Raw genomic sequence first — 288,358 nt, 5'->3', positions numbered from 1 at the left:
TCCGGAGAATATTGTGTCCGACAGAGGTTTCCAGTTTGTTTCTAGGTTTTGGCGGGCCTTTTGTGCCAAGCTGGGCATTGATTTGTCTTTTTCCTCTGAATTTCATCCTCAGACAAATGGCCAGACTGAGCGAACTAATCAGACCTTGGAGACCTATTTGAGATGCTTTGTGTCTGCTGATCAGGATGATTTGGTGGCTTTTTTGCCATTGGCCGAGTTTGCCCTTAATAATCGGGCTAGTTCGGCTACATTGGGTTTCGCCTTTTTTTTGTAATTTTGGTTTTCATCCTCGTTTTTCTTCTGGGCAGGTTGAGCCTTCTGACCTTCCTGGTGTGGATTCTGTGGTGGACAGGTTGCAGCAGATTTGGGCTTATGTGGTGGACAATTTGGTGCTGTCTCAGGAGGAGGCTCAACGTTTTGCTAATCGTCGTTGGTGTGTTGGTTCCCGGCTTCGGATTGGGGATCTAGTTTGGTTATCTTCCCGTCATGTTCCTATGAAGGTTTCTTCCCCTAAGTTTAAGCCTCAATTTATTGGTCCTTAACTCCTTATAGGATTTCTGAGATTATTAATCCGGTGTCCTTTCGCCTGGCGCTTCCGGCCTCGTTTGCTATTCATAATGTCTTCCATAAATCTTTGTTGCGTAAATATGTGGAGCCCGTTGTTCCCTCTGTTGATCCTCCGGCCCCTGTATTGGTCGATGGGGAGTTGGAATATGTTGTTGACAAGATTTCGGATTCTCGTTTTTCGAGGTGGAAGCTTCAGTACCTTGTCAAGTGGAAGGGTTATGGCCAGGAGGATAATTCTTGGGTTTCTGCCTCTGATGTCCATGCCGTTGATTTGGATCGTGCCTTTCATCGGGCTTATCCTGATCGGCCTGGGGGCTCTGGTGAGGGTTCGGTGACCCCTCCTCAAGGGGGGGTACTGTTGTGAATTCAGCTTTTGGGCTCCCTCCAGTGGTTGTAGAGGGTAATGCAGTTGTGCCTGGATTGCAGGAGTGGACATGTGTATCTACTAATTGCAGGACTGACTGGGGTATATAGCTTTGCAGGATCCTTTAGTCAGTGCCAGTTGTTCATTGTTCTTGCAGGATTCACTTCCCTGCTGGTCTGTCCAGTTTGCTGTGCTTTTCTACAAAGATAAGTCCTGGCTTTGTTTTTGCTGTCCACCTGCTGTGGACCTTAATAGTTCTGTGCATGTTCATGTTTTTGCCTTGTCCAGTTTTGTCTGTGAAGGATTTTTTGCAGCCTGGCTATTTCTCTGGAGATGCAGATATACCCCCCATGTCTTTAGTCAGATGTGGTGATTCGTATCTTCTGTGGTGGATATTTTCTAGTGTTTTAATACTGACCGCATAGTACTCTGTTCTTTTCTTTCTTTTTAGCTAGTATGGCCTCCTATGCTAAAATCTGATTTCATTTCTGCGTATGTTATTTTCCTCTCCTCTCACAGTCAATATTTGTGGGGGGCTATCTATCCTTTGGGGATTTTCTCTGAGGCAAGATAGGTTTCCTGTTTCTGTCTTTAGGGGTAGTTAGATCTTAGGCTGTGCCGAGGGGTCTAGGGAGTATTAGGTACCCCCCACGGCTACTTCTAGTTGTGCTGCTAGGTTCAGGGTTTGCGGTCAGTACAGGGACCACCTTCTCCAGAGTCCGTCTCATGCTGCTCCTAGGCCACCAGATCATAACAGTACACGGGCATCAGTGGTGTGGTCAGTGAAGGACAATTTCAATTATGGACCGCAGACAGACTTAGTACGCCTACAATTAAAAAAAGGATGCTCTATGCAATTTAAAATAGGTTCCAGGGGTACACAGCCAGCATTGGTCTGGTCAGTGGAGGACTATTGGAAGGAGGGACCGCAGACAGACTTAGTAGGCCTAACATAAGAAAAGTAGGCGTTAGGCACTTTAAAATAGGTTCCAGGGGTACACGGGCAGCAGTGGTGTGGTCAGTGGAGGACAATTTCAATTATGGACCGCAAACAGACTTAGTAGGCCTAACATAACAAAAGTAGGCTCTATGCACATGGAATTATCTTGCAGGGGTACACAGGCAGCATTGGTGTTGTCAGCGGAGGCCGATTGTAAGGAGTGTCTGACAGTTAGTACTCCCAAAAAATAAATAGATGTTAATGTCTCGCAATACAACAAAACCCAAAAACAAAAGGGTACCATACTTAGGTACAGGGGTGGGCTCCTCTGCTGAGTTTCAGACCTAGTAATTTGGCGCTAAGTATTTACTGGTGTAAATATAGGACACTGCCCCTGACTATTTTAAGTTGCATCATACATGTCAACACATTGGTATTGTAAGTGCCAGGTATTGAAGGATGTCAGCGCATAGACTAAACATTGGTGGAGCTGTGAGAGATAATTTTGCAAATCGTAGAGCACTGTTTGAGCCGGGGGGGGGGATATTGTCTTGTGGCCGGCGGTACAGGCCCAGGGCCCATCATGTTACAACGGTGTGTCTGACGTTGGTTGTGCACCACCACCGCCAGAGACACTTTATTGTACTATGAGGGACCCAGTGGCAGTGCCGTCGACCAAAAGCGTGCACACCCACCTCTTCAGACAAACGGCACTCTCACAGGTGCTTACGCCAAGTGGCGAGACCACGGCCCCGAGGGGGGAGTTTGCCAATTTAGGGAGGTGTAAACATGTCGTATGCTGGACAAACAGCTGCTGCAAATTACCAGATTAGAAAACTCAGTCAGACCAGTCCACAAGCAAGACCTTTTAATAGGAAAGCTAGGTGTCAGCCGGGAAAGGTGGGGCAAAATAATTCGAAATCCAGGAGTGGTTCATTTTAATGAAGGTTAGATCATCAACATTTTGGGTAGCCAGACGAGTCCTTTTTTCGGTTAATATTGAACCAGCAGCACTGAGTACTCTTTCTGATAGCACACTAGCTGCTGGGCAAGCAGGCTCCTGCAATGCATATTCTGCGAATTCTGGCCAGGTGTCTAATTTGGATGCCCAGTAATCAAATGGGAATGACGGTTGAGGGAGAACATCGATAAGGGATGAAAAATAGTTAGTAACCATACTGAACAAATGTTGTCTCCTGTCACTTTGAATTGATGCTGCAGTACCTGTCCTGTCTGCGGTCATTGCAAAATCACTCCACAACCTGGTCAGAAAACCCCTCTGTCCAATGCCACTTCTGATTTGTGCACCTCTAACACTTCTGGTCTGCTGCCCCCTGCAGCTCGTATGAGAACCATCACCGGCGCTGTGTGCTGGGAATGCCTGAATCAAATGGTCAACAAGAGTTGATTGTTTGGTTGCTAATATTTGTTCCAGGTTCTCATGTGGCATAATATTTTGCAATTTGCCTTTATAGCGAGGATCAAGGAGGCAGGCCAACCAGTAATCGTCATCGGTCATCATTTTAATAATGCGTGGGTCCCTTTTGAGGATATGTAAGGCATAATCTGCCATGTGGGCCAAAGTTCCAGTTGTCAAATCTGCGGTTGTGCTGGGTTGAGGGGCAGTTACAGGCAAATCTACGTCACTTGTGTCCCTCAAAAAAACAGAACCCGGCCTTGCCACGCCACCAATTTCCAGTGGCCCCGGAGAAGCTTCCTCATTTAAAAAATACTCATCCCCATCATCCTCCTCGTCCTCCTCCTCCTGTTCGCCCGCTACCTCGTCCTGTACACTGCCCTGACCAGACAATGGCTGACTGTCATCAAGGCTTTCCTCTTCCTCGGCTGCAGATGCCTGTTCCTTTATGTGCGTCAAACTTTGCATCAGCAGACGCATTAGGGGGATGCTCATGCTTATTATGGCGTTGTCTGCAGTAACCAGCCGTGTGCATTCCTCAAAACACTGAAGGACTTGACACATGTCTTGTACCTTCGACCACTGCACACCTGACAACTCCATGTCTGCCATCCAACTGCCTGCCCATGTATGTGTATCCTCCCACAAATACATAACAGCACGCCTCTGTTCGCACAGTCTCTGAAGCATGTGAAGTGTTGAGTTCCACCTTGTTGCAACGTCGATGATTAGGCGATGCTGGGGAAGGTTCAAAGACCGCTGATAGGTCTGCATACTGCGGAGTGTACGGGCGAACGGCGGATATGCGAGCAAAGTCTGCGTACTTTGAGGAGCAGGTCGGATAACCCCGGATAACTTTTCAGGAAGCACTGCACCACCAGGTTTAAGGTGTGAGCCAGGCAAGGAATGTGTTTCAGTTGGGAAAGGGCTATGGCAGCCATGAAATTCCTTCCATTATCACTCACTACCTTGCCTGCCTCAAGATGTACAGTGCCCAGCCATGACTGAGTTTCGTTCTGCAAGAACTCGGACAGAACTTCCGCGGTGTGTCTGTTGTCGCCCAAACACTTCATTGCCAATACAGCCTGCTGACGCTTGCCAGTAGCTGCCCCATAATGGGACACCTGGTGTGCAACAGTGGCAGCTGCGGATGGAGTGGTTGTGCAACTGCAGTCTGTGGACGAGCTCTCGCTTCTGCAGGAGGATGAGGAGGAGGAGGGGGGGCGAACGGCTACAGCCAACTGTTTCCTGGACCGTGGGCTAGGCAGAACTGTCCCAATATTGCTGTCCCCTGTGGACCCTGCATCCACCACATTCACCCAGTGTGCCTTGATGGACACGTAATGTCCCTGGCCATGCCTACAGGTCCATGCATCTGTTGTCAGGTGCACCTTTGTACTCACAGATTGCTTGAGTGCATGGACGATGCGCTCTTTAACATGCTGGTGGAGGGCTGGGATGGCTTTTCTCGAAAAGAAGTGTCGACTGGGTAGCTCGTAGCGTGGTACAGCGTAGTCCATCAGGGCTTTGAAAGTTTCGCTTTCAACTAACCGGTAGGGCATCATCTCTAACGAGATTAGTCTAGCAATGTAGGCGTTCAAACCCTGTGTACGCGGATGCGAGGATGAGTACTTCCTTTTTCTAACGAGAGTCTCATGTAGGGTAACCTGGACTGGAGAGCTGGAGATCGTGGAACTAGCGGGAGTGCCGGTGGACATGGCAGACTGAGAGACGGTTGGAGACGGTATTCTTGCCGGTGCCCTACATGCAGTGTTTCCTACTACGAAACTGGTGATTCCCTGACTGCTTTGGCCTGGCAACGAAACCTGCACAGATACTGCAGGTGGTGCGGGAAATGGTGGCCTTACAGTGACGGAAGGGATGTAGCGTTGCTGACTAGCTTCACTGGCCGAGGGTGCTACAACCTTAAGGGACGTTTGGTAGTTATATGTCTATGCATGCAACTTGTATTTAGACTTTTCAGATTCTGACCTCTGCTTAAGGTAGTTGAACATTTTTGACAGATGACTTTGCGCTGATCATTTGGATGTTGTTTAAAAAAATGCCAGACTGCACTCTTTCTACCATCGGATACCTTTTCAGGCATTGCAGACTGAGCTTCTTTAACCAGATGGCCACGCTGTCCTCCAACTGGTTTTGGCTTTGCCACGCGTTTTGGGCCAGATACGGGGCCGGCAGATGGAACCTGTTGCGATGTTGATGCCTGCTGCGGCCTCTCCTCCGCTTCAGAACTACTGCCGCCTGCACCCTGTTCACCCAATGGCTGCCAATCGGGGTCAACAACTGGGTCATCTATAACCTCCTCTTCTAGCTCGTGTGCAACTTCGTCTGTGTCACCGTGTAAGTCGTGGTATAGCGTTCGTGACGGGGCACCATAGTCTCATCACGGTCTGATTCTGGATCAGTACCCTGCGAGGGCAATGTTGTGGTCTGAGTCAAAGGAACAGCATAGTAATCTGGCTGTGGCTGTGCATCTGTGCACTCCATGTCCGATTCAACTTGTAATGGGCATGGCCTGTTAACTGTTTCACTTTCTAAGCCAGGCATGGTATGTGTAAAGAGCTCCATGGAGTAACCCGTTGTGTCGCCTGCCGCATCCTTCTCTGTTGTTGTTTTTGCTGAAGAGGACAAGGAAGCGACTTGTCCCTGACCGTGAACATCCACTAACGACGCGCTGCTTTTACATTTACCAGTTTCAGAAGAGGAGGCAAAAGAGCTAGAGGCTGAGTCAGCAAGGTAAGCCAAAACTTGCTCTTGCTGCTCCGGCTTTAAAAGCGGTTTTCCTACTCCCAGAAAAGGGAGCGTTCGAGACCTTGTGTAGCCAGATGACGAACCTGGCTCCACAGCTCGAGACTTAGGTGCTATATTGCTTTTCCCACGACCACCTGATGCTCCACCACCACTACCATCATTACCAGCTGGCAATGAACGCCCACGGCCACGACCTCTTTCACCAGACTTCCTCATTGTTTGCAAAACGTAACCAAAGTAACGGTATTTGTTACTGTAAAACAACTTACAAGGTGAACTAAAACTTCTGTTGGATTTATATATCCCTTTATAGGTGGGTGAGACTGCAAGGAAAATCAGGCACAATGTTACACACTATGTTTTCTGTGGCACAAAATGAGAGAGATGCCACACACGCAGGACTGTCACTCAAGCACAAATGGCAATATTAATCTCCCACTAATTTTTTTTTAAAGGGAGAATTAAAAAAATAAAAATAAAACAGTATTATAGACACTAGGCTTTCTGTGCCCCACAATTTGAGAGAAATGGCACACACGACTGGCACTCAAGCACAAATGCCAATATTAATCTCCCACTATTTTTTGGTTTCTGGGAGAATTATCAAGAAATCAGGCCCAGTATTACACACTAGGCTTTCTGTGCCCCAAAATTTGAGAGAGATGGCACACACAGGACTGGCACTCAAGCAGAAATGCCAATATTAATCTCCCACTATTTTTTGGTTTCTGGGAGAATTATCAAGAAATCAGGCCCAGTATTACACACTAGGCTTTCTGTGCCCCACAATTTGAGAGAGATGGCACACACGACTGGCACTCAAGCACAAATGCCAATATTAATCTCCCACTATTTTTTTTTTCAGGGAAAATTAAAAAAAAAAAAAAACAGTTTTAGACACTAGGCTTTCTGTGCCCCACAATTTGAGAGAGATGGCACACACAGGACTGGCACTCAAGCACAAATGCCAATATTAATCTCCCACTATTTATTTTTTTTCAGGGAGAATTAAAAAACAAAACAAAAAAAAAGGAACTGTCCTACGATTACTAGCTCCCTGCAGTAATCTCAGCAAGGTATGGCAGGCAGCAATAACAAGGAGTGGACTGCTGCACAAATTAAATCAAAAGTGTGGACAAACAAACAAGATAGCTGTGCAGAAAGGAAGGAACAACAGGATTTGTGCTTTGAAAAAAGCAGTTGGTTTGCACAGCAGCATACAAACAGCAATGCAGCTATCAGGGAGCCTTCTAGGGCAGCCCAATGAGCTACAGAACTGAGGAAAAAAAATGTAGCTTCCACTGTCCCTGCAAACAAAAGGTGGTGTTGGACAGTGGAAATTGCTACAGCACAAGCGGTTTAGGGGTTAATGGACCCTGCCTAACGCTATCCCTGCTTCTGACAAAGCGGCAGCAACCTCTCCCTATGCTCAAATCAGCAGCAGTAAGATGGCGGTCGGCAGGAACGCCCCTTTATAGCCCTTGTGACGCCGCAGACAGCAAGCCAATCACTGCAATGCCCTTCTCTAAGATGGTGGGGACCAGGACCTATGTCATCACGCTGCCCACACTCTGCGTCCACCTTCATTGGCTGAGAAATGGCGCTTTTCGCGTAATTGAAACGCGACTTTGGCGCGAAAGTCGCATACCGCATGGCTGACCCCACACAGGGATCGGGTTGGGTTTCATGAAACCCGACTTTGCCAAAAGTCAGCGACTTATGAAAATGAACGACCCGTTTCGCTCAACCCTAGGGGACAGTATACCAAGGAGGGGGAGTGTGATGAGAGTACAGTATAAATACTGAGCCCTATAGGGGGACACAGTATGAGAGGACAGTGTGAAGAGGGGGCTGGTATGGAAAGGAGAGGTCAGTGTGAAGAGCATGAAAAAAATAAAGTTGGATCCAAATTGGCCAACTTCATAATGGCCACCATGGTCACCACCCATCTTGAAAATTTTCCCCCCTCCCATATACTAATGTGCCACAAATAGGAAGTTGATATCACCAACCATTCCCATTTTATTTAGGTGTATCCATATAAATGGCCAAACCTGTAGAAATTTGGTTGCTCAAAAATTCACTTTTGTCACATGTAGTCTAAAACTTTGGTGTATGTGAAATTTTGTTGGCTTCAAATAAAAAAAACTAAATTGTTCTGCTACAGGTGTGCAAATTTGGTCTGTTTGGTCACCGGCCGCCATTATTTCTCCCATTGTGCGCCTCGTACTAAAACGCATCCGGGAATATCACCCTTGCCCTTACCTCTGCGGGTAATGGTATTGGCCACTTAATGACAGACACGTGTACAAACGCTTGTGGCCAGGGATGCCACATTTCCCTTACTGTTCACTGTGGTGAACATTGTGGAAGCTGGGAAGGAAGTACCACCATGGCATGGCACATGTGCAATCGATGCTGAGGATTGCTGGCCCCACTTCTATCAGAGTTTCCTTTACCTCCTACACCAGTTCCTGCAGCCTTCCTGAACATCCTCAATCTCTGATGTGCTATCTCAGAGCATGTCATCCATAACAGCTGAAATCTGGAAGCTCTGCAGCACCGAGTCAGCTAAACTGCAACAGGCTCTGCTGAAGCTAATTTGTCTAGGGGACAAAACGCACACCGCAGCAGAGTTATTCAAAGACATAACAGACCAGACAGATCTGTGGTTCTCACCGCTGAAACTCCAACCAGGCATGTGTTGTGAATTCTGTTGTTAAGCTCCCTCCTGTGGTCATGAATGGTACTTCGGCTGGTTCTGTCCATGGGCTTCCTCTGGTGGTTGTGAGTGGAGCTGCGGCTTCTGAGGTTCCTTCCACAGGTGACGAGGTTAATTCGTTAGCTGGCTGCTCTATTTAACTCCACCTAAATCATTGCTCCATGCCACCTGTCAATGTTCCAGTATTGGTCTAGTTCGCTCCTGGATCGTTCTTGTGACCTGTCTTCCCAGCAGAAGCTAAGTTCCTGCTTGTTTTTCTCTGTTTGCTATTTTTTCTGTCCAGCTTGCTATTTTGATTTTTGTCTTGCTTGCTGGAAGCTCTGGGACGCAGAAGGAGCGCCTCCGCGCCGTGAGTCGGTGCGGAGGGTCTTTTTGCGCCCTCTGCGTGGTCTTTTTGTCGTTTTTTGTGCTGACCGCAAAGTTACCTTTCCTATTCTCTGTCTGTTCAGCAAGTCGGGCCTCACTTTGCTAAATCTATTTCATCTCTGTGTTTGTAATTTTCATCTTAACTCACATTCATTATATGTGGGGGGCTGCCTGTTCCTTTGGGGAATTTCTCTGAGGCAAGGTAGGCTTTATTTTTCTATCTTTAGGGCTAGCTAGTTCCTTAGGCTGTGACGAGGCGCCTAGGGAGCGTCAGGAGCGCTCCACGGCTATTTCTAGTGTGTGTGATAGGTTTAAGGATTGCGGTCAGCAGAGTTCCCACATCTCAGAGCTTGTCCTATATTATTAGTAACTATCAGGTCATTCCGTGTGCTCTTAACCACCAGGTCCATTATTGTCCTCACCACCAGGTCATAACAGGCATGATCTTGTGAGATAATGGCCATAATTCACATGCTCAACTTGGTAGTTCAGCAGGTTCTGAAAACCTACCCAGATGTACCAGAGCTTCTAGTCAAAGCACCCAATTACTTAACCCCTTTACCCCCAAGGGTGGTTTGCACGTTAATGACCAGGCCAATTTTTACAATTCTGACCACTGTCCCTTTATGAGGTTATAACTCTGGAATGCTTGAACGGATCCCAGTGATTCTGACATTGTTTTCTCGCGACATATTGTACTTCATGATAGTGGTAAAATTTCTTTGATATTACCTGCGTTTATTTGTGAAAAAAATGGAAATTTGGGGAAAAATTTTGAAAATTTCGCAATTTTCCAAATTTGAATTTTTATGCAATTAAATCACAGAGATATGTCACACAAAATACTTAATAAGTAACATTTCCCACATGTCTACTTTACATCAGCACAATTTTGGAACCAAAATTTTTTCTTGTTAGGGAGTTATAAGGGTTAAAACTTGACCAGCAATTTCTCATTTTTACAACACCATTTTTTTTAGGGACCACATTTCATTTGAAGTCATTTTGAGGGGTCTATATGATAGAAAATACACAAGTGTGACACCATTCTAAAAACTGCACCCCTCAAGGTGCTCAAAACCACATTCAAGAAGTTTATTAACCCTTCAGGTGTTTCACAGGAATTTTTGGAATGTTTAAATAAAAATGAACATTTATCTTTTTTTCACAAAAAATTTACTTCAGCTCCAATTTGTTTTATTTTACCAAGGGTAACAGGAGAAAATGGACCCCAAAAGTTGTTGTACAATTTGTCCTGAGTACGCCGATACCCCATATGTGGGGGTAAACCACTGTTTGGGCGCATGACAGAGCTCGGAAGCGAAGGAGCGCCATTTGACTTTTCAATGCAAAATTGACTGGAATTGAGATGGGACGCCATGTTGCGTTTGAAGAGCCACTGATGTGCCTAAACATTGAAACCCCCCACAAGTGACACCATTTTGGAAAGTAGACCCCCTAAGGAACTTATCTAGAGGTGTGGTGGTGAGCACTTTGACCCACCAAGTGTTTCACAGAAGTTTATAATACAGAACCGTAAAAATAAAAAAATCATATTTTTTCACAAAAATTATCTTTTCGCCCCCAATTTTTTATTTTCCCAAGGGTAAGAGAAGAAATTGGACCCCAAAAGTTGTTGTACAATATGTCCTGAGTAAGCTGATACCCCATATGTGGGGGTAAACCACTGTTTGGGCGCATGGGAGAGCTCGGAAGGGAAGGAGCGCCGTTTGACTTTTCAAAGCAAAATTGACAGGAATTGAGATGGGACGCCATGTTGCATTTGGAGAGCCACTGATGTGCCTAAACATTGAAACCCCCCACAAGTGACACCATTTTGGAAAGTAGACCCCCTAAGGAACTTATCTAGATGTGTGGTGAGCACTTTGACCCAACAAGGGCTTCACAGAAGTTTATAATGCAGAGCCATAAAAATAAAACAAAATTTTTTCCCACAAAAATTATTTTTAGCCCCCAGTTTTGTATTTTCCCGAGGGTAACAGGAGAAATTGGACCGCAAAAGTTGTTGTCCAATTTGTCCTGAGTACGCTGATACCCCATATGTGGGGGGGGAACCATCGTTTCGGCGCATACGAGGGCTCGGAAGGGAAGGAGTGCCATTTGGAATGCAGACTTAGATGGAATGGTCTGCAGGCATCACATTGTATTTGCAGAGCCTCTAATGTACCTAAACAGTAGAAACCCCCCACAAGTGACACCATTTTGGAAAGTAGGCCCCCTAAGGAACTCATCTAGATGTGTTGTGAGAGCTTTGAACCCCCAAGTGTTTCACTACAGTTTATAACTCAGAGCCGTGCAAATAAAAAATATATTTTTTTCCACAAAAATTATTTTATTTTTTAGCTCCCAGTTTTGTATTTTTCCAAGGGTAACAGGAGAAATTGGACCCTATATATTGTTGTCCAATTTGTCCTGAGTACACTGATACCCAATATGTGGGGTGAACCACCGTCTGAGCGCATGGCAGAGCTCGGAAGGGAAGGAGCACTGTTTTTCTTTTTCAACGCAGAATTGGCTGGCATTGAGATCGGACGCCATGTCCCGTTTGGAGAGCCCCTGATGTGCCTAAACAGTGGAATCCCCCCAATTATAACTGAAACCCTAATCCAAACACACCCCTAACCCTAATCCCAACGGTAACCCTAACCACACCTCTAACCCAGACACACCCCTAACCCTAATCCCAACCCTATTCCCAACCGTAAATGTAATCCAAACCCTAACCCTAACTTTAGCCCCAACCCTAACTGTAGCCTTAACCCTAGCTCCAACACTAACCCTAGCCCTAACCCTAGCCCTTACCCTAACCCTAGCCCTAACCCTAGCCCTAACCCTAACCCTAGCCCTAACCCTAGCCCTAACCCTAACCCCAACGCTAACCCTAGCCCTAACCCTAACCCTAGCCCTAACCCTAGCCCTAACCCTAACCCTAACTTTAGCCCTAACCCTAACCCCAGCCCTAACCCTAGCCCTAACCCTAATGGGAAAATGGAAATAAATACATTTTTTTAATTTTTTAATTTTTCCCTAACTAAGGGGGTTATGAAAGGGGGTTTGATTTACTTTTATAGCGGGTTTTTTAGCGGATTTTTATGATTGGCAGCAGTCACACACTGAAAGACGCTTTTTATTGCAAAAATATTTTTTGCATTACCACACACATTTTGAGAGCTACAATTTTTCCATATTTGAGTCCACAGAGTCATGTGAGGTCTTGTTTTTTTGCGGGACGAGTTGACGTTTTTATTGGTAACATTTTCGGGCACGTGACATTTTTTTTATCGCTATTAATTCCGATTTTTGTGAGGCAGAATGACCAAAAACCAGCTATTCATGAATTTCTTTTGGGGGAGGCGTTTATACCGTTCCGCGTTTGGTAAAATTGATAAAGCAGTTTTATTCTTCGGGTCAGTACGATTACAGCGATACCTCATTTATATCATTTTTTTATGTTTTGGCGCTTTTACACGATAAAAACCATTTTATAGAAAAAAGAATTATTTTTGCATCGCTTTATTCTGAGGACTATAACTTTTTTATTTTTTTGCTGATGATGCTGTATGGCAGCTCGTTTTTTGCGGGACAAGATGTCTTTTTGATCGCGTGTTATTCCACTTTTTGTTCGGCGGTATGATAATAAAGTGTTGTTTTTTGCTTCGTTTTTTTTTTCTTACGGTGTTTACTGAAGGGGTTAACTAGTGGGACAGTTTTATAGGATGGGTCGCTACGGACGCGGCGATACTAAATATGTGTACTTTTATTGTTTTTTTTTAATTTAGATAAAGAAATGTATCTATGGGAATAATATGTTTTTTTTCTTTATTTAGGAATTATTATTATTTTTTTTTTTTACACATGCTCTGAGCAGGCACTTGGTAAGCCACCTCCCTCCTTGCAGGACCCGAATGCCGTGGCCATTTTGGATCCGGGCCTTGCTGCAGGGTGGAAGGTAAGAGACCCTCGCAGCAACGCGATCACAGGGGGTCTCAGGGAAGCACGCAGGGAGCCCCCTCCCTGCGTGATGCTTCCCTGCACCGCCGACACACTGCGATCATGTTTGATCGTGGTGTGCCAGGGGTTAATGTGCCGGGAGCGGTCCATGACCGCTCCCGGCACATAGTGCCGGATGTCAACTGCGATAGGCAGCTGACACCTGGCCGCGATCGGCCGCGCTCCCCCCGTGAGCGTGGCCGATCGGGCTGGACGTACTATTTCATCCGTGGGAATTAAGGCCCACCCCACATGGACGGAATAGTACGTCCAATTTCAGAAAGGGGTTAAGTCAGCTACAGTTGTCACCGCTCTGTCAGTGCTGCAGCAGCACATGCAACTGCCAGCTCACTGACTGGTGTGTGACGTGACCATGTGGTGGAATTCTGCACTGCACATGCTGACAAGGCTTTGTGAGCAGCAGAGGCCAGTTAAAGATTACCAGCTCCAACACGCCCGTCGGTATTCTATTCAGCCTCCACTCTGATAACAATGAATAAAGCATGGATTAGACCAGATTTTTCCATGTGACCAGATGACAGCAGCACATGAAGTGTTTTTAATGTTCAATATTTGAATGAGGCCCAACAGATGTTACCTTCTAGGGTCTGTGGATGATTGGATGACCCTACTTATTTTTTCCTGGCTTTACATTTTATGCAAATTCTTTTTGATAGTAGAAGCACCACATCTGCACTTTCTTAATTTTTTTTATGAGGCACTACAGTTGGTGCCTTCAAGGGTGTATGGATGACCCTGCTTGTAATTATTGGATGGCTTTGCACTGTGTGCAGAACTTTTATGAGTCTAGGAGTACCAATACATGACAGTGTAAGCAGAGTGTGTATGAGGCCGTCCTCTATGTCTAATATGAGGTGTATCCAAGTCCCTAATTTTTCAGCCCTTATTCCTTCATTACTTACACTGAAATTTCCAATTTTTTCAATAAAAAATGCAATTTTGGTTTACTTAAAATTATATGTATCCTTATATACAAGTCATTATACAGGAAAAAAATGTCTTAACATTTTTTCCTGTAAACTTCAATTTCTCATCAGTTTTGAATATTTTTATTGTCAGTCCTTAAAGTGCAGTAAAAGTGTGACACCATAGTTAGCAGCGATCTGTGAGTCGTGTGAAATGCTTCCAGGGGTCTTCCCCATGCAGTTCTCCTTCCATTCAGCACTTTTTCCATCCATTTCAACATTTTCACTGCCCCCAGACCTCTTTGTAGGGGAAAAATGCTTGGATTTCCCATTGACTCCCATTAGACTCGTTACTTGAAATGGGCACCCAAGCATTCGAAATTGCTCGATTCGAGTAACAAGTATCCGAGCGTTTTAGTGCTCGCCCTTCTCTAGTGGCCACCATTCCATTTATCGTCAGACAGCCATAGAACGTTGAATACAGCGCAATCTCAAGAAGTTCCATAGAAAGCAAATGGTGCCATGGCACTGACAGGCATTTCAGAGTCCTATTCTTGGGAGCAGTGGGGATACCATAAATTGGACCCTCCAATGATCAGTAAATCATGTGGACAGGTGATAACTTGCAAAGTTGGGAATAGCGCATTAAGGAAAAATCCTCTTAATCTCTATGGCCAGCTTTAAAAACTGTGTGTTGTTTAAGTGACTCAATTCAAGCTCAATCTAGCAAATACAACTAGAGATAAGCTCCACACCCAACACCAATGGAAGCAATATTATAGAGCAAAAATCTAACACAAGTAAAAAAAAAAAAATAATATATTAATCTCAAACCAACACTGGCTGATAACACTGTCTATGAGGCATTGACTGTCCTAGATAAAAGGGCTACTAGCTGCAGCCTGAATACACAACATCAATTGTTTATGAGCCCAGGCGACATGGTTGAGTTAATGGCCGACCATGCATTCAATTACCCAGAAGTAATGGCAGCTGATTGGTTTATTCTCAGAAACAATATTGATTTTTTTTTTCTTCGTTCCCCTCTAAGTTTATTTTAATACTCAACATAAAGAAGCTCTTACTTTTTTCCTAGTTACTCGGAAAGGTCAGCAGAGCAGAAGTCCTTCTGAAGAGTCCACCCCAAGAGGCAAATGTTACTTATCAGGCTTCATAGCTCTTAAGAGCCATCAAGATCCTGTATATTAGCTGCAAACTCCTGTCCAGCTCCACATGTGAGGACAATGATGAGCTAACACAAACAAACTGGAGAGATTGTCCCATCACCCAAGTAGAAAATCCAGGTTTCTCCTTCTCTATTCAAAAATGGCAGATAAGGATCCACAAATTAACATGTGTTTGCACACAAGTGGTGGTGACCAGGGCATGGGGTCAGGAAACAGTCAAGGTTGCATTGTATACATGTCCTCTGATTCACACACAAATAGGGTCAAGCTTAGCCATTTCTTAAGGTGACCATACATATTAGATTAATGTTGGCCAAACACACCCATTTCAGTGGTCATAGTGATCACAGTGGTGTCCAGACTTTCCCTGATGGTGAATTTTGGGGTAAAGAATGATGGAACTTCTGAATTTTAATATGCCCAACCCTTTTACCCTTAGAGTAAAACTAGGGCTACTCTGGTTGCAATCTAACTTCCCTGAGAATAAGAGGATTGGGCATGTTGGCCCACATTGCAAGCCTGGCCTTGTTTATGGGGTGAGGTTTGGAGGAATAGCTGGGATCCAAATGTCCATATAGTTGATAACTATCTAAGATTTTGTTATATTTAAGCCGTCACCAATTAGAACGTAATGTCATCCAACCCTATTAGAGACAAAAGCCTAAAAGATGTCAAGGACTATGGTCAGTCCGTGTTTCTTTTCAAAGCGTAATTTAGGAATTGACCTGTACATGTATTACACTAATGGCCATTCATGCCTTGTATTGTTACGTCCACCTTGTTGCAGTATAGGGAAAACATTTAGCTGACCATGGCTTCTCCTGGAAAAAATCTTCTGTCTGCTGAGGTGTCAGGAGCTGGACCCTCCATGACATATGTTTACCGTCAACCTCAAAAACTAAGTCCATCGCGTTCAACTTATAACCTAACATGTTGATCCAGAGGAAGCCAAAACCCCATGAGGCAGATGCTAATTGTCCCATATAAGGGGATAAATTCCTTCCCCACTCAACATACGGAAATCCAACTAGTTTCCTGGATCAATGTTCCATCGCAAAATCTAGTCAATGTCCCAGGTCTAGGTGTAAAAAGATCATTAGAAAGATCTCTGTGCTGTGCCCTCATATATTTGTACATTGTAATAAGTTCGACCCTAAAAGAAAAATTTTTACAAACAGAATAACCCCAAGTTTGATAACCAATCTTCTGCAGTTCACCTATTCCCATCATATCCTTGGTTGCTCTGTTCTGCACCCACACAAGTTCAGCTATGTCCTGCTTGTACACTGGAGACCAAAATTGTACCCAGTACCCAAGTGTGGCTGCACTAGTGACTTGAAGAGAGGCAAAACTATGTTCTCGTCATGAGCATCGTTGCCTCTTAATACATACCGTATTTTTCGGACTATAAGATGCACAGGACCATAAGACGCACCTAGGTTTTGGAGGAGGAAATTAGGAAAAAAAAACTGAAGCAAAAAATGTGCTCAATACTGTACTTAAAATAACCTATCCTGGTAAATATGGTCCCCTCATCCCTATCCTGGTATGCATGGCCCCATCCTTATTCTGGTATGCATGGTCCCATTCTTATTCTGATATGATCGTGTGGCCTCATGCCATTCCCGGTATGATTGATTGGCCCCATCTAGTTCCTGGTATGATTGATTGGCCCCATCCAGTTCCTGGTATGATTGATTGGCCCCATCCCGTTCCTGGTATACATGGCCCCATCCAGTTCCTGGTATGATTGACTGGCCGCATCCTGTTCCTGGTATGATTGATTGGCCCCATTGTTATGATCTGGTAATTCAGTACCACAATGAACATAGAAGTCAGAGCACATACAGTGACCTGACAATAACCCAAAAACAAAGAACGAGCTCTGAGACGTGGGAACTCTGCTGACCGCAATCCCTAATCCTCTCCAACCACACTAGAGGCAGCCGTGGATTGCGCCTAACGCTCCCTATGCAACTCGGCACAGCCTGAGAAACTAGCTAGCCTGAAGATAGAAAATAAGCCTACCTTGCCTCAGAGAAATACCCCAAAGGAAAAGGCAGCCCCCACATATAATGACTGTGAGTTAAGATGAAAAGACAAACGTAGCGATGAAATAGATTTAGCAAAGTGAGGCCCGACTTTCTGAACAGAGCGAGGATAGGAAAGGTGACTTTGCGGTCAACACAAAACCCTACAAACAACCACGCAAAGGGGGCAAAAAGACCCTCCTTACCGAACTAACGGCATGGAGGTACACCCTCTGCGTCCCAGAGCTTCCAGCAAGCAAGAAAAAACAAATAGCAAGCTGGACAGAAAAAAAACAGCAAACAAATAGCAAAAGCTGAACTTAGCTATGCAGAGCAGCAGGCCACAGGAACGATCCAGGAGTAAACATGTCCAATACTAGAACATTGACTGGAGGCCAGGATCAAAGCACTAGGTGGAGTTAAATAGAGCAGCACCTAATGACTTCACCACATCACCTGAGGAAGGAAACTCAGAAGCCGCAGTACCACTCTCCTCCACCAACGGAAGCTCACAGAGAAAATCAGCCGAAGTACCACTTGTGACCACAGGAGGGAGCTCTGCCACAGAATTCACAACACCCCATCCCGATCCTGGTATGATTGATTGCCCCATCCCATTCCTCGTATGATTGATTGACCCCATCCCCTTGCTGGTATGATTGGCCCCATCCCTGTTCTGGTATCCATGGCCCCATCAGAAAAGATTTTTTTTTAAAAACCTTTACTCTTACCTCCCTCACAGTCGCAGCGTCCTGCTCCGGTACCAGAAGCTGCTTAATGCTTGTAAGAAGCGCATGGCAGGGACATCATGCACTGCTCACAAACAGAGCACAGCTGCCGTAATACTCACCGGGTGTTCATCAGAGATCGTGGTGAGTATCCTTTTCTCTTCAGTAGTGCACAGTGTCAGCCTCCGGCTTCCTGCTGGGGCCAGCGGTCACGTGTGCTGATACTTAAGAGAAATAAATATTCAGAAAAGGAATGGATACTCACCACGATCTCTGATGAACACCTGGTAAGTGTCCCTGCCATGTGCTGCTTACAAGCATTAAGCAGCTGCTGGCACCGGAGCAGGACGCTGCGACTGCGAGGGAGCGGAGGCAGGTAAGAGTAAAGGTTTGTTTTATTTAATCTTTTCTGATGGGGCCATGGATACCAGGACTGGGATGGGGCCAATCATACCAGCAAGGGGATGGGGCCAATCAATCATACCAGAATGCCAGGAAGAAATGAATATTCATTGCCCATGGGCGTGGAATGCAGTGCATATTCATTTCTCTTTAGCAGCGGGTACAGGAGTTAGCTGGAGCCGCCAGCTCCTGCCTCTGTGACCCGCTGTGCCTCCGATAGCGCTCCCCCACCTCCCCACCACAGCCAAAGCCAATATATCCAGAATATAAGACGCACCCCCCATTTTGCTCCATATTTTGCGTCTTATGGTCCGAAAAATACAGTACCTTATTTTATTAGCCTTTTCAGCAGCTGCCTGGCACTCGTCAGAAAAGTTGCATTTGCTATCCACCCATACACCGAAGTCTTTTTCAGTGACAGTTTTACCCAGTGATTTACAAGTTAGTACATAACTATACATTTAATTTCTCCTTCTCAAGTGCATAACCTTACATTTATCTACATTAAAATTCAGTTGCCATTTCTCAGCTCAATCTTCCAGCTTGCATGAATCCCACTGTAATATTAAATTATCCTCCACTGTTTTGATTACTTTGCACATTTTGGTGTCATCTGAAAAAAATGAAATTGTACCTGTATGCTTTCTTCAAGGTCTTTAATAAATATGTTGAAAAAGAAGAGGGCCCAATACTGACCCCTGTGGTACCCCGCTGTTTTCCCACAGCGCACGTGCTGACATCAGATAAGTGAAGTAAGTTCACTGGCTGTGAACTCCCAGGACCTGTCTGGCGGCACTGCGAGCATGAGAACATTCTCATGCTCGCGGTGACATCAGACAGGGAATAGGAGTTCACAAGGAGACACTGAGACTCTGCTTGGTGTCTTTGCTGGATGACAGGCTATATGGTTGCATCGTGCAGTCATGCAGCCTGTCATCCAGATGTAGCAGAGCTGGACCCGTCAGAGGACAAATGGATTATCTTCTCTGCAGAAAGGTGAGGAAAATTGTTGTTTGGTTTTTTTTTTTAACTCTTTTGCAGATGACAATGGCATCGGTAGAATGGGCGAGATCATAAATATGGTTTAATTAAGATTTATTAAAGGAGTCTGTGTCATTCTTTCAATTGAAGGACTTTTTTCTGGGTGTCTGTGTTGTTAAACGATATAACTATGGGGTAATGCGGGCATCTTATTGATGCCTCTCCATTACTAACCTCGGAGCTTGATGTCACCTTACAATACAAAGGTGACATCAACCCCCTAACTATCAGTCCACTTGTCATCACTACAGGGCAAGTGAGAAGAGCGAGGCTACGTGCCAGAATTGGCACATCTTAGAGATGTGCCTTTTCTGGGGCGGCAGAGAGCTGATGTTTTTAGCCTGGGGAGCAGTATCCATGGCTCCTTTCCAGGCTATTAACATCAGCCTGCAGCTGTCTGCATAGCCTTTGCTGGTTATTCATTATATGGGGACCCTACATCATTTTTTTGGAGGGCCCCCATTTTAATAACCAGTGAGCTGATATTAATAGCCTGGGAAGCTCAATAGGTATTACCCCCTTCCCAGGCTATAAACATCTGCCCCCAGCCGCCGGCTTTCCCTCTGCTGGTTAAGAAAATTATGTGGGAGTCAGCACCATTTTTTTCAGAAAAATAATCTTTTATTACAGTAAGCAGGAACACACTGTACTAATTGTATTTAACACTGACATCTGTATATCTACCTGTACTATTTGTATTTACTGTAAGTAATCCATCAATTCTATCCTGTCGGCTCCTGCTGTGATTTTACACTACGTGGCTGCTGAATTGCCGGCTTTTCTTGTATGTACGTATGTATGTATGGAAAATATAAACATATACTGTATATACAGGGGCGGATTATCAGAGGGTCAATATGGGCGGTAGCCCAGGGCCCAGTGGTCTGGGGGGGCCCTGGGCTACCGCAGATTAACCCTCTGATAATAATCCTCTGTGACTGCTCGCCGGGCGGCATTTATGTGCCCCCGGATCCGGTGGGCAGAGAGAGGGGGCCCGCATTGGGCCCCTTCTCATCTGCTCACCGGGCCCCTTCCGGCGCTGCGGCGGTTTCCTATTGATGTGCGGGCGCGCGCCCGCACGTCAATAGTTAACAACAACAGCCGCCAGCCAATTGGAGGCTGGCAGCTGATGTCAGCCGCAGCGCACACGTCGCCGGCGTCTGATGTCATTGTCAGTCGCCGGCGAGTGTGCGCTGCTGCAGGGAGCTCGCCGCCTGGAGCGCGGACAGGTGAGGAGACTGCTTGTTTTTTTTTTTTTGTTTTTTTTTTTTTGGATCAGTTTTCGGTGGACACACTGGGGGGCAATGCTGGAGGACACACTGGGGGGCAATGCTGGAGGACACACTGGGGGGCAATGCTGGAGACACTGGGGCAGATTGGAGGACACACTAAGGGCAATGCTGGAGACACTGGGGCAGATTGGAGGACACTGGGGGGGCAATGCTGGAGGACACAGTGGGGCAGATTGCTGGAGACAGTGGTGCAGATTGCTGGAGACAGTGGGGCAGATTGCTGGAGACAGTGGGGCAGATTGCTGGAGACAGTGGGGCAGATTGCTTGAGACAGTGGTGCAGATTGCTGGAGACAGTGGTGCAGATTGCTGGAGACAGTGGGGCAGATTGCTGGAGACAGTGGGGCAGATTGCTTGAGACAGTGGGGCAGATTGCTGGAGACAGTGGGGCAGATTGCTGGAGACAGTGAGGCAGATTGGAGGACACACTGGGGGGGGGCAATGCTGGAGACACTGGGGCAGATTGGAGGACACACTGGGGGCAATGCTGGAGACAGTGGGGCAGATTGGAGGACACACTGGGGGGCAATGCTGGAGACACTGGGGCAGATTGGAGGACACACTGGGGGCAGTGCTGGAGACAGTGGGGTAATGCTGGAGACAGTGGGGCAGATTGCTGGAGGACACACTGGGGGGCAATGCTGGAGGACACACTGGGGGCAATGCTGGAGACAGTGGGGCAGATTGCTGGAGACAGTGGGGCAGATTGCTGGAGACAGTGGGGCAGATTGCTGGAGACAGTGGGGCAGATTGCAGGAGACAGTGGGGCAGATTGGAGGACACACAGGGGGAAATGCTGGAGACAGTGGGGCAGATTGGAGGACACACTGGGGGGCAATGCTGGAGACACTGGGGCAGATTGGAGGACACACTGGGGGCAGTGCTGGAGACAGTGGGGTAATGCTGGAGACAGTGGGGCAGATTGCTGGAGGACACACTGGGGGGCAATGCTGGAGGACACACTGGAGGCAATGCTGGAGACAGTGGGGCAGATTGCTGGAGACAGTGGGGTAGATTGCTGGAGACAGTGGGGCAGATTGCTGGAGACAGTGGGGCAGATTGGAGGACACACTGGGGGCAATGCTGGAGACAGTGGGGCAGATTGGAGGACACACTGGGGGGCAATGCTGGAGAAACTGGGGCAGATTGGAGGACACACTGGGGGCAATGCTGGAGACAGTGGGGCAATGCTGGAGACAGTGGGGCAGATTGCTGGAGGACACACTGGGGGGCAATGCTGGAGGACACACTGGGGGCAATGCTGGAGACAGTGGGGCAGATTGCTGGAGACAGTGGGGCAGATTGCTGGAGACAGTGGGGCAGATTGCTGGAGGACACACTGGGGGGCAATGCTGGAGGACACACTGGGGGGCAATGCTGGAGACAGTGGGGCAGATTGCTGGAGACAGTGGGGCAGATTGCTGGAGACAGTGAGGCAGATTGGAGGACACACTGGGGGGGCAATGCTGGAGACACTGGGGCAGATTGCAGGACACACTGGGGGCAATGCTGGAGACAGTGGGGCAGATTGGAGGACACACTGGGGGGCAATGCTGGAGACACTGGGGCAGATTAGAGGACACACTGGGGGCAGTGCTGGAGACAGTGGGGCAGATTGCTGGAGGACACACTGGGGGCAATGCTGGAGGACACACTGGGGGCAATGCTGGAGACAGTGGGGCAGATTGCTGGAGACAGTGGGGCAGATTGCTGGAGACAGTGGGGCAGATTGCTGGAGGACACACTGGGGGGCAATGCTGGAGGACACACTGGGGGGCAATGCTGGAGACAGTGGGGCAGATTGCTGGAGACAGTGGGGCAGATTGCTGGAGACAGTGAGGCAGATTGGAGGACACACTGGGGGGGCAATGCTGGAGACACTGGGGCAGATTGCAGGACACACTGGGGGCAATGCTGGAGACAGTGGGGCAGATTGGAGGACACACTGGGGGGCAATGCTGGAGACACTGGGGCAGATTGGAGGACACACTGGGGGCAGTGCTGGAGACAGTGGGGCAATGCTGGAGACAGTGGGGCAGATTGCTGGAGGACACACTGGGGGCAATGCTGGAGGACACACTGGGGGCAATGCTGGAGACAGTGGGGCAGATTGCTGGAGACAGTGGGGCAGAATGCTGGAGACAGTGAGGCAGATTGGAGGACACACTGGGGGGGGCAATGCTGGAGACACTGGGGCAGATTGGAGGACACACTGGGGTCAATGCTGGAGACAGTGGGGCAGATTGGAGGACACACTGGGGGGCAATGCTGGAGACACTGGGGCAGATCGGAGGACACACTGGGGGCAATGCTGGAGACAGTGGGGCAATGCTGGAGACAGTGGGGCAGATTGCTGGAGGACACACTGGGGGCAATGCTGGAGGACACACTGGGGGCAATGCTGGAGACAGTGGGGCAGATTGCTGGAGACAGTGGGGCAGATTGCTGGAGACAGTGGGGCAGATTGCTGGAGACAGTGGGGAAGATTGCTGGAGACAGTGGGGCAGATTGCTGGAGACAGTGGGGCAGATTGCTGGAGACAGTGGGGCAATGCTGGAGACACTGGGGCAGATTGCTGGAGGACACACTGGGGGCAGATTGCTGGAAGACACACTGGGGGCAGATTGCTGGAGGACACACTGGGGGCAGATTGCTGGAGACACTGGGGCAGATTGCTGGAGACACTGGGGCAGATTGCTGGAGACACTGGGGCAGATTGCTGGACACACTGGGGCAATGCTGGATACACTGGGGCAGATGATTGCTGGACACACTGGGGCAATGCTGGATACACTGGGGCAGATGATTGCTGGACACACTGGTGGTAATATGCTGGACACACTGGGGCAGATTGCTGGACACACTGTCTGGGGGCAATATGCTGGACATACTGGGGCAGATTGCTGGACACACTGGGGGTAATATGCTGGACACACTGGGGGTAATATGCTGGACACACTGGGGGCAGGACTGGAGGCATGGGCAGAATGTAGACACGGGGCATGATTGGAGACATGGGGCAGGATTGGATCATGGGGCAGGATGGATACGATGGAGACAGATGGGGCAGGATGGGGAGATCATATGGTGTAGAATGGATACTCATGAGTGCAGGATGGGAGAACATATGGCTGGAGCCAGGAATGAGATAAACGGAGCCAGGGTGGGGAATATTATTACCATTGGGGCTAATTAAGGCATATTATTACTGCAGTGATGTATTTATTTTATTTTTTGAGTATACTGTTTTAAATGGGGGGGGCGGTCCTGTTATTGTGCAGAGTGACATTATATCGCCTTTTTATCTTCATGTGGTGTAATGTAGAAGTTGTGAAAAATTAAGTAATGTGTTCTGTAAGTGGAGCTCGAGATAACTGTGTTATTTCCTGCAGAAACGAGTCCTGGCTGGAAGAAATGATGGCGGTCTGTGCTGGATGAAAGATGAAGGAGTTCACCTAGAGACATCACTGGTGAGTCAGTGTTGCCTATACACTGACACTATACACTGTATACTATATACAGCGGTCCTGTGTACAATGTCACCAGTGATCTCTGTATTACCTCTACACAGACACTGCATACTAAGTACAGATCTCCTGTGAATACTAGCACTTATGGTGATAGTATTGTGTTTTTTGTTTTTTTATTACTGATCAGTATTGTAGTATTCAGTCACTATGTGGTGGTAATATGTGGTCTGGAAATGGTGTTGTGGTATTTGTCCCTTGTATGTGCTATTTGGTCACCAAGTGGTAATATGTGGTCTTGACATGGTGCGGTGGTATTTGTTCCTTGTATGTGATATTATTGGTCAAGATATACAGTGGGGCAAAAAAGTATTTAGTCAGTCATCAATAGTGCAAGTTCCACCACTTAAAAAGATGAGAGGCGTCTGTAATTTACATCATAGGTAGACCTCAACTATGGGAGACAAACTGAGAAAAAAAAATCCAGAAAATCACATTGTCTGTTTTTTTATAATTTTTTTTGCATATTATCGTGGAAAATAAGTATTTGGTCAGAAACAAACAATCAATATTTCTGGCTCTCACAGACCTGTAACTTCTTCTTTAAGAGTCTCCTCTTTCCTCCACTCATTACCTGTAGTAATGGCACCTGTTTAAACTTGTTATCAGTATAAAAAGACACCTGTGCACACCCTCAAACAGTCTGACTCCAAACTCCACTATGGTGAAGACCAAAGAGCTGTCAAAGGACACCAGAAACAAAATTGTAGCCCTGCACCAGGTTGGGAAGTCTGAATCTGCAATAGCCAACCAGCTTGGAGTGAAGAACGCAACAGTGGGAGCAATAATTAGAAAATGGAAGACATCCAAGACCACTGATAATCTCCCTCGATCTGGGGCTCCACGCAAAATCCCACCGCGTGGGGTCAGAATGATCACAAGAACGGTGAGCAACAATCCCAGAACCACGTGGGGGGACCTAGTGAATGAACTGCAGAGAGCTGGGACCAATGTAACAAGGCCTACCATAAGAAACACACTATGCCACCATGGACTCAGATCCTGCAGTGCCAGACGTGTCCCACTGCTTAAGCCAGTACATGTCCGGGCCCGTCTGAAGTTTGCTAGAGAGCATTTGGATGATCCAGAGGAGTTTTGGGAGAATGTCTTATGGTCTGATGAAACCAAACTGGAACTGTTTGGTAGAAACACAACTTGTCGTGTTTGGAGGAAAAAGAATACTGAGTTGCATCCATCAAACACCATACCTACTGTAAAGCATGGTGGTGGAAACATCATGCTTTGGGGCTGTTTCTCTGCAAAGGGGCCAGGACAACTGATCCGGGTACATGAAAGAATGAATGGTGCCATGTATCGTGAGATTTTGAGTGCAAACCTCCTTCCATCAGCAAGGGCATTGAAGATGAAACGTGGCTGGGTCTTTCAACATGACAATGATCCAAAGCACACCACCAGGGCAGCGAAGGAGTGGCTTCGTAAGAATCATTTCAAGGTCCTGGAGTGGCCTAGCCAGTCTCCAGATCTCAACCCTATAGAAAACCTTTGGAGGGAGTTGAAAGTCCGTGTTGCCAAGCGAAAAGCCAAAAACATCACTGCTCTAGAGGAGATCTGCATGGAGGAATGGGCCAACATACCAACAACAGTGTGTGGCAACCTTGTGAAGACTTACAGAAAACGTTTGACCTCTGTCATTGCCAACAAAGGATATATTACAAAGTATTGAGATGAAATTTTGTTTCTGACCAAATACTTATTTTCCACCATAATATGCAAATAAAATGTTAAAAAAACAGACAATGTGATTTTCTGGATTTTTTTTTTCTCAGTTTGTCTCCCATAGTTGAGGTCTACCTATGATGTAAATTACAGACGCCTCTCATCTTTTTAAGTGGTGGAACTTGCACTATTGCTGACTGACTAAATACTTTTTTGCCCCACTGTACCTAAATTGTATTGCAGATTTTAACAAATATTTAATAGGTTACAGTAGAGTAGGGCCCGGCCATTTTTCTGGAATAATCTGGTTCGGGTATATCATGACCCCTGTCTCATGACCCTCGTCTCATGACCCCCGTCTCATGACCCCCGTCTCATGACCCCCGTCACATGACCCCCGTCACATGACCGGGGGGGCCCACAGTGTGTGAACAGCCTGGGGCCCTGGCTACCCTTAATCCACCCCTGTGTATATACGTGAGTGTCACTGAGCTCTATATATCTACCTATCCTATGTGTATATACCGTATCTATGCTATATATTCTATTCTAACCTGTCACTCTGATTTTACTATATGCAACACATGATTTGCTGGCTTTTATTCTGTTATCTATCTAATATACAGTACAGACCAAAAGTTTGGACACACCTTCTCATTTAAAGATTTTTCTGTATTTTCATGACTATGAAAACTGTACATTCACACTGAAGGCATCAAAACTATGAATTAACTCATGTGGAATTATATACTTAACAATAAAGTGTGAAACAGCTGAAATTATGTCTTATATTCTAGGTTCTTCAAAGTAGCCACCTTTTGCTCTGATGACTGCTTTGCACACTCTTGGCATTCTCTTGATGAGCTTCAAGAGGTGGTCACTGGGAATGGTTTTTACTTCATAGGTGTGACCTGTCAGGTTTAATAAGTGGGATTTCTTGCCTTATAAATGGGGTTGGGATCATCAGTTGTGTTGTGCAGAAGTCTGGTGGATACACAGCTGATAGTCCTACTGAATAGACTGTTAGAATTTGTATTATGGCAAGAAAAAAAGCAGCAAAGTAAAGAAAAACGAGTGGCCATCATTACATTAAGAAATGAAGGTCAGTCAGTCCGAAAAATTGGGAAAACTTTGAAAGTGTCCCCAAGTGCAGTTGCAAAAACCATCAAGTGCTACAAAGAAACTGGCTCACATGAGGACCGCCCCAGGAAAGGAAGACCAAGAGTCACCTCTGCTTCTGAGGATAAGTTTATCCGAGTCACCAGCCTCAGAAATCACAGGTTAGCAGCAGCTCAGAATAGAGACCAGGTCAATGCCACACAGAATTCTAGCACCAGACACATTTCTACAACAACTGTTAAGAGGAGACGTTGTGCAGCAGGCCTTCATGGAAAAAATAGCTGCTAGGAAACCACTGCTAAGGACAGGCAACAAGCAGAAGAGACTTGTGTGGGCTAAAGAACACAAGGAATGGACATTAGACCAGTGGAAATCTGTGCTTTGGTCAGACGAGTCCAAATTTGAGATCTTTAGTTCCAACCACCGTGTCTTTGTGCGATGCAGAAAAGGTGAACGGATGGAGTCTACATACCTGGTTCCCACCGTGAAGCATGGAGGAGGAGGTGTGATAGTGTGGGGGGCTTTGCTAGTGACACTGTTGGGGATTTATTCATAATTGAAGGCATACTGAACCAGCATGGCTACCACAGCATCTTGCAGCGGCATGCTATTCCATCCGGTTTACGCTTAGTTGGACCATTGTTTATTTTTCAACAGGACAATGACCCCCAAAACACCTCCAGGCTGTGTAAGGGCTATTTGACCAAGAAGGAGAGTGATGGGGTGCTACACCAGATGACCTGGCCTCCACAGTCACCAGACCTGAACCCAATCGAGATGGTTTGGGGTGAGCTGGACCGCAGAGTGAAGGCAAAAGGGCCAACAAGTGCTAAGCATCTCTGGTAACTCCTTCAAGATTGTTGGAAGACCATTCCTGAAGACTACCTCTTGAAGCTCATCAAGAGAATGCCAAGAGTGTGCAAAGCAGTCATCAAAGCAAAAGGTGGCTACTTTGAAGAGCCTAGAATATAAGACATAATTTCAGTTGTTTCACACTTTTTTGTTAAGTATATACCGTATTTTCCGGCGCAATAAGACAACTGGGCGTATAAGACAACCCCCAACTTTTCCAGTTAAGATATAAAATCTTCTCAAAAGTCGGGGGTTGTCTTATATGCCGGGTGTCGTCTTATAGGGTGGGTGCGGAGCAATTTGCGGTCGACGTATATAGTGGGGAGGAGTGGTCCCGATAACGAGGTCAGGGAGCGCCTCACCAGGAAGGTGTAAGTGAAGCAAACTGTCAGCGTCTGGGATGCCAGGGTTATGCAAAAAAGAGAGAGAGCGGTGCTGTGCCTAGAAAAACACTCCTCTTTCACTCATCTGGCTCGCCCTTGTATCCTATTATCTCCTTCTCTGCCTCTGCTTCACTTACACCTTCCCGGTGAGGCGCCCCCTCACCTCATCATTGGGGTCGCTCCCCCCACAATATGCGGCGACCGCAGATTACTCTGCACCTGCCCTATAAGACGACACCTGGCGTATAAGACAATACCCGACTTTTGAGAAGATTTTCAGGGGTTAAAAAGTAGTCTTATACACCAGAAAATACAGTAATTCCACATGTGTTAATTCATAGTTTTGATGCCTTCAGTGTGAATGTACAATTTTCATAGTCATGAAAATACAGAAAAATCTTTAAATGAGAAGGTGTGTCCAAACTTTTGGTCTGTACTGGATATCTACTATATAATTGTCTAAGGGTCACTTCCGTCTGTCTGTCTGTCTTTCTTTCTGCCACGGATACTCATTGGTCGCAGCCTCTGTCTGTCATGGAAATACAAGTCGCTGATTGGTCGTGGCAAAACGCCCATGACCAATCAGCGACGGGTGCAGTCCGGCGGCAACATGGCCGCTCCTTCCTCCCCGCAGTCAGCGCTCACACAGGGTTAATGGCAGCGCTAACGGACCGCGTTATGCAGCGGTGTAACGCACTCGGTTAACGCTGCTATTAACCCTGTGTGACCAACTTTTTTACTATTGATGTTGCCTATGCGGCATCAATAGTAAAAAGATCTAATGATAAAAATAATATAAAAAATTAAAAATCATCATATACTCACCTTCCGGCGTCTTTCCCGCTCCTCGCGACTCGCCGGTGACCGGTCCATGCATTGCGATCTCGCGTGATGATGACATAGCGGTCTCGCGCTACGTCATCATCTCGCGAGACCGCAATGCACTCTTGACACAGGAGCGCGCGAGGAGCGTTGGTAAATGCTTCCTGGATCCAGGGGCCAACGGAGGGTGAGTATATAACTATTTTCTTTTTTTTAACAGGGATATGATGCCCACATTGCTATATACTACGTGGGCTGGGCAATATACTACGCGGGCTGGGCAATATACTATGCGGGCTGGGCAATTTACTACGTCGGCTGTGCAATATACTACGCGGGCTGGGCAATATACTACATGGCTGGGCAATATACTTCGTGGCTGGGCAATATACTACATGACTGGGCAATATACTACGCGGCTGGGCAATATACTACGTGACTGGGCAATATACTACATGGCTGGGCAATATACTACGTGGCTGGGCAATATACTTCGTGGCTGGGCAATATACTACATGACTGGGCAATATACTACGCGGCTGGGCAATACACTACGTGACTGGGCAATATACTACATGGCTGGGCAATATACTACGTGACTGGGCAATATACTACATGGCTGGGCAATATACTACGTGACTGGGCAATATACTACATGGCTGGGCAATATACTACATGACTGGCCAATATACTACATGACTGGGCAATATACTACATGACTGGGCAATATACTACATGACTGGCCAATATACTACATGACTGGCCAATATACTACGCGGCTGGGCAATATACTACGTGACTGGACAATATACTACGTGACTGGGCAATATACTACGTGACTGGGCAATATACTTCGTGGCTGGGCAATATACTACGTGGCCAGGCAATATACTACGTGGCTGGGCAATATACTACGTGTTTGGGCAATATACTACGTGACTGGCCAATATACTACATGACTGGCCAATATACTACGTGGCTGGGCAATATACTACGTGACTGGGCAATATACTACGTGGCTGGGCAATATACTACGTGACTGGGCAATATACTACGTGACTGGACAATATACTACGTGACTGGGCAATATTCTACGTAACTGAGCAATATACTACGTGGCTGGGCAATATACTACGTGACTGGGCAATATACTACGTGACTGGGCAATATACTACGTGGCTGGGCAATATACTACGTGGCTGGGCAATATTCTACGTAACTGGGCAATATACTCTGTGACTGGCCAATATACTATGTGACTGGACAATATACTACGTGGACATGCATATTCCAGAATACCCGATGGGTTAGAATCGGGCCACCATCTAGTATATATATGTTTATATATATATATATACATATATATATATGTGTGTGTGTTTTGAAGAATATTTCCTTTGAAAACCATGTGTAAATAAATGACAGAATTTCTCTATGTAAAAGCTCATGTTAAAATCGCATTGCATTTGGTCGTAAATCGGATGCTAGGTGTGAAAAATTGGATTGCACTCGCATTACACTCCTGCGACTCTCGGAAGGGAGACTCGGACCGATTTTTCATACATTTAGTGTGACTCCGGCCTTAGGCTTCAGCTCACCTATGGGAAACGACTTTGGGACAATCAAATCCACCTGTAAAGTATAAACAATCTGGAGGAAATATGTTAAACGGGCGATGGAAAACTGCTGAGAGTGGGAAATGGCGTCATTACATGTGTCTAATATGGACAGTAGAATATCTGTACATCATTTTCTTGTGCATTGCAGGCTTCTCTTATTTGCAATAGTTTACTATATTAGAGTGTGAGTTAGTGTTCATTTTTGTAAATATTCGCTAAATTTTGAATAAATTGACAATGTGCAAAGATGACCTACTGTAATAAATTCATAGGATCTTGGTCCAGCAGCAGGTTAAAGTTACGTTCCACCTGGATGGGAGACCTTTGAAATCTTCTTTTACCCGTCGGCATCCCCAACTCCTATTTTGATTAGCCGGCCTTTGAGTTTTACCACCACAGTGACTTTGAACCAGGCCAGCTAATGAAAAAAGGAGCCAGAGGTGCCGACATTTAGTTAAGGGCTACCATCCAGTGGCCACCTAACACTGACCTGGCCACTGGTCCTGCAATCGATTCACTCATCTCTAGTAATTTGGCCAACCAATTCAACGCAGGATGTATTTTCCTAGAGATTCATATCGACTATATCCCTGCTCCTATAACCTTGACACAAGCTCGATATAAATTCACAATTTTCTCCCACGTAAAATGCTAAAGTATTATTTTCGAAATGTGCCCCACTACACCGATAGAGCTTCTAATGAGTCCTTATTCTAAAGTCTGACGAACCAGTAAGAAATGGGTTAAAAAGTTTCCTCCTGATGGGTTTTGTGCATTTCTGTTCTATGTCATATTGTTCACATGGTAATCTGGGACTAGGAAACAATGGTCGGTTAATGCTGCTTTGGGGAGCTAATCACGGATTTCATTGTCTAAACACTCCGAGCTGCCGATCAATGGATAGTTTGCGGGGCTGGGAATAAACGTTCTTAGGGAATTATCCTGCTGGGCCGGTTGGAGGGTAATGACATTATTATAACTTACTGGGATCATTCCAATATGACAAATGTTATAAACACTTTATTCTACATCTCACAGTGTAAAATATATATATGAAATCCATCTGTCTGCATCTACGGATGAAATTGAGCGAGTCAATGCATCGATGAACCCTACGGTAGACTCGCAATGTTATACTATACAGTGCTTATGGACGGAAAGCATCTACAGAGTGGACGGACCCATTGGCCCCTATCCCTTGTCTTTACAGGGCTTGTTCAGTCCAAATCGATAAGTCTGTTGTCAGACTTAGGCTGGGTTCACATTGCGTTGAACTCGTCCGTTAGACGGACTACGTTACACCGCGGCATAACGTGGAGTAAAGCAGTCCATCTAACGGCGCCATTGAATCCAATGTCGGATGCATCGCTAGCGCATGCCCACAATGGGCATGCGCTAGCGATGTGCCATCATTGAGTGACGGACCCCGAGACGCGGGCTGCAGCGTTTCCGGGTCCGTCACCGCTAGCGCAGATAGAGCTAACAGATGCTCTATCTGCACTAGCGCGCTGCCATACCTGCACTTGCGTTAATAGCAGCCCGTTTAACGTATGTGTTGAGCGGGCTGCTATTAACACAATGTGAACCCGGCCTTATGAATCACCCCAGTGCATGCACTGTGTGCTGCGGTGATTCGCCGGTTTCTGACCCAGGACCGGAGGGTATGTATGAGTTTTACATACTCCAGGCCAATAGGTGTGGTCTCGCTACCATACACTTGTATGGAGCAAGACCGCACCCTCTAGTCAGCCATGCCCACTGGATAGCCGCATCACTAGATGCATGTGGCCTTGCTCAATACAAGTGTATGGAGCGAGGCCATGCCTGCTAGTCGAGCTGTGGCCGGGAGTATGTATAACTCATATATACCCTCAAGTCCCGGCTCAGAAACCAGCGAATCCTCGTAGCGCACAGTGCTGGCACTGTGGGATTCATAAGTCTGCAGTCACAAAGAGTGACGGCAGACATCGATTTGGACCACAAAACCCCTTTATTCATAGGTTGGATCGCCACTACTTTGTTTGCCATTGATACAATGGCTATGAAGAGGAGCTTCACTACATCAGTACACAAACCCATGGTATAGTTTTGAAGTTAAAGTTGTGCCCCCTTCTCCTTGAGTCCTGTAGAAGACACATGGCAGCAGAATAGTTTTTGGTATGTACACTCTTGCCTGTCATGCAAAACTATATCCATAAGTGTAGGTCTTTACATTAGACTGATCATGACATACAGGGCCATTAAGAGAAATTTGTGGGCCACAAAAAGTCTAGACCTTCGTGTTCCTCGTTATCAGTTCAGGGCAGGGAAGCACATTGGCAAATTATCTGACGGGTGAAACTAGATAGAATGACCTCTGAACGGAGAGCGGGATGCAAAAAAAGGGACAAGGTTTTGATGATCACGAGAGAGGCACATAAAGTAGAATATGCAACCAGGTTGGGCATCAAGGGGCAGAGGGAAGGAAAAGTAGCTATAGGGAAAGGAAACATAAGGAAAACAATCTAGCAGGGTTTGGGGGGAAGGGTAGGAGGCAGACAGTAGCTGAAATGGGTCTCCGTTGGGCACAAGAGACACTGGATAGCAGGACTTTCAGGGAGGTAGTGATTGATATGATGGGTGAGTGGATGGAGGTTTTCTTGAGGGTGTGCTGAAGGAGACATTAGGTGGGAGTACTCATTGTTTGGAGTAGGGTTGAGCGAAACGGATCGGACAAATTCAAAAATCGCCGACTTTCGTGAAACCCGAACCGATCTCACTATGGTATCGGCCATGCGGTCGACGATCTTCGCGCCAAAGTCGCATTTCGTATGACGCGTTCAGCGCCATTTTTCAGCCAATGAAGGAGGATGCAGAGTGTGAGAAGCGTGATGACATAGGTCTCGGTCCCCACCATCTTAGAGAGGGGCATGACAGTGATTGGCATGCTTTCTGCAGCGTCACAGGGGCTATAAAGGGGCGTGCACGCCGACCGCCATCTTATTTCTGCCGATCTCAGCATAGGGAGAGGTTGCTGCAGCTTCGTTAGAAGAAGGGATATAGTTAGGGAGGGAAGATTAACCCCCAAACCGATTGTGCTGTAGCGATTTCCACTGTCCAACACCACCTTTGTTTTGCAGGGACAGTTTAGGCTATATTTTTGTGCATCAGCTCTATAGCTTATTGGGCTGCCTTATTTATTATTATTATTATACATTTTTATAGCGCCATTTATTCCATGGCGCTTTACATGTGAATACGGGGCAAATATAGACAATTACATTAAACATGAGCAGATAACAAGGCACACGAGTACATAAGGAGGGAGGACCCTGCCCGCGAGGGCTCACAGTCTGCAGGGGGTGGGTGAGGATACACTAGGAAAGGGAAGAGCTGGCTGTGCGGCTGTTCAGTAGGTTGAGGATCACTGCAGGCTGTAGGCTTGTCGGAAGAGATGAGTCTTCAGGTTTTTTTTGAAGGTTTCTATGGTAGGCGCAAGTCTGATGTGTTGGGGTAGAGAGTTCCAGAGTATGGGGGAAGCACGGGAGAAGTCTTGGATGCGGTTATGGGAAGAAGAGATGAGAGGGGAGTAGAGAAGGAGGTCTTGGGAGGATCGGAGGTCGCGTGTAGGTAGGTACCGGGAGACCATGTCACAGATGTATGGAGGAGACAGGTTGTGGATGGCTTTGTATGTCAGTGTGAGGGTTTTGAACTGGAGTCTCTGGGCGATAGGAAGCCAGTGAAGGGCTTGACACAGGGGAGAGGCTGGGGAATAGCGGGGGGACAGGTGGATTAGTCGGGCAGCAGAGTGTAGGATGGATTGGAGTGGTGCCAGAGTGCTAGAGGGGAGTCCAGAGAGTAGGAGGTTGCAGTAGTCGAGGCGGGAGATGATAAGGGCATGCACTAGCGTTTTTGCAGTGTTGCGGTCAAGGAAAGCACGGATCCGGGAAATATTTTTGAGTTTGAGACGACAGGAGGAGGCAAGGGCTTGGATATGTGGCTTGAAAGAGAGGGCAGAGTCGAGGATCACCCCGAGGCACCGGGCGTGTGGGACTGGGGATAGTGAGCAGCCATTGACATTGATGGATAGATGTGGTGGAGGGGTAGAGTGAGATGGGGGAAAGATGATGAATTCTGTTTTGTCCATGTTCAGTTGTAGAAAGCGAGCAGAAAAGAAGGCTGAAATGGCAGACAGACAGTGCGGGATTTTGGTAAGCAAGGAGGAGAGGTCAGGTCCGGAGAGGTAGATCTGCGTGTCGTCGGCGTAGAGATGGTACTGCATACCGTGGGATTCTATGAGCTGTCCCAGGCCGAAAGTGTAGATGGAGAAGAGTAGGGGTCCTAGAACAGAGCCTTGAGGAACACCGACTGACAAGGGGCGAAGTGAGGAGGTGGTGTGGGGGAGGGAGACACTGAATGTTCGGTCTGTCAGATATGACGAGATCCAGGAAAGGGCCAAGTCTGTGATGCCAAGGGATGAGAGGATTTGTAGCAAAAGGGAGTGGTCAACAGTGTCAAAGGCAGAAGACAAGTCCAGGAGAAGGAGGACAGAGTAGTGTCGCTTGCTCCTGGCAGTTAGTAGGTCATTGGTGACTTTAGTTAGGGCAGTTTCAGTTGAGTGATGGGAACGGAAGCCTGATTGTAACCGATCAAAGAGGGAGCAGGAGGAGAAGTGGGAGGACAGTTCAAGATGGACGTGTTGCTCCAGCAATATGGAGGCGTAAGGGAGAAGAGATATTGGGCGATAGCTAGACACAGAGGATGGGTCGAGGGAGGGCTTTTTGAGGATGGGTGTGATCTTGGCATGCTTGAAGGATGAGGGAAAGACACCTGTTGTGAGTGAGAGGTTGAAGAGGTGCGTTAGGGTTGGGATGAAGACCGTGGAAAGGTTAGGGATGAGGTGGGATGGGAGCGGGTCAAGCGTGCAGGTGGTGAGGTGTGATCTTGACAGGAGGGTGGAGAGCTGATCTTCTGTCATGGTGGAGAAGCTGGTTTTGGAGGAGCAGGGTTGAGCAGCTAAGAGGGGCAGTGGGCGCTGTGGGCCAAAGCTTTCTCTGATCGTATTTATCTTCTGTTTAAAGAAAGAGGCGAAGTCATCAGCAGAAATGAGGGGGGAGGGAGGAGGTGCGGGGGGACGGAGTAGAGAATTGAAAGTGTTGAAAAGCTGTTTAGGGTTGTGAGACAGGGAGGATATGAGGGATGAGAAGTAAGTTTGTTTTGCGGCAGTGAGCGCAGACTTGAAGCTGGCGAGGGACTGCTTGTATGCAGTGAAGTGGTCGGCAGAGTGGGATCGCTTCCATCTCCGCTCAGCAATCCTGGAAGCCCGTCTCAATTCTTTGGTCAGGCTGGTCAGCCAGGGCTGCCTGTTAATTGTACGAGTTTTACTATGCATGAGTGGGGCGGCCGAATCGAGTGTTGTTGTTATTGTGGTGTTATAAAAAGTGGCAGCAGCATCTGTGTCATGAAGGGAAGCTATGTCTGTGAGAGGGAGAAGGGACTCAGAGAGTGATTGTAAGTTGAGATGTTTGAGATTTCTGCGAGGGTGAGTGAGTTTGTGGAGTGTGCCTTATAAGGTTCCCTGATAGCTGCATTGCGGTTTGGATGCCACTGTGCAATCCAACTGCTTTTTTAAAAGCAAAAATCCTGTTGCTCCTTTATGCAGTTATCTTGTTTATTTGTCCACACTTTTGTGTGCAGCAGTCCTTTTTGTTGCTGCCATACTTGTCCTGAGATTATTGTAGGGAGATTGAAATTGTACTACAGTCGTATTTTTTCAGATATCTTCCAGCCACTTGCTGCCACTTACATTGCGTTGTGTTACACACTGTGCCTGAGTTGTGGTGCTGTCTCCCCCCAAAAAAAGTGAGATTGAAATTCTCACAAAGTGGATATACCTCAGTCCTCTTAGTTTGTGGTGTATCAGCCAGCCACTTGCTGCCACTCACATTGCGTAGTAAAATACACTGGGCCTGAGTTTTGCTGCAGTCTCCCACCTCAAAAAAGGGAGATTTCAATTCTCAACAAGTTTATATACACCTTCTACCTTGTTTTACAGTACCATATAACGGTTGTTAGTTTGGTTACATTTTCCCAAAAATGAGGAAGTCTGGTGGAAGAGGCCATGGGCTGTCATTGCCAGCTGGTACTGATGGTGGTGGTGGTGGAGCATCTGGTGGTAGTGGGAAAAGCAAAATAGCACCTAAAGGTACCGTCACACTAGACGATATCGCTAGCGATCCGTGACGTTGCAGCGTCCTCGCTAGCGATATCGTCCAGTGTGACAGGCAGCAGCGATCAGGCCCCTGCTGTGCTGTCGCTGGTCAGGGAAGAAAGTCCAGAACTTTATTTGGTCGCTGGACTCCCCGCAGACATCGCTGAATCGGCATGTGTGACACCGATCCAGCGATGTCTTCACTGGTAACCAGGGTAAACATCGGGTAACTAAGCGCAGGGCCGCGCTTAGTAACCCGATGTTTACCCTGGTTACCATCCTAAAAGTAAAAAAAACAAACACTACATACTTACCTACAGCCGTCTGTCCTCCAGCGCTGTGCTCTGCACTCCTCCTGTACTGGCTGTGAGCGTCGGTCAGCCGGAAAGCAGAGCGGTGACGTCACCGCTCTGCTTTCCGGCCGCTGTGCTCACAGCCAGTACAGGAGGAGTGCAGAGCACAGCGCTGGAGGACAGACGGCTGTAGGTAAGTATGTACTGTTTTTTTTTTTTTTTTACTTTTAGGATGGTAACCAGGGTAAACATCGGGTTACTAAGCGCGGCCCTGCGCTTAGTTACCCGATGTTTACCCTGGTTACCGGCATCGTTGGTCGCTGGAGAACTGTCTGTGTGACAGCTCTCCAGCGACCAAACAGCGACGCTGCAGCGATCCGGATCGTTGTCGGTATCGCTGCAGCGTCGCTTAGTGTGACGGTACCTTAAGGCTCGAGTTGTTGAGCCAGTGTCATCATCTGGCTACACAAGGCCTCAAAGGCTCCCTTATCTGGGAGTAGGAAAACCGCTTTTAAAGCCGGAGCAGCAGGAAAAAGTTTTGGCTTTCCATGCTGACTCAGCCTCTAAGCTCTTTCACCTCCTCTTCAGAAAGTTCCAAATATAAAAGCAGCGAGTAGTCAGTGGATGCTCCCGGTCAGGAACAAGTCGCTTCCTTGTGTCCTTCACCCAAACCAAAAGTGAAGGATGCGTTAGGCGACACTACAGGTTACTCCATGGAGCTCTTTACACATACCATGCCTGGGTTAGAAAGGGAAATTGTTAACTGCCCATTACAAGATGAATCGGACATGGAGTGCACAGATGTACAGCCACAGCTTGATTATTATGCTGTTCCATTGACTCAGATCACTACATTGCCCTCGCAGTGGACTGAGCCAGAAACTGACCCTGATGAGACTATGGTGCTCCGTCCTGAACGCTATAGCACCTTACACGGTGACAAAGAGGAAGGTGCACATGATATTGAAGAGGAGGTGATAGATGGCCCAGTTGTTGACCCAGATTGGCAGCCATTGGGGGAAGAGGGTGCCGCTGACTGTAGCTCAGAAGCGGAGGAGGATGATCCTCAGCAGCCATCTACATCGCAACAGCTGTTGTCTGGCAGGCCCGTATAAGGCCAAAAACGTTTGTCAAAAACAAAAACAGTTTTGGGATAGCGTGGCCATCCGGTGAAAGTAGCACAGCGTGCAATGCCTGAAAAAGTGTTCCATAGTAGGAAGAGTGGAGTGTGGCAATTTTTTAACCAAGATCCGAATGATCAGTGCAAAGTTATCTGTAAGAAATGCTCAAAGACCTTTAGCAGGGGGAAGAATCCCCTAAATTTAAATACAACGTGCATGCTTAGACATTAACCAGCATGCACTTGCAAGCCTGGACGAACTACCAAACGCCCCGTACCGTTGGTGCACCTGCTCAGAATGAAGGTAGTCAGCAAAGCTACATTGCTTCCCTCACTGTAAGCCCACCAGTTAGGACACCACCAGCAGCTAATGTGGAGGTATCGTCGCAAGGCCAAAGCAGTCAGGGAATCACAAGGTTTTTGGTAGGAAACACTGTATGTAGGTCAACATCAAGAACACCATCACCAACCCTCTCTCAATCCGCCATGTCCACCACCACCACCGCTAGTTCCACCATATGCAGCCCTCCAGTACAGCTCACCCTACAAGATACTCTCATTAGGAAAAGAAACTACTCATCCTCTCATCCGCGTACACAGGGTTTGAATGCCCACATTGCTAGACTAATCTCGTTAGAGATGATGCCCTACCGGTTGGTTGAAGGCGAAGCTTTCAAAGACCTGATGGCCTACGCAGTACCACGCTATGACCTACCCAGTCGACACTTCTTTGCGAGAAAAGCCATCCCAGCCCTCCATCAGCATGTCAAAGACCACATTGTCCATGCACTGAGGCAATCAGTCAGTAGAAAGGTGCACCTCACAACAGATGCATGGACTAGTAGGCATGGCCAGGGACGTTACGTGTCCATCATGGCACACTGGGTTAATGTGGTGGATGCAGGATCCACAGGGGACAGCCATAGTGGGACAGTTCTACCTAGCCCACGGTCTAGGAAACAGTTGGCTGTAGGCGTTCGCCCCTCCTCCTCCTCCTCCAGAAGCGAAAGCTCGTCCACAGAGCGCAGTCGAACGACCACTCCATCCGCAGCTGCCAGTGTTGCACACGAGGTGTCCCATTATGGAACAGCTAGTGGTAAGCGTCAGCAGGCTGTGTTGGAAATAAAGTGTTTGGGCGACAACAGACACACCGCGAAAGTTCTGGCCGAGTACTTCCAGCAAGAAACTCAGTCATGGCTGGGCAGTGTACATCTTGAGGCAGGCAAGGTAGTCAGTGATAACAGAAGGAATTTTATGGCTGCCATAGCCCTTTCAGAACTGAAACACATACCTTGCCTGGTTCACACCTTGAACCTGGGGGTGCAGTGCTTCTTGAAAAATTATCCGGGGTTACCTAATGCATTTGCTGATGCAAAGTTTGATGCACATTAAGGAGCAGGCGTCTGCAGCCGAGGAGGAGGGAAGCCTTGATGACAGTCAGCCTTTGTCTGCTCAGGGAACTCTCCTGGACGAGGTGGTGGATGAAGAGGAGGAGAAGGATGATGGGGAGGAATATTTATGGGAGGAGAATGCTTCTCAGGGGGCAATAGAAACTGGTGGCATTGCAAGGTCAGGTACAGGGTTTTTGCGGTACACAAGTGATGTTGATTTGCAAGAAAGTGCTCCTCAACCCAGCACAAGCAGTGAATTGACACCTGGAACATTGGCCCACATGGCTGAGTATGCCTTGCGTATCCTAAAAAGGGACGCCCGCATTATCAAAATGATGACCGATGACGATTACTGGCTGGCCTGCCTCCTGGATCCACGATATAAAGGAAAATTACAAAATATCATGCCACATGAGAACCTTGAGCAAATATTGGCAACCAAACAAGCAACTCTTGTAGACCGTTTGGTTCAGGCATTCCCAGCACACAGCGGCGGTGATGGTTCTCACACGAGCTGTAGGGGGGGAATTGGCAGAGGTGTTAGAGTTGCACAAATCAGAAGTGGCGTTGGACAGAGGGGTTTTCTGACCAGGTTGTGGAGTGATTTCGCAATGACCGCAGACACGACAGGTACTGCAGCATGATCCAGCATCGATTCAAAGTGACAGGAGACAACATTTGTCCAGTATGGTTACTAACTATTTTTCCTCCCTTATCGATGTTCTCCCTCACAGGTCATTCCCCTTTGATTACTGGGCATCCAAAATAGACACCAGGCCTGAACTGGCAGAATATGCATTGCAGGAGCTTGCTTGCCCAGCTGCTAGTGTGCTATCAGAAAGAGTCTTCAGTGCTGCTGGTTCAATACTGACTAAAAAAAGGACTCGTCTGGCTACCCAAAATGTAGATGATCTAACCTTCATTAAAATGAACCAATCATGGATTTAAAATTATTTTGCCCCACCTTCCCCTGCTGACACGTAATTTGCCTGAAAAATGTCTTGCTTTTGCCCTCCTCTTAATGACTGCTCCAATTCCTCCATTTGCAGCAGCTGAATGTCCACCATAGGCCATTTTGATACCTCCCTAAATGGTCTGACTTCCCCCACAGGGCCGTGGTCACCACTTGGCGGAAGCACCCGTGCGAGCGCCATTTGCCTGTACAGGTGGGTGTGCCCACTTTTGGGCGATGGCACTGGCGCAGGGTCCCTCATAGTACAATGAAGTGTCTCTGACGGTGGTGGTGCACACCCAATGTCAGACACACCATCGTAATATGAGGGGCCCTGTGTCAGTACCGCCGCCCACGAGAGAGTGTTCCACCCCAGCTCAAACAGTGCTCTACCACTTGCAAAACTTACCTCTCCCTGCTCCACCACTGTGTAGTCTGTGCTGTTAAATCCTTCAATGGCACTGCCAATACAAATTTGTTGAAATGATAGATGATAGTAAAAATATACAGGGGCCCTGGCCTCCATTTGGACCAGTTAATACTGTGCGCGAACTACCACTGTCTGCTACTCAGCAGAGGAGCCCACCCCTGTACCTAGCTATGCCATCTGTTTATTTAGGAACATTGTTTTGGCAGACATTTAGCCCACTTTACTATTTTGGCCTACTTACTGTGTCAGCCACTCCTTCCAGTTGTTCTCCACCGAACAAAAAAATGCCGCCTGTGTACTCCTGTTACAAATTTTGAACTGCATTTAGCCTACTTTATCTTTTGGGCCTACTATCTGTGTCTGTCTGCACCACTCCTTACAGTTGTCCTCCACTGCACAAAGCTATGCCGCCTGTGTACTCCTGTTACAACTTTTGAACTTCATTTAGCCCACTTTTTTATTTTAGACCCACTAAGTCTGTCTGCGCCACACAATACAGCTGTCCTTCGCTGAACAAAGCAATGCCGCCAGTTTACTCCTGTTACCAGTTTTGAACTGGATTTAGCCTACTGACTTTTTGGGCCTACTAACTGCGTCTGCCCCTCATTACAATTGTCCTCCGCCGAACAAAACAATGCCGCCTGTGTACTCCTTTAACAAATTTTGAACTTCATTTAGCCCACTTTTTTATTTTAGACCCACTAAGTCTGTCTGCGCCACACAATACAGCTGTCCTTCGCTGAACAAAGCAAAGCCGCCAGTTTACTCCTGTTACCAGTTTTGAACTGGATTTAGCCTACTGTCTTTTTTGGGCCTACTAACTGCGTCTGCCCCTCATTACAATTGTCCTCCGCCGAACAAAACAATGCCGCCTTTGTACTCCTTTAACAAATTTTGAACTGCATTTAGCCCACTTTTTTTTGGTCCACTAAGTCTGTCTGTGCCACTCAATACAGCTGTCCTCAGCTGAACAAAGCAATGCCACCAGTTTACTCCTGTTACCAGTTTTGAACTGGATTTAGCCTACTGACTTTTTTGGGCCTACTAACTGCGTCTGCCCCTCATTACAATTGTCCTCCGCCAAACAAAACAATGCCGCCTGTGTACTCCTTTAACAAATTTTGAACTGCATTTAGCCCACTTTTTTATTTTTGGCCCACTAAGTCTGTCTGCGCCACTCAATACAGCTGTCCTCAGCTGAACAAAGCAATGCCACCAGTTTACTCCTGTTACCAGTTTTGAACTGGATTTAGCCTACTTACTAATTTAGGCCTACTAACTGTGTCTGCCTCCCATTACAGTTGGGCCTACTAACGGTGTCTGCCGCTCCTTGCTTTTCTCCTCCACTGAACAAAGGTAAGCCTCAATTTTCATGCAGTTTCTGAAATTAAACTGCATTTGGCCTACTTGTTTGGTTGGGCCTACTAACGGTGTGTGCCGCTGCTTGCTTTTCTCCTCCACTGAACAAAGCTGAGCCTCAATTTTCATCCTGTTTCAGATATTAAACTGCATTTGGCCTACTTGTTTGGTTGGGCCTACTAACGGTGTCTGCCGCTGCTTGTTGTTCTACTCCACTGAACAAAGCAGTGCCGCCTGTTTACTCCTGTTACCAATTTTGAACTGCATTTGGCCCACTTTATTACTTTGGCCTACTAACTGTGTATGCCACTCATTACAGTTGTCCTCCACTGAACAAAGCAATGCCGCCTGTTTAATTCTGTTACCAAATTTGAACTGCATTTATCCTACTTTATTATTTGGGCTATATCTGTGTTTCCTCCTCATCCTGCCCATTGCCCAGCCACTGCTAGATGAGTCTGCTGGTACATTGACCCAGCCTTGCACTCTACACAGCCAGAATCTGACCCTGCTGAAAGTCAGGTTCCCCTTCCCGCATACTATACCACCTTACATTGGGACAAAGAGGAAGGTGCAGATGAAAGTGCAGGTTCCTTCATCAGGTGGGGAGGCATACTCGTTGGCGACGTCACTGGCACAGAGCCCCTCATAGTACGCAAAAGTGTCTCTGCCGGTGGGAGGCGCCCCCGCCGTCAAACACACCGCCATACTTTGAGGGGCCCTGTGCCAGTGCCAATGCGAATGAGTGGGCCCCCCCTGCTTGCTCAGGATCACAGCACTTGCAAAGTTGAAATACTTACCTCTCCCTGCTCCACCGCCGTGACGTAGTCCGCGTTTCCTGGGCCCACGAAAAACTTGAACCAGCCCTACCCCCCCCACAACTTTAGCCAAATTACCCCCAGTTTTCAATGCCTAACTATTATTATAAAGTAAATTAAGATTGACAAGCTTCAGTAATACGAATTGAGGTTTTTGGCATTAAAATGGGCACTGTAGGTGTTTTCCTGTCCTCCACTCACTGACGACTTTGATTCCCCATTGACTTGCATAGGGTTTCGTGTTTCGGTCACCCCCCCCCCCCCCCCCCCCCCCGACTTTTCGCAATAATCAGCCGATTTCACCCGACCTTAGACCCAGATTTGCTACCAGTTGACCCTACTCTATTCCAGACCATCTAAAACCACTAGACCATGAAGGATGCTGGAATTCACCTTACACTATGTGCTAGAGATCATCGAATTGATCTGATGCCAACCAAGTTCAAGCTGAATTTTCAAAAATGTACAAGTCCTGGCAAATTCAAACAATTTGCACTTTGGGACGTGCAAATGACACAAAAAAATGCTTGTTGACTTCATACACATCACAGAAGATTCCATCAGTCACAGAATAATTACATGACCTCAGAAGAACCGCGCGGGCTTCCATTTAATACTTTGCAGCTTTTTCATCATATGGTTGGCACCGTCATTCATGAGGGAGTATCATAACCTCTACAAAAGCCTAGACTGGGAATGCAGCACCCATTTTTGAGCGATTTAGAATAATGACAGAACATCATAACCCAGCAATAGAGATATGTAAAGAAAGCCTTCAAACTTTAGACAAATACTGCAGATAGTAATGTGTTGAATAACTGCAGCAGTGAAGATAATGAGTGTTAGTAGTCTGTGAATAATAAATAAATTCATTTGATATAGGAAAGAGAGAGAGAGAAGAGATGCCAGCAGCAATGCCCGACAGTCTGATTGATCAGTGACATTGTGTAGCCTCCTCTGTTTTACTGCATTTGAATTAGAATTACATATTTATATCCTCATTCTTAATGCACTAGAAAGCAGCAGCAAGCCACAGAAAATAATCTGAAATCAGTGTCGATCAGACATGGTTTATTTACTAATCACAAGTGACTGTACTGAGTTTTTTTGGTGAAGGGGTCAATAATTGTCCTTTAAAAATACAAAAGGAAATACCACAAAAATCCAACATTTTGCTGTCACCGTCTTCCTCAGAAAGTGCGTTTCAGAAACAATTTTTTTCTTTAGCACAAATTTGCCTTATGTGCTCAGTTATGCACAATTTGGATGTCTAACAGTCTGAAACATCAGGCCGCGAGGACTTGAACATGTCACTCAAGCACCTTCGATAATTAGTGCATACCTGAGCACCGAGCACTTGCGCTCATCACTGATCTGTACACGTCAGATTAAACCCCGTATTAGGTGCTGGATGTTTGGATGTGTATCTACCTAGATTTTATTATTAGTTTATTTTTGGGAAAGGGGGATTGAATTCTGATGAAAAAAATTAGATTAAAAAAAAGGGTAGACATTTAACTGTGCATGTATATTTTTGCATACCTGCTTTACCTCTCCAATTTGATAAGTGCACACGATATAGATATATTGCGGCCTCCTACTACATTTTGCTTTCTGTATTTGTACCTACCTACCAAACATTTCTTGTTTTGCCCTATCTTGGCAAGTACTGAATAATTGGGGTTGAAAAGATTGTCAAAAGTTAAATATAGTGTACAATATGTATGGTAAAAGAAAAAGTGAAAATGTCAATGGATGACAACAAAAAACCCATACCATGGCTTAGAATGTGGGAGCAGCCGGCAGAAGCACCACCGCCTCCACTGGAACCAGTTATCCAGGTAGTATTACCAAACGCAGGCCACAATTGGCTTATCTTGCTTCCATCAAGCGTATCAGTGCAGAGAAGGCTGATGGCGTTCTAGGATATTGTCACAGGGCTACCGCGACAGAGAGGTTCCAGAGAACCGCAGCACTCTGGGCCTCGTTCACACACGATGAGCAGGAGCTCTTCTCCTGAGTTCTGACCTGGCTGTCTTGTGCCAGCAGGGCAGGAGTTAAACCTTGTTACTGAAGGTGCTGAGAGCTATGTCTCTCAGCTGATTTGGTTTTGGTAATCTCCGCTCCTATATAGACTCAGCTTTGTCTACAACTGTTGTCAGTGATCAGTTCTGCTGCCTGGCTTGGAGGTTGAAGGAGTGTGGTATTAGGAGCTTGGCGGTTTATTTACAGAGATTGGTGTCTGCTATTTTGGTTGCATGTTAAACCTGTTTTCTTTCCTAGTTTTTTCCTTCTCTTCCCTTCAATGTGTTACCTCTGTGGTTGTGTGAGCATTTGGTGAGTTTGAGACTTTTAATTACCTTGTCTGTATACCCTGTTTAATTGTCGTATTTATACACTGGTGCAGTCCACCTCCTTTGGGGGGAGAGGTGGCCACTGATAGGGCCTGCACAGGAGACAGAGATACGCTGGCGGCTCAGGCCTCCTAACCATCATAGGTACCCCTGAGATAAGGGAAAGTCAGGGTCCCATTGGCAGGGACAGGTGTGGGTCCCAGTACGCCGTCCTGCCCCTTTATTTCCGTTAACGGCGTGACAGATATATGGTCCCAGTCACAGCAGGAAGATATTACCTCTGACAGCGACACTGTCAGTTTGAATTAGTGTTCCGCACAAAAGGGTCTACCTGATCACAAACGAATAAAAGAGATAATTTGAGACAGTTTTAGCTTTCATTTCGAAAACAAGAAAAGTCTGCCAGTGCGCCTTGTTAGTAAATGGGCAGTTGGTTACTACCAGTTACCATCTGTTTTATGGTGAGGTTACTTTTCAGGGCAAATGGTGTATGAGGCAAATTCTAAATTCAAAAGATTTGATCATCTCTACTATGTGCAGTATTTGTTTCTGCGGTGTACTGTATGGAAGTGTTATTTGGCCAACGTTGTCATTTGTGCTCCATACCATAAAGCATTATATGATGTGGTTATAGGTACACTGTAGGGCAGTGTATATTATGGCAGTGGGCTGCTAATAGAAGGAAGGGCACACGGCAACATCCATCAACGTCTTGAAATGATGGTGGGATTGTTCTGGGAATGAGTCATAACTGAACACAGGGTTTCCTTCTTCATTCTCCACACACACTCTTACCGGCGCACTGTTGACACGCAGTGAAAAGCTTGATGTTCTACTGAGATAAGGACATGGGTAGTTTTTGTTCGAAAATATCTAATTATGTAGCTTTCTAAAAGAGACAGGTAGGAATGGCAGTAATTAGTGGTGGCTGCCCAGTGAGCGGCGATAGGAACAAAACCCAGTGTTAGTTACTGGAGTCTGAGTCTTTACATAACGCTATTACACAAACAGAGGATATTGGAATATGGAGGAATATTGACTTATTGTGATCTATTGTTCATGGATTTCTTCCCTGTATTTGTTTTGTGAATGTCTTATCAGCAGGAGAGCTGTGTACATGTGTTCTGGGAACCGATTACACTCATTCTGTCTATATCAGCCAGAAGGTCCAACTCCGCGGTCAGCACCCAACATTTCTGGAGTCAATGAGTATTCCCGGGGAAAGACAGGTCACTACAGGGTCTACTAATCATTATAGTCATGACATTATTGTAGATAGGGTGTGGTATTATAGTAGTCTTGTACACAGGAGCCGTAATATAGAAGTTATATTCTTGTACACACGAGCAGTATTATAGTAGTTATATTCTTGTACATAGGGGGTAGTATTATAGTAGTTATATTCTTGTATACGGGGGCAGTATTATAGTAGTTATATTCTTGTACATAGGGGCAGTATTATAGTAGTTATATTCTTGTATACGGGAGCAGTATTATAGTAGTTATATTCTTGTATACGGGGGCAGTATTATAGTAGTTATATTCTTGTACATAGGAGCAGTATTATAGTAGTTATATTCTTGTACATAGGGGCAGTATTATAGTAGTTATATTCTTGTACATAGGGTCAGTATTATAGTAGTTATATTCCTGTACATAGGGGCAGTATTATAGTAGTTATATTCTTGTACATAGGTGCAGTATTATAGTAGTTATATTCTTGTACATAGGAGCAGTATTATAGTAGTTATATTCTTGTACATAGGAGCAGTATTATAGTAGTTATATTCTTGTACATAGGAGCAGTATTATAGTAGTTATATTCTTGTACATAGAGGCAGTATTATAGTAGTTATATTCTTGTACATAGGGGCAGTATTATAGTAGTTATATTCTTGTACACAGTGGCAGTATTATAGTAGTTATATTCATGTACACAGGAGCAGTATTATAGTAGTTATATTCTTGTACATAGGGGCAGTATTATAGTAGTTATATTCTTGTACACAGTGGCAGTATTATAGTAGTTATATTCATGTACACAGGAGCCTGTTATGATCTGGTGATTAAGGAGCGACATGCGTCTAGCTCTGAGCAGGTGGCAACTATACTGACCGCAGTCCCTAAGCTCAACACAACACTAGAAGTAGCCGTGGAATGCTCCTAACTCTGCCTAGGCATCTCGTCACAGCCTAAGAGCTAACTACCCCTAAAGATAGAAGCAAGAAAACTATCTTGCCTCAGAGAAAATCCCCAAAGGATAGATTAGCCCCCCACAAATAATGACTGTGAGACATAGGAGCATTATTATAGTAGTTATATTCTTGTACATAGGAGCAGTATTATAGTAGTTATATTCTTGTACATAGGGGGCAGTATTATAGTAGTTGTATTCTTGTACATAAGGGCAGTATTATAGTAGTTATATTCTTGTACACAGGTAGCAGTATTATGCTGGTTATATTCTTGTACATAGGAGCAATATTATAGTAGTTATATTCTTGTACATAGGAGCAGTATTATAGTAGTTATATTCTTGTACATAGGGGGCAGTATTATAGTAGTTATATTCTTGTACATAGGGGCAGTATTATAGTAGTTGTATTCTTGTGTATAAGGGCAGTATTATAGTAGTTATATTCTTGTACATAGGGGCATTATTATAGTAGTTATATTCTTGTACATTGGATCAGTATTATAGTATATTCTTGTACATAGGAGCAGTATTATAGTAGTTATATTCTTGTACATAGGAGCAGTATTATAGTAGTTATATTCTTGTACATAGGGGCAGTATTATAGTAGTTATATTCTTGTACATAAGGGCAGTATTATAGTAGTTATATTCTTGTACATTGGAGCAGTATTATAGTAGATATATTCTTGTACATAGGGGCATTATTATAGTAGTTTTATTCTTGTACATTGGAGCAGTATTATAGTATATTCTTGAAAGGGCAGTACTATCACCTTGTGCCTAAGGGTCTTCATTGCAGTAGTAGACGTTGTTGTTCCTTCCTCCATTATTATTGGCAGCGCTTACACAAAGAGGAAGACATTTGGCAACATATTTTTACTATGACTGAGTGCAGTATTAGTCAGATTAGATGGGAAATCAGTACATCTTGAGTAAAATTCCAATTTTACGCAATATTTTTGGCTGAAAGAGAGTTTTCTTACCAAGAATACAAGCCTAAACAGTCGGATGGAGAGTATGGCCATAGAAACCCAAGGACTGATAACGTAGAGATTACAACTCAATAACCTCTTCTAACCGTAAACCATCCATAAGATGTTTTGTTTTATGCCATATACTTTGCCTCCATTGCCCTTTGATCACCGCTGTTTTGTCATCGTATGGTTATATACTTTAGTCTGGTTGTAAAATCAGTAAAGCTCCATGAACTATGAATCTTTTGGACTCCACAATCTGATATTAATGAGGCATCTGGTCTGGTAATAATACAGAACCTCCCATAATTAATAATTAGTTGATTAGATAAAGAGATGAATTGAAACTTCTAGTTTGTTTCCTATTGTTTACAACTTTCCATATTTCTCAGCCCATTCAGAATTTCTCGAGGATCTTTTGAAAGATCTAAAAAGTTTTGGAACTCTGCGACGACTGGCGATTCGGAATCCCGATTGTTAGCACTGGAGATCCTGTTTTACAAAGTGACAAGTTGACATGATTTGGGGGGCGCCCAGGGTCCGACGTGACATTCCGTTATTCAGTCACCAGATTGCCGATGCAATTGGGATTGGCTGCAACGGTCACTACGAGATCCTTCTGTGAACGTCAGCTCACGGCCGACGTTCACAGGAGATTGTGATTTCTGCTAAACATAGGATATAGACGATCACAGCTTCATGTACCTTAAGAAATACATTAAAAAAAAAAAAGATTTTAAAAATTTGAAGTTAAAAAAGCACAAGAGTTCAAATTACCCCCCTTTTTGCACCCATTGAAAATAAAACAATTAAAAATAAATATGGTTTTGCCGCATTCGTAAAAGTCCGATCTATCAACATATAGGAAAAACTAATCTGAGAAAAATGAGAACAAAAATCAAACAGCCAAAATTAAATTTTTTATTTTTTTTTTAGCTGCCGCAACATCGCATTGAAATGCAATAAGAGGCGATCAAAACATCGTGTGCGCCTCAAAATGTATCAGTTAAAATGTCCGCTCAGGGTGAAAAAAATAGACGCTCACCCAGCTCCAAATCTCAAAAAATGAAAATGTGTCTTGGAAAAAGGGACAAAATTAATTTTTTTATTACCAGTATTACAAATTTCCATTTTGTTTTTCACTACTTATATACAAAAAAAAAACAACAATACATTTTGTTATCTGCGTACGCATACTGACCTGGAGACTCATATTGCCAGGTCACTTTTACCATTTTACCATGCATTGAACATATGATCATAGGGCAGAAGCATGGGGCACAATGAAGAAAGATGGGGCAGAATGGAGACAAATGGGGCAGGATGGATACGATGAAGATAAATGGGGCAGGATCATGGTTCACATGGGGCGGGATTATAACTGTAGCGGCTAATTATGTATGACTGCAGTGATGCAGAGTGACACCACATCTTTTTTCTTCATCATAGTGTAGAAGTTGGGAAAAAATTAAGTAATGTGCTCTGCAAGTGGTGCTCTAGATATCAGTTTCTTTTTCTGCAGAGAAGAGTCCAGGTTGGAAGAAGTGATGGTGGACTGAGCTGGATGAGGATGAAAAGCGAAGATGAAGGACTTCAACTAGAGAGGTCACCAGTGAGTCAGTAAATTACATGTACCTGCACACTATACACTATATATTCAGAGCTCATGTATAATGTCATTGATGATCCCTGTATTACCTGTACACTGACACTATATATAGAGCTTCTGTGTATAATGTCAACGGTTATCACTGCATTACCTGTACACTATATACAGTGCTGCTGTGTATAATGTCACTGGTGATCACTGTATTATCTGTACACTAACACTATACACAGAGCTCCTGTATATAATGTCACTGGTGATCCCTGTAGTACCTGCACACTGACACTATATACAGAGCTGCTGTGTATAATGTCACTTGTGATCACTGTATTACTTGTACACTGACACTATATGCAGAGCTGCTGTGTATAATGTCACTGGTGATGACTGTATTACCTGTACACTGACACTATATACAGAGCTGTTATGTATAATGTCACTAGTGATCACTGTATTACCTGTACACTAACACTATATACAGAGCTCCTGTGTATAATGTCACTGGTGATCACTGTATTACCTGTACACTATACACTATGTACAGAGCTCCTGTGTATAATATCACTGGTTATCACTGTATTACCTGTACACTGACACTATATACAGAGCTCCTGTGTATAATGTCACTGATGATCACTGTATATTACTTGTACACTATACACTATGTACAGAGCTCCTGTGTATAATATCACTGGTTATCAGTGTATTACCTGTACACTGACACTATGACACTATATACAGAGCTCCTGTGTATGATGTCACTGGTAATCCCTGTATTACCTGTACACTGACAATATATACAGATCTCCTGTGTATAATGTCACTGATGATCATTGTATATTACTTGTACACTATACACTACATACAGAGCTCCTGTGTATATTGTCACTGGTGATCACTGTATTACCTGTACACTGACACTATATATAGAGTTGTGTATAATTTGTCACTGGTGATTATTGCACTGCATGTACTCTGACACTATAATGGCACTTATGGTAATATTTGTATTGTGTTTTTCTGTTAATGATCACTATGTGGTGGCAATATGGTGTCTGGTCATGGTGCGGTGGCATTTGTTCCTTGTATGTGATATTATTGGTTATTTTATAAATTGAAAAACAAAAATATACCTAAAGAGTATTGGATATTTTAAGAAATGTTTTATAGTTTAGAGTAGAGTAGGGCCCGGCCAAAGGAATCTACTTTGTCGTCATGGCAGAGTAAAAAAATCATTTGGCCAAAACAAAAGCTGAGGGCTATGTATATGATCTGTTGATAGGAACTGTTAATGTGAGATTGGTGAGAACATGTTGCAGAAATGGAGTTTTTCCAAGAGAGGGTGGTGGGACTGTGGAAGGTTTGAGGGGTGGAGGCGGAGCAGGGACGGAGTGTGGATGGAATCTCAAGAGGGTCCCAAAATTTTGACAGTATAGGGTCCTGAAATTCCTGTGGGGAGCCCTGACTGCATATAGTACAGTGCTAACCACTGAGCCACTGTGCTTCCCTTTAATAAAAGTATTTTTTGGTGTAGCCCATAAAATTAATGCAGAGTCTTCCTCACATTCTCAGTCTTGCACGCAGGATGATTGAGGGAAGCTGAGCTCAGGGAACCATTTTGTTGTAAGGACATCTGTGCAGGAATCCCTATTTTTAGATCATATAATCGACATCGCCAGGAGCAGAAGGTCTGCCAACAAGAAAGAAATCCCAGATAAGAAGCTGCATTTACGTGTAGCAGCCAGGTAGACACCCGCTATACAAGGGCTTCCTGCAAAATGGTTCAAACGTTCATTGCAGAGAGCAAGGTCGTGCTTCACTTCATATAGAGAAAGCAGATAAAAGCTTAAAGGAACAGTCTCATACAGCAGGGACGGGATCCACCGCTATAACTGCACCAAAAAAGGGGATTATACAGCTTGGGATGCCTACCTTGGCAATTTCAAAAATAGCAAAATATGCTATTTTTCCTTTTTTGGGGGGTCCAGAATATTGGTAAATGGGGCCTAATGACGAAAACAGAGTTGAGTTGCGGCAAAATATTATGCCATTATTAAACATTTGACTCACGTTTAGCAACCTTATAAACTCACGTACCCCATAACACTGTAGATAAATCCCCCTGATCACGGCGGCCCACATTTGACACATCTTTGAACTCTAACTTTACTCTTATTGGGCTTGCTGTAGACCAGCTGGGTGGGTCTACCTTCTTGGAAAATCAGTCCCGTGACCCCTCTTGGTTAACCCAGCTCTTATTATTGATGGGAGGAACTGCATATTCTGGTCATGCTCCCAGCCTGTAGATTTTGGGTGTCCTACATGAATATTGTGGTATTATTGAAAAATGAAGGAAATCATGAGGTTCTTCCCATTGTTTTCTCCTATTTCTTTAAACCAAAGATCACGTTCTGAACCCCCATCGGTAGTGGTCCTGCAGCTGGATCCATTACTTATCATGGATTTAGGATACAAGTTTCATTAGTCTAAGTACCCCTTTACTTTAATTATTCTAATATCCAGCCAATGACTACAATGTCTCTAGGGACGGTTTTACTGAAAATGGTCAACAAGCAAATTTAGCACGTCACACGTTTATTCTGGGTCGCAGAGCACCATGCCAATTCAAATTTTTAACATCAGGGTTTACTGTTTTGTTTTTTTTTTAAAGAAGCCACACCCATTTGAAAGTCACAACCATTTTAAAGCCACACCTATTTTCACGCACACATTCCACAACTGCAAAATTCAAGTAACAGGAGCTTAAAGCAAAAGTGCTTTCCCCTTCTCACACCACCTGTACCTTCATGTACAGTCTTCATTGCCTCCTGTCCAGTCCCCGTTGTTCCAGTCACTTCTTACTATAGTGAATGGTATTGAAGGATTTTCTACAAGGTTTTAAAATTAGTACTAAAGAAACCTGCTGAGATTGGAAAGGTCAAGCTCCTGTCACCTCAACTGTCCGCTGCACCTTATTTCTGGCCTAAGCAGCCACAGGCCAAATATGCACAAAATACCACCACACCATGACCAGGCCCCTTATTACCACCACATAGTGACCAAATAATGCCACATACAGTGTACAGGTAATACAGTGATTACCAGTGACATTATATACAGGAGCTCTGTATATAGTGTAAGTGTACAGGTAATACAGTGATCGCCAGTGACATTATACACAGCTCTGTATATAGTGTACAGGTAATATACAGTGATTGCTAGTGACATTATACACAGGAGCTCTGTATATAGTGTTCAGGTAATATACAGTGATTGCTAGTGACATTATACACAGGAGCTCTGTATATAGTGTACAGGTAATATACAGTGATTGCTAGTGACATTATACACTGGAGCTCTGTATATAGTGTTCAGGTAATATACAGTGATCACCCGTGACATTATACACAGGAGCTCTGTATATAGTGTTCAGGTAATATACAGTGTTCGCCAGTGACCTTATACACAGGAGCACTGTATATTGTGTACAGGTAATATACAGTGATCGCCAGTGACATTATACACAGGAGCTCTGTATATAGTGTTCAGGTAACATGCAGTGATCACCAGTGACATTATACACAGAAGCTCTGCATATAGTATAAGTATATACAAAGCTTCTGTCCTGGGCCCCATATAATAACTATATTATATGGGGCCCAGAACACGGGACATTACAGAGTCCCTCATCCTGTAATGTCCTGGACCCCATATAATGTCCCATCCTGGGCCCGAAATTATCTCCCATCCTGTGACCATATGCCTCCCATCGATTCAGTAATGAATTAAAATAATTAGTCTTACCTATCTGCGATCCGGCAGTGTCCTCTTCCTGCTTTATCTGTGGCTCGGATATGCCAGTGCATGGCAGCGACATCATATACCAGCAACATGCAAGCCGACATCAGTTGTCGAGCCAGCAGCTATTTTAACTATTGCAGTGCAGGAAAGGCTTTCTGCACCATAATATGTCTATTGAATGTGCATCATCAGACACACATTCAGTTAAAACTGTATAAGGCCATTATACTTTTGGATTATACCGCTATATCTTTTATGATATCAGTTTTGTGGATTGTCCTGTGGTCCTGTGTGCCCCCAGTTTACTGTGTGCATGTTAGTACTTGTTTGTTCATGTACATCCTTGCCTGTTAAATATTTATAATAAAGCAATTTTATATTTTTTCACAATTCTGGGCTCTGTGATTGTTGTTTGGCCTCAACTCTTTCCCCCCATCCAGCCTATATTACTGTGAGAGAAACTCCTACAAGAGAAAAATGTGAAACTAGGATCAGGCTGCAAACTACATACTATGGGTGCTGAAAATGAATGAAGGAATGTAGATTGGAGGCTGCACCTTAGTACTATTTTCTTAACTAAAAGGTAACCACTTACAAATGGAAAAGTAATTTCTTCCATCTTCTCAAGGGATATAAGCCAATACAGGTATACGGTAGCCTACTGAGTACATGTGCATGATTGGTCTGTGCTGAGCGTGCATGTACTGTATGTGGGGGTCAGAGAGAAAAGTTTTGCTGGATGCTATTGACAGTGCATGACCGCATTTACATCTCATTCTGTAGTAATTAGCTCAGGTAACAATGCTTCCACTCATTATGGGCAATGATTACATCTCTTAACGGTGTGGAACACAAGTGCAGTAATCCCATCAACAACACATCTTGTAAGAAAATTATCCTGGATGAGCTCCCAGTAAACGGTTGTGTTATAATAATAATATAATAATAATTTTATTTATATAGCGCCAACATATTCCGCAGCGCTTTACAAATTATAGAGGGGACTTGTACAGACAATAAACATTACAGCATAACAGAAATACAGTTCAAAACAGATACCAGGAGGAGTGAGGGCCCTGCTCGCAAGCTTACAAACTATGGGGAAAAGGGGAGACACGAGAGGTGGATGGTAACAATTGCTTTAGTTATTCGGACCAGCTATAGTGTAAGGCTCAGGTGTTCATGTAAAGCTGCATGAACCAGTTACCTGCCTAAGTATGTAGCAGTACAGACACAGAGGGCTAATACTGCATAAAGTGTATGAGAACATGATGCGAGGAACCTTTTTTTTTTTTTTTATTATAAATAGGCCACACAGGGATCGTTAGGTTAATGCATTGAGGCGGTAGGCCAGTCTGAACAAATGAGTTTTTAGGGCACGCTTAAAACTGTGGGGATTGGGGATTAATCGTATTAACCTGGGTAGTGCATTCCACAGAATCGGCGCAGCACGTGTAAAGTCTTGGAGACGGGAGTGGGAGGTTCTGATTATTGAGGATGCTAACCTCAGGTCATTAGCGGAGCAGAGGGCACGGGTAGGGTGGTAGACTGAGACCAGGGAGGAGATGTAGGGTGGTGCTGAGCCATGGAGTGCTTTGTGGATGAGGGTAGTAGTTTTGTACTGGATTCTGGAGTGGATGGGTAACCAGTGTAATGACTGGCACAAGGTAGAGGCATCGGTGTAACGGTTGGTGAGGAATATGATCCCGGCTGCAGCATTCAGGACAGATTGGAGCGGGGAGAGTTTTGCAAGAGGGAGACCGATTAGTAGAGAGTTACAATAGTCCAGACGAGAATGAATAAGTGAAACAGTCAGAGTTTTTGCAGAGTCGAAATTAAGAAAAGGGCGAATTCTAGAAATGTTTTTGAGATGCAGGTAAGAAGAGCGAGCCAGTGATCGGATGTAGGGGGTGAATGAAAGGTCAGAATCAAGGATGACCCCAAGGCAGCGGGCATGTTGCTTTGGAACCGCACACGGAGATGGCAATATCAGGCAAAGGTAGGTTAGTAGAGGGAGAGAACACGAGGAGTTCAGTTTTTGACAGGTTTAGTTTCAGATAGAGGGAGGACATGATGTTAGAGACAGCGGTAAGACAATCACTGGTGTTTTCTAAAAAGGTCGGTGTGATATCGGGAGCAGAAGTGTATAATTGGGTGTCGTCAGCATAGAGATGGTACTGGAAACCAAATCTACTGATTGTTTGTCCAATAGGGGCAGTATACAACGAGAAGAGTAGGGGGCCTAGGACTGATCCTTGAGGAACCCCAACAGTAAGGGGAAGGTGAGAGGAGGAGGAACCAGCAAAACATACAGTGAAGGATCGGTCAGAGAGATAGGAGGAGAACCAGGAGAGAACGGTGTCCTTGAGGCCGATGGAGCGGAGCATAGTGAGGAGGAGCTGATGATCCACCAGTGTCGAATGCTGCGGAGAGATCCAAGAGAATTAGCATGGAGTAGTGACCATTAGATTTAGCTGTTAGTAGGTCATTAGAGACTTTAATGAGGGCAGTTTCAGTAGAGTGTAAAGAGCGGAAGCCAGATTGAAGAGGGTCGAGAAGAGAGTTATCTGAGAGATAGCGGGTAAGACGGGAGTGGACCAGGCGTTCGAGGAGTTTAGAGATGAAGGGAAGATTAGAGACAGGTCTATAATTAGCGGCACAGTTTTGATCGAGGGATGGTTTTTTAAGTAATGGATGTATGATGGCATGCTTAAATGAGGAGGGAAAAATACCGGAAGTGAGGGAAAGGTTGAATATTTTTGTTAGGTGAGAGGTTATAATCATCTGATTGTAACACAATGAACACAGTACCTACCTGACAGGTCTTAACGGGCTGAGAAGATATATACCGCAGATCTTGTGTGTTGGGTAGACCTTCTCCTCCTGGCCTTTTTTTTTCTCTCGTAGTTGGGTTCTGTTGATAGGTTTATCCTCTCATACACCTTTATGTTTGACCAGCTGCTATAGTGTAACATGGCGTGCGTCGGTAGACGTGGGCAAGGTACTCATCTTCAGCAACCCGGCACTGGCTGAATGTGTGGACTTGTGCTGTGACGGCGCTATGCGCATACAGGTTGGATGTAACCAATGTTGCTGGTTTGCCAGGACCAGATGTTGGACAGTTCAATGACCATGGCCATAAAGAAGAGATAGCAAGAATCCAGTCTTATGAATATTTTCTTTACAACTCGAAGCATTTTCCACACAGAATCCATCCTTCGTTTCTCTATTGTTCTCATTTCCTCGTTACCCTCTCTACTTGTCCTCTGTCTCCACTGTTTCTCATGACTTCACCATAACCCAGCTCAGCACTACAGTCCTGTTTAGCTAGAATCCTTTAGGCGCCCCGTGGTTCCGCATCTTCTCTCCCCTTAATGTGCCAATATGGCCGGACTTAGCTTCAAGTTCTCTGACTGTCTGGAACTCCCGGCCCGGGACAATCTATTCATCTCACATACTCAGCCCTGTCCAGGCCGCTTCCCTTCAAGAGTTATAAACGTTGGACCTTTCGGCTAGGCGTCCACTTCCAGGGCCTGTCTTCAGTAGATAACTCTGTCTAGAGACATCCCAAAAACATAGCACAGCTCACAACAGACCTTAGGTCTTCTTTCTATGCACTCCAGGCTCTATTTGATTCTGATAGATTTGCTTTCCCATTAACCTAGCCCCTCTCACTGTGGGCTAGTCCCAAACTTTAACCCCCATTATCCCTACTGTCAAGCTACGCACACTTTCAATATTTCTAACACCTTTAACACACGATCACATTTCACCATATAACATTATACTTGTTTCTTGCTCCCACCATCTACTAACCTCCCTAAACCTGACGTTTCCCTCTCCATGCGTGGCACCATAATAACACCCCGGCACCAGGCGCGCTGTTTGGGCATTATGTTTGACTCCGATCTCTCCTTCACCTCCCATATACAATCTCTTGCCCGCTCGTGCCGCTTACACCTAAAGAACATCTATAGAATCCGCCCTTTTCTCACTATGGAAATGCAGCGCCCCAGAGACCTTGTCGTTGCAGTATGGCCCCAAGGCGAGTAGCGGTACGTCCGATGGCACTAAAGAGTTCTCCTGACCAGGTATCACCAGAACACATTACACTTCACACTCCGGCCACTAGGGGGAGAAAAAGGTTTTATTTATTGGGCCACTCCTCACACTGGTAAAACTAGGGGCTGGGGAGGAAGTTAGTCAGAAGCTGACTGGGTTGGAACCAGGCAACATCCCATGGCAGGGGGTGTTGCAGGGAGAAGACGCAGGGGGGTCCCTGTCAGGCGTGGGAACCTGGCAGGCGCCTAGCGAACAGAACAGAACGTGACGGAACCGCGCCTGCACACCTTGCGGCGGTATCCTAAGAGAGAGACAAGAGGGGAAGAATATTGTGGAACAGTGAGAAACGAGATCAGCACAAAGGAGAGCCAGTAAGAGTTGTGCCGAGAGAGGAAGGCAACATCTTAAGGTACCTTCACACATAACGATATTGTTAACGATATCGTTGCTATTTGTGACGTAGCAACGATATCGTTAATGAAATCGTTATGTGTGACAGCGACCAACGATCAGGCCCCTGCTGGGAGATCGTTGGTCGCTGAACAAAGTCCAGAACTTTATTTCGTCGCTGGACTCCCTGGAGACATCGCTGGATCGGCGTGTGTGACACCGATCCAGCGATGTCTTCACTGGTAACCAGGGTAAACATCGGGTAACTAAGCGCAGGGCCGCGCTTAGTAACCCGATGTTTACCCTGGTTACCATGCTAAAATTAAAAATAAAACAAACAGTACATACTTACCTACAGCTGTCTGTCCTCCAGCGCTGTGCTCTGCACTCCTCCTGTACTGGCTGTGAGCCGGAAAGCAGAGCGGTGACGTCACCGCTCTGCTTTCCGGCTCCCAGACAGTACAGGAGGAGAGCAGAGAAGCAGAGCGCAGCGCTGGAGGACAGACAGCGGTAGGTAAGTATGTACTGTTTTTTTTTTTTTTTTACTTTTAGCATGGTAACCAGGGTAAACATCGGGTTACTAAGCGCGGCCCTGCGCTTAGTTACCCGATGTTTACCCTGGTTACCGGCATCGTTGGTCGCTGGAGAGCGGTCTGTGTGACAGCTCTCCAGCGACCAAACAGCGACGCTGCAGCGATCCGAATCGTTGTCGGTATCGCTGCAGCGTCGCTAAATGTGAAGGGGCCTTTACTGAGGCGCGTAGTCGGTGGCCGGATCACCGTAGGAGTAACTGACTTCAGGCCTTACTTCAAATTCCGCTGGACAGTTGATTATAGATTGCCTGTCTACCTTTTACACCTACGAAGACATAGGGGGCAACATTGGGAGAGGGGCGTCTCTAGGGTCCCGGAAGACCTCCAAGCCTTCCCGTCAAACGGGTGGCGTCCTAGCCATAACATATCTGGGGGACGTTAGAAACTAGCAACATCTGGAACCAAAGAACGAGAGAGAGAGAGAGAAAACTGTAGAGAACGAACGAACGAGAACAGCAGTTGTGAGGACAATTCCGAATGCTCAGCAGGGTAGGACTACAACACACAGGCGCTATTGGTAGGCAACGATTTCCATCTGCGAGGGAAACTCTGGATGTGCCCATCGGACCGGCCGGTCTCTGATAGCCCGGTTGAACGTGCTCTGGACTGAGTGTACTGAAGCCTTCAGTAAAAGGTAAAGAGACTGCAATCCTGTGTCCTTGTTATTGCCTGCACCTCACACCATCACGATCCACCTTACTGGGAAGCCCTGGGGACATACTTCACCTGTGGGAAGGTATACCATCCAGCTGCTATTCCATCACCCCAGCGGACCCCACAGCAGCGTCGGTCACCCTGACCGAACACCACAGGTGGAGTCACGAACCACTGACAGACTGTACTACCACTTTCATTGGACGTCCCTTAGCATGGTCACGACCGGGTCCAGCCACCGTGACAACCGTAGAACCGAAGGAGAAGGGACCGGTACCGAGTGACTAGTGGCCCTGTGTCTGGGGGCGCTCCAACTTGGCATCACGAACAGGATCGTACTTAAGCCTGAAGAATTGGGTCATGTGTGCCTTGGGACTGTGATTTATTGCAAAGACTGAATTGCTATTGACGCATGATTCCCGCCAAAACCGCCGCCATTGCCGCGCCACGAGGAGCGCAGGACAAGAAGGAGGGCGTGCCATGGGAGGAGATCAAGAAAACGGCACGAACAGCAGAACCCGCCCACTCCAACTACGGCTGCAGGATGACAAACTCGGGAATGGAGGAGCTCAAACCCCAGAAAATGACGGAGCCTTGTGTGTGTGCTGCTGCAGACCCAGGAGCGGAGCTGATGACCAGCGGGTACCCGAACGACGACGGAGTGACCGCGGAGCACCGCAGCCCAGCAGAGCCGAACCAGAGCTTGCCGTCGCAGTGGGACCGGGATCCCCTGGAGTTGCCGGAGGAGGCCTTGGGCCACCCGACTCCAGAAGGGGGGTTGGCAACGGCGAGGAAATGGAAGTCAGAGCTGTGCTGGAAGGCCGCCCAAGGGAAGCCGTGGTCAGGGCCGCAGCAGACTCCAGCGTCCTCGTCAGTGGAGCCGACCGACATTGGTGGAACCACATCAGACGCAGGTACCAGCAGCGCCCCTGCCCCACCGACCGCTCCGGCGACCGCTCCCCAGTCCATTGATGACTGGTGTCCCGCTACTGAGATCGTGGTGGCGGCCCTGTACGCTATGAAGGGGATCCTGCCGCCGCTACCGACACCTCTGGGTATCCCAATCAACATCAGCCCCAGGGGAGTGGTCTTTGAGTGGAATGCCCCCCGATTTCAGCCAGACTGGTCCTGCCAGGAACACTCCTACATCATCAGGCTCACCTGGGATCAGTATAGGCGGAGCCTAATTTCACAATGGGAAGATCGAGAAAGAATGGAACAGACCGTCCGACCCGAGGAGCGGGTGCCCCTTGTCAATTGTTGCCCTGAGAGTTTGATAAAACAGGGGATTGTGCTGGCCTTCCACCGGGGGAGGGGTTGTGGCTTTATATTAGAGCCAGGGCTGCTGACCGAGGTCTATGTGACTAGCTGCAACGTGGAACCCCAGTCCCGCAGTGTCCCTCCACTCCGAAACTTGTACAGAGGGGACCATGTGACCTACACCCGCCACTGGAGTGAGCGAGGGTGGTATGCCAAGAGAGTCAAACGCTGTGCACTAGTGGTCGCACCATCTACGATCACGACTGAAACTGGTGGCGGGACTCCATTGACCCCTGAACCCATAGGACTCAGCACTACCACCCCGATGTGTGGTGCTCTGCTTGCGGAGTCTGCCACCGGTATCAACGTTCGCATCCAGATCGCTGCTGATACGATGGTGCTGGAAGGTGACACAGAGCCAGGCTTTCCCCGGATGGGATGTGGTCGCCACCGGCCGACGTCGTGTCACCCATTACAGCACTAAACCTCGGAGACCCGATTTGTAAATAGTTAACTGTTACCTGCTGCTACTTCCAACCCGTCCAGGGTTAACTCCTAGGGATCCCTTTGTTGACCCGGGATCCCTATTGTTTCCTATTGTTTGTTTTTCTACTGTTCATCATTGTTTTAAAGACTGCCAAATCATGGACGGTGAATGATTCACAAACTGGCTTTGTAAATAGTTGCACCTTCTTAACCCCTTCCCGACCTTTGACGCCACGTAGGCGTCATGAAAGTCGGTGCCAATCCGACCCATGACGCCTATGCGGCGTCATGGAAAGATCGCGTCCCTGCAGATCGGGTGAAAGGGTTAACTCCCATTTCACCCGATCTGCAGGGACAGGGGGAGTGGTAGTTTAGCCCAGGGGGGGTGGCTTCACCCCCTCGTGGCTACGATCGCTCTGATTGGCTGTTGAAAGTGAAACTGCCAATCAGAGCGATTTGTAATATTTCACCCATTATAACGGGTGAAATATTACAATCCAGCCATGGCCGATGCTGAAATATCATCGGCCATGGCTGGAAATACTAGTGTGCCCCCACCCCACCCCTCCGATCGCCCCCCCACCCCCCCGATCTGGCCGGTACACTGCTCCGGCTCCCCTCCGCCCTGTGCTCCGCTCCCCCCCGTGCTCGTGTCCGCTCCCCCCGTGCTCCAATCACCCCCCCGTGCTCCAATCACCCCCCCTGCACTCCGATCCACCCCCCCCGTGCTCCGTTCCACCCCCCCGTGCTCCATTCCAGCCCCCCCGTGCTCCGTTCCACGCCCCCCGCGCTCCGTTCCACCCCTCCCGCGCTCCGATTCCCCCCCCCGTGCTCCGATCCCCCCCCCCGTGCTCCGATCCCCCCCCCCGTGGTCCCCCCCACCCTATCATACTTACCGATCCAGCCGTGGTCCCGTCCGTCTTCTCCCGGGCGCCGCCATCTTCCAAAATGGCGGGCGCATGTGCAGTGCGCCCGCCGAATCTGCCGGCCGGCAGATTCGTTCCAAAGTGCATTTTGATCACTGAGATATAATCTATCTCAGTGATCAAAATAAAAAAAATAATAAATGACCCCCCCCCTTTGTCACCCCCATAGGTAGGGACAATAAAAAAATAAAGAAAATTTTTTTTTTCCACTAATGTTAGAATAGGGTTAGGGGTAGGGTTAGGGTTAGGGGTAGGGTTAGGGGTAGGGTTAGGGTTAGGGGTAGGGGTAGGGTTAGGGGTAGGGGTAGGGTTAGGGGTAGGGTTAGGGTTAGGGCTAGGGTTAGGGGTAGGGTTAGGGGTAGGGTTAGGAATGTGCACACGTATTCTGGTCCTCTGCGGATTTTTCCGCTGCGGATTTGATAAATCCGCAGTGCTAAACCGCTGCGGATTTATGGCGGATTTACCGCGTTTTTTTCTGCGCATTTCACTGCGGTTTTACAATTGCGATTTTCTATTGGAGCAGTTGTAAAACCGCTGCGGAATCCGCACAAAGAAGTGACATGCTGCGGAATGTAAACCGCTGCGTTTCCGTGCAGTTTTTCCGCAGCATGTGTACAGCGATTTTTGTTTCCCATAGGTTTACATTGAACTGTACACTCATGGGAAACTGCTGCGGATCCGCAGCGTTTTCCGCAGCGTGTGCACATACCTTTAGAATTAGGCTATGTGCACACGGTGCGGATTTGGCTGCGGATTCGCAGCAGTGTTCCATCAGGTTTACAGTACCATGTAAACATATGAAAAACCAAATCCGCTGTGCCCGTGATGCGGAAAATACCGCGCGGGAACGCTGCGTTGTATTTTCCGCAGCATGTGAATTCTTTGTGCGGATTCCGCAGCGTTTTACACCTGTTCCTCAATAGGAATCCGCAGGTGAAATCCGCACAAAAAACACTGGAAATCCGCGGAAAATCCGCAGGTAAAACACAGTGCCTTTTACCCGCAGATTTTTCAAAAATGGTGCGGAAATATCTCACACGAATCCGCAACGTGGGCACATAGCCTTAGGGTTAGGGTTGGAATTAGTGTTGTGGTTAGGGGTGTGTTGGGGTTAGGGTTGTGATTAGGATTATGGCTACAGTTGGGATTAGGGTTAGGGGTGTGTTGGGGTTAGTGTTGGAGTTAGAATTGAGGGGTTACCACTGTTTAGGCACATCAGGGGTCTCCAAACGCAACATGGCGCCACCATTGATTCCAGCCAATCTCGTATTCAAAAAGTCAAATGGTGCTCCCTCACTTCCGAGCCCTGACGTGTGCCCAAACAGTGGTTTACCCCCACATATGGGGTACCAGCATACTCAGGACAAACTGCGCAACAATTACTGGGGTCCAATTTCTCCTGTTACCCTTGTGAATCTAAAAAAATGCTTGCTAAAACATAATTTTTGAGGAAAGAAAAATGATTTTTTATTTTCACGGATCTGTGTTGTAAACGTCTGTGAAGCACTTGAGGGTTCAAAGTGCTCACCACATATCTAGATAAGTTCCTTGGGGGGTCTAGTTTCTAAAATGGGGTCACTTGTGGGGGGTTTCTACTGTTTAGGCACACCAGGGGCTCTGCAAACGCAACGTGACACCCGCAGACCATTCCATCAAAGTCTGCATTTCAAAAGTCACTACTTCCCTTCTGAGCCCCGACGTGTGCCCAAACAGTGGTTTACCCCCACATATGGGGTATCAGCGTACTCAGGAGAAACTGGACAACAACTTTTGGGGTCCAATTTCTCCTGTAACCCTTGGGAAAATAAAAAATTCTGGGCTAAATAATTATTTTTGAGGAAAGAAAACGTATTTATTATTTTCACGGCTCTGCATTATAAACTTCTATGAAGCACTTGGGGGTTCAAAGTGCTCACCACACATCTAGATAAGTTCCTTTCAGGGTCTAGTTTCCAAAATGGGGTCACTTGTGGGGGGTTTCTACTGTTTAGGCACATCAGGGGCTCTGCAAACGCAACGTGACGCCCGCAGAGCATTCCATCAAAGTCTGCATTTCAAAACGTCACTACTTCAATTCCAAGCCCCGGCATGTGCCCAAACAGTAGTTTACCCCCACATATGGGGTATCACCGTACTCAGGAGAAACTGGACAACAAATATTGGGGTCAAATTTCTCCTGTTACCCTTGGGAAAAATAAAAAACTCTGGGCTAAATAATTATTTTTGAGGAAAGAAAACGTATTTATTATTTTCACGGCTCTGCATTATAAACTTCTATGAAGCACTTGGGGGTTCAAAGTGCTCACCACACATCTAGATAAGTTCCTTTGGGGGTCTAGTTTCCAAAATGGGGTCACTTGTGGGGGGTTTCTACTGTTAAGCCACATCAGGGGCTCTGCAAACGCAACGTGACGCCCACAGAGCATTCCATCAAAGTCTGCATTTCAAAACGTCACTGCTTCACTTCCGAGCCCCGGCATGTGCCCAAACAGTGATTTACCCCCACATATGGGGTATCAGCGTACTCAGGAGAAACTGGACAACAACTTTTGGGGTCAAATTTCTCCTGTTACCCTTGGGAAAATAAAAAATTGCAGGCTAAAAGATCATTTTTGAGAAAATAATTTTTTTTTTTTTTTTCATGGCTCTGCGTTATAAACTTCTGTGAAGCACTTGGGGGTTCAAAGTCCTCACCACACATCTAGATTAGTTCCTTTGGGGGTCTAGTTTCTAAAATGGTGTCATTTCTGGGGGATCTCCAATGTTTAGGCACACAGGGGCTCTCCAAACGTGACATGGTGTCCGCTAATGATTGGAGCTAATTTTCCATTTAAAAAGCCAAATGGCGTGCCATCCCTTCCGAGCCCTGCCGTGCGCCCAAACAGTGGTTTACCCCCACATATGGGGTATCAGCGTACTCAGGACAAACTGGACAACAATATTTGGGGTCCAATTTCTCCTATTATCCTTGGCAAAATAGGAAATTCCAGGCTAAAAAATCATTTTTGAGGAAAGAAAAATTATTTTTTATTTTCATGGCTCTGCGTTATAAACTTCTGTGAAGCACCTGGGGGTTTAAAGTGCTCAATATGCATCTAGATAAGTTCCTTGGGGGGTCTAGTTTCCAAAATGGGGTCACTTGTGCGGGAGCTCCAATGTTTAGGCACACAGGGGCTCTCCAAACGCGACATGGTGTCCGCTAACAATTGGAGCTAATTTTCCATTCAAAAAGTCAAATGGCGCGCCTTCTCTTCCGAGCCCTGCCGAGTGCCCAAACAGTGGTTTACCCCCACATATGAGGTATCGGCGTACTCGGGAGAAATTGCCCAACAAATTTTATGATCCATTTTATCCTACTGCCCATGTGAAAATGAAAAAATTGAGGCGAAAAGAATTTTTTTGTGAAAAAAAAGTACTTTTTCATTTTTACAGATCAATTTGTGAAGCACCTGAGGGTTTAAAGTGCTCACTAGGCATCTAAATTAGTTCCTTGGGGGGTCTAGTTTCCAAAATGGGGTCACTTGTGGGGGAGCGCCAATGTTTAGGCACACAGGAGCTATCCAAACGCGACATGGTGTCCGCTAACGATGGAAATAATTTTTCATTCAAAAAGTCAAATGGCGCTCCTTCCCTTCCGAGCCTTACCATGTGCCCAAACAGTGGTTTACCTCCACATGTGAGGTATTGGTGTACTCAGGAGAAATTGCCCAACACATTTTAGGATCCATTTTATCCTGTTGCCCATGTGAAAATGAAAAAATTGAGGCTAAAAGAATTTTTTTGTGAAAAAAAAGTACTTTTTCATTTTTACGGATCAATTTGTGAAGCACCTGGGGGTTCAAAGTGCTCACTATGCATCTAGATAAGTTCCTTGGGGCGTCTAGTTTCCAAAATGGGGTCACTTGTGGGGGAGCTCCAATTTTTAGGCACACGGGGGCTCTCCAAACGTGACATGGTGTCCGCTAAAGAGTGGAGCCAATTTTTGATTCAAAAAGTCAAATGGCGCTCCTTCCCTTCCAAGCCCTGCCGTGCGCCAAAACAGTGGTTTACCCCCACATATGAGGAATCAGCGTACTCAGGACAAATTGGACAACAACTTTCGTGGTTCAGTTTCTCCTTTTACCATTGGGAAAATAAAAAAATTGTTGCTAAAAGATAATTTTTGTGACTAAAAAGTTAAATGTTCATTTTTTCCTTCCATGTTGCTTCTGCTGCTGTGAAGCACCTGAAGGGTTAATAAACTTCTTGAATGTGGTTTTGAGTACCTTGAGGGGTGCAGTTTTTAGAATGGTGTCACTTTTGGGTATTTTCAGCCATATAGACCCCTCAAACTGACTTCAAATGTGAGGTGGTCCCTAAAAAAAATGGTTTTGTAAATTTCGTTGTAAAAATGACAAATCGCTGGTCGAATTTTAACCCTTATAACTTCCTAACAAAAAAAAATTTTGTTTCCAAAATTGTGCTGATGTAAAGTAAACATGTGGGAAATGTTATTTATTAACTATTTTGTGTCACATATCTCTCTGGTTTAACAGAATAAAAATTCAAAATGTGAAAATTGCGAAATTTTCAAAATTTTCGCCAAATTTCCGTGTTTATCACAAATAAATGCAGAATTTATTGACCTAAATTTACCACTAACATGAAGCCCAATATGTCACGAAAAAACAATCTCAGAACCGCTAGGATCCGTTGAAGCGTTCCTGAGTTATTACCTCATAAAGGGACACTGGTCAGAATTGCAAAAAACGGCAAGGTCTTTAAGGTCAAAATAGGCTGGGTCTTGAAGGGGTTAAAGGTGCCCCCTACTGGTTTTATAAGTCGAGGAACACTTTGCGAAGACTTTGCGAAGACTTGCTGCAGAAGGACTTGCTTGCCGTGAACGTGCTTGCTGGAGAGAGAATCTGCACCTGAGACTTGGGTCCCTCTTAAAGGGAATGTTTGATGATAACTTTGATACATGTTGAAACGTTAATAATGTTGAGGAATTTAGATAGTTTAATAATGTTAATAAAGATTGCGGACAGGAAAGCTGGAAGTGAGCCCGTAGGGGTTAGAGAGAGAGTCCTCCCGAGAAACGTAGAAAGATGGTCGGCACAATGGCAGTAGGCTCAGCCAAGGAGCTAGGCGGTCCTGCATTGGTGAGGTTGGAACGGAAAGAAAGTTAAAATGTTGTAATAGTATTTTATAGTAGGCCTTTAGTGGGTTCAGCTTATACGCACTTAAAGGAAGAGTTAGTTTATGGTTCAAAAATTGCACTTAGTAAGAATACCCGGCTGGGTACTGAAGGTTATTTATACTTTAAATGTTATTTAAAAATATTTAACTGTTATTTTTGTTTGTAACGTTCAAGTGTCCTTACCTCCCATAAAGGGAAGCACTCTTTCTATTTATTTGTTCTTAACATCCAAAAATTTTGTATGTCTTTCACTGCATTATATTGTTGTTCTTCTTACCAGTCCAGGAGTACTGGATTTAACCGGGGGGGAGTGCAGCGCCCCAGAGACCTGGTCGTTGCAGTATGGCCCCAAGGCGAGTAGCGGTACGTCCGATGGCACTAAAGAGTTCTCCTGACCAGGTATCACCAGAACACATTACACTTCACACTCCGGCCACTAGGGGGAGAAAAAGGCTTTATTTATTGGGCCACTCCTCACACTGGTAAAACTAGGGGCTGGGGAGGAAGTTAGTCAGAAGCTGACTGGGTTGGAACCAGGCAACATCCCGTGGCAGGGGGTGTTGCAGGGAGAAGACGCAGGGGGGTCCCTGTCAGGCGTGGGAACCTGGCAGGCGCCTAGCGAACAGAACAGAACGTGACGGAACCGCGCCTGCACACCTTGCGGCAGTATCCTAAGAGAGAGACAAGAGGGGAAGAATATTGTGGGACAGTGTAAACGAGATCAGCACAAAGGAGAGCCAGTAAGAGTCATGCCGAGAGAGGAAGGCAACATCTTACTGAGGCGCGTAGTCGGTGGCCGGATCACCGTAGGAGTAACTGACTTCAGGCCTTACTTCAAATTCCGCTGGACAGTTGATTATAGGTTGGCTGTCTACCTTTTACACCTACGAAGACATAGGGGGCAACATTGGGAGAGGGGCATCTCTAGGGTCCCGGAAGACCTCCAAGCCTTCCCGTCAAACGGGTGGCGTCCTAGCCATAACATATCTGGGGGACGTTAGAAACTAGCAACATCTGGAATCAAAGAACGAGAGAGAGAGAGAAAGCTGTAGAGAACGAACGAACGAGAATAGCAGTTGTGAGGACTATTCCGAATGCTCAGCAGGGTAGGACTACAACACACAGGCGCTATTGGTAGGCAACGATTTCCATCTGCGAGGGAAACTCTGGATGTGCCCATCAGACCGGCCAGTCTCTGATAGCCCGGTTGAACGTGCTCTGGACTGAGTGTACTGAAGCCTTCAGTAAAAGGTAAAGAGACTGCAACCCTGTGTCCTCGTTATTGCCCGCACCGCACACCATCACCATCCACACTACTGGGAAGCCATGGGGATTTACTTCACCTGTGGGAAGGTATACCATCCAGCTGCTATTTCATCACCCCAGCGGACCCCACAGCAGCGTCGGTCACCCTGACCGAACACCACAGGTGGCGTCACGAACTACTGACAGACTGTACTACCACTTTAATTGGATGCCCCTTAGCAGGGTCACGACCGGGTCCAGCCACCGCGGCAACCGTAGAACCGAAGGAGAAGGGACCGGTACCGAGTGACTAGTGGCCCTGTGTCTGGGGGCGCTCCAGAAACAAGAAAAACCCTCACTGTTGCCCTGATCCACTCCTGCCTGGACTACTGCAACGCTCTATTAATTGGCCTCCCCCTCACTCGACGTTCCCCTCTCCAGTCTATACTTAATGCAGCAGCCAGGGTCGTCCATCTAGCTAGTCATTACTCGGATGCGTCCACTCTTCGCCAGTCGTTACACTGGCTGCCCATTCATTACAGGATACAATTCAAATTGTTCTCACCCACAAAGCTCTCCACTTTGCGGCACCCCCTTACATCTCCTCCCTCATTTCTGTCTATCGGCCTAACAGACCACTGCGCTCTGCAAATGACTTTCGACTAACCTCTGCACTAATCCGTACCTCCCACTCCCGACTCCAAGACTTCTCCCGTGCTGCGCCAATCCTCTGGAATGCTCTACCCCAAGAAATTAGGACCATTAACAATTTGCATAGTTTTAGGCGCTCCCTCAAAACACATTTGTTCAGAGCGGCCTATCACGTTCCCTATTCAGTCATTTTATGTTTGTGTGTAGCCCATTCACTATCTCCATCTATCCCCCACCCCCTGAAGATGTATACACACCTGTACTTTGTATCTCCCCCTCCTCATTGTAGATTGTAAGCTCTCACGGGCAGGGGCGGCTTATTTTGCTTTAATTATTGTATTGTTAACATTGTTACTTATGACTGTTGTGTTTGAACCTGTTAAACTGTAAAGCGCTGCAGAGTATGTTGGCGCTATATAAAAATTATTATTATAATTATTATTATTTCTTTAAGGGGGAACATGGGCAATATATCTGTCTCTTTACAATATCACCCGACTCTCCAATATATTGGAGTGCTCGCTCGGCCGAGTGCCACTGTGTTTCCTATGGAACAGACGCTGTTAGACTCCTTTGGCTGCATTTTATTTTAGGATTTGGCAGTCTGAAATCAGTCACAGAATCCTTATTCTGCCAAATTAAAAAAAACAAACAAAAAAAAACCAGAAATTATCAAATAAACTAAAAGTAAATATAAGCGGAACGGACAAAATTCAAATTCACCTATTCGAGTGTATTTTCCTGGGAAATTTGACTAGTGGAGATTCTCCGTAAATTCATTGTCCCTTATTATGCTACCACAGCGCATAATAAATGTAAAAAATAACAGAAAATTTCTTATACTCACCTCTCCCATCTTCAGATTAACTCCGCTTGTGCTGAAGTTACCGGGCCTCTCGAATTCATCCAGGACTTCAGGCTCTACTGATGGTTCTTACGAAGGTTCCTGCCTGGGAGAGTTCTGCGCAGCCGCTCACCAAAAGGTGATGGCATCATGGCGTGTACCATGACTTTGAGGATGCATATAGAGGGAATATACATCCGACTATACTTGCCATAAGAACAAGGGTTTCCTCTTTCTCTAAGAAAGGTATAGGATCAGTAAATAATAGGTGCGGGCCAATTCCACCGCATCAATGAGTGCCGATGGACCATTTACAGCTGATTGGTACTCATTGATCATCTCATTCACGCGGACTGACTCGCTATTCGACAGCATTAACCTTTTCTCACTCCAGCCGCCCTGCACATGTTTGAGAAAGGTCCATTTGACCAAAACGTCACATTTATATGCAGAGCGCTGGATGGATTATCTACGAACAATAAATTCTAGATTTTCTTCGATTTTTGAGTGCCCGATTCTTGTCTATAAATGATCATTTTTACGCCGGCATAAACAACCTGAGCATTTTGCTCATTCACTAGCTGATCTGCATTGTGCTTAAATGGGTCAGTGATCTTATGAATGTTCTTTAGTCAATTTTTGGCTCTTGTAAATGGGCGTCAAGGAGGAGGAAATGCAGTCAACACATAGAAAGAAGCCACCTTATTCTCCCGGTAAGGGTTGTCTATATTAATGCATGTATATTTTTGTTATATTCAAACTCACAGAAAAAATATGGGTCCCATGTGATTTGGAATAAAGTCAAAGTGAATAGTCGTATTTACCCATAAATAACCGGATAGTAAGTGTATACTCCCAATACACAACAGAAACAATAAGAAAAATGGAGTTCCATACACATCATAAAATTAACCATATATTTTTATTGCAAATAATATTGCACAAAATGTCACAAAAATGAAGCACAAACAAAGGATATAAAAACCCTAGTGAGAAACAAATAAGTCCCAGGCATAAAAACTAGTAATAGCCATCACCATGGTATTGATATAGAACACTGTTAGCTTCAAAAACATGTAGTACACATGGTGTTAATAAGGCATTAAATATTAATATTAACCTTGGTATTAGCAAATATATCCCTCTAATAATGCATTTCCCTGAGGCTGTCGCAGTGACTATGTGCCTCCACACAGCGAAAAGAGAAATGCGGTGTATCTAATAGCCATAAAGCTGACCCATGGTGAGCGTGACAAGATGCCGAGGGACCGAATCCACCCCATGACGCGCGTTTCGCGTAGGCTTTATCAAAAGGGAATATTTTTGGCCACATCCCTCTTTCATAGTCTTTTCCCTCCATTTTGAAGTCCACCTAAGACAGGTGGTCACCTAAGACAGTCTTCTCTAGTGAGGTGCTGGAGGTTTCCAGACAAGACTAGGTTACAGGAGGTGGATATTGCAAAGAGAATTAGACCAAATCCACTTTAGTGGATGGATCTTCGCTCTATCTAGGTGCAATTGTAATCCATAAAGAGATTTGTAGATTACAAGGAAAGGAACCCAATGTCAGGGAACAAGCATGCAGAGCTTCATTTTCACAGAAGCGCTACTAATAATCCAATTGATGCCCCCAGGAAGAAGCCAGTGGCGAAACGCGCGTCGGGGTGAAGAGACGGCTTTCCAGACCTTCTCAGGTATATCTCTTAGCTCATTTAGTTACTGGCAGGTGGTGGCATCTAATCAAGCTTTTTTGGCGTTATAAGCTTAGAGGCATTTTATGTAAGTACACTTCTAGATATTCTAGCCCGTTTTCAGCTTTAGTGGCAAAGTCCTTTTCTCTCCAATAGAGTATATGTGGCATTATAAATCTTCTATTGCTTAGCACATGCATCATATAGGGATTATTTTTGAGACCCATACATAGTGCAATAGCTCTGCCTTATTTGAAGACTGTGTTGGAGTTAAAAATGAAGCCAATTGCTATATGGATATTTGCTTGAATTTGTCACTATTGGAAATACCTGCTTGAATTTTTTAATATTTATGTATTTTTTGAAAATAAAATATTTGTTATTTTTACAAAAATTCTCTGTGAATGGACCCTCTGTATCCTGAAAATATTTTTGGGGGTTGTGTATTTATTTTACTGTAAATCTATAGGTATGAGTCTCTTCATAAGACAACCCCCTTTAAAGACCAAAGCAGAATAAAATAATAATAATTTTATTATATTTTCTTTCATGTCCCCTCACCCTAATAATATAGCTGAGTTACAATATTCACTTAACTCTAACTTTGGCCCCCTGAGCAGCTCTTATCTAAGTATCGTCTGTTAGTATTTTTGGGATGGTATCTGCTTTCTGTCGGTGAGCAATGACAAGGTTAGAAAAAGTTTATGACATTCCTAATAAGGTTCTCGTTAGGATGATGTACATTTGCAGCCGTACAAATTGGGATTACCAGAAATAGCCCCTGTGCGTCAGTCCGATAGGACGACTGATGCTTAACTAGTCCCCAGGTGGAGGTTAGAAGCCTCGCCGGCAGATAAGACTTTGCTTTCCTCATTGTTGGTGTAGTCCATATCGTAGGAAAAAGGACTGAAAGTTGAGAGATCAGAGAAGAACCAGATGAAGAGATCTGCAGAAGAAGACAAACCAAAAGACCAAGGTGAGACCACTGATCAGTAACTCCAGGGAACAATTCACAGAACACACACATTTTAAAAAAAAGATTATATTTGTAATTTTCTTCCAGTAGCATCAACATTGACAGCATGACCGAAAGATGAGGATTGGAGACTTCCACTATTATTTTAGGAATTTGCTTATTGCGCCATTCTACATGACATATAATATGGACAATTACATCTTAAATCTGCAATAAAAAAGCACAGCTCGGTGTGCCCGTGCTCTCAATAGGGAAAAGGAGTAATCCATTACCAGGTCAACAGTTTTGGGGGATTTCAGTGAGAAATAGGAGGGTACGGCCAACACTCATGTAATTTGTTTGACCATCTTGGGTCAGTGGCCTTGTTGAGTTTCTTCTGCCAATCTTTGTCAACCTCAAGAATGATCAGTATTCCAGTGTAATGTGTATGGGGGTCTCTTAATTCTTCCCCAACAGATAATGTTAGAGATGATAAGGATCCGGCATGACCAATCTCGGACTGTGGAACCTTTTGTTCTCGCCGAGATATGCCATAGGAGTCTGATAGCAGCTCTCTCATAGAGAACACATTCTCCTGTGTATGGAGGGGTCCAGAGAGAAAGCTGCCAGCAGAACAATCAGCCGAACCATCATTGAGCCAACAGTTGTGCATTGTGTACAAGGCCTCATAAGTAGAGACAAGCGAGCTTGCTCAGAAAATGTGCGCCAATCTCAAAACCGGCACGAACGTTGCACATTCGTATTCGGATTCCTGAGCATTTTCTGCAAAATTCGGTAAATGATCGAGTTTCCACTAAGGCTGTGATCTTACTGGCAGTTCTGATCATGTAAGATCGTTATCATTGGTCAGAACACAGCATAGACACACTGTCAGATGTCCGTGTGACCCCACAGCTATAACTCTGACCGGTGGTACTGTAAATCATTACCGCCGGTCAGAGAGCTACAGTTCCCACGCTGTTAAATGGGAGAGTGAGCCCACAGCTTTTATCTCAGGTTAAAAAAATTTACCTCCGGTCACTGGCGTCTGCTGATGGGGACTACTACTCCCATCAGCCGACGCCTGCTGATGCTAATAACAAGGGCATGCGGTGGCTTATGGCAGTATTCACCAGCCATCGCCTGCACTCTAAATAAATACGGTAAGTTTTAAAAAAAAAAAACACTTGGGTTCCTCTGTATTTTTGATATCCAGCCAGGCAAAACTAACAGCTGGGGGCTGCAACCCTCAGCTGTCAGTTTTAGCAGGGTTGATTATCAAGAATAGAGGGGTTCCCAAGCTGTTAAACAAATTTAAACAAAACAGCATGGTGTCCCCCCTATTTTTGACAACCAGACAAGCTAAAGCAACATCCATGGTAAGTGGATATGGATATTGGCCCCAAGTCTAAAAATAGCCCACAGCCGCCCAAAAAAAGACATCTATTACATGCGTCAATTCTGAAGCTTTGCCCGGCTATTCCCACTTGCCCTGTAGCAGTGGCAAGTGGGGTTCATATTTGCTGGGGTTGATGTTACCTTTGTATTGTCCGGTGACATCAAGCCACGGATTACTAATGGAAAGGCGCCTATAAGATACCTATCCATTACTAATCCTATAGTTGTATGGTAAATAAACATACAGCCAGTATAAAGACCTTTATTTGAAATAAAACAAAACACACCATTTTTATTTAAAAACAACAAACACAGTTGTACTCGCCTAACACAATTCCACCAAAGCCCTCGTCTTATGTAATAAATAGAAAATAAAAACAACCATATTATTCACATGCTCATTGTTCTGTCCCATGCAATCCATTTCTTCTGGGGATAAATAATTTTCAACCTGGATGGTGCAAAGATGCGACTGGGGAGTGAGCTGCTCTGAACGCAGCATCAGTGACTGGCGGTGACGTCATCAAAATTACCGCCGGTCACTGAGGCTACATTCCCAGCCGGGCCACTGAACCCCGATGACCTCTGGCGCAATTCTCGCTATAACAGTGAGAAGAAGTCTCTATGGTGCAGAGGAGAGTTCACTGCCATTCACTTTTTACCTCCAATCACAGGTGCAGGCTCACGCCGAACAAAGGCAGTGTTTACTGCACTGTCATACATATGACAGTGGGACAAACACTGGATGGTCAAGTGACTGGAGTCTGGGTTCAGGTACTGTTCTGGTACCTGAATCAAACCTTTTTTCAACTGACCGCCTAACTCGAACATCCAGGGGTTCTTTTATCTCTACTCATAAGCCCCCATACACCTTAGACTAATGTTGGCTGAATTCACCGATATTAATGGTTTGGCCAACAGTCCAGTGTGTGTAGCACATGATTGTCGGTGAAGTTATGGTTTAGGTATGTCTGATTTCATACTGCTAATCCATTTTGTCCTCCTTAAGATAAGCCGCCATTAGACATGTCTGGAATCGGCTCTCATAAAGACCACAGTAGTGTTCATCAGAGCAAGTGCTCTTTTGTATGGCTGAGACCACCGAGATAGCTTCTTCCAACAGCCGTATACCCACCTCTTACCTCATACTGAGCTCATAGCCAGGATCCAGATGAGAAGTGTATACAGAATTTTGGTCATGCCTTCTCCTTGATTAAAAGTCTAAATGGAATGGAATGGCGTCAATCACTTACCTACTGGGATTTGATTACACAGAAGATCTGTCTGATAAGCAAAGTGTATGTCAACATTGCTGTGTTGTAACTGGGTGTTACCTGCCGTGATAGACCGCTTATCTTCTGATCGCTCACAGGGTTTAGTTAAACCTTTATCTGCCCAGTAGGTGTGAAGCTGATAGTAAGCCCAGGTCCTGGTTCTGTGAAAACAATCTAAATTTAGGAATTTGATATCATGACTATCTACATAAAATAAGCCCTATAGTAGTAAAGGAGAGCAGATTGGCAAAATCTGGGCTCATTATCATTACTATGGCCATTGTTCGAGTTGGTCCATTGATTAATGTTCCAGTCAGATAGAAGTCTCTATGATGAATCATCATGGTGTACAAACAAGAAGAATTGGGGAGTTGAAATCCAACTGGTCGATCCTTATCTCCCCAGACATAAAGAGTTGGGTTACCAATACCAAAAAGTATTTGGTTGGCCAGTCCTACCAAAATAAGTGAATTCAGCCAATGCGTATTCATTGTGTATGGCCATATTTAAAGTTGCTCATACACATTGGATAAAAATATACATTATATATTTACTCATACACTACCCAAAAATTATCCCAATACACATTGGTTAGAAATTACTCAATAAAAATCTTCCATGGATAAAAAAAAAATTATCCACTTACATTGGATACAAGTTGCGCTTACAACTTCTACACTTTAGAAAAAGGTTAGTCATGGCCATTTCATTTGGCTCGTTTTCCATTTTAATTTTTAGATTTCTCTGTAATCATTAGGGGAAAAGTCATCGACGTGTAAATCCACCAAAAAAATTCCTAGAAAGAAAAAAAAAAAAATATGGAGGTTTATTAAAAATCGATGAAAATCCAATCCAACCCTTAAGAAACCGCCAACGTCTTGAAACACGTTTTCATGGATTTTCAGTGAATTTCAATTTTTTTTTTTGCTAACACGGTACCACAATACAATTTGTTATTGTACAATTTTTTTTAAAGGATCTTTTTTGTTGGATTCCATCAGGATACCTGCCATACTCAATGGTTCTCCATGTAAAGAAGGACTTCCTTACCCTGGGTGAGCTGACGACTTTTTCTTTTTTAAAGTTATCCACGCTCCCAAATGTTGGTGTAAACCGATGCAAACCGGATTTATGAATTGTAACTTTGAAAAAAGTTGCAAAAAAAAAAAAAAGTTAGGACTATTGCTCCAGTAGAGAGTGGAATAAAAATTAGAGAAACAGTGCAAGACAGAATTGTTAAATTTATAGGCGTTATCTGCAACTTTTGTTATTTTTGAATGTGGCGCTAAAAAGTTACAGGTAGATAGTTGCCTGACTACCTGCCTGTTCTGCTCGTCGATGATCACCGATCACTCCTGCCATTACTTCTCCCATTTCCATTGACGTTCCTTCAACAGAGCAGCTTCTTCTCTTCAGCACTGCTGTGTGGACAGGGAGTCTCTTCCAATGTGATGTTGACTCACTGCCAACTCCCCGCTGTCTAACTGCGGGGAGCCAGCAGTCAATCAGTATTGATACCTCATCCACAGAGCAGAGTGGAAAAGAAGGCTTAACTCTGTTGATGCCAGTTGAAACGAAGCAGGAGAATCACCACCTCAGATGGCAGATATAGTCTTTGGGCAGAACAGACAGTTAATTAGCAATTTTACCTGCTGTGAGTTTTTACCCCCCCCATGGAGAAAATTAACCAAAGTCTTGAGCAACCTCTTCAAATTTACACCAAACATATCAAAACATCATTTAAACACTTTAATATTTGGTAGAGAAAAAGGCAACACAGTCACAAGGATGAGTGACTTCACAAATTCCTCCGATGGTAAATTTACCCTAAAATGTTTATAGCCCCTTATTTTCTGAATCCTTAAGGTACCGTCACACTAGACGATATCGCTAGCGATCCGTGACGTTGCAGCGTCCTCGCTAGCGATATTGTCCAGTGTGACAGGCAGCAGCGATCAGGCCCCTGCTGTGCTGTCGCTGGTCGGGGAAGAAAGTCCAGAACTTTATTTCGTCGCTGGACTCCCCGCAGACATCGCTGAATCGGCGTGTGACACCGATTCAGCGATGTCTTCACTGGTAACCAGGGTAAACATCGGGTAACTAAGCGCAGGGCCGCGCTTAGTAACCCGATGTTTACCCTGGTTACCATCCTAAAAGTAAAAAAACAAACAGTACATACTTACCTACAGCCGTCTGTCCTCCAGCGCGGTGCTCTGCTCTCCTCCTGTACTGTCTGTGAGCGTCAGTCAGCCGGAAAGCAGAGCGGTGACGTCACCGCTCTGCTTTCCGGACGCTGTGCTCACACAGACAGTACAGGAGGAGTGCAGAGCGCAGCGCTGGAGGACAGATGGCTGTAGGTAAGTATGTAGTGTTTGTTTTTTTTACTTTTAGGATGGTAACCAGGGTAAACATCGGGTTACTAAGCGCGGCCCTGCGCTTAGTTACCCGATGTTTACCCTGGTTACCGGCATCGTTGGTCGCTGGAGAGCGGTCTGTGTGACAGCTCTCCAGCGACCAAACAGCGACGCTGCAGCGATCCGGATCGTTGTCGGTATCGCTGCAGCGTCGCTAAGTGTGACGGTACCTTAAGACACAATATCCTCTTCATGACCCGGGGTATTTTCCTTTTTTCTTTTTCGTTTTCCGCTCCCCTCCTTCCCAGAGCCATAACTTTTTTATTTTTCCATCAATATGGCCATGTGAGGGCTTATTTTTGGCAGGACGAGTTGTACTTTTGAACAACTTTTGTTTCAGCATGTCATGTACTAGAAAACAGGAAAAAAAAAATTCAAGGGCAAAAAAAAGTGCAATCCCACACTTGTTTTTTTGCTTAGCTTTTTTTGCTAGGTTCGCTAAATGCTAAAACTGATCTATCATTATGATTCTCCAGGTCATTACGAGTTCATAGACACCAAACATGTTTAAGTTATTTTTTATCTAAGTGGTGAAAAAAAATCCAAATTTTGCTAAAAAAAAAAAATTGTGCCATTTTCCGATACCCGTAGCGTCTCCAATTTTCGTGATCTGGGGTCGGGTGAGGGCTTATTTTTTGCGTGCCAAGCTGACATTTTTAATGATACCATTTTGGTGTAGATACAATCTTTTGATCGCCCTTTATTGCATTTTAATGCAATGTCGCGGTGACCAAAAAAACGTAATTCTGGCGTTTCAAATTTTTTTCCAGCTACGCCATTTAGCGATCATGTTAATCCTTTTCTTATTGATAGATCGGGCAATTCTGAAGGCGGTGATACCAAATATGTGTAGGTTTGATATTTTTATATTATTTTATTTTGATTGGGGTGAAAGAGGGGTGATTTAAACTTATTTTTTTTTATTTTTTTAAACTTTTTTTTTACTTTTGCCATGCTTCAATAGCCTCCATCGGAGATCGCCTCTGCTACATAGGAGCGAAGCTCAGATCGCTCCTATGTAGTAGAATTGTTGCATTGCTATGAGCACCGTCCACAGGGTGGCGCTCATAGCAATCCGGCATTAACAACCATAGAGGTCTCAACGAGACTGATCATGTGACGGGGGTCAGCGATGCGCGCATTTCTGGCCGGATGCGCTAGTTAAATGCCTCTGTCAGTGTTTGACAGCGGCATTTAACTAGTTAATAGCGGCGGGTGAATCGCGATTTCACCCGCCACTATTGCGGGCAAAACAGCTGCATCAAAGCAGGGGATCTGACCTCGGATGTACTATCCCTTTCCGACCTTAGACGCATAGGTAGATCTAAGGTCACTTCACCCTCTTTGCTGCAAGCTCCGGCGATGAGCCAGCAACATTTTTTTGGCACATGTCAGATGATCTGATCAGCTGACGTGTCCCTAACAGCAGCGGGTGGAATAGCGATCCACCCGCAGCTGTTAATCTGTTAAATGTCGCTGTCAATCTCTGACAGTGGAATTTAACATGATCGGGCTGGAAGTCCTTCTCAAACCCTGCCCACCAGCGCCCAGGTCACATCCGGTTGTCATTGCCGGATAGCTATGGGCGCCGCCCGGCCGCCGGCGCTCGTAGAAGGTGATCATTTTAGCTACATAGAACAGGGCTGATGATCGCAGATGATCGCAGCTTCTAGTCTCCCATGGAGGCTATTGAAGCAAGTGAAAAGTAAAAAAAAAAGTTTAAAAAAGATTTAAAAACACATTTGGTATTGCCATGTTCAGAATCACCCGATCTATCAATACATTAAGGCCGGCGTCACACTCAGCGTATGCAAATACGGTCCGTATATTACGGCCGTAATACGCTGAAAAGTCCCGAAAATAGTGGTCCGTAGCTCCTCCGTAGGCAGGGTGTGTCACCGTTTTTTGCGCATGGCATCCTCCGTATGTAATCCGTATGGCAGCCGCACTGCGTGTTTTTATCGCAGGCTTGCCAAACCGACATACGCCTATACAAGGGATCCATGTGTTAAAAAAAAAAATAAAAACATATATACTGTCTATATATATATATACAGTATATATATATATATATATATATATATATATATATATATATATATATATATATATATATATATATATATATAGACACACATATATATATATATATATATATCAGTAGACACATATATATATTATTCCTTCATACAGCGCGAGATAGCAAAAAGCCGGTAATTCAATTACCGGCTTTTTCTTTCTCCTTCCTAAACCCGACATGATATGAGACATGGTTACATACAGTAAACCATCTCATATCACCATTTTTTTTGCATAATCCACACTACTAATGTCAGTAGTGTGTATCTGCAAAATTTGGCCGTTCTAGCTCTTAAAATAAAGGGTTAAATGGCGGAAAAAATTGGCGTGGGAGCAATTTTCTCCGCCAGAGTAATAAAGCCAGTGACTGAGGGCAGATATTAATAGCCTGGAGAGGGTCCACGGTTATTGGCCCCCCCCCCCCCTGGCTAAAAACACCTGCCCCCAGCCACCCCAGAAAAGGCTTTACTACTCTGGCGGAGAAAATTGCGCGGGAGCCCACGCCAATTTTTTCTGCCATTTAACCCTTTAATTTAGTAGATAGAACGGCCAAATTTTGCAGATACACACTACTGACATTAGTAGTGTGGAATCTGCAAAAAAATGGGGATATGAGATGGTTTACTGTATGTAATCATGTCTCAAATCATGTCGGGTTTTAGGAAGGAGAAAGAAAAAGCCGGTAATTGAATTACCGGCTTTCAAGCTGTATAGCGCTGGAATAAATATTAATATATATACATATATGTGTCTCACTGACATATATATATATATATATATATATATATATACCTATTCTATGTGTACACATTTATTCTACCTATTCTACTGTAAGCTGTCAGTGTGATTTTACTGTACACCGCACTGAATTACCGGCTTTTCTCTCTAACACCGCTGCGTATTTCTCGCAAGTCACACTGCTGGTCCGTGTGTAATCCGTATTTTTCACGCTTCCATAGACTTTCATTGACGTTTTATTTGCGCAATACGGTGACAAACGCAGCATGCTGCGATTTTCTACGGCCGTAGAAAGCCGTATAATACTGATCAGTTTAACACGGCAAATAGGAGCAGGGGCATAGAGAATAATTGTGCCGTATTTTTTGCGAGTTTTACGGATGTAGTTTCTGCGCTCTTACGTCCGTAAAACTCGCAAGTGTGACGCCGGCCTTACAAGAATTAACAAAAAAAAAAACATCAAAATGCCAGCATTATACTTTTTTGGTCACCACAACATTGCAATAATGGCCGATCAAAAGATTGTATCAATAAAAATGTCAGCTCAGTACACAAAAAACAATCTCACTCCCGGCCCCAGATCAAGAAAAAGTTGCTACAGGTCTCGGAAAATGGCGACTTTTTTTTTTCTTTTTTTTTTTAAACTTTGGAATTTTTCCACCATTTAAATAAAAAAGAACCTAGACATGTTTGGCGTCTATGAACTTGTAATGACCTGGAGAATCATAGTGGCAGGTCAGTTTTAGCATTTAGTGACCAATGTAAAAAAAGTAAAAAAAAAAAAAAACAGTTCTGGAATTTCCCTTTTTTTTTCTTTGCAATTTCACCGCAATTCTTCCTAGTTTTTCCAGCATACTATATGGCAAAACGTCGTTCAAAAGTACAACTCGTCCGGAAAAAAACAAGCCCTCCCATGGCCGTATAGAAGGATAATTAAAAAGGTTATGGCCCTGGGAAGAAGAGGAGCGAAAAACGGAGCAAAACACAAGGTGGTGAAGGGGTTAAAACAATTCTATGGGACCCCAATGTATCCGCAAATTTCATACGAGATCCAGGATTAAAAAAATAAAAAAAATAAGTCACTGTATATAAAATCCAATGGATAGCTAAGCTACTGCAATGTCCTGCACATGGGTTAAGCAACATAGCTAATCAGGAGAACTATACAACATTTCTAATTGGAGGTATTTCATAATATAATTCTTATTATTACACCTACTACACGTTGGGCTAAGAATTTGGAGATGGGAATCTCCCTTTATCTTTGATAAACATAGGTTAGGCAGCATAGCTAATCAAAAGAACTGTACTACATTTCTAATTGGAGGTATTTTTTTAATATTATTACACCTACCAAGTATTGGGATAGGATCTTAGAGATGGGAAAAGCCCTTTAAAGTATGACTTTCATACAGCAACAAAAAAAAAATTATATATATATATATATATATATAAAGATAACGATCCTCACCATCAAGGGTCCAGGCGTATATATAAAATTTTCACTTTATAGGTATATGTTAAATAATTTGTTTAATGTACTGTACGTGTAATGCACGGCAAATAGTGCAACCAGAATATAAAGTCGTAATTTGGTATAAGCTGAAATGAAAAATTAAAATGCCCAAAAATAAAAGCAAAAAAAAAAAAACAACAAAAACATGAGGATAAATAAAGAGCGAGATGGGAGATAGAATTCGAGGCTGGTAACTGAGCAGTTTTGTGAAACCCCCTAGAAGCTCGGAGGTTAATAAACCACTTTCTTATCTATTTTAATGTTATCAAATTCCAAAGGAAAGAGCTCAGGGCTGGGAGTTTGCTTTCTCAGCTTCCATATGTTGCAGCTCAGGAGCAGGCAGACCCCAGCGCCCTGTGAATATTTGTCCCCGCAGCCAAAGGTAATGTGTTCTTTTGTGGTTTTTTTTAGCCTAAAATGAAAATTATTTCAAGGTTGTTTTTTTTACAAAAAAATAAAAATTATGTTTTTGGCAGCCATTTTAATGATGACGGGTTGGGTTCATCTCTATTTCTTAGAATAAAACTTAACGTAATAGTAATAATAAAAATAACACGAATCCAAAAGAAAAAAAATAACATAAGTAAAACATTGCTAAAGCTGGTTAAGAATTTTCTTCCAAAATCATTAAAAAAAATGAAAAAGTAAAGCAAAAAAAAATAAATAAATTGCACAATCCAAATTTCATAACCATATGTGTTTGCCTATATCTAACAGATTGCCATGAATTATTATTATTTATGTGTTGAAAATTATTTTTAATTGTGATCCTTCTAATACAAAAATAAAACAAAGCTTAACTTCAAAAGATATTGATGCTATTTCTTTTGACAAACGCAACAGAACATAATGAAAATTATTTACAACATTGAAAATTAAATTCGATATCGTTTGGAAAAATTTATACGAATAGTCAAAAAATAATTTAATTTGTTAAAAGCAGACTAACTGTTTTTTAATGTAAAAATTAAATGTATAAAATAAGTTTAGGCATTATGGAATTATTTTTACGTTAAATATTTTTCTAATTCCAATTTTTAATTATTTTTAAGTGAAATTTTACAAGAATTTATACAAACTGGAATGCAGAATTCAGGATAACATCCAATGTTCTAAACTCTCAGTACTAATTTCTATTTTATCTATAATCCAGAAATAAAACCTTAAAAAAAGATATATATATTTGTAATATATATATATATATATATATATATATTTTTTTTTATATATATATATATATATATATATATATATATATATATATATATATATATATGTGTAATATATATTTAGATCCAATTTTCTGTTAGAAGAAAAGGCTAACTAAAGATCAGAAAATAAAAGAAGAAATACTCTAAAAATTATTTATCGTGGTTAGATTATAGGAAAATACAATAATAGTTAAAAAAAGGTCAATTATTTCAGTGTTTACCGACTAAATTATTGTATGAAAGTACGGTATTAGAATTTCATATTTATATTGTATCTTTATGCAATCATATATTATTAATTCTAAATTGTTTAAAATGTTAAAGTGTAAAATATATGAAAAAAAAAAGTTAGTAAAAAAATAAAGTTTAAATTTTTTGTTTTATTCTTATATTTTTAGCACTTTGGAAGTTAAAATATATATAACTGATTAATAATATAATATTAATAATTTTCAAATTTGTGGTGAAAGAAGTTATGATTTGCAAAATTAATTATTGAACGTTTTAACCAAAAAGGCTCACAAATGTAATGCTGTTGAGTATAAAATAAACAATTTTCGAGGGGGCATGAGATAACGTAGCTATCGGGACCTGTCAAGTTACTGTTGAGGAAAGTTCAGGTGTCCTTCACCTCTCCATGTATATTTGAGAATTGATGGCTTTTACCAGGGGAAGTTCCTTAATACTCGAGAAGAAAAAAAAATGCTGTTTTTGTTGAATGGAATACAATCGGTTAATGTTGGCTGCCGATGCGCATGATGAGCTGTGACGTTATCGGAGATCTTCGATGATCGTTAGAAGTTTCGACCACTGGAAGATCTTTCCTTTAGAAGATCTTTTCTTCGATGTATACTTGTCTGGACCTGATTATGCATTTACACAAAGCAGATAAAAAGAAAGTGAACCCAAATAGTTGGAAGAGACGTCTTCACAGCCGAGAAATAGAATACTGTGCGGTGGGACTCGGTATGATCTTTGAGTCCCGGTCCACACGTCTTCCAAGGGAGTAAATACCACAGAGGCAGGCAATCCGGCTGCCCCTGAGGATAAAAAGCTCAACCAAGTTTGACGCTTTGGGGGCTAGAACCCGAGCAAGACCTCCCTCTATAGAGGAACGCTACTGTAACCCAAGCGGTAAAGCCTACCCTAAGAGTTTTGGAAAGGGCATGGGGAGCATGGATAAAATTTGACACCATAGTATGGAGCTATGAGGCTCTTCTCTCCAGTATGTCCACTGCTGATATCTCCTACAATTTGGCCTCTTGCATTTGTTTTGTAAATGTAGGTTGTGTACATAGGCCATAGACTTACTATTTCATGAGCAAATCCTGACCACCATCTTATCTTCTTAGACATCAGCTGATATTGGCAACTTTTTACACTTCGTTGTACTCCGAAAGTCAAAGAGGCACTTAATCTTCTCAATAAAAATGCACTAAAAATCAACTTTAATGTTGATATCGGAGATGACCGGGGTGGGGGTGGGGTAGTGAACGGCCAAATTACTATTTAGGTAACGAGCCAAGATCATTTACAGATTTTGTACACCAGTCATTAGCCGCCGACTGGGAAGCGTCCGACTTCTGCCCGAAAGATGGATTACTGCAGTATATTATTACAAATTACTACTATCACATGTGCAACAAAGTATTTCCTGGAGGAGACACTTCATATTAGCAGTGTTCCTACAAGAAACATAGGGAGATGTACAAAAATATATAGGATCCAGAAAAAAAACTGCACATTTTGCTGCACTGGGAAGAAAAAGAACCTTCGATTTGAACATTTCCCTTCCCATGGGAGCTCTGCCCATTCCTGACAAATAATAAGAAAAATGAAGATAAGTGAGTGGTATCTCTATGGAGGGAAGTTTATGCTTTCTAAGGATTTGCGTCTGGTGATGTCTGTGAGCCCTAAATTATTACAAATGCCTATTGACTTCTATCCTTTTTATACATACGCCAATTACCAGGTACAAAATCTGGATTGGTCTTTAGTTGATAAGGAATGTATGCGTTTGTTATACTTTTTGCACCCTACATAGAAAGCAAGCCACAAGACCAAAAAAAAATGCAACGCTCGAACACTTTCTGCAACTGTCAGCAATAAGGAGTCCATGCAAAATTAATTACTGTGACGGGAACCTAAATAATATTTCTCCCCTTCCTATAAAAACATATGCACTCCGCATGGATGTTCATCCATGTTCTTTCAATGGGGATGGTGGAGTAAAGAGATTTCAGAGAACACGATCAGCTAGGCATCTTCAACAAGACTAAAAGCATTGGGATAATTGACAACTGTCCTGGATTTTTTGGGAATATTGGGTCAAAAGGTGGTTTGGTTTATGTAAGCCCTACGCAAATGGGCATACTTGGGTGGCCCTGGATGGGTCGGGTGTTGTTGATCCTGGAGGCAACTTAAAAAGTTGTGGCATATACAGTCCAAAAAATATTGGCTACTATGAATTAGACGTTGACATTGAACACCAAAACTTCTTCATCTCCTACATCGTCTGATGTCAAGGAGGACCCCACACACAAGATAACCGATCAGTCTCCCGATTGAAGGGCTTCACAATGCAACAGAGGACCACAATGGCACTTCCACCTCACCCATAAGACTGGTCATTGTACCATATCTAAGGATATTCTTGACAACTTTGTCATTTTTGGAGATAGGCATGGGTCACATGGAGCCAAGCCATACTTCCCTCTAGGCAACATCCCCTAAATGGACTTTTGATAGCTTTCAGTAAACTTTGGCAGCACACAAAGTTTGCCAACTCCTACGGGAATCTTGGAGGTCTGCCCATCTTTTCTGGAACCTCCTGGTTATTTCAGGAGATTGGTAGTACTCTAGGTGTGAAACTTTTTCACTCTTCTGATAGCCGTTGAGACCTTTTTAATTGCTATTTCAAAGGACATTATAGCAATATTTCCAGCCCAGAGGATAAGCTTATTTGAAGGGGAACCAAATGAACATATAGGAATGCTGTCCAACCAATGTCTGGTTGTATAAAACTTTGGACATTCAACCAGTTACGGACTGGGGCTGAAATTCAGCCCTGGCATTTGAAATCACATAGGCCCATGTTGTCCCCGTCCCCAAGCACCAGATGGGATATATTACCCTGGATGGAGGAAAGCAAGATTTACTACAAGACCAATATTTCTAACTAGATGGTGGCCCGATTCTAACGCATTGGGTAATTCTAGAATATGCATGTCCACGTAGTATATTGCCCAGCCACATAGTATATTGCCCAGCCACGTAGTATATTGCCCAGTCACGTAGTAGATTGCCCAGCCACGTAGTATATTGCCCAGTCAATTAGTATATTGGCCAGAACAGAGCCACATAGTATATTGTCATCACAGAGCCACGTAGTATATTGCCCAGCCACGTAATATATTGCCCAGCGTCATAGTATATTGCCCAGCCACACAGTATATAGCAGAGCCACGTAGTATATTGCCCAGCACAGAGCCACGAAGTATAGAGACTTAAAAAAAAAAAAAACATATATACTCACCTATAGCCCGTTGATGTCCTGCTATACTTACCATCCGCTGCTTTTGTCGGTCCTCTCCACGGCAGTGGCCATCTTCCGGAGGTCGCGCGTGCGCAGATGGTAGTGCTCGGCTTCACGGGGCTTCAGGAAAATGGCCACGGGATGCCGCGCGTGCGCAGATGGAGATCGCGGCGGCCATTTTCCTGAAGTCGAGTTCCATTGCAAGTCCCAGGGCTGGTGTGAGCAGGACCTATGATGACGTCGCGGTCACATGACCGTGATGTCACGGCAGGTCCTTGCCGCACACCAGCCCTGGGACGGGACCGGAAGCAGGCGCGTGCAATGAAGCGGTCTGGGGAGCGTGGCGAGGAGCGAGAAAGGCAGCGGAGGGGGAGTATAGCAGGTTTTTTGTTTTTATTTTTAACATGACATTTTTACTATTGATGCTGCATAGGCAGCATCAATAGTAAATAGTTGGGGGACACACAGGGTTAATAGCAGCGGTGACGGAGTCCGTTACACTGCGGGCCGTTACCGCTGCCATTAACCCTGTGTGAGCAGGATTACGGAGCGGGCGCCGGGCAGTGAGTGCAGGGGAATAGAGGAGGGAATAATCGGACTGTGCCCGTCGCTGATTGGTCGCGGCAGCCATGACAGGCAGCTGCCGAGACCAATCAGCGAACGAATAACCGTGACAGAAGGACAGACAGACAGACGGAAGTACCCCTTAGACAATTATGTATATAGATGATACCCGTGGCCTACTGGGGTAAGTGATAGAGTCAGCGACTTTGTGCTCCGTCACAACTCTTAACAGTATGGGTGTCACCAATTCCATTAACCACATAGCAGACAAGGTGGCCCACGACCAGACAGGCCCTTCTGGCAATCGCCAGTATTGCCAGTCCAGCCCTGCATTCAACCAAGAATGAAGATTGTTGGGTTAGTAGGACAAGTGAAATGGGAGCCCGTCGCTGCTCTGTTTAGGACGAGGTATTTAGGGTACAGGGTTGATGAAAATTACATCCATGGCTTTATGTTAAACATCAGGACAGATTGTCCTCTCCAGACAGAAGCCTCATTCGTCAATACTTATTGTCCATGTCTTCGGTGGTGGAGTTTCACTTACACTCTCTTGTTTGTGACAAACCACTTAACATGACTTAAAACACAGCTTATACAAAACCTGACAACATATTTCCCTAAAATCTAGCTTTTTCAGACAGAGATTATGACTTCTTATGGTAAAAGAAGTAGGGAGGAAGACCCGCGATGAAAAATCATACACTAAGCAGCAGAGTAAAAGCTCCCAATCCATCACCGATCGCTTAACGACTGCTTCATCTCTGAAATCATTCATAATGGTTTTATGTGTAAATAAAAGCGTCACTGGCAGCCAGGATTTAGTACAATTACCCTCTGCATGTTTTATTTCTACTTAAAGTGTCTTAAAGCAGCTTATTGAAGAGTTAACAAGCAATAAGTCATGTCCTACAGCAGCAAATCCCTCCACCTAGGAGTCACCTAAACAGAGAGGTCATAAAGGCTGCAGTAAGCAGAAGTACGTAGAGCTGCAAAAATAAACATATACACAAAACTCCCCCAACCATGTCTGTATGGAGCTTGGGGAACAGAAAAGGGTCTTCACCAAACTGATCCCACAAAGCTGGAAGCTACAATTGTCCACAATGTATTCTGCTGAAGAATTAAGATTTCCCATCACTGAAGCTGAGGGCCCAATGCTGACCCTGGTAAGAGCCCATAGAATTATCTTTCTCCATCATTTGTACAGCGGGAACAACGTACTCAGGGGGTAACGTACTCCTGGAATCACCAAACCCAGACTCCTCTGTTGTGAATTCTGTTGTCGAACTCCCTCCTGTGGTCGTGAATGGTACTTCGGCGAGTTCTGTCCATGGACTCCCTCTGGTGGCTGTGAGTGAAGCTGCTGCTTCTGAGGTTCCTTACACAGGTGACGTGGTTTATCCTTTGGTTGGCTGCTCTATTTAACTCCACTCAGATCGTTACTCCATGCCAGCTGTCAATGTTCCTGCATTGGTTCAGTTCGCTCTTGGATCTTTCTGGTGACCTGTCTTCTCCAGCAGAAGCTAAGTTCCTGATAGTTATTATTTGTTCATTGTTTCCTTGTCCAGCTGGTTATTATGATTTTGTCTTGCTAGCTGGAAGCTCTGGGATGCAGAGTGGCATCTCCGCACCGTTAGTCGGTGCGGAGGTCTTTTTGCACACTCTGCGTGGTCTATTGTAGTTTTTGTGCTGACCGCAAAGATACCTTTCCTATCCTCTGTCTGTTTAGTAAGTCTGGCCTCCCTTTGCTGAAACCTGTTTCATTTCTGCGTTTGTGACTTTCATCTTTACTCACAGTCAATATATGTGGGGGTCTGCCTTTTCCTTTGGGGAATTTCTCTGAGGCAAGGTAGGCTTTATTTTCTATCTCTAGGGCTAGCTAGCTCTTAGGCTGTGAAGAGGCGTCTAGGGAGAGTCAGGAACGTTCCACGGCTATTTCTAGTTGTTGTGATAGGATTAGGGCCTGCGGTCAGCAGAGCTCCCACATCCCAGAGCTTGTCCTGTGTGAGTTTAACTATCAGGTCGTGCCGGGTGCTCCTAACCACCAGGTCATAACAGTACAGCTGGCCCAAAGTATTAATGCATCTCAATAGAGGGATAAGAGAAGCTCTGAGACCATTTTTTTCTGTGCACTGTGTTTTGTCTTTCTTTTCCCCTAAACCTTTGGGTGGTTCAGGACATAGGTGTAGAGATGGACATTCAAGGTCTGTCCTCTTGTGTGGATCATCTCACTGCAAGAGTACAAAGCATTCAAGATTTTGTGGTTCAGAATCCTATGTTAGAGCCTAGAATTCCTATTCCTGATTTATTTTCTGGGGATAGATCTAAGTTTTTGAATTTCAAAAAATAATTGTAAACTGTTTCTAGCTTTGAAACCCCGCTCCTCCGGTGACCCCGTTCAACAAGTAAAAATCATTATTTCTTTGTTGCGTGGTGACCCTCAAGACTGGGCATTTTCCCTTGCGCCAGGAGATCCTGCATTGCGGGATGTTGATGCGTTTTTTCTGGCGCTTGGATTGCTTTATGATGAACCTAATTCAGTGGATCAGGCAGAGAAAATCTTGCTGGCTCTGTGTCAGGGTCAGGATGAAGCGGAAGTGTACTGTCAGAAGTTTAGAAAGTGGTCTGTGCTTACTCAGTGGAATGAGTGTGCCCTGGCGGCAATTTTCAGAAAGGGTCTTTCTGAAGCCCTTAAGGATGTCATGGTGGGATTTCCCATGCCTGCTGGTCTGAATGAGTCTATGTCCTTGGCCTTTCAGATCGATCGGCGCTTGCGTGAGCGCAAAGCTGTGCACCATCTGGCGGTATTCTCTGAGCATAGGCCTGAGCCTATGCAGTGTGATAGGACTTTGACCAGAGCTGAACGGCAAGAACATAGACGTCGGAATGGGCTGTGTTTTTACTGTGGTGAATCCACTCATGCTATCTCCGATTGTCCTAAGCGCACTAAGCGGTTCGCTAGGTCTGCCACCATTGGTACTGTACAGTCTAAATTTCTTTTGTCCGTTACTCTGATTTGCTCTCTGTCGTCCTATTCTGTTATGGCATTTGTGGATTCAGGCGCTGCCCTGAATTTGATGGACTTGGAGTTTGCCAGGCGCTGTGGTTTTTTCTTGGAGCCCTTGCAGTATCCTATTCCATTGAGAGGAATTGATGCTACGCCTTTGGCCAAGAATAAGCCTCAGTACTGGACTCAATTGAACATGTGCATGACTCCTGCACATCAGGAGGATATTCGCTTTTTGGTGTTGCATAATCTGCATGATGTGGTCGTTTTGGGGTTGCCATGGCTACAGGTCCATAATCCAGTATTAGATTGGAAATCTATGTCTGTATCCAGCTGGGGTTGTCAGGGGGTACATGGTGATGTTCCATTGTTGTCAATTTCGCCTTCCACTCCTTCTGAAGTCCCTGAGTTTTTATCAGATTACCGGGATGTATTTGAAGAGCCCAAATCCGGTGCCCTACCTCCTCATAGGGATTGCGATTGTGCTATTAATTTGATTCCCGGTAGTAAGTTTCCTAAGGGCCGACTGTTTAATTTATCTGTGCCAGAGCACGCTGCCATGCGGAGTTATATAAAGGAATCCTTGGAGAAGGGTCATATTCGCCCGTCGTCGTCACCATTGGGAGCAGGGTTCTTTTTTGTGGCCAAGAAGGATGGCTCTTTGAGACCTTGTATTGATTACCGCCTTCTTAATAAGATCACAGTCAAATTTCAGTATCCTTTGCCGCTGCTGTCTGATTTGTTTGCTCGGATTAAGGGGGCTAGTTGGTTCACCAAGATAGATCTTCGAGGGGCGTATAATCTTGTGCGAATTAAACAGGGCGATGAATGGAAAACAGCATTTAATACGCCCGAGGGCCATTTTGAGTACCTGGTTATGCCATTCGGGCTGTCTAATGCTCCATCTGTGTTTCAGTCCTTTATGCATGACATCTTCCGAGAGTACCTGGATAAATTCCTGATTGTATATTTGGATGACATTTTGGTCTTTTCGGATGATTGGGAGTCTCATGTGAAGCAGGTCAGAATGGTGTTCCAGGTCCTTCGTGCGAATTCCTTGTTTGTGAAGGGGTCAAAGTGTCTCTTTGGAGTTCAGAAGGTTTCATTTTTTCCCCTTCTACTATCGAGATGGACTCTGTTAAAGTTCAGGCCATTTATGATTGGACTCAGCCGACATCTGTGAAGAGCCTGCAGAAGTTCCTGGGCTTTGCTAATTTTTACCGTCGCTTCATCGCTAATTTTTCTAGTGTTGCTAAACCGTTGACTGATTTGACCAAGAAAGGTGTTGATGTGGTCAATTGGTCCTCTGCGGCTGTAGAGGCTTTTCAGGAGTTGAAGCGTCGTTTTTCTTCTGCCCCTGTGTTGTGCCAGCCAGATGTTTCGCTCCCGTTTCAGGTCGAGGTTGATGCTTCTGAGATTGGTGCAGGGGCTGTTTTGTCGCAAAGAAGTTCTGATGGCTCGGTGATGAAACCATGTGCCTTCTTTTCTAGAAAATTCTCGCCTGCTGAGCACAATTATGATGTTGGCAATCGAGAGTTGTTGGCCATGAAGTGGGCATTCGAGGAGTGGCGACATTGGCTTGAAGGAGCTAAACATCGCGTGGTGGTCTTGACGGATCACAAGAATTTGACTTATCTCGAGTCTGCCAAACGGTTGAATCCTAGACAGGCTCGATGGTCGCTCTTTTTCTCCCGTTTTGATTTTGTGGTTTCATACCTTCCGGGATCTAAGAATGTGAAGGCTGATGCCCTGTCAAGGAGTTTTGTGCCTGACTCTCCGGGTGTTCCGGAGCCGGCGGGTATTCTTAAAGAGGGGGTAATTTTGTCTGCCATCTCCCCTGATTTGCGGCGCGTGCTGCAGAAGTTTCAGGCTGATAGACCTGACCGTTGTCCAGCGGAGAGACTGTTTGTCCCTGATAGATGGACTAGTAGAGTTATCTCTGAGGTTCATTGTTCGGTGTTGGCTGGTCATCCTGGAATCTTTGGTACCAGAGATTTGGTGGCTAGATCCTTTTGGTGGCCGTCTTTGTCACGGGATGTGCGTTCTTTTGTGCAGTCCTGTGGGACTTGTGCTCGGGCTAAGCCCTGCTGTTCTCGTGCCAGTGGGTTGCTTTTGCCCTTGCCGGTCCCGAAGAGGCCCTGGACGCATATTTCCATGGATTTTATTTCTGATCTCCCTGTTTCTCAAAGGATGTCGGTCATTTGGGTGGTTTGTGATCACTTCTCTAAGATGGTCCATTTGGTACCCTTGTCTAAATTGCCTTCCTCCTCTGATTTGGTGCCATTGTTTTTCCAGCATGTGGTTCGTTTGCATGGCATTCCAGAGAACATCGTCTCGGACAGAGGTTCCCAGTTTGTTTCGAGGTTTTGGCGGTCCTTTTGTGCTAAGATGGGCATTGATTTGTCTTTTTCTTCGGCTTTCCATCCTCAGACTAATGGCCAAACAGAACGAACTAATCAGACTTTGGAAACATATCTGAGATGCTTTGTTTCTGCTGATCAGGATGATTGGGTGTCCTTCTTGCCTTTGGCTGAGTTCGCCCTTAATAATCGGGCCAGCTCGGCTACTTTGGTTTCTCCTTTTTTCTGTAATTCTGGTTTCCATCCTCGTTTCTCTTCAGGGCAGGTTGAGCCTTCGGACTGTCCTGGTGTGGATACGGTGGTGGACAGGTTGCAGCAGATTTGGACTCATGTGGTGGACAATTTGACGTTGTCCCAGGAGAAGGCTCAACGTTTCGCTAACCGCCGGCGCTGTGTTGGTCCCCGACTTCGTGTTGGGCATTTGGTTTGGTTGTCATCTCGTCATGTTCCTTTGAAGGTTTCCTCTCCTAATTTTAAGCATCGTTTCATTGGGCCATATAAGATTTCTGAAGTTCTTAATCCTGTGTCATTTCGTTTGGACCTTCCAGCTTCTTTTGCCATCCATAATGTGTTCCATAGGTCGTTGTTGCGGAGATACGTGGCGCCTATGGTTTCCTCCGTTGATCCTCCTGCCCCGGTGTTGGTCGAGGGGGAGTTGGAGTATGTGGTGGAGAAGATTTTGGATTCTCGTGTTTCGAGACGGAAACTCCAGTACCTGGTCAAGTGGAAGGGTTATGGTCAGGAAGATAATTCCTGGGTTTTTGCCTCTGATGTTCATGCTGCTGATCTAGTTCGTGCCTTTCATTTGGCTCATCCTGATCGGCCTGGGGGCTCTGGTGAGGGTTCGGTGACCCCTCCTCAAGGGGGGTTACTGTTGTGAATTCTGTTGTTAGTCGGTGCGGAGGTCTTTTTGCACACTCTGCGTGGTCTTTTGTAGTTTTTGTGCTGACCGCAAAGATACCTTTCCTATCCTCTGTCTGTTTAGTAAGTCTGGCCTCCCTTTGCTGAAACCTGTTTCATTTCTGCGTTTGTGACTTTCATCTTTACTCACAGTCAATATATGTGGGGGTCTGCCTTTTCCTTTGGGGAATTTCTCTGAGGCAAGGTAGGCTTTATTTTCTATCTCTAGGGCTAGCTAGCTCTTAGGCTGTGAAGAGGCGTCTAGGGAGAGTCAGGAACGTTCCACGGCTATTTCTAGTTGTTGTGATAGGATTAGGGCCTGCGGTCAGCAGAGCTCCCACATCCCAGAGCTTGTCCTGTGTGAGTTTAACTATCAGGTCGTGCCGGGTGCTCCTAACCACCAGGTCATAACACTCCTCCATCAGACGCAGATAGAGAAGTGCGATCCGTCACTGCACAGAACACGTCTCCTTCAGAGTCCAGTGGTGGTGGCTTTACACCACTCCATCCAACATTCCACATCGTGCTTGGTGATGTACATGTAGCTGTTCATTCATGAAGCTCCCGGAGGGGGTGCAGTGTTTGTGCTGATACCAGAGGAGGTCTGGACTCTTCAGTTATGGGATCAGCAGAGCGTTGGTGACTTTCTGTCCTCTGCTCTTCAGCACTCAGCCCTCGCTCTTTAACATTACAGGATCTAAACTTAGTGGATGAGTTGCTGCGGTTCCTTCAACGTCTCATTAATGTCACTCACAGGTGATGGAGGAAGACGCAGGAGGAAGAAATGTCATGAACACACTTGTTGCACTGGTGGCTCAAATTAGAGGACCGCGCTCTAGCATCAGTGAGCTCTGCACCACATGCCGTTCTGTCACATGATACTCAGGGCAGGCAGCATGGTGCGGAGCCAGGTGTTATACACCAGGGTCGAAGGCCTGAATGTTACATTTAACATAAAAACAATTTTCAAAATTTTGGCAAAATTGAGTTTCATAGAACACTTTTTCACTTTTTTAACCCATAACATGAAAGTAAAGTTAAAAATATAACTTTTATTACAAAATCTTCAGTTTTACTCAAGTAAGTGAATGCAAAAAAACAGAATTCTGGAAGGAAAGTGATGCTCAAGTTATCTCTTCAGAACTCCCCATAGGAGAAGTCTGCAGTATACATCATATAGGAGACACAGAAATGGTTTACATATACTGTATATAAAATAGGAAACACTGAGACTGCGGAATATTCATCACAAAGGAGACACCAAGGCTGATGTACATACATCACATAGAAGACACTAAGACTGCTGTGTACACATCACAGGACAGACACTAAGGCTGCTGTATATACATCACATAGGAGACAGAGACACTACTGTGTGTACATAACATAGGAGACACAGACACTGCTGTGTATACATCAAATAGGAGACACAGACACTGCTGTATATACATCACATAGGAGACACAGACACTGCTGTATATAAATCGCATAACATAGAGTGAAACTGCTGTATGCATTACATAGGTAACATTTTGACTCTGCAGAGTAGATCAGCGACTGCTGCACTCATTATAGGAGTGGGATGGAGGCACAGAGCACTGTTTCTGCCCATACGCAAAGTCCTGAAGCTGTCACTGGCCAGAATCAGGACTTGATCGAGCATTGTGTGCACCATAGCATTCAACATAAAACGCTGCGTACAGGTTCAGTCTTAGAAATAGGAGGATGGAAAAAACGGGGCAGCCCAAGTACAATGGTGTCGGGAATCTGCCCAATGACCAGAAGAAATTACAGCATTAGGTGTAAACAGCCAACAAGACAGAGGTTCCCAACACCTTTTACCTACTATTGTATGACTCCAGTTCATCATCGCCTCTGAGTCTGTTTTCTTGTCTAGTTTGGTGAATTTTCAGATTTTTTTTATTTGCAACAAATTCATTTTTGGAAGGGAACGTCCTGTACATGATGTGTATGTATGGACGGACGCTGTACATGTATGTTACATGGAGGTATTTATCCCGGGAGGGAACGCTCTGTACATGATGTGTATGTATGGACGGACGCTGTACATGTATGTTACATGGAGGTATATATCCTGGGAGGGAACGCTCTGTACATGATGTGTATGTATGGACGGACGCTGTACATGTATGTTACATGGAGGTATATATCCCGGGAGGGAACGCTCTGTACATGATGTGTATGTACGGACGGACGCTGTACATGTATGTTACATGGAGGTATATATCCTGGGAGGGAACGCTCTGTACATGATGTGTATGTATGGACGGACGCTGTACATGTATGTTACATGGAGGTATATATCCTGGAGGGATAGCTCTGTACATGATGTGTATGTATGGACGGACGCTGTACATGTATGTTACATGGAGGTATATATCCTGGGAGGGAACGCCCTGTACATGATGTGTATGTATGGACGGACGCTGTACATGTATGTTACATGGAGGTATATATCCTGGGAGGGAACGCTCTGTACATGATGTGTATGTATGGACGGATGCTGTACATGTATGTTACATGGAGGTATATATCCCGGGAGGGAACGCTCTGTACATGATGTGTATGTGTGGACGGACACCGTCTCAGCTGTGGGGAGATGAGAATTTGGCAGACAGAGGATCTGATTATCGTCCTCTGCTCTCTATCTTCAGAAACTGTAAACCTCCAGGCGTCAGTCTGCGGCCAGGATATTCAGCCCCAACGTGTCACCCTGATGAAAAGAAACAGACTAACGAGATTATAATTACTGGAAAACGCCTATAAGTCACCAAACACTTCCAACAGACACCTGTGTGTCCACAAAACCACTGCTGACTCTTTACGCACAGCATGGCTCCAAGTATGTGGAGAACTACACAAACCAGCAGAAACAGCAATGTGCAATAACCTATGGCTCCAGACATGAGAGATAGTAGAACCTGCCTGTGATAGAACTATTAGCTATGGAGAAATGTCGCATTTAGCCGATGTACATATTTTTTGGAGCTTGTGCTGTGATGGGACTGCAAATCTTGATAGCCATGGGCCACAGTACTAACAGTTAAATGCCACTCATCCCTCTTAAGATCAGTACACTTTCCAATGACTGACTGCAAGCAGGTATATTGAAAACTTAGAGGAGTTGAAATGTAAAAAAAAGGATTTTAAACCATTGCAGAATGTTTGTGCAATGATTCCACTTGTACAGAATATAAAACCAGAAAAGCTGGCGGGTTTCCATCAATATAAGAAAGGTGACTGCTATGGGGCCCTGTTTCACCCCTACATACCTCCCATATACACAGGCACTCAGAGCACATTTCCATAACTCTGCAACATACATCTGACTGCATCTAATGCCATATTATAGAAGACATTTTCCCCACAAGCATTGCTCGCACAGTCATATGGAGGCATACGATGCAGTAATGGGGTCTCTGCCAAATGTGTTTCTCCTACCAATATAGTCAATACGGGAAAAATTCTGAAGATCTCAATGCTCAGTGTTCCCGAATAATGAGTCTCACGCTGCACCATTGTACGTTCTAAGTATACCAGAAAATAATTAAAATAGAACCTAAAAATATCTGATTATCAAGGTGTGTAAAAGCCTCGGTATACCTCAATACACCCTCAGTATACTCAGATATACCTCATTATGTACCCTGAGTATACTACATTACCGGAGCCCAGTATACCCCCATATACCTAATTATATAGCCTCCATACACTAATACACTACATTACCTGAGCCCTGTATACACCATGTTCATCAATATATAGCCTCAGTATACTACATTACTAGAGCCCAGTATACCCCCAAATACCTCATTATACAGCCTCAGTATACTACAGGGTGGGCCATCTATATAAATACACGTAAATAAAATAGGGAATGGTTGGTGATATCAACTTCCTGTTTGTGGCACATTAGTATATGGGCGGAGGAAAACTTTTCAAGGTGGGTGGTGACCATGGCGGCCATTTTGTCATTGGCCATTTTGGATCCAACATTATCTTTTCCAGTGGGAAGAGGGTCATGTGACACCTCAAACTTATTGAGAAATTCACAAGAAAAACAATGGTGTGCTTAATTTTAATGTAATTTTATTATTTCATGAGTTATTTATAAGTTTATGACTACTTACAAAGTGTGTTCAAAGTGCTGCCCATTGTGTTGGATTGTCAATGCAACCCTCTTCTCTCACTCATGACACAATCATAGTAATACCGCAGAAGAAATGCTAGCACAGGCTTCCAGTATCCGTTGTTTCAGCTGCTGCACATCTCGTATCGTAAGGCAATTATCTATGCTGTGAAGATGCGAGATGTGAAGTTGGATCCAAAATGGCCGACTTCAAAATGGCCGCCACGGTCACCACCCATCTTGAAAAGTTTTCCCCTCTCCCAAATACTAATGTGCGACAAACAGGAAGTTGATATCACCAACCATTCCCATTTTATTTAGGTCCATCCATATAAATGGCCCACCCTGAACATTACCGGAGCCCAGCATACCCCCATAAACCTCATTAAATACCCTGAGTATACTACATTACCAGAGTCCAGTATACCCCCATATACCTCACTATATACGCTGAGTATACTACATTACTGGAGCCCAGTATACCCCCATAAACCTCATTATATACCCTGAGTATACTACATTACCAGAGTCCAGTATACCCCCATATACCTCATTATATACCCTGAGTATACTACATTACCAGAGTCCAGTATACCCCCATATACCTCATTATATACCCTCAGTATACTACATTTCGGAAGCCCAGTATACCCCATATACCTCACTATATACGCTGAGTATACTACATTACTGGAGCCCAGTATACCCACATATACCTCATTATATACCCTCAGTATACTACATTACCGGAGTTCAGTATACCCCCATATACCTCATTATATACCCTCCGTATACTATATTACCAGAGCCCAGTATACCCCCATATACCTCATTATATACCCTCCGTATACTACATTACCTGAGCCCTGTATAACTCAATATACCTCATCATATACCCTGAGTATACTACATTACCGGAGCCCAGTAAACCGCCATATAACTTATTATACAGCCTCAGTATACTATATTACCAGAGCCCAGTATACCCCCATATTCCTCATTATACAGCCTCCGTATACTATATTACCGGAGCCCAGTATACCCCCATATACCTCATTATATACCCTCAGTATACTATATTACCGGAGCCCAGTATACCCCCATATACCTCATTATATACCCTCAGTATACTACATTACTGGAGTCCAGTATACCCCCATATACCTCATTATATACCCTCAGTATACTACATTACTGGAGCCCAGTATACCTCCAGATTCCTCATTATATAGCCTCAGTATACTATATTACCGGAGCCCAGTATACCCCTATATACCTCATTATACAGCCTCAGTACACTATATTACCGGAGCCCAGTACACCCCCATATACCTCATTATATACCCTCAGTATGCTACATTACTGGAGTCCAGTATACCCCATATACCTCATTATATACCCTCAGTATACTATATTACCAGAGCCCAGTATACCCCCATATACAGTACCTCATTATATACCCTCCGTATACTATATTACCGGAGCCCAGTATACCCCCATATACCTCATTATATACCCTCAGTACACTATATTACTGGAGTCCAGTATACCCCCATATACCTCATTATATACCCTCAGTATACTATATTACTGGAGCCCAGTATACCCCCATATACCTCATTATATACCCTCAGTATACTATATTACTGGAGTCCAGTATACCCCCATATACCTCATTATATACCCTCAGTATACTATATTACTGGAGCCCAGTATACCCCCATATACCTCATTATATACCCTCAGTATACTATATTACTGGAGTCCAGTATACCCCCATATACCTCATTATATACCCTCAGTATACTATATTACCGGAGCCCAGTATACCCCCATATACCTCATTATATACCCTCCGTATACTATATTACCGGAGCCCAGTATACCCCCATATACCTCATTATATACCCTCAGTACACTATATTACCGGAGTCCAGTATACCCCCATATACCTCATTATATACCCTCAGTACACTATATTACCGGAGTCCAGTATACCCCCATATACCTCATTATATACCCTCAGTATACTATATTACCGGAGCCCAGTATATCCCTTATACCTCATTATATACCCTCAGTATACTACATTACTGGAGTCCAGTATATCCCTTATACCTCATTATATACCCTCAGTATACTATATTACTGGAGCCCAGTATACCCCCCTATACCTCATTATATACCCTCAGTATACTATATTACTGGAGCCCAGTATACCCCCATATACCTCATTATATACCCTCAGTATACTACATTACCGGAGCCCAGTATACCCCCATATACCTCATTATATACCCTCAGTATACTATATTACCGGAGCCCAGTATATCCCTTATACCTCATTATATACCCTCAGTATACTACATTACTGGAGTCCAGTATATCCCTTATACCTCATTATATACCCTCAGTATACTATATTACTGGAGCCCAGTATATCCCTTATACCTCATTATATACCCTCAGTATACTATATTACCGGAGCCCAGTATATCCCTTATACCTCATTATATACCCTCAGTATACTATATTACTGGAGCCCAGTATATCCCTTATACCTCATTATATACCCTCAGTATACTATATTACTGGAGCCCAGTATATCCCTTATACCTCATTATATACCCTCAGTGCACTATATTACTGGAGCCCAGTATATCCCTTATACCTCATTATATACCCTCAGTATACTATATTACTGGAGCCCAGTATATCCCATATACCTCATTATATACCCTCAGTATACTATATTACCGGAGCCCAGTATATCCCTTATACCTCATTATATACCCTCAGTATACTATATTACTGGAGCCCAGTATACCCCCATATACCTCATTATATACCCTCAGTATACTATATTACTGGAGCCCAGTATATCCCATATACCTCATTATATACCCTCAGTATACTATATTACTGGAGCCCAGTATATCCCATATACCTCATTATATACCCTCAGTATACTATATTACTGGAGCCCAGTATACCCCCATATACCTCATTATATACCCTCAGTATACTATATTACTGGAGCCCAGTATACCCCCATATACCTCATTATATACCCTCAGTATACTATATTACCGGAGCCCAGTATATCCCTTATACCTCATTATATACCCTCAGTATACTATATTACTGGAGCCCAGTATATCCCATATACCTCATTATATACCCTCAGTATACTATATTACCGGAGCCCAGTATATCCCTTATACCTCATTATATACCCTCAGTATACTACATTACCGGAGCCCAGTATATCCCATATACCTCATTATATACCCTCAGTATACTATATTACTGGAGCCCAGTATATCCCATATACCTCATTATATACCCTCAGTATACTATATTACCGGAGCCCAGTATATCCCTTATACCTCATTATATACCCTCAGTATACTATATTACTGGAGCCCAGTATATCCCTTATACCTCATTATATACCCTCAGTATACTATATTACTGGAGCCCAGTATATCCCATATACCTCATTATATACCCTCAGTATACTGAATTATTCAACCTAAAGAGAAAATCTGACCAGCTCCTCCAAACAGAATAAGGCTACTTTCACACTAGCATCGCATTCGTTCCGTCGCATTGCGTCGGGCCGAGATTCCGACGCTAGCTTTGTTAGCGCCGCACAACGGGTGCAGCAGATGCATTTCTCCGGCGCATCCGCTGCCCCATTGTGAGGTGCGAGGAGGTGGGGGCGGAGTTCCGGGCCGCGCATGTGCGGTCGGAAAAAGTGGTCCGTCTGGAGCAAAAAACGTTACATTTAACATTTTTTGCTCCCGGCGGTCCGCCACAAGACGGCGCAACCGTCGCACGACGGTTGCGACGTGTGTCAATACGTCGCAATGCGTCGGTAATGTTACTCTATGGGGCAAAAACGCATCCTGCAAACAACTTTGCAGGATGCGTTTTTTCCCCTAAACGACGCATTGCGACGTATTAAAAAGAACGCCAGTGTGAAAGTAGCCTAAGTCAAGTGTGAACACGTGTAAACTGCTGTAGCTGAATAATACACAAACAGAAGAATACAGCGGCCTCTGTAAGCGCCAAGATGTCTGCAATCACTGAATAGACCACATTTCGGCTGCATTACCGCTATATGGAATATACTTATAGCAATAAAGGTACTTCGCTCACAAATTGGCCATTTCAAGAGAGCCCACCAGCCTCAGCAAGGCAAAGTTTCTCTGATAGGACTCTATTATTCATCAGACATAAGTCTTCTGGGCTGAAAGTTACAAATGTACCGGGCAGGAAGGACCCAGCACTGATTAAAAGGCCGATGGGAGGAGATCAGTCAAATATGGGGGCAGTCACCACCTCCATTAGTGAACTACAAAAAAAACTGACCGACACCTCCAAAAAGAAGAAATCTCTTAGGGTCCCATCAAAGAAAGGTGCGTCTTGTCGTGGCTGGTGGGCTCTTATGAACTGACCTGTGTGCACTAAGTACCTTCATTTTATAAAAGTCTATATTCCCAGATTTAATGCAGTGTCTGCTAGACAATGAGGATCTTCATGTGGGATGCCAGCCTGCGGATTTTTGACTAAAATTCTGAACAATTCTTCATGGATATTATTTATATTTTAATGCATGGTTTTCATTTTTATGCGACCAAGGGTCTGTGCACACGTAGAAAGGAGCTCTGCGGATTGTTCCACTGCGGATTTTAGAAATCCGCACTGCCTTTTACCTGCGGAATTACTGCTGTTTTTATGCGGATTTTGTGTGGATTCCACCTGCGGTTTTCCACCTGCGGATTCCTATTATGGAGCAGGTGTAAACCGTTGTGGAATCCGCACAAAGAATTGACATGCTGCGGAATGTAACCCGCGGTATTTTCCACAGCATGGGCACTGCAGATTGCGTTTTCCATAGGTTTACATTGTACTGTAAACGCATGGAAAGCTGCTGCGGATCCGCAGCAATATCCACAACGTGTGCACATAGCCGTGTTGGTGCGGTGTCTTCCCCGCACTTATATAGTGCTGTGCAGCTGTCTAATCTATAACATAGGCATCAATAGACTGTGAGCCAGACACTCCACGTACCTGTGTGACTGGCGCCCTACACCAGCCGTATCCATGCGTGTTCCTCATACAGGCGACCACCCCTCCATGAATGGGTGGGCTGTGAGTGGTTGTTTCGTCAGTGTTTTGCACCTGTGCGGCCTCCGCCTTTATCAGGGAGCGGCTGCGGCCTCCTGTTATTCATCACTTTTCTGACTGTATCTGTAAATTACGGCTTTTTTTCTGCTGTGAATTTCTTATGTCCATTTGCTGCGTTTTTTTGTTGTTTTGTTTTTTTTACTATTGGAGGTGGTGACTGCCCATATCTGACCGTGCACTCCTAATCCCGTCATCCTGAGACTGGTGGTAATTAGCGCTGGATCCTTTCTATCTACAGGCCTGAGGCCCAGCAGAGGCATGTGTGATCATCATCAGGTGTAGGGTCCGGCTACAGAAGAGTCGGGTTATCCTGGCTGGTGGCCACATTGTGTGCGAAGCACCTGCATTTACTAAGTATATTCTAGAATGGCGTCCAGACATCATATATTCAGAGTCTGCCGGCATCCGAGCACTTACAGAGGCCGCTGGATTCTTTCTATACGGCCGGGGTCACACTTGCGAGAAACTCACGCATCAACACCCGGCACTGAGGACACGGCTGCCTGGATTTCTACGCAGCCGCACGCTCCGGGCCCGAGTGCCGGCGGCAGTGCCGGGTATTGATGCCCGAGTTTCTCACAAGTGTGACCCCGACCTATGGCTCCCCCTCAGCCTGCTCCTCAGACGCTTCACTAAAAAGCCTTCATTTACTTCCATATCCTGTCTGTATGCTAGAATATACTGCATTATCCAGCCTACCTATATCCAGCCTCCCTATACCCCCTAGATCCAGCCTCCCTATATCCAGCCCCACCATATCCCCTATATCCAACCCCCTTATATCCAGCCTCAACATATTCTCTATATCCAGCCTCCCTATACCCCCTAGATCCAGCCTCCCTATATCCAGCCCCACCATATCCCCTAGATCCAGCCCCTTAATATCCAGCCTCACCATATCCCAAATATCCAGCCTCTTTATATCCAGCCTCAACATATTCTCTATATCCAGCCTCCCCATATCCCCTATATCCAGCCCCACCATATCCCAAATATCCAGCCTCCTTATATGCAGCCTCCCTCTATCCATTATATCCAGCCTTCCCATATCACCTATCCAGCCTCACCATATCCCTTATATCCTCACCATATTCCCTATATCCAGCTGCATCATATACCTTATATCCAGCCTCCCTACATCCAGCCTCGCCATTTCAATTATATCCAGCCTCCTTATATCCAGCCTTGCCATATCAATTATATCCAGCGTCACCATATCCCCTATATCCAGCCTCCTTATATCAAGCCTCCCTATATCCAGCCTCACCATATCCCCTATATCCAGCCTCGCCATTTCAATTATATCCAGCTTCCTTATATCCAGCCTCCGTATATCCAGCCTCGCCATATCCCTATACCCAGCCTCACCATATCCCCTTTATGCAGCCTCCTTATATCCAGCCTCCCTATACCCAGCCTCACCATATCCCCTATATGCAGCCTCCTTATATCCAGCCTCCCTATATCCAGCCTCACCATATCTCCTATATCCAGCCTCCCCTTATCCAGCCTCCCTATATTCAGCCTCGCCATATCAATTATATCCAGCTTCCTTATATCCAGCCTCCGTATATCCAACCTCGCCATATCAATTATATCCAGCCTCCCCATATCCCGTATATCCAGCCTCACCATATCCCCTATATCCAGCCTCCCTATATCCAGCTTTGCCATATCAATTATATCCAGCCTCCTTATATCCAGCCTCCCTATATCCAGCCTCGCCATATCAATTATATCCAGCCTCCTTATATCCAGCCTCCCTATATCCAGCCTCCTTATATCAGCCTCCTTATATTAAGCCTGGCCATATCTCCTATATCCAGCCTCCCTATATCCAGCCTCGCCATATCAATTATATCCAGCCTCCTTATATCCAGCCTCCCTATATCCAGCCTCCTTATATCAGCCTCCTTATATTAAGCCTGGCCATATCTCCTATATCCAGCCTCCCTATATCCAGCCTCGCCATATCAATTATATCCAGCCTCCTTATATCCAGCCTCCCTATATCCAGCCTCCTTATATCAGCCTCCTTATATTAAGCCTGGCCATATCCCTTATATCCAGCCTCCCTATATCCAGCCTCGCCATATCAATTATATCCAGCCTCCCTACACTACGACATGCTTCATTAAATATTGTCCTTCCCATACAGACATGGACATTGCAGGTGATTCCTGTATTATTATCATTTGCTGAGTATAAACCCTTCTTATAATTTCCATGAATGTCTGTCGGTGTCCTCACACAATGCACATTATTGCAGCGTCCGCTATTGTTTTCTGACTATTGATATTTTGTCTTTGCTGAGAAATTCTATTACATGCAGAGCAGACATGAAAACTGTAATCTGCCACAGATTAATATCCAGATCCAGGGAGAAATCCATCTGTACAGGTAGAAATACACAGTAAATAGAGATATAGAGTAGGATGGCAATATTATTATTATTATTAATGTTAGCAGTAAAAGGAATAATAGCAGCATTCTAAGAATTAGAATTAGTGGCAGAAGTGTCTAATTACTAGTAGCCGGGATTACAGAATCTACAGCTCGGAAAGGACATTTCTAGCATGAAAATACCGACAATAGGACTCATTAGGAAATATGAAGAATACAAAGCACTTTTTTTTTGCTAAAATTATTTTGCTGCAGATATTACAATTACTGATTTTTGATATTCTATAGAATATAGAATATATTTATATTATTTATTTTATCTTTATATTATATAGATTGTATGTGTGTATGTATATGTATATATATACATATATTTATATTATTTATTATATATATATATACATATAACAGATATAGGTAAAGATATATATATGATAAAACACATACAAATATTAAATATATATATATAGAATTCTAAAAAAATTAAGCTAATAACCTCTTGATATATTACGTTTCTACAATATATTATGAAGATAGTTAAGTTATTATTATTATTATTATTATTATTATTATTAAGCTCTCATAATACAAAATTATTATAATATTAATCTTTTAATATTTTCATATTGCCCATTTTTCAATACTTATTAATAACAAGAAGAAAACGAAACAATGATGGATTGTTTCTAGCAAGAATATGAGAATTAATAGGACAAAACCTAGTCGAAATAAGTTATTATTAATAATATTTTTATTTAAGTTTTTATAAAAGAATGTTCATCGTAATCTAGAATAATAAGGAAAGCTAAAACGCGATATCATTTTTTTGACGCAGGAAAAATAAGAGATATTTACAAAATATCGAATACATTTTAGCGCCATAATTATCGCATTCGTAGCATGTTTTTATTATTACATTTGTGCTATTGAAATAATGAATGTCGTTAATATACTATTGAGCTATGTTTAGCAACATAATTATTACATTCGTAACGTGTTTTTATTATTATTAGTATTACACTTATTCTATTGAATTAATACATTTCACTAATATACTATTGAGCTATTTTAGGGTTTTTTTTAGCAGCATAATTATTACATTTATAAAATGTTTTTATTATTCGTATTATCGCACTTATTCTATTTCACTAATATACTATTGAGCTATTTTAGGGTTTTTTTTAGCAGCATAACTATTACATTTATAAAATGTTTTTATTATTCGTATTATCGCACTTATTCTATTTCACTAATATACTATTGAGCTATTTTAGGGTTTTTTTTAGCAGCATAACTATTACATTTATAAAATGTTTTTATTATTCGTATTATCGCACTTATTCTATTTCACTAATATACTATTGAGCTATTTCAGTAGCATTTGTTGCAGATTTATAGCAGTTTTGTGCTTTCCTCAGGATTAGTAATTATCATGATAGAATGACATATTTCCACGCAAATCAATACAATCACACTGATATCTTGAATCTTCAGCTGTGTTGTTATTATTACAGAGATTCTACGTGAAACTTTTAACCAATACTTCTAAAACTTAAGCGTGAAAATGGCGTCTTCAGACTTACCTCTCCTGCTCCTATATGTCTGCTGTCTGTGTGTGATATAAATCTGTATATTAGAACGAAAAAAATATAACGAATAGTGATATTAGATGACTCTCGGAATGTTCTTACCCCCATAAAATTGCGTTCCGAGACCCTGTATTATCCTATAATATCGCCATATCGTGCAATCCTAAAATTCCCATAGAGTAGATCCAAGAAGTAAGTTCCAAGGAGAGCCAAGAAGAACTAGATCCCTTCTCCTGACATGGCCTTTATATAAAAGTGAAGTAATTACACACTTGGGCATGGCTTAGATTATTTCTAGCACATCTGATTGATTTTACCTATTAAGCTGCACCTGCAGACCGCGAGAAGAATACATCTGGATGTTTGCAATCCTTTGTCACAAAAAAAAAAAAAACAAGTTTCAATGTCGCCCTTGTCCTACTTGTAGAGCTAATATTGGTCAAACATTGCTACGACATGGGACGTTCCTGATAATGACCTTTCCGCTGTATATTATAAGGTATATATTGCATTACTGCGGTCTGTAGTGATGTCATAGCAATGGAAAGGTGGGAGCAAGTGATGCATATACTGTATATATATATATATATATATATATAGTGCATGTACCATGTCATAGCTGATGCCAGTATCTTAGACATGTGCCCATACTGGGTCACACCTATGGGATATACGACCATAGATACAAGGATTGCTCCTCATGGATCAATAACCTAATAAAGTGTCTCCGGAATGATGGATGCTGATCAATAGGGTCTAAGGTGAATGTGCAGAATGAGGAACCTCTAGTCACCGAGCAAAGAAGATGTGTGATAAGGAGGAAAGCTGGAATTCTTGTTCATTATCCCATATCTCCAATATCACAGGGACTCTATATTATCCTACATCTCATGTAGAGGATCCCACATAAATGAGGTGTAATGTAGAGTAATGCCCCGAGGACGGAGTGATCCTATTGCTGCACATACATGAGATGGGAGAATCCTCGGGACACAGAACAGAAGGACGGGGGATTCTGGCTACAATAAGCCGAGCAGCAGCGCTCAATGTCAGGCAGCAGCCGCAAAAGCAAACAAGATTGTAGGGTGTATAAAAAGAGAGAGAAAATTCCGCGATCCCAACGCATTATTACCCCTTTATAAATCACTGGTGAGGCCACATCTAGAATATGGGATCCAGTTTTGGGCTCCACATTGAGAAATTAGAGTCAGTTCAAAGGCGGCAATTAGATTATTACACAGGATGGAGGCCGCTCATATATTACACAGGATGGAGGCCGCTCATATATTACACGGGATGGAGGCCGCTCATATATTGCACGGGATGGAGGCCGCTCATATATTACACGGGATGGAGGCCTCTCCTATATTACACGGGATGGAGGCCTCTCATATATTACACAGGATGGAGGCCTCTCATATATTACACAGGATGGAGGCCTCTCATATATTACACGGGATGGAGGCAGCTCATATATTGCACGGGATGGAGGCCGCTCATATATTGCACGGGATGGAGGCCTCTCCTATATTACACGGGATGGAGGCCGCTCATATATTACACGGGATGGAGGCCGCTCATATATTACACAGGATGGAGGCCTCTCATATATTACACAGGATGGAGGCTTCTCATATATTACACAGGATGGAGGCCACTCATATATTGCACGGGATGGAGGCCTCTCCTATATTACACGGGATGGAGGCCACTCATATATTACACGGGATGGAGGCCGCTCATATATTACACGGGATGGAGGCCTCTCATATATTACACAGGATGGAGGCATCTCATATATTACACAGGATGGAGGCCTCATATATTACACAGGATGGAGGCCGCTCATATATTATACAGGATGGAGGCCGCTCATATATTACACAGGATGGAGGCCGCTCATATATTATACAGGATGGAGGCCTCTCATATATTACACAGGATGGAGGCATCTCATATATTACACAGGATGGAGGCCTCTCATATATTACACAGGATGGAGGCATCTCATATATTACACAGCATGGAGGCCTCTCATATATTACACAGGATGGAGGCCGCTCATATATTACACAGGATGGCGGCCTCTCATATATTACACAGGATGGAGGCATCTCATATATTACACAGGATGGAGGCCTCTCATATATTACACAGGATGGAGGCATCTCATATATTACACAGGATGGAGGCCTCTCATATATTACACAGGATGGAGGCTGCTCATATATTACACAGGGTGGAGTCCTCTCATATATTACACAGGGTGGAGTCCTCTCATATATTACACAGGATGGAGGCCTCTCATATATTACACAGGGTGGAGGCCGCTCATATATTACACAGGATGGAGGCCGCTCATATATTACACAGGATGGAGGCCGCTCATATATTACACAGGGTGGAGGCCGCTCATATATTACACAGGATGGAGGTCGCTCATATGAGCAGAGGTTGGAACAGTCGGCCTCGTTTTGCTTAGATAAACGACTCCTCAGAGGAGATCTCATTTACATGTATAAATATGTGTGTGGTCAGTACAAAGGACGGGAACATGGCTAATCCCTTCCAAGGACCACTGAGGACCAGGGGACGCTCATTACGCTAAACAGGAAAGGGATCTTTACAGTTGGAGCAGTGAGAATGTGGAATGCTGAGCACAGGAGGTAGTAATGGCCGACACTAGAACAGCCTTTATACCAGGGCCGGATGATTTCCCCAGTACAGATAACATTGTGGGTTATAAATAATTTAGTGACACAATATGTAATTGGTGGAGGAAGGTTGTACTTGATGGACCGGGGGCTTTTTTCAACCAATGTAACATCTCCTATATATTATCCCGTATGTGCTGTTAGTATCCCACAACTCCTGATTATTACACCACTTCTATACAATATCCTTTACGCTATGTCTTGTGTAAAAACCCACATCTCCTGCATCCTTTCCTACATTTCCGGAATATTATCTCATATCTTCAGCATATGATGTGTGAGTTCATGGTATGTTTTGATACTGTATTCATGTAGTGATGGTGGTTTTGAGGATATACTAATGGTGGATCTCATTCTATCTTCATGTCCTGGTGATGTACCCCTCTACTGATGATGGTTCTGGTTCAGTATTCTTGTACTGATGATGGTTCTGGTTCAGTATTCTTGTACTGATGATGGTTCTGGTTCAGTATTCTTGTACTGATGATGGTTCTGGTTCAGTATTCTTGTACTGATGTTGGTTCTGGTGCCATATGCATGTACTGATCAAGGTTTTAGTGCAGTTTTGCTGTACTGATGATAGTTCTGGTGATATAATCATATACTGATAGTTTTGGTGCTGTATTTATATACCAGTGATAATTTTGATGCTGTATTCCTGTGCTGATAGTTCTGATGTGTTTAAGTACTGGTAGTGGTTCTGTTAATGTGTTCAGCTTAAGGTTCTGTATTCCAGTGTATAGGATAAATTACGTTTTTTTTTATGAATCTCAGTCTGTGGCACAAGACTAAATGGTAGTGTATTTATGTACTGATGGTGGTTTTGGTTCTGATCCTGTACTCAGGAAGCAATTCATAACTTGTACGTGTTAATAATTGAATGTGCCATTTGACAAGTTAATAATTACTTTATCTGTATTTATGTTAGGAGCAATAACTATTTTTCATTTGAAGGCACTCTTGCTGCCATTTAGTCTCTTGTGCCACAGGCTGAGTTTCATAGGAAACCATAACTTATCCTATACATTGGAATACTGTGGTAAAGTAGACAATTGCAGGTTCAAGTCCCCTTAGGGAGACCGCTAAGTCATCTGGGTAATTTTGCAATGCATCTCTGGGAACGGAAGCTGGTGGCAGCCTCGCCGCTCGCGCGCATCGGTGGATGCCAGAGGGTGAGAACAGCACCATTTTTTATTTTTTTAAATTATTTTTAACATTAAATCTTTTTACTATTGATGCTTCATAGGCAACATCAATAGTAAAAAGTTTGTCACACAGGGTTAATAGCAGCGTTAACGGACCGCGTTACACCGCGTTATGCCCTGACTGCAGGGGAGTAGGGAGCGGCCATTTCACAGTTCTTTGGAATTGGGGCTACAGATTATTTCACGTCTCCTGTATCTTGTCAGGTTTCCTGTACATTACACCATATCTTCTATACATTGTGGCCCAGCAGTACGTATAGAGTAGAATCAATGAAATGTATCACAACAGAGTGGACACCGGCACAACAGAAGATGATTATTTGCATTTTATTACATTGTTTCTTACATTTACATTTGTTTAACACTGTTTAATCTCGTAAGTGTTCAGTCTTCCATCAACATTACAACTTTCCAGTACAGGGTGCAACATATATTCCGGTCTGCATCAATGTCCATAATGATGAACCATCAATGTCCAGAATGATGAACCATCAATGTCCAGAATGATGAACCATCAATGTCCATAATGATGAACCATCAATGTCCATAATGAAGAACCATCAATGTCCAGAATGATGAACCCTCAATGTCCATAGTGATGAACCATTAATGTCCATAATGAAGAACCATCAATGTCCATAATGATGAACCATCAATGTCCATAATGAAGAACCATCAATGTCCATAATGAAGAAACATCAATGTCCATAATGAAGAACCATCAATGTCCAGAATGATGAACCATCAATGTCCAGAATGATGAACCATCAATGTCCATAATCCCACCTCTTCCGACAAGCCTACAACCTGCAGTAACCACCGATTGACCAAACCGCTGCACGGCCAGCTCTACCCTCACCTACTGTATCCTCACCCATCCCTTGTAGATTGTGAGCCCTCGCGGGCAGGGTCCTCTCTCCTCCTGTACCAGTTGTGACTTGTATTTTTCAAGATTATTGTACTTGTTTTATTATGTATACCCCTCCTCACATGTAAAGCGCCATGGAATAAATGGCGCTATAATAATAAATAATAATAATAATAATAATAATAATAATGAAGAACCATCAATGTCCAGAATGATGAACCATCAATGTCCAGAATGAAGAACCATCAATGTCCAGAATGATGAACCATCAATCTCCAGAATGATGAACCATTAATGTCCAGAATGATGAACCATCAATGTCCATAATGAAGAACCATCAATATCCATAATGATGAAAAATCAATGTCCAGAATGATGAACCATCAGTGTCCATAATGAAGAACCATCAATGTCCATAATGAAGAACCATTAATGTCCAGACTGAAGAACCATCAATGTCCAGAATGATGAACCATCAATGTCCAGAATGAAGAACCATCAATGTCCATAATGATGAACCATCAATGTCCAGAATGAAGAATCAGCAATGTCCAGAATGATGAACCATCAATGTCCATAATGATGAACCATCAATGTCCATAATGATGAACCATCAATGTCCATAATGATGAACCATCAATGTCCAGAATGATGAACCATCAATGTCCATAATGATGAACCATCAATGTCCATAATGATGAACCATCAATGTCCAGAATGATGAACCATCAATGTCCAGAATGATAAACCATCAATGTCCACAATGATAAACCATCAATGTCCAGAATGATGAACCATCAATGTCCACAATGATGAACCATCAATGCCCATAATGATGAACCATCAATGTCCAGAATGATGAACCATCAATGTCCAGAATGATGAACCATCAATGTCCAGAATGATGAACCATCAATGTCCAGAATGATGAACCAACAATGTCCACAATGATGAACCATCAATGTCCACAATGATGAACCATCAATGCCCAGAATGATGAACCATCAATGTCCAGAATGATGAACCATCAATGTCCAGAATGATGAACCATCAATGTCCAGAATGATGAACCATCAATGTCTAGAATGATGAACCAACAATGTCCAGAATGATGAACCATCAATGTCCAGAATGATGAACCATCATTGTCCATAATGATGAACCATCAATGTCCAGAATGATGAACCATCAATGTCCAGAATGATGAACCATCAATGTCCAGAATGATGAGCCATCAATGTCCAGAATGATGAACCATCAATGTCCATAATGATCGACCATCAATGTCCATAATGATGAACCATCAATGTCCAGAATGATGAGCCATCAATGTCCAGAATGAAGAACCATCAATGTCCAGAATGATGAACCATCATTGTCCATAATGATGAACCATCAATGTCCAGAATGATGAACCATCAATGTCCAGAATGATGAACCATCAATGTCCAGAATGATGAGCCATCAATGTCCAGAATGATGAACCATCAATGTCCATAATGATCGACCATCAATGTCCATAATGATGAACCATCAATGTCCAGAATGATGAGCCATCAATGTCCAGAATGATGAACCATCAATGTCCAGAATGAAGAACCATCAATGTCCATAATGAAGAACCATCAATGTCCAGAATGAAGAACCATCAATGTCCATAATGATGAACCATCAATGTCCAGAATGATGAACCATCAATGTCCATAGTGATGAACCATCAATTTCCAGAATGACGAACCCTTATTCTTCAATTGTCGGGTCAGTTTGTGATCAAAACTAACAAGAGGAAGTGGCCAATCAGTCTCTTCCGTGTCGGTGTATATGTCTACCTCATAGAATCTAATCTCATAGAATCCCATTGATTCACCTGAATATCTTCTTTTGGTCCATATTGTATATTATGCATCTTCTGTGTATGGTCCCGTATATCCATACATTAAATATATTCTATACATTACCTAATATTTCCTCTGTTATACCACATGTCCCGTATATAATCTTGCAAATTTTGTAAGTGGTGTAAATAGAAGTCATAGGACCCCATAGCAAAAGTTCTAATTGGGCCTCCACCAAAACAAAAAAAAAAGTGTGTGTGTATATTGTTTGGCGAGATCACATCATCCATTTTTTATAAACCAGGATGAAGACTTGTGTTGTGGCCCGTATTTATGTTCCTGTTGAATCCCCTTAGTGTTTTCTCCAGAGATGCCTCTTTTATAACCATTCTAGAGTATGATGCTCCTACTCCCACAATAAGTATGTTATCCCCACTCCTTCCACAGTTTCACAGCACATGTACAGTACATGATGACCATATAGCGCCACCAACGCAGGATAATGACCTCACATGATGCACCTTAACTGCCTCCAAAATATGATATATACACACACTATCATGGCCTATTAGATTGAGAGCCCCCTACAGCCTCTTACTCTGTATGAGAGCCCCCCAGAGCCTCTTACTCAGTATGAGAGCCCCCCAGAGCCTCTTACTCCGTATGAGAGCCCCCCAGAGCCTCTTACTCAGTATGAGAGCCCCCCAGAGCCTCTTACTCCGTATGAGAGCCCCCCAGAGCCTCTTACTCAGTATGAGAGCCCCCCAGAGCCTCTTACTCCGTATGAGAGCCCCCCAGAGCCTCTTACTCTGTATGAGAGCCCCCCAGAGCCTCTTACTCAGTATGAGAGCCCCCCAGAGCCTCTTACTCAGTATGAGAGCCCCCAGAGCTTCTTACTCAGTATGAGCCCCCCAGAGCCTCTTACTCGGTAAGAGACGCCAGAGCCTCCTACTCAATATGAGCCCCTTAGAACTTCTTACTCAGTATGAGAGCCCCCCAGAACCTCTTACTCGGTATGAGATCCCCCCAGAGCCTCTAACTCAGTATGAGCCCCTCAGAGCCTCTTACTCGGTATGAGACCAAGCCTCCTACTCAATATGAGCCCACCAGAGCCTCTTACTCAGTATGAGAGCCCCCCAGAGCCTCCTACTCAGTATGAGCCCCCCAGAGCCTCCTACTCAGTATGAGCCCCCAGAGACTCCTACTCAGTTTGAGCCCCCCGAGCCTCCTACTGTGTATTAGAGCTCCCCACAACCTCCTACTCTGTATGAGAGCCCCCCCAGCCTTCTATTTAGTATGAGAGCCCCCACAGCCTCGTACTCAGTATGAGAGCCCCCACAGCCTTCTTCTCAGTATGAGAGCCCCCACAGCCTTCTTCTCAGTATGAGAGACCCCCACTGCCTCGTACTCAGTATGAGAGCCCCACAGCCTTCTTCTCAGTATGAGAGCACCCTTCAGTCTCGTACTCGGTACAAGAGCCCCCAGAGTCTCTCGCACAGTATGATAGCGCCGACAGTCCTACCCTCACAGAGGATGAGTGCACCCATAGTCCCCAATTCAATATGGTGGCTCTTAAAGTCCCCCACAGCTCCTCACAGAATTATTGCCCCCCACTAGCCTCCCATTTAGTAAGCCGGCCCCCATAGTTACTGACATTAATAAAACACTATTTACCTAGTAATTGCGCCTGCAGTGCACGGAGTCTCAGACTCCCACATGCAGGTTGAATGGTGGATTATGGAGCCTTTGGCTCCCTGATCCACCATTTTGTCCAATGGTATCTTCGTCCTGAGGATTCGGATACTGCTGAAATTGTGATGACAGGGTGAGGAGTGGGGGCCCGGTGCCGAGCAGCATCAGGTCCCCCCAATTCATGGGTCCCATAGTGGCTGCGTGGGATGCCCTTATTGACGGTACACCCCAGCCTCCTGTGCATTTTCCATCTTTTGTACATTTTCCTATACCTCCTGTATCAAGTATATATTTGTAAACAAAAGAATAACTCAAAATATATTGTGACAAGATGTGACATAGAAGATACAGAGAGGATTTCCGATGATTAGATACAAAATATTTCCGCTCGACTTCCTGATATCAACTTGTTCTCGTAGAGTCAGATTCCCTCTGTATTAAGTACTTAATAATTACATTGTTTGGATGTTTTGCACTTTGTTTTTTGTTCTTTCCTGTAATCCCCTAACGGGCTATTAATGCTCAACTTCAGAATTGGAGTAGAATGAATTAATAATTTTCTACAAGTTGTATGTCAAAGAAAAAAAATCGTACAGTCGAAAAGTTAGCAGGGCTGAACAATTGATTCGGGGTCATTTGCAAAGCACCAATGCCCCATGGAATACACAAGAGAGTACAGCTCCTGCAATTAAATATGTACCTACTATTCCTTCTTTCCTTGAAGTCGGCCATTTTTGCACACAGAACAGGAAGTACATCCTTATCTGTCAATCATTTTGAGAATATTTCAGAAACTGATGGTCTTTACCCATGTGTCAATGAAAAACAGTTACAATGAATAAGAAGCTAATTTAAAAGTGAGACCCCCATATGGCTAAACTTCCTGTTGTCATTTTTGCAACAAAAAACGGCCACTGCAACCGAAAAAGAAAAATGGTGATACCTCTGAAAGCAAAAAATAACACAACGATCAAATTTTGAAAATCGTTCCATTTTTTGAAATTTACTAAAATATAGCCAAGTTTAGATTTTGGGGTGAAAATCCACTTTAAATAAAATGTATGTGCTGTCTGGAGCTCAGAATGGAATAATGTCCTATGTGATGTAATGTCGCATCTTCCAATGTGTCGAATGGAAGGTATGTCTCGGAATCTAACCGATCCTAAAGTCAGACGTCCCCATCATCGTGCTCCTCACCGGCAGCAGGGCTCGTGGGTATAATACAACATGTTGTGTTAAGCAAATTACATTTTGACTTTTCGTATGACTCAGTGTCCGTCACATCTGCCTTGTGTCTCACGGACCGGGCGGCTGTTCAATCTCAGGACTTGTCACTTGTCACAACTCTGGAATTTGGGGCGTTAAGTTCTCCCAAAACTGTCCGTCCTTGGGAGAGTTACCGTATACCCTTCACCTCTATGAGTTGTGTACATAGAACTCTTTCCATACTGACCAGTACATATATAGCGGCCAAAACTCCATCCTAAACCTTTGAATGACCACCGTCAAATTCAAGTTTGGGGCCAAATACTAAGTATTTTGGGGCCTAATGGTATAGCAAAGTTATTTACGATGAAGTTAATGTTGCATAACTTTTTTGGAAAAAAAAATTTTTTTTACCAATTGTACCAAGGAAAAAATTTACGTAAATTAAACTGATTTATTGGAAGGATTCTAATGTTCATGTGCAACTCTTGTGTAAAGCCACCGAACAGCCCCAGCTGTCTTACCCTAAACTTGATGAACAATTTTTGATCCATCTATAGTTGTCACCACTTCATTGTCCAGTTTTGTTTCGAGTAATGGTCCTAATCTAGAAGTGAATATTGATGGCTGCCATGTACGTCAATGTCCAAGTGTCGCAACATGATGGGGACTAAGTTCAGAGCCAGAAACTCCTGCATGAAAAGCCTGTTACGGGTTGTTTGCCCCTCATCAGCGTCTAATTGAGGGAAGCTTTCCTTAAAGATACCGGTTGAGTATGAAGCCTTGCAGGCAATGCACCAAGGGAGGCAAAGTATGCAAATGATCTCTTGCAGAATGAAAGGAATTATCAGGAGCGTTGCCCATCCTATATGTTAAGATCAAACAGCAAGACTCTGCCCTACACTGATGAGGGGCAAAGAACCCGAAACAGGCTGTCTGAGGATGATTTTCTGGTTAAGGATTTATCTCTGGTCATGTTGGAAGGCTCGTTAAAGGCTCAGACGTTGACTTATTCAGTAGCGACCCCTCCTGAAATAAAAGCTTCTTTTGTTCAAGAAGGGAGCTATTTTACATACATACATCCCATGGAGCATTGCCTTCAAGACTTCATGCTCAGCTGGTGTCTTTAAGGAATAACCTGTACTTTCTCCAAGACATTAGGTTGATTTTCACCCATTTTGGCCAAACTATGCATTCAGGCCCCCTGACGTGTAGCACAAATAACACGTAAAATTGCATGGCCAAGTTTCCGTTTTTTATCCCTCATGGGCGCAAAGTGCAGAGCACTTGGAACTGTGAAGCAGAACTTGAGGAAAGTCTAAAAACAAAGAATCTAAAGGTTCATTTGCAAGGATCGATGATTGGTCAAACAGATGATGATCATAAGAACACTCATTCCCAGTTAATGCCCCATGTAAATATGTCTAGCAAGTGGCTGACAAGCATGATTATATCTTTTATAATTTTTAGTTCCTCGGCAGCACATCCCTTCATATAAACAGGAATGTGCTGCCGACAACTAGGAGTGAGGGAGGACAATTGTTAATACAAATGCCCTTCTTGTATATTTGACTGGCACTCATTTTGTGGAGTTTATCTGAACCCTGAAAGGTGATCTGTTCACACCCCAAACTATATGCTCATGTAGATCTTTCAAAGACAAGTCCAGCAATACTGTAACGGGAGTGGTGGTGGAACCACTGTGCCGCGGTCCGAGGAGAGCTTGGAGGGACGTAACTTGGTGAATACCTGACTCTATTCACTAGAGCTCCTGATGGTGGGGTTAGACTTGGTTCCAGATGGACACCAGGTGCTTTACCAGGATGGACCTCGGATGTACGGCACCTTACACCCAAGGGGCAGGACACTGGAATGGCCACACAGGTGGGCACGCAAATGCAGACAGGTACGACAAGTATGGCTGGCATACAGGCAGGTATGGACATTTACAGGCAGGTACAGACAGATAAACTAGAACAAGGCACCTGAGAACTAGCAAGCATGTAACTAACAAAGTGAACACATTGCCCAGGCACCTTCCATCAGGTGGAGGCGCCTTAAATAATAAGTGTCTCCAAGCCATTGACTGGGGACACTTTAGGACGGCGTGCGCTGTCCTTATAAGAATGAAGGAGCGCGTGCGTGTGCAATAAACACAGTACCTGGGAATCTCCCAGCTGTTCACAGACCCCAGGCAGGAGGAGAAGAAAGTGTGGGATGGAGACTGTGGTGGTGAGTGGGTCGGTGTCCCTGCCGGGGAGGAGGGAAGCATGCATTGATGCCATTGTTACAATACCTCTATATGGTTAGGCCGCTCCTTCGCTACTAAGAAATCGGCGTTTGAATTGATATGCAAATGAGGCTGAAGAACAGTTTGTAGATGTGAAGCCTCTGTCACACCAGCTCTATTCCTCACCCAGTGCCACCTCCTCCTGCTAGACTGACTGATCCTTTGCCTGAAGTCACATAGTATAAAGGTTATCAGTGAAGCAGAAGGAGGCAGCGAAGGGCAGGGAATAGAGCTGAGGTGGCAGAGGCTTTAGATCTACCATAGCCTTTCAGCCTCATTTACATATTAATTCAAATGATGATGTCTCAGAAACAGAGGAAGAGATTGGCCTTGTAAAGGTATGACAGGACCTGACTTTGAAAGATCTGCAGGACCATGAAAATAGCTTAATCCTGAGACAGATTCTATTCACATTTTTACACTGATTCTTTTTTTAATTGTTTGCTTTAGAAATGCAAATGTAGCAACTTTATAAAATCTTAAGTAAAAAAATGTCAAGCAATTTTTCTGCTGCAGAGTGTGTGTTCTTCACATAGATAGCTTCTCTGCAAAAAAATATACAGATCCATCAATGCTTTGCTCTTCTTCTCTCTTTCTTTCTCTCAGTTTTAGAATTTGCAGTAGGTGGTAGAGGATTGTACATTGCAGAACAGAGATGATAGAGGGGGAAGCAGCTACAGTCTCAGGGAGTGTGGAGAGAACATGCTATGGACAGGGAGGAAAGCACATGAAAGAGAAATCGGTTCAGGACTGAGGCTGTGCCGACACATGATAGCTAGTAAAGCCAGCAACTCACAGACCTCACAACCAGCATGTATTAATGGGCATGACATGGGGACATGAGAAAAGCTGGAAACTAGGTTACCAACTACATAGCCAAGCCAAGCATTTGTGCAACCGAGAAGTTAGGAGAGATGATGGACAGATATCTAAGGTGTATGATTTTAGAGTCATGAATGGCAACCTGAACATGTAAATTACTGCTTTTATAGCAATGACAACCAAGAACATCACTGTAAGGATTGTGGCTCCTCTCAGGATAGTCCATGCGGCTCCACATGGAAGCAGAGTATGCTGAGCCAGCACTTAGGCAGCTAGTGCAGATCTCTGTTTATTTGTATGAAGGACACTTGAAAGGAAAAGACTATGGACTGTTTATAGAATAGGGAAAAGCCTGACACATGTAGTCCCCAATAAGACAATGTGCTGCAGAGGCTGTTACTGGTCCTGTCCTCCTGTCAGCAGCTGCCGGCCATTCATCCAGCTCCTAACTGGGCAATCACATTGCTCACAAGTAGTAGAAACAATACTATAGATTTCTAGAAAGATCTAAATTGTTTTACCACCACAAGTAGCAGTTATTGTCTTAATAAGATAAGTGCATACATTACTAATCCTGAGTTACATCCTGTATTATACCCCAGAGCTGCACTCACTATTCTGCTGGTGCAGTCACTGTGTACATACATTACATTACTGATCCTGGGTTACATCCTGTATTATACCCCAGAGCTGCACTCACTATTCTGCTGGTGCAGTCACTGTGTACATACATTACATTACTGATCCTGAGTTACATCCTGTATTATACCCCAGAGCTGCACTCACTATTCTGCTGGTGCAGTCACTGTGTACATTGTTATGACCTGGTGGTCAGAACAATAATGGACCTGGTGGTTAAGAGCACACGGAATGACCTGATAGTTACTGATAATATAGGACGAGCTCTGAGACGTGGGAACTCTGCTGACCGCAATCCCTAAACCTATCACACACACTAGAAATAGCCGTGGAGCGCTCCTGACGCTCCCTAGGCGCCTCGTCACAGCCTAAGGAACTAGCTAGCCCTAAAGATAGAAAAATAAAGCCTACCTTGCCTCAGAGAAATTCCCCAAAGGAAAAGGCAGCCCCCCACATATAATGACTGTGAGTAAAGATGAAAATTACAAACACAGAGATGAAATAGATTTAGCAAAGTGAGGCCCGACTTACTGAACAGACAGAGGATAGGAAAGGTAGCTTTGCGGTCAGCACAAAAAACTACAAAAAGACCACGCAGAGGGCGCAAAAAGACCCTCCGCACCGACTCACGGTGCGGAGGCGCTCCCTCTGCGTCCCAGAGCTTCCAGCAAGCAAGACAACAATCAAAATAGCAAGCTGGACAGAAAAATAGCAAACCAGAGAAAAACAAGCAGGAACTTAGCTTCTGCTGGGAAGACAGGTCACAAGAACGATCCAGGAGTGAACTAGACCAATACTGGAACATTGACAGGTGGCATGGAGCAATGATCTAGGTGGAATTAAATAGAGCAGCCAGCTAACGAATTAACCTCGTCACCTGTGGAAGGAACCTCAGAAGCCGCAGCCCCACTCACCACCACCAGAGGAAGCCCATGGACAGAACCAGCCGAAGTACCATTCATGACCACAGGAGGGAGCTTGACAACAGAATTCACAACAGTACACCCCCGTTGAGGAGGGGTCACCGAACCCTCACCAGAGCCCCCAGGCCGACCAGGACGAGCCAAATGAAAGGCACGAACCAGATCGGCAGCATGAACATCGGAGGCAAAGACCCAGGAATTATCTTCCTGACCATAACCCTTCCATTTGACCAGGTACTGGAGTTACATAGTAACATAGTTAGTAAGGCCGAAAAAAGACATTTGTCCATCCAGTTCAGCCTATATTCCATCATAATAAATCCCCAGATCTACGTCCTTCTACAGAACCTAATTGTATGATACAATATTGTTCTGCTCCAGGAAGACATCCAGGCCTCTCTTGAACCCCTCGACTGAGTTCGCCATCACCACCTCCTCAGGCAAGCAATTCCAGATTCTCACTGCCCTAACAGTAAAGAATCCTCTTCTATGTTGGTGGAAAAACCTTCTCTCCTCCAGACGCAAAGAGTTTCCGTCTCGAAATACGAGAATCCAAAATCTTCTCCACCACATACTCCAACTCCCTCTCAACCAACACCGGGGCAGGAGGATCAACGGATGGAACCACAGGCGCCACGTATCTCCGCAACAATGACCTATGGAATACATTATGGATGGCAAAAGAAGCTGGAAGGGTCAAGCGAAACGACACAGGATTGAGAACCTCAGAAATCTTATACAGACCAATGAAACGAGGCTTAAACTTAGGAGAGGAAACCTTCATAGGAACATAACGAGACGACAACCAAACCAAATCCCCAAACACGAAGTCGGGGACCCACACAGCGCCGGCGGTTAGCGAAACGTTGAGCCTTCTCCTGGAACAATGTCAAATTGTCCACCACATGAGTCCAAATCTGCTGCAACCTATCCACCACAGTATCTACACCAGGACAGTCCGAAGACTCAACCTGCCCTGAAGAGAAACGAGGATGGAAACCAGAATTGCAGAAAAAAGGCGAAACCAAAGTAGCCGAGCTGGCCCGATTATTAAGGGCGAACTCAGCCAAAGGCAAAAAGGACACCCAATCATCCTGATCAGCAGAAACAAAGCATCTCAGATATGTTTCCAAAGTCTGATTAGTACGTTCGGTTTGGCCATTTGTCTGAGGATGGAAAGCCGAGGAAAAAGACAAATCAATGCCCATCCTAGCACAAAAGGCTCGCCAAATCCTCGAAACAAACTGGGAACCTCTGTCCGAAACGATGTTCTCCGGAATGTCATGTAAACGAACCAAATGCTGGAAAAACAATGGCACCAAATCAGAGGAGGAAGGCAATTTAGACAAGGGTACCAAATGGACCATCTTAGAGAAGCGATCACAAACCACCCAAATGACCGACATCTTTTGAGAGACAGGGAGATCCGAAATAAAATCCATAGAGATATGCGTCCAGGGCCTCTTCGGGACCGGCAAGGGCAAAAGCAACCCACTGGCACGAGAACAGCAGGGCTTAGCCCGAGCACAAGTCCCACAGGACTGCACAAAAGAACGCACATCCCGCGACAAAGACGGCCACCAAAAGGATCTAGCCACCAAATCTCTGGTATCAAAGATTCCCGGATGACCAGCCAACACCGAACAATGAACCTCAGCGATAACTCTACTAGTCCATTTATCAGGGACAAACAGTTTCTCTGCTGGGCAACGGTCAGGTCTATCAGCCTGAAATTTTTGCAGCACCCGCTGCAAATCAGGGGAGATGGCAGACAAAATTACCCCCTCTTTGAGAATACCCGCCGGCTCAGGAACACCCGGAGAGTCGGGCACAAAACTCCTTGACAGGGCATCAGCCTTCACATTCTTAGAGCCTGGAAGGTACGAAACCACAAAATCAAAACAGGAGAAAAATAGCGACCAAAGAGCCTGTCTAGGATTCAACCGTTTGGCAGACTCGAGATAAGTCAAATTCTTGTGATGCGTCAAGACCACCACGCGATGCTTGGCTCCTTCAAGCCAATGACGCCACTCCTCGAATGCCCACTTCATGGCCAACAACTCTCGATTGCCAACATCATAATTGCGCTCAGCAGGCGAAAACTTTCTAGAAAAGAAGGCACATGGTTTCATCACGAGCCATCAGAACTTCTTTGCGACAAAACAGCCCCTGCTCCAATCTCAGAAGCATCAACCTCGACCTGAAACGGAAACGAAACATCTGGCTGGCACAACACAGGGGCAGAAGAAAAACGACGCTTCAACTCCTGAAAAGCTTCCACAGCCGCAGAAGACCAATTGACCACATCAGCACCCTTCTTGGTCAAATCAGTCAACGGTTTAGCAACACTAGAAAAATTACTGATGAAGCGACGATAAAAATTAGCAAAGCCCAGGAACTTTTGCAGACCCTTCACAGATGTCGGCTGAGTCCAATCATAAATGGCCTGGACTTTAACAGGGTCCATCTCGATAGTAGAAGGGGAAAAAATGAAACCCAAAAATGAAACCTTCTGAACTCCAAAGAGACACTTTGACCCCTTCACAAACAAGGAATTCGCACGAAGGACCTGGAACACCATTCTGACCTGCTTCACGTGAGACTCCCAATAATCCGAGAAGACCAAAATATCATCCAAATATACAATCAGGAATTTATCCAGGTACTCTCGGAAGATGTCATGCATAAAGGACTGAAATACTGATGGAGCATTGGAAAGACCGAATGGCATAACCAGGTACTCAAAATGGCCCTCGGGCGTATTAAATGCTGTTTTCCATTCATCGCCCTGTTTAATACGCACAAGATTATACGCACCACGAAGATCTATCTTGGTGAACCAACTAGCCCCCTTAATCCGAGCAAATAAATCAGACAGCAGCGGCAAAGGGTACTGAAATTTGACTGTGATCTTATTAAGAAGGCGGTAGTCAATACAAGGTCTCAAAGAACCATCCTTCTTGGCCAAATGCGTAGCATCAATTCCTCTCAATGGAATAGGATACTGCAAGGGCTCCAAGAAAAAACCACAGCGCCTAGCAAACTCCAAGTCCATCAAATTCAGGGCAGCGCCTGAATCCACAAATGCCATAACAGAATAGGATGACAAAGAGCAGATCAGAGTAATGGACAAAAGAAATTTAGACTGTACCGTACCAATGGTGGCAGACCTGTTATGGCTGGCAATCAGGCAACACAGCGTGCAGTAATCAGCGCACATACAGAGATCTGGCAATAACCCAAAACAATAGGACGAGCTCTGAGACGTGGAATCTCTGTAGACTGCAGTACCTGATCTATCCTCACACAACTGGAAGCAGCAGTGGATTGCGCCTATCAACTACCTATGCAACTCGGCACTGCCTGAGGAGCTGACTAGCCTGAAGATGGAAATACAAGCCTGACTTACCTCAGAGAAATACCCCAAAGGAATAGGCAGCCCCCACATATAATGACTGTTAGCAAGATGAAAAGACAAACGTAGGAATGAAATAGATTCAGCAAAGTGAGGCCCGATATTCTAGACAGAGCGAGGATAGCAAAGAGAACTATGCAGTCTACAAAAAACCCTAAAACGAAAACCACGCAAAGGGGCAAAAAGACCCACCGTGCCGAACTAACAGCACGGCGGTGCACCCCTTTGCTTCTCAGAGCTTCCAGCAAAAGATAATAACAAGCTGGACAGAAAAAACAGAAAACAAACTAGAAGCACTTATCTAGCAGAGCAGCAGGCCCAAGGAAAGATGCAGTAGCTCAGATCCAACACTGGAACATAGACAAGGAGCAAGGAAGACAGACTCAGGTGGAGCTAAATAGCAAGGCAGCCAACGAGCTCACCAAAACACCTGAGGGAGGAAGCCCAGAGACTGCAATACCACTTGTGACCACAGAAGTGAACTCAGCCACAGAATTCACAACAGTACCCCCCCCTTGAGGAGGGGTCACCGAACCCTCACCAGAACCCCCAGGCCGACCAGGATGAGCCACATGAAAGGCACGAACAAGATCTGGGGCATGGACATCAGAGGCAAAAACCCAGGAATTATCTTCCTGAGCATAACTCTTCCATTTGACCAGATACTGGAGTTTCCGTCTAGAGACACGAGAATCCAAAATCTTCTCCACAATATACTCCAATTCCCCCTCCACCAAAACAGGGGCAGGAGGCTCCACAGATGGAACCATAGGTGCCACGTATCTCCTCAACAACGACCTATGGAATACATTATGTATGGAAAAGGAGTCTGGGAGGGTCAGACGAAAAGACACCGGATTGAGAATCTCAGAAATCCTATACGGACCAATAAAACGAGGTTTAAATTTAGGAGAGGAAACCTTCATAGGTATATGACGAGAAGATAACCAAACCAGATCCCCAACACGAAGTCGGGGTCCCACACGGCGTCTGCGATTAGCGAAAAGCTGAGCCTTCTCCTGGGACAAGGTCAAATTGTCCACTACCTGAGTCCAGATCTGCTGCAACCTGTCCACCACATAATCCACACCAGGACAGTCCGAAGACTCAACCTGTCCTGAAGAGAAACGAGGATGGAACCCAGAATTGCAGAAAAATGGAGAGACCAAGGTAGCCGAGCTGGCCCGATTATTAAGGGCGAACTCAGCCAACGGCAAAAATGACACCCAATCATCCTGGTCAGCGGAAACAAAACATCTCAGATATGTTTCCAAGGTCTGATTGGTTCGTTCGGTCTGGCCATTAGTCTGAGGATGGAAGGCCGAGGAAAAAGATAGGTCAATGCCCATCCTACCACAAAAGGCTCGCCAGAACCTCGAGACAAACTGGGAACCTCTGTCAGAAACAATATTCTCAGGAATGCCATGTAAACGAACCACATGCTGGAAGAACAAAGGCACCAAATCAGAGGAGGAAGGCAATTTAACCAAGGGCACCAGATGGACCATTTTAGAAAAGCGATCACAGACCACCCAAATGACAGACATCTTTTGAGAAACGGGAAGGTCAGAAATGAAATCCATCGAAATATGTGTCCAAGGCCTCTTCGGGACCGGCAAGGGCAAAAGCAACCCACTGGCACGTGAACAGCAGGGCTTAGCCCTAGCACAAATTCCACAGGACTGCACAAAAGCACGCACATCCCGTGACAGAGATGGCCACCAGAAGGATCTAGCAACCAACTCCCTGGTACCAAAGATTCCTGGATGACCGGCCAGCACCGAACAATGAAGTTCAGAGATAACTTTACTAGTCCACCTATCAGGGACGAACAGTTTCTCGGCCGGACAACGATCAGGTTTATTAGCCTGAAATTTCTGCAACACTCTCCGCAAATCAGGGGAGATGGCAGACACAATGACTCCTTCCTTGAGGATACTCGCCGGCTCAGATAACCCCGGAGAGTCGGGCACAAAACTCCTAGACAGAGCATCCGCCTTCACATTTTTAGAGCCCGGAAGGTATGAAATCACAAAATCAAAACGAGCAAAAAATAACGACCAACGGGCCTGTCTAGGATTCAAGCGCTTGGCAGACTCAAGATAAGTAAGGTTCTTATGATCAGTCAAAACCACCACGCGATGCTTAGCACCCTCAAGCCAATGACGCCACTCCTCGAATGCCCACTTCATGGCCAGCAACTCTCGGTTGCCCACATCATAATTACGCTCAGCAGCAGAAAATTTCCTGGAAAAGAAAGCACATGGTTTGAACACTGAGCAACCAGAACCTCTCTGTGACAAAACCGCCCCTGCACCAATCTCAGAAGCATCAACCTCGACCTGGAACGGAAGAGAAACATCAGGTTGACACAACACAGGGGCACAGCAAAAACGACGCTTCAACTCCTGAAAAGCTTCCACGGCAGCAGAAGACCAATTAACCAAATCAGCACCCTTCTTGGTCAAATCGGTCAATGGTCTGGCAATGCTAGAAAAATTACAGATGAAGCGACGATAAAAATTAGCAAAGCCCAGGAATTTCTGCAAACTTTTTAGAGATGTCGGCTGAGTCCAATCCTGGATGGCCTGAACCTTAACCGGATCCATCTCGATAGTAGAAGGGGAAAAGATGAACCCCAAAAATGAAACTTTCTGCACACCGAAGAGACACTTTGATCCCTTCACGAACAAGGAATTAGCACGCAGTACCTGGAAAACCATTCTGACTTGCTTCACATGAGACTCCCAATCATCTGAGTAGATCAAAATGTCATCCAAGTAAACAATCAAGAATTTATCCAGATACTCACGGAAAATGTCATGCATAAAAGACTGAAAAACAGATGGAGCATTGGCAAGTCCGAACGGCATCACCAGATACTCAAAATGACCCTCGGGCGTATTAAATGCCGTTTTCCATTCATCTCCCTGCCTGATTCTCACCAGATTATACGCACCACGAAGATCAATCTTAGTAAACCAACTAGCCCCCTTAATCCGAGCAAACAAGTCAGAAATCAATGGCAAGGGATACTGAAACTTAACAGTGATCTTATTAAGAAGGCGGTAATCAATACACGGTCTTAGCGAACCATCCTTCTTGGCTACAAAAAAGAACCCTGCTCCCAATGGTGACGACGATGGGCGAATATGTCCCTTCTCCAGGGACTCCTTCACATAACTGCGCATAGCGGTGTGTTCAGGTACGGACAAATTAAATAAACGACCCTTAGGGAATTTACTACCAGGAATCAAATCGATAGCACAATCACAATTCCTATGCGGAGGTAGGGCATCAGACTTGGACTCTTCAAATACATCCTGAAAGTCCGACAAGAACTCTGGGATGTCAGAAGGAATGGATGACGAAATAGACAAAAATGGAACATCACCATGTACTCCCTGACAACCCCAGCTGGTTACCGACATAGAGTTCCAATCCAATACTGGATTATGGGTTTGTAGCCATGGCAACCCCAACACGACCACATCATGCAAATTATGCAGTACCAAAAAGCGAATAACTTCCTGATGTGCAGGAGCCATGCACATGGTCAGCTGGGCCCAGTACTGAGGCTTATTCTTGGCCAGAGGTGTAGCATCAATTCCTCTCAACGGAATAGGACACCGCAAAGGCTCCAAGAAAAATCCACAACGTTTAGCATAATCCAAATCCATCAGATTCAGGGCAGCGCCTGAATCCACAAACGCCATGACAGAATATGATGACAAAGAGCACATTAAGGTAATGGACAAAAGGAATTTGGACTGTACAGTACCAATAACGGCAGAGCTATCGAACCGCCTAGTGCGTTTAGGACAATTAGAAATAGCATGAGTAGAATCACCACAATAGAAACACAGTCTGTTCAGACGTCTGTGTTCGTGCCGTTCTACTTTAGTCATAGTCCAGTCGCACTGCATAGGCTCAGGCTTACTCTCAGACAATACCGCCAGATGGTGCACAGATTTACGCTCGCGCAAGCGACGACCGATCTGAATGGCCAAGGACATAGACTCATTCAAACCAGCAGGCATAGGAAATCCCACCATAACATCCTTAAGAGCTTCAGAGAGACCCTTTCTGAACAAAGCCGCTAGTGCAGATTCATTCCACAGAGTGAGTACTGACCATTTTCTAAATTTCTGACAATATACTTCTACATCATCCTGACCCTGGCATAAAGCCAGCAGATTTTTCTCAGCTTGATCCACTGAATTAGGCTCATCGTAAAGCAATCCCAGCGCCTGGAAAAATGCATCAACATTACTCAATGCAGAATCTCCTGGTGCAAGAGAAAACGCCCAGTCCTGTGGGTCGCCGCGCAAAAAAGAAATAATAATCAAAACCTGTTGAATAGGATTACCAGAAGAATGAGGTTTCAAGGCCAAAAATAGCTTACAATTATTTCTGAAGCTCAGGAACTTAGTTCTGTCACCAAAAAACAAATCAGGAATCGGAATTCTTGGTTCTAGCATCGATTTCTGATCAATAGTATCTTGAATCTTTTGTACATTTACAACGAGATTATCCATTGAGGAGCACAGAGCCTGAATATCCATGTCCACAGCTGTGTCCTGAAGCACTCTAATGTCTAGGGGAAAAAAAAGACTGAAGACAGAGCTAAGAAAAAAAAATGATGTCAGGATTTCTTTTTTCCCTCTATTGGAAATCATTGAAAGGCTCCTTGTACTGTTATGGCTGGCAATCAGGCAACACAGCGTGCAGTAATCAGCGCACATACAGAGATCTGGCAATAACCCAAAACAATAGGACGAGCTCTGAGACGTGGAATCTCTGTAGACTGCAGTACCTGATCTATCCTCACACAACTGGAAGCAGCAGTGGATTGCGCCTATCAACTACCTATGCAACTCGGCACTGCCTGAGGAGCTGACTAGCCTGAAGATAGAAATACAAGCCTGACTTACCTCAGAGAAATACCCCAAAGGAATAGGCAGCCCCCACATATAATGACTGTTAGCAAGATGAAAAGACAAACGTAGGAATGAAATAGATTCAGCAAAGTGAGGCCCGATATTCTAGACAGAGCGAGGATAGCAAAGAGAACTATGCAGTCTACAAAAAACCCTAAAACGAAAACCACGCAAAGGGGCAAAAAGACCCACCGTGCCGAACTAACAGCACGGCGGTGCACCCCTTTGCTTCTCAGAGCTTCCAGCAAAAGATAATAACAAGCTGGACAGAAAAAACAGAAAACAAACTAGAAGCACTTATCTAGCAGAGCAGCAGGCCCAAGGAAAGATGCAGTAGCTCAGATCCAACACTGGAACATAGACAAGGAGCAAGGAAGACAGACTCAGGTGGAGCTAAATAGCAAGGCAGCCAACGAGCTCACCAAAACACCTGAGGGAGGAAGCCCAGAGACTGCAATACCACTTGTGACCACAGAAGTGAACTCAGCCACAGAATTCACAACACAGACCTAGCGAACCGCTTAGTGCGCTTAGGACAATCGGAGATAGCATGAGTGGAATCACCACAGTAAAAACACAGCCCATTCCGACGTCTGTGTTCTTGCCGTTCAGCTCTGGTCAAAGTCCTATCACATTGCATAGGCTCTGGTTTATGCTCAGATAATACCGCCAAATGGTGCACAGCCTTACGCTCACACAAGCGTCGATCGATCTGAATGGCCAAAGACATAGACTCATTCAGACCAGCAGGCGTGGGAAATCCCACCATGACATCCTTAAGGGCTTCAGAGAGACCCTTTCTGAAAATTGCTGCCAGGGCACATTCATTCCACTGAGTGAGTACAGACCACTTCCTAAACTTCTGACAATATATCTCTACCTCATCCTGACCCTGACACAGAGCCAGCAAGATTTTCTCTGCCTGATCCACTGAATTAGGTTCATCATAAAGCAATCCGAGCGCCAGAAGCCAGAAAAAACGCATCAACATCACGCAATGCCGGATCCCTGGCACAAGGGAAAATGCCCAGTCTTGAGGGTCACCACGCAACAAAGAAATAATGATTTTCACTTGTTGAACAGGGTCACCTGAGGAGCGAGGTTTCAAAGCAAGAAACAATTTACAATTATTTTTGAAATTCAGAAACTTAGATCTATCCCCAAAAAACAAATCAGGAATAGGAATCCTAGGCTCTAACATTGGATTCTGAACCACAAAATCTTGAATGTTTTGTACCCTTGCAGTGAGATTATCCATACAAGAGGACAGACCTTGAATGTCCATATCTACACCTGTATGCTGAACCACCCAGAGGTAAAGGGGAAAAGAGAGACAAAACACACTGCAAAGAAAAAAAAATGGTCTCAGAACTTCTCTTATCCCTCTATTGAGATGCATTAGTACTTTTGGCCACCTGTACTGTTATGACCTGGTGGTCAGGACAATAATGGACCTGGTGGTTAAGAGCACACGGAATGACCTGATAGTTACTAATAATACAGGACAAACTCTGAGACGTGGGAACTCTGCTGACCGCAATCCCTAAACCTATCACACACACTAGAAATAGCCGTGGAGCGCTCCTGACGCTCCCTAGGCGCCTCGTCACAGCCTAAGGAACTAGCTAGCCCTAAAGATAGAAAAATAAAGCCTACCTTGCCTCAGAGAAATTCCCCAAAGGAAAAGGCAGCCCCCCACATATAATGACTGTGAGTAAAGATGAAAATTACAAACACAGAGATGAAATAGATTTAGCAAAGTGAGGCCCGACTTACTGAACAGACAGAGGATAGGAAAGGTAGCTTTGCGGTCAGCACAAAAAACTACAAAAAGACCACGCAGAGGGCGCAAAAAGACCCTCCGCACCGACTCACGGTGCGGAGGCGCTCCCTCTGTGTCCCAGAGCTTCCAGCAAGCTGGACAACAATCAAAATAGCAAGCTGGACAGAAAAATAGCAAACCAGAGAAAAACAAGCAGGAACTTAGCTTCTGCTGGGAAGACAGGTCACAAGAATGATCCAGGAGTGAACTAGACCAATACTGGAACATTGACAGGTGGCATGGAGCAATGATCTAGGTGGAGTTAAATAGAGCAGCCAGCTAACGAATTAACCTCGTCACCTGTGGAAGGAACCTCAGAAGCCGCAGCCCCACTCACCACCACCAGAGGAAGCCCATGGACAGAACCAGCCGAAGTACCATTCATGACCACAGGAGGGAGCTTGACAACAGAATTCACAACAGTACATACATTACATTACTGATCCTGAGTTACAGCCTGTATTATACCCTAGAGCTGCACTCACTATTCTGCTGGTGCAGTAACTGTGTACATACATTACTGATCCTGAGTTACATCCTGCATTATACCCCAGAGCTGTACTCACTATTCTGCTGGTGCAGTCACTGTGTACATACATTACATTACTGATCCTGAGTTACATCCTGTATTATACCCGAGAGCTGTACTCACTATTCTGCTGGTGCAGTCACTGTGTACATACATTATATTACTGATCCCGAGCTACATCCTGTATTATACTCCAGAGCTGCACTCACTATTCTGCTGGTGCAGTCACTGTGTACATACATTATATTACTGATCTAAGTTACATCCTGTATTATACCCCAGAGCTGCACTCACTATTCTGCTGGTGCAGTCACTGTGTACATACATTGCATTACTGATCCAGAGTTACCTCCTGTATTATACCCCAGAGCTGCACTCACTATTCTGCCGGTGCAGTCACTGTGTACATACATTACATTACTGATCCTGCTCTCAGTTAAGCACAGTATATATGTATTTAGTCCACAGTTCATCATGAATTACTCTATGGATTGACATAGTGAGTATAATGGATGCTGCCTTCACATCTACACGATTGCCCTATAAATCCTTCTACCAGAATTGTACCTGGCAGGTAGGAAACCTTCTCCCCAGAGACCCTGGAGGACTCCACATGGCTCCTGCAGATTCTCCTCCCACATACATTCTGGCTCTGATCCAGGGCTAAAGATGTAGACTCATTTATTAACCCCTGGTTGTAATGTTTCATGCAGATCTGCAGACAGATAAATATCTTATGTTGTAGGATTCTCATCATGGAATCACAATCAATATTCCTTCTGATGATGATACATTGTGATTTCCATAAGTAGAAAAAAAAAGAAACTTCTCTGCTCAGTGTGTAATGTGAATAATCCTGCTCAGTAATGGAGGTGAGTTTTCTCACAATGGTAAAACTAAATGTAAAATAGTACAATATACGTATCCTTATTATTTTCCTTATTATTTGTAGGGTGTTTATGGTATTTACTGAGCTGCAATTATTTATTCAGTCCTATTTTTATTTATTCCTTTTAGATTAATGTCTTTTGATTTAATGCATTTTTTATTTTGTTAATTTATGGGAAGGTATTTTTTTTAATATATCTTGATATCTGTGTTTTCTTGTATTGCCGACAATTGTTAAAGTGCCGAAAATCCCGAAATGCTGATGTTCTGATCTATGTGGCCGAATAATAATGATTATTGAGGCTGGTGTGACCTTATTTTTTGGGGATTGCAGGTTGTTATTTTGCAGAATTTTTGCTGCAGAGATTTTTTTTCTTGGAGACTTTTGTGTCTCTTTTCCCTCCTGTTATTTCTTCCTGTGCGGCGTCGATGCGACAAATACAATGACTATATATCGCGATATGGCTGAGGTTATGGAGAGGGTGAAGGCTGGTGGGTGCTGGGGGGTCAGGGCTCAGACAGGCTGGGATCCAGTGCAGGGTCTTCTGTCAGGGGTCTTCCCCGACCTGCTGTCTCTTTCCTGAGTCCAGAGCTGTCACTTCAGCGCCTGAGAGTCTGACAGAGGCTGCAGGAAGACCCCCTCCACCACAGGGCAGCCCCCCACCCTGCCCAGTCATCACACACCTCATCAATATGACAGACCAGCACACAGCACAGCCCCTGCACCCGAACAGCTATATACCAGTGTGTATGTGCTGCTCTGCAGAGAGGCATTTATTATAAGCGATAATCCCCCCTCCTAGATCTGCTGCCCCCCAATATGTGTGATAGTGCCCATCATCCGCAGCAACATCACACAACGTGGGGAAGACTGGGATTATATGGAAATGGCTGGTATCTGACACTTCTGCCTTTATTTACGGTAGATTCGAAATGAATAAATAAATACATTTTAGAATGTAGAAATTAATAGAAAGATGCATTTATGTGTGACATAAATAATAATAATAATAATAATAATAATAATATACAAGTAATATATATATATATATATATATATATATAAATAATGCATCTGTAAATGAAAACACACATGTATACAAATATACTTGTATCATATTTAATTATGCACAATCTGTACTGAAGATAAACATTTACCTGTAGAGTTTAATGTACCTATATGTGCAACAGGTTTCAATATATACATTCAGAAATTCGACAGGAAAAGGTAGATCCAAATATATCAATCTTTATCTGTTTAATAGAAAACTTTGCACATGTTTAAGGAAAAGGCTAATTAATCGTTAAAACAAAAACTGAAAAACTAAATATAGAAATAAAATAAAATATAAAGAGAGTATGAACATGTGCAAAAGAGAAATAGAGAAAAAGCTCAAAAGTTCTTATGCATGAATATTATCTTGGTATATTTAAAATGTGTGCATGTATATGTATATATATATATATATATATATATATATATATATATATAAACCATTATTTATTTACATACATAAATATACACACATATTATTTACACATTATATATATATATATATATATATATATATATATATATATATATATATATATATACTCACGAGTATTACATACACATAAAATCTATATATGGACAATTATTATGTTTTTATATATATACACAAATATATACACGGCATATAAAATATATAAGTATGCAAACAATATTCACACATTATATACATACACACAAGATATATTTATACATACAAAAATATATGTTTGTGTGTATAAAGATGTGGGTGTATATTTATATACATTATGTATTATAATATTTGTGTGTGTATATATATAATGCACACCCACACCAAGAAAATATTCATGCAGAAAAACATTTGCGTTTTATCTCTATTTGACATTTCTACATATATATATATATATATATATATATATATATATATATTATATATATATATATATAGCACCATTAATTCCATGGTGCTGTACATGAGTAAAGGGGTTACATACAGGGTTATAGATATCGTTTACTGTAAACAAATTTACAATGACAGACTGGTTTAGAGGGGAGAGAATATATATATATTTTAACTTTTGTTCAAAAATATTCACTTTTTTTATTTAAATTTGCGCAATGTTTTTAGTTTATCATATGTAGAGAGAGAGAAAGAATGATATATTTGGATATACATTGACCTTTAGAATTTTTTTCATACACATATTGATACATATTATACATTTATAATATATATGTATAATCCATATTATATATTCAATTCTATAGTTAAATATATCAGTAAAAATTGTACATATTTACATAAAAGACAAATATAGTTTTATGCATGTGTTTTTATTTACAGATACATATTTACATATATATTTACTATGTGGGCATCTATATATATATGTGTGTGTGTGTGTGTGTATGTATATATATATATAAATTTATACAAGGACATTGAATTATATTTATACATTTATATCTATAATAGTGATGAAAGCCACGACATTGATACTAAATTGCATCATTATCAATGCTAGCACTTAGCATGTAGAGATAATATAATCAAACATGGTGATATTCTTGTTAATACTCATAAGAATTTTTGTATATTATATATATATATATATATATATATATATATATATATATATATATATATATATATATATATATATATATATATATATATTTATATATATATATTTAGCAATTTGTATATCTTCCCACCTGAACTTAATATTTCCAAAATATGTTCAAATTTCATATACCTAGCAAATGAATGAGATTATTAGGGAGGGCTGTGACCATAAAACACATAAAACTAACGCGTAGTAAAAATATATTTCTCATATTGACGCTCCTAACGCTTTCATAACCTCATCCCAGCCTGTGTGATCTGCAGGCAAGTAGTTTCTATGATGGATTGAAGGCTACAGAGAGTGATCTGTAAAAGAACAATGTACAATAGTTACCATGGATCTCAAAGATTAATTTTTTAAATTGAAAATGTGATTTCTATCATTGCCCAAATATAAATGGTCATAATTTATATCAAATAAGGATCCAAATAATAAAATACCACCAAGACAAATAGAAGTGTGACTGTGTTATGTATGTATCTACATCTATCTCTTCACATGTATGTTATATCATTATAGATAGATGATAGATAAAGAGATAGATAATAGATTAACTGTACACATATATACATATATCTATACATATAATATACATATAATATATATAGTAATATATATTAGTTATATATATATATATATATATATATATATAACTAATTTCCGGCTTAAGAGGGACTGGTCAAATACATTGTTTGTGTATAGATACACTTCTCAAAAACATAAAGGGAACACTTAAACAACAGAATATAACTCCAAGTAAATCAAACTTCTGTGAAATCAAACTGTCCACTTAGGAAGCAACACTGTTTGACAATCAATTTCACAAATTTTGCTGTTGTGCAAGTGGAATAGACAACAGATGGAAATTATTGGCAATTATCAAGACACCCTCAACAAAGGAGCGGTTCTGTAGGTGGGGACCACAGATCACATCTCAGTACCAATGCTTTCTGGCTGATGTTTTGGTCACTTTTGAATGTTGGTTGTGCTTTCACACTCGTGGTAGCATGAAACGGACTCTACAACCCACACAAGTGGCTCAGGTAGTGCAGCTCATCCAGGATGGCACATCAATGCGAGCTGTGGCAAGGTTTGCTGTGTCTGTCAGCGTAGTGTCCAGAGGCTGGAGGTGCTATCAGGAGACAGGCCAGTACACCAGGAGATGTGGAGGGGGCCGTAGGAGGGCAACAACCCAGCAGCAGGACCGCTCCCTCAGCCTTTGTGCAAGGAGGAACAGGAGGAGCATTGCCAGAGCCCTGCAAAATGACCTCCAGCAGGCCACAAATGTGCATGTGTCTACACAAACGGTTAGATACCGACTCCATGAGGATGGTCTGAGGGCCTGACATCCACAGATGGGGGTTGTGCTCACAGCCCAACACCGTGCAGGACGCTTGGCATTTGCCACAGAACATCAGGTTTGGCAAATTCTCCACTGGCGCCCTGTGCTCTTCACAGATGAAAGCAGGTTCACACTGAGCACATGTGACAGATGTGACAGAGTCTGGAGATGCCGTGCAGAGCGATCTGCTGCCTGCAACATCCTTCAGCATGACCGGTTTGGCAGAGGGTCAGTAATGGTGTGGGGTGGCATTTCTTTGGGGGGCCGCACAGCCCCCCCATGTGCTCGCCAGAGGTAGCCTGACTGCCATTAGGTGCCGAGATAAGATCCTCAGACCCCCTTGTGAGACCATATGCTGGTGCGGTTGGCCCTGGGTTCCTCCTAATGCAGGACAATGCCAGACCTCATGTGGATGGAGTGTGTCAGCAGTTCCTGCAAGATGAAGGCATTGAAGCTATGGACTGGCCCACCCATTCCCCAGACCTGAATCTGATTGAGCACATCTGGGACATCATGTCTCGCTCCATCCACCAACGTCATGTTGCCACAGGCTGTCCAGGAGTTGGCGGATGCTTTAGTCCAGGTCTAGGAGGAGATCTCTCAGGAGACCATCTGTTGCATCATCAGGAGCATGCCCAGGCATTGTAGGGAGATCATACAGGCACGTGGAGGCCACACACACTACTGAGCATCATTTCCTTGTCATGAGGAATTTCCACTGAAGTTGGATCAGCCTGTAATTTGATTTTCCACATTGATTTTGAGCATCATTCCAACTCCAGACCTCCGTGGGATATTCATTTTGATTTAAATTGATAATTGTTATGGTTTATTGTTATGAACACATTCCACTATGTAATGAATAAAAATTTGCAACTGGAATATTTCATTCAGAGATATCTAGGATGTGGGATCTTAGTGTTCCCTTTATTTTTTTTTAGCAATATATACTGTATATACATATATACATTTTGAGATTTCCAATCCTCCTTTAAAATCCATGTTCTTTGATCTGTATTTAAATTATTTGCTATTTTGGGGGGAGATTTATCTGTGAAAACTGGATCTGTGAAAATGATAGTTGCCCTTAGCAACCAATCAGATTCCACCTTTCATTTTCCAAAGAGTCTGTGAAGAATGAAAAGTGGAATCTGATTGGTTGCTAAGGGCAACTGAGTCAGTTTCACTTTACACCATTTTTGATAAATCTCCCCCTTCATAACCCTATTACACATACTGTCCACCTACTTTTGGACCACCCTGTATATATATAATCATGAAATCCAGCAATGTCTATAGCATATTCCTGTACATACAGCTCTGCGGTCATATACACTGTACTCCTGTACACACAGCTCTGCGGTCATATACACTGTACTCCTGTACACACAGCTCTGCAGTCATATACACTGTACTCCTGTATACACAGCTCTGCAGTCATATACACTGTACTCCTGTACACACAGCTCTGTGGTCATATACACTGTACTCCTGTACACACAGCTCTGCAGTCATATACACTGTACTCCTGTACACACAGCTCTGCAGTCATATACACTGTACTCCTGTACACACAGCTCTGCAGTCATATACACTGTACTCCTGTACACACAGCTCTGCAGTCATATACACTGTACTCCTGTACACACAGCTCTGTGGTCATATACACTGTACTCCTGTACACACAGCTCTGCAGTCATATACACTGTACTCCTGTACACACAGCTCTGCAGTCATATACACTGTACTCCTGTACACACAGCTCTGCAGTCATATATACTGTACTCCTGTACACACAGCTCTGCAGTCATATACACTGTACTCCTGTACACACAGCTCTGCAGTCATATACACTGTACTCCTGTATACACAGCTCTGCAGTCATATACACTGTACTCCTGTACACACAGCTCTGTGGTCATATACACTGTACTCCTGTACACACAGCTCTGCAGTCATATACACTGTACTCCTGTACACACAGCTCTGCGGTCATATACACTGTACTCCTGTACACACAGCTCTGCGGTCATATACACTGTACTCCTGTACACACAGCTCTGCGGTCATATACACTGTACTCCTGTACACACAGCTCTGCGGTCATATACACTGTACTCCTGTACACACAGCTCTGCGGTCATATACACTGTACTCCTGTACACACAGCTCTGCGGTCATATACACTGTACTCCTGTACACACAGCTCTGCGGTCATATACACTGTACTCCTGTACACACAGCTCTGCGGTCATATACACTGTACTCCTGTACACACAGCTCTGCGGTCATATACACTGTACTCCTGTACACACAGCTCTGCGGTCATATACACTGTACTCCTGTACACACAGCTCTGCGGTCATATACACTGTACTCCTGTACACACAGCTCTGCGGTCATATACACTGTACTCCTGTACACACAGCTCTGCGGTCATATACACTGTACTCCTGTACACACAGCTCTGCGGTCATATACACTGTACTCCTGTACACACAGCTCTGCAGTCATATACACTGTACTCCTGTACACACAGCTCTGCGGTCATATACACTGTACTCCTGTATACACAGCTCTGCGGTCATATACACTGTACTCCTGTACACACAGCTCTGTGGTCATATACACTGTACTCCTGTACACACAGCTCTGCGGTCATATACACTGTACTCCTGTACACACAGCTCTGCGGTCATATACACTGTACTCCTGTACACACAGCTCTGCGGTCATATACACTGTACTCCTGTACACACAGCTCTGCGGTCATATACACTGTACTCCTGTACACACAGCTCTGCGGTCATATACACTGTACTCCTGTACACACAGCTCTGCGGTCATATACACTGTACTCCTGTACACACAGCTCTGCGGTCATATACACTGTACTCCTGTACACACAGCTCTGCGGTCATATACACTGTACTCCTGTACACACAGCTCTGCGGTCATATACACTGTACTCCTGTACACACAGCTCTGCGGTCATATACACTGTACTCCTGTACACACAGCTCTGCGGTCATATACACTGTACTCCTGTACACACAGCTCTGCGGTCATATACACTGTACTCCTGTACACACAGCTCTGCGGTCATATACACTGTACTCCTGTACACACAGCTCTGCGGTCATATACACTGTACTCCTGTACACACAGCTCTGCAGTCATATACACTGTACTCCTGTACACACAGCTCTGCAGACAGTTTCTAGACAATACAATGGATTCCAACCTCTCAACAACCCTGTGTTCTATTAACCTGTATTGTCTTTTCCTATTGTCTTGCTTGCTGTCAGTACAGTGGATATTCATCTCTCTGCCTTTCATGTAATTCTATTTACCCATCCTGCACCCCGAGTGGTGCGAACACACAGAGCAGCCAGGATTCCCATCCTCCCATCTGTCCATCTACCTTCCCATCCCTCTGATATCTATAGATCTATCGACCTTATATCTATGTATCCATTTCTGGCTCACATTTATTTATTTATCTATTTTTTTCTCAATCTACAGAGCGATCTTTCTTTCTGCTTATCTTTCAATGTTTCTTTTCTTTAGTTTTTCTACATACATGGAAGATATGGTTCTTTCTCTTTTCTGCCATGTTGTCATGTATACTTTGTATCTTTCTACATTTTCTATCCTCTACCAATGTATTTATTCGCCTTTATATCTATCAACTATTGTCAATCTAACGTCTATCTAATTAATTATAATCGCCTATGTCTTCATATATATCTATGTATGTTTGTGTGTGCGTTTATGTGTTTATACAGTGTATATATATTTATATATATATATACATATATATATATAGTGTGTGTGTAATGTATATAATTGTGTGCATTTGAATATATATATTTATATAAATATAACATTATAACATATATAAATTTACATATTCACATGGATAAATCTGCATACATTGCATGTGTGTGTAGATAGATAGATATGTAAAACTTTATGTTCAGATACATATATATGTATTTGAACATAAATTTGCATATTCACGTGTGTGTATGTATATATACATATATATTAATATATACATTTTTTTAATTAGATAAATACTAGATTGATAATAGATGATACGTGCAATCTATTATTAAATACTCTCTCTATATATATATATATATACTGTATATATATATATACACACACATACATACCTATCTCAATTGATTCACACACACAATATATATATATATATATATATATATATATATATAATGTGTGTGAGTCAATTGACATAGGTATGTGTGTGTATACATATATGTATATATATTGCTATCATATATTTTTTAATCACGCTGTATTTTCTATCATTTACTATATAGATAGATAGATATAGATATATAGATAGATATAAGATAGATATAGATTAGATAGATAAGAGATGGATATATGTGTATCTGTGTATTAATATACACTTTTTCCTACTGATACTGTATTTATTAGAGTATGGATTACAGACATAAGTGAATGGATAGATGATGGAGAATACAGGATGATGCACTCTTGAGTGTTTTCCAATCTTCCTTTATTTTTTGTGTTCTTCTCCAGCTCATTTATATTTCTTCTGCTATAACCGGTGCCCCCTGATAGAGAGCTGACCTCCTCCCATACCTGAGTCACTTTGTAAAAAATAATAATAATTAACCCCCAGATACATATTAGATGATAGATGACAGATCTATGAGTGAATCCATGAATGGCTACAAGCATACACCCTCCATACAGAATGCTGGTGTTCTCCTCCCATGCCTGAGCCCCCAGTTTGGGGCAGTCCTAGTCTCCAGGGCTGAATGCTGGTGCCCTCCTCCCATGCCTGAGCCCCCCAGTTTTGGGCAGTCCTAGTCTCCAGGGCTGAATGCTGGTGCCCTCCTCCCATGCCTGAGCCCCCAGTTTTGGGCAGTCCTAGTGTCCAGGGCTGAATGCTGGTGCCCTCCTCCCATTCCTGAGCCCCCCAGTTTGGGGCAGTCCTAGTCTCCAGGGCTGAATGCTGGTGCCCTCCTCCCATGCCTGAGCCCCCCAGTTTTGGGCAGTCCTAGTGTCCAGGGCTGAATGCTGGTGCCCTCCTCCCATTCCTGAGCCCCCCAGTTTTGGGCAGTCCTAGTGTCCAGGGCTGAATGCTGGTGCCCTCCTCCCATTCCTGAGCCCCCCAGTTTTGGGCAGTCCTAGTGTCCAGGGCTGAATGCTGGTATTCTCCTCCCATGCCTGAGCCCCCCAGTTTTGGGCAGTCCTAGTGTCCAGGGCTGAATGCTGGTATTCTCCTCCCATGCCTGAGCCCCCCAGTTTTGGGCAGTCCTAGTGTCCAGGGCTGAATGCTGGTGCCCTCCTCCCATTCCTTAGCTCCCCAGTTTTGGGCAGTCCTAGTGTCCAGGGCTGAATGCTGGTGTTCTCCTCCCATGCCTGAGCCCCCCAGTTTTGGGCAGTCCTAGTCTCCAGGGCTGAATGCTGGTGTTCTCCTCCCATGCCTGAGCCCCCCAGTTTTGGGCAGTCCTAGTGTCCAGGGCTGAATGCTGGTGCCCTCCTCCCATGTCTGAGCCCCCCAGTTTGGGGCAGTCCTAGTCTCCAGGGCTGAATGCTGGTGACCTCCTCCCATGCCTGAGCCCCCCAGTTTGGGGCAGTCCCAGTCTCCAGGGCTGAATGCTGGTGCCCTCCTCCCATGCCTGAGCCCCCCAGTTTTGGGCAGTCCTAGTGTCCAGGGCTGAATGCTGGTGCCCTCCTCCCATTCCTTAGCCCCCCAGTTTTGGGCAGTCCTAGTGTCCAGGGCTGAATGCTGGTGCCCTCCTCCCATTCCTGAGCCCCCCAGTTTTGGGCAGTCCCAGTCTCCAGGGCTGAATGCTGGTGCCCTCCTCCCATGCCTGAGCCCCCCAGTTTGGGGCAGTCCTAGTCTCCAGGGCTGAATGCTGGTGCCCTCCTCCCATTCCTGAGCCCCCCAGTTTTGGGCAGTCCTAGTGTCCAGGGCTGAATGCTGGTGCCCTCCTCCCATGCCTGAGCCCCCCAGTTTGGGGCAGTCCTAGTCTCCAGGGCTGAATGCTGGTGACCTCCTCCCATGCCTGAGCCCCCCAGTTTGGGGCAGTCCTAGTCTCCAGGGCTGAATGCTGGTGACCTCCTCCCATGCCTGAGCCCCCCAGTTTTGGGCAGTCCTAGTCTCCAGGGCTGAATGCTGGTGCCCTCCTCCCATTCCTGAGCCCCCCAGTTTGGGGCAGTCCTAGTGTCCAGGGCTGAATGCTGGTGCCCTCCTCCCATTCCTGAGCCCCCCAGTTTTGGGCAGTCCCAGTCTCCAGGGCTGAATGCTGGTGCCCTCCTCCCATTCCTGAGCCCCCCAGTTTGGGGCAGTCCTAGTCTCCAGGGCTGAATGCTGGTGCCCTCCTCCCATTCCTGAGCCCCCCAGTTTTGGGCAGTCCCAGTCTCCAGGGCTGAATGCTGGTGCCCTCCTCCCATTCCTGAGCCCCCCAGTTTGGGGCAGTCCTAGTGTCCAGGGCTGAATGCTGGTGCCCTCCTCCCATTCCTGAGCCCCCCAGTTTTGGGCAGTCCCAGTCTCCAGGGCTGAATGCTGGTGCCCTCCTCCCATTCCTGAGCCCCCCAGTTTGGGGCAGTCCTAGTCTCCAGGGCTGAATGCTGGTGCCCTCCTCCCATTCCTGAGCCCCCCAGTTTTGGGCAGTCCCAGTCTCCAGGGCTGAATGCTGGTGCCCTCCTCCCATGCCTGAGCCCCCAGTTTTGGGCAGTCCCAGTCTCCAGGGCTGAATGCTGGTGTTCTCCTCCCATGCCTGAGCCCCCCAGTTTGGGGCAGTCCTAGTCTCCAGGGCTGAATGCTGGTGCCCTCCTCCCATGCCTGAGCCCCCCAGTTTTGGGCAGTCCCAGTCTCCAGGGCTGAATGTTGTGCACCTGACAGGTCACTATCCTGCCTCATCCCTGGTGCAGCCATTACTAGGATCATTGCTCATTTCCTGCGCTGGGAGATAATAACACCCAGAGCCCAGGTGGGAGCTGTCACCCATCACCACATGATGAACTCCCAGAAATCAATGACTAATAAAGAGGTGATCATCATCATCTCCCATGTGTGATGGTGCAGGACTCCACGGCCTGGCCAGGGGTAATGGCTTTCTAATAGCCGGGCTCATCCAGGCGGTAATAGAGTGCTAGGACATTAACCCCAGCAATCTATGGAGGAGACCCCAGGGCTGTGAGGTCCTGGCCGGCGCTGCTGCCTGTCTGTGCGGACACATGCTTCTGCTTAGATACATATTTGAGTTTCCAGTGCTGGAAGCTTTGGACTTTGGCTGCTGTTTTGCACAGGACTGAAGCCTGGCGCCTGCTGATGGGGAGACAGATACTGTAATCCCACGTGATGGTGAGAAGCCAGTCACCACAAGTGCAGAGAGAGTGCAGGAGACAGGCAAAAAAAAGGGGCAAGGCTTGGGGGCCAGTCCTCCCCCACTGTGCGGAGTGGGAGCCAGGAGCCATTGCTGCTGCTGCAGCTGCTGCACTGGGAGCCCCGGGAGAGCCTGTGCCACCTCTGGAGCAGCCTCGGAAGGTCGGTCACTCATCGCATACACACCTAGGTGGACAAGGGGTTACAAAAGATTGCACAGAAAGGTAGAGTAATTGCAAAAAAAATAGAAGGGGTTAAAAAGTGGCAGAATGAGAAGGGGCATTTAGGGGGGTACAATGGCAAAAAGTTTGCAAAAGTGAAACAAAACTTTTCTAGGAAGGGGCATATTGGGTGCAGGGTGACACCAGATTTCTCTACTACACGGGAGTTCGTAACTATGTCAGTGGGCAGAGTACAGGGACCCCCAGCATCACAGGCAGGATGGGGGGGGGGGGTGTAGTGTAATACATGGCCACCTCTGCCCCTCTACTATCTGCTGTTATCTGTCACCCACAGAGGAGGGGGCCCAGGTAACAGCAAAGTGTCAGCCTGAATAATCGCAGATAACGACTCCTATCATGGCCCCTCACTGTAACCTCGGCCAAGTGGAGGTTAATAGTCACCGCTGTCCTCTCCAAAACAGACAATTCACCAGCATGGACCTCTGTGTCAATAACCAGGGAGGTGGAGGGAATCATCTGAAAATTACTATCATTTATAACACACTTTATTATTATTATTATTATTATGTATTTATTATTATTACTGTTATTTTTTTGTTATTATTTTTTATTATTATTTACTACTATTATTTTTATTATTTAGTATTAATATTTATCATTTTTGTATTTATTTATTATTATTACTATGATTTTATTTATTTATTATTTTTTAGTATTATTTATTAGTATTATTTTTATTATTTTTTTATATTTATTATTATTAGTATTATTTTTTAGTTTTTTTTTATTTATTACTATTGTTTTTATTATTTAGTATTATTATTTATTATTTTATTTATTCATTTATTATTATTACTACTATTTTTCAGTATTATTTATTAGTATTTTTTTTTATTTATTACTATTATTTTTATTATTTAGTATTATTATTTATTATTATTTTTTTACTATTATATTTAATTGCATCATGCGTGTAATAAATTAGCCAGTCATACCTTGTTTGCCTATTAGCTAGTCTTCATTCATTAATATAGTCTTGCATTAAGGAATACCAATCAAATAGCATCTATTGATGAATACTATCACATACACCTATGTCTATTGATGTATTAATTATACTCTATTTTAATACTAAAATTTCTTTTACATATATACACAAGAAAGGAAAGAAATAACATAGAGTATGAATTGATAACACATGAAGAGATGCCCAAGCATCATGACAAATAATTATACTGAAATGTAGAAAATACCATTTAAAAATAGTTCAGTTTCTATTTATGTTTCCTAATTATTTGGGGAAATGTTTATAATTTATTATAAAAATGTTATTAGAAAATGCCTGCACTGTCCTCAGATATTTCTACTGGTAATATTACAATAAGTAAAAGAAAAAAATTGCTCTATATATTTACTATTTTTGGAGCTTAAAACACAATTGACGGGAATCCCTGATGTAGGCAGAAGATATAGGAGAATAAAAACTACACAAATAGGAAAGGACCCAGAGAGGAGATGATGGGAGTGATTGTACTGAACTCCGAACAAGTCTTGTGTTGTGGCTTCTGTTTCTTCTCATTGTAAAGACATCATCAATCTGCTCCATCACCGCTGCCTCCGATCACTCCATTCACTTCTGTCAGTCCTTAATTGTCTGCAACAACTCCATAACTACCACTCATTACATATAGAGTTATACTTTGCATTTTAAAATAAATAAAAAATTATATATATATATATATATATATATATATAATATATATATATATGTGTATATATATATATATATATATATATATATACATACACGTATACATAATATATATTATATTACACACACACACACACACACATATATATATATACATTCATATACATATATATGATCTGATTTTATTATTTTAATTTCTGTTATCCATCTGTCTAATATTGGTGATATATAATTATGTTAATATGTCTCTCTTTAGTTTTTTCCCCATTTTTATGTTTCTCTATTCCTACACCTTAATAATGAAAAATATAATTGCTGCTATCTGATTTTATTACTAGTCCTGATGTAAATGTTTACTATTAACAGAAAACTCTTATGCACTTTGAATTAATCCAAATGCGTTTTGCCACATACTGAACTCAGCATTACTTTATTGTAATACAACTGAAATTACTTATTTTTTTATTTATGTCATTCCTTCAAATTACCTTTTACAAGGGGAGTAATAATAATAATACCACTCTGAAAGGAATTTTAAAGGATTAAAATAAAGACAAAATATTATTATCATTATTGGCATAATTATTATATTCCTTTAAAATTCCTTTTAGATTGTTATTAATATTACATGTGAAACCAATTGTAAAGGAATAAAATAAATAATATTATTAATAATGCTATCATCAATAATATTTAGCATTTATTTTAATCCTTTAAAATTCCTTTCAGAGTGGTTTTAATGTTGCTCCCATTGTAAAAGGAATTTTAAATTAATAAACTAAATAATAACAATGGTACCGATGATAATAATAATGTAATTTATCTTATCCCTTTACCATTTATTTTGAGAGTGGTATTATTAATAATAAACATAATAATATTACCACTATGAAAGGAATTTAAAAGGAGTAAAATAACATAATTATATTTTAGTATAACCAGAAATTCATCAGTAGTAGCAATATATTAATTACTATTAAAATGTGAATAGCATTTGTTACAAGTATTATGTTAGCAAATATTCATCTATTAATATAGTTATTAGTGATATTTATTCAAGAGTAGTAATATATTTGTAACTATTAATTTTAGTAATGTCATACATTTATTATTTATGCTATAATGTATAATGTTAGAATATTACTCTTTAGGATTATTGATTTTTAGTTGCATTATTATTATGGCTATTATTATAGTGCTGTTGCATTATTATTATTATTATTATCATCATCATCATTATATTGCTGCATTACTATTATTATTATTATTATTATATCACTGCAGCATTACTATTATTATTATTACATCATTGTTGGATTACTATTATTATATTGTATCATTATTATTATTATTATATTTTAGTATTATATAGCTGTTGCATTATTATTATTATATTTTATTATTTGTTATTGTTATTATATCATGGTTTATTATTATTATTATTATTATTATTATTATGTATTATTATTATTATATAGGTGTTGCATTACTATTATTATATTGTATTATTATATGTCTGTATTATTATATTGTATTATTATTATATAGCTGTTGCATTACTATTAAAATAATAATAAATAATAATATAGTATAACAATAGCATTATTATTATTATTATTATTCCTTTGCTGTTGCATTGCTATTTATTATATTATATTCTTATTATTCCTATTATTCTGTTCCTCCTACTGTTAACCCTTTGCTGTCCTACACATGTTGTTGTCCTGGCTGGGGTCTTGGCTGGGGTCTTGGCTGGGGTCTGGCTGCTTGGGGCCATTTTTGAGTCTTTTCTCTGCACGTTGGTGCTAATTGCCCCCCACAATGGCAGCCCCTGTGTGTGTTGACTCATTAGTTAATGGGATTATACTTCGGGTCTGATGTGATTAATTGTGCTGGTGTTGGGGGTGGTCCCGGAGCCCCCACAGTGGTGTCTGTCACCTGCAGAGCCCCCACCCTGCTCACTGCTGTGTCCTCTCCGCAGGTGTCCGGTATAAATCCGCGGCCGGGGCGGCTCTGCTCACTTCACCCGGAGGATGGAGGCGCTGCCGGGATGTGACCTGCGCTGCTGACCGCTGCTGACCGCTGGAGATCTCTGGGCCAGGACCCTCAGGAACCGCAGGACGCTCCGGAACCGCAGGACCCTCCGGAACCGCAGGACGCTCCGGAACCGCAGGACCCTCCGGAACCGCAGGACGCTCCGGAACCGCAGGACCCTCCGGAACCGCAGGACGCTCGGGAACCGCAGGACGCTCCGGAACCGCAGGACCCTCAGTCAGGACCCGCAGGGACACATTGCAGACCGCGGGCAGGAGGTCGGAGCGGCCGGGGAGGATGTACCAGAGCCTGGCCATGCCTGCTAACCACGGCCCCCCGGCCTATGAGGGGTCTGGGGGCTTCCTGCACAGCGCCGCCGCCACCTCCCCGGTGTACGTGCCCAGCAGCAGGGTGTCCTCCATGATCCCCAGCCTCCCGTACCTGCAGTCCGGGGGCCACACTCAGCAGGGCAGCCCGGGGCACAACATGTGGGCGCAGGCGGAGAGCTACCCCCCCAGCACCCCGCACCAGCCCGTGTCCCCCCGCTTCACCTTCTCCTCCAGCCCCCCCATCAGCGCGGCCTCCTCCAGGGAGGTCTCCTACAGCGGCCCCCTGACCATCACCCCCAACGGCAGGGAGCAGTATGGCCGGGGGCTGGGGGCCGCCTACTCCAGCCCCTACCCGGCCTATGTCACCCAGGACGTGGGCTCTGCTTGGACTACTGCCCCATTCGACAGCTCCATGCTGCACAACCTGCAGAACCGAGGGGGGCCCGGGACCCCCAGACACCCCAACATAGGTAAGACCCCACTCTGCTTACATCTGTGTGTGGCTAGTCCCCATAGGGCTCAGCCCCAAATAATCATGTATCCAATGCACAGAATGAAATATCTAATATCTATCATTTATCTGTATAGTTCTCTCCTATCTACAAACTAACAAATATCTAATCTCTAATTAATATCTGGATTTTATCATGTGTCTACCATCTAATATTCTAATCGTAAATTACATTTTATATGTGCAATATTCATGTTATATCCTGACCATAGATGATATCAATTCACTGAATCTATCACCTCTGTTCATGTAATATCTATCTATTATTTATCTTATCATTTATTGATCTGTCTATCTATTATCTATCTGTTATCTATCTATTTCCTATCTATTATTTATCTTATCATTTATTGATCTGTCTATCATCTATTATCTATCTACTATCTATTATCTGTCTATTTTCTATCTATTATCTATCTGTTATCTATCTATAATTTATTATCTATCTATTATCTATCTTTTATCTATCGATCTATTTTCTATCTATCTATTATCTATTTATTATCTATATTTATTTATTATCAATCTATTATCTATCTATTATTTATATATTATTTATCTATTATCTATCTATTATTTATCTTATCTATTATCTATCTATCTATTATTTATTATCTATCTATTTATCATCTATCTATTATCTTTCTATTTTTTATCTATCTATTATCTATTTATTATCTGTCTATCATTTATTTATTATCTATTATCTATCTATTATCCATATATGTATATAAAGGATTGTACAGACTACAGACAAGTAGTTAATGTATCTTTAATTTCCATCTTGTATCATGTCGCCACCTAATAATAAATAATGCTAAATATGGAAATGTAACCAGCACAAGTTCTGCCATTTCAATATGATGTTTAAATAATTGTTATTTTACACAGGAGCACATGGAGTGTCTCAGCCACATAGATTTCAGTTTATTTATATCATGTGGAAAAAATGTATGTGCCACAAATTCTATTTATTTTAAGATAATATATCTTATTTTAGATTATAACTTTAGAATAAATTGATCTGTAATATGAGAGAGAATATATACCGTACATTATAACACACACTATATGAATATAAAGAATGATGTGTGTATTATACATCATACAAGCCTGTATCTTTCTACATAGATCCATATTAATAGAATGTAGCTGAAACAGATGAAATATTCTCATTTACGTTTTGCAGATAAGGAATTTGTTGTTGAACAAAACAGTAAACTGTGTTATCTACCGACTTAGCAATTTTACATTTTTAGGCATTCTATACATAAATGACATAGAGAATTATTGGCATATTGGATGTTAAGAAGCTAAAGTGCCTGTAATAAAGCTGAGATACAGATTATAGAGGAGACCTGGGATCATGTTCTGTTTTTTTTTGGTTTTGACATTTTCCTATTCAATATATTGTATAGAAATTCTCTCTATTTATCTCTCTCCGCACAATGTAAATGTATAAATGGCAGGATCTGTACACTGGATCCGTGCATGAGCTTCTACAAAGATCTAAGGGAAAGTTTATCCCCTTTATGTAAATAATGTAATACATGATGTAAGACATGAACAAGCCCCAGCAGCTCCATTGTGGCTGCACGTGATTACAGACATATAACAATCTGGGAACTGGAAATATTTATTATCTCTATCAAATATGTCTTATCTATCTATCTATCATCTATTATATATATATGTATTATCTATCTACTTATCTATCTATCCTTTATATTATCATCTATTATATATTACAGTATATATATCTATTTATCTATCATCTATTGTATATCTATCGCTCATCACTAATATCTATCTATTATCTATGTGTTATCTATCCAATATCTATCATCTATTATATATCTATTATCTATTTATCTATCTATTATCTATCTATTATCTATTATCGATCTGTTATCTATCTATCATTTATTATCTATCTATTATCTATCCAATATCTATGTATCTATCTATCATCTATTATATATCTATTTATTATCTATTTATCTATCATCTATTATATATCTATCTATTTATTATCGATCGACTTATCTATCTATCCTTTAGATATAAAATAGATGATAGATGATAATATAAAGGATAGATAGATAAGTAGATAGATAATAAATAGATAGATATATAATAGATGATAGATAAATAGATAGATATATAATAGATGATAGATATTGGATAGATAATAGATAGATAATAGATGATAGATAATAAATAGATAGATAATAGATGATAGATATTGGATAGATAATAGATAGATAGATGATAGATAGATATAAAATAGATGATAGATGATAATATATCGCTCATCACTAATATCTATCTATTATCTATGTATTATCTATCCAATATCTATCTATCATCTATTATATATTAATCTATCTATTACATATCTGTCTATTTATCTATCTATCCTTCTATATTATCTATCTATCCATGTATGTATCTATTATCTCTATATCTGACTCACATCTAAAAATAATAATAATTTATGACTTTCTTAAAGGGGATGTCTGGTTTAAAAGAAAATGATTTTTTATTAAGTCTATTAGGGAATTCTTAATTAGTACAGGGGTATTTCTTAATTATTGGGGCGGAGAATATCTACATGTATTGGGGCTCGTTCACATAGCACAGACTTAGTCCCTGTTATATTAGCTCTGTGCACAGAGACCATTTCTCCCAGATACAGCGCTGTACTTACCTTTCTCCATGTGAAATTTGACAACAAAATATTCCTTTTTATTGTGTTTGGACCTTTATAAATACGCACCGTAAATTCTACGTATTTCCATGGAAAGCAGACGTGCCACTATTGGGGCTTCATGTCTGATTTATTTATTGTATAAGGGTTTTTGGCTCAATCTCGAGCAATGGCAACTTATGAACGATCTGTCGGACAATGGATCTTGTGCAAGCCTAGATGGGTCCACCAGAGTCACTGCCTCTGCATTCATTTACTGAGCTTGGTGTAATGCTTCATTTCCCCTGTGGGGGCGCTGCAGTTAAATTGAACACTTACTTCCTATATAGGGAAGACTGTAGAGGATCCCTGATCTTAGAGGGATTTTTTTATTTTTTTTAAGGTTTGGCTTGTAATTATTGGCTCATCTTGAAGAGACCTGCAAAGTGAGGAAGGGTCTCTCTCTGTTGGCAGACATTTACAACCTCTTTAGACCATAGAGGAGGGTCTCCAGATCCTTAACCTCAGGATCATTGGGGGTCCCGGCGGGGGATAGGTGTTGACTTGCATTTTTGGAGCAATCCCTTTAATAAGTTTCTACATATGGAATAAAAGATCCTCTCTAAATGGTGAGGATATTGACAGCTACAACAGCGCCACCTATCTGCCATTACCTGTTACTGCAGCCTGTTCTGGTATAAAATAACCACAAGGACAATAATAATAATAATAACTATAAAGCTCTTTATTAACACAAATCCACAACACCTTATACAATGCCGCAAATAATCAAATAAGATCAATCTGCCACAACTGGCCATTGGTTTATAGGTCCCCCAATCAGGAAAACCCATAGTTACCACTTGTATCTATAAAGTTTGCGTTCTGCATTAATCCTGTTCAGGTTACTATTGTAGCAGTTAGAAAAAAAAATACACAAAAATGTTCATATTCAAAGTCTCCATGCACTTCTATGGATGCCCTATTACTGCGCTGTCACAGGCGCACGGCCTCATTGATTTTTACTAGGGCGGACTTTTGCGGATTTCGCTGTTCCTGTTTTTTTATGCAGATTTCCCCTTTCACGTTAGATTATTAACTCCCCATATTTATTTTCCCATCATTTACACCCATATTGCAGATAAATGAACAGGATGTGTACGAAGCTGTTCCCATTATCGCCTTATCTCCCTTAAGCCTTTTAGGATTTCATTGCCGGCTCAAATGTCCTTTTTTTTTCTTGGATTTTATATATTTTTATATATATTATATTTATATATAATCTTGGAAATTTTAAAATCAGCAAAAAAAAAAATATAAAATATAAAATCTCAGAAATATATATATATATATATATATATATATATATATATATATATATATATATATATATATATATATATATATTTATTTGATCGGGTTTAAAAAATTTATCATTTTTTTTCTAAAAAAAAAAAACAGGTTTTTAAAATCCCAGACAGAAAGTGTAAAAAAAAAAAAAAAAAAAAAAAGATAAAATCTCAGTATTCAAATTAAAAATATGTAAAGTTTCAGAAAATCCAAGAAACTTTTTTTTTTGCGATTCGCATGGCTGCACAATCCCAGAAAAAAAACATCTAAAGAAAAAAAAAAGTATAATTAGTAAAAAATAAAAAATGACATACACAATTTATTTCATTTTATTTTTTAGGAAACGTTCTATGTTGAATACTAAGATTTTGTTGTTGTTTTTTTTTCTACACTTTTTGTCTGGAATTTTAAAAGCCTGATTTTTTTTTTTTTTTTTTACACAAAAGGATACCATTTTAAAACATTATAACCATTTAATATTTTTTATACGCATATTGTAATCTGGTATTTTTTTATTTATTAATTTCTGAGATGTTATATTTTAGATATATTTTTTACTGATTTTAAAACCTCCGTAATAAAAAAACTAAAATTATAATATATCCTAAAAAATAAATACATTTTCTTTTTTTTTTTGCGGATGTTTTTATTGCATGAGATTTGGTAACTTGCATATCTTTATAGTTCATTTCTAGCAGTGTGCAAAACTAAATGATGAGAAAGCAAGATAATAATAATGTCCCAGACAAATCTTCCTCTATGCTATAGATACAGCCTTTTATATAACTATTATAGTGTGATTTATTGTGTTGTTAGATAATATTTTTGTGCATTTTTAATGTTTTTATTCTGTTTTACAATTATTTATTTTATTTCTTTAGAATTGTCTAATATAAATATACATATAATTATTTTTTTATTTTATTTATACCTTCGTTATTGTAGATAACTGTAAAAAAAAAGAGAGAAAAATGACCTTTTTTCTTTTTTTTTTTTTTAAATTACTACCTTTAATATGTTACTATATGAAGAGTCAATAGTAAAAAAAAAATACCCATACACTTAAGAGATCACTAATTTTGCTCTTTAGCCCCTTTTGATGAGTCTGAATCCCTGAAAAACATCATTCAGATAGGAACTCCTATGAAGCCATGGAGTGCAATGAGGTAAACCGCCTTCACATGGACGTTCATTATTATTATTATTTTTTATTCCTTCTGGCCTTTTGCTGTTTCGCTCTACTCAATGGCTCCATCAGAGGTTTCATTGAAATCTCTTAAATCCTTTTCTTTTTTTTAGGGCTTGAGATGAAATATCCAACAGAAGGAGAAAAACGTAATATGTCTGACCCTTTACTTAACTGTTGGCTGAAAACTCTATTCCTCCTGGCTCCACCATATACTCATGTTTAATTTGGAGGGGCCGGTGCCTCTGGTGGTGGCTTATGTTTAATTTGGAGGGGCCGGTGCCTCTGGTGGTGGCTTATGTTTAATTTGGTGGGGCCGGTGCCTCTGGTGGTGGCTTATGTTTAATTTGGTGGGGCCGGTGCCTCTGGTGGTGGCTTATGTTTAATTTGGTGGGGCCGGTGCCTCTGGTGGTGGCTTATCTCTGTACGATTGGGTGTGTCGGAATCTCAACACGCCCAAGTCTTCTTTCTAGACATCCACATACAAATTTAGATAGTTGGGCAATTTTTCCGGTTTGGCCTCCTTCCATCTAAAGGATGACTTTAGGCCAGGTCCGTGTCTTGGGACATGTCAACAAAAGTATTTGATCATGGCTTTTGAGTCGTCGTTTTATTCTGGACACTTGGGGCTTAACGGGGCGTAAAAGTGTCTGACTTAGAGATGCTATCAGGTCAAGTCTACTGTGGTGTCTATCAAGGTCTTTCTTCTACTGGGGGTCAAGAGTAAAGAGGCCGTCTCGGAGCGGTTTGGATAATTGTTGTGTATTGTTGGAATCCACAAACAATTCCAGCTAAATCTAATTATGCTAAACCAGGTCCATTTGCAAGAGAATGGAGTCAATGTGGTGGGTGGTGTAGGAGTCGGGAGTAAATCAACATTTTGGCTTTTAATGAGGGTTTTTTACTTGACTTTGCAATTAGGTTGTGGTGGTCTTCAAAGAAGACCTCATTCAATGCAGCAAACATGGCAAACAGAAACCCTGGGTTCCAATTCATTCATCACATGAAATTAAAACTTGTGATTTCCAACAAAAGTTTAGAGAGGGGTGGGGTATTGTCTGGTTTTGTGACAATTTCTTTGCCAGTGAGAGTTGGTATAATACTTGGTAAGGTCACCCAAGACAAAAAAAGAGTTGGGGAGGACATGTCCGGACAGAGTTTTGTGTCGGTTGGCATCAGACTTGCCACCAGACGTTTTGCCAAAGCGGACAGTGAAACATCACATATAGGACTTAAATATCCATAATGGATCCTGAAAAGGTATCACGGGTGAAAACAAGCCCAACGACGGTCGTCAACTTCATAAAACTTTCCACCCGAATATTTGTCCCTACGTGTTCTATCGAAATGATCCAAAGCCAAGTTTGGTGCACACCTTTTTCACGATGAACCCACTTCAGGAATGCTGGCGTTCTTTTCACAGAAGAGTCACTTTTTAGCATTTGCTATATTTTTAGCCAGTTCTGTTACTTTTTCTTGTGTTTTTTTTTAACTGTTGTTTTCTATGTTTTTTTTTTTAACTCCATTTAACAGTAAAGAAAATCACTAGCGTTTTTTTTTTCCAAGCCAAAACGGTCAAAAAGGACGCCCTCTGTTTTGTAAAATCTAGAAAAACCCCGTTTGCGTCTTTTAACTACTTTTCGTTTTCAGACCCTTGAAACAATGTCTATAAAGCTCTGCGGAATATGAATAGATTATTGGTGTCGTTGTTATTAATATTATTATTAATAATTAAAAGATGCTCCAAAGGCTGAACAAATGGTTTTCATATAGAAATGCAAATTTTCATTCTTTTGAACATTTCTTGCTTTCTCGGATAGGTTTCGGAACGGAACCACTAGAATTTTTTTTGTGCGGGTGCCTAGTAACTTGAATGGGGGGAGATTTATTAAGCTAAAGGCGCCATTACCTGGTGTAATTTATTATTTGCACCTTTATTTTGTTCTATCTATTGTTGTTTTTCATTAGCATCTTATTCTTTTCTTTAAGTCTCTCCTTTTTAAAAATCTATTTTATGAGTGTGACCGATTTTTTTTTTTTTTATGTTCACTATTGTGGACAGGGTCAGTGATTCCAGATGTTTTTAGTTTATCAATAAGAAATTTGGTATAAATGTATTCCAGTTCCCCTGCATTGTTTTTATATATACCTGATACTTTGGCACCATACATACAGATTTACGTGTAAGTTCAGCTCAACTTTGATGCGGTTCGTTGTCACCAATCAGCTCAGAAAAGACAGACAAAAGAGTTGACGGATTCTCGGTGAGCTCATTCTGCAGCAAATGGTGCAAGTTTTCAATAAAAAACAATTTCAAAAATAAAAAAAAGATTTTTAGCCCCAAATCCATACATTTAAATTCAAAAGAAAAGCCTTCAAACTTGTCATCGTCCATCTCCCAGCCCGGCCCGTTGCATTGACTTCATCGTATCATTTTCCAGGCACAGTCATTATCTGTGATATCATTATATAATCCGGGGATCTGCTGACCTCCGCAGGCATCCAGGTTCCCACAGCCGTTCATGGCGATCGCAGCTTCACCAATGTATACTCCTTCCTCTACAATCACGGACTGTACATCCATATCGCATATTGTTTTATCAAGGCCTTGGGCCATAAACAAGGGATAATCCCAGGAAATTACTTGCTGAGAGAATGACGATTCAGTAGCAAAGTGCAAAATTCTATAAACCGTGAAAGATCCATTTGCCTGGCGGTGGCCAAAATAGTGTCCTTCAGGGTTCTGTTGGGGTCAGTGGTGTAACTAAAGTCCGATGGGGTCCCCGTAAGAAATGTAGACCTATGAGCTCTAGTAGTGTTCTAGATTCTATAATTTGTGTCCCCCTCCCTCTTGTAATAATGTCCTCCATCCTGGCACCTTTCTGTAAGGCTACGTTCACACTAGCGTTCTGCTAGTGTGCGTCGCCTTAGCGTCGGGCGACGCAGCAGCGACGCACGCGTCATGCGCCCCTATGTTTAACATGGGGGACGCATGCGTTTTTGTGTGTTGCGTTTTGCAACACTTGCGTCTGTATTGCCGCTAGCGTCGGACCAAGAAAACGCAACAAGTTGCATTTTTCTTGCATCCGATTTTCGGCAAAAAACGACGCACGCGTCGCAAAACGCAGCGTTTTTGCGTGCGTTTTGCCGCGTTTTTGTGTGCGTCGTGCGTTGCGTCGCCGACGCAGCGGCGCGCAACGCTAGTCTGAACGTAGCCTAATAATGTCCAGAATCCTGGCTGTCACAGTTCCTCTGCTCAGAAGGTCTGGGAATCAGTGCAGGACGGCTCTGTCATCTTATCTTGTGCTGGGGCGTGCTGAACTGTCAGTGCTTTGATTGACAACTCGGTTGATCTATCTGACTGGGAGGTGCTGAGGTTTCCACAGGTGCTCCCTGTTCTTGGTAATTGCCTTGTTATTTCGATGAGCTGTCTGGCCCAGATCAGTGCCAGTCAAAGCTTGGTCTAAGCTTGTGCTCTCTGGTGTGTGTTCCCCTGATCCCTGTGCTGTAAGTTCTGATCTTCTCCTGTTGACCTTTGGACCGTGTTCTGACTACCCGTTTGTTATTGCCCCTTTGCTTATCCAATATTTCTCTGGTATTCTGACCCTGGCATGTGACCTGACTTACAACTTCATATTTTTCCCTCGATTTACTACATGCTCTTTTGGTATTGACCCTGGAATGTCTGACTTAGCTGATTCACGGCCTGTCCGTGGGTTGTGACTAGCGTCACACTGGCCTCTTCCAGTAATAATGACCCTGGGCTCTATGCTACAACAAGGTTTCAGATCCTGGGCCCCTTCTGGGTATAATGTCCCCCACCCTGGGCTGGTTTCACGTATAATGTCCCCTATCCTGGACCCCTTCCTGGTATATGTCCCCCATCCTAGTATATATGCCCCCATCCTGGGCTTCGTGCTGTAAAAATGTTTCCGATTCTTCATAGTAACATAGTTATTTAGGTTGAAGGAAGACTATAAGTCCATCTAGTTCAACCCATAGCCTAACCTAACATGCCCTAACATGTTGATCCAGAGGAAGGCAAAAAAAAAAAGTGCAAAGAGTAAGCTCCACATTGGGGAAAAATTCCTTCCCGACTCCACATGCGGCAATCAGACTAGTTCCCTGGATCAACGCAACGATTCTGGGTCTCTTCCTAGTATAGTACCCCCCATTCTAGGCCCCTTCCTGGGAGATATGCCCCCACCCCCCCCCCCATTCTAAGCCTCTTCCCGGTATATATATATCCCCAGCTTCCTATAATGCTCCCATCCTAGGCCTCTTTCTAGTATAGTACCCCTTCCCCCCCGTCCTAGGCCTCTTCCTGGTATACATATCCCCATCTTCCTATAATGCTCCCATCCTAGGCCTCGTCCTAGTATATATATCCCCATGTTAGTATAATGCCCCCAACCTAGGCCCCTTCCTAGTATAGTACTCCCCATCCTAGGCCTTGTCCTGGTATACATATCCCCCATCTTCCTATAATACCCCCATCCTAGGCCTCTTCCTGGTATATATATATATCCCCCATCTTAGTATAATGCCCCTTCCTAATATAGTACTCCCCATCCTAGGCCTCGTCTTAGTATACATATCCCCATTTTCCTATAATGACCCCATCCTGGTCCCTTCCTAGTATAATATCCCCCACATTCTAGACCTCTTCCTGGTATTTATATCCCCCATGATCCTATACTGCCCCCCATCCTGGCCCCTTCCTAGTATAGTATCCCCCCACATTCTAGACCCCTCCTGGTATACATATCCATCATCTTTTGCCTTGTCCAAGATATTGGCCTAATCCCTTTTATAGTCCAAAGTAGGATCCCCCGTTAACACCTGATACGTATCCAGTTCCTGCTATAAGGAACAACACATCTCACAATAACCTTGCTGGTCCATCAGCACTAGATTACCGCCTTTATCTGAAGCCTTAATTATAATATCCCCATTTTTTTCCAGTCTATCCAAAGACTCTCTTTCTTCCTCAGAGAGGTTTGAAATGGGGTGGTATATACACTATATACATGTAATAAGTTACAAATGCTGGGGGACTTATATTTTGGCATTTTGAACTGATTTACTGATAGTTCTTTGGAATATCTTCACACATGATACCTGCTTAGAGAACGGTATATGAGCTTGTGCAATATTATTTCATCTCCGCTATTCTTCACTTCTGCACTATTGGAGATTGCTTTCACACTTATATTAATAGGGAATGAATAGGGGAGTGAGGGACAGTCCTCATTGAGTGGGGGCGCCAAAAAAATCGTATTATAGGCTGCCAACCTCCACAGCTAGGCAGCAGCAAATCAGGCCTATTGCAGGGACATTGTAGTGTATTTTTGATCGATGTTTATCATAGTTATTGACTATTTTTTTTGCACTGGGTAGGTGTTTTTTAGAAATTAATATTAATAAAGGCATTTTTAAGGGAATTTATGTGAACCACAATTTCAATTAGTTCTCTTATTCTCATTCTGTTTATGTACAAAATCTTCCTATATTACCCCCATCCTAGACCCGTTCTTGGTATACATGTCCCCCATCTTCCTATAATGCCCCTCATCCTAGGCCCCTTCCTAGTACAGTACTCCTCATCCTAGGCCCCTTTCTAGTATAGTACTCCTCATCCTAGGCCCCTTCCTAGTATAGTACTCCCCATCCTAGGCCCCTTCCTAGTATAGTACTCCTCATCCTAGGCCCCTTCCTAGTATAGTACTCCTCATCCTAGGCCCCTTCCTAGTATAGTACTCCCCATCCTAGGCCCCTTCCTAGTATAGTACTCCTCATCCTAGGCCCCTTCCTAGTATAGTACTCCTCATCCTAGGCCCCTTCCTAGTATAGTACTCCTCATCCTAGGCCCCTTCCTAGTATAGTACTCCCCATCCTAGGCCCCTTCCTAGTATAGTACTCCTCATCCTAGGCCCCTTCCTAGTATAGTACTCCCCATCCTAGGCCCCTTCCTAGTATAGTACTCCCCATCCTAGGCCACTTCCTAGTATAGTACTCCCCATCATAGGCCCCTTCCTAGTATAGTACTCCCCATCCTAGGCCCCTTCCTAGTATAGTACTCCTTATCCTAGGCCCCTTCCTAGTATAGTACTCCCCATCCTAGGCCCCTTCCTAGTATAGTACTCCTCATCCTAGGCCCCTTCCTAGTATAGTACTCCTCATCCTAGGCCCCTTCCTAGTATAGTACTCCCCATCCTAGGCCCCTTCCTAGTATAGTACTCCCCATCCTAGGCCCCTTCCTAGTATAGTACTCCCCATCCTAGCCCCCTTCCTAGTATAGTACTCCCCATCCTAGGCCACTTCCTAGTATAGTACTCCCCATCCTAGGCCCCTTCCTAGTATAGTACTCCTCATCCTAGGCCCCTTCATAGTATAGTACTCTCCATCCTAGGCCACTTCCTAGTATAGTACTCCCCATCCTAGGCCCCTTCCTAGTAGAGTACTCCCCATCCTAGGCCCCTTCCTAGTATAGTACTCCTCATCCTAGGCCCCTTCCTAGTATAGTACTCCTCATCCTAGGCCCCTTCCTAGTATAGTACTCCCCATCCTAGGCCCCTTCCTAGTATAGTACTCCTCATCGTAGGCCCCTTCCTAGTATAGTACTCCCCATCCTAGGCCCCTTCCTAGTATAGTTCTCCCCATCCTAGGCCCCTTCCTAGTATAGTACTCCCCATCCTAGGCCCCTTCCTAGTATAGTACTCCCCATCCTAGGCCACTTCCTAGTATAGTACTCCCCATCCTAGGCCCCTTCCTAGTATAGTACTCCTCATCCTAGGCCCCTTCCTAGTATAGTACTCCCCATCCTAGGCCACTTCCTAGTATAGTACTCCCCATCCTAGGCCCCTTCCTAGTATAGTACTCCTCATCCTAGGTCCCTTCCTAGTATAGTACTCCTCATTCTAGGCCCCTTCCTAGTATAGTACTCCCCATCCTAGGCCCCTTCCTAGTATAGTACTCCTCATCCTAGGCCCCTTCCTAGTATAGTACTCCCCATCCTAGGCCCCTTCCTAGTATAGTACTCCCCATCCTAGGCCCCTTCCTAGTATAGTACTCCTCATCCTAGGCCTCTTCCTAGTACAGTACTCCTCATCCTAGGCCCCTTTCTAGTATAGTACTTCTCATCCTAGGCCCCTTCCTAGTATAGTACTCCCCATCCTAGGCCCCTTCCTAGTATAGTACTCCTCATCCTAGGCCCCTTCCTAGTACAGTACTCCCCATCCTAGGCCCCTTCGTAGTATAGTACTCCTCATCCTAGGCCCCTTCGTAGTATAGTACTCCTCATCCTAGGCCACTTCCTAGTATAGTACTCCCCATCCTAGGCCCCTTCCTAGTATAGTACTCCTCATCCTAGGCTCCTTCCTAGTACACTACTCCCCATCCTAGGCCCCTTTGTAGTATAGTACTCCTCATCCTAGGCCACTTCCTAGTATAGTACTCCCCATCCTAGGCCCCTTCCTAGTGTAGTACTCCTCATCCTAGGCCACTTCCTAGTATAGTACTCCTCATCCTAGGCCCCTTCCTAGTACAGTATTCCCCATTCTAGGCTCCTTCCTAGTATAGTACTCCTCATCCTAGGCCCCTTCCTAGTATAGTACTTCTCATCCTAGGCGCCTTCCTAGTATAGTACTCCCCATCCTAGGCCCCTTCCTGTAATATATATCCCCATCTTCCTATAATGCCCCCATCCTAGGCCATTTCCTAGTATAGTACTCCCCATCCTAGGCCCCTTCCTAGTATAGTACTCCTCATCCTAGGCCCCTTCCTAGTATAGTACTCCCCATCCTAGGCCCCTTCCTAGTATAGTACTCCTCATCCTAGGCCCCTTCCTAGTATAGTACTCCCCATCCTAGGCCCCTTCCTAGTATAGTACTCCCCATCCTAGGCCCCTTCCTAGTATAGTACTCATACTAGGCCCCTTCCTAGTATAGTACTCCCCATCCTAGGCCACTTCCTAGTATAGTACTCCCCATCCTAGGCCCCTTCCTAGTATAGTACTCCTCATCCTAGGCCCCTTCCTAGTATAGTACTCCACATCCTAGGCCCCTTCCTAGTATAGTACTCCCCATCCTAGGCCCCTTCCTAGTATAGTACTCCCCATCCTAGGCCCCTTCCTAGTATAGTACTCCCCATCCTAGGCCACTTCCTAGTATAGTACTCCCCATCCTAGGCCCCTTCCTAGTATAGTACTCCTCATCCTAGGCCCCTTCCTAGTATAGTACTCCTCATCCTAGGCCCCTTCCTAGTATAGTACTCCTCATCCTAGGCCCCTTCCTAGTATAGTACTCCTCATCCTAGGCCCCTTCCTAGTATAGTACTCCCCATCCTAGGCCCCTTCCTAGTATAGTACTCCTCATCCTAGGCCCCTTCCTAGTATAGTACTCCCCATCCTAGGCCCCTTCCTAGTATAGTACTCCCCATCCTAGGCCCCTTCCTAGTATAGTACTCCCCATCCTAGGCCACTTCCTAGTATAGCACTCCCCATCCTAGGCCCCTTTTTAGTATAGTACTCCCCATCCTAGGCCCCTTCCTAGTATAGTACTCCCCATCCTAGGCCCCTTCCTAGTATAGTACTCCTCATCCTAGGCCCCTTCCTAGTATAGTACTCCCCATCCTAGGCCACTTCCTAGTATAGTACTCCCCATCCTAGGCCCCTTCCTAGTATAGTACTCCTCATCCTAGGCCCCTTCCTAGTATAGTACTCCCCATCCTAGGCCACTTCCTAGTATAGTACTCCCCATCCTAGGCCCCTTCCTAGTATAGTACTCCTCATCCTAGGCCCCTTCCTAGTACAGTACTCCCCATCCTAGGCCCCTTCGTAGTATAGTACTCCCCATCCTAGGCCCCTTCCTAGTATAGTACTCCTCATCCTAGGGCTCTTCCTAGTACAGTACTCCTCATCCTAGGCCCCTTTCTAGTATAGTACTTCTCATCCTAGGCCCCTTCCTAGTATAGTACTCCCCATCCTAGGCCCCTTCCTAGTATAGTACTCCTCATCCTAGGCCCCTTCCTAGTACAGTACTCCCCATCCTAGGCCCCTTCGTAGTATAGTACTCCTCATCCTAGGCCCCTTCGTAGTATAGTACTCCTCATCCTAGGCCACTTCCTAGTATAGTACTCCCCATCCTAGGCCCCTTCCTAGTATAGTACTCCTCATCCTAGGCTCCTTCCTAGTACAGTACTCCCCATCCTAGGCCCCTTTGTAGTATAGTACTCCTCATCCTAGGCCACTTCCTAGTATAGTACTCCCCATCCTAGGCCCCTTCCTAGTGTAGTACTCCTCATCCTAGGCCACTTCCTAGTATAGTACTCCTCATCCTAGGCCCCTTCCTAGTACAGTATTCCCCATTCTAGGCCCCTTCCTAGTATAGTACTCCTCATCCTAGGCCCCTTCCTAGTATAGTACTTCTCATCCTAGGCCCCTTCCTAGTATAGTACTCCCCATCCTAGGCCCCTTCCTGTAATATATATCCCCATCTTCCTATAATGCCCCCATCCTAGGCCATTTCCTAGTATAGTACTCCCCATCCTAGGCCCCTTCCTAGTATAGTACTCCTCATCCTAGGCCCCTTCCTAGTATAGTACTCCCCATCCTAGGCCCCTTCCTAGTATAGTACTCCTCATCCTAGGCCCCTTCCTAGTATAGTACTCCCCATCCTAGGCCCCTTCCTAGTATAGTACTCCCCATCCTAGGCCCCTTCCTAGTATATTACTCATCCTAGGCCCCTTCCTAGTATAGTACTCCCCATCCTAGGCCACTTCCTAGTATAGTACTCCCCATCCTAGGCCCCTTCCTAGTATAGTACTCCCCATCCTAGGCCCCTTCCTAGTATAGTACTCCCCATCCTAGGCCCCTTCCTAGTATAGTACTCCCCATCCTAGGCCACTTCCTAGTATAGTACTCCCCAACCTAGGCCCCTTCCTAGTATAGTACTCCTCATCCTAGGCCCCTTCCTAGTATAGTACTCACCATCCTAGGCCCCTTCCTAGTATAGTACTCCCCATCCTAGGCCCCTTCCTAGTATAGTACTCCAAGTCCAAATTGAAAGGAGTATATATACAAATTTTTATTCCACAAAAAAGTCACATACAAGATAATAATACCATTACATAATAAATAGATAGATAACACAGCGAGCAAGACTGAGGAAAACACTGAAAGTAAACGGTGACAAACCCTCGAAATGTCTGCATGTATTTCATAAAGTGCTAACAGTGCATATCACAACAGGAGTTTTAAGGCCGTGAAATTTACTTACTACAAGTCCCACATCCCACAACGGAGTCCCAGTCAGGTATAGTGCATTAAATGCCAGTCCCGCTCCCACAAACCTTACCCATTATGCAGACTCCCAGAGGTTACCACCGAAGCCCCAACGCGCGTTTCACGTCGGCTTCATCAGGGGGCAAGGCTGTGCAGTGTGCTGGGCCAGTTCTTATAGGGTCCACAATCCTCATTCAGGTGCCACTGATTACGGCGCATGTCCCACGTCAGTCACGCCGGGAGTTGCATCGCACGCGGCAAACGCCATGGCGGTGCGGTTCACAGTCGCGTATCAATGACGCCACTGGACCGCCTGCAATGCCCCGGAATTCTGACAGTGATCGACATACACGCTGTGGATCACAGTCTGGTACCGCCTACGGTATACTGAAGTCATATCGGGACACGTAGACAAACGCCATCTCGGCCGTGACCAGTTACAATGCCCCATAAGGTATGGCGATCAGGACAATGCTGTGAGTGCGTAATAAAAGATACAGCCCATTCGGGCATATCATCAATAAAAAAAGAAGAGAGGAAGGAAAATGGGAACAAGACCAACAAGGATATGTGAGACTAGTGAAATAATAGAGAATAAAACCTAGGATTAGTCTATAATCACTGCCCATATAATCATAGAACCTAGTGTGGGTGCAAATCAAAAAAATATCTGTCCCGTGATAATTAAGTATAAAAAGTTATGTCCTTATACTTTAACATATATATATTCTATTAATATAAAAAGATTATATAGAATAGACGAAATAGTGTAAAAGAAAAAAAGAAGAAAAAGAGAAAGAAAAACTCAATACAATAAAAAAAAAGAGAGGGGTGAATGAGTCCTGAATTCATTTCTTTGTGCCACGCATAAAACTCCAGATCTCCCGCTAGTGATCATCAGATGAGACATGATAGGAGGACTCCAATGGGATCCAGCACCAAACTTTAAATCCGATAAATCTTATCTTGAGGATTCATCACATTTGCACAAATGCGGTAGAGCGCCGATAGACAACTAAATATAGGAAAATATTAAATAAAAACAATTAGCACACGCATATACACAAACACAAAAATGCAAAATAAAACAATAAAACACTGGAACTAAGTCACTATAAAAAGCCCTAATGGGGCAATAGTGTTCAACAAGGTTATCCACCTACATTCACATTGTGCCAGTTTCCGTTTCAGGTCCCCTCCCCTAATGCCGGCACGAACCTTATCAATCCCCCAGACTTTTAGATGTTTTGGATTACATCGGTGGCATAAACGAAAGTGTTTAGGAATAGGTTTCAGATTATCCACATCCTCCTCCACGTCCCGAGCCCCCACAATGTCTCTTACATGTTCTCGTACACGTACTCGCAATTCCCGCGATGTTAATCCCACATATATCAATTTGCAGGTACAAACCGCGTAATAGACCACATAGGTCGTACTACATGTGATATGCTCTCTTATCTGAAAAGTTTTGCCATCTGATGACGTGATGGATGTGGATCTTACCAAGTTTTTACTCGCTAAACAACTTCCACATGGAAAAAATCCATTTTTTTGTTCCCCTGCTTCAAAATGATCCGGGGTTTTAGCGACATAATGGCTGTGTACCAGGATGTCACGTATATTGGCACTTCTACGTGCTGTCATCAGGGGCCGGTCCGACAAATGCTTCCATAACACCGGATCGGTTAATAAAACCGACCAGTGTTTTTTTATGATGGTTCTCATCAGCTACCATCTGTGGTTATAAGTGGATACAAATCTCGGTTGCCCATCCCAAATTGTTTTCCTGTTATCCTTTTTCCCCTCAGCTAGAAGATCATTTCTATTAGTCTTTTTTTGCTCTTATATATCCTTTCTTTATCCTTTCTTTATCGAACGACCACTATAACCTCTTTGTCTGAAGCGTTCCCCAAGGTCCTTAGCCTGCTCCTCAAACAAGGAGTCAGAGGTACAGATCCTTCTGGCCCGAAGGAACTGTCCAATGGGGATGGCTCTTATCGTGAAGGACGGATGTGAAGACGTAGAATGCAAGAGGGCATTAACCAAGGTTTTCTTCCGGTACATATCTGTGTAAATCGAGTCATCACCATGCACTTTTAGTGTGATATCAAGGAAGGAGATCTCATTTTGATGGTACGTATAAGTGAGTCTGATAATGGAGTCGTTACGATTAAGGCACACCATAAAGTTCGGTAGATCAAGAACAGGGCCATGCCAGATGAATAGGACGTCATCGATGTATCTATACCATCCGAGGATTTGGGAGGCGGCCTGTGCTCCACCATGAAAAATCTCTCTCTCCCAAAAGCCCAAAAATAAATTAGCATTTGAAGGCGCACAGGCCGCCCCCATCGCAGTGCCCTGTTTCTGAAGAAAGAAACGATCCTTAAAAACGAAAAAATTGTTTGTTAAAATAAAATCCAACAACTCCAATATGAGCTCACGTAGATCTGCCTCCTAATTACTTGACTCAAGGAAGAACCTGACTGCCCTCATGCCATCCACATGACAGATGCTGGTATATAGTGATTCAACATCCGATGTCACTAGGATCATGTCCCTCTCCACGATAAGGCCATCTACCCATTTCAGGACGTCCGTAGTGTCCCTGACATAGGAGGGCAGCGTGTCCACTTGTGGCCTAAGGTAGTGTTCAATAAATTTACATGTCATGTCGCATAGCCTTCCTATGCCAGAGACAATCGGACGCCCCGGAGGGGACACAGGATCTTTATGGACCTTGGGGAGAAGATAGAAAGTAGGTATTAGTGGATACTACGGCAGAAGTCCACCCAGGGTCTTTTTTGTTATTATCCCACTTTCAAATGCTATTTCTAAAATAGTCTGTAGTTTTCCTAGTATAGTACTCCCCATCCTAGGCCCCTTGCTGGTATATATATCCGCCATCTTCCTATAATGACCCCATCCTACGCCCCTTCCTGGTAGATATGCCCCCCCTCATCATAGGCATCTTCCTGGTATACATTTCCCCCATCTTCCTATAATGCCCCCATAATAGGCCCCTTCCTGATATATATATACAGACCAAAAGTTTGGACACACCTTCTCATTAAAAGATTTTTCGGTATTTTCATGACTATGAAAATTGTAAATTCACACTGAAGGCATCAAAACTATGAATTAACACGTGTGGAATTATATACTTAACAAAAAAGTGTGAAACAACTGAAATTATGTCTTATATTCTAGGTTCTTCAAAGTAGCCACCTTTTGCTTTGATGACTGCTTTGCACACTCTTGGCATTCTCTTGATGAGCTTAAAGAGGTAGTCACAGGGAATGGTCTTCATTTCACAGGTGTGCCCTGTCAGGTTTAATAAGTGGGATTTCTTGCCTTATAAATGGGGTTGGGACCATCAGTTGTGTTGTGCAGAAGTCTGGTGGATACACAGCTGATAGTCCTACTAAATAGACTGTTAGACCAATTAAGGTCTAAAGAAATTCCAGCTGTCCTGCAGGCTCAGGGTGCATCAGTGTCAGCACGAACTATCCGTTCACATGTGAATGAAATGAAACGCTATTGCGGGAGACTTAGGAGGACCACACTGCTGACACATAGACATAAAAAAAGCTAGACAGAAGTTTGCCAAAATGTATGTGAGTAAGCAAAAATCCTTCTGGGAAAGGGTCTTGTGGACAGATGAGACCAAGATAGAGCTTTTTGGTAAAGCACATCATTCTACTGATTACTGAAAGCATAATAAGGCCTACCAAGAAAAGAACACAGTACCTACAGTCAAATATGGTGGAGGTTCAAAGATGTTTTAGGGTTGTTTTGCTTCCTCTGGCACTGGGTGCCTTGGCTGTGTGGCAGTTATGAAATCTGAGGATTAGCAAAGGGTTTAGGGTCACAATGTAGTGCCCAGAGTCAGGAAGCTGGGTTTGCGTCCTAGGTCATGAAACAAAGCTCTGGAGAGTTCTGAAGTGGCCAGTAATGAGTTCAGCTCTAAATCTCATTGAACACCTGTGGAGAAATCTTAAAATTGGTGCAGTTTGGAGCACATGTTTGCAGGTTTTGTGTGAAATTTTGTCCGATTTTGTCTTTTTCAGTTTGTTTTATACACACAAAGGAAATAAACATGTGTAAATAATTTTCTGGGAGAAATACTTCATTTTCTGGAACAATTTCAAGGGTGCCAATACTTTCAGCCATGGTGTGTGTGTGTCATTTTTACTCTTTTTTTCCCCCCATTTTTACTCATTTCTGAATTGGCCGCCATTTCCTTTCCGCGTACATCTATGGATATGGTATTAGCGCTGCATTTGGTGTTTCCAGGTAGGGAAGAGGTTATCTGCACACTTTGTCCGATCAATACAGATCCCTGTGTATTTATTAGCCCGGGGCCATGGCACACTCACAGCAGATCGATAGCAACTCGTTGTGGGTTAATTATAATCGCTAAATAAACGCGCACGTCTCAAAGTTCAGCCGGCGCAACAGAGGGCAAAGCCAGGGAAGTCTGATTGATCTGCGCAGGACAGGTGGGAGTTTGTACCCTTCGTAATTCTGCTCTTATCTGACGCTCGGCCTATCTAATAATGGATGTCATTTAAGATAAAAAGTTCAACTAATTGATTTCGGAAAAGCCCAGAGATATTTCTCCCAAATGCCTCCGGAGGTATCGGGTCAGATGCCATCTTCTGAGATGGGAGAAGGTATTTTATAAGCAGTAACTTTAGGTAATGGCACCATGGTCCTGGTCTGTTATATGTAATGTACAACGATACTGTGCAGGTGTCACCAAACGTTTGGAGACTGACGCAAATTTATTATGCTGCTTCAGTGTTTTTTGATGGTTTTGATCGGATGTTTTTCTGGTTAATGAAGTACAATTATAACATTTTAAACGTTTTTATACTTTCTGTAAATACTTAATATTTAAAGTTAACCCTTATTTCTTCAGACTTCTGCCCTTTGCTCTGGCAAAAGCCTACGCCTTACTGTGCATGCAGATGCACCGACTCCTGCCTGCTGCCATTCCAGAGCAAGCTCTGCACTGGTGTTGAAACATTTCCAAAGCTGAATCCTCTTAAGGAGATGATCCTGGCTCTTGCAAGACTTTCTTGGCCCCCTTGAAGCCTTCTTCCAAATGACTAAATCTATTTTTTGGAGTTCGTGATGATTCGAAAAATGGTTGATTTAGAGGAACTCTAACAAGCAGCAATGTCCTTGCCTGTAAAGCCCTTTCGATTCAAAGCAATGCTGACAGCAGGTGTTTTCTTGGAGGTAACAATAGTTAATAAAAGAAGACAATGATAATCGGCATATCAGAGTGATTTTGTTTACGATTAAGTTCATTTTCAAGGAAAGGAACATTGATGTAACTACAGTATGCAGGGTCCAGGTGCGAAATTTTGGATCTGCACCCCCACCTACATGTTACATAGTTATTAAGGTTGAAGGAAGACTTTAAGTCCATCTAGTTCAACCCATAGCCTAACCTAACTTGCCCTAACATGTTGATCCAGAGGAAGGCAAAAAAAACCCATGTGGCAAAGAGTAAGCTCCACCTTGGGGAAAAAAATTCCTTCCCGACTCCACATACGGCAATCAGACTAGTTCCCTGGATCAATGCCCTATCAAGGAATCTAGTGTATATACCATGTAACACTATACTTTTCCAGAAATGTATCCAGTCCCCCCTGTTGGTCAGATGCATGGGCCCTTGCAGCATTTTAGATCCTATAAAGACATGTGTGTTCACCAACCTATGTTATAATGTCCTCCATTCTAGTTCTCTCCCACAATAATTCCCCGACCTGGCCCCTTCCTATAATAATGTCCCCAATCCTGTGCAAATTCCAGGAATAATGTCCCCTGTCCAGGGCCCTTCCATTAATAATGTCCGTCATCCTATAACAATGTCCCCCACCCTGGTAAAATGTCCGTCCATCCTGGGCCCCTTCCTGGTACAATGTCCGTCCATCCTGGGCCCCTTTCTGGAACAATGTCCATCCATCCTTGGCTCCTTCCTGGTATAATGTCCATACCAGCTCCTATGATGTCCAGCGTCCTCCTCTATGGCCAGTGCAGAAGCCGGCAGCTAACTTCATTGTGCCGCCACGGGCAGCGCATGACGTCACTGCCCGTCACTGAGAATCTGTTGCTAACCTCTGGCTGGCAGCATGTATTGCAGTGCGGTTTTCTGCGTCGCAATACATTTCAGCTGAATGGGCGTCCAAGGATGCACATCCAGGTGAAATTGGTGCTGGCGTCAGCGGGTTCCCCTCCAGCAAGGGCCCAGATTGTGGACGCACCCTCTGCGACTATTACACCCCTGTCAAGGAATGACTTTGCAATTTTCTTCAATTCATCTGCTCTTTTTTCACTACAGTCTAAAATTAAAGCAAAACTGAAAAGTCAAATTTTGTGGAAACCAAACTTTGGGTTACTCTCAAAACTTTTGGCCGTGATTGTAGATGTTGGATGGTTACGGTAAATACAGAAGATAAATGGATGATAGATCGATTAATAGATATCTTGTGGCGGGGAAGGTGGGATTCAGCAGTCTGCAGGATTCCTATATCCCCCATTTATTTCAAATCATGGCCAACCACCTCTCGTAAATTCCGTATTTCCATCGATGTCCCATCACCAATCTGACTTGTAACTCATCACTGACCTGAACTTTCCAAAACCCGTAGGATTCCATTGCACCAGCTATGATTACAGGTCGGGCACAAGAACCAGGGGTCATCAGCAGTTTGGATGAGGATGATGAGGAGGAGGAATGCACTGCGATGTGTGTGGGCACTTCTGTACACTCCCTGATAAGACAAACCATTATCTTCCAGGAATGTGATGGCCGATGGTGTAACCGGTCTAATCACCACCAGAAAGCAGAAATTCATGGTGTTTTACATGAAAAGGCCTGACGCCATGACACATCTGCAAGTAAACCGCTAAGGATCTTGACAGACACTTGTGGTTCCTGGGGGGTCAAGGTTTTCCTTCCCATCGGAACTCAACTTTTCGACTGTGGCCAACATGACTGGAGGTGGCCCATGCACCGGCGGCGTTAGGTAGCCATATTCTCTTAACTCTTTCATTCCTGCTCTCTACGTTCTGATTGCCCTGAGTAAACATGGCCACCGTTGCCGTTCGGAATATGCAGCAGATAAGGAGGACACTATGGCAGACGGTTATCTGACATCTCTGGTGGCAGGATAGCACCGAGATTTTACCGCTCTCAATTAGTATGAGATTGTGACAAGGACAAAGCCTTGACGTCAGGGACTCCATGTAAAGGAACGGAAATTAGCTACATGAGATTTGTGATAAAGAACTCGGAAGCCAGAATAATGTAGATGTTGTTCTACCTTGTGATCTTAATAATAAGGTCCCGGCCTCTTTTCTACAATTCAACTCCTCCTTAAAAGAAATGGTGAAGGATTTAAAATAAATAAAGAAAAAAGAAAAAAACAAATCGTGTTTGCTTTCTCCCAGAAGTCATGTCAGGTCACATATCGAATTGTATTTGGTACAACTGAGCTTCATAGAAATGTATGTGGCTAAGCTGCAATGTTGCATACAACCTGTGGACATGGGTGGCGCTGTTTGAGAGAGAAAGCATCAATAGTTTTGTAATTCTAAAAGACCCTTTAAAGGAATGTTATCAAAAAATGACCTATCGGGTTTTTGTTTTGCATTCCTTTGAAAAACAATAGAACTAACACCTCTATATACAGTAGATAACAGAGGATCAGGCAATCACAATAGGTGATGTCACAGCTCACCTCCTCCTCCTGTACAATGACTGATAACACCTCTATATACAGTAGATAAGACGGGATCCACCATTCACAATAGGTGATGTCACAGCTCACCTCCTCCTCCTGTACAATGACTGATAACACCTCTATATACAGTAAATAACAGGATCAGGCAATCACAATAGGTGATGTCACAGCTCACCTCCTCCTCCTGTACAATGACTGATAACACCTCTATATACAGCAGATAACACAGGATCCACCATTCACAATAGGTGATATCACAGCTCACCTCCTCCTGTACAATGACTGATAACACCTCTATATACAGTAGATAACACAGGATTCACTATTCACAATAGTTGATATCACAGCTCACCTCCTCCTCCTCCTGTACAATGACTGATAACACCTCTATATACAGTAGATAACACAGGATCCACCATTCACAATAGCTGATGTCACAGCTCTCCTCCTCCTGTACAATGACTGATAACAACTCTATATACAGTAAATAACAGAGGATCAGGCAATCACAATAGGTGATGTCACAGCTGACCTCCTCCTCCTGTACAATGACTGATAACACCTCTATATACAGTAAATAACAGAGGATCAGGCAATCACAATAGGTGATGTCACAGCTCACCACCTCCTCCTGTACAATGACTGATAATACCTCTATATACAGCAGATAACACAGGATCCACTATTCACAATAGGTGATGTCACAGCTCACCTCCTCATCCTCCTGTACAATGACTGATAACTAGTGTTGAGCATTCCGATACCGCAAGTATCGGGTATCGGCCGATACTTGCGGTATCGGAATTCCGATACCGAGATCCGATATTTTTGTGATATCGGGTATCGGTATCGGAAGTGTAAAATAAAGAATTAAAATAAAAAATATTGTTATATTCACCTCTCCGGCGGCCCCTGGACATCAGCGGGAGGATCCGGCGTCCGGCACGGCTTCTTTCTTCAAAATGCGCGCCTTCAGGACCTGTGGAATGACGTCCCGGCTTCTGATTGGTCGCGTGCCGCCCATGTGACCGCCACGCGACCAATCAGAAGCCGCGACGTCATTCCTCAGCTAAAGTCCTAGAATGAGCGCCTTCTAGGACCTGAGGAATGACGTCGCGGCTTCTGATTGGTCGCGTGGCGGTCACATGGGCGGCACGCGACCAATCAGAAGCCGGGACGTCATTCCACAGGTCCTGAAGGCGCGCATTTTGAAGAAAGAAGCCGTGCCGGACGCCGGATCCTCCCGCTGATGTCCAGGGGCCGCCGGAGAGGTGAATATAACAATATTTTTTATTTTAATTCTTTATTTTACACTTTAATATGGATCCCAGGGCCTGAAGGAGAGTTTCCTCTCCTTCAGACCCTGGGATCCATGAGGATACATTCCGATACTTGATGTCCCATTGACTTGTATTGGTATCGGATATCGGTATCGGCGATATCCGATATTTTTCGGGTATCGGCCGATACTATCCGATACCGATACTTTCAAGTATCGGACGGTATCGCTCAACACTACTGATAACACCTCTGTATACAGTAGATAACACAGGATCCATCATACACAATAGGAGAGGTCACAGCTCACCTCCTCCTGTACAATGACTGATAACTGATAACATTTAGATGCCACAGTCCATCACTGCCGTGGTCAAATGATTGGTTAAAAGTCACTCAAAAGCCTGAACATATGAACAACAAATTGTTTTTACGTAGAAATGCAAATGTTCACTCTTTAGAGCATTTTCAGTGGAATCTGCCTGAAAATGAAAATGTGTGCACATGCTCCAACATAAATCAAACCTTTCCAACAATCCAAACTCGTTACAAAAAGTTTTCCAACTTTAGACCTTTTTTTTTTTTTCAATTATTTGTAAACGTCAAGTTAGAACTGATCTCTGCGATCGAAACTATCTTCAGTTTCGGGCTTTCCGTTTTCTCGACCTCCATTATTTTTTTTCTGTAAATCTTGATAGTGGTCATCACCTTAGACTTTTTCTTCCATTTCTTCAAAACCTAATTATCATTCCCAAGAAAGCTCCACTTATGATACAGAAACAGAAACTTCCAAATTTCAAAATCGGCGTAGTTCTGCAAAATCTTCACCAACGCCAACGTTCAAAGACGCCAACATTTTTCTTCTACAGCAATTTAGTTTTGAAAGATGAAAAAGAAAAAATAATTTTACATTTTCAGAAGAACATCGAGTAAGGACAAAACCCCTTTTTTAAAAATTTATTTCCAACGTGTTTTTTTTTTCTTTCGAGCCTCGTTTGCTCGTGTAGCCTTCATCGGCGAGTAGGAAGCAATTTCTCTAAAAGAAGCAAAGAAGAATTTTGGTTTTCGTAAAGTTGGGGGCCGCACGCAGATGGGGCACTCACCGAGTATAAACAGAGTCCGCTCGCGTTAAGATAAAAGTGGAATGGATCTCGGAGATGAATGCTTCTGACGTCGGAGGATATTAAACATCTTACAAATGGCTTTCGGAAACGCGATGGATGTCTAGCGTAGAGTAATGGTCCGGGCCTTCTGTGTTTGTGAGGACGTCCACGGCTCCGCCGATGTGATCACTTACTCCTGGTGAGATGTTGATATAACTCTTCGTGGCTGTTATAAACAAACCGCTTGTCAGGGGCTTAATGGACTATACTTTCACTAAGGGCAAGGCAGGGGCAACGAGGAGCGACTGCCGCACGTTCCGTCCTTTCGGGCTTGTTTTTGTATTCTCTTGTTATAAATGAGCATACCGGTAAGAGGCCATATTTATTACATTCCTGGTAAAGAGGGGCTGCACGCCTAAGAAATACTCGTTCAGCCCCAAAACTACCATCCCGAAAGTTTCCCAAACTCAAACTTTCGTCAAGAGCAGTCAACAATCTGAGTATGGAGACCTCCCATCTCTCCACCGACATGGGGGGGTCTTTGCAATTTTAAGGGCCAGCTATTTTAACCTTTATTCAGTAGACACTTTGTCTTGATGCAGGAGACTGCTGGTGACCACCATCTATTGTTTCTCCTGAAGACTTTATACAACCAGTCAACCAAACTCTCGTTCGGCCAACAGCTCTATTTTTCGATCATTATTTCTCCATCGTGAAAAAACACATTAGATGGTCATCCAGTTCCTCCGAAATCATCGGGTTTGTACCAAAACCATCTTAAGTGGATTTTTCGATAACCCTATTAGCAAGAATTTCCAAGGGAAGGATAAATTCATTCCTCTGGGCTGCGAAATCCACAGGAATGAACCAGGAAACTCAAACATTCTGAAATTTTTTAGTATCTACTTGTTTCAAAGACGTCTTCACCAGGATTAACCACAGTTGGCGTTTTCGTGCATTTTGACGCTTACTATTAGAAAACAGTTGACCCTGTTGCACTTTCTTTGTGTCCCAGTTTTCTCTCTACCATGAGCAAGAAGGCATTTTCATCATAAGAACTGTTCACTTTCATCCAAGCAATGATCTGTTAAATTCAGATCATTGGTTGGATGTGGACGTTTCTTAAAGAGAATCTTCCAGTAGAATCAACCATCCTAAGCCGTTGATATAAACATGTAGGTCATAGGAAGCTGAATAAAAGGAGCCCTTGATATCTGGGATCCGATGTTTTACTCCAGAGAAATCCATGTTTTTCTTATATGTAAAGGAGCTGCTAAGATCTATAGGCCGGACATAGATCTCAACCAAGAATCTGCCTCCAGAGCTCATTTTAAATGTTAGCAGTGTGAGACATGTAATGACTGAGACTGCTGTCTTGATCTACATGTCTCACATTGGTAACATTTAAAATGAACCCTGGAGGCAGATTCTCCGAGAGCTCTATGTCCCGCCCATAGATCTTAACAGCTCCTTTACATATTAAGAAAAATGTGGATTTCTCTGGAATAAGACATCAGATCGCAGATATCAAGGTATCATTTTATTCAGTATCCTATGACCTATATGCCCATATAGATGACTTAGGAGAGCTGATCCTACTGACAGATTTCGTTTAAGAGCGGGATACATTCTTGCTAATAGCGTCATCCAAAAAGGAAAACCCGCTAGACACACAAAGCCCAACTATAAACTTAACTTAAAGGGAATCTGTCGCCAAGTGTTTGCTATGTAATCAGAGAGCAGCATGATGTAGGGGCAGAAAGCCTGATTCCAGCGATGTATCACTTGCTGTTTTTTTTTTTATTTTTTATACAATCACAGTTTTCTCTTCTGCAGATCTAGCAGAGCTCAGAATGCTGAGCCCTGTATCACCCCACTTACACCTCGGATAGGCAGCTTTCTGTGTACATTGTATATTGACAGAAAGCTGCCAATAAGCGGTGGAGGCGGGGTTGGACCAGGAGGCCTGAGACACCTAGTCTTGTGGTGATAATAATCTCCTGCTGATAAAACACTGACTTTTATTGAAATGGCACGTGAGTGACACATCGCTGGAATCGGGATCTCATGGCGGTGTCAGATCACCTGCTGAAATATTAATCTTAAAGGTTGACATACAGTACACTAGAGATTTTGGACTACATAAAAAAAAAATTGCCAATTTGCATGATGCAGACGAGCGAGACAGATGGCGGCCAATGATGGCTATCTCTTAAAAAGTTGATGTGCCATGTTGAATTTTTTCAGTTATTGTCAAATGTCGTAGTTCATGCGGAAAGACAGACTCAAGGGAAACCCAAATTAGGCCACATGTAGAATGGGCAAAGATTTGAGACCAACCAACACATCAGAGTATGAAACCCCTATGGTATGCCCGGCTTTACTGACGGGAAGGATATCATCGCCTAAACTAATCCTAAAAGTCAGTCCAACGATGAAAAATATGAGGTCAATGATATAGAAAACTATTCAGGTCTGATAACCTTCCTAAACACCATCTCGGGTCACATTTCAGCCGTCTGATGGATCGTACTAGTTCCCACAACCCTAACGTTGACCCAACATCTCCATCCTTTCCCGAGAACTTGACCTTCTTCCTCTTTGACTTTGATGGTTCCATACTGTTAAGGAACACAACTTCTCTGCCGACTCTTTCATCTTGAGGGTCACTGAGGGCCACCAAGCTTTTACTACTGGACCTACTGTACTTAGAAGAAAAAAACCCGTAAAATATAAGGGATCTGGGGAGAGGACAACATCTCCATATTAGGTGGGATGAAAGTGACCTACAATGACAACTGTGATTTATGGGGTTTCCTCTTATGAAGCCGATCTGTCCTTCAGGACATTCAGAAATGGGAAATGGTTGCACTTATGGAGTGGTGGAGCCGTAGACTGACCCCCTGGGCCTTATTGTTCTAAAACCCATGGGAGATGTCCTGGCAATTTGTAGCTTATTGAAGAGTTTCCTTCCCTGTCTGCTACTTGTATAATAACAGTGGGAGGAGGTGAAGCAATGAAGGAGAGGAACGTGTCAAAAAAATCCCATAATGGCAGGATTTAAAGCCGAGTTAAGTAGCTGAAAGCCATAAAGATCCTCACACACGGCTTAAGATGCAGACTCCAACCTCAGCCTTATTAACAAAGAAAATATTAGTACAGGCCAAGAAGTCGCTACCAGTCTGGGTCAGGCCGGGGACGAGCGAAAAGACTTCACGTTTGTCATATTCCAGAACACGAAAATAAACTTTTAATAACTTTTTTGTCTCTAATCTGGGAAAACTGTATATAATGGACAACGGCGTCATAAAGAAATCCAACAGGACGATAAAAAAAATACAAATAAAAAAAACAATAAATATCAGGTAATGTCCAAGCAAAAAATCACACAGTAAAATGTTTTTAAAGGGAGTTTAAAAATTAAAAAAAATAATTAAAAATATTTCACAGAACGGTAAAAATTATACTTCCGCGTCATCAAAGATTTAGAACTAGGTATTTAACCCGTTACCCTCGCCGCCAATTTATGATTTCCTTCCCCTTCTTCCAGGAGCCGTAAGATGTTTTTTTTTTTTGTTTGTTTCTTTGTTTTTTTATCAACATTTGAAGGATTGTTTAGCGGCCCCCTTTGCAGATTCGAATGACCTTGATCGTTTTATTGTACAATGTACTGAAAAACATGAAAAAAAACATTTCCGAGTATTGTGAAAAAAAAATAACGCCATTGTTTTTTGGAATTTTCATTTTCATTGTGTGATAAAAAAAAAACGATCTGGCATCGTGATTCTCTAGGTCAGTGCGATTACATACAAAACATATACGGTATACTATTTTTATAAAAAAATTTTTGTTTGTTCAAATAAATAAATCTCACATGTAAAGCACCATGGAATAAATGGCGCTATAATAATAAATTTTTTTTTATATATATATATATATATATATATATATATATACATATATATATATATATATATATATATATATATATATATTATAAGAAAAAAATATATATATATAAGATGTCAATATATATTTTTTTTTATTTCTTTAATTATTTTAGTCTCTGAAGTAAACTGAATAAGTTTCATTTGTCATCATTATCTGATTCCCATAACTTTTTTTTTTTTTTTTTATCTTTCGAAGAAGCTGGATGAGGGATTATTGTGTGCTGAGAGTCTATTTTTAATGGGACTATTTGGCGTTCCTGTAACTTTAGAATTTTTTTCTTTTCTTTTATTTTGGCCTCATAGAGGACTATGTATAAAATACCTCAGTCTCTCATGAAGCATGGCTTATGGCTGGGCTTTACAGGAATACCAAGATACCAAGATATTATCACCAGGGTGCCCTCAGCACATACTGGTCATGCCAACTGGATCCTTAAAAATCCAATGTATAAACTACATCTGTAATGATCCGGTTGGCACAAACCAGTATGTTAATATGCTTATTAAATAATACATTTCAAAATAATTATACGGTATTTAAAAGTAATATATCATTGTTAAATACCGCATACGGTACTTATTTTGAAATATATTATGCCATACTTAATAAGCAATATTAACACACTGGTTCGTGCCAACTGGAGCATTAAAAATCTTAATTTATAAACTACATCTGTAATGATCCAGTTTACATGAACCAGTGTTAATATGCTTATTAAATATTTCAAAATGATTATACGGTATTTGAAAATTATTCACTGTATATATACACATATTTTTTAATTTTATATATATTAGTTTAAAAATAATTTTTGCATTTATAATATTTTAAAATAGTGTGTGTGTATATGGGTAAAATAGTGTGTATATGGGTGTATATATAATATAAATATACATATATATGTGTGTGTGTGTATATATATATATATATATATATATATATATATATTTAATATACAAAATTTAAATAGAGCTTACATAAATATATATATATATATCTACTATATAATTGTCTAAGGGTCACTTCTGTCTTTCTGTCTGTCTGTCACGGATATTCATTGGTCGCGGCCTCTGTCTGTCACGGAAATCCAACTCACTGATTGGTCGTGGCAAAAGAGCCACGACCAATCAGCGACGGGCACAGTCCAGCGGCAGCATGGCCGCTCCTTCCTCCCCGCAGTCAGTGCCCGCTCCATACTCCCCGCAGTCACCGCTCACACAGGGTTAATGGCAGCGCTAATGGACCGCGTTATGCCGTGGTGTAACGCACTCCATTAACGCCGCTATTAACCCTGTGTGACCAACTTTTTACTATTGATGCTGCCTATGCAGCATCAATAGTAAAAAGATCTAATGTTAAAAATAATAAAAAAAAATTAAAAATCATTATATACTCACCATCCGCCGCCTTTACCGCTTCTCGCGACGCTCTGGTGACCGCTCCATGCAAGTGGCTGCTTCCGGTGGCAAGGATGCTATGCGAGAAGGACCTGTCATGACGTCACGGTCATGTGACCGCGACGTCATCACAGGTCCTGCACTCATACCAGCTCTGGGACCGGAAGCTGTCACGGTCGTTTACGGTGGTCTTTGGCGGCTGGCACTGAGGTAACTGGGCAACGGAGTCCCGGAATAAGCCCCTGAAGCAGTGGACCCTCATCGTGCAGCCGCTGAGCAGCCTGCAGGTGAAGCTGCTGTGTAACGTGCGGCTGAGACCCCAAGACCTGCTCACCTATCCGGACGTGGACCGGGTGTTCGTCATGGTGAGCGGGTGTCTTCCCTTCTGCCTGCAGAAGACACTGAGGCTCTGTATCTGTACTGCAGGTCTCTGCTGCGACCCAGTGTCTGAGCTGAGGCTGGAAACACAGCGAGGAACAGACTCCAGGAGGTCAAAGTGGCTGATGAGCGAGGGCAGGGTACGGTGTGCAGGGTATGATGGGCAAAGTTCGTGTGCAGGGTACGGTGGGAAAGGTACAGTGGGCAAGGTGTGGTGTGCAGGGTACGATGGGCAAGGTGCGGTGTGCAGGGTACAGTGTGCCATCTCACAAGGATCTCATCTCCTGATGGTCCTACATGATAGGCTCTAGGAGAACTGATCTGTGACTACAGCAGCAGTTGGCATCAATGTGGCTGTTTTTCTCATCCCCATTTGGCACATTTGTGCCTGTCTGATGCTTTTGTGACCAGACTGTGCAATATGCTACGTGACTGGGCAATATACTACGTGACTGGGCAATATACTACGTGGCTGGGCAATATACTATGTGGCTGGACAATATACTGCGTGGCTGGGCAATATACTGCGTGGCTGGGCAATATACTACGTGGCTGGGCAATATACTACGTGACTGGGCAATATACTACGTGACTGGGCAATATACTACGTGACTGGGCAATATACTACGTGGCTGGGCAATATACTACGTGACTGGGCAATATACTACGTGGCTGGGCAATATACTACGTGACTGGGCAATATACTACGTGGCTGGGCAATATACTACGTGACTGGGCAATATACTATGTGGCTGGACAATATACTACGTGACTGGGCAATATACTGCGTGGCTGGGCAATATACTACGTGGCTGGGCAATATACTACGTGACTGGGCAATATACTACGTGACTGGGCAATATACTACGTGACTGGGCAATATACTATGTGGCTGGACAATATACTACGTGACTGGGCAATATACTACGTGGCTGGGCAATATACTACGTGACTGGGCACTATACTACGTGAATGGGCAATATACTATGTGGCTGGACAATATACTACGTGACTGGGCAATATACTGCGTGGCTGGGCAATATACTACGTGGCTGGGCAATATACTACGTGACTGGGCAATATACTACGTCGCTGGGCAATATACTGCGTGACTGGGCAATATACTACGTGGCTGGGCAATATACTACGTCACTGGGCAATATACTACGTGGCTGGGCAATATACTACGTGACTGGGCAATATACTACGTGACTGGGCAATATACTACGTGACTGGGCAATATACTACGTGACTGGGCAATATACTACGTGGCTGGGCAATATACTATGTGGCTGGACAATATACTACGTGACTGGGCAATATACTGCGTGGCTGGGCAATATACTACGTGGCTGGGCAATAGACTACGTGACTGGGCAATATACTACGTCACTGGGCAATATACTACGTGACTGGGCAATATACTACGTGGCTGGGCAATATACTACGTCACTGGGCAATATACTACGTGGCTGGGCAATATACTACGTGACTGGGCAATATACTACGTGGCTGGGCAATATACTACGTGACTGGGCAATATACTACGTGGCTCTGTGCTGTATACTACGTCACTGGGTAATATACTACGTGGCTGGGCAATATACTACGTGGTTGGGCAATATACTATGTGACTGGGCAATATACTACGTGACTGGGCAATATACTACGTGACTGGGCAATATACTACGTGGCTGGACAATATACTACGTGGCTGGACAATATACTACGTGACTGGGCAATATACTGCGTGGCTGGGCAATATACTACGTGGCTGGGCAATATACTACGTGACTGGGCAATATACTACGTGACTGGGCAATATACTACGTGACTGGGCAATATACTATGTGGCTGGACAACATACTACGTGACTGGGCAATATACTACGTGGCTGGGCAATATACTACGTGACTGGGCACTATACTACGTGACTGGGCAATATACTATGTGGCTGGACAATATACTACGTGACTGGGCAATATACTGCGTAGCTGGGCAATATACTACGTGGCTGGGCAATATACTATGTGACTGGGCAATATACTACGTCGCTGGGCAATATACTACGTGACTGGGCAATATACTACGTGGCTGGGCAATATACTACGTCACTGGGCAATATACTACGTGGCTGGGCAATATACTACGTGGCTGGGCAATATACTATGTGGCTGGACAATATACTACGTGACTGGGCAATATACTGCGTGGCTGGGCAATATACTACGTGGCTGGGCAATATACTACGTGACTGGGCAATATACTACGTGGCTGGGCAATATACTACGTGACTGGGCAATATACTACGTGGCTCTGTGCTGTATACTACGTCACTGGGTAATATACTACGTGGCTGGGCAATATACTACGTGGTTGGGCAATATACTACGTGACTGGGTAATATACTACGTGACTGGGCAATATACTACGTGACTGGGCAATATATACTACGTGACTGGGCAATATACTACGTGGCTGGGCAATATACTACGTGACTGGGCAATATACTATGTGGCCCTGTGCTGTATACTACGTCACTGGGTAATATACTACGTGGCTGGGCAATATACTACGTGGTTGGGCAATATACTACGTGACTGGGCAATATACTACGTGACTGGGCAATATACTATGTGGCTGGACAATATACTACGTGACTGGGCAATATACTACGTAGCTGGGCAATATACTACGTGGTTGGGCAATATACTACGTGACTGGGCAATATACTACGTGACTGTGCAATATACTACGTGACTGGGCAATATACTACGTGACTGGGCAATATACTACGTGGCTGGGCAATATACTACGTCACTGGGCAATATATTACGTGGCTGGGCAATATACTACGTGACTGGGCAATATACTACGTGACTGGGCAATATACTACGTGACTGGGCAATATACTACGTGGCTGGGCAATATACTACGTGACTGGGCAATATACTATGTGGCTGGACAATATACTACGTGACTGGGCAATATACTGCGTGGCTGGGCAATATACTACGTGGCTGGGCAATATACTACGTGACTGGGCAATATACTACGTGACTGGGCAATATACTACGTGACTGGGCAATATACTACGTGGCTGGGCAATATACTACGTCACTGGGCAATATACTACGTGGCTGGGCAATATACTACGTGACTGGGCAATATACTACGTGGCGGAGCAATATACTACGTGACTGGGCAATATACTACGTGGCTCTGTGCTGTATACTACGTCACTGGGTAATATACTACGTGGCTGGGCAATATACTACGTGACTGGGCAATATACTACGTGACTGGGCAATATACTACGTGACTGGGCAATATACTACGTGACTGGGCAATATACTACGTGACTGGGCAATATACTACGTGGCTGGGCAATATACTACGTGACTGGGCAATATACTATGTGGCTCTGTGCTGTATACTACGTCACTGGGTAATATACTACATGGCTGGGCAATATACTACGTGGTTGGGCAATATACTACGTGGCTGGGCAATATACTACGTGACTGGGCAATATACTACGTCGCTGGGCAATATACTACGTGGCTGGGCAATATACTACGTCACTGGGCAATATACTACGTGGCTGGGCAATATACTACGTGGCTGGGCAATATACTACGTGACTGGGCAATATACTACGTGACTGGGCAATATACTACGTGGCTGGGCAATATACTACGTGGCTGGACAATATACTACGTGACTGGGCAATATACTGCGTGGCTGGGCAATATACTACGTGGCTGGGCAATATACTACGTGACTGGGCAATATACTACGTCGCTGGGCAATATACTACGTGACTGGGCAATATACTACGTGGCTGGGCAATATACTACGTCACTGGGCAATATACTACATGGCTGGGCAATATACTACGTGACTGGGCAATATACTACGTGGCTGGGCAATATACTACGTGACTGGGCAATATACTACGTGGCTCTGTGCTGTATACTACGTCACTGGGTAATATACTACGTGGCTGGGCAATATACTACGTGACTGGGCAATATACTACGTGACTGGGCAATATACTACGTGACTGGGCAATATACTACGTGGCTGGGCAATATACTACGTGACTGGGCAATATACTATGTGGCTCTGTGCTGTATACTACGTCACTGGGTAATATACTACGTGGCTGGGCAATATACTACGTGGTTGGGCAATATACTACGTGACTGGGCAATATACTATGTGTCTGGGCAATATACTATGTGGCTGGACAATATACTACGTGACTGGGCAATATACTACGTAGCTGGGCAATATACTACGTGGTTGGGCAATTTACTACGTGACTGGGCAATATACTACGTGACTGGGCAATATACTACGTGACTGGGCAATATACTACGTGACTGGGCAATATACTACGTGACTGGGCAATATACTACGTGGCTGGACAATATACTACGTGGCTGGACAATATACTACGTGACTGGGCAATATACTGCGTGGCTGGGCAATATACTACGTGGTTGGGCAATATACTACGTGACTGGGCAATATACTACGTCGCTGGGCAATATACTACGTGGCTGGGCAATATACTACGTCACTGGGCAATATACTACGTGGCTGGGCAATATACTACGTGGCTGGGCAATATACTACGTGACTGGGCAATATACTATGTGGCTGGACAATATACTACGTGACTGGGCAATATACTGCGTGGCTGGGCAATATACTACGTGGCTGGGCAATATACTACGTGACTGGGCAATATACTACGTTGCTGGGCAATATACTACGTGACTGGGCAATATACTATGTGGCTGGGCAATATACTACGTGACTGGGCAATATACTACGTGGCTGGGCAATATATTACGTGACTGGGCAATATACTATGTGGCTCTGTGCTGTGTACTACGTCACTGGGTAATCTACTACGTGGCTGGGCAATATACTATGTAGTTGGGCAATATACTACGTGACTGGGCAATATACTACGTGACTGGGCAATATACTACGTGACTGGGCAATATACTACGTGGCTGGGCAATATACTACGTGACTGGGCAATATACTATGTGGCTCTGTGCTGTATACTATGTCACTGGGTAATATACTACGTGGCTGGGCAATATACTACGTGGTTGGGCAATATACTACGTGACTGGGCAATATACTACGTGACTGGGCAATATACTATGTGGCTGGACAATATACTACGTGACTGGGCAATATACTACGTGGCTGGGCAATATACTACGTTTTTGGGCAATATACTACGTGACTGGGCAATATACTACGTTGCTGGGCAATATACTACGTGACTGGGCAATGTACTAGGTGGCTGGGCAATATACTATGTGATTGGGCAATATACTACGTGACTGGGCAATATACTACGTGATTGGGCAATATATTACGTGACTGGGCAATATACTACGTGGCTGGGCAATATACTACGTGATTGGGCAATATACTACGTGGCTGGGCAATATACTACGTGACTGGGCAATATACTACGTGGCTGGGCAATATACTACGTCATTGGGCAATATACTACGTGACTGGGCAATATACTACGTGATTGGGCAATATATTACGTGGCTGGACAATATACTACGTGATTGGGCAATATACTACGTGACTGGGCAATATACTACGTGACTGGGCAATATACTACGTGACTGGGCAATATACTACGTGACTGGGCAATATACTACGTGGCTGGGCAATATACTAGGTCACTGGGCAATATACTATGTGGCTCTGCTATATACTACGTGGCTGGGCAATATACTACGTGACTGGGCACTATACTACGTGACTGGGCAATATACTATGTGGCTGGACAATATACTGCGTGGCTGGGCAATATACTACGTGGCTGGGCAATATACTACGTGACAGGGCTATATTCTACGTCGCTGGGCAATATACTGCGTGACTGGGCAATATACTACGTGGCTGGGCAATATACTACGTCACAGGGCAATATACTACGTGGCTGGGCAATATACTACGTGACTGGGCAATATACTATGTGACTGGGCAATATACTACGTGACTGGGCAATATACTACGTGACTGGGCAATATACTACGTGACTGGGCAATATACTACGTGGCTGGGCAATATACTATGTGGCTGGACAATATACTACGTGACTGGGCAATATACTGTGTGGCTGGGCAATATACTACGTGGCTGGGCAATATACTACGTGACTGGGCAGTATACTACGTCGCTGGGCAATATACTACGTGACTGGGCAATATACTACGTGGCTGGGCAATATACTACGTGACTGGGCAATATACTACGTGACTGGGCAATATACTACGTGACTGGGCAATATACTACGTGGTTGGGCAATATACTACGTGACTGGGCAATATACTACGTGACTGGGCAATATACTACGTGACTGGGCAATATACTACGTGACTGGGCAATATACTACGTGGCTGGACAATATAGTACGTGGCTGGACAATATACTACGTGACTGGGCAATATACTGCGTGGCTGGGCAATATACTACGTGGTTGGGCAATATACTACGTGACTGGGCAATATACTACGTGACTGGGCAATATACTACGTGACTGGGCAATATACTACGTGACTGGGCAATATACTACGTGGCTGGACAATATACTGCGTGGCTGGGCAATATACTGCGTGGCTGGGCAATATACTACGTGACTGGGCAATATACTACGTGACTGGGCAATATACTACGTCGCTGGGCAATATACTACGTTGCTGGGCAATATACTATGTGACTGGGCAATATATTACGTGGTTGGGCAATATACTACGTGACTGGGCAATATACTACGTGGCTCTGTGCTGTATACTACGTCACTGGGTAATATACTACGTTGCTGGGCAATATACTACGTGACTGGGCAATATACTACGTGACTGGGCAATATACTACGTTGCTGGGCAATATACTATGTGACTGGGCAATATACTACGTGACTGGGCAATATACTACGTTGCTGGGCAATATACTATGTGACTGGGCAATATACTACGTGACTGGGCAATATACTACGTGACTGGGCAATATACTACGTGACTGGGCAATATACTACGTTTTTGGGCAATATACTACGTGACTGGGCAATATACTACGTTGCTGGGCAATATACTACGTGACTGGGCAATGTACTAGGTGGCTGGGCAATATACTATGTGATTGGGCAATATACTACGTGACTGGGCAATATACTACGTGATTGGGCAATATATTACGTGACTGGGCAATATACTACGTGGCTGGGCAATATACTACGTGATTGGGCAATATACTACGTGGCTGGGCAATATACTACGTGACTGGGCAATATACTACGTGGCTGGGCAATATACTACGTCATTGGGCAATATACTACGTGACTGGGCAATATACTACGTGATTGGGCAATATATTACGTGGCTGGGCAATATACTACGTGATTGGGCAATATACTACGTGACTGGGCAATATACTACGTGACTGGGCAATATACTACGTGACTGGGCAATATACTACGTGACTGGGCAATATACTACGTGGCTGGGCAATATACTACGTCACTGGGCAATATACTATGTGGCTCTGCTATATACTACGTGGCTGGGCAATATACTACGTGACTGGGCACTATACTACGTGACTGGGCAATATACTATGTGGCTGGACAATATACTACGTGACTGGGCAATATACTGCGTGGCTGGGCAATATACTACGTGGCTGGGCAATATACTACGTGACTGGGCAATATACTACGTCGCTGGGCAATATACTGCGTGACTGGGCAATATACTACGTGGCTGGGCAATATACTACGTCACTGGGCAATATACTACGTGGCTGGGCAATATACTACGTGACTGGGCAATATACTATGTGACTGGGCAATATACTACGTGACTGGGCAATATACTACGTGACTGGGCAATATACTACGTGACTGGGCAATATACTACGTGGCTGGGCAATATACTACGTGACTGGGCAATATACTATGTGGCTCTGTGCTGTATACTACGTCACTGGGTAATATACTACGTGGCTGGGCAATATACTACGTGGTTGGGCAATATACTACGTGACTGGGCAATATACTACGTGACTGGGCAATATACTACGTGACTGGGCAATATACTACGTGACTGGGCAATATACTACGTGGCTGGGCAATATACTACGTGACTGGGCAATATACTATGTGGCTCTGTGCTGTATACTACGTCACTGGGTAATATACTACATGGCTGGGCAATATACTACGTGGTTGGGCAATATACTACGTGACTGGGCAATATACTACGTGACTGGGCAATATACTACGTGACTGGGCAATATACTACGTGACTGGGCAATATACTACGTGACTGGGCAATATACTACGTGGCTGGGCAATATACTACGTGACTGGGCAATATACTATGTGGCTCTGTGCTGTATACTACGTCACTGGGTAATATACTACATGGCTGGGCAATATACTACGTGGTTGGGCAATATACTACGTGACTGGGCAATATACTACGTGACTGGGCAATATACTATGTGGCTGGACAATATACTACGTGACTGGGCAATATACTACGTGACTGGGCAATATACTACGTGACTGGGCAATATACTACGTGGCTGGGCAATATACTAGGTCACTGGGCAATATACTATGTGGCTCTGCTATATACTACGTGGCTGGGCAATATACTACGTGACTGGGCACTATACTACGTGACTGGGCAATATACTATGTGGCTGGACAATATACTACGTGACTGGGCAATATACTGCGTGGCTGGGCAATATACTACGTGGCTGGGCAATATACTACGTGACTGGGCAATATACTACGTCGCTGGGCAATATACTGCGTGACTGGGCAATATACTACGTGGCTGGGCAATATACTACGTCACAGGGCAATATACTACGTGGCTGGGCAATATACTACGTGACTGGGCAATATACTATGTGACTGGGCAATATACTACGTGACTGGGCAATATACTACGTGACTGGGCAATATACTACGTGACTGGGCAATATACTACGTGGCTGGGCAATATACTATGTGGCTGGACAATATACTACGTGACTGGGCAATATACTGTGTGGCTGGGCAATATACTACGTGGCTGGGCAATATACTACGTGACTGGGCAGTATACTACGTCGCTGGGCAATATACTACGTGACTGGGCAATATACTACGTGGCTGGGCAATATACTACGTGACTGGGCAATATACTACGTGACTGGGCAATATACTACGTGACTGGGCAATATACTACGTGGTTGGGCAATATACTACGTGACTGGGCAATATACTACGTGACTGGGCAATATACTACGTGACTGGGCAATATACTACGTGACTGGGCAATATACTACGTGGCTGGACAATATAGTACGTGGCTGGACAATATACTACGTGACTGGGCAATATACTGCGTGGCTGGGCAATATACTACGTGGTTGGGCAATATACTACGTGACTGGGCAATATACTACGTGACTGGGCAATATACTACGTGACTGGGCAATATACTACGTGACTGGGCAATATACTACGTGGCTGGACAATATACTGCGTGGCTGGGCAATATACTGCGTGGCTGGGCAATATACTACGTGACTGGGCAATATACTACGTGACTGGGCAATATACTACGTCGCTGGGCAATATACTACGTTGCTGGGCAATATACTATGTGACTGGGCAATATATTACGTGGCTGGGCAATATACTACGTGACTGGGCAATATACTACGTGGCTCTGTGCTGTATACTACGTCACTGGGTAATATACTACGTTGCTGGGCAATATACTACGTGACTGGGCAATATACTACGTGACTGGGCAATATACTACGTTGCTGGGCAATATACTATGTGACTGGGCAATATACTACGTGACTGGGCAATATACTACGTTGCTGGGCAATATACTATGTGACTGGGCAATATAATACGTGACTGGGCAATATACTACGTGACTGGGCAATATACTACGTGACTGGGCAATATACTACGTGACTGGGCAATATACTACGTGACTGGGCAATATACTACGTTGCTGGGCAATATACTACGTGACTGGGCAATGTACTAGGTGGCTGGGCAATATACTATGTGATTGGGCAATATACTACGTGACTGGGCAATATACTACGTGATTGGGCAATATATTACGTGACTGGGCAATATACTACGTGGCTGGGCAATATACTACGTGATTGGGCAATATACTACGTGGCTGGGCAATATACTACGTGACTGGGCAATATACTACGTGGCTGGGCAATATACTACGTCATTGGGCAATATACTACGTGACTGGGCAATATACTACGTGATTGGGCAATATATTACGTGGCTGGGCAATATACTACGTGATTGGGCAATATACTACGTGACTGGGCAATATACTACGTGACTGGGCAATATACTACGTGACTGGGCAATATACTACGTGACTGGGCAATATACTACGTGACTGGGCAATATACTACGTGGCTGGGCAATATACTACGTCACTGGGCAATATACTATGTGGCTCTGCTATATACTACGTGGCTGGGCAATATACTACGTGACTGGGCACTATACTACGTGACTGGGCAATATACTATGTGGCTGGACAATATACTACGTGACTGGGCAATATACTGCGTGGCTGGGCAATATACTACGTGGCTGGGCAATATACTACGTGACTGGGCAATATACTACGTCGCTGGGCAATATACTGCGTGACTGGGCAATATACTACGTGGCTGGGCAATATACTACGTCACTGGGCAATATACTACGTGGCTGGGCAATATACTACGTCACTGGGCACTATACTACGTGACTGGGCAATATACTATGTGGCTGGACAATATACTACGTGACTGGGCAATATACTGCGTGGCTGGGCAATATACTACGTGGCTGGGCAATATACTACGTGACTGGGCAATATACTACGTCGCTGGGCAATATACTGCGTGACTGGGCAATATACTACGTGGCTGGGCAATATACTACGTCACTGGGCAATATACTACGTGACTGGGCAATATACTACGTGACTGGGCAATATACTACGTGGCTGGGCAATATACTACGTGACTGGGCAATATACTATGTGGCTCTGTGCTGTATACTACGTCACTGGGTAATATACTACGTGGCTGGGCAATATACTACGTGGTTGGGCAATATACTACGTGACTGGGCAATATACTACGTGACTGGGCAATATACTACGTGACTGGGCAATATACTACGTGACTGGGCAATATACTACGTGGCTGGGCAATATACTACGTGACTGGGCAATATACTATGTGGCTCTGTGCTGTATACTACGTCACTGGGTAATATACTACATGGCTGGGCAATATACTACGTGGTTGGGTAATATACTACGTGACTGGGCAATATACTACGTGACTGGGCAATATACTACGTGACTGGGCAATATACTACGTGACTGGGCAATATACTACGTGACTGGGCAATATACTACGTGGCTGGGCAATATACTACGTGACTGGGCAATATACTATGTGGCTGGGCAATATACTACGTGGTTGGGCAATATACTACGTGACTGGGCAATATACTACGTGACTGGGCAATATACTATGTGGCTGGACAATATACTACGTGACTGGGCAATATACTACGTAGCTGGGCAATATACTACGTGGTTGGGCAATATACTACGTGGTTGGGCAATATACTACGTGACTGGGCAATATACTACGTGACTGGGCAATATACTATGTGGCTGGACAATATACTACGTGACTGGGCAATATACTACGTGGCTGGGCAATATACTACGTGGTTGGGCAATATACTACGTGACTGGGCAATATACTACGTAACTGGGCAATATACTACGTGACTGGGCAATATACTACGTGACTGGGCAATATACTATGTGGCTTGACAATATACTGCGTGGCTGGGCAATATACTGCGTGGCTGGGCAATATACTACGTGACTGGGCAATATACTACGTGGTTGGGCAATATACTACGTGACTGGGCAATATACTACATGACTGGGCAATATACTACGTGACTGGGCAATATACTACGTGGTTGGGCAATATACTACGTGACTGGGCAATATACTACGTGACTGGGCAATATACTACGTGACTGGGCAATATACTACGTGGCTGGACAATATACTGCGTGGCTGGGCAATATACTGCGTGGCTGGGCAATATACTACGTGACTGGGCAATATACTACGTCGCTGGGCAATATACTACGTTGCTGGGCAATATACTATGTGACTGGGCAATATACTACGTGGCTGGGCAATATACTACATGACTGGGCAATATACTACGTGCCTCTGTGCTGTATACTACATCACTGGGTAAAATACTACGTTGCTGGGCAATATACTACGTGACTGGGCAATATACTACGTGCCTGGGCATTATACTACGTTGCTGGGCAATATACTATGTGACTGGGCAATATACTACGTGACTGGGCAATATACTACGTGACTGGGCAATATACTACGTTTTTGGGCAATATACTACGTGACTGGGCAATATACTACGTTGCTGGGCAATATACTACGTGACTGGGCAATGTACTATGTGGCTGGGCAATATACTATGTGATTGGGCAATATACTACGTGACTGGGCAATATACTACGTGATTGGGCAATATGTTACGTGACTGGGCAATATACTACGTGGCTGGGCAATATACTACGTGATTGGGCAATATACTACGTGGCTGGGCAATATACTACGTGACTGGGCAATATACTACGTGACTGGGCACTATACTACGTGACTGGGCAATATACTATGTGGCTGGACAATATACTACGTGACTGGGCAATATACTGCGTGACTGGGCAATATACTACGTGGCTGGGCAATATACTACGTGACTGGGCAATATACTACGTCGCTGGGCAATATACTGCGTGACTGGGCAATATACTACGTGGCTGGGCAATATACTACGTCACTGGGCAATATGTTACGTGGCTGGGCAATATACTACGTGACTGGGCAATATACTATGTGACTGGGCAATATACTACGTGACTGGGCAATATACTACGTGACTGGGCAATATACTACGTGACTGGGCAATATACTACGTGGCTGGGCAATATATTATGTGGCTGGACAATATACTACGTGACTGGGCAATATACTGCGTGGCTGGGCAATATACTACGTGGCTGGGCAATATACTACGTGACTGGGCAATATACTACGTCGCTGGGCAATATACTACGTGACTGGGCAATATACTACGTGGCTGGGCAATATACTACGTCACTGGGCAATATACTACGTGGCTGGGCAATATACTACGTGACTGGGCAATATACTACGTGGCTGGGCAATATACTACGTGACTGGGCAATATACTACGTGGCTCTGTGCTGTATACTACGTCACTGGGTAATATACTACGTGGCTGGGCAATATACTACGTGGTTGGGCAATATACTACGTGACTGGGCAATATACTACGTGACTGGGCAATATACTACGTGACTGGGCAATATACTACGTGACTGGGCAATATACTACGTGGCTGGGCAATATACTACGTGACTGGGCAATATACTATGTGGCTCTGTGCTGTATACTACGTCACTGGGTAATATACTACATGGCTGGGCAATATACTACGTGGTTGGGCAATATACTACGTGACTGGGCAATATACTACGTGACTGGGCAATATACTATGTGGCTGGACAATATACTACGTGACTGGGCAATATACTACGTAGCTGGGCAATATACTACGTGGTTGGGCAATATACTACGTGACTGGGCAATATACTACGTGACTGGGCAATATACTACGTGACTGGGCAATATACTACGTGGCTGGAGAATATACTACGTGGCTGGACAATATACTACGTGACTGGGCAATATACTGCGTGGCTGGGCAATGTACTACGTGGCTGGGCAATATACTACGTGACTGGGCAATATACTACGTGACTGGGCAATATACTACGTGACTGGGCAATATACTATGTGGCTGGACAACATACTACGTGACTGGGCAATATACTACATGGCTGGGCAATATACTACGTGACTGGGCACAATACTAGGTGACTGGGCAATATACTATGTGGCTGGACAATATACTACGTGACTGGGCAATAAACTGCGTGGCTGGGCAATATACTACGTGGCTGGGCAATATACTACGTGACTGGGCAATATACTACGTCGCTGGGCAATATACTACGTGACTGGGCAATATACTACGTGGCTGGGCAATATACTACGTCACTGGGCAATATACTACGTGGCTGGGCAATATACTACGTGACTGGGCAATATACTACGTGGCTGGGCAATATACTACGTGACTGGGCAATATACTACGTGGCTCTGTGCTGTATACTACGTCACTGGGTAATATACTATGTGGCTGGGCAATATACTACGTGGTTGGGCAATATACTACGTGACTGGGCAATATACTACGTGACTGGGCAATATACTACGTGGTTGGGCAATATACTACGTGACTGGGCAATATACTACGTGACTGGGCAATATACTACGTGACTGGGCAATATACTACGTGGCTGGACAATATACTGCGTGGCTGGGCAATATCCTGCGTGGCTGGGCAATATACTACGTGACTGGGCAATATACTACGTGACTGGGCAATATACTACGTCGCTGGGCAATATACTACGTTGCTGGGCAATATACTATGTGACTGGGCAATATACTACGTGGCTGGGCAATATACTACGTGACGGGGCAATATACTACGTGGCTCTGTGCTGTATACTACGTCACTGGGTAATATACTACGTTGCTGGGCAATATACTACGTGACTGGGCAATATACTACGTGACTGGGCAATATACTACGTTGCTGGGCAATATACTATGTGACTGGGCAATATACTACGTGACTGGGCAATATACTACGTGACTGGGCAATATACTACGTTTTTGGGCAATATACTACGTGACTGGGCAATATACTACGTTGCTGGGCAATATACTACGTGACTGGGCAATGTACTATGTGGCTGGGCAATATACTACGTGACTGGGCAATATACTACGTGATTGGGCAATATGTTACGTGACTGGGCAATATACTACGTGGCTGGGCAATATACTACGTGATTGGGCAATATACTACGTGGCTGGGCAATATACTACGTGACTGGGCAATATACTACGTGACTGGGCACTATACTACGTGACTGGGCAATATACTACGTGGCTGGACAATATACTACGTGACTGGGCAATATACTGCGTGACTGGGCAATATACTACGTGGCTTGGCAATATACTACGTGACTGGGCAATATACTACGTCGCTGGGCAATATACTGCGTGACTGGGCAATATACTACGTGGTTGGGCAATATACTACGTCACTGGGCAATATGTTACGCGGCTGGGCAATATACTACGTGACTGGGCAATATACTATGTGACTGGGCAATATACTACGTGACTGGGCAATATACTACGTGACTGGCCAATATACTACGTGACTGGGCAATATATTATCTGGCTGGACAATATACTACGTGACTGGGCAATATACTGCATGGCTGGGCAATATACTACGTGGCTGGGCAATATACTACGTGACTGGGCAATATACTACGTCGCTGGGCAATATACTACGTGACTGGGCAATATACTATGTGGCTGGACAATATACTACGTGACTGGGCAATATACTACGTAGCTGGGCAATATACTACGTGGTTGGGCAATATACTACGTGACTGGGCAATATACTACGTGACTGGGCAATATACTACGTGACTGGGCAATATACTACGTGACTGGGCAATATACTACGTGGCTGGAGAATATACTACGTGGCTGGACAATATACTACGTGACTGGGCAATATACTACGTGGCTGGGCAATATACTACGTGGCTAGGCAATATACTACGTGACTGGGCAATATACTACGTGACTGGGCAATATACTACGTGACTGGGCAATATACTATGTGGCTGGACAACATAATACGTGACTGGGCAATATACTACGTGGCTGGGCAATATACTACATGACTGGGCACTATACTACGTGACTGGGCAATATACTATGTGGCTGGACAATATACTACGTGACTGGGCAATATACTGCGTGGCTGGGCAATATACTACGTGGCTGGGCAATATACTACGTGACTGGGCAATATACTACGTCGCTGGGCAATATACTACGTGACTGGGCAATATACTACGTGGCTGGGCAATATACTACGTCACTGGGCAATATACTACGTGGCTGGGCAATATACTACGTGGCTGGGCAATATACTACGTGACTGGGCAATATACTACGTGACTGGGCAATATACTACGTGGCTGGGCAATATACTTTGTGGCTGGACAATATACTACGTGACTGGGCAATATACTGCGTGGCTGGGCAATATACTACGTGGCTGGGCAATATACTACGTGACTGGGCAATATACTACGTCGCTGGGCAATATACTACGTGACTGGGCAATATACTACGTGGCTGGGCAATATACTACGTCACTGGGCAATATACTACGTGGCTGGGCAATATACTACGTGACTGGGCAATATACTACGTGGCTGGGCAATATAATACGTGACTGGGCAATATACTACGTGGCTCTGTGCTGTATACTACGTCACTGGGTAATATACTACGTGGCTGGGCAATATACTACGTGGTTGGGCAATATACTACGTGACTGGGCAATATACTACGTGGCTGGGCAATATACTACGTGACTGGGCAATATACTAAGTGGCTGGACAATATACTACGTGACTGGGCATTATACTACGTAGCTGGGCAATATACTACGTGGTTGGGCAATATACTACGTGACTGGGCAATATACTACGTGACTGGGCAATATACTACGTGACTGGGCAATATACTACGTGACTGGGCAATATACTACGTGGCTGGGCAATATACTACGTGACTGGGCAATATACTATGTGGCTCTGTGCTGTATACTACGTCACTGGGTAATATACTACATGGCTGGGCAATATACTACGTGGTTGGGCAATATACTACGTGACTGGGCAATATACTACGTGACTGGGCAATATACTATGTGGCTGGACAATATACTACGTGACTGGGCAATATACTACGTAGCTGGGCAATATACTACGTGGTTGGGCAATATACTACGTGACTGGGCAATATACTACGTGACTGGGCAATATACTACGTGACTGGGCAATATACTACGTGGCTGGAGAATATACTACGTGGCTGGACAATATACTACGTGACTGGGCAATATACTGCGTGGCTGGGCAATATACTACGTGGCTGGGCAATATACTACGTGACTGGGCAATATACTACGTGACTGGGCAATATACTACGTGACTGCGCAATATACTATGTGGCTGGACAACATACTACGTGACTGGGCAATATACTACGTGGCTGGGCAATATACTACATGACTGGGCACTATACTACGTGACTGGGCAATATACTATGTGGCTGGACAATATACTACGTGACTGGGCAATATACTGCGTGGCTGGGCAATATACTACGTGGCTGGGCAATATACTACCTGACTGGGCAATATACTACGTCGCTGGGCAATATACTACGTGACTGGGCAATATACTACGTGGCTGGGCAATATACTACGTCACTGGGCAATATACTACGTGGCTGGGCAATATACTACGTGGCTGGGCAATATACTACGTGACTGGGCAATATACTACGTGACTGGGCAATATACTACGTGGCTGGGCAATATACTTTGTGGCTGGACAATATACTACGTGACTGGGCAATATACTGCGTGGCTGGGCAATATACTACGTGGCTGGGCAATATACTACGTGACTGGGCAATATACTACGTCGCTGGGCAATATACTACGTGACTGGGCAATATACTACGTGGCTGGGCAATATACTACGTCACTGGGCAATATACTACGTGGCTGGGCAATATACTACGTGACTGGGCAATATACTACGTGGCTGGGCAATATACTACGTGACTGGGCAATATACTACGTGGCTCTGTGCTGTATACTACGTCACTGGGTAATATACTACGTGGCTGGGCAATATACTACGTGGTTGGGCAATATACTACGTGACTGGGCAATATACTACGTGGCTGGGCAATATACTACGTGACTGGGCAATATACTATGTGGCTCTGTGCTGTATACTACGTCACTGGGTAATATACTACGTGGCTGGGCAATATACTACGTGGTTGGGCAATATACTACGTGACTGGGCAATATACTACGTGACTGGGCAATATACTATGTGGCTGGACAATATACTACGTGACTGGGCAATATACTACGTAGCTGGGCAATATACTACGTGGTTGGGCAATATACTACGTGACTGGGCAATATACTACGTGACTGGGCAATATACTATGTGACTGGGCAATATACTACGTGGCTGGACAATATACTACGTGGCTGGACAATATACTACGTGACTGGGCAATATACTGCGTGGCTGGGCAATATACTACGTGGCTGGGCAATATACTACGTGGCTCTGTGCTGTATACTACGTCACTGGGTAATATACTACGTGGCTGGGCAATATACTACGTGGTTGGGCAATATACTACGTGACTGGGCAATATACTACGTGGCTGGGCAATATACTACGTGACTGGGCAATATACTATGTGGCTGGACAATATACTACGTGACTGGGCAATATACTACGTAGCTGGGCAATATACTACGTGGTTGGGCAATATACTACGTGACTGGGCAATATACTACGTGACTGGGAAATATACTACGTGACTGGGCAATATACTACGTGACTGGGCAATATACTACGTGGCTGGGCAATATACTACGTGACTGGGCAATATACTATGTGGCTCTGTGCTGTATACTACGTCACTGGGTAATATACTACATGGCTGGGCAATATACTACGTGGTTGGGCAATATACTACGTGACTGGGCAATATACTACGTGACTGGGCAATATACTATGTGGCTGGACAATATACTACGTGACTGGGCAATATACTACTTAGCTGGGCAATATACTACGTGGTTGGGCAATATACTACGTGACTGGGCAATATACTACGTGACTGGGCAATATACTACGTGACTGGGCAATATACTACGTGACTGGGCAATATACTACGTGGCTGGAGAATATACTACGTGGCTGGACAATATACTACGTGACTGGGCAATATACTGCGTGGCTGGGCAATATACTACGTGGCTGGGCAATATACTACGTGACTGGGCAATATACTACGTGACTGGGCAATATACTACGTGACTGGGCAATATACTATGTGGCTGGACAACATACTACGTGACTGGGCAATATACTACGTGGCTGGGCAATATACTACATGACTGGGCACTATACTACGTGACTGGGCAATATACTATGTGGCTGGACAATATACTACGTGACTGGGCAATATACTGCGTGGCTGGGCAATATACTACGTGGCTGGGCAATATACTACGTGACTGGGCAATATACTACGTCACTGGGCAATATACTTCGTGGCTGGGCAATATACTACGTGGCTGGGCAATATACTACGTGACTGGGCAATATACTACGTGACTGGGCAATATACTACGTGGCTGGGCAATATACTTTGTGGCTGGACAATATACTACGTGACTGGGCAATATACTGCGTGGCTGGGCAATATACTACGTGGCTGGGCAATATACTACGTGACTGGGCAATATACTACGTCGCTGGGCAATATACTACGTGACTGGGCAATATACTACGTGGCTGGGCAATATACTACGTCACTGGGCAATATACTACGTGGCTGGGCAATATACTACGTGACTGGGCAATATACTACGTGGCTGGGCAATATACTACGTGACTGGGCAATATACTACGTGGCTCTGTGCTGTATACTACGTCACTGGGTAATATACTACGTGGCTGGGCAATATACTACGTGGTTGGGCAATATACTACGTGACTGGGCAATATACTACGTGACTGGGCATTATACTATGTGGCTGGACAATATACTTCGTGACTGGGCAATATACTGCGTGGCTGGGCAATATACTACGTGGCTGGGCAATATACTACGTGACTGGGCAATATACTACGTGACTGGGCAATATACTACGTGACTGGGCAATATACTACGTGACTGGGCAATATACTATGTGGCTGGACAATATACTACGTGACTGGGCAATATACTACGTGGCTGGGCAATATACTACGTGACTGGGCAATATACTACGTGACTGGGCAATATACTATGTGGCTGGACAATATACTACGTGACTGGGCAATATACTGCGTGGCTGGGCAATATACTACGTGGCTGGGCAATATACTACGTGACTGGGCAATATACTACGTCGCTGGGCAATATACTACGTGACTGGGCAATATACTATGTGGCTGGGCAATATACTACGTCACTGGGCAATATACTACGTGGCTGGGCAATATACTACGTGACTGGGCAATATACTACGTGGCTGGGCAATATACTACGTGACTGGGCAATATACTGTGTGGCTCTGTGCTGTATACTACGTCACTGGGTAATATACTACGTGGCTGGGCAATATACTACGTGGTTGGGCAATATACTACGTGACTGGGCAATATACTACGTGACTGGGCAATATACTACGTGACTGGGCAATATACTACGTGACTGGGCAATATACTACGTGGCTGGGCAATATACTACGTGACTGGGCAATATACTATGTGGCTCTGTGCTGTATACTACGTCACTGGGTAATATACTACGTGGCTGGGCAATATACTACATAGTTGGGCAATATACTACGTGACTGGGCAATATACTACGTGACTGGGCAATATACTATGTGGCTGGACAATATACTACGTGACTGGGCAATATACTACGTGGCTGGGCAATATACTACGTGGTTGGGCAATATACTACGTGACTGGGCAATATACTACGTGACTGGGCAATATACTACGTGACTGGGCAATATACTACGTGGCTGGACAATATACTACGTGGCTGGACAATATACTACGTGACTGGGCAATATACTGCGTAGCTGGGCAATATACTACGTGGTTGGGCAATATACTACGTGACTGGGCAATATACTACGTGACTGGGCAATATACTACGTGACTGGGCAATATACTACGTGACTGGGCAATATACTACGTGACTGGGCAATATACTATGTGGCTGGACAATATACTGCGTGGCTGGGCAATATACTGCGTGGCTGGGCAATATACTACGTGACTGGGCAATATACTACGTGGTTGGGCAATATACTACGTGACTGGGCAATGTACTACGTGACTGGGCAATATACTACGTGGTTGGGCAATATACTACGTGACTGGGCAATATACTACGTGACTGGGCAATATACTACGTGACTGGGCAATATACTACGTGGCTGGACAATATACTACGTGGCTGGATAATATACTATGTGACTGGGCAATATACTGCGTGGCTGGGCAATATACTACGTGGTTGGGCAATATACTACGTGACTGGGCAATATACTACGTGACTGGGCAATATACTACGTGACTGGGCAATATACTACGTGGCTGGACAATATACTGCATGGCTGGGCAATATACTGCGTGGCTGGGCAATATACTACGTGACTGGGCAATATACTACGTGACTGGGCAATATACTACGTGACTGGGCAATATACTACGTCGCTGGGCAATATACTACGTTGCTGGGCAATATACTATTTGACTGGGCAATATACTACGTGGCTGGGCAATGTACTACGTGACTGGGCAATATACTACGTTGCTCTGTGCTGTATACTACGTCACTGGGTAATATACTACGTTGCTGGGCAATATACTACGTGACTGGGCAATATACTACGTGACTGGGCAATATACTACGTTGCTGGGCAATATACTATGTGACTGGGCAATATACTACGTGACTGGGCAATATCCTACGTTTTTGGGCAATATACTACGTTTTTGGGCAATATACTACGTGACTGGGCAATATACTACGTGACTGGGCAATATACTACGTTTTTGGGCAATATACTACGTGACTGGGCAATATACTACGTGACTGGGCAATATACTACGTTTTTGGGCAATATACTACGTGACTGGGCAATATACTACGTTGCTGGGCAATATACTACGTGACTGGGCAATATACTAGGTGGCTGGGCAATATACTATGTGATTGGGCAATATACTACGTGACTGGGCAATATACTATGTGATTGGGCAATATATTACGTGACTGGGCAATATACTACGTGGCTGGGCAATATACTACGTGATTGGGCAATATACTACGTGGCTGGGCAATATACTACGTGACTGGGCAATATACTACGTGGCTGGGCAATATACTACGTCATTGGGCAATATACTACGTGACTGGGCAATATACTACGTGATTGGGCAATATACTACGTGACTGGGCAATATACTACGTGGCTGGGCAATATACTACGTGATTGGGCAATATATTACGTGGCTGGGCAATATACTACGTGATTGGGCAATATACTACGTGACTGGGCAATATACTACGTGACTGGGCAATATACTACGTGACTGGGCAATATACTATGTGACTGGGCAATATACTACGTGGCTGGGCAATATACTACGTCACTGGGCAATATACTATGTGGCTCTGCTATATACTATGTGGCTGGGCAATATACTACGTGACTGGGCAATATACTATGTGGCTGAGCAATATACTACATGACTGGGCAATATACTACGTGACTGGGCAATATACTACGTGGCTGGGCAATATACTACGTGGCTGGGCAATATACTACGTTGCTGGGCAATATACTAAGTGGCTGGGCAATATACTACATGACTGGGCAATATACTACGTCACTGGGCAATATACTACATGACAGGGCAGTATACTACATGGCTGGGCAATATACTACATGACTGGGCAATAAACTACGTGGCTGGGCAATATACTTGTCTGGGCAATATACTACCTGGCTGGGCAATATACTACATGACTGGGCAATATACTACGTGGCTGGGCAATATACTACGTGGCTGGGCAATATACTATGTGACTGGGCAATATACTCTGTGACTGGGCAATATACTACGTGACTGGGCAATATACTACGTGACTGGGCAATATACTACGTGGCAGTGCAATATACTGCGTGACTGGGCAATATACTGCGTGGCTGGGCAATATACTACGTGACTGGGCAATATACTATGTGACTGGGCAATATACTACGTGACTGGGTAATATACTACATGACTGGGCAATATACTACGTGACTGGGTAATATACTACATGACTGGGCAATATACTTAGTGGCTCTGTGCTGTATACTACGTCGTTGGGCAATATACTACGTAACTGGGCAATATACTACGTCGCTGTGCAATATACTACGTGGACATACATATTCTAGAATACCTGATGCGTTAGAATCAGGCCACCATCTAGTGTATATACATTTATTTAACAATTGCTCATATGTGTGTGTATATATATATACTAGCTATTGAACCCGTTCTACGCCCGGGTGGCGAGCATTTATATTGGTATATGGTCTCCATTCTGACATGTGCTGCTCCCATCCTGCTCCCCCGTTCTGTCATGTGCTGCTTCCATCTTGCTCCATTATGGTTGATGGCCCCATAAGATGCTCCATGGTATTATATGCCCCGTATGCTGCTGCGATATATATATATAAAAAAAATACCATACTCACCTATCGTCGCTGGGCGCCGAATGCTGGGGGGCCTGAGCAGGCGGGGACACCGGCGTGCCGGAGTCGCCGCTCGCTCAGGCCCCCGACACTTGCTATATTCACCTGTCTGTCCCGTTCCACCGCTGCGCGCCGCTCTGTCCTCCGGCTCCTCTGGCTGTGACTGGTCAGTCAGAGAACGGCGCGCATTAAGCGCGTCATCGCGCCCTCTGAACTGTGAACGTCACCGGCAGAGGACCCGGGAGAAGGAGCCGCACGCAGCGCTGGAACAGGGGATAGGTGAATATACTTACCCTCCTGGCGGTCCCTGCTTCTCCGGTGGAGATCGCGGTGTGCGTTCAGTGTTTACGCATACCGCAATCTCCTGGGAGCGTCACTCTGGGGTCCAGACTGCGCCGGTGCTTGCGCTTGTGCAGTCTATAAAGGCTTCGGACAGAGTGACGCTCCCAGCGTTATATTATAGATCTATCATAGTACACAAGAAAATTAGAAACTTTAATACAGTGTATCTTATCAGGCTCTAGTCTGTTTATTCGGACTGAACACTGATTTTCACATTACAGACATAGGGGATGACAGTTGGTGCTTACAAGATTCTATGGAGGAGGTAGTGGGAGGAGCTAGAGACAAAACCCAACATTCCGCTGCAAGTTCTCCTGAAAAGACTGTTATAGTTGTCACTGGCTGTTGTTACGGTTTCATTGTTGCAGGTGACATGTAGTAAATATTTCCTCTGTGTTAACCCCCGGTAACCCAGCCTCCCCCTACTTACCAGAATCCCCGATGCCTCCTCTGATCTGTAGGCGCTATGTGATGGTGTCCTAACAGGCGTGCTATTCAGAAGAGGCGCCGGGAATGTTGGCTGGAAGGAGTAGGTTAGCACGGCTCCCATCACAGGCCACGGAATATGGCCACGTGGCTGCTGCACCAGGGTCCTGCATCTTGACTCTAGAGAATAATACATGTTCTAGAATTCTTTTATTTCAACGTCCATTGTTTTCGTTTCAGAATTTTTTGATGATTTCGCCGAAGGCCGAGAATGTGTCAACTGCGGAGCAATGTCCACCCCTCTTTGGAGGAGGGATGGTACCGGCCACTACCTGTGCAACGCGTGTGGACTGTATCATAAGATGAATGGCATCAACCGTCCGCTGATCAAGCCCCAACGAAGGCTGGTAAGGGTTTATCTTCTAGTCTCGAGCAGCCGGAGAACTATAATACAGACGTGTCCCTCTTCACCTTACACAGGATCTCCCTTTGACGCCAATTTTTCATAATTAATATTCAATACATTTTCTTAACATATTAGTAAAACCCTCAACAGGCTGCAGTTCACATTGCAACCACTAGATGTCCACACAGAGACACATACATCATAAACCTCTCCGGACAGAGTATCAATAAATATTATTTTTATTTATTTTTTTCATAAAAGCTGGTCATCTGAAGACTAATCTTGTCTTGTTTCTTGTTTTGATGCTGACTGGTATCAGCAGCCCCAGGTTAATATAGTCAATAATAATTCTGCTTTACAGGTTTAACTCCAGCATTTTTTTTTCCCTCCTCGCCATCCAAGAGCCATGATTTTTTTTATTTGTTTTTTCATTGACAGACCCATATGATGCTTTGATTTTTTTTGCGGAATGAGTGGAAGCTTTGAATGACACCTTTCGTTATGTACCGAAAAACTGGATATACAGTGGGGTGAAATTGTTAAATGCAGACATTTTATTGTCTGGTAATTACCTGGTAATTTTGTTATTTGTGTCAGTATGGTTATGGAAATTCCAAATTTATATTTTGTGTTTTGTTTTTTTTTTTGTTTGTTTTTTTAAATTGGCTTCTGCTGCCATATTCCCCCAGAGGTGTTGGCAGGAGAGGTCGAGGAGACTACGTTGATCCTGAGCTGGAAGCGTCTCCTCTTAAGTTTGGGATCGCTCAGTTCCAGGATCCCACTCTGGCACGAGAAAGGGTGATGGAACTAAATGAGGTGGCTCAGCACTCGCGTGCAGAAATGGTTTCCCCCTGCATGGCTATCAACGAAGAATTGTTGTATAGGGTTGATAAAATCTGGGATGAAGTGGTGGAACAACTGGTGGTGCCCCAGTCGGGCCGTGCTAGAGATGGCTCACACCCACATATGCTGAGTAAAGAAATCCCTAGAATGTATACTGCAGCGGTTATTTTGGCCCTGGATTTATGCTGAGGTCCAGAGATATTGTGAGTCCTGTCCTGAGTGCCAGCTTACCACACCCATTGAGAAGTTCTGGAGTCCATTGGTGCATCTGCCTATTATAGAGGTACCCTTTGAGCAAATAGCAATAGATCTGGTGGGGCCTATAGTGAAATGTGCCCATGGCCATCAACATATACTGGTCGTAGTGGACTATGCCACGCAGTACCCAGAGGAGATACCACTTTGTCAGACCTCGGCAAAACCAAGCGCTTGTTCTGCCGCCTTGACCTACCAAAAGGAGATCCTTACAGATCAGGGAACTCCTTTTATGTCCAAGGTGACCAGGAAGCTATGTAAGTGCTCCGGATTAAACAGCTACGCACATCGGTGTACCACCCACAGACCGATGGGTTAGTGGAAAGGTTTAATAAGACCCTCAAGTCCTTGCTAAAAAAGATGGTCTCCAAGGACAGGAGGGATTGGGACATGTTACTGCGCTATCTAATGCTCGCTATCCGTAAGGTACCACAGGCCTCCACAGGTTTCTCACAGTTAGAGCTATTGTACGTCCGGCATCCGATTGGGTTGCTTGACGTAGCTAAGGAGACGTGGGAACAGGTGCTCATTTCGCATCGGAGTGTGATCGCCCACGTGGCAGTTATGCAGGACTGAATTGCAGCAGTCAGGCCCATAGTCAAGGAACATCTGATGGATGCCCAGGCTGCACAGAGCTGTACAGTTAATAAAAGAGCCACGGTCAGGACCTTTTAAAGACGTGGACCGGGTGTTGGCACTAGTGCGCACCGCGGAGAGTAAACTCATGGCCAAGTGGCAAGGGCCATATGAGATACACGGGAAGGTGGGAGAAGTGAATTATAGAGTATACCAACCTGGAAAGAAAAAATCTGAGCAACTGTACCATGTAAACCTGAAAAAAGCCTACAAGGACCGGGAATGTTTGGTCACAGAGGCGACTCCAGTCGTACCAACGGCGAATCCTCTGCCACCGGCCAAGGACGTGGCCGGGGGTGACGTTAACATCAATGACGCTCTCACAAAACAGCAGCGACAAGAGGCTCTGGTTTTGGTACAACGGAATAGACGTATTCTCAGAGCTGTCAGGGCGGACCTCCGTGATACAGCATGACATTGTCACCGAGTCCCGGGTAAGGGTACGGATGAAACCGTACTGAGTGGCAGAAGCCCAGAGGCAAGCCATCACAGCCGAGGTGAAGCAAATGCTCCAGCTGGGAGTCATTGAGGAGTCCCAGAGTGAGTGGGCTAACCCCATTGTACTAATTCCAAAGCCAGACGAGTCGTTACGATTCTGTAATGACTTCAGAAAATTGAATGAGGTGTCAAAGTTTGACTTTCATCCCATGCCCCTGGTGTACGAGCTAATTGAGAGACTGGGGGAGGCCCAGTACTTCACCACGCTCAATCTCACCAAAGGTTACTGGCAGGTACCACTAACAGAATCGGCAAAATAAAAGACCGCCTTTATAACACCAGAGGGTCTCTATCAATATGTTGTCTTGCCTTTTGGTTTACATGGGACTCTGGCTACAGTCCATAGGCTGGTGGACATTGTGTTAGAGCCTCATCAGAAGTACGTGTCGGCATATATAGATGATATCGTCATCATTAGCACCAACTGGAATACCCACTTGTCCCAGGTGCAAGCAGTGCTGGATTCTCTCAGAAATGCGTGATAGGACTCACAGAAGCCCGGTACTTATGTGGCGCCCCTGAAGATCCAGTCGCCACAGAGGTACTGCATCTCATCCAGAGGTGTGGTACCCCAACTCCCTGGTAAGGTGAAGACATTGTACAGAACCGTAACACTTACATCCAACACCAGACCTCCCCAGGCCAGGGAGGGATTAGGTTGAAGCTGTGGGTGGAGAATGAGGGGTTGTCAGGGAGACAGAAGGGAGGAGTTAAAGAGAAGTTGAGGAGAAGTGGAATTGAGCAAACACGTGGGTCTGCAGCTCCTGAGAGTGAGACGAAAAGAAAGGAAGGAAGCTCCCAGGAATGAGAAGAAAGGGTCTTAGGGGCACGGGAAGTGCAGAAGCCACCCGTGGGGCCCGCATCCCAGGCTGACCAGCGTCAGGTGGAAGGACCAGGTCACAGAAAGGGGAACAGGCCCCTGATCTAGTGGAAGGACTAAAATTTCAACTAGAAACCCAGAGGCTGTGGGGATTGTAAAAGCCACAGCCACATCCACCCATAACTGGCTAAAAAGGCAACTGTAAAGAATCCAGGGGCTTGAGAGGACGTCGCCTGACCAGGTTGGTGGTTCCTGGCTTAGGACATTGTGGGTGAGACTCTGGGCTGGGGATGTGGAAACCAGTGTAGAGAGATGGCCAGGAAAGGCTTATAAAAAGGGGGGTTCTGGACGGGATCCCTAAGTTGCCAGAGAGTTTCCTGGACCACTCACCTGGAGGACACAGCACACCGGCTGGGGAATAACATCTGACTGTAAGTAAAAACATGAATACTTCATCTTGCTGTGTCCTCACATTTCTTTCTTGCGACGTCTGCCCTTAACCACTACCACCATCAGAACTTTAATAGCACCCTTTTGGCTGCCCTGGGGCCCGCTCCACCTGTGGGGAGCAGAACTATCTCAGCTGCACTACCATCAGCCTCAGTGGACTCCTTAGCAGCGTCGGCCATCTATAGCCGAGCACCACAGGTGGCGTCACAAACATTTCCCCTTTATCTCCCCTACAAACTTTATCATCAGCATTCCCTCATCACCCTTTAATTGGATGCCCAGGGCCACAGACCAGGTCACTGCTGCTGTGACCTTCCCATTTAAGAACTGTCGGACCCGGTACCGAGTGTCCCTCGGCTCTATGGGGCGCTCCACTTATGATACGTGATTGGCCGCGGGGTTATCAAACCCCAAATAGATTGAGGCCATCCAAAACTGTCCCAAGCTGTTAAGTACCAAACAGGTGAGGGCATTCCTCGGCATCTTTGGGTACTGCCGCCAGTTTATACCCAAGTATGTTGGGAGCTCAGCACCCCTAATGTTGTGAGTTCTGTTTTTGGGCTCCCTCTGGTGGTTACTGATGGTACTGGGTGACTTGTCTTTCCTGGGTTTCTGGGTTCCACCTGTTCCATCAGCATATGGGAGTTTCCTATTTAACCTGGCTTTGCTGGCATTTCCTCGCCGGTTATCAATGTATCCAGTGTGTCTTGTTACCTCTGCTCCCTGCTCCTAGAACCTTCTGGTCAAGCTAAGTTTGGATTTTCCTGTTTTGGTGTTTTGCTTTATTTGGTTTTTAGTCCAGCCTGCAGATATGTGATTCTTGCTGCTGGTTGCTCTAGTGGGCTGAAATTGCTCCTCATGTACCATGAGTTGGCACATGAGTTCAAGTAATTTCAGGATGGTTTTTTTGAAGGGTTTTTCGCTGACCGCGCAGTTCACTTTTGTATCCTCTGCTATCTAGCTTTAGCGGGCCTCATTTTGCTGAAACTGTTTTCATACTGCGTATGTGCTTTCCTCTCATTTCACCGTCATTATATGTGGGGGGCTGCTATTTCTGTGGGGGATTTCTCTGGAGGCAAGAGAGGTCTGTGTTTCTTCTAATAGGGGAAGTTAGATCTTCGGCTGGAGCGAGACGTCTAGGATCATCGTAGGCACGTTCCCCGGCTACTTTTATTTGTGTGTTAGGTTCAGGGTCGCGGTCAGCTCAGGTTCCATCGCCCTAGAGCTTGTTTGTATCTGTGCTTGTCCTTTAGTGATCCCCTGCCATTGGGATCATGACACCCTAACTGACATGTTAAAGGGTAAGAAGTCGGTTATGATCCGGAGGAATCCTTCAGCGGAGGAAGAATTCCAGTCCCTGAAGTTGGCGTTGTGTGGACAGCCGGTCCTCATCAGCCCCAACTTCATGAAAACCTTTATCATACAACAGATGCCTCAGAGGTAGGCCTAGGAGCGGTGCTGTCCCAAGAGGTGAACAGGGATGAGCATCCAGTCACCTACTTGAGCAGGAAACTGAGACCCGCAGAGAAAAATTATAGCATAGTGGAGAAGGAGTGCTTGGCTATTAAGTGGGCCTTGGAGTCCCTACACAACTATTTGCTCGGGCGTGAGTTTCGTTTGGTAACAGACCATTCACCCCTCACCTGGATGAGAAACGCAAAGGAGATGAATGCTCATTTCATCAGATGGTTCCCGTACCTACAAAACTTTAATTTCTCAGTGGAACATTGGGTGGGAAGTCACAGGGAAATGCAGATGCCCTGTCACAGGCCCCCTGTACGGTTACAAATGTTCAACCCCACTAGTTTGAACAGAAAGGGGGGAGTAGTTGAGGCAGTGACAGGTTGTATATGCAAAGGTCAATATGTATCCCCCAGAATGCACATAGAAGCGTCTTGAGGCTGCTGGAGCCCATTGCAGGCACGGATATAGCTGTGGTTGCAGTGCAGAATAAAAGTAATTGTGGACCTGGTCAAGTTATTTGGCCAAGGCAATTTTTAGGAAAACCCGTTAAGGGCTTTTATTTTTGGAGTGAAATACAGGATGGTAGTGGGGCGGTTCACTCCCTCCGGACCGGTCTTACAAGTGACCCATGGCCACAGATCTCATTTAAAAACCCTGCAGCAAAGGTTGGGTGTCTCAGTGTTGGTTTACAAGCTGCAGAGCAGGTGGCTCTGCAACATCCGGCTTGTGTGAAGTCAACACAGAGTTGAGGGAAGTGAAAACCTGGCGCCCCTCAGCGTGACACGGTGATGCAGTCGCCCACGGTAACCGGTCTCCGATACGGACTGTTTTTTAATGCCCTGGCTGCGATCCGGAGGATATCGTTTGCTTTTCATTTGTTAGTTTTTTTTTACATTAAAGACATTTTGCTATGAACATTACTGCCTCATTACCGCACAGCGTGAACACCGCCGTGCTACAGTGTGTATATGTATGATATATAAGTATACTTTTTATTTAAAATTTATAAGGTGTATATATAACAAATTATACTAATATATATATATATATATCTATATATCTATCTATCTATCTATATATATATATATATATAATGTTAAATTATATATAGTGTGTATATAAGCGGAATAGAACCTTTAAATGTTGGATCATATTGTCAACTTACCCAATACAATATTCTATGAAGCCCAGTTACAGGTGCTCATCTCCAAAGTGTTAATTTAAATCCACTTTCATCTAATGTCTATGGCCACTGTTAAATTTAAAATGTATTTGCAGGTACATTTAAGGGGGGAAATGATTTTAAAAATGCTATTAAGAAAAAAAAGGTGACATGTGCTGCCACCTGGTGGCCAACCTGTAACTTATGCCGGCTGTACTCTGAGCTGTGTATAAAGGACACTAATAATGGTCAGTCTTCTTTTTTGCAGTCTGCATCCCGCCGGGTCGGCCTATCTTGTGCCAACTGCCATACAACCACCACCACCTTGTGGCGTCGAAATGCAGAGGGCGAGCCTGTATGTAACGCCTGTGGACTATATATGAAGTTGCACGGTGTTCCCAGACCCCTGGCAATGAAGAAGGAGGGAATCCAGACACGGAAACGCAAACCGAAGAATCTGAGCAAGTCTAAAACTCCAACAGGTACTGATGAATCCAAAAATGAGACTCCATGCAAAAAAATAATAAAATAAAATAAAAGTGCCAAAAGGCGGCAACTGATCAACTATGGATAAAGTTCTTATCACAATCACTTTTGTAATCCATGAGATCTCCTGTATTCATACGTTTTCCTGTTTCTTCACCATGTCAAAAAGTTTTTCTACTTAGTACAAACTTCTACAACATGCGCTGCAGTTCTTGTGATAACAAAGAGCCTTATTGATAAAAAAAATGGAAAAAAACAAACATTTAAAGCAAAAATAAAATATACAAAAGTTTATAAAAACAAGTGATACATCAGAACTTAATGGTCGAATCCTTAATTATAACTTGACTATAAAGTGATTACAGAAAGTCCCTCTCACAGCGGTGAGCTGCAATCAATGAAGAGTTTAATTTCCGGACAGCACTCCCCCAGGTGAAATAAAGTATTACACAGCGCCCATGTATATCAATGGTTTGTCCGTGTAATCCGTGACATGACGTGTCTTCCAAAGAGGGAGTCGCTCTATGTATCAGCTCTTCCTTCTAAAAGGAGTATCCTCTTTATTAGGGTTTATAGAGATGTGTTAATATGAAATTGTGACAGAGTATAAATTAAAAAGATGAATATTTAAAAGAAAAAATTGAACGAAATCTATTTTTCAACAAAGTGCAGACATTTTTTTACTTTGTCACATATTTGGGTTACTGCTTTACAAAAGGACACCCCAGTGAATGACTTATCATGGGAAGCCTCCGTTCTATTAGGTTTTGTCATGCTGCTGCAATGCAGGTAGGTGCACTAGATGGCAGTAGAAAGGAAGCAGGACTGCACCTAGACATAGCTGACCTGCAGTACAGCAGTGAGGCTGCCACAGGTGGCTGCAGAATAGTCAAACAAGCCGGGTCAAATCCTAGACTGTAGCGCTGTACCAAAGGAATAAGCAAACTCACGGTCAGAGACAAGCCAGGGGGTCAGTAACGGTCAGGAGCGAATAAGCCAAAAGACAAAGAACGGAAACAGGTCAGGATACAAGCCAAGTCAAAACCAGAGTCTGCACACTAAAGGGAAACACTGAGACAAGACGGGAGTAGGGGAAAACAAACACGAGTTCAGGCAGCAAATGCAGCAGGACCAATCAGAGCAATCAGAATCAGCTACAGCAGCACTAGGCAAAAACTATAGCTGACATGGTGATAAATAGCCAACCTGAACCCAGACAGAGGCTGAGAAAGGTTAACTCTTGATTGACATGACCAGACCGGGAAAAAGGGAAAATGGAACTCCAAACCCGGTCTGGATCATGACAGGTTTATTTCTTTTTAAATAGTAATTATAGATAAATGAATCGGGTCTGCCCTAGAGTATAATAAAAGTAGGGTGACAAAAAAAAAAATACTCGCATGTAACCCAACCGCAGCCCCCTAGTCCTCAAGGCAGATCCTCCCGGCCTCGTCTTTCCTTCGTAACTTTGCGCAATGTTCTCTTCAGTCTGCGTGGAGATCCAAACAGGGGAATTCAAGGCAAATTTAACGAGCCTGAAATTTTCTCATCTCTAGTAATTACACATATAAATGTAGGGCTCGTGCACATTTTATCTTTTCATATTACATTTTGTATTTTTTTGTGTTTGTGATTAAAAAGTTCTTCTTATGCCGTTTCTACCAGGACCAAACGGCACTGACAACCCCACTCCATCTACCATCACTGCGGATGACATGCGCCCCATTAAAATTGAACCCGGACTCACGCCTCCGTATGGACATTCAACATTATCTCAGGTACTAGAAAAATGATGCTTCCTTGATGCCTAAAGGGGCCTGGTCACCTAGTGTAGGTTTGTGGGAAAAGATTCAGTCCAGATCAATGGTTCAACTAGAGTCTGAGACCTTTTTTGGTCAGATGCATGTTTCCTTGTAGCTTTCCAAATTTTATAAGGACATGTGTCCCCCCCCCCCCCATCCACTATGTAGTAATATCTCCCAAGTTGTATTAATGTCCCTCATCCTGGGCCCATCCTGGTATGTATGTCTCCTATCCTGGGCCCATCCTTGTACATATATCCCCCTTCCTGGTATATATGTCTCTTGTCCTGGGCCCCCCTGGTATATACTGTATGTCTCCTATCCTGGCCCCTTCTTGGTATATATGTCTCCTGTCCTGGGCCCATCCTGGTATGTATGTCTCATATCCTGGGCCCATCCTTGTATATATATCCCCCTTCCTGGTATATATGTCTCCTGTTCTGGGCCCATCCTGGTATATATGTCTCTTGTCCTGGGCCCCCCTGGTATATACTGTATGTCTCCTATCCTGGGCCTTTCTTGGTATATATGTCTCCTGTCCTGGGCCCATCCTGGTATATATGTTTCCTGTCTTGGCCCCATCCTGGTATATATGTCTCCTATCCTGGGCCCATCCTGGTATATATGTCTCCTATCCTGGGCCCATCCTGGTATATATGTCTCCTGTCCTGGGCCCATCCTGATATGTATGTCTCCTATCCTGGGCCCATCCTTGTATATATATCCCCCTTCCTGGTATATATGTCTCTCCTGGGCCCATCCTGTTATATATGTCTCCTATCCTGGGCCCATCCTGGTATATATGTCTCCTCTCCTGGGCCCATCCTGGTATATATGTTTCCTATCCTGGGCCCATCCTGGTATGTATGTCTCCTATCCTGGGCCCATCCTGGTATATATGTTTCCTATCCTGGGCCCATCCTGGTATATATGTCTCCTGTCCTGGCCCCATCCTGGTATATATGTCTCCTATCCTGGGTCCATCCTGGTATATATGTCTCCTATCCTGGGCCCATCCTGTCATATATGTCTCCTATCCTGGGCCCATCCTGTTATACATGTCTCCTATCCTGGGCCCATCCTGGTATATATGTCTCCTATCCTGGGCCCATCCTGGTATATATGTCTCCTGTCTTGGCCCCATCCTGGTATATATGTCTCCTATCCTTGGCCCATCCTGGTATATATGTCTCCTATCCTGGGCCTAAACCTTGTTATACCCTTTAGCTCGTCAGTGTACCTATAAAGTGTTTTGCTTGCTCGTATTTCTTCATATACTCACCACCGATGTTCTTCTCGCAGGCATCAGCTTTGTCTACCATCACAAGCCATCCATCATCCATTCATTCAATGATGGGTCTGAAGCTTTCTCCGCAGACCCATCACTCTTCAATCAACACATCTCCTCAAACCAGCTCCAAAAATGACTCCTGGAATAGTTTGGTTTTAGCCTAATGCGAGACTCGACCTTGGTCTTTCGACACCTCCGGTCATGCCTTGGAATTTTCGGTTTATCAATCAAGGATTTGGTCATCATCGAAAATGAGAAAAGCTGCACCAGAGAGGCATCACTCAAAAATGTAAAAAAAAAAAGAAATGGTTAAAAAAATAGAAGCTCTCAAGAGACTTAAAGAAGAAAAACTTCGGCTACTTAGAAGTTAAAAAAACAAGAAAACTTTTAGCAAAGTAATTTAATGTTTATACTTTTAGCAAAGGACTTTTATACAGTGGACCGTATTTAATGTGAACGGACAAATAGGCGCCTGGAGAAAAGTCAACAATTCTCTGTAAAAGTTTTCGAAATCTGCAGCAAAATTTTTGTAAACTTTGAAGGGAGAAATTGCATATATATTAATGAGCAACACTGGAAGCGTCTGGAGAACGTTTATAGTTATTGTTATGGCGATCGGCGCAAACATAATTTAAAAACAAAACAAAAAACTTTTCATACTTTATCAAGACGGGGGTGTCGATGAACGCTTCCACTGTTGAGTCTTTTCTCATCCTGCTCCCAGTTAAATAATTATTTTTTTGTTAGGTTTGATCTAAGTAATTACCAGCAAGAATCGTCTTCATTTTCCTCTGTTCCTTTCCAATGTTTCTTTAAAGGAAGTCAGTGTACATCTTACAGACACAAAATGACAGAAAAATTGCACAGTTTTTGGAATTTTGAGACAAATTCATAAAGGTTGACTCTCAAGTCCTCTCGAAAAGATAATGAAGACTCCATCAATCAATCCGTAAAATCTATATCCGTACAGAAAGGTGTGACAATCATGAAACTGTTATCATTAATTTGTTTGTTTTGTAAAATTTTAAGTAAAATGAAGATAGAATTGAAGTTTGCGATTTATTTAAATATGAACTTTTCATGTGTTTGGTCACATCGCCCGGTAAGATGCTCGTTGACCCTTCGCTCCACTGCCATCGAAGCCATTCCATCCATAGTCTAAATCATCTCAAATTTTCTCGATTTTAAATATTCAACTTTTTCAAAAGTTTAAAACGGTTGACCTGACTTTCTGTAAACGTATTGAAAATGACTAGTTCTTAGGAAGACTTAATAGTTGTAATTTAACTGTACGACTTTTTATGACTCACAAGGCGAACCGAGACCAAGTGGACTTGCTTAGTTACGTAAGTTGAAAAAAGACCTAGGTCCATCAAGTTCAACTTTTTTCCACCAATTATTAATTCTTTGTCCAAAGGTCATCATGGTCTTTACATGTCAAGACAAGAATGTGGTTCGTGGCTTTTGACGTTGAGGCGTTTGATGATTCCAACAGATGATGATCTGGAGACACAACTTCCGGATCTTTGCATCCTTTCTCCTTAAATTATCATCTTCATATGCAAAGCCATTAAATGGATATTCCCCCCAAAAATAAGATTATTGCTAGGATATGCCATCACTTTATGATCCGACTTCTGAAAACTGAACGTAAGACTTGTCCTCTGTTGGAAGGTCAAACCGAGAAAGGTTGCATTTTAGGATTTCCTCCACCATGCTGGTAGTGATGAGTGAGTTGGTTTTATGAGCTCAAAACTTTAGGAGAGCATCCTCTTGTTTACTGAACTCAACTTCTAGCCCTTTCTAAGTTTCCCCATCACACTGCAGTCAGCTCCTCGGTCTACGGATGGCCCGGTGGGGTGTAAAGCTAATGAAGTGGACACAAAGCTGTACCAATACTGAACCTTTCAGTATCAGGGCAGTGGGGATCAAATCGGTTGAACCCCAACCTTTAATAAACTAATGAGGTATCCTATGTACCATCACTTTAAATGATAGCAAAACGCCATTAATATCGTTGATATTTATTTTTTTATAAACCTCCTACATCTCTTCGAGGGTCAGTTTATTTGCTTACTATAACAGTCAGAAAAACAATCCAAAAAATTAGGCAACCAACTCTTTGCCCATCCCTGAATATACAGTGCATCCTTTTCACGTAAACTTGCACAAAAACTGACAACCGTTCTTTAAAAAAAGAGGGTCAATATATACTGTATATAAATATTTTTAGTCTTTAACGGGCTTTGACTCGATTTCGATTAATTGTAACTTGACGGATGAACGATCTGTAGGAAGATCGATCTTGTGGAAGCCTAGATAGGTCCACCAGGGTCTTCTCCATTATCTTGAAAGTATCAAGCCATCGGTTTGTTGTCCTTCCTCTTCGCCTTGTTCCTGTTATTCTTCTGACCCTGATGTCCTTCTCCAGTGATTGCTCTCTTTTGGGTCAATATGGGACAAAATATATGGGAAGTTGAAAAAAAAAAATCCAACAAAATACAATATATAGATGTCTAGAGGTGCAACCAACTTTTTACGGAAGTGACCTAAGGTGGAAAGCCGATGGTGACCTCTACAGAATTTTTATTTTTTACATATGGTAAAGTCCATTGTCTGTCTGGTTTCCTGCAATCCCAATTTTGTAACACTCCATAAAAAAATCTATCATTAAATAATGATATCGCATTTTGGGTTGTTTATCCATATATTGGTTGTAGAAGCTTTCCTACTTTTTTACAGCAAAAAAATACCCTCTGGAAAGAGAAAAAAATTCCTATTTTGGTAGGATATGCCATTAATTCAGGGAGAAATCGAATTGACTGAATGGGCACTGAAGCCCTCGTTCTGTATCAGTGGGGGATGTATAAGTCTGATCTCCACCCATCATAAATTAAAGTCCTAGATTTATAAGATTTAATAAATAATAACCCTTTCATCACAGCTGGTCCCTCGGACCTACCAATATGGCAGCCTGAAGACTGAAGGCTAATGGCTAGTTACTAGTGAAGGCGGCCCATTTGGGTGATGAGTTGACCCCTTTAGCTCAACAGGAGGCGACGCAATAAAAATTTTGTTTACTTGCAGTGATGACATAACGTACTTCCAATTGACCGCTGCAGCCAATCGCTGGCCTCGGCAAATTCGTGCCATGCATGCCAGCAACACCCTTGAGTCATGGATGTACGTGATTGTGACCTCAGTCATTTGAGGGTTTTCCCCGGCAGCCAGTCGAGGGATAACGATGACTTTGATCCTAACTTCACCGCCTCCTAAAAATGCAGATCTATGTACGTGACTGATGAAAATGTCTTTAGTAAAGATAAATAAGTGAAAATTGTAAATTTAATAACTTAAAGGTTTCCAATAATAATAAATGCTATTGTTATTAAAAAATTTTTTTTTTTTTCTTCCCTTTTTATAAAGTTGGATGTATAAAAGGCGTAAAACACAAACACGCAGGTAAAAGATTCATGTAAAGCATTAAGAATACGAAGCGGTGACAAAGGACACTTCTAAACCTTCCAAATTTCAGAAAATAAAGCCTGCTAAAAATTTAATTTTGTTCAATTTTTTTTTTTTCTTCCAACGTGGGTGAAGTAATAAGAGTCTAAATAATGGAAATCAGCATTCATGGATGAGGCTTTGAGGTCCATTATCCCCAGGAAAACTGAATATAGTTGTTTGTGAAATCTTCTTCCCTAAAATTTATCATTTTCACCTTAAGGGCGCATAAATCGGAACGAGATTGGAACGCAGTGCACGGACCGACCGGCGGCTTTCCCGACCTGAGTGCGGCAGCTGCATAAAAATGCATACAGCTCCCTCGCTATGGTCAGTAGAGTCGCCGGCCGTCCAGTGCGTTCCAATCTTGTTCAGATTTTATACGACCGTATGACTATTCCCCTAATGTCACACATTATGGTGAAAATTAAAAAAACAAACAAAAAAAAACCAAGATTTCTTGTAAATATTTTGGCAGATCAGACATGTATTTTTTTTTTATGAGAAGAGGGAAAGAAGCCACTGACCTGACAACCCTGGCATCTTTCCGAAGGTCACATTACATCTATAGGGAGTAAGGATGTAAGGACCCTCGTATACAGTGCAGACCAAAAGTTTGGACACACCTTCTCATTTAAAGATTTTTCTGTATTTTCATGACTATGAAAATTGTACATTCACACTGAAGGCATCAAAACTATGAATTAACACATGTGGAATTATATACTTAACAAAAAAGTGTGAAACAACTGAAATTATGTCTTATATTCTAGGTTCTTCAAAGTAGCCACCTTTTGCTTTGATGACTGCTTTGCACACTCTTGGCATTCTCTTGATGAGCTTCAAGAGGTAGTCACCGGGAATGGTCTTCCAACAATCTTGAAGGAGTTCCCAGAGATGCTTAGCCCTTGTTGGCCCTTTTGCCTTCACTCTGCGGTCCAGCTCACCCCAAACCATCTCGATTGGGTTCTGTTCTGGTGACTGTGGAGGCCAGGTCATCTGGCGTAGCACCCCATCACTCTCCTTCTTGGTCAAATAGCCCTTACACAGTCTGGAGGTGTGTTTGGGGTCATTGTCCTGTTGAGAAATGATGGTGCAATTAAAAGCAAACCGGATGGAATAGCATGCCGCTGCAAGATGCTGTGGTAGCCATGCTGGTTCAGTGTGCCTTCAATTTTGAATAAATCCCCAACAGTGTCACCAGCAAAGCCCCCCCACACATCACACCTCCTCCTCCATGCTTCACGGTGGGAACCAGGCATGTAGAGTCCATCCGTTCACCTTTTCTGCTTCGCACAAAGACACGGTGGTTGGAACCAAAGATCTCAAATTTGGACTCATCAGACCAAAGCACAGATTTCCACTGGTCTAATGTCCATTTCTTGTGTTCTTTAGCCCAAACAAGTCTCTTCTGCTTGTTGCCTGTCCTTAGCAGTGGTTTCCTAGCAGCTATTTTACCATGAAGGCCTGCTGCATAAAGTCTCCTCTTAACAGTTGTTGTAGAGATGTGTCTTCCGCTAGAACTCTGTGTGGCATTGACCTGGTCTCTAATCTGAGCTGCTGTTAACCTGCGATTTCTGAGGCTGGTGACTCAGATAAACTTATCCTCAGAAGCAGAGGTGACTCTTGGTCTTCCTTTCCTGGGGCGGTCCTCATGTGAGCCAGTTTCTTTGTAGCGCTTGATGGTCTTTGCCACCGCACTTGGGGACACTTTCAAAGTTTTCCCAATTTTTCGGACTGACTGACCTTCATTTCTTAAAGTAATGATGGCCACTCGTTTTTCTTTACTTAGCTGCTTTTTTTCTTGCCATAATACAAATTCTAACAGTCTATTCAGTAGGACTATCAGCTGTGTATCCACCAGACTTCTGCACAACACAACTGATGGCCCCAACCCCATTTATAAGGCAAGAAATCCTACTTAGTAAACCTGACAGGGCACACCTATGAAGTGAAAACCATTCCCGGTGACGACCTCTTGAAGCTCATCAAGAGAATGCCAAGAGTGTGCAAAGCAGGGAGGGAGCAGGAGTGTCTGATAGACTCAGCCAGACTCCGAATAGAGAAGGCAGAGATGGTTTAATATCTTCTCTGCCTTACTGATCACTGTACACACAGAGCAGAACAAGTGCTGTGTATACAGTATAGGACGCACTAACAGTTCTTCCTCCTCTAAGCCCCCTTGATCGGTGCAGGGAGGGAGCAGGAGTGCCTGATAGACACAGCCAGACTCCTCATAGAGAAGGCAGAGATGGTTTATTATCTTCTCTGCCTTACTGATCACTGCACACAGAGCAGAACAAGTGCTGCGTATACAGTATAGGACGCACTAACATCGCTTCCTCCTCCGGCCCCTGTGAGCAGTGCAGGGAGGGAGCAGGAGTGTCTGATAGACTCAGCCAGACTCCGAATAGAGAAGGCAGAGATGATTTATTATCTTCCCTGCCTTACTGATCACTGTACACACAGAGCAGAACAAGTGCTGTGTATACAGTATAGGACGCACTAACAGTTCTTCCTCCTCTAAGCCCCTGTGATCGGTGCAGGGAGGGAGCAGGAGTGTCTGATAGACACAGCCAGACTCCGAATAGAGAAGGCAGAGATGGTTTAATATCTTCTGTGCCTTACTGATCACTGTACACACAGAGCAGAACAAGTGCTGTGTATACAGTATAGGACACACTAACAGTTCTTCCTCCCCTAGCCCCCACGATCGGTGCAGGGAGGGAGCAGGAGCGTCTGATAGACACAGCCAGACTCCCCATAGAGAAGGCAGAGATGGTTTAATATCTTTTCTGCCTTACTGATCACTGAACACACAGAGCAGAACAAGTGCTGCGTATACAGTATAGGACGCACTAACATCGCTTCCTCCTCTAAGCCCCTGTGATCGGTGCAGGGAGGGAGCAGGAGTGTCTGATAGACACAGCCAGACTCCCCATAGAGAAGGCAGAGATGGTTTATTACAATTTCTGCCTTACTGATCACTGCACACAGAGCAGAACAAGTGCAGGTGTGTATAGGACGCACTAACAGTTCTTCCTCCCCTAGCTACTGTGATTGGTGCAGGGAGGGAGCAGGAGCTGCTGGGTCATAACAGATCGATATCAGCTCTACACTGCAGTCAGTAGGCGAAATTTACCCCATAATTGGAGCCAATATATCAGTCTGAGTAAAATCGGCAATGATAAAAAAAAAATGTATTTAAAGGGGTTGTCCACCTTTTCAGACAATATTTTTTTCCTAATTAAAAGCAAGTATTTTGTGACTGCAAACATTTGCAATTGTATTTCATGAAAAATGTTATCTCAGTTTGTCTTCTAAAGCCTTTGTGTCTCTGGCTGCAGAATGAGTCAACTGAGAATCCATGAGTGAGTTCATTCTGACAGTGTTATTGGGAGAATTTGAAACTTTTTCATCTTTTTTTTATAATTATTATTCTAAGCTCTTGAAAGCTGATTTAGGCCCAAAGACCAAAATAAAGTTGAATGTACGGGGAAAAAAAGAACCTGTAAAAGCCAAATGGTGCAACATTTTAATGAAAACTCAGAGAAAGCTTTGGCCCACAGCGCCCACTGCCCCTCTTAGCTGCTCAACCCTGCTCCTCCAAAACCAGCTTCTCCACCATGACAGAAGATCAGCTCTCCACCCTCCTGTCAAGATCACACCTCACCACCTGCACGCTTGACCCGCTCCCATCCCACCTCATCCCTAACCTTTCCACGGTCTTCATCCCAACCCTAACGCACCTCTTCAACCTCTCACTCACAACAGGTGTCTTTCCCTCATCCTTCAAGCATGCCAAGATCACACCCATCCTCAAAAAGCCCTCCCTCGACCCATCCTCTGTGTCTAGCTATCGCCCGATATCTCTTCTCCCTTACGCCTCCAAATTGCTGGAGCAACACGTCCATCTTGAACTGTCCTCCCACTTCTCCTCCTGCTCCCTCTTTGATCGGTTACAATCAGGCTTCCGTTCCCATCACTCAACTGAAACTGCCCTAACTAAAGTCACCAATGACCTACCAACTGCCAGGAGCAAGCGATACTACTCTGTCCTCCTTCTCCTGGACTTGTCTTCTGCCTTTGACACTGTAGACCACTCCCTTTTGCTACAAATCCTCTCATCCCTTGGCATCACAGACTTGGCCCTTTCCTGGATCTCGTCATATCTGACAGACCGAACATTCAGTGTCTCCCTCCCCCACACCACCTCCTCACTTCGCCCTTTGTCAGTCGGTGTTCCTCAAGGCTCTGTTCTAGGACCCCTACTCTTCTCCATCTACACTTTCGGCCTGGGACAGCTCATAGAATACCACGGTATGCAGTACCATCTCTACGCTGACGACACGCAGATCTACCTCTCCGGACCTGACCTCTCCTCCTTGCTTACCAAAATCCCGCACTGTCTGTCTGCCATTTCAGCCTTCTTTTCTGCTTGCTTTCTACAACTGAACATGGACAAAACAGAATTCATCATCTTTCCCCCATCTCACTCTACCCCTCCACCAGACCTATCCATCAATGTCAATGGCTGCTCACTATCCCCAGTCCCACACGCCCGGTGCCTCGGGGTGATCCTCGACTCTGCCCTCTCTTTCAAGCCACATATCCAAGCCCTTGCCTCCTCCTGTCGTCTCAAACTCAAAAATATTTCCCGGATCCGTGCTTTCCTTGACCGCAACACTGCAAAAACGCTAGTGCATGCCCTTATCATCTCCCGCCTCGACTACTGCAACCTCCTACTCTCTGGACTCCCCTCTAGCACTCTGGCACCACTCCAATCCATCCTACACTCTGCTGCCCGACTAATCCACCTGTCCCCCCGCTATTCCCCAGCCTCTCCCCTGTGTCAAGCCCTTCACTGGCTTCCTATCGCCCAGAGACTCCAGTTCAAAACCCTCACACTGACATACAAAGCCATCCACAACCTGTCTCCTCCATACATCTGTGACATGGTCTCCCGGTACCTACCTACACGCGACCTCCGGTCCTCCCAAGACCTCCTTCTCTACTCCCCTCTCATCTCTTCTTCCCATAACCGCATCCAAGACTTCTCCCGTGCTTCCCCCATACTCTGGAACACTCTTTACCCCAACACATCAGACTTGCGCCTACCATAGAAACCTTCAAAAAGAACCTGAAGACTCATCTCTTCCGACAAGCCTACAGCCTGCAGTGATCCTCAACATACTGAACAGCCGCGCAACCTGCCCTACCCTCTCCTAGTGTATCCTCACCCATCCCCTGCAGACTGTGAGCCCTCGCGGGCAGGGTCCTCCCTCCTTATGTACTCGTGTGCCTTGTTATCTGCTCATGTTTAATGTATTTGTCTATATTTGCCCCGTATTCACATGTAAAGCGCCATGGAATAAATGGCGCTATAAAAATGTATAATAATAATAATAATAAAAAAAATAAAAAACTCAAATGCAAATATTATTTTTGGTTCCAAATAAATGCACTTAAGTAAAAAAGAAACGTTCCAGGTTGGGTCTGGTATTATGCAGCTCAGTTTAGTTCTTACTGTGTGACCAAGGCTAAGTAGCAGTAACAGACACAACCTGAGGTCAGGGGTGGCGCTGTTTCCGTTATAAAGTAGGGGTATTTGTCTATCCTGTACAAAATCTAACGCCTCACATGTAATATATGCAAATATATAAATAAAACACATAATAACCAGGAGGGAGGATGTACAACTGGTGAACGGTAAAGAAGGCTAATCTTATGCACCCCCATAAATTGAAAATGGAATGGCCAAAGCAATGCATAATGTGCGGGAAGGAAACAGGAACTGTGCTAAAATAGGGGTGTAATACAGCGGACACTTGGATCCTTCCATAGTCTTCAGTGTAAATGGTTTAGCCCGACCAAACTTGTGGCGCGAATTCATCTTCTACCCCCATTCACTGGAAATGGAATTTTGAATAAATCCCCAACAGTGTCACCAGCAAAGCCCCCCGCACACCATCACACCTCCTCCTCCATGCTTCACGGTGGGAACCAGGTATGTAGAGTCCATCCATTCACTTTTCTCTATCGCACAAAGACACGGTGGACTCATCAGACCAAAGAACAGATTTCCACTGGTCTAATGTCCATTCCTTTTGTTCTTTAGCCCAAACAAGTCTCTTCTGCTTGTTGCCTGTCCTTAGCAGTGGTTTCCTAGCAGCTATTTTACCATGAAGGCCTGCTGCACAAAGTCTCCTCTTAACAGTTGTTGTAGAGATGTGTCTTCCGCTAGAACTCTGTGTGGCATTGACCTGGTCTCTAATCTGAGCTGCTGTTAACCTGCGATTTCTGAGGCTGGTGACTCAGATAAACTTATCCTCAGAAGCAGAGGTGACTCTTGGTCTTCCTTTCCTGGGGCGGTCCTCATGTGAGCCAGTTTCTTTGTAGCGCTTGATGGTCTTTGCCACCGCACTTGGGGACACTTTCAAAGTTTTCCCAATTTTTCGGACTGACTGACCTTCATTTCTTAATGTAATGATGGCCACTCGTTTTTCTTTACTTAGCTGCTTTTTTTCTTGCCATAATACAAATTCTAACAGTCTATTCAGTAGGACTATCAGCTGTGTATCCACCAGACTTCTGCACAACACAACTGATGGCCCCAACCCCATTTATAAGGCAAGAAATCCCACTTATTAAACCTGACAGGGCACACCTATGAAGTGAAAACCATTCCCGGTGACGACCTCTTGAAGCTCATCAAGAGAATGCCAAGAGTGTGCAAAGCAGTCATCAAAGCAAAAAGTGGCTACTCTGAAGACCCTAGAATATAAGACATAATTTCAGTTGTTTCACACTATTTTGTTAAGTATATAATTCCACGTGATAATTCATAGTTTTGATTCCTTCAGTGTAAATGTACAATTCTCCTAGTCATGAAAATACAGAAAAATCTTTAAATGAGAAGGTGTGTCCAAACTTTTGGTCTGTACTGTACATTACAGTAAGTTTGACCAAACCCCCTAATATTGATTTTACTAAGTGGTCTGACTGTTGAGAGAGTATAATGCACAGCCCATAGTCATCCATAAAGTATAAAGCACTGTCCATAGTCATCCATAGAGTATAATGCACAGCCCATAGTTTTCCCTAGAGTATAATGCACGGCCCATAGTCATCCATACAGTATAATGCACGGCTCATAGTCATCCATACAGTAGAATGCACAGCCCATAGTCATCCATACAATATAATGCACAGCCCATAGTCATCCATAGAGTATAATGCACACCGCATAGTCATCCATACAGTATAATGCACACCCCATAGTCATCCATACAATATAATGCACAGCCCATAGTCATCCATACAATATAATGCACGGCCCATAGTCATCCATACAATATAATGCACAGCCCATAGTCATCCATACAATATAATGCACAGCCCATAGTCATCCATAGAGTATAATGCACACCGCATAGTCATCCATACAGTATAATGCACACCCCATAGTCATCCATACAATATAATGCACAGCTCATAGTCATCCATACAATATAATGCACGGCCCATAGTCATCCATACAATATAATGCACGGCCCATAGTCATCCATACAGTATAATGCACAGCCCATAGTTTTCCATACAATATAATGCACAGCCCATAGTCATCCATACAGTATAATGCATAGCCCATAGTCATCCATACAATATAATGCACAGCCCATAGTCATCCATACAGTATAATGCACGGCTCATAGTCATCCATACAATATAATGCACAGCCCATAGTCATCCATACAGTATAATGCACAGCCCATAGTCATCCATACAATATAATGCACAGCCCATAGTCATCCATAGAGTATAATGCACACCGCATAGTCATCCATACAGTATAATGCACACCCCATAGTCATCCATACAATATAATGCACAGCCCATAGTCATCCATACAATATAATGCACGGCCCATAGTCATCCATACAGTATAATGCACAGCCCATAGTTTTCTATACAATATAATGCACAGCCCATAGTCATCCATACAGTATAATGCACAGCCCATAGTCATCCATACAGTATAATGCACAGCCCATACATAGTAACATAGTTAGTAAGGCCGAAAAAAGACATTTGTCCATCCAGTTCAGCCTATATTCCATCATAATAAATACCCAGATCTACGTCCTTCTACAGAACCTAATAATTGTATGATACAATATTGTTCTGCTCCAGGAAGACATCCAGGCCTCTCTTGAACCCCTCGACTGAGTTCGCCATCACCACCTCCTCAGGCAAGCAATTCCAGATTCTCACTGCCCTAACAGTAAAGAATCCTCTTCTATGTTGGTGGAAAAACCTTCTCTCCTCCAGACGCAAAGAATGCCCCCTTGTGCCCGTCACCTTCCTTGGTATAAACAGATCCTCAGCGAGATATTTGTATTGTCCCCTTATATACTTATACATGGTTATTAGATCGCCCCTCAGTCGTCTTTTTTCTAGACTAAATAATCCTAATTTCGCTAATCTATCTGGGTATTGTAGTTCTCCCATCCCCTTTATTAATTTTGTTGCCCTCCTTTGTACTCTCTCTAGTTCCATTATATCCTTCCTGAGCACCGGTGCCCAAAACTGGACACAGTACTCCATGTGCGGTCTAACTAGGGATTTGTACAGAGGCAGTATAATGCTCTCATCATGTGTATCCAGACCTCTTTTAATGCACCCCATGATCCTGTTTGCCTTGGCAGCTGCTGCCTGGCACTGGCTGCTCCAGGTAAGTTTATCATTAACTAGGATCCCCAAGTCCTTCTCCCTGTCAGATTTACCCAGTGGTTTCCCGTTCAGTGTGTAATGGTGATATTGATTCCCTCTTCCCATGTGTATAACCTTACATTTATCATTGTTAAACCTCATCTGCCACCTTTCAGCCCAAGTTTCCAACTTATCCAGATCCATCTGTAGCAGAATACTATCTTCTCTTGTATTAACTGCTTTACATAGTTTTGTATCATCTGCAAATATCGATATTTTACTGTGTAAACCTTCTACCAGATCATTAATGAATATGTTGAAGAGAACAGGTCCCAATACTGACCCCTGCGGTACCCCACTGGTCACAGCGACCCAGTTAGAGACTATACCATTTATAACCACCCTCTGCTTTCTATCACTAAGCCAGTTACTAACCCATTTACACACATTTTCCCCCAGACCAAGCATTCTCATTTTGTGTACCAACCTCTTGTGCGGCACGGTATCAAACGCTTTGGAAAAATCGAGATATACCACGTCCAATGACTCACCGTGGTCCAGCCTATAGCTTACCTCTTCATAAAAACTGATTAGATTGGTTTGACAGGAGCGATTTCTCATAAACCCATGCTGATATGGAGTTAAACAGTTATTCTCATTGAGATAATCCAGAATAACATCCCTCAGAAACCCTTCAAATATTTTACCAACAATAGAGGTTAGACTTACTGGCCTATAATTTCCAGGTTCACTTTTAGAGCCCTTTTTGAATATTGGCACCACATTTGCTATGCGCCAGTCCTGCGGAACAGACCCTGTCGCTATAGAGTCACTAAAAATAAGAAATAATGGTTTATCTATTACATTACTTAGTTCTCTTAGTACTCGTGGGTGTATGCCATCCGGACCCGGAGATTTATCTATTTTAATCTTATTTAGCCGGTTTCGCACCTCTTCTTGGGTTAGATTGGTGACCCTTAATATAGGGTTTTCATTGTTTCTTGGGATTTCACCTAGCATTTCATTTTCCACCGTGAATACCGTGGAGAAGAAGGTGTTTAATATGTTAGCTTTTTCCTCGTCATCTACAACCATTCTTTCCTCACTATTTTTTAAGGGGCCTACATTTTCAGTTTTTATTCTTTTACTATTGATATAGTTGAAGAACCGTTTGGGATTAGTTTTACTCTCCTTAGCAATGTGCTTCTCTGTTTCCTTTTTGGCAGCTTTAATTAGTTTTTTAGATAAAGTATTTTTCTCCCTATAGTTTTTTAGAGCTTCAATGGTGCCATCCTGCTTTAGTAGTGCAAATGCTTTCTTTTTACTGTTAATTGCCTGTCTTACTTCTTTGTTTAGCCACATTGGGTTTTTCCTATTTCTAGTCCTTTTATTCCCACAAGGTATAAACCGCTTACACTGCCTATTTAGGATGTTCTTAAACATTTCCCATTTAATATCTGTATTCTTATTTCTGAGGATATTGTCCCAGTCTACCAGATTAAGGGCATCTCTAAGCTGGTCAAACTTTGCCTTCCTAAAGTTCAGTGTTTTTGTGACTCCCTGACAAGTCCCCCTAGTGAAAGACAGGTGAAACTGCACAATATTGTGGTCGCTATTTCCTAAATGCCCAACCACCTGCAGATTTGTTATTCTGTCAGGTCTATTAGATAGTATTAGGTCTAAAAGTGCTGCTCCTCTGGTTGGATTCTGCACCAATTGTGAAAGATAATTTTTCTTGGTTATTAGCAGAAACCTGTTGCCTTTATGGGTTTCACAGGTTTCTGTTTCCCAGTTAATATCCGGGTAGTTAAATAAACCAGGGATTCAAGCTTCAGGAGGCTAATTTGCATATTCCAGGTGCCTTCTGGGAGAAGCGAAGTCTCCCTAAGCTAGAAGATCGTTGGGTACAGCCGGGATATAATGCACAGCCCATAGTTTTCCATACAATATAATGCACAGCCCATAGTCATCCATACAGTATAATGCACAGCCCATAGTCATCCATGTAGTTTTATGGCCACCGTGTACTAACGTATTAAAAAAAATATATAAATATTCACCTTCCCTCTGCTCCCTCCCCCCCCCATACGACGTCCTCTTCTGAAGCCAGCAGCTGAGCATGACATCACTACCATGCACCCCCAATTACGTGCACGCTGACGTCAGCTGCTGGCCTCTGATTAGCCGGCAGCGTTTATTGCCATGCACGGACCCGATGGGTCTGTATTCTGCAATAGACTTTAGCTGAATGTACATCTGAGGACGCACATCCAACTGGAGTAATTGCTGGCGTCTGTGGTCTCCTCACCCGCTGGGCCCGGCGGTCGTGTGGTACTTACGCCCATGCCATCAGCGAGTGGGACCCCCGTTTGTCCATGGCCCCGGAACTTGCCTAGGTGTGCCAGGTGGGGACGCCGGCCTAGGTGTGTTGGGTGGGGACACCGGCCCAGGTGTGTCGGGTGGGGACGCCGGGCTAGGTGTGTCGGGTGGGGACGCCGGGCTAGGTGTGTCGGGTGGGGACACCGGCCTAGGTGTGTCAGGTGGGGACACCGGCCTAGGTGTGTCGGGTGGGGACGCCGGGCTAGGTGTGTCGGGTGGGGACACCGGCCTAGGTGTGTCAGGTGGGGACGCCGGGCTAGGTGTGTCGGGTGGGGACACCGGCCTAGGTGTGTCGGGTGGGGACGCCGGGCTAGGTGTGTCGGGTGGGGACACCGGCCTAGGTGTGTCAGGTGGGGACACCGGCCTAGGTGTGTCGGGTGGGCACGCCGGCCTAGGTGTGTTGGATGGGGACGCCGGCCTAGGTGTGTCGGGTGGGGACGCTGGCCTAGGTGTGTCGGGTGGGGACACGGGCCTAGGTGTGTTGGGTGGGGACGCCGGCCTAGGTGTGTTGGGTGGGGACGCCGGCCTAGGTGTGTCGGGTGGGGACGCCGGCCTAGGTGTGTCGGGTGGGGACACGGGCCTAGGTGTGTTGGGTGGGGACGCCGGCCTAGGTGTGTCGGGTGGGGACGCCGGCCAAGGTGTGTCGGGTGGGGACGCCGGCCTAGGTGTGTCGGGTGGGGACGCCGGCCTAGGTGTGTCGGGTGGGGATGCCAGCCTAGGTGTGTCGGGTGGTGACACCGGCCTTGGTGTGTCGCGTGGGGACGCCGGCCTAGGTGTGTCGGGTGGGGACGCCAGTCTAGGTGTGTTGGGTGGGGACGCCGGCCTAGGTGTGTTGAGTGGGGACACCGGCCTAGGTGTGTCGGGTGGGGACACCGGCCTAGGTGTGTCGGGTGGGGACACTGGCCTAGGTGTGTCGGGTGGGGACGCCGGCCTAGGTGTGTCGGGTGGGGACGCCGGCCTAGGTGTGTCGGGTGGGGACGCCGGCCTAGGTGTGTTGGGTGGGGACGCCGGCCTAGGTGTGTCGGGTGGGGAGCCCCTGTGATCGGTGCAGGGAGGGAGCAGGAGTGTCTGATAGACTCAGCCAGACTCCAAACAGAGAAGGCAGAGATGGTTTATTATCTTTGCCTTACTGATCACTGTACACACAGAGCAGAACAAGTTCTGTGTATAAAGTATATGATGCACTAACAGTTCTTCCTCCTCTAAGCCCCTGTGATCGGTGCAGGGAGGGAGCAGGAGTGTCTGATAGACTCAGCCAGACTCCGAATAGAGAAGGCAGAGATGGTTTAATATCTTCTCTGCCTTACTGATCACTGAACACACAGAGCAGAACAACTGCTGTGTATACAGTATAGGACGCACTAACAGTTCTTCCTCCTCTAAGCCCCCTTGATCGGTGCAGGGAGGGAGCAGGAGTGCCTGATAGACACAGCCAGACTCCCCATAGAGAAGGCAGAGATGGTTTATTATCTTCTCTGCCTTACTGATCACTGCACACAGAGCAGAACAAGTGCTGCGTATACAGTATAGGACGCACTAACATCGCTTCCTCCTCCGGCCCCTGTGAGCAGTGCAGGGAGGGAGCAGGAGTGTCTGATAGACACAGCCAGACTCCGAATAGAGAAGGCAGAGATGGTTTAATATCTTCTGTGCCTTACTGATCACTGTACACACAGAGCAGAACAAGTGCTGTGTATACAGTATAGGACACACTAACAGTTCTTCCTCCCCTAGTCCCCACGATCGGTGCAGGGAGGGAGCAGGAGCGTCTGATAGACACAGCCAGACTCCCCATAGAGAAGGCAGAGATGGTTTAATATCTTTTCTGCCTTACTGATCACTGAACACACAGAGCAGAACAAGTGCTGCGTATACAGTATAGGACGCACTAACATCGCTTCCTCCTCTAAGCCCCTGTGATCGGTGCAGGGAGGGAGCAGGAGTGTCTGATAGACACAGCCAGACTCCGAATAGAGAAGGCAGAGATGGTTTATTATCTTCTCTGCCTTACTGATCACTGCACACACAGAGCAGAACAAGTGCTGTGTATACAGTATAGGACGCACTAACAGTTCTTCCTCCTCTAAGCCCCTGTGATCGGTGCAGGGAGGGAGCAGGAGTGTCTGATAGACTCAGCCAGACTCCCCATAGAGAAGGCAGAGATGGTTTATTACAATTTCTGCCTTACTGATCACTGCACACAGAGCAGAACAAGTGCAGGTGTGTATAGGACGCACTAACAGTTCTTCCTCCCCTAGCTACTGTGATTGGTGCAGGGAGGGAGCAGGAGCTGCTGGGTCATAACAGATCGATATCAGCTCTACACTGCAGTCAGTAGGCGAAATTTACCCCATAATTGGAGCCAATATATCAGTCTGAGTAAAATCGGCAATGATAAAAAAAAAATGTATTTAAAGGGGTTGTCCACCTTTTCAGACAATATTTTTTTCCTAATTAAAAGCAAGTATTTTGTGACTGCAAACATTTGCAATTGTATTTCATGAAAAATGTTATCTCAGTTTGTCTTCTAAAGCCTTTGTGTCTCTGGCTGCAGAATGAGTCAACTGAGAATCCATGAGTGAGTTCATTCTGACAGTGTTATTGGGAGAATTTGAAACTTTTTCATCTTTTTTTTATAATTATTATTCTAAGCTCTTGAAAGCTGATTTAGGCCCAAAGACCAAAATAAAGTTGAATGTACGGGGAAAAAAAGAACCTGTAAAAGCCAAATGGTGCAACATTTTAATGAAAACTCAAATGCAAATATTATTTTTGGTTCCAAATAAATGCACTTAAGTAAAAAAGAAACGTTCCAGGTTGGGTCTGGTATTATGCAGCTCAGTTTAGTTCTTACTGTGTGACCAAGGCTAAGTAGCAGTAACAGACACAACCTGAGGTCAGGGGTGGCGCTGTTTCCGTTATAAAGTAGGGGTATTTGTCTATCCTGTACAAAATCTAACGCCTCACATGTAATATATGCAAATATATAAATAAAACACATAATAACCAGGAGGGAGGATGTACAACTGGTGAACGGTAAAGAAGGCTAATCTTATGCACCCCCATAAATTGAAAATGGAATGGCCAAAGCAATGCATAATGTGCGGGAAGGAAACAGGAACTGTGCTAAAATAGGGGTGTAATACAGCAGACACTTGGATCCTTCCATAGTCTTCAGTGTAAATGGTTTAGCCCGACCAAACTTGTGGCGCGAATTCATCTTCTACCCCCATTCACTGGAAATGGAATTTTGAATAAATCCCCAACAGTGTCACCAGCAAAGCACCCCCACACCATCACACCTCCTCCTCCATGCTTCACGGTGGGAACCAGACATGTAGAGTCCATCCATTCACTTTTCTCTATCGCACAAAGACACGGTGGACTCATCAGACCAAAGAACAGATTTCCACTGGTCTAATGTCCATTCCTTTTGTTCTTTAGCCCAAACAAGTCTCTTCTGTTTGTTGCCTGTCCTTAGCAGTGGTTTCCTAGCAGCTATTTTACCATGAAGGCCTGCTGCACAAAGTCTCCTCTTAACAGTTGTTGTAGAGATGTGTCTTCCGCTAGAACTCTGTGTGGCATTGACCTGGTCTCTAATCTGAGCTGCTGTTAACCTGCGATTTCTGAGGCTGGTGACTCGGATAAACTTATCCTCAGAAGCAGAGGTGACTCTTGGTCTTCCTTTCCTGGGGCAGTCCTCATGTGAGCCAGTTTCTTTGTAGCGCTTGATGGTCTTTGCCACCGCACTTGGGGACACTTTCAAAGTTTTCCCAATTTTTCGGACTGACTGACCTTCATTTCTTAAAGTAATGATGGCCACTCGTTTTTCTTTACTTAGCTGCTTTTTTTCTTGCCATAATACAAATTCTAACAGTCTATTCAGTAGGACTATCAGCTGTGTATCCACCAGACTTCTGCACAACACAACTGATGGCCCCAACCCCATTTATAAGGCAAGAAATCCCACTTATTAAACCTGACAGGGCACACCTATGAAGTGAAAACCATTCCCGGTGACGACCTCTTGAAGCTCATCAAGAGAATGCCAAGAGTGTGCAAAGCAGTCATCAAAGCAAAAAGTGGCTACTCTGAAGACCCTAGAATATAAGACATAATTTCAGTTGTTTCACACTATTTTGTTAAGTATATAATTCCACGTGATAATTCATAGTTTTGATTCCTTCAGTGTAAATGTACAATTCTCCTAGTCATGAAAATACAGAAAAATCTTTAAATGAGAAGGTGTGTCCAAACTTTTGGTCTGTACTGTACATTACAGTAAGTTTGACCAAACCCCCTAATATTGATTTTACTAAGTGGTCTGACTGTTGAGAGAGTATAATGCACAGCCCATAGTCATCCATAAAGTATAAAGCACTGTCCATAGTCATCCATAGAGTATAATGCACAGCCCATAGTTTTCCCTAGAGTATAATGCACGGCCCATAGTCATCCATACAGTATAATGCACGGCTCATAGTCATCCATACAATATAATGCACACCCCATAGTCATCTATACAGTATAATGCACACCCCATAGTCATCCATACAGTAGAATGCACACCCCATAGTCATCCATACAATATAATGCACAGCCCATAGTCATCCATACAATATAATGCACAGCCCATAGTCATCCATAGAGTATAATGCACACCGCATAGTCATCCATACAGTATAATGCACACCCCATAGTCATCCATACAATATAATGCACAGCCCATAGTCATCCATACAATATAATGCACGGCCCATAGTCATCCATACAGTATAATGCACAGCCCATAGTTTTCTATACAATATAATGCACAGCCCATAGTCATCTGTCATCTATACAGTATAATGCACAGCCCATAGTCATCCATACAGTATAATGCACACCCCATAGTCATCCATACAATATAATGCACAGCCCATAGTCATCTATACAGTAGACTGTGGAGACCTGGGTGTCGTAACCAGTGCCTTCCCCCCTCCCATCAATCCCGTAATCAAACACACACAGTCCTAGGTGGGTTGAACAGGTCGGTCACAGTTTATTAATTAAATAAGCAGAGAAAGGGCAATTACATATCGTAACGAGCGGCTCGCGCCGAGCTCCTGTCCGTGATCGACAGGGGAATTGGCCCAACGAGCGGTTACGACCTTTGCCCTCCTCCGCTTTTTCCGCCACGGAGGATCCCGTGTATTATCTACGCGGGACTCCGACCCCACCCCTCGATGTTAGGGCCTGTTCAACCCCATCCTGTAAACCAGACAGAAAAATATCGAGGCCAATGTCCGTTAGGTGAACTCCGTCCGGTCTTAGTTGTGGCGTGTTATCCCCTTGTAACGGGAGGTGAGGTGACGGATCACGATACCGCCTCTTCCTCTCACATATTTTCCAATCCGAGCATTGAATTTACCCCTTGTCCGTTCTATGGCTTTTTTATCTCTTGCTCTTCGCCAGACGGCCCGTGGTGTTATATCCGACCACACCAGGATCATGTTCCTGTAAAGACAGCTGAACCAATCCATATCCGTTGTCACCCATTTGTACAATTCGGCCACCTTTTGTATCCATATCCGTTGTCAACCATTTGTTCAATTCGGCCACCTTTTGTTTGCCAAGGTCATTGCCACACGCGTGTACCACCATTACCACAGGGCTTTCCGCCCTCCTTGCTATGCTAACCATCTCCTTGAACACCTGTTTCCACTGGAGGCCTCTGACACCCCTCCATTTAACTTTTATGCCCGGGAGGTAAAGATTTGTTCCTCCTGGCCGCAGTTTGGCCCTCTCCTTGGCCCAGTAAACGTAGGAATCTCCTACAACCCAAACTTCAACCCCTGTAAGAGACAACACATGTTAATTAAGCAAGTCAGGTCTTATGTATCTGGCGAAGTATGCGGACTTCCAGCGACCCATTCTCTGCGCCTCGGCCTCTGACACTCCTGCCTTAGCTGCCGCTGTGGCCGCCCCTATGCGGAACGAATGTGTTCCGTACTCCTTTGGATTAGCGCCGGTTTTTCCCAAGCATAGCTTGAACATTGCCTGGAATTGGTACTTGGTCAGAGGGGACATGTCTTTATGAGTGAAGAAAAAATCTACCAGCGTGTCTTATCACGGCGTATCTTCTAACCATTTTTAGCGGACAAGCTGGGCCATCTGTAGAGTTAACTAGGACCCATGTGCCCCTACCGGTGGGATCGCATTTGGACTTTCGAACCCTGATGCGCAGGGCGTCGCTGCATATAACTATGCCCTCATTAATTAGGCCTCCTTCCGACGCAGCAATCAGTTCCTGCAATAGTCTCAGTGAAATGGGGCGGCGACATTCCTGGCTTGGCTGAAGCCTTTTCCCACCTTTTATGGCTTGTCTTATGCAGAAGGACTTAGTTACGTCTACCCATCCCAATAGATGAAAGAAAAATGCTAGCCCCGATAATTTCCGTAATAAAAATTCGCTTGTAACCGCGCTTCGTGCTCCGTCGCATTCGTCGACTGGCCTACCAATAAATAAAGAAGAAATTTACTTTTACTGGGGATAGAAACCATGTTTCCCACTCTTCAGTGAAAGAGCTTAACCACTCAGCCATCAGCTGAACTGGCTGAATTAGTGAGCACCACTCCTCCCAAGCCTTACCATACACCTGCTAGGCCCGGATTAAGGGCATCAATGATTGTCCACTGTATCCCACAGGGACAGTGGACACAGGATACCCAGGGGTTGCGCGTTGGGCTGCTGGATTCTGAAAGCCTGCCAATTGGAAAACAACAATGGGTTAATGATATTATCATCTACTTCCGCCACCACGGTGGCTCTACACCAGATATTGTTTTCAAGGCATATCATCGCTAGCCGGCGCAAGAGAGCGAGTATGGGCAAGGATGAAGAAGACATGTGATTTAAACTCTTCGCTGTTTTCGTATTTTTAGTTTGGAAACGAATGTTCATGTTTCTCAACTGATCGGCCCATATCTCCAATGCTGCTACTACCGCAAACAATTCCCATAGGGCCGGGTCTTGCCCCCACTTTGTTGTCGTCCAATTCTCTGGCCAACCAGAATGGCACCATTGTTTTTTATAGATTGTTGCAAAACCCTCTGTTTTGTTCCACCCTAATGTCAGCCCTAATTCTTTGCTTGTGATCTCTCTAACCATGACGCACGTGTGACCGTTGTACGATTGTAGGAACGTCTGCCATACCAGCAGATCTGCTTTTAGCGAACGAGTGAGCCTAATTCTATGGCCGTGCTGAGAAACGCCTTTTGTTGCCAAAGATAGTCTGCGTGAGAATGCTCTGCCGGCCGGCATTACGCGGCAGGCGAACGTCAGTAAACCCGATAACGCCTGCATTTGCTGTAGGGTTACCTTCTTAACTTCGCGGAAGCCTTTCGACATTTGTTGGTTTTTTTGTATTCTATCCTCTGGTAAGCGGAACACCATCATGTTGGTATCTATTTCGATGCCCAAGAAGGGCAATACATTACATGGACCCTCCTTTTTTTTTTTTTCTTTTTTTTTTTTTTTGGTGACAATGGCACGCCGAATTTGAGTGAGATAGATTTGAATTTTTCTTGTAAATCGGAGCAGAGATTAAAATCACTGGGGCCGACGAACAGGAAATCGTCGAGGTAGTGAATTAGGGATTTACTGCCCGTTTCGTACTGAACTACCCAATCTAGGAAGGTGCTGAACAGCTCGAAATAGTGACATGAGATGGAACATCCCATCGGGAGGCACATGTCGAAGTAATAGTGTTGGTCCACTTTGCAGCCCAGAAGGTGGAAACATTCGGGGTGCATGGGTAGCAAACGGAATGCCGATTCAATGTCGTATTTGGCTAGCAGGGCGCCTGGTCCGGCTGCCCGGACTAGTTCTACCGCTGTATCGAAAGACACATACGAGACAGAAGCTTTTTCTGGGGAAATAGCATCGTTAACCGAATCGCCCTTTGGGTGAAAATGATGGATTAAACGGTATTTACCGGGTTCCTTTTTTGGTATGATGCCTAACGGAGAAATTGTAATGTTTTTGAAGGGGAGCGACTTAAAGGGGCCTGCTATTCTACCCAATTCTACCTCCTTCCCAATTTTTGTCTAAGAATTTTGGGAATTCGCGAGCCGATTTTAGGTTATCGGATAGGGTTGGCGTTCTTGTTAGCCTAAAGGGAATAAAGAACCCGTCGGAGAAGCCTGATTGCAGTTGCTGAGCCGCTTCCTTATTGGGGTAAAGCTTTAGCCAGGGGGCCACCCTTAATACAGCCCAATACTACGAAGGCCTGGAGCCAATTATTCATGGTTAATCTGATTTTTGATCTCCCCCTATCGAAAACCCTATCGTTAGCTTTATCCACCGTTTGTTGGTCCGCTGATAACAGCGACCATATGTCAATATAATTGTAGCTCCTGATTTTCTGACTAATTTCCTGATCTATAGTTAAAGCTATTTTTGATCCAGATCTTTGTTCACCACTTATCCGTTTGGATGTGATAGTTGTAGGCGTAACTCCTTTACCGCTGAAGTTAGCTCCATTTCCTTTATGTTAACCCTGTAACATAAGATTTCCTCGTTACCCTTGCGCTGTGCGCTGTGTGACTCTGGACGAGTGTGCTCCGATCCTGGAGGAACCCCCGCAGATGTTGACGGGGGGATGTCGCAGGACGGGGAAACTCTGGCTCCCGCTACAGCGAGGGATTGGCCGATGTGCTGGCCGATGCACTGAATATCGTGCGTTGGAGCCCGATTACTACCACATAGTGGCGGATTAATGGCTCTGTCTTCAGCGACTGCATTGCAGTTGTCGTGGCTGGTAGCCGCGGGGGATTGTTCTTCCCTGGCTGGTTCGCAACGCTTCCAGGTGTCCTGCCGAGAGTGAAAGAGAAAGTTCTCGGCCGGACACCTGGATTTAACCCCTGTAGGAGTGGCCGTAGGACCCCTCCCCTCTAGTGCCCACTGGCCGGCTGGGGGTCTTCCAATTAGTGCATCACTAAAGGGGGGGGGGAGTGATGCTAGGGGGGAACTGGCACTTACAACCTTTACGTGCAGCTCTCTATGTGCTCCCCAGTCAGAGACGCGCACCTTATTCAGTACCGCGTCTGCCAGACTGTGGAGACCTGGGTGTCGTAACCAGTGCCTTCCCCCCTCCCATCAGTCCCGTAATCAAACACACACAGTCCTAGGTGGGTTGAACAGGTCGGTCACAGTTTATTAATTAAATAAGCAGAGAAAGGGCAATTACATATCGTAACGAGCGGCTCGCGCCGAGCTCCTGTCCGTGATCGACAGGGGAATTGGCCCAACGAGCGGTTACGACCTTTGCCCTCCCCCGCTTCTTCCGCCACGGAGGATCCCGTGTACTACCTACGCGGGACTCCGACCCCACCCCTCAATGTTAAGGCCTGTTCAACCCCATCCTGTAAACCAGACAGAAAAATATCGAGGCCAATGTCCGTTAGGTGAACTCCGTCCGGTCTTAATTGTGGCGTGTTATCCCCTTGTAGCTGGTGGTGACGAATCACGATACCGCCTCTTCCTCTCACATATTTTCCAATCCGAGCATTGAATTTGCTCCTTGTCCGCTCTATGGCTTTTTTATCTCTTGCTCCGTGCCAGACGGCCCGTGGTGTTATATCCGACCACACCAGGATCATGTTCCTGAATAGACAGCTGAACCTTTCCATATCAGTTGTCACCCATTTGTACAATTCGGCCACCTTTTGTTTGCCAAGGTCATTGCCACTCGCGTGTACCACCATTATCACCGGGTGTTCCGCCATCCCTGCTATTCCAACCATCTCTTTGAACACCTGTTTCCACTGGAGGCCTCTGACACCCCTCCATTTAACTTTTATGCCCGGGAGGTAAAGATTTATCCCTCCTGGCCGCCGTTCGGCCCTCTTTTCGGCCCAGTAAACGTAGGAATCTCCTACCACCCAAACTTCAACCCCTGTAAGAGACAACACATGTTAATTAAGCAAGTCGGGTCTAATGTATCTGGCGAAGCATGCGGACTTCCAACGACCCCTTCTCTGCACCTCGGCCTCTGGCACTCCTGCCCTAGCCGCTTCCGTGGCTGCCCCAATGCGGAACGAATGTGTTCCGTACTCCTTTGGGTTTGCGCCGTTTTTTTCCAAGCATAGCTTGAATATCGCCTGGAATTGGTACTTGGTCAGGGGGGACCCGTCTGTATTAGGGTTGAGCGAAACGGGTCGAACATTTTCAAAAGTCGCCGACTTTTGGCTAAGTCGGGGTTTCATGAAACCCGATCCGACCCCTGTGCGGGGTCGGCCATGCGGTACGCGACTTTCGCGCCAAAGTCGCGTTTCAATGACGCGAAAAGCGCCATTTCTCAGCCAATGAAGGTAAACGCAGAGTGTGGGCAGCGTGATGACATAGGTCCTGGTCCCCACCATCTTAGAGAAGGGCATTGCAGTGATTGGCTTGCTGTCTGCGACGTCACAGGGGCTATAAAGAGGCGTTCCCGCCGACCGCCATCTTACTGCTGCTGATCTGAGCTTAGGGAGAGGTTGCTGCCGCTTTGTCAGAAGCAGGGATAGCGTTAGGCAGGGTCCATTAACCACAAAACCGCTTGTGCTGCAGCGATTTGCACTGTCCAACACCACCCTCGGTGTGCAGGGACAGTGGAATTTTTTTTTTTTTTTTTTTTCCCCTCAGCGCTGTAGCTCATTGGGCTGCCCTAGAAGGCTCCCTGATAGCTGCATTGCTGTGTGTACGCCGCTGTGCAAACCAACTGCTTTTTTCAAAGCACAAATCCTCTTGTTCCTTCCTTTCTGCACAGCTATCTTTTTTGTTTGTCCACACTTTTTATTTCATTTGTGCATCAGTCCACTCCTTATTGCTGCCTGCCATACCTGGCTGTGATTACTGCAGGCAGGGAGATAGTAGCTGCCTGCCATACCTGGCTGAGATTACTGCAGGCAGGGAGATAGTAATTGTAGGACATTCCCTGTTTTTTTTTTTTTTTTTTTTTTGGTGGGAGATTAAGATTGGCAATTTGGCATTTCTGCTAGAGTGCCATCCCTGTGTGTGCCATCTCTCTCACATAGTGGGCCATAGAAAGCCTTTTCATTTTTCTGTATTTTTTTTTGTGGGGTGTATAAATTCTCCCTGATAAAAATACAGTGGGAGATTAATATTGGCCTTTGGGCTTGTGTGCCAGTCCTGAGTGTGCCATCTCTCTCACAAATAGTGGGCCATAGAAAGCCTATTTTATTTTTTTTTGGGTTTTATAAATTCTCCCTGAAAAAAAGGGAGATTAATATTGGCCTCTGGGCTTCTGTGCCAGTCCTGAGCGTGCCATCTGTGCCAGTCCTGAGCGTCCCATCTCTCTCACAAATAGTGGGCCATAGAAAGCCTATTTAATTTTTTTTTTGGTTTTATAAATTTTCCCTGAAAAAAGGGAGATTAATATTGGCCTCTGGGCTTGTGTGCCAGTTGTGAGCGTGCCATCTGTGCCAGTCCTGAGCGTGCCATCTCTCTCACAAATAGTGGGCCATAGAAAGCCTATTTAATTTTTTTTTTGGTTTTATAAATTTTCCCTGAAAAAAGGGAGATTAATATTGGCCTCTGGGCTTGTGTGCCAGTTGTGAGCGTGCCATCTGTGCCAGTCCTGAGCGTGCCATCTCTCTCACAAATAGTGGGCCATAGAAAGCCTATTTAAATATTTTTTTGGTTTTATAAATTCTCCCAGAAAAAAAGGGAGATTAATATTGGCCTCTGGGCTTCTGTGCCAGTTGTGAGCGTGCCATCTGTGCCAGTCCTGAGCGTGCCATCTCTCTCACAAATAGTGGGCCATAGAAAGCCTATTTAAATATTTTTTTGGTTTTATAAATTCTCCCAGAAAAAAAGGGAGATTAATATTGGCCTCTGGGCTTCTGTGCCAGTCCTGAGCGTGCCATCTGTGCCAGTCCTGAGCGTCCCATCTCTCTCACAAATAGTGGGCCATAGAAAGCCTATTTTATTTTTTTTTTGGGTTTCAGAAATTCTCCCTGGAAAAAAAAAGGGAGATTAATATTGCCCTTTGGGCTTGTGTGCCAGTACTAAGCGTTCCATCTCTCTCTCTCTCTCAGTCAGTGGGCCATAGAACGCATATTTTTGGTTTTATTTGTTTTCTAAATTCTCCCTGAAAAAATCATTTTATTTTATTTGGTTTCTAAATTCTTCCTGATAAAATCATATTTTTTTTATTATTTTTATTTCTAAAGTCTCCCTGAAAAAAAAAAAAAAAAAAAACAACCAAAAAAACAGTGGGAGATTAATATTGGCCTTTCTGCTTGTGTGCCAGTCTTGACTCCTGGGTGTGCCATCTCTCTCTCTCTCTCTCTCTCTCTCTCTCTCTCTCTCTCTCTCTCCAATTGTGGTCCATAGAAAGCCTATATTTTTTTTCCTTGATTTGGGTTCTAAAATCTACCAGAGAAAATAACTACATCAATCATTGGTAGAAAAATATTGGCCTCTGGGTTTGTGTGCCACTCCTGACTCCTGTGTGCGTCATCTCTCAGTCAGTGGGCCATAGAACGCCTATTTTTGGTTTTATTTGTTTTCTAAATTCTCCCTGAAAAAATTATTTTATTTTATTTGGTTTCTAAATTCTTCCTGATAAAATCATATTTTTTTTATTATTTTTTTTTCTAAAGTCTCCCTGAAAAAAAAAAAAAAAAACAGTGGGAGATTAATATTGGCCTTTCTGCTTGTGTGCCAGTCTTGACTCCTGGGTGCGTCATCTCTCAGTCAGTGGGCCATAGAACGCCTATTTTTGGTTTTATTTGTTTTATAAATTCTCCCTGAAAAAATCATTTTATTTTATTTGGTTTCTAAATTCTTCCTGATAAAATCATATTTTTTTTATTATTTTTTTTTCTAAAGTCTCCCTGAAAAAAAAAAAAAAAAAACAACCAAAAAAACAGTGGGAGATTAATATTGGCCTTTCTGCTTGTGTGCCAGTCTTGACTCCTGGGTGCGTCATCTCTCAGTCAGTGGGCCATAGAACGCCTATTTTTGGTTTTATTTGTTTTCTAAATTCTCCCTGAAAAAATCATTTTATTTTATTTGGTTTCTAAATTCTTCCTGATAAAATCATATTTTTTTTATTATTTTTTTTTCTAAAGTCTCCCTGAAAAAAAAAAAAAAAAAAACAACCAAAAAAAACAGTGGGAGATTAATATTGGCCTTTCTGCTTGTGTGCCAGTCTTGACTCCTGGGTGCGTCATCTCTCAGTCAGTGGGCCATAGAACGCCTATTTTTGGTTTTATTTGTTTTCTAAATTCTCCCTGAAAAAATCATTTTATTTTATTTGGTTTCTAAATTCTTCCTGATAAAATCATATTTTTTTTATTATTTTTTTTTCTAAAGTCTCCCTGAAAAAAAAAAAAAAAAAAACAACCAAAAAAAACAGTGGGAGATTAATATTGGCCTTTCTGCTTGTGTGCCAGTCTTGACTCCTGGGTGTGCCATCTCTCTCTCTCTCTCTCTCCAATTGTGGTCCATAGAAAGCCTACATTTTTTTTCCTTGATTTGGGTTCCAAAATCTACCAGAGAAAATAACTCCATCAATCATTGGTAGAAAAATATTGGCCTCTGGGCTTGTGTGCCACTCCTGATTCCTGTGTGCGTCATCTCTCACTCAGTGGCCCATAGAAAGCATATAGTTTGTTACATTTGTTTTCTAAATTCTCCCTGCAAAAATCTATTTTTTTTTTTTTGGGGGGTTTCTAAAGTGTTCCTGAAAAAAATAAAAATAAAAAAAAAATAATAGTGTGACATTAATATTAACATTTGTGCTTCAGTGACAGTCCTGCGTGTGGGGCATCTCTCTAATTTGCAGCCACCAAAAAAAGAGTGTGTAACATTGGGCCTGATTTTCGCTGTGGTCTCACCAACCTGTAAAGGGGTAGCTAAATCATACAGAAGTTATAGCTCACCGTGTAAGTTGTGTGACTGCAACAAATAACGTTAGTTTGGTTACGTTTTTAAAACAATGAGGAAGTCTAGTGGAAGAGGTCGTGGCCGGGGGCGTTCATTGTCAGCTGGTAATGAGGGTAGTGGTAGTGGTGGAGCATCAGGTGGTCGTGGGGGAAAAAATATTGCACCTAAGTCTGGAGCTGTGGAGCCAGGTTCGTCGTCCGGCTACACAAGGCCTCGAACGCTCCCTTTTCTGGGATTAGGAAAACCGCTTTTAAAGCCGGAGCAGCAAGAGCAAGTTTTGGCTTATCTTGCTGACTCAGCCTCTAGCTCTTTTGCCTCATCTCGTGAAACTGGTAAAAGTAAAAGCAGCGCGTCGTTAGTGGATGTTCACGGTCAGGGACAAGTCACTTCCTTGTCCTCTTCAGCAAAAACAACAACAGAGAAGAATGCAGCAGGCGACACAACGGGTTACTCCATGGAGCTCTTTACACATACCGTCCCTGGCTTAGAAAGTGAAGCAGTTAACAGTCCATGCCCATTACAAATTGAATCTGACATGGAGTGCACTGACGCACAGCCACAGCCAGACTACTATGCTGGTCCTTTGACTCAGACCACAACATTGCCCTCGCAGGGTGCTGATCAAGAATCAGACCCTGATGAGACTATGTTGCCCCATCACGAACGCTATACCACCGAACGACACGGTGACACAGACGAAGTTGCGCAGGAGGTACAAGAAGAGTTATTAGATGACCCAGTTCTTGACCCCGATTGGCAGCCATTGGGGGAACAGGGTGCAGGCGGCAGCAGTTCTGAAGCAGAGGAGGAGGAGGGGCCGCAGCAGGCATCAACATCGCCACAGGTTCCATCTGCCGGGCCCGTATCTTGCCCAAAACGCGTGGCAAAGCCAAAACCTGGTGGAGGACAGCGTGGCCATCCGGTTAAAGCTCAGTCTGCAATGCCTGAAAAGGTATCCGATGCTAGAAAGAGTGCAGTCTGGCATTTTTTTAAACAACATCCAATTGATCAGCGCAAAGTCATCTGTCAAAAATGTTCTACTTCCTTAAGCAGAGGTCAGAATCTGAAAAGTCTCAATACTAGTTGCATGCATAGACATTTAACCACCATGCATTTGAAAGCTTGGACTAACTACCAAACGTCCCTTAAGGTTGTTGCACCCTCGGCCAATGAAGCTAGTCATCAACGCAACATCCCTTCCGGCAGTGTAGGACCACCATTTAGCGCACCACCTGCTGTATCTGTGCAGGTATCTTTGCCAGGCCAAAGCAGTCAGGGTCAGGGAATCACCAGTTTCGTAGTAGGAAACACTGCATCTAGGGCACCGGCGGCAACAATACCATCTCCCACCGTCTCTCAGTCTGCCATGTCCACCGGCACCCCCGCTAGTTCCACGATCTCCAGCTCTCCAGTCCAGCTCACCCTACATGAGACTATGGTTAGAAAAAGGAAATACTTAGCCTCGCATCCGCGTACACAGGGTTTGAACGCCCACATAGCTAGACTAATCTCGTTAGAGATGATGCCCTACCGGTTAGTTGAAAGCGAAGCTTTCAAAGACCTGATGGACTACGCTGTACCACGCTACGAGCTACCCAGTCGACACTTTTTTTCCAGAAAAGCCATCCCAGCCCTCCACCAGCATGTTAAAGAGCGCATCGTCCATGCACTCAGGCAATCTGTGAGCACAAAGGTGCACCTGACAACAGATGCATGGACCAGTAGGCATGGCCAGGGACGTTACGTGTCCATCACGGCACACTGGGTAAATGTGGTGGATTCAGGGTCCACAGGGGACAGCAAGTTTGGGACAGTTCTGCCTAGCCCACGGTCTAGTAAACAGTTGTCTGTAGCCGTTCGCACCCCCTCCTCCTCCTCCTCCTCGTCCTCCTGCAGAAGCAAGAGCTCGTCCACAGACCGCAGTCGCACAAACACTCCATCCGCACCTGCCACTGTTGCACACCAGGTCTCCCATTATGGGGCAGCTACTGGCATACGTCAGCAGGCTGTATTGGCTATGAAGTGTTTGGGCGACAATAGACACACCGCGGAAGTTCTGTCCGAGTTCTTGCAGCAAGAAACGCAGTCGTGGCTGGGCACTGTAGATCTTGAGGCAGGCAAGGTAGTGAGTGATAACGGAAGGAATTTCATGGCTGCCATCTCCCTTTCCCAACTGAAACACATTCCTTGCCTGGCTCACACCTTAAACCTGGTGGTGCAGTGCTTCCTGAAAAGTTATCCGGGGTTATCCGACCTGCTCCTCAAAGTGCGTGGACTTTGCGCACATATCCGCCGTTCGCCTGTACACTCCAGCCGTATGCAGACCTATCAGCGTTCTTTGAACCTTCCCCAGCATCGCCTAATCATAGACGTTGCAACAAGGTGGAACTCAACACTGCACATGCTTCAGAGACTGTGCGAACAGAGGCGGGCTGTTATGTTTTTGTGGGAGGATACACATACACGGGCAGGCAGTAGGATGGCAGACATGGAGTTGTCAGGTGTGCAGTGGTCGAAGATTCAAGACATGTGTCAAGTCCTTCAGTGTTTTGAGGAATGCACACGGCTGGTTAGTGCAGACAACGCCATAATAAGCATGAGCATCCCCCTAATGCGTCTGCTGATGCAAAGTTTGACGCACATAAAGGATCAGGCGTCTGCACCAGAGGAAGAGGAAAGCCTTGATGACAGTCAGCGATTGTCTGGTCAGGGCAGTGTACATGACGAGGTACCGGGCGAAGAGGAGGTGGAGGATGAGGAGGATGATGGGGATGAGTATATTTTTAATGAGGAAGCTTTCCCGGGGGCACGGGAAATTGGTGGCGTGGCAAGGCCGGGTTCTGGTTTTTTGAGGGACACAAGTGACGTAGATTTGCCTGCAACTGCCCCTCAACCAAGCACAACCGCAGATTTGACAACGGGAACTTTGGCCCACATGGCGGATTATGCCTTGCGTATCCTCAAAAGGGACACACGCATTACAAAAATGATGAACGATGACGATTACTGGTTGGCCTGCCTCCTTGATCCTCGCTATAAAGGCAAATTGCAAAATATTATGCCACATGAGAACTTGGAACTAATATTAGCAACAAAACAATCAACTCTTGTTGACCGTTTGCTTCTGGCATTCCCTGCACACAGCGCCCGTGATCGTTCTCACACGAGCTCCAGGGGCCAGCAGACCAGAGGTGTTAGAGGGGCAGAAATCAGAAGTGGCGTTGGACAGAGGGGTTTTCTGACCAGGTTGTGGAGTGATTTTTCTATGACCGCAGACAGGACAGGTACTGCAGCATCAATTCAAAGTGACAGGAGACAACATTTGTCCAGTATGGTTACAAACTATTTTTCATCCCTTATCGACGTTCTCCCTCAACCGTCATTCCCATTTGATTACTGGGCATCCAAATTAGACACCTGGCCAGAATTGGCAGAATATGCATTGCAGGAGCTTGCTTGCCCGGCAGCTAGTGTCCTATCAGAAAGAGTATTCAGTGCTGCAGGTTCAATACTAACAGAAAAAAGGACTCGTCTGGCTACCCAAAATGTAGATGATCTAACCTTCATTAAAATGAACCACAACTGGATTTCAAAATCTTTTGCCCCACCCTGCCCGGCTGACACCTAGCTTTCCTATGAAAAGGTCTTGCCTGTGGACTATTCTGAATGACTTTTCCAATCTCGTAATTTTCTTCACCTGATTGTCCAGCATACGACATGTTTCCACCTCACGAAATGGCCAAACTCCCCACACGGGGCCGTGCTATCGCCACTTTGCGCTTGGACCCTTGAGAGTGCTGTTTGTCTGAAGAGGTGGGTGTGGCCGCTTTTGGTCGACGGCACTGCCACTGGGTCCCTCATAGTACAATAAAGTGTCTCTGGCGGTGGTGGTGCGCACCCAACGTCAGACACACCGTTGTAATATGAGGGGCCCTGTGCCTGTACCGCCGGCCACAAGACAGTTCCCCCCCCCAGCTCAAACAGTGCTCTACCACTAGCAAAATTATCTCTCACAGCTTCACCAATGTGTAGTCTAGCCGCTGACATCCTTCAATGCCTGGCACTGACAATACCATTGTTTTGACATTTTTGTTATGTTAGGCCTTCGAAGCCTGTCTGCGGTCCCTTCTTTCTACAACTACTACACTGACCAGGCCACTGCTGGCCGTGTTACCCTGGAACCAATTTAAAAGTGCCTACAGTCAGCCCAATTTTGTTATGTTAGGCCTTCGAAGACTGTCTGCCGTCACTCCTTCCACTAGACTTCCACTGACCATACACTGCTGCCCATGTACCCCTGGAACCAATTTAAAGTGCCTACAGCCAGCCCAATTTTGTTATGTTAGGCCTTCGAAGCCTGTCTGCGGTCACTCCTTCCACTAGACTTCCACTGACCAGACCACTGCTGCCCGTGTACCCCTGGAACCAATTTAAAAGTGCCTACAGCCATGTGTTATTATTTTAGGCCTTCGATGCCTGTCTGCGGTCACTCCTTCCACTAGGCCTCCACTGACCACACCACTGCTGCCCGTGTACCCCTGGAACCAATTTAAAATTGCCTACAGCCAGCCCAATTTTTTTATTTTAGGCCTTCGATGCCTGTCTGCGGTCCATTCTTTCAACTACTACTACACTGACCAGGTCACTGCTGCCCGTGTACCCCTGGAACCAATTTAAAATTGCCTACAGCCAGCCCAATTTTTTTATTTTAGGCCTTCGATGCCTGTCTGCGGTCCATTCTTTCAACTACTACTACACTGACCAGGTCACTGCTGCCCGTGTACCCCTGGAACCAATTTAAAATTGCCTACAGCCATGTGTTATTATTTTAGGCCTTCGATGCCTGTCTGCGGTCACTCCTTCCACTAGGCCTCCACTGACCACACCACTGCTGTCCGTGTACCCCTGGAACCAATTTAAAATTGCCTACAGCCATGTGTTATTATTTTAGGCCTTCGATGCCTGTCTGCGGTCACTCCTTCCACTAGGCCTCCACTGACCACACCACTGCTGTCCGTGTACCCCTGGAACCAATTTAAAATTGCCTACAGCCATGTGTTATTATTTTAGGCCTTCGATGCCTGTCTGCGGTCCATTCTTTCAACTACTACTACACTGACCAGGGCACTGCTGGCCGTGTACCCCTGGAACCAACATCAGAAAATATAAAAATAAGTATTTTGCTTATAAAAAAGAAAATACTGGTGAGATATCAAATGCAGACATTTTAACATTAAAAACAAACACACAACTCTAATCTGGTACAGTACTAAAAATGGCCACCAGCTACAATTACTTTCTCCTGCAAGTAGTTAACTGAAAGTTTTTTTAAATTGAAAACACACATATGGCATCCACCGAGTGTTGTCCTGTCGCGTCTTCTTTATATTATTGCCGAGAAGATGCAAAATAATGAAAATAATAAAATCATTAATTACCAAAATAATAGAGAAAGTCAACACCACATTGCAAATAAACATTCATTCCAAATAAAGAAGCAGGGCGCGTCCGAGGGTGAGTATATACCTAATAAGAATATAATCACCCTCGGACGCGCAATGCTTATTTCCAACAGCCTTCCTTCCTAAGAATCAGCCCTTCCGTCGTGTAGAGAGACGTTGTGTTACACTCCAAGGTGTTCCCCAGGTTGCCTTTCCTGAGCTTCGATCTTCCGGCTCTCGTTTAGTAGTTCTTGGAAACTACTCTGCATTAGGCCTTCAAATTGGGTATGGGGTGTAGAGAGATGGTGTGTTCCACTCCAAGGTGTTCCCCAGGTTGCCTTTCCTGAGCTTCGATCTTCCGGCTCTCGTTTAGTAGTTGTTGGAAACTACGCTGCATTAGGCCTTCAAATTGGGTATGGGGTGTAGCGAGAGGGTGTGTTACACTCCAAGGTGTTCCCCAGGTTGCCTTTCCTGAGCTTCGATCTTCCGGCTCTCGTTTAGTAGTTCTTGGAAACTACACTGCATTAGGCCTTCAAATTGGGTATGGGGTGTAGAGAGAGGGTGTGTTACACTCCAAGGTGTTCCCCAGGTTGCCTTTCCTGAGCTTCGATCTTCCGGCTCTCGTTTAGTAGTTGTTGGAAACTACGCTGCATTAGGCCTTCAAATTGGGTATGGGGTGTAGCGAGAGGGTGTGTTACACTCCAAGGTGTTCCCCAGGTTGCCTTTCCTGAGCTTCGATCTTCCGGCTCTCGTTTAGTAGTTCTTGGAAACTACACTGCATTAGGCCTTCAAATTGGGTATGGGGTGTAGAGAGAGGGTGTGTTACACTCTAAGGTGTTCCCCAGGTTTCCTTGCCATTGCTTCGGTCTTCCGACTCTCGTTTAGTAGTTGTAGAAAAGTACACTGCATTAGGCCATACAAAATGGGTATGGGGTGGAGAGAGATGGTGTGTTACACTCCAAGGTGTTCCCCAGGTTGCCTTTCCTGAGCTTCTATCTTCAGGCTCTCATTAAATTGTGGTTAAATGGAACAACTGCATTTGGCGTACTAGTTGGTTTGGGGCCTACTATCGGTGTCTGCCACTCCTTGCTGTTCTCCTCCACTGAACAAAGCTGTGCCGCCTGTTTACTACGGTTGCCAATTTTGAACTGCATTTCGACTACTTACTGATTTGGCCCTACTCTCTGTGTCAGCCTCTCATTCCAGTTGTCCTCCACTGCAATGCCCCCTGGTTATTCCTGTGTTACCAATTTTGAACTGCATTTAGCCCACTTTCTTCTTTGGGCCTATATCTGTGTTTCCACTTCATCGTGCCCATTGCCCAGCCAGTGATAGATGAGTCTGCTGGTACATTGACCCATAACGCAACATTCCCCGTGCACGCTACACAACAACATTGTGACCCTGCTGAAAGTCAGGTTGCTCTTCCCGCATACCATACCACCTTACACGGGGACAAAGAGGAAGGTGCAGATGAAAGTGCAGGTTCCTTCATCAGGTGGGGGGAGGAATACTAGTTGGCGACGTCACTGGCACAGGGCCTCTCATAGTACGCAAAAGTGTTGCTGCCGGTGGGAGGCGCCCCCGCCGTGCAAACACACCGCTGTACTTTGAGGGGCCCTGTGCCAGTGCCAATGCCAACGAGTGGGCCCCCCCTGCTTGCTCAGGTTCACAGCACTTGCAAAGTTGAAATACTTACCTCTCCCTGCTCCACTGCCGTGACGTGGTCCAGATTTCCTGGGCCCACTAATTACTTGAACCAGCCCTACCCCCCACAACTTTAGCCAAATGACCCCCAATTTCAAATGCCTTCCAATTATTATAAGGTAAATTACGCTTGACAAGCTTCATTAAGAAGAATGGATGGTTTTGACATTAAAATGGCCACTCTAGGTGTTTTCCTGGCCCCCACTCACTGCCGACTATGCTGCCCCATTGACTTGCATTGGGTTTCGTGTTTCGGTCGATCCCGACTTTACGTCATAATCGGCCGATTTCACTCGACCCGACTTTGGACATAGTCGGGTTTCGCAAAACCCGGCTCGACTCTAAAAAGGTCAAGGTCGCTCAACTCTAGTCTGTATGAGTGAAGAAAAATCTACCAGCGTGTCTTATCTCGGCGAATCTTCTAACCATTTTTAGCGGGCAAGCTGGGCCATCAGTGGAGTTAACTAGGACCCATGTTCCCCTACCGGTGGGATCGCATTTGGATTTTCTAACCCTGATGCGCAGGGCGTCGCTGCATATTACTATGTCCTCATTAATTAGGCCGCCTTCCGACGCGTTTTTTGACCGCGGTAGCAATTCACTGATACGCAGTGCTCCGAAAAAGACGGTCGCAAAAGCTGCCGATAAGAGGGCTGCCTCGTATTGCGATGAGCAGACTGACGGGGATAACGCAATCAGGTCCTGCAATAGTCTCAGTGAAATGGGGCGGCGACATTCTTGGCTTGGCTGAAGCCTTTTCCAACCTTTTATGGCTTGTCTTATGCAAAAGGACTTAGTTACGTCTACCCATCCCAATAATTGAAAGAAAAATGCTAGCCCCGATAATTTCCGTTGTGCCGAGGTGCCCGACGCCCCATCTCCTCTCATCCGCATTAGAAAATCAGTCGTCACCGCGCTTCGTGCTTGATCGCATTTATCGACTGGCCTACCCCGAATTAGTGAGCACCACTCCTCCCAAGCCTTACCATACACCTGCCAGGTAGCTGGCGAAACGGAGGCCCGGATTAAGGGCATCAATGATTGGCCACTGTATCCCACAGGGACAGTGGACACAGGATACCCAGGGGTTGCGCGTTGGGCTGCTGGATTCTGAAAGCCTGCCAATTGGAAAATAACAATGGGTTAATGATATTCTCGTCAACCTCCGCCACCACGGTGGCTCTACACCAAATATTGTTTTCTAGGCATATCAGTGCGAGCCGTCGCAAGAGAGCGAGTATGGGCAAGGATGAAGACGACATGTGATTTAGACTCCTCGCTGTTTTCACATTTTTAGTTTGGAAACGAATGTTCATGTTCCTCAACAGATCGGCCCATGTCTCCAACGCTGCTACTACCGCAAACAATTCCCATAGGGCTGGGTCTTGCCCCCACTTTGTTGTCGTCCATCTCTCTGGCCAACCAGATTTGCACCATTGGTTTTTATAGATTGCTGCGAAACCCTCCTTTTTGTTCCACCCTACTGTCAGCCCTAATTCCTTGCTTGTGATCTCTCTAGCCATGACACACGTGTGACCGTTGTACGATTGCAGGAACGTCTGCCATACCAGCAGATCAGCTTTTAGCGAACGAGTGAGCCTAATTCTATGGCCGGGCTGCGAAGCGCCTTTTGTTGCCAGAGATAGTCTGCGCGAGAATGCTCTGCCGACCGGCATTACGCGGCAGGCAAACGTCAGTAGACCCAATAACGCCTGCATTTGCTGTAGGGTTACCTTTTTAACTTCGCGGAAGCCTTTCAACATTTGCAGGGTTTTTTGTATTTTATCCTCTGGTAAGCGGAACACCATCAAGTTGGTGTCTATTTCAATGCCCAGAAAGGGCAATACATTACATGGACCCTCCGTTTTCTCCGGTGACAATGGCACGCCGAATTTGAGTGAGATAGATTTGAATTTTTCTAGTAGATCGGAGCAGAGTTTAGAATTTCTGGGGCCGACGAACAGGAAATCGTCGAGGTAGTGAATTAGGGATTTACTGCCCGTTTCGTACTGAACTACCCAATCTAGGAAGGTGCTGAATAGCTCGAAATAGTGACATGAGATGGAACATCCCATCGGGAGGCACATGTCGAAGTAATAGTGTTGGTCCACTTTGCAGCCCAGCAGGTGGAAACATTCGGGGTGCACGGGTAGTAAACGGAATGCCGATTCAATGTCCGATTTGGCGAGCAGGGCGCCGGTCCCGGCTGCCCGCACTAATTTTACCGCCCTATCAAAAGACGCGTATGAGACAGAAGCTTCTTCTGGAGTAATTGCGTCGTTAACCGAATCGCCCTTTGGGTGAGATAAATGATGGATTAGGCGGTATTTCCCGGGTTCCTTTTTTGGTATGATGCCTAACGGTGATATTTTAATGTTTTTGAAGGGGAGCGACGTAAAGGGGCCTGCTACCCTACCCAATTCTACCTCCTTTCCAATTTTTTGCCTAAGAATTTTGGGGAATTCGCGAGCCGATTTAAGGTTATCGGATAGGGTTGGCGTTCTTGTTAGCCTAAAGGGAATAAAGAACCCGTCGGAGAATCCCGCCTGCAGCTGCTGAGCCGCTTTCTTATTAGGGTAGAGCTTTAGCCAGGGGGCCATCGCGGTTACGCTCACTGGGGTTCTGCCTTGTAGGCCCTTTGTGCGGCTGACGAGTGCACCTTGATGCTTGGTGTCCCCCCCCGCAAGCGGAGCATTCGTGTCTGAACTTGCATAGTGCGTGGAAACGGCAGTTTCCCTCGTTATATAGCCAGCAGGCCCCGGGTTTTCGCACGACCACTGAGTTCTGACCTGCGGCTCCGGAGTAATTAGTCGGCCGGACACCTGGATTTAACCCCTGTAGGAGTGGCCGTAGGACCCCTCCCCTCTAGTGCCCACTGGCCGGCTGGGGGTCTTCCAATTAATGCATCACTAAGGGGGAGTGATGCTAGGGGGGATCTGGCACAGACATTCTTTACGTGCAGCTCTCTCTGTGTGCTCCCCAGTCAGAGACGCGCACCTTAATCAGTACCGCGTCTGCCATAATGCACAGCCCATAGTCATCCATACAGTATAATGCACAGCCCATAGTCATCCATACAATATAATGCACAGCCCATAGTCATCCATACAATATAATGCACGGCCCATAGTCATCCATACAGTATAATGCACAGCCCATAGTTTTCCATACAATAAAATGCACAGCCCGTAGTCATCCATACAGTATAATGCACACCGCATAGTCATCCATACAGTATAATGCACACCCCATAGTCATCCATACAATATAATGCACAGCCCATAGTCATCCATACAATATAATGCACGGCCCATAGTCATCCATACAGTATAATGCACAGCCCATAGTTTTCCATACAGTATAATGCACAGCCCATAGTCATCCATAGAGTATAATGCACGGCCCATAGTCATCCATACAGTATAATGCACAGCCCATAGTCATCCATACAGTATAATGCACAGCCCATAGTCATCCATAGAGTATAATGCACGGCCCATAGTCATCCATACAGTATAATGCACAGCCCATAGTCATCCATACAATATAATGCACAGCCCATAGTCATCCATACAGTAAAATGCACAGCCCATAGTCATCCATGTAGTTTTATGGCCACCGTGTACTAACGTATTAAAAAAAATATATAAATATTCACCTTCCCTCTGCTCCCTCCCCCCCCCATACGACGTCCTCTTCTGAAGCCAGCAGCTGAGCATGACATCACTACCATGCACCCCCAATTACGTGCACGCTGACGTCAGCTGCTGGCCTCTGATTAGCAGGCAGCGCTTATTGCCATGCACGGACCCGATGGGTCTGTATTCTGCAATGGACTTTAGCTGAATGTACATCTGAGGACGCACATCCAACTGGAGTAATTGCTGGCGTCTGTGGTCTCCTCACCCGCTGGGCCCGGCGGTCGTGTGGTACTTACGCCCATGCCATCAGCGAGTGGGACCCCCGTTAGTCCATGGCCCCGGAACTTGCCTAGGTGTGCCAGGTGGGGACGCCGGCCTAGGTGTGTTGGGTGGGGACACCGGCCCAGGTGTGTCGGGTGGGGACGCCGGGCTAGGTGTGTCGGGTGGGGACGCCGGGCTAGGTGTGTCGGGTGGGGACACCGGCCTAGGTGTGTCAGGTGGGGACGCCGGCCTAGGTGTGTCGGGTGGGGACACCGGCCTAGGTGTGTCGGGTGGGGACGCCGGGCTAGGTGTGTCGGGTGGGGACACCGGCCTAGGTGTGTCGGGTGGGGACGCCGGGCTAGGTGTGTCGGGTGGGGACACCGGCCTAGGTGTGCCGGGTGGGCACGCCGGCCTAGGTGTGTTGGATGGGGACGCCGGCCTAGGTGTGTCGGGTGGGGACGCCGGGCTAGGTGTGTCGGGTGGGGACACCGGCCTAGGTGTGCCGGGTGGGCACGCCGGCCTAGGTGTGTTGGATGGGGACGCCGGGCTAGGTGTGTCGGGTGGGGACACCGGCCTAGGTGTGTCAGGTGGGGACACCGGCCTAGGTGTGTCGGGTGGGCACGCCGGCCTAGGTGTGTTGGATGGGGACGCCGGCCTAGGTGTGTCGGGTGGGGACGCTGGCCTAGGTGTGTCGGGTGGGGACACGGGCCTAGGTGTGTTGGGTGGGGACGCCGGCCTAGGTGTGTTGGGTGGGGACGCCGGCCTAGGTGTGTCGGGTGGGGACGCCGGCCTAGGTGTGTCGGGTGGGGACACGGGCCTAGGTGTGTTGGGTGGAACGCCGGCCTAGGTGTGTCGGGTGGGGACGCCGGCCAAGGTGTGTCGGGTGGGGACGCTGGCCTAGGTGTGTCGGGTGGGGACGCCGGCCTAGGTGTGTCGGGTGGGGATGCCAGCCTAGGTGTGTCGGGTGGTGACACCGGCCTTGGTGTGTCGCGTGGGGACGCCGGCCTAGGTGTGTCGGGTGGGGACGCCAGTCTAGGTGTGTTGGGTGGGGACGCCGGCCTAGGTGTGTTGAGTGGGGACACCGGCCTAGGTGTGTCGGGTGGGGACACCGGCCTAGGTGTGTCGGGTGGGGACACTGGCCTAGGTGTGTCGGGTGGGGACGCCGGCCTAGGTGTGTCGGGTGGGGACGCCGGCCTAGGTGTGTCGGGTGGGGACGCCGGCCTAGGTGTGTTGGGTGGGGACGCCGGCCTAGGTGTGTCGGGTGGGGAGCCCCTGTGATCGGTGCAGGGAGGGAGCAGGAGTGTCTGATAGACTCAGCCAGACTCCAAACAGAGAAGGCAGAGATGGTTTATTATCTTTGCCTTACTGATCACTGTACACACAGAGCAGAACAAGTGCTGTGCATAAAGTATAGGACGTACTAACAGTTCTTCCTCCTCTAAGCCCCTGTGATCGGTGCAGGGAGGGAGCAGGAGTGTCTGATAGACTCAGCCAGACTCCGAATTGAGAAGGCAGAGATGGTTTATTATCTTCTCTGCCTTACTGATCACTGCACACACAGAGCAGAACAAGTGCTGTGTATAAAGTATAGGACGCACTAACAGTTCTTCCTCCTCTAAGCCCCCGCGATCGGTGCAGGAGGGAGCAGGAGTGTCTGATAGACACAGCCAGACTCCCCATAGAGAAGGCAGAGATGGTTTATTATCTTCTCTGCCTTACTGATCACTGCACACAGAGCAGAACAAGTGCAGGTGTGTATAGGACGCACTAACAGTTCTTCCTCCCCTAGCTACTGTGATTGGTGCAGGGAGGGAGCAGGAGCTGCTGGGTCATAACAGATCGATATCAGCTCTACACTGCAGTCAGTAGGCGAAATTTACCCCATAATTGGAGCCAATATATCACTCTGAGTAAAATCGGCAATGATAAAAAAAAAATGTATTTAAAGGGGTTGTCCACCTTTTCAGACAATATTTTTTTCCTAATTAAAAGCAAGTATTTTGTGACTGCAAACATTTGCAATTGTATTTCATGAAAAATGTTATCTCAGTTTGTCTTCTAAAGCCTTTGTGTCTCTGGCTGCAGAATGAGTCAACTGAGAATCCATGAGTGAGTTCATTCTGACAGTGTTATTGGGAGAATTTGAAACTTTTTCATCTTTTTTTTATAATTATTATTCTAAGCTCTTGAAAGCTGATTTAGGACCAAAGACCAAAACAAAGTTGAATGTACGGGGAAAAAAGAACCTGTAAAAGCCAACTGGTGCAACATTTTAATGAAAACCCAAACGCAAATATTATTTTTGGTTCCAAATAAATGCACTTAAGTAAAAAAAGAAACGTTCCAGGTTGGGTCTGGTATTATGCAGCTCAGTTTAGTTCTTACTGTGTGACCAAGGCTAAGTAGCAGTAACAGACACAACCTGAGGTCAGGGGTGGCGCTGTTTCCGTTATAAAGTAGGGGTATTTTTCTATCCTGTACAAAATCTAACGCCTCACATGTAATATATGCAAATATATAAATAAAACACATAATAACCAGGAGGGAGGATGTACAACTGGTGAACGGTAAAGAAGGCTAATCTTATGCACCCCCATAAATTGAAAATGGAATGGCCAAAGCAATGCATAATGTGCGGGAAGGAAACAGGAACTGTGCTAAAATAGGGGTGTAATACAGCGGACACTTGGATCCTTCCATAGTCTTCAGTGTAAATGGTTTAGCCCGACCAAACTTGTGGCGCGAATTCATCTTCTACCCCCATTCACTGGAAATGGAACCGTCCAATTAGATCAGACACCACGGCAGGGACACCTGAGGTGAGCAATAATAGGGGGTGTAGAAAAAAAGCTGACAAATAGAATGGTTTAGTCCACCCACATTTTCAAAACTGCTTTGATACGGATCATTGTGGACTACTATAGTAGTGACACCCAGAGATCCTGCCGAGTGACTGGTATAGTGTGTAAGCATTGCATAGCTCGACAACGCCTCCCCTTTTTAGTGTAAATGGAATCGTCCAATTAGTGCATAACATCCACGGAGGAATCCGGCAATGTGCAGGAATAGGGGTGTTATGTTTATTATGTCTTCTTTTTCCCGCCCTCTGGCAGTAGTGTGAGAAGGTAATGTATGTTTATTGTGATATATATTTTTTTATTTTATTTTTATAACCCTAGTGACCTGATGGTCATTAAAAAAAAAACTTTAGGGTCCATGGCCACCATGGAGGTGCTGGGAAGTGTGTATATTGCAGTATATAGGTTTTTGCAGCTGCCCCTTTTACTAAATATGACCCCAAAACTAAACTGAAACTGTGTCTCCTAAATGTGCTCCATGCTGGGCTTCATGGGTGTGCCAAGATGGCGGACTGGGCATCGGCTACCATGACAACGTCATTGAAAACCTATCTCCATCCTGTTAAATGCTGCTGTTACAGTGGACAGCTGCATGTAAGGGGTTAACTGGTTAGCGCCAGTTCTGACTGCAGCGGTTCTGGTGCCAGCTGTAGATCGCTGCTCCTGAGCCTGCGCCATTCATGCTGCGCGCACCCGCCCGGGCTTGTGGGATACTTCTATACAATGGAGCGAAAGGAGGGTAGTTTGACCTTTTGTGGGTTGTCCCCCCACCCCCCAATTTTTTTTAACCCCTTCCCGTCGCAGCCCTTTTTCTTTTTTTCCGTTTTTGTTGTCGCTCCCCTCCTTCCCAGAGCTCTAACTTTATTTTTCCATCAATATTGTCATGTGAGGGCTTCTTTTTTTGCGGGACGAGTTGTACTTTTGAACGACACCATTGGTTTACCATGTCTTGTACTAGAACACGGGAAAAAAATTCCAAGTGCTGTGAAATTGCAAAAAAAAGTGCAGTCCCACACTTGTTTTTTGATTGGGTTTTTCGCCAGGTTCACTAAATGCTAAAACTGAGCGGTCATTATGATTCTCCAGGTCATTACGAGTTCATAGACACCTAACATGTCTAGGTTCATTTTTATCTAAGAGGTGAAAAAAAAAAATCCAAAAATATTTAAAAAAAAAAAAAAAAAAAAAAAGCACAATTTTTCGATACCCGTAACGTCTACATTTTTTGTGATCTCGGGTTTGTGCGCCGAGCTGACGTGTTTAATGATACCATTTTGGTGGACATACAAGCTTTTGATCGCCTGTTATTGAATGTTGCAGCGACCAAAAAACTTCTGATTTTTATTTTTTTTTCTTATTACGCCGTTTAGCGATCAGGTTATTCCTTTTTTTTTTTTTTTTTATTGATCGGGCGATTCTGAACGCGACGATACCAAATGTGTGTGTTTTGTATTTTATTGCTTTATTTTGAATGGGGCGAAAGGGAGATGACTAAAATTATTTTTATAATTTTTTTTTTTAAATATTTTTAAAAACATTTTTTTTTTTTTTTTTACTTTTGCAATGCTTCAATAGTCTTCATGGAAGAATAGAAGTTGGCACAACAAAATCGGCTCTGCTACATAGAGGCGATGATCAGATCGCCCCTCTATAGCAGAATTGCTCACTTGCTATGAGCGCCAACCACTGGGTGGCGCTCATAGCAATCCAGCAGTGACAATCATAGAGGTCTGCTGGAGACCTCTGGTTGTCATGCTGACCCATCGGTGACCCGCGATGACGTGACGGGGTCACTGATGGGCGGGATATTAACTTTAGTCATTCAAAAAATGTTGTTTTTTTTTTAAATGCGAGATAAAAACAAAATATAGAAAATCGGATTATGGGTGACGTTGTGTCAGAACAATGGCAAAGGAGATACAGAATATTACAAATGATGCGTGGAGGCCACGAATGATGACAACCAGGTGGTATATGAATATACACAACAAGGGCTGTAGTAAATGGCCTGAAATAATACTGAGATGTAAGGAGTAAAGAATAATAAATGATCCCAAAGCTGCTGCTTCTGAGATAAACTAATGCTATTTCTTCAGTAGAAAGTAATAGTAAAAAATTGCTCTTGGACTGTCACTGTGCTAATAGTATAATATCCATGTCATGTAGCACAAAAAATAACTAGAAATCAGGATTGCCATACATTAATTGTAAGTGCATAGTACAAGGAATGTATTACCTTTACTGCCTGACACGCATTTCACTACGGCTCCTTCAGTTAATTAATTGCCCCTTAGAAGAAGCCAAGGTGAAACGCGCGTCAGGGTTTGAAGGTAATACATTTCCAGGACTATGCATAATTAATTAACTGCCCCTTTGAAGAAGCCATGGTGAAACGCGCATCAGGGTTTGAAGGTAATACATTCCCAGCACTATGCATAATTAATTAACTGCCCCTTAGAAGAAGCCACGGTGAAACGCGCGTCAGGGTTTGAAGGTAATACATTCCCAGCACTATGCATAATTAATTGCCCCTTAGAAGAAGCCACGGTGAAACGCGCGTCAGGGATTGAAGGTAATACATTCCCAGCACTATGCATAATTAATTAACTGCCCCTTAGTAGAGTTGAGCGACCTTGACCTTTTTAGAGTCGAGCCGGGTTTTGCGAAACCCGACTATGTCCAAAGTCGGGTCGAGTGAAATCGGCCGATTATGACGTAAAGTCGGGATCGACCGAAACACGAAACCCAATGCAAGTCAATGGGGCAGCATAGTCGGCAGTGAGTGGGGGCCAGGAAAACACCTAGAGTGGCCATTTTAATGTCAAAACCATCCATTCTTCTTAATGAAGCTTGTCAAGCGTAATTTACCTTATAATAATTGGAAGGCATTTGAAATTGGGGGTCATTTGGCTAAAGTTGTGGGGGGTAGGGCTGGTTCAAGTAATTAGTGGGCCCAGGAAATCTGGACCACGTCACGGCAGTGGAGCAGGGAGAGGTAAGTATTTCAACTTTGCAAGTGCTGTGAACCTGAGCAAGCAGGGGGGGCCCACTCGTTGGCATTGGCACTGGCACAGGGCCCCTCAAAGTACAGCGGTGTGTTTGCACGGCGGGGGCGCCTCCCACCGGCAGCAACACTTTTGCGTACTATGAGAGGCCCTGTGCCAGTGACGTCGCCAACTAGTATTCCTCCCCCCACCTGATGAAGGAACCTGCACTTTCATCTGCACCTTCCTCTTTGTCCCCGTGTAAGGTGGTATGGTATGCGGGAAGAGCAACCTGACTTTCAGCAGGGTCACAATGTTGTTGTGTAGCGTGCACGGGGAATGTTGCGTTATGGGTCAATGTACCAGCAGACTCATCTATCACTGGCTGGGCAATGGGCACGATGAAGTGGAAACACAGATATAGGCCCAAAGAAGAAAGTGGGCTAAATGCAGTTCAAAATTGGTAACACAGGAATAACCAGGGGGCATTGCAGTGGAGGACAACTGGAATGAGAGGCTGACACAGAGAGTAGGGCCAAATCAGTAAGTAGTCGAAATGCAGTTCAAAATTGGCAACCGTAGTAAACAGGCGGCACAGCTTTGTTCAGTGGAGGAGAACAGCAAGGAGTGGCAGACACCGATAGTAGGCCCCAAACCAACTAGTACGCCAAATGCAGTTGTTCCATTTAACCACAATTTAATGAGAGCCTGAAGATAGAAGCTCAGGAAAGGCAACCTGGGGAACACCTTGGAGTGTAACACACCATCTCTCTCCACCCCATACCCATTTTGTATGGCCTAATGCAGTGTACTTTTCTACAACTACTAAACGAGAGTCGGAAGACCGAAGCAATGGCAAGGAAACCTGGGGAACACCTTAGAGTGTAACACACCCTCTCTCTACACCCCATACCCAATTTGAAGGCCTAATGCAGTGTAGTTTCCAAGAACTACTAAACGAGAGCCGGAAGATCGAAGCTCAGGAAAGGCAACCTGGGGAACACCTTGGAGTGTAACACACCCTCTCGCTACACCCCATACCCAATTTGAAGGCCTAATGCAGCGTAGTTTCCAACAACTACTAAACGAGAGCCGGAAGATCGAAGCTCAGGAAAGGCAACCTGGGGAACACCTTGGAGTGTAACACACCCTCTCTCTACACCCCATACCCAATTTGAAGGCCTAATGCAGTGTAGTTTCCAAGAACTACTAAACGAGAGCCGGAAGATCGAAGCTCAGGAAAGGCAACCTGGGGAACACCTTGGAGTGTAACACACCCTCTCGCTACACCCCATACCCAATTTGAAGGCCTAATGCAGCGTAGTTTCCAACAACTACTAAACGAGAGCCGGAAGATCGAAGCTCAGGAAAGGCAACCTGGGGAACACCTTGGAGTGGAACACACCATCTCTCTACACCCCATACCCAATTTGAAGGCCTAATGCAGAGTAGTTTCCAAGAACTACTAAACGAGAGCCGGAAGATCGAAGCTCAGGAAAGGCAACCTGGGGAACACCTTGGAGTGTAACACAACGTCTCTCTACACGACGGAAGGGCTGATTCTTAGGAAGGAAGGCTGTTGGAAATAAGCATTGCGCGTCCGAGGGTGATTATATTCTTATTAGGTATATACTCACCCTCGGACGCGCCCTGCTTCTTTATTTGGAATGAATGTTTATTTGCAATGTGGTGTTGACTTTCTCTATTATTTTGGTAATTAATGATTTTATTATTTTCATTATTTTGCATCTTCTCGGCAATAATATAAAGAAGACGCGACAGGACAACACTCGGTGGATGCCATATGTGTGTTTTCAATTTAAAAAAACTTTCAGTTAACTACTTGCAGGAGAAAGTAATTGTAGCTGGTGGCCATTTTTAGTACTGTACCAGATTAGAGTTGTGTGTTTGTTTTTAATGTTAAAATGTCTGCATTTGATATCTCACCAGTATTTTCTTTTTTATAAGCAAAATACTTATTTTTATATTTTCTGATGTTGGTTCCAGGGGTACACGGCCAGCAGTGCCCTGGTCAGTGTAGTAGTAGTTGAAAGAATGGACCGCAGACAGGCATCGAAGGCCTAAAATAATAACACATGGCTGTAGGCAATTTTAAATTGGTTCCAGGGGTACACGGACAGCAGTGGTGTGGTCAGTGGAGGCCTAGTGGAAGGAGTGACCGCAGACAGGCATCGAAGGCCTAAAATAATAACACATGGCTGTAGGCAATTTTAAATTGGTTCCAGGGGTACACGGACAGCAGTGGTGTGGTCAGTGGAGGCCTAGTGGAAGGAGTGACCGCAGACAGGCATCGAAGGCCTAAAATAATAACACATGGCTGTAGGCAATTTTAAATTGGTTCCAGGGGTACACGGGCAGCAGTGACCTGGTCAGTGTAGTAGTAGTTGAAAGAATGGACCGCAGACAGGCATCGAAGGCCTAAAATAAAAAAATTGGGCTGGCTGTAGGCAATTTTAAATTGGTTCCAGGGGTACACGGGCAGCAGTGACCTGGTCAGTGTAGTAGTAGTTGAAAGAATGGACCGCAGACAGGCATCGAAGGCCTAAAATAAAAAAATTGGGCTGGCTGTAGGCAATTTTAAATTGGTTCCAGGGGTACACGGGCAGCAGTGGTGTGGTCAGTGGAGGCCTAGTGGAAGGAGTGACCGCAGACAGGCATCGAAGGCCTAAAATAATAACACATGGCTGTAGGCACTTTTAAATTGGTTCCAGGGGTACACGGGCAGCAGTGGTCTGGTCAGTGGAAGTCTAGTGGAAGGAGTGACCGCAGACAGGCTTCGAAGGCCTAACATAACAAAATTGGGCTGGCTGTAGGCACTTTAAATTGGTTCCAGGGGTACATGGGCAGCAGTGTATGGTCAGTGGAAGTCTAGTGGAAGGAGTGACGGCAGACAGTCTTCGAAGGCCTAACATAACAAAATTGGGCTGACTGTAGGCACTTTTAAATTGGTTCCAGGGTAACACGGCCAGCAGTGGCCTGGTCAGTGTAGTAGTTGTAGAAAGAAGGGACCGCAGACAGGCTTCGAAGGCCTAACATAACAAAAATGTCAAAACAATGGTATTGTCAGTGCCAGGCATTGAAGGATGTCAGCGGCTAGACTACACATTGGTGAAGCTGTGAGAGATAATTTTGCTAGTGGTAGAGCACTGTTTGAGCTGGGGGGGGGAACTGTCTTGTGGCCGGCGGTACAGGCACAGGGCCCCTCATATTACAACGGTGTGTCTGACGTTGGGTGCGCACCACCACCGCCAGAGACACTTTATTGTACTATGAGGGACCCAGTGGCAGTGCCGTCGACCAAAAGCGGCCACACCCACCTCTTCAGACAAACAGCACTCTCAAGGGTCCAAGCGCAAAGTGGCGATAGCACGGCCCCGTGTGGGGAGTTTGGCCATTTCGTGAGGTGGAAACATGTCGTATGCTGGACAATCAGGTGAAGAAAATTACGAGATTGGAAAAGTCATTCAGAATAGTCCACAGGCAAGACCTTTTCATAGGAAAGCTAGGTGTCAGCCGGGCAGGGTGGGGCAAAAGATTTTGAAATCCAGTTGTGGTTCATTTTAATGAAGGTTAGATCATCTACATTTTGGGTAGCCAGACGAGTCCTTTTTTCTGTTAGTATTGAACCTGCAGCACTGAATACTCTTTCTGATAGGACACTAGCTGCCGGGCAAGCAAGCTCCTGCAATGCATATTCTGCCAATTCTGGCCAGGTGTCTAATTTGGATGCCCAGTAATCAAATGGGAATGACGGTTGAGGGAGAACGTCGATAAGGGATGAAAAATAGTTTGTAACCATACTGGACAAATGTTGTCTCCTGTCACTTTGAATTGATGCTGCAGTACCTGTCCTGTCTGCGGTCATAGAAAAATCACTCCACAACCTGGTCAGAAAACCCCTCTGTCCAACGCCACTTCTGATTTCTGCCCCTCTAACACCTCTGGTCTGCTGGCCCCTGGAGCTCGTGTGAGAACGATCACGGGCGCTGTGTGCAGGGAATGCCAGAAGCAAACGGTCAACAAGAGTTGATTGTTTTGTTGCTAATATTAGTTCCAAGTTCTCATGTGGCATAATATTTTGCAATTTGCCTTTATAGCGAGGATCAAGGAGGCAGGCCAACCAGTAATCGTCATCGTTCATCATTTTTGTAATGCGTGTGTCCCTTTTGAGGATACGCAAGGCATAATCCGCCATGTGGGCCAAAGTTCCCGTTGTCAAATCTGCGGTTGTGCTTGGTTGAGGGGCAGTTGCAGGCAAATCTACGTCACTTGTGTCCCTCAAAAAACCAGAACCCGGCCTTGCCACGCCACCAATTTCCCGTGCCCCCGGGAAAGCTTCCTCATTAAAAATATACTCATCCCCATCATCCTCCTCATCCTCCACCTCCTCTTCGCCCGGTACCTCGTCATGTACACTGCCCTGACCAGACAATCGCTGACTGTCATCAAGGCTTTCCTCTTCCTCTGGTGCAGACGCCTGATCCTTTATGTGCGTCAAACTTTGCATCAGCAGACGCATTAGGGGGATGCTCATGCTTATTATGGCGTTGTCTGCACTAACCAGCCGTGTGCATTCCTCAAAACACTGAAGGACTTGACACATGTCTTGAATCTTCGACCACTGCACACCTGACAACTCCATGTCTGCCATCCTACTGCCTGCCCGTGTATGTGTATCCTCCCACAAAAACATAACAGCCCGCCTCTGTTCGCACAGTCTCTGAAGCATGTGCAGTGTTGAGTTCCACCTTGTTGCAACGTCTATGATTAGGCGATGCTGGGGAAGGTTCAAAGAACGCTGATAGGTCTGCATACGGCTGGAGTGTACAGGCGAACGGCGGATATGTGCGCAAAGTCCACGCACTTTGAGGAGCAGGTCGGATAACCCCGGATAACTTTTCAGGAAGCACTGCACCACCAGGTTTAAGGTGTGAGCCAGGCAAGGAATGTGTTTCAGTTGGGAAAGGGAGATGGCAGCCATGAAATTCCTTCCGTTATCACTCACTACCTTGCCTGCCTCAAGATCTACAGTGCCCAGCCACGACTGCGTTTCTTGCTGCAAGAACTCGGACAGAACTTCCGCGGTGTGTCTATTGTCGCCCAAACACTTCATAGCCAATACAGCCTGCTGACGTATGCCAGTAGCTGCCCCATAATGGGAGACCTGGTGTGCAACAGTGGCAGGTGCGGATGGAGTGTTTGTGCGACTGCGGTCTGTGGACGAGCTCTTGCTTCTGCAGGAGGACGAGGAGGAGGAGGAGGAGGGGGTGCGAACGGCTACAGACAACTGTTTACTAGACCGTGGGCTAGGCAGAACTGTCCCAAACTTGCTGTCCCCTGTGGACCCTGAATCCACCACATTTACCCAGTGTGCCGTGATGGACACGTAACGTCCCTGGCCATGCCTACTGGTCCATGCATCTGTTGTCAGGTGCACCTTTGTGCTCACAGATTGCCTGAGTGCATGGACGATGCGCTCTTTAACATGCTGGTGGAGGGCTGGGATGGCTTTTCTGGAAAAAAAGTGTCGACTGGGTAGCTCGTAGCGTGGTACAGCGTAGTCCATCAGGTCTTTGAAAGCTTCGCTTTCAACTAACCGGTAGGGCATCATCTCTAACGAGATTAGTCTAGCTATGTGGGCGTTCAAACCCTGTGTACGCGGATGCGAGGCTAAGTATTTCCTTTTTCTAACCATAGTCTCATGTAGGGTGAGCTGGACTGGAGAGCTGGAGATCGTGGAACTAGCGGGGGTGCCGGTGGACATGGCAGACTGAGAGACGGTGGGAGATGGTATTGTTGCCGCCGGTGCCCTAGATGCAGTGTTTCCTACTACGAAACTGGTGATTCCCTGACCCTGACTGCTTTGGCCTGGCAAAGATACCTGCACAGATACAGCAGGTGGTGCGCTAAATGGTGGTCCTACACTGCCGGAAGGGATGTTGCGTTGATGACTAGCTTCATTGGCCGAGGGTGCAACAACCTTAAGGGACGTTTGGTAGTTAGTCCAAGCTTTCAAATGCATGGTGGTTAAATGTCTATGCATGCAACTAGTATTGAGACTTTTCAGATTCTGACCTCTGCTTAAGGAAGTAGAACATTTTTGACAGATGACTTTGCGCTGATCAATTGGATGTTGTTTAAAAAAATGCCAGACTGCACTCTTTCTAGCATCGGATACCTTTTCAGGCATTGCAGACTGAGCTTTAACCGGATGGCCACGCTGTCCTCCACCAGGTTTTGGCTTTGCCACGCGTTTTGGGCAAGATACGGGCCCGGCAGATGGAACCTGTGGCGATGTTGATGCCTGCTGCGGCCCCTCCTCCTCCTCTGCTTCAGAACTGCTGCCGCCTGCACCCTGTTCCCCCAATGGCTGCCAATCGGGGTCAAGAACTGGGTCATCTAATAACTCTTCTTGTACCTCCTGCGCAACTTCGTCTGTGTCACCGTGTCGTTCGGTGGTATAGCGTTCGTGATGGGGCAACATAGTCTCATCAGGGTCTGATTCTTGATCAGCACCCTGCGAGGGCAATGTTGTGGTCTGAGTCAAAGGACCAGCATAGTAGTCTGGCTGTGGCTGTGCGTCAGTGCACTCCATGTCAGATTCAATTTGTAATGGGCATGGACTGTTAACTGCTTCACTTTCTAAGCCAGGGACGGTATGTGTAAAGAGCTCCATGGAGTAACCCGTTGTGTCGCCTGCTGCATTCTTCTCTGTTGTTGTTTTTGCTGAAGAGGACAAGGAAGTGACTTGTCCCTGACCGTGAACATCCACTAACGACGCGCTGCTTTTACTTTTACCAGTTTCACGAGATGAGGCAAAAGAGCTAGAGGCTGAGTCAGCAAGATAAGCCAAAACTTGCTCTTGCTGCTCCGGCTTTAAAAGCGGTTTTCCTAATCCCAGAAAAGGGAGCGTTCGAGGCCTTGTGTAGCCGGACGACGAACCTGGCTCCACAGCTCCAGACTTAGGTGCAATATTTTTTCCCCCACGACCACCTGATGCTCCACCACTACCACTACCCTCATTACCAGCTGACAATGAACGCCCCCGGCCACGACCTCTTCCACTAGACTTCCTCATTGTTTTAAAAACGTAACCAAACTAACGTTATTTGTTGCAGTCACACAACTTACACGGTGAGCTATAACTTCTGTATGATTTAGCTACCCCTTTACAGGTTGGTGAGACCACAGCGAAAATCAGGCCCAATGTTACACACTCTTTTTTTGGTGGCTGCAAATTAGAGAGATGCCCCACACGCAGGACTGTCACTGAAGCACAAATGTTAATATTAATGTCACACTATTATTTTTTTTTTATTTTTATTTTTTTCAGGAACACTTTAGAAACCCCCCAAAAAAAAAAAAATAGATTTTTGCAGGGAGAATTTAGAAAACAAATGTAACAAACTATATGCTTTCTATGGGCCACTGAGTGAGAGATGACGCACACAGGAATCAGGAGTGGCACACAAGCCCAGAGGCCAATATTTTTCTACCAATGATTGATGGAGTTATTTTCTCTGGTAGATTTTGGAACCCAAATCAAGGAAAAAAAATGTAGGCTTTCTATGGACCACAATTGGAGAGAGAGAGAGAGAGAGATGGCACACCCAGGAGTCAAGACTGGCACACAAGCAGAAAGGCCAATATTAATCTCCCACTGTTTTTTTTGGTTGTTTTTTTTTTTTTTTTTTTCAGGGAGACTTTAGAAAAAAAAATAATAAAAAAAATATGATTTTATCAGGAAGAATTTAGAAACCAAATAAAATAAAATGATTTTTTCAGGGAGAATTTAGAAAACAAATAAAACCAAAAATAGGCGTTCTATGGCCCACTGACTGAGAGATGACGCACCCAGGAGTCAAGACTGGCACACAAGCAGAAAGGCCAATATTAATCTCCCACTGTTTTTTTTGGTTGTTTTTTTTTTTTTTTTTTTCAGGGAGACTTTAGAAAAAAAAATAATAAAAAAAATATGATTTTATCAGGAAGAATTTAGAAACCAAATAAAATAAAATGATTTTTTCAGGGAGAATTTAGAAAACAAATAAAACCAAAAATAGGCGTTCTATGGCCCACTGACTGAGAGATGACGCACCCAGGAGTCAAGACTGGCACACAAGCAGAAAGGCCAATATTAATCTCCCACTGTTTTTTTGGTTGTTTTTTTTTTTTTTTTTTCAGGGAGACTTTAGAAAAAAAAATAATAAAAAAAATATGATTTTATCAGGAAGAATTTAGAAACCAAATAAAATAAAATGATTTTTTCAGGGAGAATTTATAAAACAAATAAAACCAAAAATAGGCGTTCTATGGCCCACTGACTGAGAGATGACGCACCCAGGAGTCAAGACTGGCACACAAGCAGAAAGGCCAATATTAATCTCCCACTGTTTTTTTTTTTTTTTTTCAGGGAGACTTTAGAAAAAAAAATAATAAAAAAAATATGATTTTATCAGGAAGAATTTAGAAACCAAATAAAATAAAATAATTTTTTCAGGGAGAATTTAGAAAACAAATAAAACCAAAAATAGGCGTTCTATGGCCCACTGACTGAGAGATGACGCACACAGGAGTCAGGAGTGGCACACAAACCCAGAGGCCAATATTTTTCTACCAATGATTGATGTAGTTATTTTCTCTGGTAGATTTTAGAACCCAAATCAAGGAAAAAAAATATAGGCTTTCTATGGACCACAATTGGAGAGAGAGAGAGAGAGAGAGAGAGAGAGAGAGAGAGAGAGAGAGATGGCACACCCAGGAGTCAAGACTGGCACACAAGCAGAAAGGCCAATATTAATCTCCCACTGTTTTTTTGGTTGTTTTTTTTTTTTTTTTTTTTCAGGGAGACTTTAGAAATAAAAATAATAAAAAAAATATGATTTTATCAGGAAGAATTTAGAAACCAAATAAAATAAAATGATTTTTTCAGGGAGAATTTAGAAAACAAATAAAACCAAAAATATGCGTTCTATGGCCCACTGACTGAGAGAGAGAGAGAGATGGAACGCTTAGTACTGGCACACAAGCCCAAAGGGCAATATTAATCTCCCTTTTTTTTTCCAGGGAGAATTTCTGAAACCCAAAAAAAAAATAAAATAGGCTTTCTATGGCCCACTATTTGTGAGAGAGATGGGACGCTCAGGACTGGCACAGATGGCACGCTCAGGACTGGCACAGAAGCCCAGAGGCCAATATTAATCTCCCTTTTTTTCTGGGAGAATTTATAAAACCAAAAAAATATTTAAATAGGCTTTCTATGGCCCACTATTTGTGAGAGAGATGGCACGCTCAGGACTGGCACAGATGGCACGCTCACAACTGGCACAGAAGCCCAGAGGCCAATATTAATCTCCCTTTTTTTCTGGGAGAATTTATAAAACCAAAAAAATATTTAAATAGGCTTTCTATGGCCCACTATTTGTGAGAGAGATGGCACGCTCAGGACTGGCACAGATGGCACGCTCACAACTGGCACACAAGCCCAGAGGCCAATATTAATCTCCCTTTTTTCAGGGAAAATTTATAAAACCAAAAAAAAAATTAAATAGGCTTTCTATGGCCCACTATTTGTGAGAGAGATGGCACGCTCAGGACTGGCACAGATGGCACGCTCACAACTGGCACACAAGCCCAGAGGCCAATATTAATCTCCCTTTTTTCAGGGAAAATTTATAAAACCAAAAAAAAAATTAAATAGGCTTTCTATGGCCCACTATTTGTGAGAGAGATGGGACGCTCAGGACTGGCACAGATGGCACGCTCAGGACTGGCACAGAAGCCCAGAGGCCAATATTAATCTCCCTTTTTTTCAGGGAGAATTTATAAAACCCAAAAAAAAATAAAATAGGCTTTCTATGGCCCACTATTTGTGAGAGAGATGGCACACTCAGGACTGGCACACAAGCCCAAAGGCCAATATTAATCTCCCACTGTATTTTTATCAGGGAGAATTTATACACCCCACAAAAAAAAATACAGAAAAATGAAAAGGCTTTCTATGGCCCACTATGTGAGAGAGATGGCACACACAGGGATGGCACTCTAGCAGAAATGCCAAATTGCCAATCTTAATCTCCCACCAAAAAAAAAAAAAAAAAAAAAACAGGGAATGTCCTACAATTACTATCTCCCTGCCTGCAGTAATCTCAGCCAGGTATGGCAGGCAGCTACTATCTCCCTGCCTGCAGTAATCACAGCCAGGTATGGCAGGCAGCAATAAGGAGTGGACTGATGCACAAATGAAATAAAAAGTGTGGACAAACAAAAAAGATAGCTGTGCAGAAAGGAAGGAACAAGAGGATTTGTGCTTTGAAAAAAGCAGTTGGTTTGCACAGCGGCGTACACACAGCAATGCAGCTATCAGGGAGCCTTCTAGGGCAGCCCAATGAGCTACAGCGCTGAGGGGAAAAAAAAAAAAAAAAAAAATTCCACTGTCCCTGCACACCGAGGGTGGTGTTGGACAGTGCAAATCGCTGCAGCACAAGCGGTTTTGTGGTTAATGGACCCTGCCTAACGCTATCCCTGCTTCTGACAAAGCGGCAGCAACCTCTCCCTAAGCTCAGATCAGCAGCAGTAAGATGGCGGTCGGCGGGAACGCCTCTTTATAGCCCCTGTGACGTCGCAGACAGCAAGCCAATCACTGCAATGCCCTTCTCTAAGATGGTGGGGACCAGGACCTATGTCATCACGCTGCCCACACTCTGCGTTTACCTTCATTGGCTGAGAAATGGCGCTTTTCGCGTCATTGAAACGCGACTTTGGCGCGAAAGTCGCGTACCGCATGGCCGACCCCGCACAGGGGTCGGATCGGGTTTCATGAAACCCCGACTTAGCCAAAAGTCGGCGACTTTTGAAAATGTTCGACCCGTTTCGCTCAACCCTACCCCTTAGAAGAAGCCACGGTGAAACGCGCGTCAGGGTTTGAAGGTAATACATTCCCAGCACTATGCATAATTAATTGCCCCTTAGAAGAAGCCACGGTGAAACGCGCGTCAGGGATTGAAGGTAATACATTCCCAGCACTATGCATAATTAATTGCCCCTTAGAAGAAGCCACGGTGAAACGCGCGTCAGGGATTGAAGGGAATACATTCCCAGCATTATGAATTAATTGCTCCTTGGAAGATGACTTGGTGAAACATGCGTCAGGTAGTGAAGGTAATACATTCCCAGCACTATGCATAATGAAAAATTAGATTTTGGACTCGGAGGATCGTTTGTTAGAACTGTGCTGACTAGGTGTCAGGAAGAGAGAAGGCGTGGTGTGTCCGGCCTGTGCTGTGTAAGGCCTCGTTCACACGTCCATTTTTCACGCACGACTGCTGTCCATGTTTATCCCTGATTGAACTCACACCGATTATAGTGTATTGGGAGGTTGCCTGTCCGTGTCGCGAGTGGTCCGTTCAAAATCACAGGGACGTGAAATGTTGTCATCCATCTGCTGTCAGCTTTTTACAGACTGTTTGATATGAGAATCTTGAGAAACATCCATTTTTCTCAAGATGGATCCATCCATTCTATGAATCTTTTGTTTTCCCTCCATCTATCTTCCTGCTCAATTCTTATAGAGGACCTCTCGCCTACTCAAAGGGAAAAAAAAGTTAAATATCCTGTAAAAGCCACAGAGACCCCTTGATTCTGCCGCCGTTTCCCGTTTTGCTCTATCACAAAGATGTTCACATTTGTTTCTTTTGGAGCGCAACATGTGAAACCTCTGCTTGTTGTGCAACTGGGTGTTTCTTCAAAGTCTTCTCTGGGGGCGGGCCCTTTCACCCTTCCCGATGCTGCCAATCACAGCTCAGCATCTGATCTAGCAGGCTCAGTTGGTGAGCTGTGATTGGCTGTGCCTTGTAGAGAGGGGTGAAAGTGCACGCCCCCAGAGAAGACTCTGATGAATCGCCCTGTTGCACTACAGTCAGACAATTCACATAATGCGTTCCAAAAGAAACAAATGTGAATATCTCTGCAATAGAGCGACTCGGAGCAAAACCATTTTCGGTTTTGTCTCTCTATTTGCAAATTTGTAATAAAAAAATAAAAAAACACTAGTGTTGGCAAGATCTGAAATCCATAATACTTTTTTTTACCCTTCGCCACGACAGCACCCACTTTGAGAGAGGGACCCGCCCATAGGAACAGGAAACCTACAGAGATAAAAAGGGCGGTCCCCCTCTCCTCCTCAGTTGGTTTCCTGTTCCTATCGGAAATCCCTGGAATACCTACAGATGGAGGTGGTTGGAGCACCTCCGCCTTTGTTTCTCCTACCTGAGCCTATGCACCCGCCTGTGTGGTTCTTTCGGTGACAGCAGGGGCTGCGGCATCAGAAGCAGCGGCGGGGGAGCCACTGCATGCAGCCTCCCCCCTCGTCTGAGTGCTGGCCGGCAGGTTCCGGGCGTGGAAGTCCGGCCTACGGAGGGAGCGTGTGCATGGGGGCCGGTTCCGGATGTTCTAGGAGCGGCGCCGACCCTGAACGCGCAAGTAAGTCTGCGCTGCTTCATTGAACCGGAAGTAGTTGGAGCACTTCCGGTTCGCGGTGGGCGGCGCGCTGCTGAGGACCGCGCGATTCAAATGTGAAGCCAGGACGCAGAGCCGATGCTCATTATGTCGTTCCCGGCAGATAGCAAGCTTCCACTGGTAGTGGAACGCGACAGCGCTGATAAAAGCAGCGCTAAAAGTTCTAAATCTTCAGCAAAAAAGAGTGGTCGATCCATGGATGGATCTGACACTCACAGAAGTAAGCAAAGGAGTGCGGATACAGCGCTACTCAGACCCCGCACAGCGTCTCCTCCTCCAAGACCGGTATGATAATGGAAATGAGAGCTTCACTGGGTGAGTGTTACTTTCCTCTACCTATAAGCTGATCCCTTCCTTCTCTAATCTCCCCTAGGCTAAGAAGACCATTAAGTCTAAACATAAAGAGTGTGCTCTATGCACGCAGCCCTTACCCGACACATATCCTAAAAGGCTGTGTCAGTCCTGTGTAAACCAAACCTTACAGGATGAGGCAGCTGTTACGACCACCAGTATTGGAGCCATAATACGGCAAGAAATACAGTCTCTGGGATCAGAGTCATTAAGAAAGCATGATAATAAACGCCTGTCTCCTGACCCCAGTTCAGAATCTGAAGAGGGCTTAATTCGATCATCCAACACCTCAGGATCATCTCCTAGTTCCGATGAAGGTGGAGCATGTTTTCCCGTTGAAAGCATTGACAACCTTATAAAATCCATTAGAAATACTATGGGGTGCCCAGACACTAAAGGAGCCAAATCTGCTGAAGATATTATGTTTGCAGGTCTGGGTCATAAAAAGAGACGAGCGTTTCCAGTAGTCTCTGCCATCAAGGACCTGGTAAAGAAAGAATGGGACAAACGGGAAGGGGTTTCTCCCGTCCTCTTCTAAGAGGCGTTACCCCTTTAGTGATGAGGACTTAGCAGTATGGTCCAAAGTCCCAAAAGTTGATTCAGCTGTAGCATCCACCTCGAAACAGTCATCTCTTCCGGTGGAGGATGCAGGAATCCTACTAGATCCCTTAGACCGCAAAACAGAGGCTCTCCTGAAAAGATCCTGGGAGACGAATACAGGAGCTTTCAAACCGGCCATATCAGGCACGTGCACAGCCAGGTCCCTATTAGTCTGGGTAGACCAACTGGAGCAACAAGTAAGAGGAAAGGTCTCAAGAGATAAAATCCTCCAAGCCTTGCCACTGATTAAAAGTGCCACGGCATTCTTAGCTGACGCTTCAGCGGACTCCCTCCGTTTAGCAGCGAGGTCAGCAGGTCTGGTCAATGCAGCTCGGCGTGCCCTTTGGCTCAAAGGGTGGAAGGGAGATGCTCAGTCAAAAACTAGACTATGTTCAATCCCATGCCAGGGTGAGTTCTTGTTCGGAAAGGTCCTAGATGACCTACTTAACAAAGCTGGAGAGAGAAGGAAAGGCTTTCCTAAACAGTTTCTTCCTTCTTACAGGAGAGCGTTTAGAAGACGGCCATTTAACAGGAGGAGGCCGTATGAGCCACAAAAAGATCGCTGGGAATCAAAAGACACCAAGCCGAAAGGTGCCGTATATAGTAACCCCGAAACATCTAGGCGGGGGCGATACTATCAGTAATGAAATCCCAGTTGGTGGCAGACTGAAGTTTTTTTATCATAAATGGGAAGAGATAACATCAAATCAGTGGATTCTCCGTCTAATAAAAACTGGACTAAGACTAGATTTCTGTAAATTACCACAGGATAACTTTGTAGTAACATCATTAAAAGCGCCGGAACAACAAGAAGCGCTTCAGTTAGAAATTCTAAGCCTTTTGGCTAAGAATTTTCTCATCGAAGTACCATACAGTCAGAAAGGGAGGGGATTTTATTCCCCTTTATTTCTGGTTCCAAAACCAGATGGTACTTTTCGTACTATAATTAATCTAAAAAAATTAAATTCTTTTTTGCATGAGCATACCTTTAAGATGGAGTCAATAAGATCAACCATAAAACTTTTGTTTCCTAGGTGCTTTATGGCAGGGCTGGACCTAAAAGATGCATATTATCATCTTCCAATCCATGCAGACCACCAACAATATCTCAGGGTGGCAATAAACCTATAAGGCCGGGTCCGTCACTTCCAGTTTACGGCCATGCCATTCGGCCTTTCTATGGCTCCTCGAATTTTCACAAAGGTTATGCTAGAGGTGATGGCCTATCTACGTCATCAGGACACACTAATTGTGCCCTATTTAGATGATTTCCTGATAATTGGTAATTCAGCATCTCAGTGTGAAGAACGCTTGTCTAATACCATTTCATCGTTACAGGCTCTAGGCTGGATTGTAAACTTCAAAAAATCAAGGCTGCATCCAGAGACTCTTCAGTCCTTCCTAGGACTACTCTTGGACTCTGTAAGTCAAAAATGTCTTTTACCAGAGGTCAAAAAAACAATCATAATTTCAAAAGTCGTCGAAGCAAGATCTAGTCCTCGTATGTCCCTTAGAGATGCCATGTCTCTCCTGGGTTCACTCTCCTCCTGCATTCCTGCGGTTCAATGGGCCCAATACCATACTAGGGCTTTACAACACCAGATACTCCATGCCCAGTCATTTTTCCAGGAGCATCTAAATACAAAAATTACCTTATCTAATGAGGTGCTTCAATCACTACTTTGGTGGTTGAATAAAGACCATTTGTCCAGAGGAGTCTTATGGACAATTAGGTCCTCTAAATTACTCACTACTGACGCAGGCCCAGAGGGATGGGGAGCCCATCTGGATCAAAATATAGCCCAAGGTCGCTGGAATTCTTTTGAGATTCAACAGTCTTCCAACTGGAAAGAACTAAATGCAGTATATTATGCTTTGAAATTTTTTCTTCCCCAGCTTCGTGGTTCTCATGTCAAGATCCGATCGGACAACACAACTGTCGTCGCATATTTAAATCGGCAAGGCGGAACGCGATCAGGAAGTCTGATGTGTTCAGCGGCAGAAATATTCGATCTAGCAGAACCCAATTTCCTTTCTCTCATGGCTGTCCATATCAGAGGAATAGAAAACTTAAGGGCCGACTTCCTAAGTCGTCACATGCTCCGCCAGGGAGAATGGATCCTCAATCCTCGCGTATTCAAAAACATAGTGGACATATGGGGCCTTCCGCAGATAGATTTGTTTGCAACCAGGAGCAACAGGCAGGTACCAATGTTTGCACCCCTGAATCCGGCAGATCGTCCAGATATAATAGACTCACTCCAGTATCCTTGGATTTACGATCTGGCCTACGCTTTCCCACCAATGATGCTAATTCCATTGGTGGTCAAGAAAATAAGAGAAGAAAAATCGACGGTGATTTTGATAGCCCCATTTTGGCCGAAGAGGCCCTGGTTCTCCTGTCTTCGAGCGATGTCAGTTTGCGATCCATGGATTCTGCCAATGACACCAGACCTACTGTCCCAAGGTCCATTTTACCATCCACAAGTGAAGGGCCTCCACCTCACGGCGTGGAACTTGAGAGGCAGATATTGACTTTGAGAGGGTTCTCTCAAAAACTAATCAACACACTACTGTTAAGCAGAAAAAAATCTACGACTATAATATACAGTAGAATATGGAGAAAATTCCTCGACTTCTATACGAAACCTTTTTCCAGCAAGGTTCCTATTAAGGCCATCCTTGAATTTTTACAAAGAGGCCATGAGCTGGGGTTATCAGTCAATACTTTGAGAGTTCAGGTATCTGCCCTGGGAGCCCTTTATAGCGCTAATATTGCTGGTAATAAATGGGTTAAAAGATTTATTAGAGCATGTGAAAGAGGTACACCAGTACATGTCCCACGTTTACCTCCTTGGGATTTGAATTTAGTCCTAGATGCCTTAACAGGACCTCCCTTTGAGCCCTTGCATTCTATCCCTCTAAAAAATATTACATACAAGGTAGCCTTATTAATAGCCTTGACCTCTGCCAGAAGAGTGGGAGATATCCAGGCTCTTTCCATAGATCCTCCGTTCCTAATGGCAGACGCGGTACTGAATAAGGTGCGCGTCTCTGACTGGGGAGCACATAGAGAGCTGCACGTAAAGGTGGTCTGTGCCAGTTCCCCCCTAGCATCACTCCCCCCCCCCCCCCCCCCCCCCCTTTAGTGATGCACTAATTGGAAGACCCCCAGCCGGCCAGTGGGCACTAGAGGGGAGGGGTCCTACGGCCACTCCTACAGGGGTTAAATCCAGGTGTCCGGCCGAGAACTTTCTCTTTCACTCTCGGCAGGACACCTCATGAACATTCGTTTCCAAACTAAAAATGTGAAAACAGCGAGGAGTCTAAATCACATGTCGTCTCCATCCTTGCCCATACTCGCTCTCTTGCGACGGCTCGCACTGATATGCCTAGAAAACAATATTTGGTGTAGAGCCACCGTGGTGGCGGAGGTTGACGAGAATATCATTAACCCATTGTTATTTTCCAATTGGCAGGCTTTCAGAATCCAGCAGCCCAACGCGCAACCCCTGGGTATCCTGTGTCCACTGTCCCGGTGGGATACAGTGGCCAATCATTGATGCCCTTAATCCGGGCCTCCGTTTCGCCAGCTACCTGGCAGGTGTATGGTAAGGCTTGGGAGGAGTGGTGCTCACTAATTCGGGGTAGGCCAGTCGATAAATGCGATCAAGCACGAAGCGCGGTGACGACTGATTTTCTAATGCGGATGAGAGGAGATGGGGCGTCGGGCACCTCGGCACAACGGAAATTATCGGGGCTAGCATTTTTCTTTCAATTATTGGGATGGGTAGACGTAACTAAGTCCTTTTGCATAAGACAAGCCATAAAAGGTTGGAAAAGGCTTCAGCCAAGCCAAGAATGTCGCCGCCCCATTTCACTGAGACTATTGCAGGACCTGATTGCGTTATCCCCGTCAGTCTGCTCATCGCAATACGAGGCAGCCCTCTTATCGGCAGCTTTTGCGACCGTCTTTTTCGGAGCACTGCGTATCAGTGAATTGCTACCGCGGTCAAAAAACGCGTCGGAAGGCGGCCTAATTTATGAGGACATAGTAATATGCAGCGACGCCCTGCGCATCAGGGTTAGAAAATCCAAATGCGATCCCACCGGTAGGGGAACATGGGTCCTGGTTAACTCCACTGATGGCCCAGCTTGCCCGCTAAAAATGGTTAGAAGATTCGCCGAGATAAGACACGCTGGTAGATTTTTCTTCACTCATACAGACGGGTCCCCCCTGACCAAGTACCAATTCCAGGCGATATTCAAGCTATGCTTGGAAAAAAACGGCGCAAACCCAAAGGAGTACGGAACACATTCGTTCCGCATTGGGGCAGCCACGGAAGCGGCTAGGGCAGGAGTGCCAGAGGCCGAGGTGCAGAGAAGGGGTCGTTGGAAGTCCGCATGCTTCGCCAGATACATTAGACCCGACTTGCTTAATTAACATGTGTTGTCTCTTACAGGGGTTGAAGTTTGGGTGGTAGGAGATTCCTACGTTTACTGGGCCGAAAAGAGGGCCGAACGGCGGCCAGGAGGGATAAATCTTTACCTCCCGGGCATAAAAGTTAAATGGAGGGGTGTCAGAGGCCTCCAGTGGAAACAGGTGTTCAAAGAGATGGTTGGAATAGCAGGGATGGCGGAACACCCGGTGATAATGGTGGTACACGCGTGTGGCAATGACCTTGGCAAACAAAAGGTGGCCGAATTGTACAAATGGGTGACAACTGATATGGAAAGGTTCAGCTGTCTATTCAGGAACATGATACTGGTGTGGTCGGATATAACACCACGGGCCGTCTGGCACGGAGCAAGAGATAAAAAAGCCATAGAACGGACAAGGGGTAAATTCAATGCTCGGATTGGAAAATATGTGAGAGGAAGAGGCGGTATCGTGATTCGTCACCACCAGCTACAAGGGGATAACACGCCACAATTAAGACCGGACGGAGTTCACCTAACGGACATTGGCCTCGATATTTTTCTGTCTGGTTTACAGGATGGGGTTGAACAGGCCTTAACATTGAGGGGTGGGGTCGGAGTCCCGCGTAGGTAGTACACGGGATCCTCCGTGGCGGAAGAAGCGGGGGAGGGCAAAGGTCGTAACCGCTCATTGGGCCAATTCCCCTGTCGATCACGGACAGGAGCTCGGCGCGAGCCGCTCGTTACGATATGTAATTGCCCTTTCTCTGCTTATTTAATTAATAAACTGTGACCGACCTGTTCAACCCACCTAGGACTGTGTGGAAGGCACTGGTTACGACACCCAGGTCTCCACAGTCTGGCAGACGCGGTACTGAATAAGGTGCGCGTCTCTGACTGGGGAGCACATAGAGAGCTGCACGTAAAGGTGGTCTGTGCCAGTTCCCCCCTAGCATCACTCCCCCCCCCCCCCCTTTAGTGATGCACTAATTGGAAGACCCCCAGCCGGCCAGTGGGCACTAGAGGGGAGGGGTCCTACAGGGGTTAAAGCCACTCCTACAGGGGTTAAATCCAGGTGTCCGGCCGGGAACTTTCTCTTTCACTCTCGGCAGGACACCTGGAAGCGTTTGTCCCACCCACCCTCCCTTTTAAAGGCTAATTATGATACTAACCCGCAGGAGAATGTAAATGTGTAAATTATGTTGTAATATATTAAAAAAAAAAATAAAAAAAGTGTTTTTTTGCATACGTATGTGATATAACTAACCCTGGTAACCTTTATTAAGTCACAGCGGAAGAAGCGGGGGAGGGCAAAGGTCGTAACCGCTCGTTGGGCCAATTCCCCTGTCGATCACGGACAGGAGCTCGGCGCGAGCCGCTCGTTACGATATGTAATTGCCCTTTCTCTGCTTATTTAATTAATAAACTGTGACCGACCTGTTCAACCCACCTAGGACTGTGTGTGTTTGATTACGGGACTGATGGGAGGGGGGAAGGCACTGGTTACGACACCCAGGTCTCCACAGTCTGACCTATCAGGACAGAGTGGTTCTCAAACCCGATCCTTTATATCTCCCTAAAGTAGCTACAAAATACCATAGATCCCAAGAAATTTTTCTACCTTCCTTTTATGATAATCCAACAAATTCAGAGGAGGAGATGCTACATATGTTGGATGTTAAAAGAGTGGTCCTGAGCTACATAGAGAGAACCCAGTCCTACAGACAGAGTAGGGCTCTGTTTGTCTCTTTTCAGGGTCATCGAAAAGGCTACGGGGTCACAAAAGCTACCTTGTCTCGATGGATCAAAGATGCCATCTGTCTTGCATACTTGTCAAAAGGCAAAGATCCTCCAGAGGGAGTAAAGGCGCATTCAGCTCGAGCCGTATCCTCCTCATGGGCGGAGAATAAAGACATCTCCATCGAGCTTATATGTAAGGCCGCAACCTGGTCGTCGCCTTCAACATTCTATAAACACTATCGACTTGATCTGTATTCCACCTCTGACTTGGCATTCGGGAGAGCCGTCCTTAGTACGGTAATCCCACCCAGGTGAAGGTTCTCTGAAAGTCTCTCAAAGTGGGTGCTGTCGTGGCTCATTAAAAGAGCATTACCGGTACGTAATCCGGCTTTTTTTTTTTTTGTTTGTTTTTTTTGGCGCCTTGAGCTGATTTTTTTTTTTTTTTATTCTTTTTATTTTTTTATTACACAATTTGAGGCTAGATGCAATGTTTTGATCGCCTTTTATTTAATTTTTTTGCAGTGTTGCGGCTGCTGAAAAAACTTAGTTCTGGTGTTTAAATTATTATTTTTTTTTTTTTCATTACATCGTTTACTAAACTGATCGAGTTTATTAACTTTACATTTTGATAGATTGAACTGTTATGAACACAGCGATGCCAAATATGTGATTTTTTTTTTTTTTTTTTTATGTGGGGAAAGTTGGTGTGATATCAACTTGTATACATTTTTTTTTTTTTTTTTTTTTTTTTTAATATTAAATTTATATATATATATTTTTTTTTCCCCACTGTCGTTTGTATTTGTTAGTCCCCTTAGGGAACTTGAACCTGTGATCAATATACACAAAAATCACTGTCTTTTATGAACATGAGCAAGAAGCCGGCGATTACAGGAATACCGTTGTGACAGGCACACGGGTCTTCAACACTGCCGGCCATCATGGCAACCCGCCGACACCCTTGAGATCAGCTCCACCTGCGGCCGTTAGATGCAGGTGATGGCTGAATAGCACAGCCATCATCTGTCGGGAATGATGCCAGCTCAGTTCCACTTGCTCCTTCCTCTTACCATTGGCACACACTGAAGCCCTGGGCATCTTCATGCTAGGCCTGGATTTTGGCCACGACTAGGCCTGGGATGTCTCTATGCATGTGCAGGGACACCCCAGGCCTAGTCATGGCGGAAATCTTGTCAATCTTGTGCATGATTGTAGAGTGCATGTCATGACGTCACCGGGCAGAGCAGTCCCAGGCCTGGCGTGAAGAGACCCTTTTGTTTCAGCAACGTAGTGGCACTAAGAAGAGATGGCGAGGGCCGTAAAGGAGAAGAGCGTGTATCAGAGGTGGCCAGACGGTGATTATTTATATATTTTTGATACCTTTTGCATGCCCTATTGCTGAGAAAAATTAGTCACCTGCCTTAGTTGTAACACTGCGTGAAAGGTTCTAGCAGGGCTCTAGTGAAGATTCTCCAGAGTCAGACGTTCCTGAGCAGACGGCTGATGATTACTTCTTCCCTCGTGTTGTTGCTGACTTTCATTGACTCTCTAATGTTTTTGCCCCTAGATTTCTGAGATGCCGGAAGGACCCACAGTGCGGCGTTTCTGCTCCCTCGTCTCTCCCTTTGTGGGACAGCAGGTGGTGAAGGTTGGAGGCAGAACCAAGCAGATTGCCCTGCAGGATTTAATGGGGCAGTGGATTCAGGACTGTCTGGTAATTTAAAGGGGTTTATACAAATTAGGCCTGTGATAAGGAAAACAAAATGTTTCTACCTATGTGACTTGCCTTTAATTAAAAAATATTCGCCAAATTCATTGAGGCGTGCTCCTTTTTAATAAATTTGGCTCGTTTTTCGGCTGCCATCCGCCTCCGAAAGAAATGTTCCCCCAGTCAGTTACTAATGTACGTTTCTGTCGTACTTTAAGCCGCTCTTGTGGCTAAAATCATGATTAATTTGATGGCCAAATCGGACCCGCCGCCACCCCCGTGTGAAACTCCACTCACTTCTCAAAAATTTGGCTGGGGCTGCCCTGAAAAAAATATAATTTTTGCAAAACTAAGCGTTGCAACATTTCAGTTTTATCACTGAATTTTGGCAAAAAAAATCTGTTAAAATCCGTACCCTAAATCTTCCTTTACTAATTTTTTTTTAACCAATGATGTGCTGTTTGAAGTCTGATCCAAGTTTCAGATTTTTCGGGAGTGTCTCACCCAGTAATACAGGCTGGATGTGAGCTCAGTATGTATCCAGGGTGCTGCTGTCTATATTGGCTCGTACATCAGCACAGCTTCTATCCTGCAGCTATTTCCTGCTCATGTGCTTTTTTTTTTTTTTGCCAGCTTGTATTTTCTGCCCTCCCTGAGACTGTACATACTTTCTCCCCTCTCCATACTGTGAAGATCTCTGTACAACCCAGAGGGAGAGCTGTCCTAATCGGGAGCTCTTAGGCTATGTGCACACGTCAGGATTTTATGCGGAAATTTCCTGAGCTAAGCCAGAGATTTTCAGCATAAAATCCGCTCGCGTTTTTTGCGTGGATTTTTCGGGGGGTTTTTTCCGGAGCTTCCCAATTCAATAGCATAGTGGGAAATCCGCAAAATGAATGAACATGCTGCGTATTTTTCCGCATTTTTATTTTTTTGGGCGGAAAAATCCGCATCATGTACACAAATTGCAGAATGCATTGGAAATGATGGGATGCATAATGTATGCGTTTTTTTTTATGCACCGAAAAAATGTGAATAATCCGGGACGTGTGCACATACCCTTACAGATGTGTAACATTGATGCAGATCACTCAAAAAGGAGTTTCTGACTGTACAGCGGCAAAATTGGTAAATGTTATTTAATAAAGACTATATTGAAAGTTATGTATCTTTGTGCAAAATTTCATTTATTGTTGATCTCCGCAATTGGACAATCGATCCGGGCGATGGTTGCACTCATTACACCAATTTTATCCATCGGGCCCCGTTAGATGGCACGTGGCAAAAACATTTGTGTGAAATGTGCCATTTAACCCCTTTCTGCCATCAGACGGAATAGTACGTCCGATGGCAGAACCCCCCGCTTTGATGCAGGCTCCGGCAGTGAGCCCGCATCAAAGCCGGGGCATGTCAGCTGTTTTGAACAGCTGACATGTGCCCGCAATAGGCGCAGGTGGAATCGCGATCCACCCGCCGCTATTAGTTAAATGCCGCTGTCAAACAAGCGCATCCGGCCGGAAACGCGCTCACCGGTGACCCCCGTCATATGACCAGGGGGTCATTGGCGCGTCGGCATGACAACCAGAGGTCTCCTTGAGACCTCTATGGTTGTTGATGACCGATTGCTATGAGCGCCACCCTGTGGTCGGCGCTTACAGCAAGTCTGCATTTCAGCTACATCGAGGCGATCTGAGCATCGCTCCTATGTAGCAGAGCCGATCGGGCTATGGCAGCTTCTAGCCTCCCATGGAGACTACTGAAGCATGGCAAAAGTTAAAAAAAAAAATAAATGTTTTTAAAAATATGAAAAAAACAAAACAAAAAATATAAAAGTTCAAATCGCCCCATTCAGAATAAAACAATAAAAAAAAAAATCAAACCACACATAATTGGTATCACCACGTTCAGAATCGCCTGATCTATGAATATAAAAAAAGAGTAACCTGATCGCTAAACGGTGTAGCGAGAAAAAATTCATAACGCCAGAATTAGGTTTTTTTTATTTTTTGTCGCCGCGACATTGCATTAAAATAACGGGTCGTATCTGCACTAAAGTGGTATCATTAAAAACGTCAGCTCGGCACGCAAAACATAAGCCCTGACCCAACCCCAGATCACGAAAAATGGAGACGCCTTTGGAAAATGGCGCTTTTTTTTTTTTTTTTTTCCTTCCCAGCAAAGTTGGAATTTTTTTTTCACCACTTAGATAAAAAAAAAAATAACCTAGACATGTTTGGTGTCTACGAACTCGTAATGACCTAGAGAATCATAATGGCAGGTCAGTTTTAGCATTTACTGAACCTAGCAGAAAAGCCAAACAAAAAACAAGGGTGGGATTCCACTTTTTTTTGCAATTTCACCGCACTTGTAATTTTTTTTTTCCTGTTTTCCAGTATATGATATGGTAAAACCAATGGTGTCGTTCAAAAGCACAACTCGTCCCGCACAAAATAAGCCCTCACATGGCCATATTGACGGAAAAATAAAAAAGTTATGGCTCTGGGAAGGAGGGGAGTGAAAAACGCAAAACCGAAAAAAGGTCCAGGGGTTAAAGGGGTTCTTCCCATATACATAAATGGGTGCGGTCGGATAGAGCTCGTAAATACAAGCACTTTTGCGATTTACTGCTTATTTAAAATGTAAAGCCGTTCTTGAGCTATTAACACTTTTGTTTACTTCTAGTTGCCTTGGAGACCGACCAGCACAGCTAGACAGCAGAATATATTCAGTGCTTACAAGCTCTTTTTTTTCCATTGAGCTTGTAAGCACTGTTTTAAAGCTGGCCGAGATCGCTTGAACCCTGATAATCCCGGTCCAGCTTCAGCACCGTGCTTACCAGCTAGACACCAGAGGTGGTCTGTTTCCTAGGCAACAAGCTGTGAACTAAAAAAATGAATATCTCAAGAACGGCTGCAAATTTTAGTAAGCAGTAAATTGAAAAAATGTTTCTTTATGCAAGCACTATCCAACAGTGCCCTTATGTGAAGATCGGGAAATTAACCCTTTAAGTTTGGCTTTCCATAAATTGATGAAAAAAAAAAAAAGACGGGTTCTGGGCTGCATACACATTTACGAATGGTTACTATGGGAGCATAAACATAAGGGCGCCTCTGCCCCTTTAGGATGGGGCGACATGGTGACTTTTGGTCGTTGGGTCCTCACCGGTGACCGTATTGTGTGATCCATCCCTGTGTCGCCTCCTGTTTCCGCAGGTCCATGGGAAGAATCTCTACGTGGCGCTTGGAGGGGACGAAACCCGCAAAGCTCCTACTGCTAATGCCCAAGAAGTGGACGACGACCCCTCTAAAACGCAGAGCGCGCCCACCACCACCACCGGTCCCGACCACCTCGGCCCTTGGGAGAACGAAGAAGCCGGTCCCGGATGCAAATGGCTGCGTTTCCATTTTGGGTTGTACGGGAGCATTAGGGTGAATGAGCTCGCCCGTGCCAAGCAAGGGAACAAGAGAGGGGATTGGAAAGACCCCACGCCCAGGTACGCGGCTTCCTCCCTTCTGGTGGTTGGGACTGGATGGCTGTCAAGATTCCCCCTGACCGCTGTCACCAATGGGTCAGGATTCACACCGTGACTGTCACCCCTACGTCACGGATTGAGGTGACTTTAGGCCAACAGACGGCTATCACATGTGCAGGGGGCTTATCTTAGTTATCTGTTGTGAATTCTGTGGCTGAGTTCACTTCTGTGGTCACAAGTGGTATTGCAGTCTCTGGGCTTCCTCCCTCAGGTGTTTTGGTGAGCTCGTTGGCTGCCTTGCTATTTAGCTCCACCTGAGTCTGTCTTCCTTGCTCCTTGTCAATGTTCCAGTGTTGGATCTGAGCTACTGCATCTTTCCTTGGGCCTGCTGCTCTGCTAGATAAGTGCTTCTAGTTTGTTTTCTGTTTTTTCTGTCCAGCTTGCTATTAACTTTTGCTGGAAGCTCTGAGAAGCAAAGGGGTGCACCGCCGTGCTGTTAGTTCGGCACGGTGGGTCTTTTTGCCCCTTTGCGTGGTTTTCGTTTTAGGGTTTTTTGTAGACTGCATAGTTCTCTTTGCTATCCTCGCTCTGTCTAGAATATCGGGCCTCACTTTGCTGAATCTATTTCATTCCTACGTTTGTCTTTTCATCTTGCTAACAGTCATTATATGTGGGGGGCTGCCTATTCCTTTGGGGTATTTCTCTGAGGTAAGTCAGGCTTGTATTTCTATCTTCAGGCTAGTCAGCTCCTCAGGCAGTGCCGAGTTGCATAGGTAGTGATAGGCGCAATCCACTGCTGCTTATAGTTGTGTGAGGATAGATCAGGTACTGCAGTCTACAGAGATTCCACGTCTCAGAGCTCGTCCTATTGTTTTTGGTTATTGCCAGATCTCTGTATGTGCGCTGATTACTGCACGCTGTGTTGCCTGATTGCCAGCCATAACAGTTATCCCTCCACTCCACGATGTGATGAAAAAAAACCACACACAAGGCTATTGACCTCTTAGTTTACAGCAGGGGCTTATTCTAGGTATCCCACTGCTTTCAATATACCACAAACTGCAGGGATTTATGTATATCCCGCTTACAGTTCCACTTAACACTTGCAGCTCTCTGGCGCCCCCTTACTTTCAGGTCAGATTAGGTACTGCACCCTGGGTAATTAGTCGCCAGAAAGGCTGCCTGCTCTGTACTGGCTATTGGGCACGCTGCAGCGACGCGATAACTACTCCCACTCAGGCAGGAACAATAATTATTAACGTCGCAGCCGCTACAACATAACCCAAAAGTCTGCACACTTCTCGCTGCCACCAGCTTCGATTAAACGGGTCCGAAGCTAACCCAACACAACAGTAACAGTAGCGTATTTCACTTCAGAAGACAGGGTAAGTTTAGAGCATGGATGAACGAACTAATATATAATAGTATATTCCATTGAAATTAATTAGGCAGTGCTTTATGAAACAATATTTTATAAAGAAGTTACAAATGAGACAATTGCCAATATGTACAAGGGTAATTATAACATAAAGGGAATAAATGAGAAAAAGCAACACTTACAAGTTCAAAGCATGACAGGCATCCAGGCTAGTGGAGTTTCCATATATCCCAGTCCATGGGATGCTGCTGGCTTCAGGAGAGGACAAGAAGTCAGGAAGAAATCTAGCAGAGACCCAGCTGGGGATGTGTGCAGCCAGTTATACTTTCAAGGCTGTGACATCACAGAAAGGCTGGCTTATCCAGACCCTCCTCTCTCTACATTCTGCCTAAACTTTAAACTATTCTCTCTGATTTCGATAACTTCACTACAAAACATGTCAGTCAGACCAAACTCCTCATTCATCTCAGATTAACGTGGGCATTCTAATGAGATCAAATATGTCCTATCTGGGATACCTATTTCCAGAGAAATCCCTACTTCTTTACCAGATGGAGTTAGAAGCTCGTGTTTCGCGGGTTGTGTAGATACACCGAGTGAGAATAAAAATATATATTTTCGTATTTCTAGCTTAAATCGTTTGCCTAATATCTAACAAAAACTAAACAAAGAATCTTTCCTGAATCTTGGAGCCACTTTTCCAGTTTGAACTAGAGAATGTGGGAGGGGTGAGGGACTTTCCTCTGAGCCTGGAATTTACGACCCCAGAGCAATAAAACCTCTCTTCCCCCATACTCTCAGAGAAGGAAAGCCAGGAATTTGCAGCTACAAACTGTTGCTCCAAGAAGGGGGGCTTAGCCCACACAGGCTAGAGAACTACTTATGATATTTCATACCATATCGTGACACCTCCCCCTTTTGGTGTGCGCTAGGGAGGCAGTACCCCACGGTATGCCTCCATGGGCACCTCAGTAGGTTCACCCTGGCAGGAAAGTCCATCTGCATTCCCATGCTCTTTGCCCGTTTTATGTTCAATGGTGAAGTCAAACTGCTGAAGGGCAAGGCTCCAGCGTAGCAACCTGCCGTTGGTTCCACACATGGCGTTTAGCCAGCGAAGAGGGTTGTGGTCGGTCACCACAGTGAAAGTGTGACCATACAAGTAGGGCTGCAAGCGCTGCAGGGCCCAGACTATGGCCAGGCACTCCTTCTCAATTGTGGAGTAGGCCACTTC

At 44.5% G+C, this 288,358-nt stretch overlaps 2 protein-coding genes across 8 annotated transcripts in view; both read left to right on the top strand.

The window, feature by feature from the left end:
• Nucleotides 1–82,876: 82,876 nt before the first annotated feature.
• GATA4 (GATA binding protein 4) lies at nucleotides 82,877–216,549 on the top strand. Of its 7 annotated transcripts, none has more exons than XM_069728370.1 (7): nucleotides 82,877–82,985; nucleotides 148,559–149,410; nucleotides 154,790–154,825; nucleotides 205,627–205,793; nucleotides 212,189–212,402; nucleotides 214,072–214,184; nucleotides 215,511–216,549. In XM_069728370.1, exons 2-7 carry the CDS (start codon nucleotides 148,909–148,911, stop codon nucleotides 215,661–215,663), a joined length of 1,185 nt encoding a protein of 394 aa, XP_069584471.1. In that variant the 5' UTR covers nucleotides 82,877–82,985; nucleotides 148,559–148,908; the 3' UTR covers nucleotides 215,664–216,549. The 7 variants fall into 7 exon arrangements, with proteins under 7 accessions (XP_069584471.1, XP_069584474.1, XP_069584470.1 ...); XM_069728369.1 differs by lacking the exon at nucleotides 82,877–82,985 and adding an exon at nucleotides 133,166–133,290; XM_069728368.1 differs by lacking the exon at nucleotides 82,877–82,985 and adding an exon at nucleotides 144,761–144,846.
• Nucleotides 216,550–282,102: 65,553 nt separating this feature from the next.
• Nucleotides 282,103–288,358, top strand: part of NEIL2 (nei like DNA glycosylase 2) — a 14,106-nt gene continuing 7,850 nt past the window's right edge. Inside the window, exons 1-2 of the mRNA XM_069768168.1 lie at nucleotides 282,103–282,283; nucleotides 285,490–285,770. Coding sequence (XP_069624269.1) covers nucleotides 282,146–282,283; nucleotides 285,490–285,770 — 419 coding nt within the window. The 5' untranslated portion in view covers nucleotides 282,103–282,145. The remainder of the gene's footprint in view (nucleotides 282,284–285,489; nucleotides 285,771–288,358) is intronic.

Source organism: Ranitomeya imitator, chromosome 5 (assembly GCF_032444005.1).
Source record: "Ranitomeya imitator isolate aRanImi1 chromosome 5, aRanImi1.pri, whole genome shotgun sequence".
Taxonomy (NCBI): domain Eukaryota; kingdom Metazoa; phylum Chordata; class Amphibia; order Anura; family Dendrobatidae; genus Ranitomeya; species Ranitomeya imitator.
The sequence above is the reverse complement of the archived record's forward strand: the minus strand, read 5'-3'. Positions and strand labels throughout refer to the sequence as shown.

What these genes read in the sequence shown, in the direction of transcription:
- GATA4 (XM_069728370.1), top strand. Translation starts at nt 148,909, where the DNA reads ATGTACCAGAGCCTGGCCATGCCTGCTAACCACGGCCCCCCGGCCTAT. An exon ending in CCCCAGACACCCCAACATAG is followed by an intron (nt 149,411 to 154,789) that starts GTAAGACCCCAC and finishes TCTTTTTTTTAG; the next exon opens with GGCTTGAGATGAAATATCCA. An exon ending in TCAAGCCCCAACGAAGGCTG is followed by an intron (nt 205,794 to 212,188) that starts GTAAGGGTTTAT and finishes TCTTTTTTGCAG; the next exon opens with TCTGCATCCCGCCGGGTCGG.